The sequence below is a fragment of the Ranitomeya imitator genome, chromosome 5, assembly GCF_032444005.1.
Source record: "Ranitomeya imitator isolate aRanImi1 chromosome 5, aRanImi1.pri, whole genome shotgun sequence".
NCBI lineage: Eukaryota > Metazoa > Chordata > Amphibia > Anura > Dendrobatidae > Ranitomeya > Ranitomeya imitator.
In genome coordinates this window covers 581269216-581557573 of record NC_091286.1, presented here as the reverse complement: position 1 = coordinate 581557573, position 288358 = coordinate 581269216, and the positions used below count along the sequence as shown (strand labels likewise).

At 44.2% G+C, this 288358-nt stretch overlaps 3 protein-coding genes across 10 annotated transcripts; 1 reads left to right on the top strand and 2 right to left on the bottom strand.

Annotated features, from left to right (window-relative positions):
* Window positions 1–55678: 55678 nt before the first annotated feature.
* RNF168 (ring finger protein 168) lies at window positions 55679–165781 on the bottom strand. 3 transcript variants are annotated; one of them, XM_069727882.1, is made up of 8 exons: window positions 165341–165533; window positions 140639–140962; window positions 107882–108260; window positions 105577–105653; window positions 79654–79833; window positions 78606–78730; window positions 65924–65996; window positions 55679–56668 (listed from the first exon to the last, which is right to left on the bottom strand). In XM_069727882.1, the coding sequence occupies exons 3-8, from the start codon at window positions 108192–108194 to the stop codon at window positions 55808–55810; spliced, it is 1629 nt and encodes a 542-aa protein (XP_069583983.1). In that variant the 5' UTR covers window positions 108195–108260; window positions 140639–140962; window positions 165341–165533; the 3' UTR covers window positions 55679–55807. The 3 variants fall into 3 exon arrangements, with proteins under 3 accessions (XP_069583983.1, XP_069583982.1, XP_069583985.1); XM_069727881.1 differs by lacking the exon at window positions 140639–140962 and having other exon boundaries at window positions 165341–165781; XM_069727884.1 differs by lacking the exons at window positions 79654–79833; window positions 140639–140962 and having other exon boundaries at window positions 165341–165478.
* Window positions 134326–139402, bottom strand: LOC138638514 (uncharacterized). 5 transcript variants are annotated; one of them, XR_011312514.1, is made up of 4 exons: window positions 137645–139402; window positions 137108–137210; window positions 136823–136906; window positions 134326–136351 (listed from the first exon to the last, which is right to left on the bottom strand). XR_011312514.1 is itself a non-coding variant. In XM_069727880.1 (3 exons), the coding sequence occupies exons 1-3, from the start codon at window positions 137249–137251 to the stop codon at window positions 135713–135715; spliced, it is 867 nt and encodes a 288-aa protein (XP_069583981.1). In that variant the 5' UTR covers window positions 137252–139402; the 3' UTR covers window positions 134326–135712. The 5 variants fall into 4 exon arrangements, 3 of the variants coding, with proteins under 3 accessions (XP_069583981.1, XP_069583980.1, XP_069583979.1); XR_011312513.1 differs by having other exon boundaries at window positions 137108–139402; XM_069727879.1 differs by having other exon boundaries at window positions 134326–136906.
* GK5 (glycerol kinase 5) lies at window positions 165600–239231 on the top strand. Of its 2 annotated transcripts, XM_069727885.1 has the most exons (16): window positions 165610–165828; window positions 194063–194156; window positions 197205–197280; window positions 198223–198316; window positions 203931–204062; window positions 206033–206108; window positions 212721–212782; window positions 214245–214318; window positions 214401–214461; window positions 221897–222023; window positions 222132–222236; window positions 227716–227810; window positions 230954–231057; window positions 232852–232911; window positions 232990–233123; window positions 235795–239231. In XM_069727885.1, the coding sequence occupies exons 1-16, from the start codon at window positions 165706–165708 to the stop codon at window positions 235941–235943; spliced, it is 1566 nt and encodes a 521-aa protein (XP_069583986.1). In that variant the 5' UTR covers window positions 165610–165705; the 3' UTR covers window positions 235944–239231. The 2 variants fall into 2 exon arrangements, with proteins under 2 accessions (XP_069583987.1, XP_069583986.1); XM_069727886.1 differs by lacking the exon at window positions 222132–222236 and having other exon boundaries at window positions 165600–165828.
* The last annotated feature ends 49127 nt before the right edge of the window (window positions 239232–288358 follow it).

The window sequence follows — 288358 nt, the reverse complement described above, 5'->3', positions numbered from 1 at the left end:
AACTCTCCTCTTGACGGCGGCTCTTCCCTAATCCAGTTTCGAGCTATCACCTTCCTAGCCATATACAACAATCTGGCTATAGCTATCTTTAGGTGTTTATCCACTCCAATCTCATCCACGCATCCCAACAAACAGACAACTGGATCCCTTGGCACCGTGCATCCATGCGCACCTTCCATACAACTCAAAACTACCACCCAGGAGGCAGCCAACCTCGGATATGTCCACATCATATGGAAAATATCAGCATCCGTAGATTTACACCTCGGACATTCAGAGTCATTACGCAATCCTGCCTTATATAGCACCATCGGAGACTTATAAACCCTGTGTATTACATAGAGCTGTGACAGCCTATACGGTTCACTCAGCGACAGTCTTGGGACCCATTCTAACACCGACTCCCAAGTCTCATTATCCATTGGACCCAGATCCCTTTCCCATTTAGCTCTCGCCATTATTGGAAACCCCAATAGGAAAGTGTGCAACAAATCTTTATACAGAGTGGATGTGACCCCTCCAGTCGTCCCGTCATTACACACATACTCCAGTACTATATCTCTTTGAATCCTAATACCTCCGTCCCTACTCTGAGCTCCAAAGGCATGCCTCATCCGCAAATACTGATACTCCCCTGCAGTCCCAAGACCAAATTCCGCCTGCAATTGGGAAAATGATTTCAGTTCACTTTGCTCAATTATTTGGTACACATACTGAATCCCTTTGCCCAGCCACTCTATCAGTACCCCCAATGCCTCAAATTCTTTCAGATTGTTATTATGCCATAGCGGCGAGTATCTAGTCAAGTCCATGATCCCACGTATGTGCCTCAATCTACTCCACAGCTTGCGTATCAACAGCACAGTCGGATGTAGCTTCCCAAGACTCTCCAAGGATCCATCTTCCAAACATTGTACCACTGGCCTTCTTTTTGTCACCACTTCCATCAACCGCTGTACCGCTCCAGATGACCCCTCATGCGCCCAGCCCCTTAAATGCTGACTCTGGGCTGCAAGAAAGTACAACTCAGGGTTAGGCAATGCCAGACCCCCATCATCCTTGGGTCGCTGAAGTGTCTCCAGTTTGATACGCAGATGCTGTCTCCCCCATATCAAATTCCTAAACAGAGAGTTGATCTGTCTAAATTTCCTGCGTGGTATCCAAACCGGCGCATTGTGGAGAATATACAGTATTTTCGGCATCAGAATCATTTTGATAAGATTCACCCTACCTACCACAGATAAATGCAGCTTAAGCCAAGCATCCGCTTTTGCCTTGAGGACACCTAAGATTGGAGTCAGATTTTCATGTATATAATCAGTGACCGGCATAGATGCCCATATTCCAAGGTACTTAAATTTACTTGTCGCCTCCAGTCGCCCATCCTCCAGTGGTTCCCCACCCGCATCGTCCACCTTAAACAAGATAGACTTACTCCAAATTATCCTAAGACCCGACACTGATCCGAATCGTTCAATAATCCCAATGCCTCCCTCCAAAGATGCAACTGGATCAGCCAGAAATAACAAAATGTCATCCGCATACAACGCCACCCTTTCTTCAATCATCCCATATTTAAACCCCGTCACCTCATCAGACCGTTGAAGTGTAGCAGCCAGTGCTTCCACAGCCAGAGCAAACAAAAGGGGGGAAAGCGGACACCCCTGTCTCGTCCCTCTAGCCAATTGTATGGTCCGTGACAACTCCCCGTTCACCCTAACCCTGGCCATCGGCATCGAGTACATTAGTTGAATCCAGGATATGAACTGCGGTCCAAACCCCATTCTTCGCAACACCTGCCAGAGATACCCCCACTCCACACTATCGAAAGCCTTGTGAGCGTCTAAAGATGCAATAACTCTCTGGCCACAGTTATCGGATCTGAGTTGCAAGTTTATATACAGCCTTCGTAAGTTGATCGCAGTTGACCTATCAGGCATAAAGCCAGATTGATCTGAGTGTACCAGGCCGGAAATAACGCTTTTCAACCTCATCGCCAACACCTTAGCCAGGAGTTTACCGTCTATAGTAAGCAAAGAAATTGGCCGATATGAGTCCGGCTGTGTCGGGTCTTTCCCCTCCTTTGGAATCACCACTATTGTGGCCTCCCGCATAGATGCCGGTAGCCTTCCACCATTCCTAGCCTCCTCCAAGACCGCCTTCAATTTAGGGATCAACACTTCCCCCAAGTTTTTATAAATTTCAGCAGGAAATCCGTCCACGCCAGGCGCCTTCCCATTAGCCATCGACTGCAATGCCCGTCCCAATTCCTCCTCCGTAATGGGAGCCTCCAAATCCTCCCTATCCATGTCACTCAGCCTTGGGAGCTCCAACTCCTCAAGGAACGCCACCGTGTCCTCCATCGACCCATCTACCCGAGAGAAGTATAAGTCTGCATAAAAATCTGCAAAAATCTCCAAAATCTCTGAAGTCTCAGAGACAGCAACACCGCTCCCAGACACCAGAGAGTGAACAAAGGAAGTATTTCTTTGGGCAGATGCCACCAGCGATAGCAAATGACCCACTGATTCACCCTCCTGGTAATAGGCCAGATTCATGAATTCCCTCTTCCTTTCAGCCTTACTCAGCAAAACCGCCTCTAACTGACTCTGAGCTGCCTTTAACCTCCTCCCAGCCTCCAGAGTACCCGTTATTACCATCTCATCCTCCGCCACCCTCAGCCTATCAATCGCCAACCTTTCTGCCTCTCTCGATTTCCTCTTACACCTACTAATATCCCTGAACAACAGCACTCTCAAGTACGCTTTCATGGTTTCCCACACAGTAAGCACGTCTACACTTCCCTCATTCATCTCAAAAAACTCCACCAACTCCTTCTTAATCCTCTCCAAGTCTATATTGTGTAGCCAATTAGGGTGAATTTTTCACTCCCTCCTGCTCCCGGTCCGTGTCCCCACCGGTCGAAATTCCACTTCAACTGGACTATGGTCTGAGAGAGCCCTAGGCAAATATCTCACGTCCCTTACCATCGTATCCAGTAACCGGTTACCCAGTGCCAGATCAATCCTAGACAAAGTACCATGAGCTGGCGAGTAGCATGAGTACCCCCTCTCCCCGATATGCCTAACTCTCCATAAATCAATCAAGCCCACTTCCCCGACATAGGTCCCAAACGTAGTGATATGTCCCGCCGTCCTATTCTGGGGGTTTTTGTTCTTATCCCAAAAGTCATCACATATATTATTAAGGTCGCCGATAATTAGTAATGGTAACGGTCCCCAACGCTCTACCCTTTCCAGCACCTCTCTTATCTTCTTGCTTGAGTATGGGGGCGGAATATACAATGCCGCTATACACATCAATACTCCATTCATTTTACATTTCACCACCACATACTGACCATCCACATCTTCCTTTACCGCTACCTCCTCATATTGCACCCCCGCAGGAGTCAACACAGACACACCCCTAGAGTACGTTGAGAAAGTAGAATGATACGCCCTCTGCATCCAGCGCCTATTCAATACGTTCACCCTCTCCCGCACTAAATGTGACTCTAGCAGGCATATCATTGAGACATTCTGCTCTCGAACATACTGTAGACTTGCCGCCCGCCGTGTTTTATCCGCCAGACCTCTCACATTCCAACTCAATATTTTAATATACTCTCCCTTCATGTGGCTCATCATTTCTCATAGTATCCAATTTCCCAAGTATGAGCTGCCCCACCCCTCCCATCCCCCCTACCCCCTCCCAACTTGCCCCCCTAACCCCCCCAGTGTAACGCATTCTTCCTCTCAGCAAAAGTGGGGCTCCACTGCCCACTGCGAACACTCTCCCTCACTTAACCCTCTCCATTCGCGTCCTGCTGCCATAACAAACATAATTTCCCCCAACTTTTCACTTTATTATATCTTAACATTGCACTTATATGAGCATATAAGAAAAGTACCAAACCAATTTACAGTACCCGCCATAGCCCTCCTCCCCCACATTTAGTAGACGGTACTGTCCCCTCCGGCCAGTCCTCAACAAGGCCCAGCAAAACCCTCAGCAGTTGCTCAAGTTTTTAACCAACGCTAACAAGCGCAAAACTCTCCGCCAACAACAGAGAAAACAATTTCCAGCCAAATCTCGTCGACATGTCAGTCGCCCACTCCTTTCAGCTTTTTTTCATTGGTGTCAAGCCACTGGGTAGCGTCCTCCGGTGTCAGGAAAAAGTGGGTCTTATTAAAAGCCACCAGTCTCAGCTTGGCGGGAAACATCACTGAGTACTGCACTCCCAGCTCCCTCAGCCGCCGCTTGACTCCAGTAAACTTCATCCGCTGCTTCTGAACCGCAGTGGAATAATCCGGATAAATGGCGATTTTCTGACCTCCAGCCGTTAGATCCTCCATCTCTCTAGCCTTTCTAAGGATAATGTCTCTGTCCCTGTAATTGAGTATTTTAGCAAGCATGGTACGGGGATTCGCTCCTGGGGCAGGGGGCTGCGGCGGGACCCTATGAGCCCGTTCAACAGCAAAGACTTTTGTCAACACTGTGCTCCCAATCTTCTCCAACAGCCAGTTCTCAACAAACTCAGTGGGATTTCTCCCCTCAGTCTTTTCAGGCAGCCCCACTATACGTATATTATTTCTTCTGGACCTATTTTCCAGATCCTCATTTTTGGCAGCGAGCTCGGCTATTGCTTGGGCGAACTTCTTTTCAGCTTTTTGTAGTTTAACTATGTGATCTTCTGCCGTGCTCACCCTCTCCTCCACCACTCCTATACGTTTGTCCATTTTCTGCAGAGCCGCATTAATCTGTGCCGTGTCCCCTTTAACTTCCTGCATCTGCTGGGCTAGGGAATTCAGGGATTGCTGGCACGAGGAGATCAGGGTGATTACATCCCTAAGGGTCGGCTCCTCTCCCTGCGGTATGCCCCCAGGTCCCCCACTAGCCCCCGCCATGCTGCCTCCTTCTTTCCCCTTCTGTACCTCATGCTGCTCGGCTGTGCTTGCTTCCTCCACCTCCTGGCCAGCTCCAACTCCGGATCCTGGTTCTGCCTCCTCAGTAGCCTCCACTCTGGCATACTGCTGCAGCCTTGCGGCCACCTCCATGCGCCGCTGACATGCGGCGTTCTCCTTCTCGGCGTCCTCCCTTGCATCTGCGCCATCTTGGCCGGCTCCTGCATCGCCTGTGCCAGCGTCTTTCTGCCGCCTCCTGGTCATCGCCGCCGACTCCGGACCCGCCGCTCCGCACCTCTGCCCTCTCCGGACCTTCAGCCAGCCGGAGGATTGTAAGTATCCCCGAAAATCAGGGTTAAATCAGGATTATTAGTCCTTCTGGCAGCAGGAACGCTCTTCCCTGCGTCCGCTCACATGGCCAGCTAGGACACGCCCCAGAAAGGTTAAATCTTAACATGACCAGACTGGGAAAAAGGGAAAACAGGACTCAAAACCCAGTTTGGATCATGACAGCTGCCTTCTCTCAACGGGGGGCCACAAGACCCCCAGGTTTCCCAGGATACTGCGCATGAAATGCTCAAACCAATTGCGCTGGAACCCAGGATCAATCCTCAGGACCGTAACCCCTGCAATCAACCAAATACTGCAGCGAACTGAGGACCATGCTCAAATCCACAATCAGTTCCACCTCATACTTCATCTGCCCATCCACAGAAACTGGAGGTGGAGGGGTTGGAGACCCATCAGAGGAAGGTACAAATGGCTTCAGGAGAGACTTATGGAACTCATTGGGGATGCGAAGCGAAGGAGTTAGACGTAAGCGAAAGGCAACTGGATTGAGAACCTCAATTACCTCATAAGAACATATAAACCTGGGACCTAGCTTAGCGGAAGGAATTTTCAGTCGAATGTTCTTGGTAGACAACCATACTTTATCTCCCACCAGGAGTATGGGTCCTGTAGATTGTCCCTTATCCGCAAACTTTTTATGTTTGCCTTGAGCTTCCTCAATGTTCCTCTGGACCTCGCTCCATACCTCCCTCAGCCGCTGAATGGCCAAATCAGCCCCAGGACACCCCAAGTCCATCCTGGAAATCTCACCAAAATGGGGGTGAAAGCCATAATTACAAAAGAACGGAGAGGTGCCCGTGGACTGATTAATACAACTATTAAAGGCAAACTCAGCCACTGGTAACAAAGAACACCAATCATCCTGCTGGGATGCGGCAAGACACCGCAAAATTTGTTCAAGAGACTGATTGGTCCTCTCCGTCTGACCATTGGTTTCGGGATGATAGGCCGAGGAGAAGGCCAAAGTAGTAACCTTTTACAAAAAGCCCTCCAAAATTTGGACACAAATTGTACCCCCCTATCTGAAACCGAGAGGCCGAGATCCCAGGACGCCCACTAAGAGCAGAATCGTGGAAATCATGGAGCACCCGCAACCGATACTGAACTGGGACAAAGAGCTTGTTGTCAGGCAAAGACGGAGGAGCAAGAGACAGAGCCTCATGAATCTCCTGCTCCAGTACAGAGGACACTGTTGCCACGATCACCCCGTGCTGAAGAATGGGGGAAGGAGGTTCGGGAGGTGAGATCGGATCCAAGCTGCGGGATAAGGCATCCGCCTTGACATTCTTGGAACCAGGCCAAAAGGAGATAGAAAAGTTAAAGCGTGAAAAAAAAGCGACCACCTCGCCTGTCTGGGAGTCAAACGTTTGGCCGACTCAATAAAAGATTGTTCTGGTCTGTAATCACCATGATCCAATGACCAGTCCCTTCCAAAAAGTGCCTCAATTCTTCAAAGGCCAACTTGATAGCTAAAAGCTCCCGATTCCCAACATCGTAGTTTCAGCAGGAGAGAATTTTTTCGAGAAGAAGGCACAGGGCCTCAAGTTGCTCAAAGTGAGGGGTCCTTGGGACCACACCGCCCCCACCGCATCTCTGACGCGTCTACCTCAACGATGAACGATTTAGACAGATCAGGCTGGACCAAAACAGTGGCAGACATAAAGCATTTCTTTAGTAAAGCAAATGCCTCCACAGCTGGAGCTGACCAGTTTGAGATCAGCCCCCTTATGAGTCAGATCGGTGAGGGGCTTGACCACCTGTGAAAACCCCTAATGAATTTCCTATAATAATTTGCAAATCCCAGAAAACGTTGAAGACCCTTTAAGTCTCTGGGTTCACCCAATCCACAATGGCCCGTACCTTCCCATACTAAACCCCTTGACAGACAGAATGAACCCCAGAAAGGACAATTCTTGGACAAAACATGCGCATTTTTCAGGTTTCGCAAAGCGAGTTCTCCCGTAACCTTTGGAGAACTGCACCTAGATGATCCATGTGAACTTGTTTGTCAGATGAAAACACAAGGATATTATCTAAATATACCACCATAAAGTGCCCAATAAAATCAAAAAATATATGTTTGCGAAAATTCGGAAAAAAAGCTAGCGCATTAGTAAGACCAAAGGGCATAACCAAATTCACAAATAACCCTTCAGAAGTGAGAAATGCCATTTTCCACTCATCCCCCTCCCGAATATGGATTAGATTGTATGCTCCCCAGAGGTCCAATTTAGAAAACCATTTGGCTCTGAACAATTGATTGTACAAATCAGGGATGAGCGGAAGGGGATAGGTATTTCTCACTGTGATCTTATTTAATTCCCAAAAATAGAGGCAGAGGCACAAACCCCCACTTTTTTTTTTTTTTTTTACAAACAAGAATCCAGCCGCCACAGGAGAGACAGAAGGACGGATGTGGCCTTTACGTAGGCTTTCAGAAATATACTTCTTCATAGCGGTTCGCTCCGGGCCAGAGAGGTTGTACAAACGGGCCTTGGTCAATTTAGCACCCGCAACCAGATTACTGTAATAGTACAGTCAAAAGGGTGGTGTGGTCGCAAGACCTCGGCATCCTTTTCGGAAAAAAACATCCTCAAAATCCTTCAGGTACTCCGGAATACCTTCCAGATTAACAGATGACACAAGCACAGTAGTAAGGCAACTTTTGACACAATTAGGACCCCATTTGACAATGTCCTGAGATCTATCACAGGGTTATGTAACTGTAACCAGGGGAATCCCAACACCAGAACAAAACATGAAATACGTTCCTTGTGCAAGGAACCCACTTTAAGGACAAACTCCTCCGAGACAACTTTAATGACATGCTTAGCCAGCGGTGTTTTGTCAATGGCAACAATATGAATAGGAGTCTCCAGCCTAGCTTACACTTGGTCATCAAGTCAGAGTCAATAAAGTTCATGGGTGACCCGCAGTCCACAAAAGCAAAAGTGGGCGTGAAGCAATTATGAGTCTCCAAGTCATTAAGAGTTCGTAGATATCAAACATGTATAGGTTCATTTTATTTAAGTGGTGAAAACAAATCCAAAGTTTGTAGAAAAATAAATAAGTTGCCATTTTCTGAGACTCGTAGCATCTCCATTTTTCGTGTTCTGGGGCTGAGTGAGGGCTTATTTTTTGCCCACCGAGCTGATGTGTCTATTGATACCATTTTAGGGTAGATACATTACTTTGATCGCCCATTATTGCATTTAATGTTGCGGCAACCAAAAAAACATAATTCTGACAATTTGATTTTTTTTCTAGTTTTGCCGTTTACTAATCGGATGAATTCTCTTTATATATTGATAGATCGGGCGTTTCTGAGCGCGGCGATACCAAATATGTGTTCTTTTTTTTAATTGTTTTATTTTGAATGAGGCGAATAGGGGGTGATTTAAACTTTTATATTTTTATAACTATTTTAAAACACTTTTTTTTACTATCTTCAATACGTAGTTTCCATGGGAGACTAGAGGATGTGATCTTCTGATCTCTTGTGTTGCACATATCAGGGCTTTGGCCCTGCTCTGTGTAGCAGAAATGCTCATCTGCTATGAGTGCTGGCCACTGGATGGCATTCATAGCTACCCGGCAATGACAACCGCAGGGGTCTCTTGCAACCCATTGGTGATCCACGGTCACGTTACACGGGAACCAATGGGCAGGTTTGTGACACGCTTCCAGTGCAATCATGTTAAATGCTGCCGTCAGAGATTAACAGTGGCTTTTACATGTTAACAGCGGCAGGTGCATCACGATTCCACCCGAGGCTGTTAGGGGCACATGTTAGCTGATGAATGCAGCTGACATGAGCAGGAAAGTTGCGGACTCATCGTCAGAGTCCGCAGAAAATGAGGAGGCAACCTTGGACGTACCTTAACGTCCAACGTTGTGATGGAGTTAACTATTTAAAAATCATACAATGTGATTTTCTGTTTTTATTTTTCGATTCCGTCTCTCAAAGTTGAAGTGTACCTATGATAAAAATTACAGACCTCTTGTGACATTAGTCACTTCTTACGGGAGGAAGGAAGAGACAAAAACATAGTCAGGTAACGTTCCGAGGTCAGAGTACCGGGAGTATAAAGGATCAGAACTGAAGGGGTTAAACGGGTGGATGGTCAGAACGAAGTCCAAAGTCAGGCAACAGATCAAGCATATAGAACTCAAGGCACAGGGAGCACAAAGCACAAACCTCACAAGATGAATGTACGTCTGGCAGTGATCTGGGAGAAGCTGCTCAGTTAAGTAGCGATGGCCATTACCCAGGATAAGTAGGCATGGCCATTACCCAGGATAAGTAGGCATGGCCATTACCCAGGATAAGTAGGCATGGCCATTACCCAGGATAAGTAGGCATGGCCATTACCCAGGATAAGTAGGCATGGCCATTACCCAGGATAAGTAGGCATGGCCATTACCCGGGATAAGTAGGCATGGCCATTACCCGGGATAAGTAGGCATGGCCATTACCCAGGATCAGTAGGCATGGCCATTACCCAGGATAAGTAGGCATGGCCATTACCCAGGATCAGTAGGCATGGCCATTACCCAGGATAAGTAGGCATGGCCATTACCCAGGATAAGTAGGCATGGCCATTACCCAGGATAAGTAGGCATGGCCATTACCCAGGATAGTGAACACCTGAGAGAGTCGACGCCTCCCAGTCACAGATTGGTAGTCGAGCTGTCAATAAACACACCGACAGCTCAGCATGCCCCTGAACCAGACTGGACAGTCATGTTGTCAATCAAAGTACTGACAGCTACAGCACGCCCTTGTACCAGATTGGACTGCCGAGCTGTCAGTAACTGCACCCCAGACACCCTGAGGGGCGGAACCCTGACAGTACCCCCTCTTCTAGGGGGGGGGGGGGGGTGCCAACGATCCCCCAGGTTTCCCATAATATAAAAAAATAGAAATGTGAAAATAAAATGCAGTGGAAAAAACATCAACATTTTTGTGAGTTAAAGTAAATACCGTGAGTATGCTGTGGAGCCAACCTGTCCCTACGCACGTTTCGGCAGTAAAAAAAAGCCTTCTTCCGGGGGAGTTGTTTTTTCACTGCATTTTATTTTCACATTTCTATTTTTTATAGTTACCTCACTATCACATATTTTTCATTGTTCCAATCACTTTCTTGAGGGATTTGCTGATTTGTTACCCTGTGGCCCCACCTTCTGGCCAACTTTGGTATTTGACGTATTTTATATATTTTATATATCTTTTGTCATTTAATAAAATTCTACATTTTTATCATGAGTTTTTAGTATTTGTGTTCATGGTACACCTTTTAGTTTATATGATTTCAGTAAGGGGTTTAGCAATTTGTGAAAACCCCTTGATAAATTTTCTATAATAGTTGGCGAATCCAGGAAAACGCTGCAAAGCCTTAAGATCACGAGGTTGAACCCAATCAATTATGGCCTGCACCTTTCTAGGGTCCATCTTAAACCATTCTGCTGACAAGATAAACCCAAAGAAATAATAATAATAATTTTATTTCTATAGCGCCAACATGTTCCGCAGCACTTTACATTACAGTGGAGACTTGTACAGACAATAGACATTACAGCATAACAATAAACACAGATCAAAACAGATACCAAGAGGAATGAGGGCCCTGCTCGCAAGCTTACAAACTATGAGGAAGAGGGGAGACATAAAAGGTGGATGGTAGCAATTACTTTCGTTGTTTGGACCAGCCATAGTGTAAGGCTCGGGTGTTCATGTAAAGCTGCATGAACCAGATAACAGCCTAAATATGTAACAGTACAGACACAGAAGGCTGTTAAATGCATAAAGCATGTGAGAACATGATGTGAGGAACTAGGTTATGGTAAATATTTTGAATGGGCCACAAAGAGATTTCCTAAACAGAAAAAAAACACATTAGGCTATGTGCACACGTTGCAGATTATTTGCGGTTTTTTAGCGTTTTTGCGCTATAAAAACGCTATAAAACCGCAAATAATCTGCATACATTAAGCATCCCATCATTTATAATGGAATCCGCAATTTCTGTGCACATGATGTGTGTTTTTCCGCATGAAAAACGCATTGCGGAAAAATAATGAACCTGTTCATTAATTTTGCGTTTTTTTCGCGGATTTCCCACTGTTTAATGCATTGCAAAATGCAAAAAATGCGCAAAAACCACGTCAAAACCGTGCAAAAAACGCGCTAAAAAAACGCATGCGGATTTCATGCGGAAATCAGGCAGAAATGTCCGGATTTCCACAGGAATTTTCTGCATGAATTCCTGAACGTGTGCACATAGCCTAAGGGTAACGTCTCACAGTGGCACTTTGGTCGCTACGACGGCACGATCCGTGACGCTCCAGCGTCGCACCATTATCGCTCCAGCGTCGTAGACTGCGGTCACACTTCGCAATGCACGACGCTGGAGCGATAATTTCATGACGTATTTGCGATGTAGAATCAGCAGAGGTGGAGAATATCGTGCACACCTTTGTTACACGATGCGATCATGCCGCCACAGCGGGACACTTGACGACGAAAGAAAGTTTCAAACGATCTACTACAACGTACGATTCTCAGCGGGGTCCCTGATCGCAGTAGCGTGTCAGACACAGCGAGATCGTAATTATATCGCTGGAACGTCACGGATCGTGCCGTCGTAGCGACCAAAGTGCCACTGTGAGACGGTACCCTAACTCTAACTTAGCAAACAAAGAGTTCTCCCTCAGTCTCTGTAACACTGCACGTCCAGACATGTTCCTGGTGAGTGTTCAAGTCTGCCAAGAAAATTAGAATGTCATCAAGGTATACAGTACAGACCAAAAGCTTGTACACACCTCATTTAAAGATTTTTCTGTATTTTTATGACTATGAAAATTGTAAATTCACACTGAAGGCATCAAAACTATGAATTAACACGTGGAATTATATACTTAACAAAAAAGTGTGAAACAACTGAAAATATGTCTTATATTCACCACCCCCGGGTTAGCCCCCCCCTTATTGAGAATTTGGGTAAAAAATGATTCCATTCGTTAGATCTTTGTTAGATCCGGTTTGATCAACCAAAACTAACGTTAGATCTCCCCTACAAAATTAAATTAGATATTTACGATCTATTTCAGGGGGGCTAACCCGTAGCTAACCCCCCACTTTGAAATTTGCCATTTTTGGATGGATTCTGATAGATATTTGTTAGATCTGCTGTTAACCTGCGATTTCTGAGGCTGGTGAAGCAGATAAACTTATCCTCATAAGCAGAGGTGACTCTTGGTCTTCCTTTCCTAGGGCGGTCCTCATGTGAGCCAGTTTCTTTGTAGCGGTTGATGGTTTTTGCAACTGCACTTGGGGACACTTTCAAAGTTTTCTCAATTTTTCGGACTGACTGACCTTCATTTCTTAAAGTAATGATGGCCACTCATTTTTCTTTACTTAGCTGCTTTTTTCTTGCCATAATACAAATTCTAACAGTCTATTCAGTAGGACTATCAGCTGTGTATACACCAGACTTCTGCTCAACACAACCGATGGTCCCAACCCCATTTATAAGACAAGAAATCCCACTTATTAAACCTGACAGGGCACACCTGTGAAGTGAAAACCATTTCCGGTGACTACCTCTTGAAGCTCATCAAGACAATGCCAAGAGTGTGCAAAGCAGTCATCAAAGCAAAAGGTGGCTACTTTGAAGAACCTAGAATATAAGACCACCCCCGGGTTAGCTTTGTAGGTGAGAAAACTTGCAAAATTGGCAGTGTATCAAATACATATTTTCCTTCTATATTTAATTGGTCTAGTCAAAAAAAGAATTTAAAAAATTGTGTGTTTAGGTGAATGATTATCCGAGTTAATTGTCTGTGTCGTGAATGGACCCAGACAATTAACAAGATGATATATCTATGTATACATAGTATATATATATATACAGTGGGGCAAAAAAGTATTTAGTCAGTCAGCAATAGTGCAAGTTCCACCACTTAAAAAGATGAGAGGTGTCTGTAATTTACATCATAGCTAGACCTCAACTATGGGAGACAAAATGAGAAAAAAAAATCCAGAAAATCACATTGTCTGTTTTTTTATCATTTTTTTTGCATATTATGGTGGAAAATAAGTATTTGGTCAGAAACAAACAATCAAGATTTCTGGCTCTCACAGACCTGTAACTTCTTCTTTAAGAGTCTCCTCTTTCCTCCACTCATTACCTGTAGTAATGGCACCTGTTTATTATTATTATTATTTATTTATATAGCACCATTGATTCCATGGTGCTGTACATGAGAAGGGGTTACATACAAGTTACAAATATCACATACAGTAAACTAACAATGAGGGACTGATACAGAGGGGCGAGGACCCTGCCCTTGCGGGCTTACATTCTACAGGATTATGGGGAAGGAGACAGTAGGTTGAGGGTTGCAGGAGCTCCGGTGTTGGTGAGGCGGTAGCTCCGGTGTTGGTGAGGCGGTAGCTCCGGTGTTGGTGAGGCGGTAGCTTCGTTGGTGATGAGGCAGCAGCGGTGTCAGTGCAGGCTGTAGCCTTTCCTGAAGAGATGAGTTTTCAGGTTCCGTCTGAAGGATCCGACTGTGGTTGATAGTCGGACGTGTTGGGGCAGAGAGTTCCAGAGGATGGGGGATATTCGGGAGAAGTCTTGGAGGCGATTGGATGAGGAGCGAATAAGTGTGGAGGAGAGAAGGAGGTCTTGGGAGGACCAGAGGTCACGTGAGGGAAGATATCGAGAGATTAGTTCAGAGATATATGGAGGAGACAGGTTGTGGATGGCTTTGTAGGTCAGTATTAGCAATTTGAACTGGATACGCTGAGGGAATGGGAGCCAGTGAAGAGATTTGCAGAGGGGGGAAGCGGAGGAGTAGCGAGGAGAGAGATGGATTAGTCGGGCAGCAGAGTTAAGGATGGACTGGAGAGGTGCAAGGGTGTTAGCAGGGAGGCCACAGAAAAGGATGTTGCAGTAGTCAAGGCGGGAAATGATGAGGGCGTGCACAAGCAAATCAAAAACCCAAAACCCCCGCCTCCATGGCCGAAGTCCGTTCCCTCCAAATCCAGGCGACAGCGTCCCCCTAATCGCCGAAAGCAGATATACAGGTATATAGTCAAGAGTGCAGTACAAGGGTAGGGTATAGATAGGTTGCAATTACCATGTTATGTAGCATGTGACCACAGGGAGGCGCTGATGGATCACAGGTCCAAATCTTAGTTACAGGCTTTCCTGGCAGCGTTAGCTAACTTATTCTCCTGCCAGTAGAAAAAGCAAGTCCAAAATGAGGGGCTGCCTTATATCTCCTAGGCTGCTTCCTCCCACACTCTGCTCCCACCCATGGGCTTGTACAGCCTCTCCCCTCCCATTTCTGAGAATATGATTTTCTGATTTTCTGGGCAGACCCGTGGCTGGCCCATAACTTTCCACCAGAAGCTCTGAATGGGTTGGCAACACGGTCACTGGGTTCCGCTGGATTTTATCTGCACATAAGGTCTAAATATGCCTACTGTATATAATTTCTGTGATTCCTGTTAGCTATGCTTTATAACTCAATAACGCAGAGTTCTGCAAGTGGCTGACATGCACGGGTGTATGGCAGAAGGAATACCGAATCTGATTATGTGCTCAGCTAGTTTCAGATATATTGCATTTTGTTATTATAGGTAATTTTCCAGATTCAATACCTCCGAGCCTTGCTGTGACTTGTTGTGCCATGGTGTCTTCATGTGCTTCAGTCAGACAAAAAAGTTCAGTTTGCTGTTAAACTTGTTATCAGTATAAAAAGACACCTGTGCACACCCTCAAACAGTCTGACTCCAAACTCCACTATGGTGAAGACCAAAGAGCTGTCAAAGGACACCAGAAACAAAATTGTAGCCCTGCACCAGGCTGGGAAGACTGAATCTGCAATAGCCAACCAGCTTGGAGTGAAGAAATCAACAGTGGGAGCAATAATTAGAAAATGGAAGACATACAAGACCACTGATAATCTCCCTCGATCTGGGGCTCCACGCAAAATCCCACCCCGTGGGGTCAGAATGATCACAAGAACGGTGAGCAAAAATCCCAGAACCACGCGGGGGGACCTAGTGAATGAACTGCAGAGAGCTGGGACCAATGTAACAAGGCCTACCATAAGTAACACACTACGCCACCATGGACTCAGATCCTGCAGTGCCAGACGTGTCCCACTGCTTAAGCCAGTACATGTCCGGGCCCTTCTGAAGTTTGCTAGAGAGCATTTGGATGATCCAGAGGAGTTTTGGGAGAATGTCCTATGGTCTGATGAAACCAAACTGGAACTGTTTGGTAGAAACACAACTTGTCGTGTTTGGAGGAAAAAGAATACTGAGTTGCATCCATCAAACACCATACCTACTGTAAAGCATGGTGGTGGAAACATCATGCTTTGGGGCTGTTTCTCTGCAAAGGGGCCAGGACGACTGATCCGGGTACATGAAAGAATGAATGGGGCCATGTATCATGAGATTTTGAGTGCAAACCTCCTTCCATCAGCAAGGGCATTGAAGATGAAACGTGGATGGGTCTTTCAACATGACAATGATCCAAAGAACACCGCCAGGGCAACGAAGGAGTGGCTTCGTAAGAAGCATTTCAAGGTCCTGGAGTGGCCTAGCCAGTCTCCAGATCTCAACCCTATAGAAAACCTTTGGAGGGAGTTGAAAGTCCGTGTTGCCAAGCGAAAAGCCAAAAACATCACTGCTCTAGAGGAGATCTGCATGGAGGAATGGGCCAACATACCAACAACAGTGTGTGGCAACCTTATGAAGACCTACAGAAAACGTTTGACCTCTGTCATTGCCAACAAAGGATATATTACAAAGTATTGAGATGAAATTTTGTTTCTGACCAAATACTTATTTTCCACCATAATATGCAAATAAAATGTTAAAAAAACAGACTGTGATTTTCTGGATTTTTTTTTCTCAGTTTGTCTCCCATAGTTGAGGTCTACCTATGATGTAAATTACAGACGCCTCTCATCTTTTTAAGTAGTGGAACTTGCACTATTGCTGACTGACTAAATACTTTTTTGCCCCACTGTATGTATATATATATATATATATATATATATATATATATATATATATTGTGAGGTGCCAAGGGGAGAAGTACTAGAAAACAGATATGTTTCTCCCCGTTTCATTTCATATGTATCACGGTATTGATTGTGAAGCTGTTTATTTCTCTGTAATCCGGTCCTGGTTTCTTTAGTGATCAGCCTGAAAGCTCTGGTGCTTCCCTTCCACACATACGATCCAGCTTTTGCTTCAGCTGATATAATCAAGGAACTGCTGGGATCTCAGTCTCTCATCTGCTGGTCTGGGAGCTGACACAGTAAGGTTGCACAAACTTCTTTCTTGTTGTATAGGTTTATTTTGCAGTTAGTATTTTGTTGTTAGTTAGTGGCCAGACGGCCTTAGACATTTTATTTCATGTTTGGCACGTGTAACATTGTACGGCAAATGTGTACAATAAATACACCTGACACATACCTGTGTGGAACTCGCTAGCCTGCTATTGTTCGTTGTGACTCCATAGCCACCTGCTTGGGCCAAAGCAGAGATCCCTGATGAGCTATATTCCCACAATATATATATATACATATATATATATATATATATATATATATATATATATATATATATACTGTATATATAATATATATATTTGCAGCGCCCCAGAGACCTGGTCGTTGCAGTAATGTTGCTCTGCCACTAAGGGGAGTGATGGTACGTCTGATGGCACTAAAGGAGTTCATCTGACCAGGTATCACCAGCACACATTACACTTCACACTCCGGCCACTAGGGGGAGCAAAAGGTTTTATTTATTAGGCCACTCCTCACACTGGTAAAACTAGGGGTTGGATAGGAAGTTAGATCAGAAGCTGACTGGGTTTTGTCCAGGCAACATCCCGTGGCAAGGGGTGTTGCGGGGAAGATTCAGGGGGGTCCCTGTCAGGCGTGGGAACCTGGCAAGTACCTAGCGACAAGGCAGAACGTTACGGAACCGCGCCTGCACTGCCTTGCAGCGGTATCCTAAGAAAGGACACGAAGCAAAGGATATTGTGGACAGTGAGAAACTAGATCAAGCACAAAGGAGAGCCAGTAGGAGTCGTGCCCCGAGAACGGCAACATCCTACTGAGGCGCGTAGCCGGTGCCCGGAACACCGAGGAAGTAACTGACTTTATGCCTTACTTCAAATACCGCAGGACAGTTAATTATAGGTTGGCTGTCTACCTTACATCACCTACGCAGACATAGGGGGCAACCGTGGAGAGGGGCGTCTCTAGGGTCCCGGAAGAGCTCCGAGCCTACCCGTCAAACGGGTGCGTCCTAGCCATAACCAACTTGGGGGACAGAGAATAGAACAAACTAGAAAGAAACGAGAAAGAACTAGAAAGAACGAGAACAGAAGTTGTGAGGAATATCCCGAATGCTCAGCAGGGATGGACTACAACACACAGGCGCTAGTGGTAGGCAACGATTTCCACCTGCAAAGGGAACTCTGGATGTGCCTTCGGACCGGCCGGTCTCAGACAGCCCTGTTAACTGTGCTCTGGATTGAGGATCCTGAAGTCACTAGTAAAGAGGTAAAGCGACTGCAACCGTGTGTCCTCGTTATTGTCTGCACCTCACACCATCACCACCTACACTACTGGGAAGCCCTGGGGACTCACTTCACCTGTGGGAAGGTAAACCATCTAGCTGCCATAACATCACCCCAGTGGACCCCCAAGCAGCGTTGGTCACCCTGACTGAATACCACAGGTGGCGTCACGAAACCTTGACAGACTCGTATCACCTTTCATTGGACGCCCCTTAGCAGGGTCACGGACCGGGTCCAGCCACAGTGACGTCACCAGAACTGAGCCAGCAGAGGACCGGTACCGAGTAACTCACGGCCCTGCGTCTGGGGGCGCTCCATATATATACAGTATATAATACATATACACTGCTCAAAAAAATAAAGGGAACACTAAAATCCCACATCCTAGATATCACTGAATTAAATATTCCAGTTGTAAATATTTATTCATTACATAGTGAAATGCGTTGAGAAGAATAAAACATAAAAATGATCAATGCAAATCAAAATTAATATCCCATGGAGGTCTGAAATTGGAATGAAGTGGAAAATCAAATTACAGGCTTATCCAACCTTAGTGGAAATGCCTCAAGACAACGAAATGCTGCTCAGTTGTGCGTGTGGCCACCAAGTGCCTGTATGATCTCCCTACAACTCCTGGGCATGCTCCTGATGAGGAGGCAGATGGGATCCCCTCCCAGACCTGGACTAAAGCATCCATCAACTCCTGGACAGTCTGTGGTGCAACGTGACATTGGTAAATGGTGCGAGACATAATGTCCCAGATGTATTCAATTGGATTCAGGTCTGGGGACCGGGCGGGCCAGTCCATATTTTCAATGCCTTCATCTTGCAGGAACTACTGACACACTCCAGCCACATGAGGTCTGGTATTGTCCTGCATTAGGAGGAACCCAGGGCCAACCGCACCAGCATATGGTCTCACAAGGGGTCGGAGGATCTCATCTCGGTACCTAATGGCAGTCAGGCTACCTCTGGCGAGCACATGGAGGGCTGTGCGGCCCTCCAAAGAAATGCCACCCCACACCATTACTGACCAAATAAATTTTGTATTTATTTTCTGAAAATGAGAAATGTTCAAAATAGCAAAAAAATGCATTGCTTGCAGACCTCAAATAATGCCACAAAAACATTAGTATTGTTGTTTCTAAATGATTATGAACTTGTTTTTTTTTTTTTTTGCATTATTTGAGGTCTGCAAGCAATGCATTTTTTTGTTATTTTGACCATTTCTCATTTTCAGAAAATAAATACAAAATGTATTGCTTGGAACTTTGGAGACATGTTGTCAGTAGTTTGTAGAATAAAAGAACAATTTACATTTCACTCAAAAATATACCTATAAAGAGAAAAATCAGACAAACTGAAAATTTTGCAGTGGTCTCTTAATTTTTGCCAGAGCTGTATATATACACACACACATACAATGCTATACTCAAGGTTGGATGTTACTCTCAATTGTGATGTCATAATGGCCTCATGGAATGTGCTGAGGGTATGTATTGTCTGAGCGCTGTGACATCAGTGCCATTTCTTGAGTTGATGCTTTTGCGGACACTTCACATTGGCTGTGGAAGAGCGAACTAGTTTGTGTTACACATCTGGTGATTACTTCCATTATTTCTTTTTGATCTTTGATCAGAGCACAATAACACCGGTGCCACCGGAGAGCTTAGTTCTCCAATATTCGATCAGCCAGCTTCAGGTAACTTAGGCTGGGTTCACATTGCGCTAGGTGTGTCCGTCTAACGGACTCGCTTTTAAGTAGTAAAAACGCAATGTAACGCACATACTAACGCGCCCATAGACTTGCATTGTCTGACGCATCGTGACGCATCCCTAAATTGGTATGCGTTTGTCAAATAACGTTTTTTTTCTGACGGACCTTCAACGCGGCTTGCAGCGTTTTCGGGTCCGGCCAAGCTAACGCACTACTAACGGAAGCGTTCATTCTGCCATAGAAGGCTATGGCAAACGCAGTCAGACGCAAATCATGAAAAATTTCCAAATAGGACCACACGTTTTAATAGCGTTTGAGGGTGGTCACATGTGGTCATGTGACAGGAAATGTGATTTCGGCCATTAAAATATCCCACTCACACAAAGTCTCCTGCACGTGACAGAGTGTTTTGCCGTAGCTAAAATGTAAGTACATTTCTATATATTATATATCTCTGTATACATCATGGGAGTCTGTAATGTCCGTCGGATGTGTGTGTACTAAAAATGTATTGTTTTGTTGCACACAGATGTCGGATACAGATGTCAGCAGCAGCAGCAGCGTGTCTGCGATTTTTTTCGTCTCAGTCGGTAGGCTTGCACTTTAAAAAACCACAATAATGTTGTGTGAAACTCCATTGTATTGAGCTAGGCATAAAAATCCTGTTTATTGTTTTTGTGAATAGGAGTCTTCTGAGCCCGAGGCTGCTAGACCTCCCCCCAAAAAACATGCAAAAACCACAAAGGTACATAGCACACATGTTGAATTTTTCAGGCATAAATTTATTGATCCAATGAATGTTAACATTATTTAATGTTAAAATAATTTTTTTTACATTTTACATACACAATAGGTTGTGGCACACGGAGGACACAAGAGAAAGAAGGTCCCTAGACGTCTGTCGTCGCCACAACTGCCAGTGGTAAATATAAAACTAGAAATATTCTATCCAATATTTACCAACAATCTATCTATTCACTTTCTATCTACTATATCTATAAACTATCTATCAACTATCTATCGCTCCATCTATTTGTCTATCTATATCTATGTATCTATCTATCAATATCTATCTATCTACCTATCTATATCTATCTATCTATATCTATGTATCTATCTATCTATATATCTATCTATCAATATCTATGTATCTATCTATCTATATCTATCTATCTATATCTATCTATATCTATCTATCTATCAATCTATATCTATCTATCTACATCTATCTATCTATATATTGCTATATCTATGTATCTATCTATCTCTCTATATATATGAATATGGCCATCCAGTGAAATTGACACTATCAACATAACGTTTTGTGTTTACATAGTCCAAGTCAGCGACAAAAAAAAAAAAGGATTGTCGTTGACGAAGAGCCATTGACTATCCACAATGAGACACTTATTAACCTTGTGGAAGCCAACCCCTCCATATGGGACCAGAGCGACAGCTCCCACCATGACATCGTGAAGAACCGGAAGTTGTGGGATCAAATAATCTGTCACTTTGATCCCCGATACATGGAGAAGTCGACAACCTCAAAGAAAAAAATTGGTAAATATTGGTGACGCAACATCGGAAAATGTTTAAAAAAAAAAATTTTTCTATCCTATCAACCTATCCACTTGTTGTCTGCTATCTATCTCTCAATTATCAACTATCTGTACACTATATATCTATCTATCTATACACTATTTCTACACTATTTCTTATCTAACAACTATCTATCTACTATTTATATATCAACTATCGTAGCAAACTATGAACAATTTTTCCTATATCTTAACACAATCTACTATTTTTATTTTATTTTTTATTTTTTTTAATTTAAAGCCGATGCTGTCCATACCCGTTGGAAGTCCATCCGCGATCGCTTTGTCCGTGACTACCGGAACAGTCAGAATGCACCAAGCGGATCAAGTGGCAAACGGGTGACACCGTATGTGCATTATGACCAACTGCTCTTTCTTCAGAAAACAGTGTCTCAGCGCTCGAAAGTACAAGAAGGTCTGTGTGCGAGACTAAATTGTTTAAAGGAAAATAAGTAATTTTTTTTTTTGGGTTACAGCACGATATGCAGTACCGCTGCTCCTAGACCAGCAGAGGAACTTGAGCCTTCTTCAGTGGAACCAACGCAACCTGAAGATGTGTCTGGCATCAGCAATCCACGATCTGCGGATAGAAGCACTGTTGCTGCAGGTGTGAGTGCCCGGTTGCAATCACAGCGGGGACGCAAGCGAGCATCTCAAAAAGATGAAGCAGATGCAATTATCGTGGATGGACTCCAACGGGTAGAGGACATGTGTCGCAGTGAGCTCAAAGACCTGAGACGAGAAATTACCGAGCTGCAAGCACGCGAGTCTGTCTACTCTGCTAATGAGTGGAAGCTACTTTTATTATCCTATGTGCCTGTAGTACAAAATATGCCGGCACATAGAAACCTTATGTTTCGACAAAGACTTAACGAGCTTGTAGAGGAATTTGTGGGCACCGAGGAACCCGCTCCATCGGGAAGAAGAAGACTGGACATGCCACCCTACAACCCTCAATATAGAGGCCGGGGTGAAACGAGCGTGGAACCTCAAAGACAATGTAGCAGTCCATCATATAGTTGGGCAGACAATACTCCCGTGCAGTACCAAAGTCTTTAGTACAGTTCACTGTCCACAGCCAGGTGCAATTACCGCGTTGCAATTTTTTTGGGGGGGGGTTTTTTGTTGTTAATTTCTATTTTCCTTTTTTTTTTCATCCCTATGGGATATCATATGTTACACCTGTGTACCAACAGTTTGTTGGGAAAATACAAAAACATTTAGTAAACTGTTTCAAATTTCAGATTCTTGTATGACTTTAACTTTAACTTTTTACACGACATAAGGTAACTTTTTACACGACATCAGGTTAAACAACATAACTTTTTACACTACGTAACTTTTTACACGACATCAGGTTAAACAACATAACTTTTTACACTACGTAACTTTTTACACGACATCAGGAAGACTTTAAATTATTTTCACACGTGTCTGTCTTGCCATGGAACCTGGCCTTCATGTGTGAAGTAGTGTGCAAATTGATCACGAATCCTCATTATTTGTGATGCAGAACGAACTGTAGTCGATTCAATGCTACTGAGGTTCGACTCACAATCATTGGGGTCTACCAACTGGGGTTCATGTCTCGCCACAAAATTGTGCAGACAGATGCATGCCTTCACAACACGGTCCACATTGTCTGGTTGCAGTTGCATGCAGGTTAGTAAAATCCGCCATTTTAATGTCAAAATCCCAAAGGCACACTCCACATAACATCTAGCCCGGCTCAAGCGATAATTAAAAATGCGCCTGCTGGAGTCTAGACTACGGCTTGAGTAGGGCTTGAGGAGATTTTGTCCTAGTTGGAAGGCCTCATCACCAACTAAAACATAGGGCAAACTTGGGCCTTCGGTCCCCAGAAGAGGTCGTGATGACGGTATGTTTAAACTTTGGCTGTACAAACATTGGCCCATGTTGGAGTCTCTGAATACTCTGGAATCGTTAGTCCGGCCATAAGCTCCAATATCCACAGCAACAAAACGGTACCTGGCATCCGCAATCGCCATCAATACTATAGAAAAGTATTTCTTATAGTTATAGTAGAGGGAACCACTATGTGCAGGTTTCTGAATCCGAATGTGCTTTCCGTCCACGGCACCAATACAATTGGGGAAATTAGCCACATCCTCGAACTGTTGGGAAATTGCTAGCCACATTTCTGATGTTGGTGTTGGTAGCACAAGTGGTTGCAAGTTGTTCCAAATGGCATCACAAGTTTCCCGAACCAGTTGACAAATTGTTGACTTCCCAAGTCTAAACTGATAATGCAGTGACGCAAAGGTTTCTCCGGTAGCCAGATATCTGTTGACATTCAAAAACAAAAAAAAAATAAATAGGATTTTAATGATCATCTAAAGGCTAGTTTACAGTATAATATACAATTGCAAAATGAACATTAGGCCACACGATACCGAGATCTAGTCTTTGTCAATAGAATTATAAAAAAAATGTATAATTACCTCACAGTCACTACTAAACGTTGCTCCGCACTGATGCTTTCACGAAAAGTGCTGCGATGATGATGTATCTCATCCTTCACATGTGAGAGCAGAACATCAAAGGTCTCAATGGACATCCGTAGATAGCGTTGGAATTTGAAGGGATGATCCCGAAGCTGCACATACAGGGTGTGAAAGGCACCATATGTACTCCGCAAGAAATTCACTTCGTGGATCCAATATCTCCTTTGCGAACTACGCTTTCTCTGCCGAAGTCGCAACCGCATCAAGCGAAATCTGACGAGCTCAGACACAAACATCTTGCTAGCAGAAGTTCACTCAATGCTTTCAAAATGGAGAATCAGTCTGTGCCCACACCCGACAATGACAAAAGGGGAAAAAAAAAAAAAAAGAACAACTTTATTGACAGTGACAAACGCAGACAAACGGATACTTCGTAAACGGACATCAAAATGAAAAAATGCGATCACATGCGTTAACGCTAGTGTTACCGTGACGACGAATTTCACATACAGTGGGGCAAAAAAGTATTTAGTCAGTCAGCAATAGTGCAAGTTCCACCACTTAAAAAGATGAGAGGCGTCTGTAATTTACATTATAGGTAGACCTCAACTATGGGAGACAAACTGAGAAAAAAAAATCCAGAAAATCACATTGTCTGTTTTTTTAACATTTTATTTGCATATTATGGTGGAAAATAAGTATTTGGTCAGAAACAAAATTTCATCTCAATACTTTGTAATATATCCTTTGTTGGCAATGACAGAGGTCAAACGTTTTCTGTAAGTCTTCACAAGGTTGCCACACACTGTTGTTGGTATGTTGGCCCATTCCGCCATGCAGATCTCCTCTAGAGCAGTGATGTTTTTGGCTTTTTGCTTGGCAACACGGACTTTCAACTCCCTCCAAAGGTTTTCTATAGGGTTGAGATCTGGAGACTGGCTAGGCCACTCCAGGACCTTGAAATGCTTCTTACGAAGCCACTCCTTCATTGCCCTGGCGGTGTGCTTTGGATCATTGTCATGTTGAAAGACCCAGCCACGTTTCATCTTCAATGCCCTTGCTGATGGAAGGAGGTTTGCACTCAAAATCTCACGATACATGGCCCCATTCATTCTTTCATGTACCCGGATCAGTCGTCCTGGCTCCTTTGCAGAGAAACAGCCCCAAATCATGATGTTTCCACCACCATGCTTTACAGTAGGTATGGTGTTTGATGGATGCAACTCAGTATTCTTTTTCCTCCAAACACGACAAGTTGTGTTTCTACCAAACAGTTCCAGTTTGGTTTCATCAGACCATAGGACATTCTCCCAAAACTCCTCTGGATCATCCAAATGCTCTCTAGCAAACTTCAGATGGGCCCGGACATGTACTGGCTTAAGCAGTGGGACACGTCTGGCACTGCAGGAGCTGAGTCCATGGTGGCGTAGTGTGTTACTTATGGTAGGCCTTGTTACATTGGTCCCAGCTCTCTGCAGTTCATTCACTAGGTCCCCCCGCGTGCTTCTGGGATTTTTGCTCACCGTTCTTGTGATCATTCTGACCCCACGGGGTGGGATTTTGCGTGGAGCCCCAGATCGAGGGAGATTATCAGTGGTCTTGTATGTCTTCCATTTTCTAATTATTGCTCCCACTGTTGATTTCTTCACTCCAAGCTGGTTGGCTATTGCAGATTCAGTCTTCCCAGCCTGGTGCAGGGCTACAATTTTGTTTCTGGTGTCCTTTGACAGCTCTTTGGTCTTCACCATAGTGGAGTTTGGAGTCAGACTGTTTGAGGGTGTGCATAGGTGTCTTTTTATACTGATAACAAGTTTAAACAGGTGCCATTACTACAGGTAATGAGTGGAGGAAAGAGGAGACTCTTAAAGAAGAAGTTACAGGTCTGTGAGAGCCAGAAATCTTGATTGTTTGTTTCTGACCAAATACTTATTTTCCACCATAATATGCAAATAAATTGTTAAAAAAACAGACAATGTGATTTTCTGGATTTTTTTTTCTCAGTTTGTCTCCCATAGTTGAGGTCTACCTATGATGTAAATTACAGACGCCTCTCATCTTTTTAAGTGGTGGAACTTGCACTATTGCTGACTGACTAAATACTTTTTTGCCCCACTGTATTTTGGCTCCGTTTCTGTACATGCGTTTAACACATCCGTTTAACGCCATGTACTTGACGCAATGTGAACCTAGCCTTAGTCATGAGTGCCTGGGAGCTGCGTCAGCTGATTGCTGACAATGAGGCATGGCTGCGCCGACCACAAAACCAAGGTAAGTGAAATATTTAAGCGAGTTAGATAATGTTCCCACTCGATAGGGCTTTCCTGGAAGGAGATATCCCTGATGTAGGATGGGACATTTTTTAGGATAGATCTTGCAGGTTTGCTCAGCCCATAGATAAGACAAACTTTGCTAAGTAGTGCTCCCCTCTTCCTTAAAGCCACAGGGGCACATGAGCCAATCCTTTTCTAACCAATGTAATTGATAAAATTGTGAGTAATTATTATAAATTCTCATTCATTTATAGGTCAGGCTATAACTGTCCACAGGTTGAGGTCTCATCAAAGTGATCAGGAAAGAGCTTCTACCAGTGATGGACATCAGAGAGACAGCAATGCTGTCACTGAGAGGAGAGGGAGAAGGGCCCGAGATCCTCCACGGAGTGGGGACAGGAAGAGAGCAGGGATCGAAGCCGCTCTCCTCTAAGGCCAGCCCCTGCGGAGCCCTCCAGAACAACAGGAGAGAGCAGCAGGGATGGTGACCATCAAGCAAGTGGATCTGCAGCCAGCGCTGAATTTGAATTCCGGCGACCAAATCCTGTCCTACCCAGCCGCAGTCCCAGGGAGGATCCAACTACAAACAGATATCCTGTATACGGCAGCTATTTAGAACATCCAGATAACATCATGTTACGGCTGCAGCAAATGGATAGACTAATAGATCATTTATTTAACATCCTGCAGGAAACGTTTATAATGACACCACCACAGAACGGCAGGAGAGCGCAGCAAATTGCAAACCTCCCAACAAGGGATATAGCACCACAGGAGGGGACCCAGTCATGTGTCATCTGTTTGACGGAATTTGCGATTGGAGAGCAGGTCATAGTCCTTCCATGTGACCACAGCTTCCATCAGGATTGCATTTCTACCTGGCTCCGCTCCAACCCCCGCTGCCCCCTGTGCCGTAACCACTGCTTCCAATGAAGGAAGCTATGTTCATAGTGCGGACTGTGGTAGAGACCATCTTGAATTCCTGCACAGGTAAGGGAGCCGTGCACACATTAAAGCTACAGGAACCTGAAGTCTGTAACAAATAATCACTTTTATCTTCCTGCATTTCTGGTCTCTCTTTAGTTTACCATCAGCTTTGGTCAACATCTTACCAAGCATGAAGGGCTATGAACATCCCAAAAAACACCAGATGGTAAGTCTTCTCACATTCCTTCCTCACTATGATATGAATGTTAACTCCTTCGCATCCTTGGGTTTTCTGTTTTTGAGTTTCCATTTTTTGCTCCTCTTTTCCCAGAGCCATAACTTTTTTATTTCTCCTTCAATATGGCCATTTAAGGGATTATTTTTTGCGGGACGAGTTGTATGTTTGAATGACACCATTGTTTTTTTCATTTAGTGTACTGTAAAACAGGAAAAAAAATCAAAGTGCAGTGAAATTGCAAAAAAAGTGTAATTCCACAATAGTTTTTTGGTCTTCTTTTTACGATCTTCACTAAATGCTACAATTGACCAGCCATTATGATTCTGCAGGTCAGTACGAGTTCGTCGGTACCAAACATGTATAAGTTCCTTTTTATTTAATGGTGAAAAAAATCAAAACTTTCTAAAAAAATTGCCATTTTCCGAGACCCATAGCGGCTCCATTTTTCGCGATATGGGGCTGGGTAAGGGCTGGCGTCTTTATTGATACCTTTTTGGCGTAGATACTATAGATTGGGCGATTCTGAACCCCGCAATACCAAATATGTCTATTGTTATTATTTTGAATGAGGCGAATGGGTGTGTTTTGGACTTTTATTTATTTTTTAATTTTTAAAAACCTTTTTTTGCAGCTACATTTATCACTTGCTATGAGCTCAGTCCGCTGGGTGGTGCTCATAGCTATCTGACAATGACAGTATAAAGGGTCTCATGCAGACCCCGAATCATCTTGCCAACCCATCAGCGATCCGCGGTCATGATATATGGGCACCGATGGGCAGGATTAGTGACACGCTGCTGGCGTTAAATGCCACTGTCAGAAAATGACAGCAGCATTTAGCATGTTAACAGACATGGCTGGAACGCAATTCCAGCCACGGCTGTTATGGGCACGTCAGCTAATGAAATCAGCTGACATGTATCGAAAAAGTTGCAGGCTCTTCACCGGAGCCCGCAGCAAACGGGGAGCTCACCTTAGAAGTAGCTATACGTCTAAGGTAGCAAAGGGGTTAGATGTAATATATAAATAATTGTTTTCTCCTGTTTGTAGAAGGAATATCCAAGTCTGGAAAATATTGAGGTATTAGATGAGAACAACCTGCACTTCATATAAGTAGATGTAAGAATTTGCTGTTTTTTTATTTTCTAGCTCATTGGTATTTACTTTTTACTTGATATCTAATGATGTCATGTAATAATTTGTCGCATTCTCTTCACAGAAATCTGCATTATTTTGAAGGCTGGAAAAAGTAGCTCCTTGATCTTCCCGCTGTTCTGGTCTCTCTTTAGTTTACCATCAGCTTTGATCAACATCTCACCAGGCATGAAGGGCTACGAACAGGGACATCCCCAAAACACCAGATGGTAACTTATCTACCATTACTTCTTATCCCTCCGCCCCATGATCTGTATATTACATGTAACATAGATTTCATTGTTATTTTCTCCTTTTTGTAGAAGGAACATCCAAGTCTGGAGAACATTGAGGAATTAGATCAGAACGACCTGCACTCCATGTAAGTAGATAGGAGAAATGTCTTTCTTTTAGTCTCCACTTTTAGTCTTACTGATGAGATGTAATAACTTGGGTGTCTTCTCTTCACAGAAATCTGCAGAAGTTACAGATCATTTCCATAATGATCCACAGATTCCTCATCTCTTCATAGTCACTGATTCCATCATGTGCAGTGATGCTGATAACAGCTGCAGCCCCCGACTATGATATCGTCATATATTACATTAATTACAAAATATTCCTAAAATTAATACTATTTACCATCTCTAGGTCTGGTTGTGACTTTACTGTATAGAACGGTGTTAGGTGACATTAGGAGCAGATAATGATAAGTGAGGGAGGAATGTAGTAACGAGGAGCACAGACATAGATTATACCCGGCCTCTAGTGCCTGGTGGTGATCACAGAGCCTCCGCCATGTACGATCCCTCCAGTTATATTAATGCCACATGTTATGTGGGGTCCGGCTATAGATTCTGTATTGGGGCACAGGAGCTTTACGTTACACTATTGAAAGGAGGAGACGGGAGATCATAGCACAATAAAGGGAACCTGTCACCAGAAACAATGCTAGTAGCCTGCACATATGGGGTTATCCTGCAGGTTAATAGCGTTATTGACCTGCCCGGAGGCCGCACTCAGCCGAACGCTGTGGGGAGAAAATTAACTTTTTTTCCTCTGGGAACATTTGGGTTTTAGTCACGGGGATGGCGCCGGCGCGGGTTCAGTGACCGCTGACCAGTACGGCTGTAACCGCGCTCCTGGCCCTGAGTGACACTGGCTCTACATTGGGGACGGCAGTCAGTCAGTGTCCGGAGTTTGGTTACAGTGTTCGCTGTACGGAGTAAATTATAATTTTTTTTACACTACAATTGCGTTTTTTTTTTTTTTTTACGAAGCAGTTGTTCGCCCTTTTTTTGTGTTTCTTTTTGATTTTTTTTTTTTACGTTTTACATTTTATTTTACTTTTTTACTTTGTCCCACTGAGGGACAGGAATAGCTTTCACTCTGATCGTTGGTGTCATGCTCTGCTGATGACAGGGTCTAACAGGCCACCGTACCCTGAAATAACCAGATGACCTCAGGTTGTGATAACAACTGTCCGCCTCTGCGATCACGGGGCGTCAGTTAGTTGTTTCTTTGGATGCCCCCAAAGACCCATTATGTGTGAGACAATATATTGCTTCACTCGACAGTTTTTACTGATCTTCAGTAGCCATGGCAACCATAAAGACTATGATTGCAATACTGCATATTGTGACCAATGATTTACACAATTTTAGTCCATGTCCTCCTATTATTACATTAGTCCTCTGCACCTGTGTTCCATGTACCACAAGCCCTGTGGTCAGGGCGCACTATGCAGGGAGTCCATTGCTGGATCCTCACTGCTCCCAACTTAACTACAGTATGTATATGCATTGTATATGGGCAGGTGGAATTGATTGTATGCAAATTCCCACCAATGAAAGTCTCAGAGGGAACTACTTAATTGTAATACCTAATGCAGATCATAACTAAGACCACCAGGTCGAAACTCGCAGATCGTCATTAGGTTCTATAGCCAGTGTCTACTGAGTGCTGGATACCATATGTATGGATGTATTTATATATTTTTTACCTTCACCACTCGCTGGACACACCTGCTTTTCTGTTGGACTAATTGTGGCTACTTCACCCTGGTCCGTGCGAGGTGTTTGGTGATCACACAGGAGGTCAGGATAAAAGTCATGGTGAGCTGATTTTATTTCTTTGCTCCCAACTGTCATTCTCTTGTCTGCTCAGTGGTGACGCCTGATTGGCCATCAGCCAAGTCTACAATCACAACTCTGATTGGTGCACATGATTCAGGGGTTAGTGCTGGGGCCAACGTTTCAACGTTTAAAGGGAACCTGTCCTCATGACAATGCAGACCATTTTCAAGTCTCTCCATCAAGTGCCGGGACATGATGCGAGAGACTCGTGAAAGTTTCTCACACTGAACTCGCAAGTGTGACCCCGGCCTAATAGTTGTCCTATGGACAGATTCTCATACCTGAAAAGTGGATCACTGCAGGTCCTCCAGAGAGACCTTGGACCTCTTTGCTGCTTCACTAGTGCTTTCCTTGCTTGGGATGTCAATTTTAGTGGATGGCCATGTCCTAGTACGTTTGCAGGTGTGCCATACTCCTTCCATTTTAGGATGATGGATTGAACAGTGCTCAGTGAGATGACAGAGCTTGGGCTTTTCCTTTTTAACCCCCTCATGTCCTTGGATGTAACCATACATCCAGGTCGGCTGGTACTTACCATCCTTGGACGTATAGCTACATCATGGCGATTTTGCACGCACACAGGCTGTGTTCGCATGATTGCCTCCGCATGTTAGCCGACACCCGGCACTCAGTGCAGGAGCAGTGCCCACTCTGCTCCCAGCACTTTAGCACCTAAATTCTGTGATGGCAGCATTTAGTAGGCATGTAAAAGGCAAAAAATAATGCTTTTTCATCATACCGCGAACAAAATGTAGAAAAAAATGCAATCAAAAAGACAAATGTAATTATACTGATCGGAAGAATAAAGCTGCCTTATCAATTTTACCAAATCTATTATTATTATTATTATTAATGGCATAAAAAAAAATTCCTGAATTGCTGGTGTTTGTTCATTCTGCCTCCCAAAAATTGGAATAGAAAGCGATCAAAAAATGTCATGTGCCCAAAAATAGTACCAATAAAAGTATCGACTCATCCATCAAAAAACAAGCCCTCACATGACTGTCATCAGAAATATGGAAAAAGCCCTCACATGACTGTCATCAGAAATATGGAAAAACTATAGTTCTCAAAATAAGGAGATGCAAAAACTTGTTTTTGCAAAAAAAAAAAAAAGCGTCTTTTAGTGTGTGGTAGCAGCAATACATAAAAAATATACAGCTCTGACAAAAAGTAAGAGACCAATGCAAAATTTTCAGTTTGTCTGATTTTTCTCTTTATAGGTATATTTTTGAGTAAAATGTAAATTGCTCTTTTATTCTATAAACCACTGACAACATGTCTCTGAAGTTCCAAGCAATACATTTTGTATTTATTTTATGAAAATGAGAAATGGTCAAAGTAACAAAAAATGCATTGCTTGCAGACCTCAAATAATGCAAAAAACAATAATCATTTAGAAACAACAATACTAATGTTTAACTCAGGAAGAGTTCAGACATCAATATTTTGTGGAATAACCATGATTTTTAATCACAGCTTTCATGCGTCTTGGCATGCTTTCCACCAGTCTTTCACAATGCTTTTGGGTGACCTTATACCACTCCTGGTACAAAAATTTAAATCAGTTCTTGTGACTTTCCATCTTCCTCTTGATTACATTCCAGAGGTTTTCAATGGGGTTCAGGTCTGGACACTGGGCTGGCCATGACAGGGATTTGAAGTGGTGGTCCTTCATCCACACCTTGATTGATCTTGCTGTGTGGCATGGCGCATTGTCCTGCTGGAGAAAACAGTCCTCAGAGTTGGGGAACATTGCCTGTGCAGAAGGAATCAACTGTTTTTCCAGGATAACCTTGTATGCAGCTTGATTAATAAATCCTTTGCAAAGAACTACCTGCCCAATTCCAGCCTTGCTGAAGCATCCCTTGGGGGGGGGGGTTCACTGTTTAGGCACATCAGGGACTCTTCAAACCAGACATGACAACTGCAAACCATTCCATCAAAGTTTGCGTTCCAAAACGTCACTCCTTTTCTGAGCCCTGCCATGCACCCAAACAGTAGTCTTCCCCCACATATGGGATATCGGTGTACTCAAGAGAAATCACACAACAAATTGTATGCTGCACTTTTTCCTTTTACCCTTGTAAAAATGCAAAACTTGGTCTGGAAACATTTTTGTGGGAAAAAAATAGATTTTTTATTTTCACGGCTAAATGTTATAAACGTCTGTGAAGCACCTGGGGGTTCAACGTTTCCAAAATGGTTTTCACTTGAGGATGGTTTCCAATGTTGAGGCCCATAAGGGGCTCTCCAAACGAGACATGGCATCCACTAATTACTCCAGCAAATTTTGCATTCACAGTCAAATAGAACTCCTTCCCTTCCAAACCCTGCACCAACGCAGAGGTTTTCCCCCACACACGGTGTATCAGTATGCTCAGGAGAAATTGCACAACAGATTTTGAGGTCCGTTTTTTCCTGTTACCCTTGTGAAAATAAAAAAAATTGAGGTCTAAAGTAACATTTTGCTGAAAACGTTAAATGTTCATTTTTTTTTCTTTTCACATTCCAAAAATTCCTGTGAAGCACCTGAAGGGTTAATAAACTTATTTAATGTGGTTTTGAGCACCTTCAGTGGTGCAGTTTTTAGAATGGTGTCACTTTGGGATATTATCTGTCATGTAGATCTCTCAGTGTCACTTCAAATGTAATGTGGACCCTAAAAAAGTGTTTCTAAGTTTTGAAAATGAAAAATCGCTGGTCAACTTTGAACATTTATAACTCCCAAACAAAACAAAAATATGTTTCAAACATGCTGATATAAAGTAAGACATGTGGGAAGTGTTATTTATTAGTTATTTTGTGCAACATTACTCTCTGATTTAAGAGCAATAAAAAGTAAACGTTCCGTTGAAGCATTCCAGAGTTACTACCACAAAAAATGACACTAGTCATAATTGTAAAATTTGAAGTGGTCATGAGGGTGAAAACAGGCTTGGTAGGTAAAGGGGTTAATTCATTAAAACAATGATTATGATTTATTTCATAAATCAATAGTATACATAGTAACATAGTAACATAGTAACATAGTTAGTAAGGCCGAAAAAAGACATTTGTCCATCCAGTTCAGCCTATATTCCATCATAATAAATACCCAGATCTACGTCCTTCTACAGAACCTAATAATTGTATGATACAATATTGTTCTGCTCCAGGAAGACATCCAGGCCTCTCTTGAACCCCTCGACTGAGTTCGCCATCACCACCTCCTCAGGCAAGCAATTCCAGATTCTCACTGCCCTAACAGTAAAGAATCCTCTTCTATGTTGGTGGAAAAACCTTCTCTCCTCCAGACGCAAAGAATGCCCCCTCGTGCCCGTCACCTTCCTTGGTATAAACAGATCCTCAGCGAGATATTTGTATTGTCCCCTTATATACTTATACATGGTTATTAGATCGCCCCTCAGTCGTCTTTTTTCTAGACTAAATAATCCTAATTTCGCTAATCTATCTGGGTATTGTAGTTCTCCCATCCCCTTTATTAATTTTGTTGCCCTCCTTTGTACTCTCTCTAGTTCCATTATATCCTTCCTGAGCACCGGTGCCCAAAACTGGACACAGTACTCCATGTGCGGTCTAACTAGGGATTTGTACAGAGGCAGTATAATGCTCTCATCATGTGTATCCAGACCTCTTTTAATGCACCCCATGATCCTGTTTGCCTTGGCAGCTGCTGCCTGGCACTGGCTGCTCCAGGTAAGTTTATCATTAACTAGGATCCCCAAGTCCTTCTCCCTGTCAGATTTACCCAGTGGTTTCCCGTTCAGTGTGTAATGGTGATATTGATTCCCTCTTCCCATGTGTATAACCTTACATTTATCATTGTTAAACCTCATCTGCCACCTTTCAGCCCAAGTTTCCAACTTATCCAGATCCATCTGTAGCAGAATACTATCTTCTCTTGTATTAACTGCTTTACATAGTTTTGTATCATCTGCAAATATCGATATTTTACTGTGTAAACCTTCTACCAGATCATTAATGAATATGTTGAAGAGAACAGGTCCCAATACTGACCCCTGCGGTACCCCACTGGTCACAGCGACCCAGTTAGAGACTATACCATTTATAACCACCCTCTGCTTTCTATCACTAAGCCAGTTACTAACCCATTTACACACATTTTCCCCCAGACCAAGCATTCTCATTTTGTGTACCAACCTCTTGTGCGGCACGGTATCAAACGCTTTGGAAAAATCGAGATATACCACATCCAATGACTCACCGTGGTCCAGCCTATAGCTTACCTCTTCATAAAAACTGATTAGATTGGTTTGACAGGAGCGATTTCTCATAAACCCATGCTGATATGGAGTTAAACAGTTATTCTCATTGAGATAATCCAGAATAACATCCCTCAGAAACCCTTCAAATATTTTACCAACAATAGAGGTTAGACTTACTGGCCTATAATTTCCAGGTTCACTTTTAGAGCCCTTTTTGAATATTGGCACCACATTTGCTATGCGCCAGTCCTGCGGAACAGACCCTGTCGCTATAGAGTCACTAAAAATAAGAAATAATGGTTTATCTATTACATTACTTAGTTCTCTTAGTACTCGTGGGTGTATGCCATCCGGACCCGGAGATTTATCTATTTTAATCTTATTTAGCCGGTTTCGCACCTCTTCTTGGGTTAGATTGGTGACCCTTAATATAGGGTTTTCATTGTTTCTTGGGATTTCACCTAGCATTTCATTTTCCACCGTGAATACCGTGGAGAAGAAGGTGTTTAATATGTTAGCTTTTTCCTCGTCATCTACAACCATTATTTCCTCACTATTTTTTAAGGGGCCTACATTTTCAGTTTTTATTCTTTTACTATTGATATAGTTGAAGAACAGTTTGGGATTAGTTTTACTCTCCTTAGCAATGTGCTTCTCTGTTTCCTTTTTGGCAGCTTTAATTAGTTTTTTAGATAAAGTATTTTTCTCCCTATAGTTTTTTAGAGCTTCAATGGTGCCATCCTGCTTTAGTAGTGCAAATGCTTTCTTTTTACTGTTAATTGCCTGTCTTACTTCTTTGCTTAGCCACATTGGGTTTTTCCTATTTCTAGTCCTTTTATTCCCACAAGGTATAAACCGCTTACACTGCCTATTTAGGATGTTCTTAAACATTTCCCATTTATTATCTGTATTCTCATTTCTGAGGATATTGTCCCAGTCTACCAGATTAAGGGCATCTCTAAGCTGGTCAAACTTTGCCTTCCTAAAGTTCAGTGTTTTTGTGACTCCCTGACAAGTCCCCCTAGTGAAAGACAGGTGAAACTGCACAATATTGTGGTCGCTATTTCCTAAATGCCCAACCACCTGCAGATTTGTTATTCTGTCAGGTCTATTAGATAGTATTAGGTCTAAAAGTGCTGCTCCTCTGGTTGGATTCTGCACCAATTGTGAAAGATAATTTTTCTTGGTTATTAGCAGAAACCTGTTGCCTTTATGGGTTTCACAGGTTTCTGTTTCCCAGTTAATATCCGGGTAGTTAAAGTCCCCCATAACCAGGACCTCATTATGGGTTGCAGTTTCATCTATCTGCTTTAGAAGTAGACTTTCCATGCTTTCTGTTATATTTGGGGGTTTGTAACAGACCCCAATGAGAATTTTGTTACCATTTTTCCCTCCATGAATTTCAACCCATATGGGTTACATGATAATTAGCAACTTTGTAATACATCATATCAGAAAAATGTGTTTCTTTCTGGCCAGAATTCATCCACCATTATCAAAATTCTCAATTCTGAGGTAAAATCCTTATTCAGTGAAGACACCTTCCCATTACGAAGATGGTATATGGCAGTTTTCATCAAACCAAGGATGTTAACATTATGCACCGTCCAAAATGAACTCCATTATGAAAGAGTGATCAAATATAGGGTTGTTGCAAAGAGAAACATCTGATGTGAGTCAATTGTACCAATCTAGCTCCGTAGTTGCTTGTAGAGTTAAGCAAATTTGTTCGGGTCCCTGCTTATCGGTGGTTGATCCCTCTGAGCTGAAGACAATCCCGCGTCATTTTAGGACCTTTCACAATTGTGACGCGGGGTCTCTTCGGGTCAGGGTGATTGAAAGTCTTCATCTGGGGGTGAGGGGTGGTAACTATAAAAAAAACTCTTAGCCCAACGAGAGGTGAACTGGATAGTTCACCTCAACACTATGGTACCTAACGGGCTCAATGAGGCACTGAGCTTCTCGTCCTTTTTGTAACATAGAGACCATACTCTGGGGCTCATCAGGTCATCCCCTTTTTTCTGCCATCATTGTGCACCCCTTGGATCATAGAATCGGATCCTAGTAATGCTCTTCATGTTTTTAACTTTTATTTTTCTCTATTACTTTTCTAGTTTTTAAGAAATTGTGCACGGATCAGAGTATCCTATATATATCCTCATGTGTCTCCAGCCGGACCCCAAGTCTCCTACATGTGAGCCTGATACAACGGCATCCCTGCCTCCAATATCCAAGATGCATGCGTCATTTGATGGAAAGAGGATTTCCTCTTGGAGGATCGTATAAAGACCAAGAATGATTTGGGACTTTTTATTTATTTATGATTATGCATGTATATTGGTGGCGAAGTGTCATAGGGAGCTGTGTGGGTTAATCTTACCCAGTTGTGCGCGCTGTCGGTGCGGCGTCTCTATGGCCTTCTGCAGCTGCGCAGTGAATCCATATTCTTGCGCATGCGCGGTTGCCCCTGACACCGACGGCCGGTGCAGGACCTGCAGCTCACAGTGCGCATGCGCCGCACAAGCTGGAGGGATTGGCTGGTTCACGACATGTGACCAGCTCCACAATTACCACCAATGGGATATAAAAGGTCCTTGCAGGGCTATAGAGCTATCCCCTTGACAAAGCTGTTATACCAATAGGCGAAACGTGCGTTGGGGCGCTCTTTAATGCGATCCGGCGCCACTTTCCCCATTAACTGTTGGTAAGTGTTGCTCCTGTTATGTTCTTGCATATTCAGACCACTTGGTCTTAACAAGTATATACTGCATTTGGAGCATACCTCTACTTTTTTAGATGTACTGTGCACTATTGGGGTATAGGTGGCGCTGATGATCTGGCACATCATCCATTTTTATTACATGTTTTGGAGTAGGAGAACACAAAAGCGCACAGAGAGGTCAAAAAATACTCTGTTGTAAAAAAAAATCACAGTAAATAAGCAAGTGCTAGTCAAAAAATGAAAAAATACAGGGTATTTAGTTAATACATTTTTTTGCAAAAAAAGTATGTTAAGCTGCTCCACCAATCGCCAAGGTATACCCATAATAGAAAGAAACAACAGAGGAAAAGGAGCAGCACAACCCCCCACACACGGAGAAAATCCAAATTAACACATTTGTTCCGATATAGTAGTCCGAGAAAGAGGAGGTGCTATTTGCATGAAAAAAGTCTATGTAAATCCAGCGCAACAAGAAAGAATTGCAAATGCACTCACCGACTGCAGTTCAAGGTGTTTATTCAGACACAAAGCAGGACATCTTCACGGCACGGGGGAAAGGGAAGTAGCCAAGGGGAGTGTGGCAGACGAGACGACGGCCGTTTCGCGCTACACAAGAGCGCTTCTACGGGTCCGTCGTCTCGTCTGCCGCACTCCCCTTGGCTACTTCCCTTTCCCCCGTGCCGTGAAGATGTCCTGCTTTGTGTCTAAATAAACACCTTGAACTGCAGTCGGTGAGTGCATTTGCAATTCTTTCTTGTTGCGCTGGATACCCATAATAGAGCAGTCCTGTCTAATGTATATAATCCCTATCTGCTGTATTTAAAAACCTGATCATCTGTATAATACCTGTATGAACAGGGTTCAGAGAGAAAATATCCATGTAGAACATGCGAGATGGAACAGCTACAATGCAAATGACCCACAGAGGAGTGGTGGACTCCCCAGTCTTGTAGAAACAAGAGAACAATTATAAAACCAAAAACACATGGGCTACTTGCACAGTGAACAAGTCTGTAGAAACCTGTTCACAGCACCAAAGAACTTGAAGACACAAAAGCGCACAGAGTGGGTCATTTGCATTGATCCAGGTATCGGGGTTCCCTCTGCAGCTTATTCGGTAAGCTCTACAGCTTGCCGAATAAGCGGGAACCCTCAGAAATTCGCTCAACTCTAGTTGCTTGCTACACTTGGGTTGCCAATTTATGAATTAGTAGACGTGTACTTGAGTAAAAGTTAAGGCATCCAAAGAGAAATCAAAAAGTAGAATATACTGCGCAGGCACCAGATTCCCAGCCCTCCAGGATGAATATATCATAACACACTGCGGGGCGGGATCTGGGGCCTCCGCTACATGCAGGCGCAGACACCTGATGTACGTTCCCGGGCAGCACGCACGGCGCATTTCCGAGAACTGATTGCAGAGCACAGGCACCAGTGACGTCAGGAGAAAGAGAAGAGGTGGTGCACGGAGGACAAAGTGGGATGATGGACGGCTGCAAGGCGATTGTGTCAGGAGGGGGAAACATATCTCCCTGACTCAATAGAGGTATGGCGGGAAATTTATAAAAGTCATTATTTCAGCGTTCCTAGGGATAATAAACATAAGAGCCACCTTCACAGAATGCAGCCTTCATGCTGCTGAAGGTGGCCATTTTACTTTAATAGGCCCTGAGGGGGGTGACAATCTATGGATTTAGAAATCTCAACTGCCAAGCTAAAAAATAAGTCAGGCAGAGCCTTTCCTCTCAGTATCTTAGGCCTTTGTAAAATACTTATATATGATATTGATACGTTTTATATGGGACAGCTCTAGAAAAAGTGACTCTAGATTAGAAAAAATGGATGTAGGCATTTGCCTGGTAAATATAGCCCTTTTCGTAATAAAATTATTTTGACAATATTGATATGTCCCAAAACCAAGAATGGTAATGTGCTCCAAGCTTTACATGTAATTGTAACGCATTCTAAAAAAAAAAAAAAAAAAAAAAAAAGTATAGAAGTTTAGTGATCTGTATGACCACAGGGTGAATATAAATTGAAGATTTGAAGATGGTGTGCTGGTGCTATATAAAACTATTCTATTTTCTCTACCACACAATATTACTCCCTGAAATATAGTATCCTTCCATCTCCCATGTAATTTTTTATATATATTTTTTCCATATCAATTTTTTTTGGTCCATCCATCAGTCGTTCGGTAGCTTTAGTTATGTGTGGGGCGCTAGTGAATTGAGGCAATTAGTTTAGAAATAGTTAGCTAAGGATACAGGAATTAGCGTTAGGTGCAGGTTTAGGGAGTTATGTATATAGATATATATGAAACTTTTTACAGATGTATATGTCGGGGTCGTCACGACAATACCCTTCATCCACCAGTCATTCCAAATCAGATTAAGAGCATTGGTACCGGAGTGAAGGATGAGTCAGACAAAATGCTGGTTCAAACTCATTGCATGCTCGTACTTCCACACGTAGTGGGAACGTCACAGCAACTGACTTTATTTTCTAATACACAACACTACATGATCTATTGGGGGAAGGTGTGCAGAGGGCGGGGATATGCAGGGGTTAAGCAATGTATCTAGTATTCAGTCTTTCTGGTTGGCTCTGACATCATCTGATGAATCTTCCTTTGTCCACATCGCTTTAAGTATCATTTCCAGAGAAATGATACTTGTCCTTCTGGAATGTGTAACTTGCTTCTTCAGCAGGGCGAATCTGGGGCAAAGGTGAATACTGGCAGCCATCTTAAATACAGTTACATATGCATTAGCAAGCATGAAGGGGAAAACTTATTGTTTCACAGCATAAGAATATATAAAATTACAAAAGAGTATAAAGATATATATATTTTCACCTTGACATATATATTGCAATTGCTGCACATACTGTATGTATTTCGGCAGATGAGGCTTATGCCGCATTATGTTCTGATACAGACAACGCAAGTGAGACTGACAAGCAGTTTTTACTGATGTTGTTCTCGTCCGGTAGATCTAGAGATGAAGAATTTCAGCAACAGCACAGCGGAAAACACTAGTGCCAGTGTGATTGGGTACCCACGGACTCACAGTCTGTGCGTGCCAACATTTATTTCTGCCATGGGTGTCCATGTGGACACTACAGGTTTTAGGGAGGTTAGTTTTTTAAATTTTCTTCTCTGAATAATTATACAATGCAATGGTTGAGCAGTCCAATTTGTATGCTGCTCAACTCATTCCGACAACCCCACATCCCACTACTCCAAAAATAGTGACTGGAGCCCTGGTGATGTGGTGGATATTTAAAAATTTCTCAGCCTGCTTCTAAAAAAAAAAAAAAAAAAGGAAACGCCATCAGATCTTATTGGTCATCTGATGTCCTGTACGATATCTTTACGTACCAAGAAGTAATGACCCGGCCACAATTTGAGAGCATTCTGGTATTCCTACACTTGGCAGAAAATGTAAATTGCCCCCTCTCAAAACGACCCCAGCCATGACCGACTTTACAAAGATAAGTAAAAAATGATGAAAAATTATAAGTTTTCCCACACATATACTCCCGGAAAAAATATTTGTGTGGATGAATCTGTTTCTTTTCAAGGGCAGGCTGCGTTTCAAGCAGTATTTCCCAAGTAAAAGGTCCCAATTTGGAGTGAAAATATATAAACTATGTGAAAGCGACTCGAGCTACACACAAATTCAGGGTGTATGAGGAGAAAGACCCCCATATTGTTCCTCCCAATGCTCTCTGCTTCCTAAATATTGCTGGGAAACTTGTCTGGGACCTGGGGCATCCCCTTTTAGATAAGGGGTACAAATTGAGCATAGATTATAATACAAATGTACCCCTGTTCGGGTGCCTGTCTGCCAAGGAATTTTGGCCTGTGGCACCATACGCCAGAGTCAAAGTGTAGCCCAAGAATCTTGTCACCTAAAATTAAAGAAAGACTAAATTAAGGCGCTCTGTAAAGAGGACATGTTGCATGACAAAAAAAAAATGTCCTCATGTTAACATCAATTCATGCTGACAGAAGATTGACAGGGCTTGCGGACCAGATACTGCAGCCCTACAGCGCTGTTTGTAAGTCACACAAAACAGTACAGAAGCTTTACGGTACGCCTAATTCAAGTGGCCCTTTATCATTTATTTGTACTGTACTGAAAAACTGGACACCAGGGATCTTACCTTGAGTACCAAGAAAAAATATAACATTTGATATATGGAGACCAAGGGAGGGTGGAGGGAGAATTATCTAGTGAGGCGTGCAGAATTGTCTTGACAGAATTTTCCTTCACAAGTGCCACCTACAACCAAAAAAAAGGGTATGCTACAAAGATGGAGTTAGGAGGGAAACCAGTTGCCAGTGTGGTATGTCCTGATAAACTTGGCCTCTGTATTAGGGAATGTTTCCGTCATTATCAAACATCCTTAGAATAGCTGGATTTATTTTTTTCATTTTTACCCTGGTCATCATCTGCCATTTTCTCTCTATTCACTTATTTCTTCATGGGACATTTATTAAAAAAAAAAAATGGAAAAGTTAATGCTCACTATACCCCTAGATGAACACTGCAAGGGGAATTTGCTGTAATGTCATACCTCCCCCCCTCACACACCAGTTTGACTATGCCGTGCCATCTAAAGCAGTCATTCTGAATCTTTCTACTGTTTGGTGTTACAGACATGGCGGTTTTTCATGGAGGATACCTAGTACACGAGCTGTTCCTGATCTATAAAGAATGGGCTCTCTTATTGTTTTATTTGGGGATTCTAAAACCAGTTATACCTGATAAAACTGTCCACATGTACTGTGGCATACTGCCTCTTTATATATTCTGTAAAAGGATGGGTTGTGCTGCACACATGGTGGTCCCTACCTTGCTGGGCAGTGACCTGTTATAGTGTGCCAGCGTCACATGGCACATCAGTCCTTCCCTCATATAGCGATTGATTGTGGTAGAGAGATTTTGTACAACTAGTCCCTTTAAAAAAAATAAATAAATAAAAAGTGGCAGCAGCCCTGGATGTTCCTTTAACCCTGTAAACCAGCTCTGCAACATTGGTAACACTCCTCCATTTTGAAACATGTTGAATTTAATTTCAATACTATTTTCTCCAGCTCTAATGAAAGAACAGGGGTTTGTTTTTTCATCGCAAAAGTGAAGAAATTGGGGTTAAATAATATTTTTGTGAAAAAAATTGAAATACCATATATACTCGAGTATAAGCCGAGATTTTCAGCCCATTTTTTTAGGCTGAAAGTGGCCCTCTCTGCTTATACTCGAGTCATGGTCCCAGGGGGTCGGCGGGGGAGGGGGAGCGGCGGCTGTCAGATACTCACCTGCTCCCGGCGCGGTCTCTGAATGTTGCTGCATCTCTGATGGTCTCTGGGCACCAACAGCTCTTCCTGTGTTGAGTGGTCACGTGGTACCGCTCATTATGTACGCGACTCCATTCCCATAGGGGTGGAGACCCATTCATTACTGTAATGGGTGGTACCCGTGACCGCTCAACACTGGAAGAAGCTTTCAGCGCCCAGAGACCATCTGTCAGTGAGAAGCATGGACCACACCGGGAGCAGGCGAGTATAACGGGGGTGAGCATTGCGCGATATTCACATGTCCCCATTCCACCGCCGGGCGCCGCTCCATCTTCCGCATCCTCTGGCTGTTACGCTCAGGTCAGAGGGCGCGATGATGTGTTTAGTATAACTTTGCACAAAAAAGTAGAACAATGCAGCATTCACCCAGGTTGCGAAGTGAATATCTTTAATATGTCTTCAATCCATGTACAAACTTTTCATAAAAGACAAGCGGAAACAACGAGGGTGCGGGGAGAGTGAGCTGGACGACGGCCGTTTCGCGCAATCAGCGTTTCCACGGGTCCATATGTGCTAAAACCTAAGTCACTTCCTTATAAAGGGAATGGACTTAAACTGGATTACTAACACAATTGTTACATTTTGCAAAAAAATACAATTTACAATACAGGTTAGCAAATAGAATCTCTTAAGATAACTGCATACATCAAGAACACTATAAAAATATTGCCATATCTAATTTGTCGTTTAGACCTGTCGGTCCTTGGGCACCAGCTTTTATTATCCATTTTGCTTCCTTTCTCAGGAGTAACTTAACATGGTTACCTCCCTGGGGAGGAAATTTAACAGTTTCAAGACCGGCAAATCGCATCAGTTCTGGGTTTCCCTTATGCTTCTCATGCATATGCTTTATTAATCGTATGGACTCTTTACCTAACGCTATCGAACTATAGTGTTTGTGAAATCTTGTTACAAGGGGTCGGATCGTTTTACCAATGTAAAAGTAATTACAGGGGCACAATGACAAATTACAAATCTGGTTTTGCATGAAATAAAGTCCTGAATTCTGTGGTTAATAACTCCTATTCTTATGGGATTATCCGTGTTATGCAGATGGCAAAATCTACAATGACATTTAAAGTTTCCTAATGGCAAATTTTTTTTAGCCAATTATTTTGAACAGGGAGAAGTCGGTTGTGAACTAATAAATCTCCCAAGTTTTTTGTGCATTTGTAGGCAAACTGGGGGCTTAATATGGTGATTTTTGCTAGATCTCTATCGCTTTGCAGAAAGTGCCAATTTTTTCTAATTGTCGCATATATCTGCTTGTCCATTGAACTATGAATAAAACTAAATGTAAATTTTTTGTGATTTTTTGTTTTAGATACTTGATGTTTTCGTTTATTTTTTATAAGAAGTTCATTCTGCGACAATCTATCTGATCGATTTTCTGCTTCTAATATTGCGGCAGGATATCCCCTATTAATAAAACGAGTTTTTAAATCTGCAACTTGTTCCCTATAAATGTCATCGTTGTTGTTACTTTTCCTAAGCCTAACCATTTGGCTATAAAGAATACTATTTTTTGTGTGGGATGGGTGAGCACTGTCATAATGCAGTAAGTTATTTTTTGCCGAGGGTTTCCTGTAAACCTTTGTATTCATTCGACCATTGTGAATCTCGATTTTTACATCTAAAAATTCTTAAGAATTTTTTTCCAAAGCAGGAAGTAAATCGCATGTTCTCAACATTGGTTTTGTTCAGACTGGTTACAAAATGATCGAAGTCTTGCTTTGTGCCATCCCAAATGATTAAAATATCATCTGCAAACCACAAATAAGTCCGTATAAATTTTAAATACGGGTTATTTATGGTGGTAATGTATTTTTCTTCAAAGGCAGCTAAAAAAAGATTTGCAAAGACGCACGCCACTGGCGTACACATCGCGGCACCTGTTCTTTGCAGGTACCACTTGTCGATAAATTTTAATGTGTTTAGTGCGTGCCGCCCTCTGCCTGAACAGTCACTGCAGAGGACGCGGAAGATGGAGCGGCGCCCGGCGGTGGAACGGGGACACATGAATATTGCAAGTGCCGGGGGCCTGAGCGACGAGAGGGGAGTATGCCTTTTTTTTTTTTTTTTTATCGCAGCAACAGCATATGGGGCACGTTTCTATGGAGCATCTTATGGGGCCAAAATCAACCTTTATGCAGCATTGTATGGGGGCAAATGTTTCTATGGAGCTTCTTATGGGGCCATTATTAACCTTTATGCGGCATTATATGGGGCAAATGTTTCTATGGAGCATCTTATCGGGCCATTATTAACCTTTATGCAGCATTGTATAGGGCAAATGTCTCTATGGAGCATCTTATGGGGCCATTATTAACTAATGAAGAGCTAGTGTACTCGTTGCTCGGGTTTTCCCCGAGTATTTCTTAGTGTTCGGAGATTTAGTTTTCATTGCCTCAGCTGAATGATTTACAGCTGATAAACAGTTTGAATACATGTGTGGATTCCCTAGCAACCAGGCAACCCCCACATGTACTCAGCCTGGCTAGTAGCTGTAAATCATTCAGCTGTGGTGATGAAAACTAAATCTCCGAACACTAACAAATATTCGGAGGTCAACCGAGCGTGCTAGGGAAAACCCGAGCAACGAGTACACTCGCTCATCACTATTATTAACCTTTATGCAGCATTATATGGGGCAAATGTTTCTATGGAGCATCTTATGGGGCCATAATCAACCTTTATGCACCATTATATGGGGCACATTTTCTATGAAGAATCTTATGGGGCCATTATTAACCTTTGTGCATCATTATATGGGGCATATTTTAATATGGAGCATCTTATGGGGCCCATCAAACTTTATGGAGCATTATATGGGGCGTATTTTGTATGGAGCATCTTATGGGGCCCATCATGAACTGTATGGAGCATTATATGGGGATCCTGATTCAATATGGATATTTAAAAACACTTAACCTACTGATATGTCAATTTTACTTTTATTGCCATCTATTTTTATTTTTTAAAATTACCGGTAGCTGCTGCATTTTCCACCCTAGGCTTATGCCAGAGTCATTAAGTCTTCCCAGTTTTTTTGTGGCAAAATTAGGGGTCTCGGCTTATACTCTGGTCAGCTTATATGGTATTTCTTTATGACAAATTAATATTATTAGGACTAAGGGAAAACACGAGTGTGGACCCTCTGGGTCTTGGCTCTAGAGCCCCCAAGGGCGAGCGGACCAGATGGAACCACACCCTACACAGGGAGCGTTAGGAGCAGGCCCAAGAGGGATGGAGACAACTGCTAGAGCCAAAGGGACGACTACAGAGGACCGGAAGTAGAGGGAACTAGTTGGAACTGGGAGGCGGGGCCTGAAGCCTGACCGGAAGGGTTGAGGCACCGGTGAGACACAGCGGAGACTCAGGGGAGATAAAGCAGTGACGCAGGACGAGTGCGGCAGTGGCACTAGGCTGGCACAAAAGTGACACTAGGTAGGCACAGCAGAGACTCTGGGGAGGCACGGCTGAGACACTGGGAAGGAACGGCAAAGACACCAGGCAGGTACGGGAGAGGCACAGAACTGGAAATGGCAGGGACACCATGCAGGCACGATGGTGACCCAGGGCAGGCACGGGAGAGGCACAGGTCTGGAACGGCAGGGACGCTAGGAAAGCACGACGAGGACTCAGGGCAGGCACGGGAGAGACACGGGACGGGAACGGCAGGAACACCAGGCAGGCACGACGGGGAACGAGGGCAAGCATGGGAAAGACATAGGACTGGAAAGGCAGGGACACCAGGCAGACACGGTGGGGATAGGATTGGAACGGCAGGAACACCAGGCAAGCACGGGAGACTCAGGACAGGCACGAAAGAGGTACAGGACTGGAACAAAGAGGGACCTGAGGAAGAAGAGAACACAGACAAGAAATGCTTAGCGAAACCCTAAGAAGCACAGGCGTCTTACCTAGGAAGCCGGGAAGATATACCTGATGGGCGCCGCCATATTGGGGAGGAGCCGTCAGGTCGCGACCTCCCAGGAAGCCCAGCAGCAGAGACGCAACTGCGCATGCGCGGGAAAAGGACGCACCGACACCCGGAGAAGACAGAAGAGGAGCGGCGAGGGACCACATCGGAAGCGCGCCGAGGGATGGGAGAAGGCAGGTAAGTATCCGCGGACGTCACCATTATCACATTGTGTATAGTAGTTGTGGGGTCAAAATCCACACTATATCCCTGAATAAAGTCTTTGAGGGGTGTTTCACTGTTTAGGCACATTAGGGTCTCTCCAAAAACATGGTGTCCGCTACCAACTTTGCATTCTAAAATTTGAATTTTCCTTCCCTTCCGAGCCCTGCCATGCACCTAAGCAGTAGTTTTCCACCACATATGGGGGGAAATCACCATACTCAAGAGAAATCGCACAAACTGTATGGTCTATTTTCTCCCATTACCCTTGTGAAAATGCAAAATTTGGTGCTAAATTAACATTTTTGTGGGAAAAAGTGAAATTTATTCTTTCCGTTCACATTGTTTAAATCCTGTGAAGCACCTGAAGAGTTAATACACTTCTTGAATGTGGTTTTGAGCACTTTGAGCGAGTTTTTAGAATGGTGTCACTTTTTGGTACTTTGTCACATAAGCCCCCAAAGTCACTTCAAATGTGATGTTGTCCCCCAAAAATATTGTTTTGTTTATTTTGTTGGAAAAATTAGTAATTGCTGATCAACTTTTAACCCTTATTTTTGAACATGAGTCATCAGTGCAAGCAGCAGCTCAGACACCGACAACTTAAGAAAATCTGCTGGTATGCACCATGATGTCTCCTATACTTTGCACAGAGATGATTCTCTATCTCTAACAGTCACAGCAAGGAGGGCAGTATACAGCATATTGAGCAGTGTAGCTGTGAATCGAGCACTGGGGTCATAAAATACCCAATAAAAAGCATTTGCAAGTCTGCGTCAGTTTACACAGTTCTTTGTAGCTGCTCCATACTATTCCACCTTCTCTCACCATAAATTTTTAGGGGCGGCAGCTCAAACCTCATTCCTCACAGTGCAGGTTAATTAAATCTTCATCACATTTTTGATCAAACGAGTAGAAACCAAGACAAGAAGGAGAGAGTGGTTTTTAAAAGAGAAAGTAGGTGTTTGCAAGGTATCAGTTTCTTATTTTCCCTGGTAGTATTGATTTATGAAGTTAAAGTTACACAGCTACTACTGCTAGGAAATAGAATCACTGCTTGAAGAAATGAAAAGGTTTATTGCAGCAGCAGATGAGCACTCTACACCTTATACTGTTGTATATTTCATAAAGAGTTATGAAGAATCAATTGTAGCTAAAAAAATCATGAAAATTCTGAAGGCCGTGAGCAGTCTGTGACAACCCTTTTAAAATGGACCCTCTGAAAGAGCTTATATGCCTTATTATGTCATAGAAGCCTTACGGATGGGTTCATAGCTCTTGTGCACCAGAACAGAGAACTGTTTTCAAAATATTTTATTGAATTTTAACTTTAACCGGTAAGGATTGGTTAGGAAAGGGAGGAGGGGAAAGGGTGGGGTATGGAGGTAGGGAAAAACAAACCCCCTAGCAATAGGGGAGACAGGCGATCATACAGTAGAATTGTAAAAACATAATAAGATAACAAGTACTTTGTGCAGTTTCGCTAAAACATAGTAGTTTAGGATGGAATAACGCAATAAGCTATTAAACTGACACAGGTAAAGTTTTATGTAGATTCGTTGAATAAGCATCTAGGACCATAATGATTAACTAGTAGGTAGTAGTATACGAAGGCCTGTTGTAAACTTTAGCTTAATGTATGATATGTAGTAACTTATGTCCGGAAACACCCAATGGTGATCCTGCGACTATGTGGGCGGCAAAATATCTGGCTCAGTATTAAAGCTAATCTTTGGGAATAAGTACATCTATAACCTGTGAGGGGTGTTGTGAAAGTAGATGTCAATGTGTGCAGAACAAAACTACAGTTCATGCAGGACCATTGTAGGTTCTAAGAGATTTCAGGCCATGTTGCTTGGAGATTCCAGGAGGATTCAGGCCGTGTTTCTGCAGAAAGGATAAGCCCTCCACTGGGTATGCAACATGTACATTTCCAGACAAAAGTTTTATCGTAAGAGTAGAGGAGGGAGACCACGAATATGCAAAGTGAGCCCTCCGAAGCTCCCGTGTAATGGATGAAAAGTCTCTTCGTTTTTTCAGAGTGTCTCTAGATAAATCTCTAAAAAATGATAGATGACCATATGGGGAGAGCTGAAAGTTCTTATCGGAGGGGAGATCAAATAATTTACTCCTGACCCAAGCCGGGAAAAAGGAGACAATGATGTCCCTTGGCACATCCTGTGGGAGAAACGCAGGTCTTTTGATTCGGAAAGCTTTTTCAATAACGTTCGGTTCACTGACATCAGGAATGAATTTGTGAATCATTTTGAGAATATAATTCTTCAAATGAGGGGGTTTAACAGACTCCGGAACTCCTCTTATTTTTACGTTATTTCTTCGTCTGTGGTCCTCGAGACTCGCCATGTTGCTTTTTAGTGCGTCTGTCTTTTTGCAAATTTTCCAGTGTAATTCCAGATATAGGAGGGGTCAGCGAACTAACCAAGTGGGGAAGATCTAAACCCCTAGGTGAGAAGTCCTCTTCGCTGCTATCCGATGATTGTACAGAGGGTGAGTATGAGTCGCATATAGGCGAGGAGCAATCACATTGGGATGACCTTGAAGAAGATGCCGATGAGGAGGAGTCAATGCTCCCTGCAATGAAAGTCAGTGCGTCTCTTATGTAGGACTCAGAAGCTGTCTCCATACCATCTAATCCTGTGTTAAACGATTTGAAAGAGAGTATGTATTTGTCTAGCTTTGAAGAGCCTTCATCCATTTTTTTATTTATGATGTCACAGAAGCCTATTAGTATATTGTCCATAGCTATTTTAGTGGGGGGTCCTTCTGTCTCTAGCGTCTCCACTGATCCGAATGATGGACATGGGGTGTTTGAGGTGGAGCATTTCTCCCCCTGATCGATTAGACTGCTATATCCCTTTAACAGAGCGTTTTGTGAAATGCGATTTTTTTTGTGACGTGTCCTCTGGTTTGAGCTGTGGTGCCCCAGGGCTTGTGGACTGATGTTTCTCCTTTGTCTGGGGTCTGGGCTGTGGTATGAATGAAGGGGCATCGTATCTTAGGGTACGGGTTGCTGCTTGTTTTCTGATGTTATTAGTGGCAGTACGGCTGTAATCAGTGGGCGGAGTTGAGGGCGGGGTCTCCTCCTGTCTCTCTCACCTGTCCGAGGTTTTTCCCCTGTGCTGCCCTGCACCCTGTCCCAGCCGGCAAATGTAGAGCTGCGGTACCTGTTTCAGATGACGCGCCGGTCTGGAGAGTTGTAGCAGCTATAGCCGGGGAGTTCAGAGCTAGAGCCGCCTGTGGCTGAGGTACCTCCAGAGCTTCTTCTGTGTGCGGGTCCAAGCTCTTCCTATTGGGATCTGGGTTGCCGTGCGCTGTGGGCGGGGCCTTCTCTCCGTCCCCTCTCTCAAGCTTCCTCGGCGCGAGCAGTGCCGCGGCTCCAGGTCCTCTCTCGGAGGTGTCACCGGCCCGGGAAAGTAAGTCGGAGGGTCCCGGGGGACTTGTAGCAGTAGCTGAGAGGAGCACCGCTTCACCTGATCTCCCCTTTGCTTTCGGGTTGTGGCTTTGTCCTCCTATAGCGGCGCCGCCATGAGCGGCGGGCGGAGCAGTGGGCGGGATCGTGGGCGGGGCCACCTCCCCTCTCTTGCTTCTTGGCCTCACCAGCCCAGGCTAGGCCACGGCTTTAGGCCTACCTGCGGCGATAGCTCCAGGACCAGTAAGGGAACCGGCGAATCTCGCAGATTTCAATGCGGGAGTCACTGTGGACGGAGGCTTATCCAGGGATCTTCTTATGTGCACACCTGATCCGGGGCTTGGTAGCACCGATGAGTGCAGCTTCATGTTTCCTTGTGCACGCAAGCCTTCAGCAAGGCTGCAGTTGGGGTCCATATGTCCCGGTGAGGTTTGTGCTTTCTTCCAAGTTGCTTTTTCCATGATGTGTCTTTCCTTGGACACCTTAGATAAAGTTCTGTGTGGTTTATTCCCAGGAAGCATTAAAATTGCCGCTGATAATAAGGGATTTATTGGGAGCCTCTGTGAAACAGGTCAGCTCCCAGTCCCCAGCAAGCCACGCCCCGGGTCAGGACCAGAACAGAGAACTGAATCTGAATCCTGATTGTCAGTTAGAAGGGAACTCAGGGAGGCTAATCACCCAAAGGCCCCATTTTTAAAGGGCTTGCACCTGAAAATTCTTGCAGTTAAGTGTTATATTATCTTCAGATTTATTTCCACCCCCATATCAGGTCTCCAGCTCCACATATCAGTTTCTCCAAAGCCATTCTGCAAACCATATATTTTTTTTTTTATTAAACCCTTTACCCCCAAGGGTGGTTTGCACGTTAATGACCAGGCCAATTTTTACATTTGTGACCACTGTCCCTTTATGAGGTTATAACTCTGGAACGCTTCAACGGATCCCAGTGATTCTGACATTGTTTTCTCGTGACATATTGTACTTCATGATAGTGGTAAAATTTCTTTGATATTACCTGCGTTTATTTGTGAGAAAAAAAACGGAAATTTGGCGAAAATTTTGAAAATTTCGCAATTTTCCAACTTTGAATTTTTATGCAATTAAATCACAGAGATATGTCACACAAAATACTTAATAAGTAACATTTCCCACATGTCTGCTTTACATCAGCACAATTTTGGAACCAAAATTTTTTTTTTGTTAGGGAGTTATAAGGGTTAAAAGTTGACCAGCAATTTCTCATTTTTACAACACCATTTTTTTTTAGCGACCACATCTCATTTGAAGTCATTTTGAGGGGTCTATATGATAGAAAATGCCCAAGTGTGACACCATTCTAAAAACTGCACCCCTCAAGGTGCTCAAAACCACATTCAAGAAGTTTATTAACCCTTCAGGTGTTTTACAGGAATTTTTGGACTGTTTAAATAAAAATGAACATTTAACTTTTTTTCACAAAAAATTTACTTCAGCTCCAATTTGTTTTATTTTACCAAGGGTAACATGAGAAAATGGACCCCAAAAGTTGTTATACAGGGTGGAGCGCGGTAATTTGCTGATTTGGGAATGAAATAAAAAAATTGTGATCATTAGAAAAATTTATTTTATATTTTAATTATACTGAACGGTAATGGAATTTTTAAATTACATGGTTTTAAATAGTGTATCTGGCAAATGTCGACCTTCGCTATCCACACACTGCTGCATACGTTTTCTGAAGTTTTCATGAACTCTAACAAGCATGTCCACTGGTATTCTGCCAATTTCAGCTTCAATATTGTTCCTTAGGTCTTCCAAGGTGTTGGGACGGTTGATCTCCACCTTAGACTTCAGGTAACCCCAAAGGAAAAAATCGCATGGGGCTAAATCTGGTGAGCGTGCTGGCCAGTTCACATCTCCCCTCAAAGAGATAAGCCGTCCAGGAAACATTTGCCTCAAACAATTCATGGTAACCCTCGCTGTGTGTGCAGTGGCACCATCCTGTTGGAACTATGTATCCTCTAGTTCCATTGCCTCAAGAGCCGGCTGAAAATAATCCTGTATCATAGACAAGTACCGTTCGGAGTTCACAGTTATGGCACGACCATTATCCTGAAAAAAGTAAGGACCAATGATGCCTACTCGTGATATGGCGCACCACACAGTGACGCGGTCCGAATGCAGAGGTCTCTCGTGAACTTCTCTGGGGTTTGTTTCACTCCAGTAACGCATATTTTGTTTGTTTACACACCCACTGAGGTGAAAATGTGCCTCATCAGAAAAAAACACAATTGCGTCACGGGGTATCGTTGCTAACATGTCTTCACAAGAGGTCCGCCGTGTCAAATAGTCCCATGCTGACAAATGTTGGACCACGCACATTTTATACGGGTGAAAATTCAGTTCATCATGAAGAATCCGGTGGAGAGAACGTCTTGAAATGCCAAGAGCAAATGATTGCTTCCGAGCAGAGCGTGTCGGAGATTGCAGTACTGCTGCTCTAACTCTCTCGATGTTTTGTGGTGTTGTAATCCTTCTCTCAGGTCCCCTTCGTACACATGACACATTCCCTGCTGTTCTGAATGCATTCACCCAATTTACAATTGATTGCCGTCCAGGAACACGTCCGCGTGGAGGAACAGCGAATTGTAAACGAAAAGCACGCTGCACTGCAATGATCGAGTGGGCATTTGAAAAATACGCTTCAACACAAAATGACCTCTCCTCACGTGTCCACTGCATGATGGCAACTGAAAGGCAGAGGAATACAAATCTCCCATCAGCCACTGTAAGCCACACCCACTCTCCCCTCTCTTCGACCGACAGTGACGTCACAGCATGCAGTGCAAAAAAGCAAATTACCGCGCTCCACCCTGTACAATTTGTCCTTAGTACACCGATACCCCATATGTGGGGGTAAACCACTGTTTGGGCGCATGACAGAGCTCGGAAGCGAAGGAGGGCAATTTGACTTTTCAATGCAAAATTGACAAGAATTGAGATGGGACGCCATGTTGCATTTGGAAAGCCACTGATGTGCCTAAACATTGAAACCCCCCACAAGTGACACCATTTTGGAAAGTAGACTCCATAAGGAACTTATCTAGAGGTGTGGTGAGCACTTTGACCCACCAAGTGCTTCACAGAAGTTTATAATGCAGAACCGTAAAATTAAAAAATCATATTTTTTTCACAAAAATTATCTTTATCTTTTCGCCCCCAATTTTGTATTTTCCCAAGGGTAAGAGAATAAATTGGACCCCAAAAGTTGTTCTACAATTTGTCCTGAGTACGCGGATATCCCATATGTGGGGGTAAACCACTGTTTGGGCGCATGGGGGGGGCTGAGAAGGGAAGGAGCGCCATTTGGAATGCAGACTTAGATGGATTGGTCTGCAGGTGTCACATTGCGTTTGCAGAGCCCCTAATGTACCTAAACAGTAGAAACCCCCCACAAGTGACCGCATATTGGAAACTAGACCCCCCAAGGAACTTATCTAGATGTGTGGTGAGAACTTTGAGCCCCCAAGTGTTTCACTACAGTTTATAACGCAGAGCCGTGAAAATAAAAAATCTTTTTCCCACAAAATTTTTTTTAGCCCCCAGTTTTGTATTTTCGTAAGGGTAACAGGACCCCAAAAGTTGTTGTCCAATTTGTCCTGAGTACGCCGATACCCCATATGTTGGGGTAAACCCCTGTTTGGGCACAAGGGAGAACTCGGAAGGGAAGGAGCACTGTTTTACTTTTCCAACACAGAATTGGCTGGAATTGAGATCGGACGCCATGTCGCGTCTGGAGAGCCCCTGATGTGCCTAAACAGTGGAAACCCCCCAATTATAACTAAAACCCTAATCCAAACACACCCCTAACCCTAATCCCAACGGTAACCCTAACCACACCTCTAACCAAGACACACCCCTAACCCTAATCCCAACCCTATTCCTAACCGTACATGTAATCCAAACCCTAACCCTAACTTTAGCCCCAACCCTAACTGTAGCCTTAACCCTAGCCCTAACCCTAATGGGAAAATGGAAATAAATACATTTTTTTAATTTTTCCCTAACTAAGGGGGTGATGAATGGGGGGTTTGATTTACTTTTATAGCGGGTTATTTAGCAGATTTTTATGATTGTCACACTGAAAGACGCTTTTTATTGCAAAAAAAAATATTTTTTGCGTTACCACATTTTGAGAGCTATAATTTTTCCATATTTGAGTCCACAGAGTCATGTGAGGTCTTGTTTTTTGCGGGAGGAGTTGACGTTTTTATTGGTAACATTTTCGGGCACGTGACATTTTTTTGATCGCTTTTTATTCTGATTTTTGTGAGGCAGAATGACCAAAAACCAGCTATTCATGAATTTCTTTTGGGGGGAGGCGTTTATACCGTTCTGCTTTATCAATTTTACCAAACGCAGTTTTATTCTTCGGGTCAGTACGATTACAGCGATACCTCATTTATATAATTTTTTTATGTTTTGGAGCTTTTATACGATAAAAACTATTTTATAGAATAATTATTTTTGCATCGCTTTATTCTGAGGACTAACTTTTTTATTTTTTCGCTGATGATGCTGTATGGCGGCTCGTTTTTTGCGGGACAAGATGACGCTTTCAGCGGTACCATGGTTATTTATATCAGTCTTTTTGATCGCGTTATTCCACTTTTTGTTTGGCGGTATGAGAATAAAGCATTGTTTTTTGCCTCTTTTTTTTTACGGTGTTCACTGAAGGGGTTAACTAGTGATATAGTTTTATAGTTGGGGTCGTTACGGACGCGGCGATACTAAATATGTGTACTTTTATTTTATTTTTTTTAATTAAAGAAATGTGTTTATAGGAACAATATTTTTTTGGGGGGGAGAATTTTATTTAATTTTCTTAACACATTGGAATATTTTTTTTACACTATAACATTGCCCCGGGGGGGGGGGGGGGGGGGGGGGGAGGGGGGGGCACTTTTCCTATGCTTCCCGGCACCTGCTCTGAGCAGGCGCAGTGAAGCCATTTCCCTGCAGGACCCGGATGCCGCGGCCATCTTGGATCCGGGCCTGCAAGGAGAAGGAGGTGGTAAGAGACCCTCGCAGCAACGCTATCACATCGCGTTGCTGCGGGGGTCTCAGGGAAGCCCGCAGGGAGCCCCCTCCCTGCGCGATGCTTCCCTATACCGCCGGCACACCGCGATCATGTTTGATCGCAGGGTGCCGGGGGTTAATGTGCCGGGGGCGGTCCGTGACCGCTCCTGGCACATAGTGCCGGATGTCAGCTGCGATAGGCAGCTGACACCCGGCCGCGCTCCCCCTGTGAGCGCGGCCGATCACTATGACGTACTATCCCGTTGAGGGTCTGATAGGCCCAGGTCACCTCGACGGGATAGTACGTCATAGGTCAGAAAGGGGTTAATACAGACAACTACATGGTGCCAAGAATCACATGATGACACTAGCTTTAACGTTTTAATGAAATGCCAACACAAAGCAGAAAATCTTTAACCAAATTAATAAATGAAAATGCATCAATCCCAGAACAAAAACATTGAAACCAGCGACAGTCAAGCAAGGATAGCATGGGCTCACTTTGTGGCAGACCTTTGAAACATGTCCAATAGGGTCTGCTGCTTATTACTTGGTCTTAAGACTTCTGATGATTGGGTTTTTGATGAGGAGTGCCTTCCTTTATTTCGAATTTGCTGCTTCTGTTTTTTGGGGGCGGGTTGTTTATTTTCATCAGATGTGTCACCATTTCCAGGGCTCTCAGACGAGGACATTTTCAGAGGTGTAATGTCCAACTTTTCTTGTGCAGTTGTCCTCTTTGGTCGCAGCTTGTATTCATCAGGGGATCCTTTCGATCTGTTCGTCTTGTTGTCTTCTTTATCCAGAAGCTTCTGCAGCTTCAATGCCAGCAGCCGGTCCTGCTCTTCTTGTATTTTTCTTTCAGTGAGAGTCTTTTCCAGCTCCATTAATCTTTCTGTATGTAATCCTTCTGCCAAATTGTACTCCGGACAAAAGAATTTCTGCAGCTTCTCAGCTGAATGGCTGTTTACGTCTAGAGGGGATTCTAGGGCTCGTTTTGCTGCCGTTTTTACCTCTGGAGCACTGGCAACAATGCTGGATTCTGAATAACACAGCTGCCCACAGTCACCTTGACCAATGGAAGACAACGGCAGGGAAAAGTCTTTAGCAGCCATGTTTGATGGGGTCTTATTTCTATCCTTGGCTTCAGCATATGAACTCCCTGAAGCGCTCACTACACGTTGGGCGGCATTAATAGGTGAACAAGCAGACAGACAAGGTATCTGCAGCTCTGTATCAAAAGCTGCATCTTCTCTGCCATTTAAAGAAAAACTAAACTGAGGAGAAAGAGATGGCATTGAGTCTTCATCGGAGTCCAACGCACATGCATAACTTTGAGTTCCTAAGCCGGAATTAATACTCTGTAAAAAAAAAAAAATAAATCTTGAGTAGGGAGCACAACCCAAAAGGCTGATTACCACGACAAACTGAACTAAAATCATGTCATGTGAAGATTCACAGAACACAAACCTCAGGTTTTAAACTATCACTGCATAGATATTTGTCAGCAGGATTTTGCTAAGTAAACTACAGAGAATGTCAGGTTTGCAGAGTTAAACGGATTAAAATGAGCCGTGGGGGTGAAGAAATCAGTCTTGTGGTGCTTATGTAATCAGTGTTAGAAGTTTTCAGCTAATGATATGCCCCTGCTCCCGGGCCGGACTGTAGCAGAGTCTTATCTTCCTGCTCTAAGCAAGAGAAACCATGAAGAGACCTGCCCAAAGGTTGACCCAAAGCACAATCTGTCTCTAGGATGAGGAACATGCTTGTGCTTGAGGGTGGGCCTGTGTGCAAATCTCTCCTTGGTTTCTATGGCTTACAGCAGAGCAGGAAGATAAGACTCTGCCTACGGTCCCGCCCCAGAGCATGAGCATATCATTAGCTGCACACTAACACATTACACAAGAACCACAAGACGGATTTCTTCACCCCCGGTATCATTTTAATTAGTTCAACACTGCCAACCTGACAGTGTCTTTAGGTTACTTAGCAAAATCCTGCAGACAGGTTCACTTTAAACATTGTGCAGCTATATAGCAGTAATGGTAGTGAATAGAGCTGTGTTACAACAGGTGGATGAAGTCTAACCTTGCAGGATTTCTGCGTTTCACTATAGATTAGCATGGGACTGGAGCAGCAGAAGATGTAAATCCTACGTTGTGTTACCAAAAGTGGCCCTAACAAGTATTGGAAATGTTGTATTGCAAAGAAGTCAATAGCTAGTGAAGGCTGATCAAATTACCATGGGATACTGACATGTTCAGCTAGCCCGCTTAGGCCTAGTTCATGAATAATTGTCTTCAGCATTTTCGACATTATGTAAAAGCACCATAAATTTCAAGTTTTTTTAATAGTTATTTTGGTGGCCTTCATATATGATTTGAAATGTTAAGATCCCACAATTTATAGATTCCAAAAGCACAACAAACTAAATCACATTAACATATGAAAAGAAAAGAAATCTACATGAAAATTCAACAACTTGACCTAAAGGAAAATGCTGTTTCTTTACACCCTTAACGTTCCATTTGTAAGAGTCCCAGTTATATAGAAGAGAGGTGTATGCAATTTAAGATGCCGCCCAATTTTCTGTTCCTTAGTGTTGTAAGATCTAGGCGTCTCAGAGCTGAGAGCACACTGTAGTAAGATATATGCAATTGTATGTATGCTAGATAGAGCAACTTATATACTAGATATAGCAGTGTATGTAAACAGAATTGCTAGACAAAATGTGAGGGAAAAAAGGCATACGTGCCAATATGTGTTTTGGACACTCTTTAGACTCAAGTACAGCTTTTGAAAAGTGTCTAGAGGTGTGCGGATGTGTAACTGAATGATGCCATGTAGAAAACCATGAAGTATCCGCAAATTAAAATACGCATAATGCATTTTGATTGGTCTTGGATGAAGGAATAGCAAATAACACTGAGCTACACCAGTAAGGATGGAAGGAAGGCTCACCAACTCTACTAGACCGATTATTCAGAAAATGAGGACGCTATTCGTATTGTCTCTCATTTGTATTAGTTTGTGAGACTTCATTTCATCCAAACCAATGTTGTACACCATTAGTTACAGTTGTGCTCAGAAGTGTACATACCCCGGCAGAATTTTTGCTTTCTTGGCCTTTTTTCAGAGAATATGAATAACGCCAAAACTCTCCAATCATGGTTAGTGGTTGGGTGAAGTCATTTATTGTCAAACTACTGTGTTTTCTCTTTTTAAATCATAATTGACAACCCAAAACATCCAAATGACCCTGATCAAAAGTTCACATACCCCATTTCTTAATACTGTGTATTGCCCCCTCTAACATGAATGAGAGCTTGAAGTCTTTTGTGGTAGTTGTGGATGAGGTTGTTTATTTTCTCAGATGGTAAAGCTGTCCACTATTATTGGCAAAAAGCATTAACTGCACACTTGAGATCTCCCCAGAGGGGCTCAATGATATTGAGGTCAGGAGACAGATGGCCACTCCAGAACCTTACCTTTGTTCTGCTGTAGCCAATCACAGGTCGACTTGGCCTTGTGTTTTGGATCGTTGTCATGTTAGAACATCCAAGTACATCCTATGCACAGCTTCCGGGCTGATGAATGCAAATTTGCCACCAGTATTGGTTGATAACGTGCTGCATTCATCTTTCCTTCAACTTTGACAAAGTTTCCTGTGCCTTTGTAGCGCACAGCCCCAAAACATCAGTGATCCACCTCCATGCTTTACAGTAGGAATGGTGTTACTTTCATCATAGGCCTTGTTGACCTCTCTCCAAATGTAACGTTTATAGTTGTGGCCAATTAATTTTGGTCTCATCACTCCAAATTACCTTGTCCCAGAAGTTTTGAGGTTTGTCTCTGTGCTGTTTTTCGTATTGTAGGCAAGATACTTTGTGGCATTTGCGCAGTAATGGCTTAATTCTGGTGACTCAACCATGCAGCCCATTTTTCTTCAAGTGCCTCCTTATTGTACATCTTGAAACAGCCACACCGTTAGTTTTCAGAGTCCTGTATTTCAGCTGATATTATTTGTGGGTTTTTCTTTGCATCCCAAACAATTTTCCTGGCAGCTGTTGACGACATTTTTGTTGGTCTACCTGACCGTGGTTTTGTTTTTACAGAGCCCCTGATTTTCCATTTGTTAATCACAGTTTGAACGCTGCTGACTGGCATTATCAACTCTTTGCATGCTTTTTGTATCTCTTTCCTGTTTTATACAGTTGAACTACGTTTTCCCGTAGATCCGTTAACAATTCTTTTGCTGTCCCCATGACTCACAATCCAGAAAAGTCAATGGATGGATGAAAGATGCAAGAGTCTGTCTGCATCCCAGAAACTCGCTCAGCTTTTATGCACAAGCACTGATTACAAGCAAACAGGTCACAGGTAACAATGTTACCTTTAGTAGCCATTCAAACCCATTTGTGTCAACTTCTGTGCATGTTATCAGGCCAAAATCACCAGGGTTATGTGGATGTTTTGGATTTTCTTATGGTTTAAAAAGAAAAACAGTAGTTTGACAATAACAGGATTTTTGGTTGCTTACCATAAAATCTTTTTCTCGGAGCCTTCATTGGGGGGACACAGGAACCATGGGTGTATGCTGCTGCCACTAGGAGGCTGACACCATGCACGAAAAAGTTAGCTCCTCCTCTGCAGTGTACACCCCACCGACTGGCATTCTGAAACTCAGTGAGAAAGCAGGAGAAATGATAAGGTTCAGAACATAACCACAGATATCAAAACTGTAAGCACGAAAAACGTTCATAGAACACAGAATAACAAGAAACTGAACAATCATGGGAGGGTGCTGTGTTCCCCAATGAAGGCTCCGAGAAACAGATTTTACGGTAAGCAACCAAAAATCCTGTTTTCTCTATCGCCTCATTGAGGGACACAGGAACCATGGGATGTCCCAAAGCAGTCCCTGGGGAGGGAAAAACAGACTTCCATCAGGTCAGAGGACTCACCACTGCCGCCTGCAAGATCCTTCTGCCTAGGCTGGCGTCCACCGAAGCGTAGGTATGGACCTTGTAAAATCTGGCGAACGTGTGGATGGAAGACCAGGTTGCCGCTTTGCAAAGCTGTAGGGCGGAAGCCCTGTGGTGCCCTGCCAAGGAGGCGCCAACAGCCCGGGTAGAGTGAGCCTTAACCCCTGGGGGGGCACTGTTCTTGACCCGGTAAGCCTCCAAAATTGCCGTTCTGATCCAGCGAGCAATAGTCGCCTTGGAAGCCGGCAGGCCTCTACGCGTGCCATCAGGAATGACGAAAAGCGATTCAGTCTTCCGAAAAGAGGCAGTTCTAGCGAGGTAGACCCTCACCTCCCTGAAGAGGTCTAGCTTGTTCAAAGAACGCTCCAGAGGACGAGTCGGAGCCGGACAGAAGGAAGGTAGAACGATGTCCTCGTTGAAGTGGAAGTTGATAACCACCTTCGGAAGAAAGGAAGGTGGAGGCCTCAGGACCACCTTGTCCTGGTGGATAACCAAGAAAGGAGGTCGACAAGACAGGGCTGCCAACTCTGAAACACGTCAGATAGAGGTGATGGCCATAAGGCCACCTTCCAAGAAAGAAATGACAGGGAAACCTCTCTGAGAGGCTCAAAGGGGGAACCCCTTAGGACCTATAGAACAAGATTGAGATCCCAAGAATCCACAGGAGCCCTGTAAGGAGGAGCAGTATGTGCTACTCCCTGAAGGAAGGTCTTGACCTGTGGTCGGGATGATAACGTCTTCTGGAAGAGTATGGAAAGCGCTGAAACTTGACCCTTTAGGGAACTACGGGCAAGACATGCATCCAGTCCTGCCTGGGGGAAGGCCAAAATAGAAGGAAGGGAAAAAGACATGGGTGAAACGTGGTTGGGCTCGCACCAACGGAAATAAGCCTTCCAGGTTCGATAGTAGATCCTGGAAGACGAAGGCTTCCTAGCCTCGATCATAGTATGAATGACCCGATCTGAAAACCCGGACGCTCTTACTGAGCGACCGAGAATTCTGGTGGCAGATCGGACCCTGAGACAGCAGGTCGGGTCTGCCGGAAGCCGCCAGGGGGCGTCCGCGAGAAGGTTGACGATCTCCGCAAACCAAGATCTCCTGGGCCAATCCGGGGTGATCAGAATGACCGGCACCCCTTCCACATTGACCCTTTTCAACAGCTTGGGAAGCAAGGGAAGGGGTGGAAACAGATAGGTGAGCACGAACTCTGACCAAGGAATGGCCAGAGCGTTGACGTCCACTGCGAGAAGATCGCGGGACCTGGAGACGAACCGAGACCTTCCTGTTGATTCGGGACACCGTGTGGTCTACATCTGGAGTCCCACATCGAAGACAAATCTGATGGAAGACCTCCTGATGCAAGGACCATTCACCTGCCGCGAGGTACTCGCAGCTGAGGAAATTGGCGGCCCAATTGTCTACGCCGGGGATATGCACCGTGGATATCACACGAACCGTTGCCTCTGCCCAAAGGAGGATCTTGGATACCTCGGCCAAGGCCAGAGAGCTCAGAGTCCCCCCCCCACCCCATAGAATTAGATATGACAAACGGGCCTCTGAGAAAAATGCCAGAAGGTTAGGGGACAGGAGGGCAGAGGAGAGTGTCTGTCTGCAGTGCAGAGCTACTCACGGCAAGCGTCCTGTAGCTTTCCGGTTATAGGCTGTGAAGATAGGGCAGGTCCTGCAGAAGAATCAGCGCCAAATCCCATGGCGACCGCCAGGAGATGCAGGGTCACACTGTTGGCGTGAGGTAGCAAAAAGCGAGCTCTCCAAGGCCGGAAGAGAGGGCGAGCCAACCATGCTGTAGGGAGCCGAAATCGCTGACTCCAGAGTTTTGCACTGGGGTCTTGCGGAGCCGGTCATAAAACCCACAGTGGACCAAGAAGGCGCCGAGCGCAGCAGGTGAGCCCGCTCTCTATGTCAGGAAGAGTGAGCAGGGTTAAACGCCCGGTTCGGGAGGACAAAGATGGTGCCGGTGGGTGGAGCTGAAGAGGAGGTGAAAGAAGGGCGGGAGAAAAGCCCACCCGAAGGAGAGGGGAAGGGGGCTGAGTCGCAGCGGTGGACTAGGCCCAGACAGAAGCCGGGGCCTAAATTAGTAACCGGCGACCACCGGTGAGGGGAAGACGGAGAGGCTGCCGGCCGCCGAGGGAATATAGCGCGGCCGCCTGCAAAAGGCCTTCCCCAGACGCAGCGGCGACCCCCTGGGAGAAAAGGAAAGCGCCGGGTATGATGAAGTACCTGGAGGAGAGAGCCTCCAGGTAACCCTGAATGAGAACAAGGAAAAATAGTGAAAAACCAGCTCACCTATTAGGCATTTGTTGTGGGGAAGCCCAGATACCGTGCAGTCATCACGTGGAACGATAAGGCAAACAGGAAAAGAAATCCAGCTTCCAAAAATATCAAGATTTATTGAGGATAAAATCCAAAGTCCAATGACATGGTTCACAGGAGAATGAGTAGCAGCAGGCTACGCGTTTCGAACAATGAGTTCTTTTTCAAAGCTGCTCACTATGCATCACAGTATGGTTAAATAGGAGCTGTGACAAATCACAGTGAGTAAACCTATCACCTGACACATAAGTGAATATACACAATAAAAACATCAAAATAACAGAAAGAGGAAAATTAACATACAAGTGCATCAAACATTACATACAAGCTAAACAATGTTGATATCTTAATAGTGGAACATGATTTCTTTGCGAGCATTCAAGCCCGCAGGATAGCAAGTGTTAAGGCAGAACATCCATTAAGCGTCTCTTGAAGTCTCCTCCTCTGGCTGACATCGCAAGCTTCTCAATGCCGACAACCCGGAAAAATGCTGTGCTCCTCTGGTGACAGGTAATAAAATGCTTAGAGGCATAAGACATGGAGCGATTACTATCAGTAGAGACAACAATGTCAGTAATATGCTCAGAAATACGGATCTTAAGCGTTCGAGTAGTGCAACCTATATAACTCAGTTTGCATTTTGTGCATGTTATGATATATACCACATTTCTGCTGTTACAATTAATAAGTTGCTGAATTCTATATTCCTGTCTGTTGTCGCTATCATGAAAAGAATGTGCAACAACAGAGTGAGCACATGTTCGGCATCTAGGGGCACCGCAGCGGTAAAAACCTGTATGATATAACCAGGTGCGAGAGACATTACCAGAATTGAAAAAACTGGGAGAAAGAATGTCAGATAAAGTGGTGGCCTTCTTTGCAACCACTTGACACCCTGAAGACAAAATCTTGGAAAGAATTTCGTCCTCATATAGAATAGGAATGTTTTTTAGAATAAGAGATTTAACCCTGAATGAGCCCTGCGCCCCCCGCCCAGAATAGTCCCCATCTGAGGGGGCTAATGAATATTCACCTCATTCATCCCACGTCGTGTGGATCACTCACATGAAGGTAGTGTCCTGGAAGAGAAAGAGAGTGGTACCTCATTCCAGGGAATAAAATCAGACGTCCAGATGCTGATGGACGTCCTCGTCTCCACCAACTGACAGGCTCTGGAGGGCGAGTGGGTGGGAGACGGAGCCAGGACCGGTCCAGACATCCTAAACACGCTTGTGTGTTAGGGGTCTTAGTCCTGCTGTCGGATCTATGAGGATACGGGGTGGCAGTACACGCCGTACTCAGTCCGTATTGTGGGATTACAGTTGTGAACGTTCACACTGTATCCCTCCGGAAAAACCTGAAAGAAAACGACGCACATTGAGGTAGATATGGGTCTAATAAAAGACCCATGTCCACCTCCTACTGACACTAAGCTAAACTGAGTTTCAGAATGTCAGTCGGTGGGGTGTACACTGCAGAGGAGGAGCTAACTTTTTTTGTGCATAGTGTCAGCCTCCTAGTGGCAGCAGCATACACCCATGGTTCCTGTTTCCCCCAATGAGGTGATAGAGAAAAATGGCTTCACCCAACCACTAACCATGAGTGGAGTGAAAGTTTTGGTGTTATCACTCATTCTCTGAAAAAAGGCCAAGAAAGCAAAAATTCTGCCAGGGTATGTAAACTTTTGAGCACATCTGTATGTGCAATTTCACTCGCCTATGTTTTAGGATTGAATTACTGACCCCTAATCTGCACAATGTCCACTGGGAGTTCTGTCAGGATTGATGCAGTAGCACAACAATCTTCTTGTTTCTTCTTGACTAAAGGACCAGCATTGATCAAGATAAGTGGGTGACTGACTCTTGGTACTCCAGGTTGTGTGCTGCTTGAGGCCAGTTTCACACGTCAGTGGCTCCGGTACGTGTGGTGACCGTTTCCTCACGTACCGGAGATACTGACTCATGTAGACACATTAAAATAAATGTGTCTCTGCACATGTCCGCGTGTTTTCACGGACCGGGTGTCCGTTTGCAAAACACGGAGACATGTCAGTGTTCGTGGGAGCGCACAATTCACGCGGACCCATTAAAGTCAATGGGTCCGTATAAACACGTACCGCACACGGATGCTGTCCGTGTGCCATCCGTGTGCATTTTTCCTGTAATAGGGTTAAAATTGTAAAAATTGTTGCAATACACGGACACACGTACAGCAAACGGACAGCACACGTACAGCACACGGACCCTAGAAACACACTCACGGACATCACACGGATCCCACACGGATGGCCTACGTGAGCACACGGACACGGATAACTCCGGTACCGTTTTCTCTTTCATTAGACTGGCCTTGAGGGGAAGCACAGCATCAGTTTCACCCTTTACCAGTCACAGTGCTATACACCTGGGAGTAATACCAGCAACATTACTAAACGCACACCGCCATGTCTTGTAAAAACAGTGACGGGGACACTGCAGAGTGACACCTCTAAACAGCAGATTGCTGGGATGCTGAGTATTGGCAATTTATTGTAGAAAAATAAAACTAAAATAACACCCGTGAACAATAAATATGGTTATGGGTCCATTATGTGTCGAAACCCTACTTTTAGAGAAGGCTTCTAGGTAGCTTACATGTTGATACAGGTGTGAATGCATTTTGCTCCTCAGTATTGGGAATATAAGGAACAGAAGTATACGGCGGTCAGTTGTTTACCAACATCATTTGGACATTGTGCTAATGGTCTGGTGTAAATATTGTTCATGACCAGTTGCACCCCAGTCACGATTACAGTCCTGGTGACTTCTCCCATTATGTAAGGCTCCAACAAGGACTTGACACACATGTTCTGATATATAATTTCAAACAGACTTTCTGATGGCTTTATTCGTGCTGCTGTATGCTTTTCCTCATTATTTGATTCCTCTGATATCAAATAGAACCAGCCTGACAATTTGACAATCCAGCATTTTTTAGTCCCTCTATAGGGTACGTGCCCAAAATGCTGTGTACTACGATACAAGCCCAGTGGATGGGACTGATAGAAATCCCATGCCACGGTGCATCTATTTGACGCTGCGTAACGAGCCCCAGCATGTCCATGTCCACAATAGATATGTATTGGATGGGGTAAATCCGTATTGTTCAATGAACCCAGGTGGATCTGACAGCGTGACTAAACGCAGCGTTTTGGACACAACGAAAATACCCGAGTCCAGAGCGGTTATTTCCTAATCTTGGGCACATACCCTTACATATTGTCTATCCTGGATTGTATCCCATCAGTGATAAAACATTTACCTTTAATTGTTCATTCCTGATTTGAGCAGAACTTGTAATGTGGACACTTCTATTTGCTTTTGGGGACAGAAACCTGTACAAAATAGAGGCGTTGTAAGCAGAGTTAGACAGGTCACTGCAAAATGCAAGCAAAGTAGATGCACTGCGCTAAAAAAGCACAATTTTATCTGGATATTCATAGGCCTAACGTGATTTCTTTATAGGAAATCTCTTCTTTTCATTTTTTTCCCATTTGTAAAGTGCAACAATCTTTAACAGTTTTGTTCCAAAAATCAATACAGCAGAAAATCCTGTCTGATTCATGACTTAATAGTGGTCAAAACAAAACGAAATGGCTGCAAACAGACATACTAATTTGGCATGTGAATGGTGTAAAAGCAGACACCCTGCTGCGATACATTGGATCATAGGTGAACAAATCCCAGCCGTTTTAACCCCTTAGAGGCCAAGATCATTAGCCACCAACGCATCTAAGCGGTGCTGATGGGATGCTGTGGCAGCCAGAGTCCTAGCAAAGGCCACTGTGTCTCCCAAGTGAATGTAACAAATACGCCCCGCTGAAGGCTCCGAGTTTAACCCCTTAGTGACCGCCAATACGCCTTTTAACTGACCTGAGATATAAGAGACTAGCCTCCCCATACAGGTGACAATCCAGTAGCTGTCAGCTGTACACTATAGCTGACAACTTGCTGCATTAGCCATGATCAGTGTTTGCACTGTCCAAATCTATTTAACCCCTTAGATGCTGCTGTCAATAGTGACTACATCATTATAAACGGTTAACAGAGTGTGGGGGCTTCCTCTTTATCCCAATTGGTGGTCTCCGATCATAATTGTGTGGTCCTGATGTTTGCCATGGCAATTCATGACCAAATAGCGGCCTTAGAGTCTGTCGTCTGTAGTAATCTGCTCAGAAGTTAGAGACATTTAGATGATAAAAATACACATTTTCATTTTTCTCATGCCACTTTGCATTAATTCCTGAAAATCACCCGAAGGGTTAACAAACGACCTGACTGCAGTTTTCAATATATCAGGGGGTGCTGTTTTTAAAATGGTATCAATTGTGGGGATTTCCCTATATATAGGACCCCCAAATTCACTTCAAACATGGATAGGTCCCTAAAAAAATACATTTTGTAAATTTCCTTGAAAAAAATTTAAACTGTTGCTACATTTTTAATCCTCCTAAAATGCTAACAAAATAAAATAACATTTTGCAAATGGTGCTGTTGTAAAGCCGACATGTGGGAAATGTTATTTATTAATGTTTTGCTGTGGTATGACTATCGGGATTAAAGAGATAATCATTCAAAGTTTGCAAATTACTAATTTTTTAACATTTTTTTCAAATTTCTGATATTTTTTATAAATAAACATAAAGCATATCAACCTAAATTTACCATTATCATAAAGTATAATGTGTCACGAAAAAACAATCTCAAAATCAATGGGATTTGTTGAAGCATTCCAGAGTTATTACCACATAAAGTGACACTGGTCAGATTTCAAAAATTTGGCTCGGTCACTAAGGGGTTAAGGCTGTGTTCACAAGACATGTTTTTTATTTTGATGTGCTTTTTTTCAAACATGTAAAAACACAACATTTTTAGGACATTTTTGGAGGATTACAGCAAAAATGCAATTGGACAGCATAATGTGCGCACGGAGCAATGTGTTCAGTAAAGTCCAGAACCCAGTCACTACTTATAAAACGTAAAATATTATTTATCCTGCAAAGTAAAATCCCCCAATCATGTCTGAATTGTTTTCTGCCCTATGAACTGCACTTAAACATGAATAAAAGCTAAGTAGTGATGTGTATACCCCGATATGAAGAACTACACACCCTCCAAAAAACAAAAACAGATATAGATCCAGGAAGGTGGATACGTAAAGAAAAAAAGAAAGAAAGAAAGAAAGGAAAAAAAAAAAAGATTAAACTGCAGCATCCTAAAGATCAAATAGTCCGAGTCCTTAATTGGTTAATGAGAACCTGTCCTGACTTGTTAGCTTTAGTAACTACCGGTATTCTGCATAACATGCCAATACTGGAGTACTTTTTGCCTCGATTCAGGACAGGTTGCACCTTCTTCAGTTATTCTTATTAGAAACATGTGAATACATTGACAACCATGTTGGGGGTGTCCATACAGTCTACCATTGTTCTATCGGAGCCGACAGAGCCAGATAGTATAACGTCCAACCTCTGACTAAGTAAATGGTAAAGCCCTGCCGTCAACGTATTCAGAATTATTCAGGAACAAACGATGTGGTATTACACAGTAATAGGAAGAGAAGATTGATTTGAATTGATATTTCATGGAGAATACAAGAAATTTAAAAAAACATGTCAGGAGAAGGGACAGTATCCAGCAGCCATCGGGAGCAGAAGAGGCTGTGAAAGCTCTAACTGCATCTACAGTTAGGTCCATATATATTTGGACAGAGACAAAATTTTTCTAATTTTGGTTATTGTCCAATTACTTTTGGTCCCTTTAAAAACAGGGTGGCACATGTTAAGGAGCTGCCAAAAGGCAACTACAGTCACCTGGAGTGAGATTCTAGAGATTCAGAAATTGGGCTGTGGTCCGCGAGTGCGGCCAAGGTCTAGATGGGAACCGCGGCCTCACCTGGGATTCCACCTCATCCTCATTTCTCCTTTGGTGGGCGAGACCCGTTACCAGCAAGCATCACTGCCCATATCTGCTCCTTCACTGGACAGTGCAGTCTCCCATTAATCAGATGGCAGTGTGGGAAATTGGGATCCTTTTTCTCTTCTCTGTCCCCATTTTATGCTCTAAATCAGGGGTGGGGAACCTCAGGCCCCAGGGCCATTTACGGCCCTACATAATCTTTTTTTTTAGCAGGCCCTGGGGCAGATTCTCGGACCGCATTCTTGGGCAGGGAGGTGTATTTTGATTACAACCAGCTCATTAATTTCTTCTGCTCTGTCAGCACACACATGCAGTGCAGTGTTCACTACTGAACAATGAAGGGCATCTAATGAAAGATTACGTCCTGAAACCAGTGCCAGAGTCAGGATGTACTTTGTGGGTGGAGTTTATACAGCCCCCGAAGGATGGAATAAATATTCAAACGGCCCTTGGCAGAAAAAAAGATTCCCCACCCCTGCTCTAAATCACCTAACACCTTTAGGCCTCTTATAATAATAATAATTTTTATTTATATAGCGCCAACATATTCTGCAGCGCTTTACAAATTATAGAGGGGACTTGTACAGACAATAGACATTACAGCATAACAGAAATACAGTTCAAAACAGATACCAGGAGGAATGAGAGCCCTGCTCGCAAGCTTACAAACTATGAGGAAAAGGGGAGACACGAGAGGTGGATGGTAACAATTGCTTTAGTTATTCGGACCAGCCATAGTGTAAGGCTCGGGTGTTCATGTAAAGCTGCATGAACCAGTTAACTGCCTAAGTATGTAACAGTACAGACACAGAGGGCTATTAACTGCATAAAGTGAATGAGAACATGATGCGAGGAACCTGATTTTTTTTTTTTTTTTTTAAATAGGCCACACATGGATCGTTAGGTTAATGCATTGAGGCGGTAGGCCAGTCTGAACAAATGAGTTTTTAGGGTACGCTTAAAACTGTGGGGATTGGGGATTAATCGTATTAACCTAGATAGTGCATTCCAAAGAATCGGCGCAGCACGTGTAAAGTCTTGGAGATGGGAGTGGGAGGTTCTGATTATTGAGGATGCTAACCTGAGTTCATTAGCAGAGCGGAGGGCACAGGTAGGGTGGTAGACTGATACCAGAGAGGAGATGTAGGGTGGTGCTGAGCCATGGAGTGCTTTGTGGATGAGGGTAGTAGTTTTGTACTGGATTCTGGAGTGGATGGGTAGCCAGTGTAATGACTGGCACAAGGTAGAGGCATCGGTGTAACGGTTGGTGAGGAATATGATCCTGGCAGCAGCATTCAGGACAGATTGGAGCGGGGAGAGTTTGGTAAGAGGGAGGCCGATTAGTAGAGAGTTACAATAGTCCAGACGAGAATGAATAAGTGAAACAGTAAGAGTTTTTGCAGAGTCAAAAGTAAGAAAAGGGCGAATTCTAGAAATGTTTTTGAGATGCAGGTAAGAAGATCGAGCCAGTGATCGGATGTGGGGGGTGAATGAAAGGTCAGAATCAAAGATGACCCCAAGGCAGCGGGCATGTTGCTTTGGAGTAATGGTGGAACCGCACACGGAGATGGCAATGTCAGGCAAAGGTAGGTTAGTAGAGGGAGAGAACACAAGGAGTTCAGTTTTTGACAGGTTTAGTTTCAGATAGAGGGAGGACATGATGTTAGAGACAGCGGTAAGACAATCCCTGGTGTTTTCTAATAAGGCAGGCGTGAGATCAGGAGAAGAGGTGTATAATTGGGTGTCGTCAGCATAGAGATGGTACTGGAAACCAAATCTACTGATTGTTTGTCCAATAGGGGCAGTATACAACGAGAAGAGGAGGGGGCCTAGGACTGATCCTTGAGGAACCCCAACAGTAAGGGGAAGGTGAGAGGAGGAGGAACCAGCAAAAAATACAGTGAAGGATCGGTCAGAGAGATAGGAGGAGAACCAGGAGAGAACGGTGTCCTTGAGGCCGATGGAGCGGAGCATAGTGAGGAGGAGCTGATGATCCACAGTACCGATATCCGGAAGAGAGATCCAAGAGAATTAGCATGGAGTAGTGACCATTAGATTTAGCTGTTAGTAGGTCATTAGAGACTTTAGTGAGGGCAGTTTCCGTAGAGTGTAAAGAGCGGAAGCCAGATTGAAGAGGGTCGAGAAGAGAGTTATCTGAGAGATAGCGGGTAAGACGGGAGTGGACCAGGCGTTCAAGGAGTTTAGAGATGAAGGGAAGATTAGAGACAGGTCTATAATTAGCGGCACAGTTTTGGTCGAGGGATGGTTTTTTAAGTAATGGATGTATGATGGCATGCTTAAATGAGGAGGGAAAAATACCGGAAGTGAGGGAAAGGTTGAATATTTTTGTTAGGTGAGAGGTGACAGCCGGGGAAAGGGACTGGAGGAGATGTGACGGAATGGGGTCACTGGTGCAAGTCGTCGGGCGAGAAGATGCAAGGAGCCTGCTTACTTCTTCTTCTGTAACTGCTTCAAAGTCAGAGAGTGAACTAGATGCAGTGGGGGAGGGAGGACAGTGCATGGTATGAAGAGATTGGGAGATGATTTCCTGTCGAATGTGGTCAATTTTTTCTTTGAAGTAATTGGCCAGATCGTCAGCGTGGAGATCCGTGGTTGGGGCCTGCACTCTTAGGTTGAGTAGGGACTGGAACGTGTCAAAGAGACGATTAGGGTTATTGGACAGGGAGGTGATGAGGGTGTTGAAGTAGGTTTGTTTGGAGAGGTGAACGGCAGAATTGTATGTCTTTAGCATGAACTTATAATGGATGAAATCTTCGGGTAAATTAGATTTTCTCCACAGACGTTCTGCGCACCTGGAGCACCGCTGCAGGAAACGTGTTTGCAGCTTGTGCCACGGTTGTTGCCGTCTGTGCCGAGTTGTTTTATGTATAGGAGGAGCAGCTTCATCCAGAGCACTTTGCAGGGTTTCATTGTAATGCTTCAGAGCAGAATCAGGACATGAGATGGAGAAGATTGGGGCCAATGAGGACTGCAAGTTCTTCATAAGTTTCTGGGTGTTAATGGCCTGTATGTTTCTATAAGTGTGGAAAGTGGGGGTGACCTGAGCGGGATGGCAGTTCTTGATAGAGAATGAAAGAAGGTTGTGGTCAGAGAGTGGGAGAGGGGAGTTTGTGAAATCATCCACTGAGCAAAGCCGGGAGAAGACCAAGTCAAGGGAGTTTCCATCTTCATGTGTTGGAGAGTTAGTATGCTGCGAGAGGCCGAAAGAGGAGGATAGAGATAAAAGGTGAGAAGCAGATGGGGAGAGGGGAGAAGCAATGGGGATGTTGAAATCACCCATGATAAGGGTGGGGGTGTCACAGGAGAAAGTGTGGAAGCCAGGTGGCAAAGTGATCCAGGAACTGATGAGAGGGGCCGGGAGGACGATACACCACAGTGTTGCCAGAAAACATCTTGATGATCCCAAGACGTTTGGGAGAATAATCTGTAGACTGACGAGACAAAAGTTGGAACTTTTTGGAAGGTGTATGTCCCATTACACCTGGCGTAGAAATAACAGCATTTCAGAAATGGAACATGATACAAACAGTAAAACGTGGTGGTAGTGTGATGGACTGGGGCTGTTTTGCTGCTTCAGGACCTGGAAGTCCTGCTTTGGTAAATGGAACCATGAATTCTGTCATCTATCAAAAAATCTGGAAGAAGAATGCCTGGTCATCTGTTTGTGACCTCAAGCTGAAGCGCAGCTGATGCAATGCACAGTGACCGAGTTAAGATAGCTGCTGTCCCTGACAGCAGGCTATCCCTGCACGTTACCCTGGGGGTTTGTACAGCCCCCCCACCCCACCCCGGTGATCACTGTGATTGGCTGGTCAATTCTAACCCGCCAATCACAGCAATGTGTCAAAGTTTGGGGGGGGGGGGGGGGAAGAAAAGCATGTGACATGCTGTGATCGGTGCTGTGTGACGCATAGTGTTAATCTAAAATAGCGCTTCCCGCTCTGCACGCCATCTTTACCTCAGAGTTGGCGTGCAGAGCGGTTGTGGGACCCTCCATGTTACTTGAATTAAGATTAATTGGTGGCCAGTGCGATTCCCCCTCCCGCAATATCCTGCCTCTTGGTGCTGTGTACTCCTGTGCCGAGACCCTCCTGCGATCTGTCTCCTGTCTGCTTCAGGGCGGCCTGTGGGCAGGTCTTTCCTTGGTTTCTTTGGCCTAGAGCAGGAAGATAAGACTGTGCCTACAGGTCTGCCTTGGAGCATGGGCATATCGTTAACTTAAAACATCTAAGGCCGCCGTCACACATGCGAGTTTTACGGACGTAAGAGCGCAGAATCTACGTCCGTAAAACTCGCAAAAAATACGGCACAATTATTCTCTATGCCCCTGCTCCTATTTGCCGTATTTTACTGATCAGTATTATACGGCTTTCTACGGCCGTACAAAATCGCAGCATGCTGCGTTTGTCACCGTACTGCGCAAGAAATACGCCAATGAAAGTCTATGGAAGCGTGAAAAATACGGATTACACACGGACAAGCAGTGTGACTTGCGAGAAATACGCAGCGCTGTTAGAGAGAAAAGCCGGTAATTCAGTGCGGTGTACAGTAAAATCACACTGACAGCTTACAGTAGAATAGGTAGAATAAATGTGTACACATAGAATAGGTATATATATATGTCAGTGAGACACATATATGTATATATATTAATATTTATTCCAGCGCTAGACAGCTTGAAAGCCGGTAATTCAATTACCGGCTTTTTCCTTCTCCTTCCTAAAACCCGACATGATTTGAGACATGGTTTATATACAGTAAACCATGTCTTCTCTCCATTTTTTTTGCAGATTCCACACTACTAATGTCAGTAGTGTGTATCTGCAAAATTTGGCCGTTCTAGCTCTTAAAATAAAGGGTTAAATGGCGGAAAAAATTGGTGTGGGCTCCCGCGCAATTTTCTCCGCCAGAGTAGTAAAGCCAGTGACTGAGGGCAGATATTAATAGCCTGGAGAGGGTCCACGGTTATTGGCCCCCCCCTGGCTAAAAATATCTGCCCCCAGCCACCCCAGAAAAGGCACATCTGGAAGATGCGCCTATTCTGGCACTTGGCCACTCTCTTCCCATTCCCGTGTAGCGGTGGGATATGGGGTAATGAAGGGTTAATGCCATCTTGCTATTGTAAGGTGACATTAAGCCTAATTAATAATGGAGAGGCGTCAATTATGACACCTATCCATTATTAATCCAATACTAGTAAAGGGTTAAATAAAACACAAACACATTTTTTAAAATTATTTTAATGAAATAAAAACAATGGTTGTTGCAGTATTTTATTCAACGCCCAATCCAGTCACTGAAGACCCTCGTTCTGTGAGTAAAAAAACATAATAAACCAACAATATACTTACCCTCCGCAGATCTGTAACGTCCAACGATGTAAATCCTTCTGAAGGGGTTAAAACATTTGCAGCAAGGAGCTGTGCTAATGCAGGCTGCTCCTCGCTGCAAAACCCCAGGGAATGAGGCTAAAAATAGATCAATGATCTATATTTAGCTTCATTTGCGGTGAGGCGCCCTCTGCTGGCTGTTCATAGATCGTGGGAAATTACCTAGAAAGCTCCCTAGCTAGATTTTTAGCCAGGGGGGGGCCAATAACCATGGACCCTCTCCAGGCTATTAATATCTGCCCTCAGTCACTGGCTTTACTACTCTGGCGGAGAAAATTGCGCGGGAGCCCACGCCAATTTTTTCCGCCATTTAACCCTTTATTTTAAGAGCTAGAACGGCCAAATTTTGCAGATACACACTACTGACATTAGTAGTGTGGAATCTGCAAAAAAAATGGAGAGAAGACATGGTTTACTGTATCTAAACCATGTCTCAAATCATGTCGGGTTTTAGGAAGAAGGAAAAAGCCGGTAATTGAATTACCGGCTTTCAAGCTGTCTAGCGCTGGAATAAATATATATACATATATGTGTCTCACTGACATATATATATATATACCTATTCTATGTGTACACATTTATTCTACCTATTCTACTGTAAGCTGTCAGTGTGATTTTACTGTACACCGCACTGAATTACCGGCTTTTCTCTCTAATATATATATATATATATATATATATATATATATATATATATATATATATAGAGAGAGAGAGAGACAGTATATATATATTTTCTTTTCTTTTTGGGACACATGGATCACTTCTATAGCGGTATGTTGGTTTTGCTAGCCTGCGAGAAAACCACGCAGTATGGATGCCATACGGATTACATACGGAGGATGCCATGCGCAAAAAACGCTGACACACCCTGCCTACGGAGGAGCTACGGACCACTTTTTTCGGGACTTTTCAGCGTATTACGGCCGTAATATACGGACCGTATTGTTTTACGCTGTGTGTGACGCCGGCCTAACACTGATTACACAAGATGGATGTCTTCACCTCAGGTATCATTTTAATCAGTTTAACACTGCCACACTGTCAGTGTCTGTAGTTTACCTAGCAAAATCCTGCAGACAGGTTCGCTTTAACATGATCTGCAAGAGACCTGGTCATCGAGTGCTCTCTGCAAATCTGGTCATGCGCACAACTTTCTTTCCCACAACTCACTGCGACCCCTGTAGCCGGGTGTACCCTTATTGGCTTCAGATGTACACTCTGTGCATGTCTGGAAGCAAAGCATTATGTCAACTGAGGACACGAAGATCAACCTTTTATTTCTTTGCTTCCGGATATGCACAAGTGCGCCTATGAATCTAGGAAGCGTACACCCAGCTTCAGAGGCACAATTAATTACGGGAAAGATATATGATAAATTCTCTTGCAAATCATGCTCACAGGGGCGTGATAACATGCTGAGTGGCATGACTAGTCTGAAGAAAAAAAAATGCCCTGTTAAGATTACATTAAAAACAGACTGTAACTATACTTTTTTTTTAACCCCTTTCAGACATCGGGTGTAATAGTACGCCAATGTCGAACTCCCTCCCTTTGATGTGGGCTCCGGCACTGAGCCCACATCTTTTCCAGCACATGTCAGTTGTTTTGAACAGCTGACATGTGCCTTAACAGCCGTGGGTGGTATCGCGATCCACCCATGGCTGTTAACTAGTTAAATGCTGCTGTCAAACTGACAGCGGCGTTTAACGCAAGCTTCTGGCAAACACACTGGACATCCTGCCCATCGATGACCCAGTCACGTGATCGCGGGTCACCGATGGGTTGGCATGACAATCAGAGGTCTCCAGCAGACCTCTATGATTGTCACTGCTGGATTGCTATGAGCGCCGTGCCTGTATGTAGCAGAGCCGATCGGGTTATGCCCCATTCAAAATATATATTTAAAAAAAAAAAAAAAAACATACACATTTAGTATTGCCGTGTTCAGAATCGCCCGATCAGTATTAAAAAAAAGAATTAATCCGATCGCTAAACGACGTAACGAGAAGGAAAGTCAAAACGCCAGAACTATGTTTTTCTGGTCGCCACAACATTGCAATAAAATGCAACAAGGGGTGATCAAAAGATCGTATCTGCACCAAAATGGTATCATTAAAAACATCAGCTCGGTACGCAAAAAATAAGCCCTCACAAAACCCAAGAGCACAAAAAACGGAGACATTACGGGTATCGGCAAATGGCGCCCTTTTTATTCACCATTTAAATTTTAAAAAACCTAGATATGTTTGGTGTCATTGAACTCATAATGACCTGGAGAATCATAAGGGCTGGTCAGTTTTAGCATTTAGAGAACATGAGGAAAAATAAATGTGGGATTGCACTTTGCAATTTCACCGCACTTGGCATTTTTTTCCCATTTTCAAGTACACGGCATGGTAAAACAAATTATGTTGTACAGCTCCTCCCGCAAAAGACAAGCCCTGACATGGCCATTTTCGACCAAAAAATAGAAAGTTATGGCTCTGGGAAGAAGGGGAGCAAAAAATGAAAATGCAAAATCAAAAATACCTCTGGTCCAGCTGGACCTACGACTTAATATTTATCCACTATTAGACCTGGTCAAATCTAAATTTATAACCTGGAGCAAACTCCCTCTCTCCGTTGCAGGTCGCATTAATTTAATTAAAATGATATTGCTCCCCAAAATTAATTATGGTCTCCAACATAGTGCTGTGCCAATACCCAAGTCTTTCTTTGCAAATTTAAACTCCCTGACCACGTCCTTTATATGGGGGAAGACCAGACCCAAACTCAAACTATCTACTCTACAGAGACCGAAAAAGGGGGGTGGGGCAGCCCTACCAGACTTTTATCTATCTTGCCGGGCAGGCTAGGGCGATAAGCAAGTGGATGCCTAGTAATTCCCTACTTAATTCAGAAAGTCATTTAATCCATTCTGCCCGGATTGACTGTCCATTGGGTTTTTTGGAAATGGAGAGAGTCAATGCTCCCCGTTTGCTGCCATTGCTTCGACAGGCGAGATTAATATGGAGACAAATTAAAAAAGTTATTAAATTTGCAGATATAATAGCCGAAATGCCACTGTGGCATAATAGTTATTTCCCAGAATTACTGAATCACCCATCTACTGAGTTCTGGATCTCATATGGTGTTCTCTCGGTGGGCAATATATATGACCAGGAGGTTTTTGTATCCTTTGAACAATTACGGGATACCTACAATATCCCAAGATCTCAATTCTTCCGTTATTTACAGCTAAGGTCAGCTTTCCAGTCACATATGCGAAATATGGGTGCAAGTCGAGCAATTTCATCTCTACCCTTATAGACATTCTCAAATCACAGGGTCCTCAGAGACTCATTTCCTCTTTATACACATATATTATCCGTGGGAGATGGGCTCACTATTAACTCTTTAAAGAAGAAATGGGAGGGACTTCTTCCCGATACACTGGGAGAGGAGTGGGAACATATTCTAGAATCTCCAACTAAAGTTTCTCCCTCAGTTAATAACAGGATGACCCAGCTATATATTATATATCAGACTTATTTGACCCCAACACGACTTTTTAAAATGGGTCGCCTCCATACGTCAGACTGCCTACGATGTTACACACGTGATGCGGATTTTATCCATATGATATGGAGGTGCCCGGTAATTTTTCACTATTGGAAAGAGGTCACGACATTGTTAACATCTTTATTGTCAATCCCTGTCCCACTTGAACCATTGACTTGCCTATTTGGGGTGTGGGATACAGAGACCTGGGATCACCATACTGGGATCTCCCTTCGAGAAACGCTCTTCTTAGCATGAAAGGTACTGGCGTTAAGGTGGATGGGTAGCTCCTCCCCGTCTCTCGGAGCTTGGATTGACCTGGTGAACTCAGTCATCCCATATGAAAGAACACTGTACCATAATAGAGGATGCCCAGGTAAATTCGAGAAAATTTGGGGTAGATGGAACTCATCTTATCATACTCTGTAGTCTGCGCTGATTATACACACGGGAGGGAGGGCATGTGGTTTTGGGACATCGTTGCGGAGCAAATTTAAATCTGTTTTTCTTTTGGCGACTTACTACTAATGGTTAAAGTTGTTTAAGTTGTATAGTAGGTATTTTGTAGGTAGTAGTGACTCAACATGCACAGTTTATTACTTCTGTGAACTTTGGATATGATGATGTTCTGTAATCATTTGTATCCGACGGTATACTTAATAATGATAAATGTTAATGTGTGCATTGTTTGTTTACTCTGGAATTAATAAACGAATTTTAAAAAAAAATATATCTCTGGTCGTTAAGGGGTTAAAGATATGGTAATCTGTCAAACGCTACAAAGAGCTTGTTAGGCAGAGGGGGTTATAAAGGAAGAGAGAATTGCTGAGGGTTCTCTTTAATACAGAGCTCTGAATTCCCCCAGTATCAGTTACAGGTTTCTCAAAACTATATGAATCAGGTTCCGCAAATATAAATTTACAATTTCACAGACACTCTCCATCAAACTTTATAAATGATAAATGGAAATAAGTGACTATCTTCAATACAGACATTGCACATGATAAACTACCCGACTACGTGTTCCTACATTGTAGCCCAGTGTCATTAGTAGCTTCCAGTAAACCTTACCTTTCTATGTCTCCAGACTGTTTTGGTTTGGTCTTTATATTCTTGGATGGCTTTGCGCTGGAAGTCTGCTTAGAAACTACAGGCATCTCAATAACAGATGACTGGTCAGATGTAGCGGACTCGTTCTATAAGATTGAAAACAAAAAAACTTATAAATCAGATACTTTCAGTTTTCTTAATGGGGTTCAAACACTGCAACTACCAACATCTCATGTCGCAATCGGCTTTACATTTCTGATAGAGGCCAACCTTCATTTTACAGACTAGACTACACTCAGATACGGCATACATCAGGATAAGGTATGTCCCATCACATTTTACTGCTTAAAACTAATGACGGGCTCTGCATTAGCCGCTTTTGGTATCATACGTCCGCCTCAGCAACTCAACCTCCCTACATGACACTACATTTTCTGACATGCATTTCAGTGGAAGATAAAACACCTGCTTTTTTAAATCATCTTTTGACATAACCTAGAGTGACGTTCCCCAACTCCGGTCCTCAAGAGCCACTAACAGGTCATGTTTTCAGGATTTCCTAAGTATTGCACAGGTGATGGAATTATTGCCTGTGTAGGTAAATACTAGGAAAATTCTGAAAACATGGCCTGTTGGTGGCTCTTGAGGACCAGAGTTGGAGGAACACTGACCTACACATACAGTTGTGCTCAAAAGTTTACATACCCCGGCAGAAATGTTGCTTTCTTGGCTTTTTGTCAGAGAATAGGAATGATAAGACCAAAACTTTTTTTTCACTCATGGTTAGTGGTTGGGTGAAGCCATTTATTGTCAAACTACTGTGTTTACTCTTTTTAAATCATAATGACAAAACAAAACAAAAATTCTGCAGGGGTATGTAAACTTTTGAGCACAACTGTAGTAGAGGTCTGGTTGTTTAGACCTCACCAATCATTAAAAGAAAAAAGGCAGAAGCACTCAGCCAAGCACCTTCATTTCATCCATTGAGGGGCATTTAGCACAAGCACCAGCTCATAACGTCACCCATGTCTCTATGCCCAGCTTTCTAAAGTGTAGATACTCAGCTTACCAAATCACTGTTAATCATCCATGCTAACTCTTCATCTCGCTTCAGTTGCTCATTCAACTCCCCCTGTACATGTTCCATATGTAATCGCTGTGCCTCCTCCTCCTCAGCTAGCAGTTTCTGAATGTACTCCTCACTGGCCTTACGTTCTTCCTCTTCTCTAGTAAGTCGCTCTGTTTCAATCTGAGAAGACATGATATGGAAAGAAAAAAAAAGTCATTACAACTAACCCCTTCTCACCAAAGCCAGTTTTGACCTTACTGGCAGAGCCCTATTTTTCTCATTTGATGTGGTAATATCTCTGGGATACTTCCTCCAAACCCAGTGCTTCGCAGAATCGCAGAATGTTTTTTTTCGTGACACTTTGTACTTTACTCACTTTGTAACTCACTCCCAGAATTCATCTTCAGGTTCAGGTTTAACTATCTTGTGTCCACTTAAGCTTTACAGAAATTAATATTCAGTGGATGTTACAGAGTGAAAAATGCAAATGTGTCCAAAACATGGGGCCCAGCTTGTGCTAATGGAGACACGTGAACCACAAATTGTTAAATGGATTGTCCAAGACTTCTCATATTGAGATAGGTCATCAATTATTTTTGGTTGGGATCCAACATCCCCCCACAAGTAAGCTGAAAAATTCTTTGACTGTGGCCTAAACTAAGCGATGTAGGGGCTGAATACAGTGAGCGGGACTTTGCTTACATATTCATCAGTATTGGCTTTTGACAGGTCACCAAGAGAATTTCTCACGGTGATCTGCTGTGAACTCACTGACTTTTTCCCATTGTGCTGAGGTCACCTTAGTTTAGCCCAGGAAGGAACGCAGCCTCAGTGAACCACTGTGACCTCAATGAGGTGACCGCTGCTCACTGATGCTGCCCTCACAGCAGCTCATTCATCAGTGGTTCTCAGCCTGGACAGTGATATCAAACTGTTTATCCCCAGACATGGATTACGGCGTGGGACAGAACTATGGACAGGTGAGGGATATAGGTAAAAAAGAAAGATCGTTCTAGCTTCCAAATAGTCCCAAAAAAAGGATTTATTTGCATATAAAACCAGACTTATAAAGGCAAGTTAATTTATTAAAATGGGGGAATTAAAAAATTGGAAGATATTGGGAATACATATATGGCCCAAATACAAGATGCGCAAGGACTGACATCTTTTGAGACGCTGCAAGAGAACTATGGGTTACCAGAGGACTGTAGGTTTCAATATAGACAGCTAAGGCATACCTACATTACACAGTAGAACAGTATATATGAAAATCTCGGCTTACACTCGAGTATATACGATATATATATACTCGAGTATAAGCCGAGATTTTCAGCCCATTTATTTGGGCTGAAAGTCCCCCTCTCGGCTTATACTCGAGTCATACCCGGGGGTCGGCACGGGAGGGGGAGCGGGGGCTGTGTAATTATACTTACCTGCTCCCGGCGTGGTCGCTGGACGTCCCTGCATGTTCCCGGGCGCTGCAGCTTCTTCCTGTACTGAGCGGTCACATGGCACCGCTCATTACAGAAATGAATATGCGGCTCCACTTCCCATAGAGGTGGAGCCGCATATTCATTACTGTATATGAGCGGTAACGTTGCCCGCTCAATACAGGAAGAAGATGCAGCGCCGGGGAAGAAGCAGGGACGCAGCGCCAGGAGCAGGTAAGTATACGGGGAGGGGGGAGCGCTGCGCTGTGCGATATTCACCTGCTCCTCGGTCCGGGTGTTGCTCTGTCTTTAGCAGTGACACTCAGGTGAGAGGGTGCGGTGCGGTGACGTAGTCAGTGCGCGCCCTCTGGTGAACGTCAGTGCCGAAGATGGAGCCGCACGAGGAGCAGGTAAAAGTGCCGGGGTCCTGAGCGAAGAGAGGTGAGTATGATTTTTTTTTTTTTATGGCAGCAAAAGCATATGGGGCAAGTGGCTGTACGGAGCATCTTATGGGGCCATACTTGTGCAGCATTATATGGGCAAGTGGCTGTGCGGGGCATCTGTATGGGGCCATAACACTTGTGCAGCACTATAAGGGGCAAGTGGCTGTGCGGAGCATCTGTATGAGACCATAACACTTGTGCAGCACTATATGGGGCAAGTGGCTGTACGGAGCATCTTATGGGGCCATAACGCTTGTGCAGCACTATATAGGGCAAATATCTCTCTGGAGCATCTTATGAGGCCCTTATTACCCTTTATGCAGCATTATATGGGGCATATTTTAATATGCAGCATCTAATGGGGCCCATCAAACTTTATGAAGCATTATATGGGGCTCCTGATTCAATATGGATATTCAAAAACACTTAACCTTCTGATGTCTCAATTAATTTTACTGGTATCTTTTTTTAGTTTTGAAATTTACCGGTAGCTGCTGCATTTTCCACCCTAGGCTTATACTCGAGTCATTAAGTTTTCCCAGTTTTTTGTGGCAAAATTAGGGGGGTCGGCTTATACTCGGGTCGGCTTATACTCGAGTATATACGGTATATACCGTGTGACCTTGCCTTTATTTTTTAAATCAGATACATTTTTATTAACAAAATTCAAATTAACAGACAAATTCAGTATTGTCAAAATAGACATGTTTACATATTTTAGGTTACTCCCTTATCTATCTACCTATCTATCTCAATAGATAGATAGATAAATGCTTGCTAGGAAGTTATAAGGGTTAAAATTTGACCAGCGATTTCTCATTTTTACAACGAAATTTACAAAACCATTTTTTTTAGTGACCACCTCACATTTGAAGTCAGTTTGAGGGGTCTATATGGCTGAAAATACCCAAAAGTGACACCATTCTAAAAACTGCACCCCTCAAGGTGCTCAAAACCACATTCAAGAAGTTTATTAACCCTTCAGGTGCTTCACAGCAGCAGAACCAACATGGAAGGAAAAAATGAACATTTAACTTTTTAGTCACAAAAATGATCTTTTAGCAACAATTTTTTTATTTTCCCAATGGTAAAAGGAGAAACTGAACCACGAAAGTTGCTGTCCAATTTGTCCTGAGTACACTGATACCTCATATGTGGGGGTAAACATGTTTGGGCGCACGGCAGGGCTCGGAAGGGAAGGCACGCCATTTGGCTTTTTAAATGGAAAATCTAGATGTGTGGTGAGCACTTTGAACCCCCAAGTGCTTCACAGAAGTTTATAACGCAGAGGCATGAAAATAAAAAAAAAATTTTCTTTGCTCAAAAATGATTTTTTAGCCCGCAATTTTTTATTTTCCCAAGGGTAACAGGAGAAATTTGACCCCAAAAGTTGTTGTCCAGTTTCTCCTGAGTACGCTGATACCCCATATGTGGGGGTAAACCACTGTTTGGGCACATGTCGGGGTTTGGAAGTGAAGTAGTGACGTTTTGAAATGCAGACTTTGATGTAATGCTCTGTGGGCGTCACGTTGCGTTTGCAGAGCCCCTGATGTGCCTAAACAGTAGAAACTCCCCACGAGTGACCCCATTTTGGAAACTAGACCCCCAAAGGAACTTATCTAGATGTGAGGTGAGCACTTTGAACCCCCAAGTGCTTCACAGAAGTTTATAACGCAGAGCCTTGAAAATAATAAATAAGTTTTCTTTCCTCAAAAATAATTTTTTAGCCCAGAATTTTTTAATTTTCCCAAGGGTAACAGGAGAAATTTGACCCCAAGAGTTGTTGTCCAGTTTTTCCTGAGTACGGTGATACCCCATATGTGGGGGTAAACCACTATTTGGGCACATGCCGGGGCTCGGAAGTGAAGTAGTAGGGGGATGGGGGGCATCAATATACAAATGAATTGCCCATCTGCCGCAGAGGCGGGGGCTAGGGAATCCTCCCATAGCAGACAGGGTAGGTGCCATCTCATGCACGAGCGGCGATATGTCAAAAATAGGAAAAAATTAAACAACATCCTAAAACATTATATAACTGTTACTGAAGATAACCATAATGGTCAAAGACAAATGCATTTTGCATAAGGAACAAAGCAGTATTGGAGTAAAAGGTTCACGGGTAGGGGGGGGGGTCTTCTTTTTATTTCCCGCTTTTATCTGCTTAGGGGAGGCCCCTCTCTTGACTGGAGTCCAGTCCCCATGAAATAGCTCTCAAAGGTGGAGGAGAGTATGGATCCATATCCATTGGAAGCCAGGAGGGGATCTCTACAGGAGTAAGATCCAGGGCCTCCCAAACACCGGGGAGATCATTTGGGCTTCTGACAATGATCTGCTTCCCACCTCCGTTAATCGCCAAACCGAAAGGGAAAAGCCATCTATAAAGGATTTTTTTGGGAGCGCAGGATGTCCAGTAATGGCTTTAGGATCCTACGCTTCATTAGAGTAGACGGAGCCAAGTCTTGGAAAATCTGTATGGGAGAGCCCTCGTAGCAGAGTGATTTTTTATCTCTGGAAGCCATCATTAAGGCGTTAGTATCTAAATAGCTTAAGGTACCTTCACACATAACGATATTGTTAACGATATCGTTGCTATTTGTGACGTAGCAACGATATCGTTAATGAAATCGTTATGTGTGACAGCGACCAACGATCAGGCCCCTGCTGGGAGATCGTTGGTCGCTGAAGAAAGTCCAGAACTTTATTTCGTCGCTGGACTCCTGCTGACATCGCTGGATCGGCGTGTGTGACACCGATCCAGCGATGTCTTCACTGGTAACCAGGGTAAACATCGGGTAACTAAGCGCAGGGCCGCGCTTAGTAACCCCATGTTTACCCTGGATACCATGCTAAAAGTAAAAAAAAAACAAACACTAGATACTTACCTAACGCTGTCTGTCCTCCAGCGCTGCGCTCTGCACTCCTCCTGTACTGGCTGTGAGCCGGAAAGCAGAGCGGTGACGTCACCGCTCTGCTTTCCGGCTCACAGCCAGTACAGGAGGAGAGCAGAGAAGCAGAGCGCAGCGCTGGAGGACAGACAGCTGTAGGTAAGTATCTAGTGTTTGTTTTTTTTTACTTTTAGGATGGTAACCAGGGTAAGCATCGGGTTACTAAGCGCGGCCCTGCGCTTAGTTACCCGATGTTTACCCTGGTTACCGGCATCGTTGGTCGCTGGAGAGCGGTCTGTGTGACAGCTCTCCAGCGACGCTGCAGCGATCCGGATCGTTGTCGGTATCGCTGCAGCGTCGCTTAATGTGAAGGGGCCTTTAGTAATCCACAGATAACATCTCTCGGTGGGTCTGTGGACCTTGGCTTTGGTCTCAGCGCCCTGTGGACCCTTTCGATGATGATTTGGTCACATTTTTCCTGTGGTAACAGCAAAGCAAAAATCTCCTTTGTAGCTTTCTCTAGTATCTCTTGGGATACACTCTCGGGCAAGCCTTTAATTCTAATGTTCTTTCTCCTGCTCCGATTCTCTTGGTCCTCAAGCGCTAAGGCTGTATTGTTCATTTGATGTCTGTGGAATTCGAAATGGTCTTTCATCAGGTTTGTTTGGTTAACTATGGCGGATTGAGCATTTTCCAGCTAATCTACTCTGTTCCCTATATGTGATAGATCTGCTCTCATACCTGCAATTTCTGCTATCAAGGGTTTCATAGCCTGAGATAGGGACTTCTTAAAGGGAACCTGTCACCCCGAAAATCGCGGGTGAGGTAAGCCCACCGGCATCAGGGGCTTATCTGCAGCATTCTGTAATGCTGTAGATAAGCCCCCAATGTTACCTGAAAAAGGAGAAAAAGACGTTAGATTATACTCACCCAGGGGCGGTCCCGCTGCTGGTCAGGTCGGATGGGTGTCTCTGGTCCGCTCCGGCGCCTCCTATCTTCTTTCCATGACGTCCTCTTCTGATCTTCAGCCACGGCTCCGGCGCAGGCGTACTTTGCTCTGCCCTGTTGAGGGCAGACAAAGTACTGCAGTGCGCAGGCGCCGGGCCTCTGACCTTTCCGGCGCCTGCGCACTGCAATACTATCCTCTGCCCTCAACAGGGCAGAGCAAAGTACGCCTGCGCCGGAGCCGTGGCTGAAGATCAGAAGAGGACGTCTTGTAATGAAGATGGGAGGCGCCGGAGCGGACCAGAGACACCCATCCGACCTGACCAGCAGCGGGACCGCCCCTGGGTAAGTATAATCTAACGTCTTTTTCTCCTTTTTCAGGTAACATTGGGGGCTTATCTACAGCATTACAGAATGCTGCAGATAAGCCCCTGATGCCGGTGGGCTTACCTCACCCGCGATTTTCGGGGTGACAGGTTCCCTTTAAGAAACGATCTGGAAAGCTTCCCTGAGTCAGATTGAGGGAAGTCACTCTCAGACAATTCCTCACTGGAGTCAGAGTCCTCAACCAGGTCATCAGTGCCAGTGTTCGGATTGGGGGTCTTAAGAGTAGCTTTGGCTGTTGCTTTATGTTTGAGAAACTTTTCCATCTCTCCTTGTTTCCCCTGATAGAGAGCTGGAGTTAAACTTTTAGAGCGTTCTTTACTTGTCTTCACCATTGTAATTGCTCAGTGTCGAAGGTGTTAGCATCTGATATCGCCGCTCGTTCATGTAGGATTAGGTTATTTTAAACATAGCTTCTATCATGTGTATAATAGGATTTAATTCCAGTGCCTATACTGATAGATGATGGCAGTTCCTTTAATCGGCCACTAGATGTCAGCACAAGACCATATAACTGAATATTGAGCAGTTTGCAATCTTTCTCTATTCTCAAAATTACAAATCTTGCAGGCCTCAGTTTCAAGTCTTTTATAATAGAGGGGCTTTAGAATTTTGAGTTATATCCTTATTGGTAAAAGTCCTTAACCCTGCTGTTTTGTTCGCATTTACTATACACTTGTAGTGTTCCGGGTCACTATGACCCGGCTTATTAAAACCTTGATTTTAGACACTCTAACTCCATTTTTTTAATACTTTTTGCTTACTAGACTGGTTGTGAACATGTTTGGTAGTAAAAAAAAAAAAGAAAAATGAACTAGAAATCTTTTTTTTTTTGTTTTTATTCTGAAAAAACAGATCCATCCAATGAGCAAAACGAAAATAGAAAACTACACATTTTGTAAAAAAAAAAAAAAACAAACAAAAAAAACAAATCAAACATTTTGTGATAAAAAATTAAAGATAATAAACATTTCAACGTGAATACATTTACATGATCATATAAATTTACGGATTCTTGCATGAAAAACAATACACATGATTTTTGCATTGAAATGTTTTACAGCCAGAACATGTTATACTCGTCTTGTTGTCACAAGTAGAAGGGCAATAGCTGCATCTTTTTCTTTTGATGCCGGAAGAGGCCATGGGGGTAGAAGCACACAGCTGCTCTCCAAAGAAACTGAAAGGTAACATGTCTGGGCTAGCATATGTGTACTGATAAGAGCAGAGAAGATAAGAACCCTTCTGAAAACAAGCAGATAAGCCAGGAAGACAGACTAAAGGTACCTTCACACTCAGCGATGCTGCAGCGATACCGACAACGATGTCGATCGCTGCAGCGTCGCTGTTTGGTCGCTGGAGAGCTGTCACACAGACAGCTCTCCAGCGACCAACGATCCCGAAGTCCCCGGGTAACCAGGGTAAACATCGGGTTACTAAGCGCAGGGCCGCGCTTAGTAACCCGATGTTTACCCTGGTTACCAGCGTAAAAGTTAAAAAAAACAAACAGTACATACTTACCTACCGCTGTCTGTCCCCGGCGCTGTGCTTCTCTGCACTCCTCCTGCACTGACTGAGCACAGCGGCCGGAAAGCAGAGCGGTGACGTCACCGCTCTGCTTTCCGGCCGCTGTGCTCACAGTGAGTGCAGGAAAGCAGAGCGCCGGGCACAGACAGCGGAAGGTAAGTATGTACTGTTTGTTTTTTTGACTTTTAGGATGGTAACCAGGGTAAACATCGGGTTACTAAGCGCGGCCCTGTGCTTAGTAACCCGATGTTCACCCTGGTTACCAGTGAAGACATCGCTGAATCGGTGTCACACACGCCGATTCAGCGATGTCAGCGGGAAGTCCAGCGACCAAATAAAGTTCTGGCCTTCTAGCCCCGACCAACGACATCACAGCAGGATTCTGATCGCTGCTGCGTGTCAAACTGAACGATATTGCTAGCCAGGACGCTGCAACGTCACGGATCACTAGCGATATCGTTTAGTGTGACGGTACCTTTACTTAGCAAAAAAAAATTATTTGCAAGACTTTGCAGCTCAGCTTTACAAAAAAAAAAAACGTCTTAGACAGCACGTTCTGAGCAGTCCGTTCTGCGCATAATATACACGTGTAGTGCACACCTAGTGATCTCTCCGGATGCACTCTACATTTTAGAATAGACTGCGCACCAAAAATAATCAATATAAAGCCATTTTTATGGTGCGCAGATCTCAATGCATACCCCCGGTAGAGCGCGTGTACGACCCCATTGAAATAATTTAGGAAATAAATCAATTGATATACAATAGTAGATGCAATAAATAGACCCAACTGAGGTTATAACTCCTTTATTTCACTGAAAATATGGCCTCACAGCGGTAAAAAACGATGTCGGGTCACTATGACCCAAACACAACAAGTGTAACTTTTTGCGTGTAGCAAAAAGTAAACGGAAAAAAAAAAAAAAAAAAATACTCATGAGGAAAAGTCAAGGAGTCTCAAGTTTTAGAGACTTACAGAAAAAAATCTACAGGGCCGCAAAAAGTCTGTTCGGGTCACTATGACCCGAACAGAACAGCAGGCTTAATATTACTATATTGTTTGGGCCTTTAAATGTGAATGGAGCTAATTGGTATATACAGACCACTAAGACTTTGGGTACTCCTCAGGTATTATCAATAAAGAGGGGAGTGGAATGCTCACAGACAGACAGTTAGGAGTCTCCACAGGCACTTCTATATATGTAGCTTCCCAACACTCAGGTCTGGAGCCTTAGCAACTTCTCTCCAGGAGAGCTCTGTCGCGTCTCACGTTTCTTATCTAAGTGGGAGACCCCTCCGAGGGGAGTACCTCCACCCCAGCAGCACGGCCTCTTATCACCGGACATGGAGAGCCCCCGCAGTGATCAGCGCTCCCCAGCAACGGCACCGCAGTGAGTCCCTGTGTGCTTCTGAAGCTATGCAATGAGACGCGGCCTCTGTAGGAATATTCCTCCACCCGAGTGCTGCGGCCGGGTCTCCGTAGTGCCGCGACCAGCCCCGACTTGTGCCACTCCAGGGACGCCGAAGGAGGGATTCCCGGGGTCGGGTGAGTAGTCCCAGGTACCTTTGTGCACCGCACCAGCGGCACACCTGCAGAAACTCCTCAGACTCCGGCGCTTGCAGATGGTGTCCCTCCGCCTCTCTTCTCACGCTGCACTCCTTCACCTCACAGCTCAGCGAGCGCCGAAGTGGATGTCACCGCCACCGAGGCTCAGCAGGGGTACTGCGAGTGATCTCTGGGGGGTTCTGGAGGTTGATTCTATGAGCGAACAATACCTCCTTGTCACAAGATCTTCGCTCCAGGCAGAGATCAATATGGCGGGCTGGCTTCTCGCCGTTTTCACCACCAAGGCCTGCACCCTGTTTCTGGGCAGTATATTAACCCCTTAGTGACAGAGCCAATTTGGTACTTAACCCCTTCATGACCCAGCCTATTTTGACCTTAAAGACCTTGCCGTTTTTTGCAATTCTGACCAGTGTCCCTTTATGAGGTAATAACTCAGGAACGCTTCAACGGATCCTAGCGGTTCTGAGATTGTTTTTTCGTGACATATTGGGCTTCATGTTAGTGGTAAATTTAGGTCAATAAATTATGCGTTTATTTGTGATAAAAACGGAAATTTGGCGAAAATTTTGGCAATTTTCACATTTTGAATTTTTATTCTGTTAAACCAGAGAGTTATGTGACACAAAATAGTTAATAAATAACATTTCCCACATGTTTACTTTACATCAGCACAATTTTGGAAACAAAATTTTTTTTTGCTAGGAAGTTATAAGGGTTAAAATTTGACCAGCGATTTCTCATTTTTACAACGAAATTTACAAAACCATTTTTTTTAGGGACCGCCTCACATTTGAAGTCAGTTTGAGGGGTCTATATGGCTGAAAATACCCAAAAGTGACACCATTCTAAAAACTGCACCCCTCAAGGTACTCAAAACCACATTCAAGAAGTTTATTAACCCTTCAGGTGCTTCACAGCAGCAGAAGCAACATGGAAGGAAAAATGAACATTTAACTTTTTAGTCACAAAACACCAAGGTTACTTACTGGTAGCCGGTTTTTCCGGAGCCCATGACAGCACACCTGAGAGAGGGATCCGCCCAGTCGGGACAGGAAACCTACCGAAACAAAAGGGCGGTATCTCTCCCTCGCTTCAGTTGGTTTTCAGAGCATGAGAGGCCTCCTTGGTTAGTACACATGGTAATCCATCACCACATTATAATAATAACAAAAAACACCCAACTAAAAGTGCGCACCAAAGGGTGACAAAAGAAGGGAGGGAATATACAGGTGCTGTCATGGGCTCCGGAAAAACCGGCTACCAGTAAGTAACCTTGGTGTTTTCCTGTCTCCCATGACAGCACACCTGAGAGATTTTTGGAGAAAGGAACAACTTAGGGAGGGACCACCGCTTGCAGCACCCTTCTACCAAAGGTAAGGTCAGTTGAGGAGGATAGATCTAGCCGGTAGTGTCTAAAGAAGGTAGACGGTGAGGACCAGGTAGCGGCCTTACAGATTTGATCAATCGATACCTCTGCTTTTTCTGCCCAGGAAGTAGCCACGGCTCTGGTGGAGTGAGCCTTGATGCCTTCAGGGATCGGGGCACCACGAGAAGCATAGGATAAGGAAATGGCCTCCCTAATCCACCTAGCAATAGTACCCTTGGATACCCCATATCCCTTCCTGCTACCCTGGAAAGCTATAAATAGTGATTGATCCTTCCTCCACTGACTAGTCAGAGATATATACTGTAAAATAGCTCTTCCTACGTCAAGCGTATGAAATTTCTCTTCCCCTGGGTTCTTAGGATTATTACAGAAAGAGGGCAACACAATTTCTTGACTCCTATGGAATTTAAGAACTACTTTCGGCAGATATGCCGGATCCGGTCTGAGCACTACTCTGTCATCAAATATCTGTGTGTAAGGAGGGGAGATGGACAGGGCTTGCAAGTCACTCACCCTACGGGCTGATGTCAACGCTACCAGAAGTACTGTCTTAAGTGTAAGTATTTTTATTGATGACTCCTGCAAGGGTTCAAACGGAACACTAGTCAGAGCTTCTAACACCAGATTTAAATCCCATGGAGGAACCCTCTGAATTACCACTGGTCTAGACCTACTACACGATTTAATAAAGCGGGACACCCATCTATTGGAGGCCAGATTACAGTTATACAAGGCTCCTAATGCCGACACTTGTACCTTGAGCGTATTAGTTGCTAATCCCAACTGCAACCCCGCCTGTAAAAATTCTAAAATAGTACCCACAGGAGCTTTGTCCCCCAAAGGTTGCCCTGAAAAATCTAGAAACATTTTCCATGTCCTGCCATATATCCTTGATGTAACTGGTTTTCTACTTTTCAACAAGGTGGAGACAAGCCCTGGTGAAAACCCCTGCCTACTCAGTAATGCCCTCTCAAATTCCAGGCTGCAAGATGGAAGCCCTTCACTTGAGAGTGGCATATTGGACCCTGAGTAAGCAGGTCCGGAATTTCTGGCAGAATCCATGGATCGGTCACTGACATTTGTCTCAGAAGGGAGAACCAAGGTCTTTTTGGCCAGAATGGAGCAATCAAAATTACTCTCGCCTGCTCCATTCTGATTTTCCTCACTACCTTCGGAATCATCGCTATTGGTGGAAACACATATGCGAGACTGAAATTCCATTGTATGTGGAGGGCATCTACTGCAAAGGGTTTTTCTCTTGGGTCTAGTGAACAGAAGTTCTCTACCTTCCTGTTGTTTAGGGTGGCAAACAAATCTATCACAGGTAGGCCCCAAGCCTGCACTATCTGTTGAAACACTCGGGGATTCAAAGACCACTCTCCTTGTTTCAGTGTTTTGCGACTTAGGTAGTCTGCTTTCGTATTCTCGACTGCCTTTATATGGAGAGCCGAGAGGGAGAGTAGGTGGCGCTCCGCTAGTTGTAGGAGGACAGATGCTGACTTCATCAGGGAAGGGGATCTCGTCCCCCCTTGGTGGTTGATATATGCGACTACAGCGCGATTGTCTGACATGACCCTGGTATGATGACCCTGGAGGATGGGTAGGAAATGTTTCACAGCTTTTTCTACTGCCCATAACTCTCTTAGGTTTGACGCTTGTTGTGATTCTGATTGGGACCAAGATCCCTGAACTGAGAGAGTCCCCAAATGAGCTCCCCATCCTGAACCGCTTGCATCTGTGGTTATGATTTGATCTATCGGAGTTATCCACTGGACCCCTGATATCAAATGGTCTCTTACCGCCCACCATTTTAGGGAATCTGTTACCTCTAATGAAAGGCGTAGTTTCCCCTCTAAATGCCCTTTTAACCACCTCTGCGCTGACAGGACCTCCCATTGTAATTGTCTTAAATGGAACTGTGCCCATCTTACTGCCGGTATACATGAAGTCAGAGAACCCAACAGGGACATTGCCCTTCTCAATGTCATTACGGGGTGATGAATCGCTGACTCTACAAGATTTTGAATTTTGACCAGTTTGTTTTCTGGCAAAAGACAAAGCTGACGCCTGGAATCCAGGACTAAACCCAGAAAAGATTGCACTAGCTCCGGCGTCAACCTTGACTTGGCAAGATTTATTTTCCACCCCAATCGCTGTAGCGTTGATAAGACTTGTTCTATTTGTGTCTGGCAATGTGTTGATGAGTTCCCTATTACAAGGAAGTCGTCCAGATACGGAACTATAACTACATTCTGGGAGCGGAGGAAGGACATGACCTCTGACACTAATTTTGTGAAAATTCTCGGCGCTATTGATAGGCCGAATGGTAGGGCAGCATATTGATAGTGCCTGAGACAACCTTGTATATAAACCGCCAGTCTTAGGAATTTTTGGTGGTCTTGATGAATTGGGACGTGGTAATAGGCGTCCTTTAGGTCTATGGCCGCCATGAAGCAACCTGGGAACAAGAGTTTTATGGCCGTATTCACCGACTCCATTTTGAAGGAGCAGTTTACTATTGACCGATTTAGATTCTTTAAATTGATAATAGTTCTCAGGGACCCATCTGGTTTTTGTATGAGAAAAAGAGGAGAGTAAAAACCTTTTCCCTGCTCTTCCCCCGGGACCTCCACTAGAACCCGTTTTGATACGAGCTCCAGTACCTCTGCCTCTAAGGTTACCTCCGGCCTGGCGTCATTGGGAGGGCTTTTTTGCCGATGTTGAGGGACCTTTAAACATATATCCAGACCCCCTTCTGTCTCGAGAGTCCCAATTCCTTCTATCTCCCGGGGGGCGGCCCCTGCTAAATTTGCCCCTCCGAAAATAAGGTCTTCTAAAGTCCACAGGAAAACGAGGGAATCCCTTTTTTCTATCTCCAGCTTTCTCTAAAATGTCTTCCAACTTTTGACCGAAGAGAAAATGGCCATCACATGGTATAGAGCAAAGTCTATTTTTTGAAGGTAAATCCCCCGGGCATCCCTTCAACCAGAGAGCACGTCTAGCCGCATTAGATAAACTTGCGGCCCTAGCTGCCAGTCTTACAGAGTCTGCTGAGGAATCCGCTACGAAGGCAGCTGCACCTTTAGCCAAAGTTACATTTGTTAGAATTTCATCTCTCGGGGCCTTCGACTTCAGTTGCTCCTCTATCTGTTGCAACCAGACAATAAGGGAGCGAGAGACACAGGTTCCCGCGATTGCTGGTTTCAAGCCTCCTGCAGTTGCTTCCCAGGTGTGTCTTAGGAACCCATCTGCTTTTTTATCTAAGGGATCCCTTAATACACCAGAATCTTCTAAGGGAAGGGATAACTTTTTAGATGATCTAGCAACCGCACCATCGATTTTTGGAACCTTATCCCAAGTCTCTGAATCTTTATCCTCAAAGGGGTAACGTCTTTTAGAAGCCTTTGGAAGGTTACACGATTTTTCTGGTTTCTTCCACTCTTTTTCTATAAGGGCTTTTATTCTAGAATTGACGGGAAAGGTACGTTTCCTCTTTTCCTCTAAACCACAAAACATTATGTCCTCCAGGGACTTGGCCGCTTTCTCATCCTTAAGGCCCATTGAAGCTCTAACGGCTTTTACTATCTTGTCCGTGTTCTCAGTAAGAAAGCACGGACGGCCTCCCACATCACTATCAGAAGAGGAGTCAGAGGACTTAGGAGAAGAGGAGCAGGGAGATAACGGTTCCACCTGACCTTCCTCATCAGAAGGAGACACTTCAGAAACCGAAACTGGTTCAGGGTGTTTACTACCCTTTTTTTTAAGGGCTGCTTTAACAGAGTCTTGTACTTCGGCTCTGATTATTGCTCTAAGACTAGAGGCAAAGTCAGGGGTCTCTTCCTGGATAGTCTTTTGAATACAATCTATACAAAGACTTTTCTGCCATTGAACTGCCAATGGGACTTTACAAAGGGCACATTCTTTATTCTTTGTCTTGGAGCTAGCCTTCCTCGGCGCCTGCCAAGCAAACAGAAAATGTAGCCCATTACCACCAGAGTGACATTCACGTAGATCACTCACCACCCGCTGACCATAAAGGGTACCGGATTCCGAGGCGGACTGGGAGCACGGGGAACATTCCTCCTGGATGCTGAAGAGTCCTGAGATGTCCGACTAGGACGATTGCTGCTCCTTCCACTTGAACGGCTATTTTTTTTCGCATGATGATGAGCAGATGTATCGCCTGATAAGGGCTCTTACTGCTGCTGCTGTTGCTGCTGTAATAGCTGCTGCTGCTGCTGCTCCATACCCTCCATCTCTGGAAACTGTATGGAAATGAGCAGCGATCTAGTGCAGCCACCCCCTTAATAAGGGGTCTTTCCACAGCGCTCCCCGCCTCTTCCGGTAACTATTGTCGCTCCTCTCCCCCTCAAAAAAACACCGCCGGAAAGCTTACATTATCACCGGCGTCTCACTCCATGGGCGCCGCCATCTTGGATCCGGCGTGCCTCTCTGACGTCAAGCAGGCACGCCCATTCCCAGCGTGCTCTGTTGCCGCACGCCAGCCGCGCACCGTAAGTCGCCCAGCAGAGGGGGAGAGAGCGGCGTGGCAGCCGCAGAATGGCTCCAGAGATCCGGACTGCGCTGGACCGACGCCGGCGCGTACGCAAGAGCCCGAGGGATCTGCGGACGGCGCTACCAGCAACCCGAAGGCCGACACACAGGCGTTCTGCCTGCGCTTCAAGTGCCGGGACGGGAGTGGGTAAGAGGATCTTCAATCAAGCACGATAAAAATAAAAAAATACCGCCGTGATTCAGCACAAGGATTCCCATCAGGACTGGAAACCCAACTGAAGCGAGGGAGAGGTACCGCCCTTTTGTTTCGGTAGGTTTCCTGTCCCGACTGGGCGGGTCCCTCTCTCAGGTGTGCTGTCATGGGAGACGGGAAAAATTATCTTTTAGCAACAATTTTTTTTATTTTCCCAATGGTAAAAGGAGAAACTGAACCACGAAAGTTGTTGTCCAATTTGTCCTGAGTACGCTGATACCTCATATGTGGGGGTAAACCACTGTTTGGGCGCACGACAGGGCTTGGAAGGGAAGGAGCGCCATTTGACTTTTTGAATCAAAAATTGGCTCCACTCTTTAGCGGACACCATGTCACGTTTGGAGAGCCCCCGTGTGCCTAAAAATTGGAGCTCCCCCACAAGTGACCCCATTTTGGAAACTAGACGCCCCAAGGAACTTATCTAGATGCATAGTGAGCACTTTGAACCCCCAGGTGCTTCACAAATTGATCCGTAAAAATGAAAAAGTACTTTTTTTTTCACAAAAAAATTCTTTTAGCCTCATTTTTTTCATTTTCACATGGGCAATAGGATAAAATGGATCATAAAATTTGTTGGGCAATTTCTCCCGAGTACGCCGATACCTCATATGTGGGGGTAAACCACTGTTTGGGCACTCGGCAGAGCTCGGAAGGGAAGGCGCGCCATTTGACTTTTTGAATGGAAAATTAGCTCCAATTGTTAGCGGACACCATGTCGCGTTTGGAGAGCCCCTGTGTGCCTAAACATTGGAGCTCCCCCACATGTGACCCCATTTTGGAAACTAGACCCCCCAAGAAACTTATTTAGATGCATATTGAGCACTTTAAACCCCCAGGTGCTTCACAGAAGTTTATAACGCAGAGCCATGAAAATAAAAAATTATTTTTCTTTTCTCAAAAATGATTTTTTAGCCTGGAATTTCCTATTTTGCCAAGGGTAATAGGAGAAATTGGACCCCAAATGTTGTTGTCCAGTTTGTCCTGAGTACGCTGATACCCCATATGTGGGGGTAAACCACTGTTTGGGCGCACGGCAGGGCTCGGAAGGGAAGGCACGCCATTTGGCTTTTTAAATGGAAAATTAGCTCCAATCATTAGCGGACACCATGTCACGTTTGGAGAGCCCCTGTGTGCCTAAACATTGGAGATCCCCCAGAAATGACCCCATTTTGGAAACTAGTCCACCAAAGGAACTAATCTAGATGTGTGGTGAGGACTTTGAACCCCCAAGTGCTTCACAGAAGTTTATAACGCAGAGACATGAAAATAAAAAAAAAAAATTATTTTCTCAAAAATGATCTTTTAGCCTGCAATTTTTTATTTTCCCAAGGGTTACAGGAGAAATTGGACCCCAAAAGTTGTTGTTCAGTTTCTCCTGAGTACGCTGATACCCCATATGTGGGGGTAAACCACTGTTTGGGCACACGTCGGGGCTCAGAAGGGAAGTAGTGACTTGAAATGCAGACTTTGATGGAATGGTCTGCGGGCGTCACGTTGCGTTTGCAGAGCCCCTGGTGTGCCTAAACAGTAGAAACCCCCCACAGGTGACCCCATTTTAGAAACTAGACCCCCCAAGGAACTTATCTAGATATGTGGTGAGCACTTTGAACCCCCAAGTGCTTCACAGACGTTTATAACGCAGAGCCGTGAAAATAAAAAATCATTTTTCTTTCCTCAAAAAATGATGTTTTAGCAAGCATTTTTTTATTTTCACAAGGGTAACAGGAGAAATTGGACCCCAGTAATTGTTGCGCAGTTTATTCTGAGTATGCTGGTACCCCATATGTGGGGGTAAACCACTGTTTGGGCACACGTCGGGGCTCGGAATTGAGGGAGCACCATTTGACTTTTTGAATACGAGATTGGCTGGAATCAATGGTGGCGCCATGTTGCGTTTGGAGACCCCTGATGTGCCTAAACAGTGGTAACCCCTCAATTCTACCTCCAACACTAACCCCAACACACCCCTAACCCTAATCCCAACTGTAGCCATAACCCTAATCACACCCCTAACCACAACCCTAATTCCAACCCTAACCCTAAGGCTATGTGCCCACGTTGCGGATTCGTGTGAGATTTTTCAGCATCATTTTTGAAAAATCCGCGGGTAAAAGGCACTGCGTTTTACCTGCGGATTTTCCGCCGATTTCCAGTGTTTTTTGTGCGGATTTCACCTGCGGATTCCTATTGAGGAACAGGTGTAAACCGCTGCGGAATCTGCACAAAGAATTGACATGCTGCGGAAAATACAACGCAGCGTTTCCGCGCGGTATTTTCCGCACCATGGGCACAGCGGATTTGGTTTCCATATGTTTACATGGTACTGTACACCTGATGGAACACTGCTGCGGATCCGCAGCCAAATCCGCACTGTGTGCACATAGCCTAATTCTAAAGGTATGTGCACACGCTGCGGAAAACGCTGCGGATCCGCAGCAGTTTCCCATGAGTTTACAGTTCAATGTAAACATATGGGAAACAAAAATCGCTGTACACATGCTGCGGAAAAACTGCACGGAAACGCAGCGGTTTACATTCCGCAGCATGTCACTTCTTTGTGCGGATTCCGCAGCGGTTTTACAACTGCTCTAATAGAAAATCGCTGTTGTAAAACCGCAGTGAAATGCGCAGAAAAAACGCGGTAAATCCGCCATAAATCCGCAGCAGTTTAGCACTGCGGATTTATCATATCCGCAGCGGAAAAATCCGCAGAGGACCAGAATACGTGTGCACATACCGTAACCCTAGCCCTAGCCCTAACCCTGGCCCTAACCCTAACCCTAGCCCTAACCCTATTCTAACATTAGTGGAAAAAAAAAAATTATTTATTTTTTTATTGTCCCTACCTATGAGGGTGACAAAGGGGAGGGGGGGGGGGGGGGGTCATTTATTATTTTTTTTATTTTGATCACTGAGATATAATCTATCTCAGTGATCAAAATGCACTTTGGAACGAATCTGCCGGCCGGCAGATTCGGCGGGCGAACTGCGCATGCGCCCGCCATTTTGGAAGATGGCGGCGCCCGGGGAGAAGACGGACGGACCCCGGCAGGATCGGTAGGTATGACGGGGTGGGGGGGGAGCACGGGGGTGTGGGGGGGGGGGAATCGGAGCATGGGGGGGGGGGGTGGAACGGAGCACAGGGAGGGTGATTGGAGCACGGGGGGAGCGGACAAGAGCACGGGGGGAGCGGAGCACAGGACGGAGGGGAGCCGGAGCAGTGTACCGGACAGATCGGAGGGCTGGGGGGGCGATCGGTGGGGTGGGTGCACATTAGTGTTTCCAGCCATGGCCGATGATATTGCAGCATCGGCCATGGCTGGATTGTAATATTTCACCAGTTATAATAGGTGAAATATTACAAATCGCTCTGATTGGCAGTTTCACTTTCAACAGCCAATCAGAGCGATCGTAGCCACGGGGGGGTGAAGCCACCCCCCCTGGGCTAAACTACCACTCCCCCTGTCCCTGCAGATCGGGTAAAATGGGAGTTAACCCTTTCACCCGATCTGCAGGGACGCGATCTTTCCATGACGCCACATAGGCGTCATGGGTCGGATTGGCACCGACTTTCATGACGCCTACGTGGCGTCAAAGGTCAGGAAGGGGTTAATGACCGGGCCAATTTTTGCAATTCTGACCACTGTCACTTTATGAGGTTATAACTCTGGAACGCTTCAATGGATCCCGCTGATTCGGAGATTGTTTTTTCGTGACATATTGTACTTCATGTTAGTGGTAACATTTCTTCGATATTACTTGCGATTATTTATGAAAAAAACGGAAATATGGCGAAAATTTTTAAAATTTTGCAATTTTCAAACTTTGTATTTTTATGCCCTTAAATCAGAGAGATATATCACGAAAAATAGTTAATAAATAACATTTCCCACATGCCTACTTTACATCAGCACAATTTTGGAAACAAAATTTTTTTTTGTTAGGGAGTTATAAGGGTTAAAAGTTGACCAGCAATTTCTCATTTTTACAACACCATTTTTTTTTAGGGACCACATCACATTTGAAGTCATTTTGAGGGGTCTATATGATAGAAAATAATGAAGTGTGACACCATTCTAAAAACTACACCCCTCAAGGTTCTCAAAACCACATTCAAGAAGTTTATTAACCCTTTACGTGCTTCACAGGAACTGAAACAATGTGGAAGGAAAAAATGAACATTTAACTTTTTTTGCAAACATCTTAATTCAGAACCATTTTTTTTTATTTTCACAAGTGTAAAAACAGAAATGTAACCATAAATTTTGTTATGCAATTTCTCCTGAATACGCCAATACCCCATATGTGGGGGTAAACCACTTTTTGGGCGCACCGCAGAACTTAGAAGTGAAGGAGCGCCGTTTGACTTTTTCAATGTAGAATTGGCTGGAATTGAGATCGGACGCCATGTCACGTTTAGAGAGCCCCTGATGTGCCTAAAAAGTGGAAACCCCCCACAAGTGACACTATTTTGGAAACTAGACCCCTTAAGGAACTTATCTAGATGTGTGGTGAGCACTTTGAACCCCCAAGTGCTTCACAGAAGTTTATAACGTAGAGCCGTGAAAATAAAAAATCGCTTTTGTTTACACAAAAATGATCTTTTCGCCCACAAATTCTTATTTTCACAAGGGTAACAGGAGAAATTAGACCACAAAAGTTGTTGTGCAATTTCTCCTGAGTACGCTGATACCCAATATGTGGGGGTAAACCACTGTTTGGGCGCACCGCAGAGCTTGGAAGAGAAGGAGCGCCGTTTTACTTTTTCAATGTATAATTGGCTGGAATTGAGATTGGACGCCATGTCGCGTTTGGAGAGCCCCTGATGTGCCTAAACAGTAGAAATCCCCCACAAGTGACCCCATTTTGGAAACTAGACCCCTTAAGGAACTTATCTAGATGTGTGGTGAGTACTTTGAACCCCCATGTGCTTCACAGAAGTTTATAATGTAGAGCCGTGAAAAAAAAAAAATATTTTTTTTTTTCCACAAAAAAGATATTGTAGCCCCCAAGTTTTTATTTTCACAAGGGTAACAGGAGAAATTGGACTGCAATAGTTGTTGCACAATTTATCCCGAGTACGCTGATGCACCATATGTGGGGGTAAACCACTGTTTGGGCAGAGGTCGGAAGGGAAGGAGCGCCTTTTTGGAATGCAGACTTTGATAGAATGGTCTGTGGGCATTATGTTGCGATTGCAGAGCCCCTGATGTACCTAAACTGTAGTAACCCCCCACAAGTGACCCCATTTTGGAAACTAGACCCCCCAAGGAACTTATATAGATGTGTGGTGAGAACTTTGAATGCCCAAGTGCTTCACAGAAGTTTAGAATGCAGAGTCATAAAAAAATATATATATATATTTTTCCACAAAAAAGGATTTTGTAGCCCCCAAGTTTTTATTTTCACAAGGGTAACAAGAGAAATTGGACCCCAGAAGTTGTTGTCCAATTTATCCCGAGTATGCTGATGCCAAATATGTGGGGGTAACCCACTGTTTGGGCGCACGGCAGAGCTCAGAAGGGAGGGAGCACCATTTGACTTTTTGAGCGCAAAATTGGCTGTCGTGTTTGGAGACCCCCTGATGTACCTAAACAGTGGAAACCCCCCAATTCTAGCTCCAACCCAACTCCAACACACCCCTAACCCTAATCCCAACCCGATCCATAATCCTAATCACTAACCCTAACGATAATCCCAACCCTTACCCCAAAACAACCCTAATGTCAACCCTAACCATAACCCTAATCAAAACCCTAAGGCTATATTCACACTTAGCGGTTTTTACCGCGGAACCGCCGCGATTTTGATGCTGCGGGTCCGCAGCAGTTTCCATAGCGTTTACAGTAACATGTAAACCCTATGGAAACCGCAAACCGCTGTGCACATGCTGCGGGAAAAACCGCGCGGGAACGCAGCGGTTTACAACCCGCAGCATGTCACTTCTTTGTGCAGAATCGCTGCGATTCTGCACCCATAGGAATACATTGAACCGCTTACTTCCCGCATGGGGCTGTGCCCACGTTGCGGGAAGTAAGCGGATAATGTGCGGGTGGTACCCGGGGTGGAGGAGAGGAGACTCTCCTCCAGGCCCTGGGAACCATATTTGGAGTAAAAAATAAAAAATCTGGTTATACTCACCCTCTGATGTCCGGAGCTCCTGGGCGCTGCACGCGGCTGTCCGGTCAGAGTTGCTGTGCGACCAGGACCTGCGGTGACTTCGCGGTCACATGACCGTGACGTCACGAAGGGTCCTTCTCCCACAGCATCTTAGGAACCGGACCGCCGGGTGCAGCGCCCAGGAGATCCGGACATCAGAGGGTGAGTATAACCAATTTTTATTATTTTTAACATTACTATTGATGCTGCATATTGCTGCATATGCAGCATCAATAGTATAGGCGGAAACCCGCAGCGGAAAACGCGGAACAAACCGCGATAAATCTGCAGGGAGAACCGCAGTTGTTTTGCCCTGCAGATTTATCAAATCCGCTGCGGGAGAACCCGCAGGGACCCGACGCAAGGTGTGAACATAGCCTAAATCCAACACACCCCTAATCCTAATCTCAACACTAACCTCAAACCTAACCCTAATCCCAATACACCCCTAATCACAACCCTAACCCTAATCCCAAGCGTAACCCTAATGCCAACCCTAACCCTAATCCCAACTCTAACCCTAACTTTAGCCCCAACCCTAACCCTAGCCCTAAGGCTACTTTCACACTTGCGTCGTTTGGCATTCGTCGCAATCCGTCATTTTGGACAAGAAACGGATCCTGCAAATGTGCCCGCAGGATGCGTTTTTTGCCCATAGACTTGTATTGCCGACGGATCGTGATGGATGGCCACACGTCGCGTCCGTAGTGCACTGGATCAGTGTTTTGGCGGACCGTCAGCACAAAAAAAGTTCAATGTAACGTTTTTTTGTACGTCGCATCCCCCATTTCTGACCGCGCATGAGTGGCCGTAACTCCGCCCCCTCCTCCCCAGGACATAGATTGGGCAGCAGATACGTTGAAAAACTACATCCGCTGCCCACGTTGTGCACAATTTTCACAACGTGCGTCGGTATGTCGGGCCGATGCATTGCGACGGCCCCGTACCGACGTAAGTGTGAAAGAAGCCTAACCCTAAATTTAGCCCCAACCCTAACCCTAAATTTAGCCCCAACCCTAACCCTAAATTTAGCCCTAGCCCTACCCCTAACCCTACCCCTAACCCTAGCCCTACCCCTAGCCCTAATTTTAGCCCCAACTGCTCTTCTCTTGCCGGCCGGCAGATGGAGACAGATGGCGGGCGCACTGCGCATGCGCCCGCCATTTTCTTTTGCCCAGAAGATGCCGGCGGCCAGGAGGAGCAGCAGGAGGATCCAGGGACACAGGTGAGTATGATAGGGTCCCCGAATCCCCCTATTTCTCTGTCCTCTGATGTGCGATCACATCAGAGGACAGAGAATTACACTTTGCTTTTTTTTTTTTTTTGCGGTCGCCGGTAAACAGTTAATTACCGGCGATCGCAAAACAGGGGTCGCTAAAACCGACCCCCGATCATGCTCTTTGGGGTCTCGGCTACCCCCGGCAGCCGAGACCCCAAAGATTCTCGCGGGGCCGGCCGGCGGGCGCACTGCGCCCGCCATTTTCAAGATGGCGGCGCCCACCGGGAGCCACGAGGAGCATCGGGGGAGATAGGTAAGTATTGGGGGGCTACCTGGGACCCCTTTTCTCTATCCTCCGATCGGAGGATAGAGAAATTAAAAAGAGATCGCGTTTTTGTTTTTTTTGCGATCGCCGGTAAACGGTTAATTACCGGCGATCGCAAATGCGGGGTGGGTTAAAAAAACCCCGAATCATGTTCTCTGGGGTCTCGGCTACCCCCGGCAGCCGAGACCCTGGAGAAAATCCGACTCTGGGGGGCGCTATTTACTTTTTCCACAGCGCCGTTAATTAACGGCGCTGTGGTTTAAGTACCCTTAGCGGCCGCCGTTAAAAGGCGTATCGGCGGTCGCTAAGGGGTTAATAAATCCCAGACTCTGGGGTTCTCCCACAGTCTATTGTGGTGTTATGGACCTTCAGGTGTTTGAATCCCTTTTCTAAAGAGGTAAAAAGGAGCCTTTCTTTCTCCTCAGCCGCACATCTGTTCTCCAGCTCAGTCAGGCCACGCCCGATTTCCAGTGTTTTTTGTGCAGATTTCACCTGCGGATTCCTATTGAGGAACAGGTGTAAAACGCTGCGGAATCCGCACAAAGAATTGGCATGCTGCGGAAAATACAACTCAGCGTTTCCGCGCGGTATTTTCCGCACCATGGGCACAGCGGATTTGGTTTTCCATAGGTTTACGTGGTACTGTAAACCTGATGGAACACTGCTGCGAATCCGCAGCGGCCAATCCGCTGCGGATCTGCAGCCAAATCCGCACCGTGTGCACATAGCCTAATTCTAAAGGTATGTGCACACACTGCGGAAAACGCTGCGGATCCGCAGCAGTTTCCCATGAGTTTACAGTTCAATGTAAACCTATGGGAAACAAAAATCGCTGTACACATGCTGCAGAAAAACTGCACGGAAACGCAGCGGTTTACATTCCGCAGCATGTCACTTCTTTCTGCGGATTCTGCAGCGGTTTTACAACTGCTCCAATTTTTCTATTGGAGCAGTTGTAAAACCGCAGCGAAATGCGCAGAAAAACCGCGGTAAATCCGTGATAAATCCGCAGCGATTTAGCACTGCGGATTTATCAAATCCGCTGCGAAAAAATCCGCAGAGGACCAGAATACGTGTGCACATACCGAAACCCTAACCCTTAGTGGAAGAAGGAAAAAAAAAATTCTTTATTTTATTATTGTCCCTACCTATGGGGGTGACAAAGGAGGGGGGGGGGGGGGGGGTCATTTAGTATTTTTTTTATTTTGATCACTGTGAAAGGTTTTATCACAGTGATCAAAATGCACTTGAAACGAATCTGCCGGCCGATCTGCGCATGCGCCCGCCATTTTGGAAGATGGCGGCGCCCATGGAGAAGACGGACGGACCCCGGGAGGCTCGGTAACTATGATGGGGTGGGGGGGGAAGGAGTGGATCGGAGCGCGGGGGGAGATGGATCGGAGCACGGTGGGGGGGGGGTGGATCGGAGCAGGTGGGGGGGTGGATCAGAGCAACGGGGGGGTGAATCGGAGCACCGGGGGGTGGATCGGAGTGCAGGGAGGGGGGTGGATTGGAGTGCAGGGAGGGGGGTGGATCGGAGTGCAGGGGGGGTGGATCGGAGTGCAGGAGGGTGGAATTGGAGCACGGGGGGGAACGGACAAGAGCACGGAGGGGAGCGGAGCAGTGTAAAGGACTGATCGGTGGCTTGGGGGGGGGGGGCGATCGGTGGCTTGGGGGGGGGGCGATCGGTGGCTTGGGGGGGCGGGGCGATCGGTGGGGTGGGGTGGTGCAGACCAGTGTTTCCAGCCATGGCCGATGATATTGCAGCATCGGCCATGACTAGATTGTAACATTTCACCAGTTTTAATAGGTGAAATATTACAAAATCGCTCTGATTGGCAGTTTCACTTTCAACAGCCAATCAGAGCGATCGTAGCCACGGGGGGGGGGTGAAGCCACCCCCCCTGGGCTGTACTACCACTCCCCCTGTCCCTGCAGATCGGGTGAAATTGGAGTTAACCCTTTCACCCGATCTGCAGGGACGCGATCTTTCCATGACGCCACATAGGCGTCATGGGTCGGATTGGCACCGACTTTCATGACGCCTACGTGGCGTCATGGGTCGGGAAGGGGTTTAAAAATCACACAATGTGATTGGATTTTTTTTTTTTTTTTTTTAAGATTCTTTCATAGTTGAAATTTACCTGTGATAAAAATTACAGACAGCATTATTTTTTATTGCTTTTCCCCACTGTATCTCATCGAGATATCAAGCAGAGGGCTGGCAGCATGGTGTGTAGTACACTACTGTGTCAAGCTCTTTGGCTGTCCCAGTCAGTGGACTGGACAGATATTTCCAAAGGGCTGGGATGTGGCCCACTGGCCACTATATTGCTCAATTATGCATGCCATTGACCATTTCAGGTTACAATTGCAGCAGAACACCGCGCTGGATAGTTCATGATTGTACTTTTTTTTATTATGTATACCCCTTTTCACATGTAAAGTGCCATGGAATAAATGGCGCTATAATAATAATACATTGTCAAAGGAATCGTTTAGTCTTAGAAAAAATAAATCTGAATTCCTTCATTGGGACAGCAGCCAGGCAAAATGGAACAGTGTGCAATGTGCACTGTGTCACAATTCCTGAGTTATCCCTGTGTGGGGCGATGTCCCTGTGACATGAGGTCTAGTCGCCACATGACCGCTAGTATGCATGTCACATACATGGGGTCATGTGAACGTCCACGCACAGGGAATGCTCTGGAATCGTGACACTGCACACTGTCATGATGCAGACATTTGTTCTGAGACCAGACAGCCCCTGTAATGTCCAGATGGTTTGTGCCTCACTGGAAACAGAGGATTCTCAAACTATTGTTCCAAACAAAACATATGCATGACAAAGGATTTTTTAGCACCAGAAACAGACAGCTCCAACCTTGCTAATTTCAGCCTCATATTCTTTCCGTATTTCTCCAGGTTTACAGATAAGATGTGCTGGATAAGACGCCAAGCCTAAAGTCGAAAAACAAGAGTGGCATTAATCATCCTGAATATGGATAGACATTTATGTTTCCTAACCTATTTAATCAGGCAAGTTTTATTAATTTTAAGACATTTTAGAATATACGACAGGATTTCCAAATCAGAACATTTAAACCCCAAACCTGACCCCCTTTCAAACACCATTCTTACTTGACCTGAACCTATATAAAATTATAAATATATAGTACTCATTAGCGAACAATGATTAACAGCTGCCAGCCACCCAGGGAGACCAAAGATTGTCAAAATATGCATTCCTATTCCTTCTGGAGTAGACCCCTTTTTCAACCAGAATAAGAGATTCTACATATGTGACATATTCCCAGCGGGATTGAGGCTATGCCAAGATCCAATTTTAAGCAATTATTTTCAGGGCTCAGAGTCAAGTCAGAGTCATGGAGTCTGAGTCCATATAAAATGGACTGACTGACTCCTAAAATATATCATAAAGTGGTACAGTAGAACAATGCAGGATGTGAAGTAAAATTTTTTGTAAGAATTTGGGGAAGGAATGAAATGTCTAATAAATGTCTGTTCAGTTCCTGATCTAAGGATCTGGGCTTTTAGTGGAGATGAATCTGTGCTGCACTTTATGTCCATTGCTCAGTAGTGACCAGTGCTGGGGAGTTGGAGACGGGAGTCGTAGGTTCGGTTTACATACTCCACGGTCCTAAATTTTCCTAACCGCAATGGAAATTTTCACCACCTCATCCACTCAACATATCCCAAAATGCATACAAGGGGGTCTTTTTCCACTGTACATTCATATACAAGCTCTATGAGGTTAAGGACCACAGTCCAAAATGTATATAACTACAGGCAGGACCATAACATGTGAAATATCTCAGCTTCTTCCCCGATACAGTACGGGCAATACTCTGTATGACATAACTGTGGAGTCTACCAGGTTCATTTAGTAACCCCTACATAGAAAAAACTTGCATAAACGGGAGAAGTAAAGCGCAATAATCTTTATTTATACAAAAACATATGTAAAATCAAATCCTAACAATCTATGGGATACTCTGATGATGATGAGGGAGCCACAGGTCAGGGGCTATAAACTTGCATAAAATTTTACCATTACCCTTAAATAATCATGACACATGTGCATAGCGAATCCAATATGGAATCTGATACACTAAACTGGTGAGAAGCATCCAGCAATAGCACAGGGGAAGATATTAAGGGAGTTATACCCAATGATACAGCATATTTACCTCAAACCTGCGGCGCCACCACCCCTACGCGCGTTTCGGCGTACGTGCCTTCTGTGCCGCAGGTTTGTCATCATCAGAGTATCCCATAGATTGTTAAGATTTGATTTTACATATGTTTTTGTATAAATAAAGATTATGGCGCTTTACTTCTCCCGTTTATGCAAGTTTTCTCTATGTAGGGGTTAATTTATGGTTTTGCATGGGATTATTATAAATGATCTCCTGTGTGGGCACAGGTGCTTGATGGGCACATTGTGTATTGTTTATCAGTATCGGTTTACACAGGTTCTTTTCGTGACAGGCTGGGAACGGCTTCCAGAACCAAAGTCCACCAATCGTGTTTCAGATCCAACTCCAACTTTTGCTTTTCCAATAAATTGTTTAAAAAAGATTAATGGCAAATTGTCATATAGGCAAGAGATCTCTCCGTAACCCTTGTTGAGCATATAATCTAATATAATATCTTTCTGGACCACAGCCTTGTTTAACTTGCATTGAGCGTTCTATACATGTATACATTGACTACTTTCAGGAAGATGAGTCTCCTCCTGCAGGCATTCCAATGTTTTAAGTGTATCGTTACTGATTATCCGATATACATACTGAAGCCCCATAGGCCTCCAATTTCAAACAGCTTATCAAGTGCTGAGAGATATTCGTTATTCCATATGGGTGAATAAATGGTGAAGAATTCTACTTCTCTGATTTAACTTCAGACCTAACTTTACTGACAAGACAAAATGCAGGGAACTTCGGAAGGTTATTAAATTTCCCAGCCTCCAAACTACTCACCAACGAGCCCCCACCAACTACATTTGGAATAATGATGCCTATTGAATCTTTTGGTGACTTCTCTTTCCATCCCCTTAGGTGATGACACTGAGCAGCTAAAAAGTATAACCATGGATTAGGGAATGCCAGGCCTCCTTCATCCTTGGGTCTCTAACCTAACTACGTTTTCTATTCTTACTCTCTTACCGTCTTCAAAGTCATTCTCGGAGGTGTCCTGACCACTGGCACGGCGCTCGCACTCCTCTGGGTACTGACTCTGAATAATTTCCCACAGTTCCTTATTCACCAGGGTTTTGGATCGTGCATTTTTTCGTGCCCAGTTGGAAACTCGCTGTCTGCAGTATGGACAGCACAGACTTGCTTTTTCTACAGTGGACGTGAAGCATGGGTAGCACAATGTGTGACTGCATGGCAGAGTCACCGGCTCCAGAAGTATCTCCCGACAGATGCCACAAATACATTCAGATCGCGGCAGACAGTTCTTTTCTTTCTTCGGCATACTGGACTTAGACAGCGATCATCTTCTGCAGACCAAAGAGTGCAGGAATATGGAAATGCATGACACCTACAAATAAGTGCAACAGATTTGTATTAAAGCGGTTTACAGACTTTTAATACTGAGTTTCACAACATTCATTTTTCATGAGCCGAATATGGCGAATGATGCTCAGACTGGCCTCAGCGCTCCAGACCTAATGTCTAGTAGGCTGTTAAATTCGGGTCAAGAGACCAGCAGCCGATCTGTACTAACACCGAACACGACATTTTAAAACAGGCCTTAAAGTAGGTTATCAATATCAGGTCACTATGGGTGGACACCCCACACCGATCAGCTCTGGTACTGTCCAAATGTAAACACTGCACAAAGCTGGAACATTACAGCGCCACACACTGTGTAGTGGCTGTTCTCAGGTAGCGCAGCTCGGCATGTAATGGAATAACTGGGACCTAAGAATTGCCACGATACAAAGTTTGGAGCTGTGCTGTACACCGCTTATATCCGGCCATAACTGCGGATAACTGCTGAGCCCTGGGGAAGCCCCGTGTAGACCCATGGCGATACGACACTGATCACCTACAGTAAGTTTATCAGTATTGGAAGGCAAAATACTTAGAAAAGATGAACAATTCCATACCCTGTAGGCACAATAAACTAATAATAATGAGGGAACGTGCCTGGATAAGGTGTTATTCGAGCATGATCAGGTGCTATCTGAGCGACTTCGTCGTACTCAAATAATATATTCAAGTCCCGTGCCTGCATGTCTCCCAGCTGTTCGACAGCCGCGGGGACTCAAATATATATTATTTGACAGCGCCAAAGACACTACTAGCACACAAGTATGCTGGGATAATCTCAGTTGAGGAGCCTTTCTGAAAGTGTGCGGGACAAACACTTGCACAGTAGTAATCTTCAACCCAGGTTACAGAAGGCATTACGGGAACTACAAAACAATGATGACCTTGTCATTAAAAACTCTGACAAGGGTGGGTCCGTTGTTGTAATGGATAAGGCTAATTACATCACCTGGGTTAACGATATGCTTTTAGATCTGACTGTGTATAAACGCCTGCCCGCTAACCCCACTGCACAAATACAAAACAGAATCTACAATCTTATAGATGAGGGGTTCAGTATGGGTTTTTTCAATAAAAAAAGAAAGTGACTATCTCAGGGTTGCTAATCCAGTGACTCCAATTCTGTATGCCTTACCTAAGACCCACAAAAATAAATATCCACCACCCATGAGGCCGATTGTATCGGGTATTGGGTCTCTGGGTGAGAGGCTGGGGGAGTGGCTGGACCTGCTCCTCCAGCCTCTCGTCCAGAGAACACCTGGGTATCTAAGGGATAGCACCATAGTAACATAGTAACAGTTAGTAAGGCCGAAAAAAGACATTTGTCCATCCAGTTCAGCCTATATTCCATCATAATAAATCCCCAGATCTACGTCCTTCTACAGAACCTAATAATTGTATGATACAATATTGTTCTGCTCCAGGAAGACATCCAGGCCTCTCTTGAACCCTTCGACTGAGTTCGCCATCACCACCTCCTCAGGCAAGCAATTCCAGATTCTCACTGCCCTAACAGTAAAGAATCCTCTTCTATGTTGGTGGAAAAACCTTCTCTCCTCCAGACGCAAAGAATGCCCCCTTGTGCCCGTCACCTTCCTTGGTATAAACAGATCCTCAGCGAGATATTTGTATTGTCCCCTTATATACTTATACATGGTTATTAGATCGCCCCTCAGTCGTCTTTTTTCTAGACTAAATAATCCTAATTTCGCTAATCTATCTGGGTATTGTAGTTCTCCCATCCCCTTTATTAATTTTGTTGCCCTCCTTTGTACTCTCTCTAGTTCCATTATATCCTTCATGAGCACCGGTGCCCAAAACTGGACACAGTACTCCATGTGCGGTCTAACTAGGGATTTGTACAGAGGCAGTATAATGCTCTCATCATGTGTATCCAGACCTCTTTTAATGCACCCCATGATCCTGTTTGCCTTGGCAGCTGCTGCCTGGCACTGGCTGCTCCAGGTAAGTTTATCATTAACTAGGATCCCCAAGTCCTTCTCCCTGTCAGATTTACCCAGTGGTTTCCCACTCAGTGTGTAATGGTGATATTGATTCCTTCTTCCCATGTGTATAACCTTACATTTATTATTGTTAAACCTCATCTGCCACCTTTCAGCCCAAGTTTCCAACTTATCCAGATCCATCTGTAGCAGAATACTATCTTCTCTTGTATTAACTGCTTTACATAGTTTTGTATCATCTGCAAATATCGATATTTTACTGTGTAAACCTTCTACCAGATCATTAATGAATATGTTGAAGAGAACAGGTCCCAATACTGACCCCTGCGGTACCCCACTGGTCACAGCGACCCAGTTAGAGACTATACCATTTATAACCACCCTCTGCTTTCTATCACTAAGCCAGTTACTAACCCATTTACACACATTTTCCCCCAGACCAAGCATTCTCATTTTGTGTACCAACCTCTTGTGCGGCACGGTATCAAACGCTTTGGAAAAATCGAGATATACCACGTCCAATGACTCACCGTGGTCCAGCCTATAGCTTAACTCTTCATAAAAACTGATTAGATTGGTTTGACAGGAGCGATTTCTCATAAACCCATGCTGATATGGAGTTAAACAGTTATTCTCATTGAGATAATCCAGAATAACATCCCTCAGAAACCCTTCAAATATTTTACCAACAATAGAGGTTAGACTTACTGGCCTATAATTTCCAGGTTCACTTTTAGAGCCCTTTTTGAATATTGGCACCACATTTGCTATGCGCCAGTCCTGCGGAACAGATCCTGTCGCTATAGAGTCCCTAAAAATAAGAAATAATGGTTTATCTATTACATTACTTAGTTCACTTAGTACTCGTGGGTGTATGCCATCCGGACCCGGAGATTTATCTATTTTAATCTTAATTAGCCGATTTCGCACCTCTTCTTGGGTTAGATTGGTGACCCTTAATATAGGGTTTTCATTGTTTCTTGGGATTTCACCTAGCATTTCATTTTCCACCGTGAATACCGTGGAGAAGAAGGTGTTTAATATGTTAGCTTTTTCCTCGTCATCTACAACCATTCTTTCCTCACTATTTTGTAAGGGGCCTACATTTTCAGTTTTTATTCTTTTACTATTGATATAGTTGAAGAACAGTTTGGGATTAGTTTTACTCTCCTTAGCAATGTGCTTCTCTGTTTCCTTTTTGGCAGCTTTAATTAGTTTTTTAGCTAAAGTATTTTTCTCCCTATAGTTTTTTAGAGCTTCAATGGTGCCATCCTGCTTTAGTAGTGCAAATGCTTTCTTTTTACTGTTAATTGCCTGTCTTACTTCTTTGTTTAGCCACATTGGGTTTTTCCTATTTCTTGCCCTTTTATTCCCACAAGGTGTAAACCGCTTACACTGCCTATTTAGGATGTTCTTAAACATTTCCCATTTATTATCTGTATTCTTATTTCTGAGGATATTGTCCCAGTCTACCAGATTAAGGGCATCTCTAAGCTGGTCAAACTTTGCCTTCCTAAAGTTCAGTGTTTTTGTGACTCCCTGACAAGTCCCCCTAGTGAAAGACAGGTGAAACTGTACAATATTGTGGTCGCTATTTCCTAGATGCCCGACCACCTGCAGATTTGTTATTCTGTCAGGTCTATTAGATAGTATTAGGTCTAAAAGTGCTGCTCCTCTGGTTGGATTCTGCACCAATTGTGAAAGATAATTTTTCTTGGTTATTAGCAGAAACCTGTTGCCTTTATGGGTTTCACAGGTTTCTGTTTCCCAGTTAATATCCGGGTAGTTAAAGTCCCCCATAACCAGGACCTCATTATGGGTTGCAGCTTCATCTATCTGCTTTAGAAGTAGACTTTCCATGGTTTCTGTTATATTTGGGGGTTTGTAACAGACCCCAATGAGAATTTTGTTACCATTTTTCCCTCCATGAATTTCGACCCATATGGACTCGACATCCTCATTTCCTTCGCTAATATCCTCCCTTAAAGTGGACTTTAGACAAGACTTTACATAGAGACAAACCCCTCCTCCTCTCCGATTTTTACGATCCTTTCTAAACAGACTGTAACCCTGTAAGTTAACTGCCCAGTCATAGCTTTCATCTAACCATGTCTCGGTTATTCCCACTATGTCAAAGTTACCTGTAGATATTTCTGCTTCTAGTTCTTCCATCTTGTTTGTCAGGCTTCTGGCGTTTGCGAGCATGCAGTTTAGAGGATTTTGTTTTGTTCCAATCTCCTCGCTGTGGATTGTTTTAGAAATGTTCTTACCTCCCATCTGAGTATGTTTTCCTGGGTCTTCTTTGTTCAAGTCTAATGTTTTTCTTCCCATCCCCTCTTCTTCTGGTTTAACGCCCTCCTGATGAGTGTAGCGAGTCTTCTGGCGAATGTGTGTTTCCCAGGTTTGTTGAGGTGTAGTCCATCTCTGGCGAGGAGTCCATCATACCAGTAATTCACACCATGGTCCAGGAATCCGAATCCTTGTTGTCTGCACCATCGTCTTAGCCAGTTGTTTGCATCAAGGATCCTGTTCCATCTCCTGGTGCCATGCCCGTCTACTGGAAGGATAGAAGAAAAAACTACCTGTGCATCCAGTTCCTTTACTTTCTTCCCCAACTCTTCAAAGTCTTTGCAGATTGTCGGTAGGTCCTTCCTTGCCGTGTCATTGGTGCCAACATGTATCAGAAGAAATGGGTGGACGTCCTTGGAGCTGAAGAGCTTTGGTATCCTATCGGTCACATCCTTGATCATCGCACCTGGAAGGCAGCATACTTCTCTTGCGGTTATGTCCGGTCTGCAGATGGCTGCTTCTGTGCCTCTCAGTAGTGAGTCTCCCACCACCACCACTCTTCGTTGCTTCTTGGCTGTACTTTTTGCTGTCACTTGTTGCTGTGTGCCCTTTTCTTTTTTGCTTGCTGGTATTGCTTCATCCTTAGGTGTGCCATCTTCATCCTCTACAAAGATTTGATATCGGTTCTTCAGTTGTGTGGTTGGTGATTTCTCCATGGTCTTCTTGCTTCTTTTGGTCACATGCTTCCACTCATCTGCTTTTGGAGGTCCTCTGACACTTTTTTTCACCTTCTGTGACCAGTAGAGATGCTTCTGTTCTGTCTAGAAAGTCTTCATTCTCTTTGATGAGTTTCAAAGTTGCTATTCTTTCTTCCAGACCCCGCACCTTTTCTTCTAAAAGGGCCACTAGTCTACACTTCTGACAGGTGAAATTTGATTCTTCTTCTGGTCGATCTGTGAACATGTAGCACATGCTGCAGCTCACCATGTAGGTTGTCACATCTGCCATGTTGCTCCTAGATCCTGCTGACTTGCTGTGTGTTTTCCTTCTTGTGTAATCTACTCAGCCAAGCTCTCTTGCAATAATATCCTACAGGCAAAAATTTGGTGATGCTTTCCAAGCAGCTGGTCCCGGCTGTACCCAACGATCTTCTAGCTTAGGGAGACTTCGCTTTTCCCAGAAGGCACCTGGAATATGCAAATTAGCCTCCTCAAGCTTGAATCCCTGGTTTGAATCACCGATGTACTTAATTTCATGGAGGGGTTAATATGGCAGCCAAATTTTTCTTGGATTACTTCAGACGTCACCTCGTTATATACCTCTATACCACATGAAGTGGCGATATTCGCTCTTAAATTTCATATGCAAAAATACAGCGATTTTTCCGCAGATCTTCAGTCCTATGTCTTAGAGGTTATTTCATTTCTTATGACTACATTTTTTTTGCTTTAATCAAATATATTTCATGCAAATTAGTGGTGTCTCAATGGGTGCCAAATACTCACCTTCCATCGCCAATTTGGTTATGAGTTGGTGGGAAGAATCTTACATATATAATGATGAGAACCCATTTAAAGATTGCATACGATGGTACGGTAGATACATTGATGATTTGATATTTATCTGGAATTCTGAGGTATCTACCGTACAGGACTTAAACTATCTCAACTGCAATCCATTCAATCTCAAATTTATTTCACGTCAAGATCACATGTGTATAGAGTTCCTAGATTTAAAACTAAAGGGTATACCTAACACTCCTATTGTTACTTCCACCTTTCGAAAAACCACAGCAGGAAATACAATATTGCGTGCAAACAGTCACCATCCTAAACATACTATTAAAAGTATCCCTGTAGGGGAGATGGTAAGAGCAAAACGTAATTGCAGTACATCAAAGGATTATTCCCAAGAGATCGAGGGCATAAAAGAAAGACTTGTGCAGAGAGGCTACAGTGATTGGCATTTAAAAAGAGCAGAAAAAATTGTCGCTCGCCGACCACGTTTTCGTAGCAAACCAAATCAAAGTTTATCTCCTCAAAATCCAATCACTGTGGTCTTCCAGTATAGTAATCAATTTAATGCAATTAGGAAAATACTAATTAATAATTTGACTATTCTCAAAGAAGATGCTGACATAGCCCAAATTTTGAGTAACGGATACAGAATTGTGTCTAGAAGAGCCCCTTCTTTAGGCTCTAGCTTATCACCGAGCTCTCTTCATGTCCATTCCGAACAGCCTTCTCATTGGCTTAGCACAAAAGGCTTTTACAAATGTGGTGCGGTGGCATGTAAGACCTGCAAATTTTCGGGGAAATGTTGTAATTTTACTGATGCCAGTGACCAGAATGTTTATTCCATCAAGATTTTTATGAATTGTAACACCAAAAATGTGGTATACATCATGGAATGTACGGCATGCCATCTTAAATACGTTGGGAGTACCATACGGTCTTTAACCCCTTTCTGACATCGGACGTACTATCCCGTCCATGTGGGGTGGGCCCCTATGACCATGGACGGGATAGTACGTCCAGCGCGATCGGCGGCGCTCACGGGGGGAGCGCCGCCGATCGCGGCCGGGTGTCAGCTGTTTATCGCAGCTGACATCCGGCACTATGTGCCAGGAGCGGTCACGGACCGCCCCCGGCACATTAACCCCCGGCACACCGCGATCAAAGATGATCGCGATGTGCCGGCGGTACAGGGAAGCTTCCCGCAGGGAGGGGGCTCCCTGCGGGCTTCCCTGAGCCCCCCGCAGCAACGCGATGTGATCGCGTTGCTGCGAGGGTCTCACCTCCCTCCCTGCTTCCTCCAGCCCCGGATCCAAGATGGCCGCGGATCCGGGTCCTGCAGGGAGGGAGGTGGCTTCACAGAGCCTGCTCAGAGCAGGCACTGTGAAGGCTGCAGCGCTGCATGTCAGATCAGTGATCTGACAGAGTGCTTTGCAAACTGTCAGATCACTGATCTGTGATGTCCCCCCCTGAGACAAAGTAAAAAAGTAAAAAAAAAAAAATTTCAAATGTGTAAAAAAAAAATAAAAAAAAATATTCCAAAATAATGAAAAAAAATATATATATTATTCCCATAAATACATTTCTTTATCTAAATAAAAAAAACAAAACAATAAAAGTACACATATTTAGTATCGCTGCGTCCGTAACGGCCCGACCTATAAAACTGGCCCACTAGTTAACCCCTTCAGTAAACACCGTAAGAAAAAAAAAAAAAAAAACGAGGCAAAAAACAACGCTTTATTATCATACCGCCGAACAAAAAGTGGAATAACACGCGATCAAAAAGACAGATATAAATAACCATGGTACCGCTGAAAACGTCATCTTGTCCCGCAAAAAAAGAGCCGCCATACAGCATCCTCAGCAAAAAAATAAAAAAGTTATAGTCCTGAGAATAAAGCGATGCCAAAATAATTATTTTTTCTATAAAATAGTTTTTATCGTATAAAAGCGCCAAAACATAAAAAAATGATATAAATGAGGTGTCGCTGTAATCGTACTGACCCGAAGAATAAAACTGCTTTATCAATTTTACCAAACGCGGAACGGTATAAACGCCTCCCCCAAAAGAAATTCATGAATAGCTGGTTTTTGGTCATTCTGCCTCACAAAAATCGGAATAAAAAGCGATCAAAAAATGTCACGTGCCCGAAAATGATACCAATAAAAACGTCAACTCGTCCCGCAAAAAACAAGACCTCACATGATTCTGGACCAAAATATAGAAAAATTATAGCTCTCAAAATGTGGTAACGCAAAAAATATTTTTTGCAATAAAAAGCGTCTTTCATTGTGTGACGGCTGCCAATCATAAAAATCCGCTAAAAAAACCCGCTATAAAAGTAAATCAAACCCCCCTTCATCACCCCCTTAGTTAGGGAAAAATTAAAAAAATGTATTTATTTCCATTTTCCCATTAGGGTTAGGGTTAGGGCTAGGGTTACAGTTTGGGTTGGGGCTAAAGTTACAGTTTAGATTACATTTACGGTTGGGAATAGGGTTGGGATTAGGGTTAGGGGTGTGTCAGGGTTAGAGGTGTGGTTAGGGTTACTGTTGGGATTAGGGTTAGGGATGTGTTTGGATTAGGGTTTCAGTTATAATTGGGGGGTTTCCACTGTTTAGGCACATCAGGGGCTCTCCAAACGCGACATGGTGTCCGATCTCAATTCCAGCCAATTCTGCGTTGAAAAAGTAAAACAGTGCTTCTTCCCTTCCGAGGTCTCCCGTGTGCCCAAACAGGGGTTTACCCCAACATATGGGGTATCAGCGTACTCAGGACAAATAGGACAACAACTTTTGGGGTCCAATTTCTCCTGTTACCCTTGGGAAAATACAAAACTCGGGGCTAAAACATATTTTGTGTGGAAAAAAAAAAGATTTTTTATTTTCACGGCTCTGCGTTATAAACTGTAGTGAAACACTTGGGGGTTCAAAGTTCTCACAACACATCTAGATTAGTTCCCTGGGGGTCTAGTTTCCAATATGGGGTCACTTGTGGGGGGTTTCTACTGTTTAGGTACATTAGGGGTTCTGCAAACGCAATGTGACGTCTGCAGACCATTCCATCTAAGTCTGCATTCCAAATGGCGCTCCTTCCCTTCCGAGCTCTGCCATGCGCTCAAACGGTGGTTTCCCCCAACATACGGGGTATCAGCGTACTCAGGACAAATTGGACAACAACCTTTGGGGTCGAATTTCTCCTCTTACCCTCGGGAAAATACAAAACTGGGGGCTAAAAAATAATTTTGGGGGGAAAGATTTTTTTTTTAATTTTCACGGCTCTGCGTTACAAACTGTAGTGAAACACTTGGGGGTTCAAAGCTATCACTACACATCTAGATGAGTTCCTTAGGGGGTCTAGTTTCCAAAATGGTGTCACTTGTGGGAGGTTTCTACTGTTTAGGTACATTAGGGGCTCTGCAAATGCAATGTGACACCTGCAGACCATTCCATCTAAGTCCTCATTCCAAATAGAGCTCCTTCCCTTCCGAGCCCTCCCATGCCCCCAAACAGTGGTTCCCCCCCCACATATGGGGTATCAGCGCACTCAGGACAAATTGGACAACAAATTGTTGGGTCGAATTTCTCCTGTTACCCTCGGGAAAATACAAAACTGGGGGCTAAAAAATAATTTTTGTGGGAAAAAATTTTTGTTTTATTTTTACGGCTCTCCATTATAAACTTCTGTGAAGCACTTGGTGGGTCATAGTGCTCACCACACCTCTAGATAAGTTCCTTAGGGGGTCTACTTTCCAAAATGGTGTCACTTGTGGGGGGTTTCAATGTTTAGGCACATCAGTGCTCTTCAAACGCAACATGACGTCCCACCTCAATTCCTGTCAATTTTGCACTGAAAAGTCAAACGGCGCTCCTTCCCTTCCGAGCTCTCCCATCCGCCCAAACAGTGGTTTACCCCCACATATGGGCTATCAGCGTACTCAGGACAAATTGTACAACAACTTTTGGGGTCCAATTTCTTCTCTTACCCTTGGGAAAATAAAAAATTGGGGGCGAAAAGATAATTTTTGTGAAAAAATATGATTTTTTATTTTTACGGTTCTACATTATAAACTTCTGTGAAGCACTTGGTGGGTCAAAGTGCTCACCACACCTCTAGATAAGTTCCTTAGGGGGTCTACTTTCCAAAATGGTGTCACTTGTGGGGGGTTTCAATGTTTAGCCACATCAGGGGCTCTCCAAACGAAACATGGCGTCCCATCTCAATTCCAGTCATTTTTGCATTGAAAAGTCAAATGGCACTCCTTCGCTTCCGAGCTCTGCCATGCGCCCAAACAGTGGTTTACCCCCACATGTGGGGTATTGGCATACTCAGGACAAATTGTACAGCAATGTTTGGGGTCCATTTTCTCCTGTTACCCTTGGTAAAATAAAACAAATTGGAGCTGAATTAAATTTTTTGTGAAAAAAAGTTAAATGTTCATTTTTATTTAAACATTCAAAAAATTCATGTGAAGCACCAGAAGGGTTAATAAACTTCTTGAATATGGTTTTGAGCACCTTGAGGGGTGTAGTTTTTAGAATGGTGTCACACTTGGGTATTTTCTATCATATAGACCCCTCAAAATGACTTCAAATGAGATGTGGTCCCTAAAATAAAATGGTGTTGTAGAAATGAGAAATTGCTGGTTAACTTTTAACCCTTATAACTCCCTAACAAAAAAAAATTTTGGTTCTAAAATTGTGCTGATGTAAAGTAGACATGTGGGAAATGTTACTTATTAAGTATTTTGTGTGACATATCTCTGTGATTTAATTGCATAAAAATTCAAAGTTGGAAAATTGCGAAATTTTCATAATTTTCGCCAAATTTCCTTTTTTTTCACAAATAAACGCAGGTACTATCAAAGAATTTTTACCATTGTCATGAAGTACAATATGTCACGAGAAAACAATGTCAGAATCACCAGGATCCATTGAAGCGTTCCAGAGTTATAACCTCATAAAGGGACAGTGGTCAGAATTGTAAAAATTGGCCCGGTCATTAACGTGCAAACCACCCTTGGGGGTAAAGGGGTTGAAAACACGTATTCGTGAACATATTTATGATGTTGAAAATATTAGTGCCAATAGAAATACATCACAAGTTTCACAACACTTTATTAATCATCATCAATCTAATCTTGAGTCACTTAAAATTTATGCGATTGAAAAAAATTCATAAACCATTCAGAGGAGGAGACATTGAGGTAACCCTGAGAAACAGGGAATCTTGGTGGATCTTCAAACTTGGAACAAGAATTCCACATGGTTTAAACAAAAGGAAAGATATAATGCTTTTTTATTAGTATTTCGATGGTTTATGGATAGCAAAGTTGCTTTATCGACATTTAACAACCAAATGTGTAGTTTATATATTCCGCATGATTAATAACTTTCTTCCAAGGCAAATAGCTATTGATATATCCTTCTGTTTCCCCTTGCTTGCCGGCCGCTTTGACACTGTCACGGCGTCTGCAGCTGTGCTCTTATCTGTTCTTACCGTAATAGCTCTCAGTTTGAGAGATTTCTGTCATTGATTGTTCTGCTCTTCCATCCATGGCTGTTTGTGAGCTCGCAACTTTCTATGGTACTAAAGAGGCTTGTAGCTCTGTTTATTACGAGATTCACATGTATGTCATATCCTTGAACCAGAACTCATATGAGTTCGTGTCCAACCATGGACAGTTTTCCCTCAGAAATAGTTTTCTTTCCAATTATGTTTTTTTACCTAGGTTTTTCTTTACTAATTTAATTCTCATTTAGAATCAATATAGTCTTTTTTCATACTGCCATGAGGGTTTATGATATATGTTATTGCATATACTATATTACTATTATATTCTTAGATTTATTCAATTATTATTACAATGCTATTTCGTTTATTCTACTATTTTTTCATCTTGCATGTAGTTCCCTCATATACATGTGATTTTTGTATTTTATGCTATTTTTGTTTTCTCTGTATTTCTGTCCAGTTAAAACATTTGTTTTTGTCTTTCCATCAAGCTTGTCTTGCTCTTGTTATCATGTGTGTCTACTTTGCTTGATTAATCAATTCTATCAATTGCAACACCGGTGTGATGACCGGAGACTAGTATAAAAGTATAGACATGTCTTGTACCAGGTATCATGATTAAGGGTGCTTAGTCACCGGAAACGCGTTGACCTTGGTTTTAATTTTTCTGTATGCTGATGTTTTATCCTCACACTATATTTTCGAAGTGAAATAAAACTATGGATTTTTCACTATATCGTTGAGCTGGATCTCCTTCTCTTTCATGCTGGGATAACACCTTATCCAGGCACGTTCACTCATCACTAGTAAATGATGGAAAAATATAATTTCACTACATATAAAAAAAAACAATTCTGCCACAGTGAGTGGAGCCTACTTTCCACACTAAAGCATTTAAAGGAGACTTGTCACAATATGCAGGCAGTCAAAACCGCGGGCAGCATAAATCAAAGCCTGGCTGCAGGACTGCAGCTAAGTATATCCTGCGCTATAACTCAACGGCGTTAAGGCTGGGTTCACATTTCGTCTTTGGCGTCCATTAGACGGACTACGTTACACCGCGGCATAACGCAGTCCGTTAACGCCGCCATTAAGTCCTATGGCGGACACATCGCTAGCGCACGCCCACAATGGGCGTGCACTAGCGATGAGCCGTCATTGAGTGACGGACCCCGAGACGCGGGCTGCAGCGTTTCCGGGTCCGTCACTGCTAGAGCAGATAGAGCATCTGCTAGCTTTATCTGTGCTTGCCCGATCACATACCGGCACTTGCATTAACAGCAGCCCGTTAACGCATGTGTTGAACGGGCTGCTGTTAACCCCTTCCCGACCCATGACGCCACGTAGGCGTCATGAAAGTCGGTGCCATTCCGACCCATGACGCCTATGCGGCGTCATGGAAAGATCGCGTCCCTGCAGATCGGGTGAAAGGGTTAACTCCCATTTCACCCGATCTGCAGGGACAGGGGGAGTGGTAGTTTAGCCCAGGGGGGGTGGCTTCACCCCCTCGTGGCTACGATCGCTCTGATTGGCTGTTGAAAGTGAAACTGCCAATCAGAGCGATTTGTAATATTTCACCCATTATAACGGGTGAAATATTACAATCCAGCCATGGCCGATGCTGAAATATCATCGGCCATGGCTGGAAATACTAGTGTGCCCCCACCCCACCCCTCCGATCGCCCCCCCAGCCCTCCGATCTGGCCGGTACACTGCTCCGGCTCCCCTCCGTCCAGTGCTCCGCTCCCCCCCGTGCTCGTGTCCGCTCCCCCCGTGCTCCAATCACCCCCCCCGTGCTCCAATCACCCCCCCTGCACTCCGATCCACCCCCCCCCGTGCTCCGTTCCACCCCCCCGTGCTCCATTCCAGCCCCCCCCCGTGCTCCGTTCCACGCCCCCCGCGCTCCGTTCCACCCCTCCCGCGCTCCGATTCCCCCCCCGTGCTCCGATCCCCTCCCCCGTGGTCCCCCCCCACCCTATCATACTTACCGATCCAGCCGTGGTCCCGTCCGTCTTCTCCCGGGCGCCGCCATCTTCCAAAATGGCGGGCGCATGCGCAGTGCGCCCGCCGAATCTGCCGGCCGGCAGATTCGTTCCAAAGTGCATTTTGATCACTGAGATATAATCTATCTCAGTGATCAAAATAAAAAAAATAATAAATGACCCCCCCCCCCCCCTTTGTCACCCCCATAGGTAGGGACAATAAAAAAATAAAGAAATTTTTTTTTTTCCACTAATGTTAGAATAGGGTTAGGGTTAGGGGTAGGGCTAGGGTTAGGGGTAGGGTTAGGGGTAGGGTTAGGGGTAGGGTTAGGGGTAGGGTTAGGGGTAGGGTTAGGGTTAGGGGTAGGGGTAGGGGTAGGGGTAGGGGTAGGGTTAGGGTTAGGGGTAGGGTTAGGGTTAGGGTTAGGGTTTCGGTATGTGCACACGTATTCTGGTCCTCTGCGGATTTTTCCGCTGCGGATTTGATAAATCCGCAGTGCTAAACCGCTGCGGATTTATGGCGGATTTACCGCGTTTTTTTCTGCGCATTTCACTGCGGTTTTACAATTGCGATTTTCTATTGGAGCAGTTGTAAAACCGCTGCGGAATCCGCACAAAGAAGTGACATGCTGCGGAATGTAAACCGCTGCGTTTCCGTGCAGTTTTTCTGCAGCATGTGTACAGCGATTTTTGTTTCCCATAGGTTTACATTGAACTGTACACTCATGGGAAACTGCTGCGGATCCGCAGCGTTTTCCGCAGCGTGTGCACATACCTTTAGAATTAGGCTATGTGCACACGGTGCGGATTTGGCTGCGGATTCGCAGCAGTGTTCCATCAGGTTTACAGTACCATGTAAACATATGGAAAGCCAAATCCGCTGTGCCCATGGTGCGGAAAATACCGCGCGGGAACGCTGCGTTGTATTTTCCGCAGCATGTCAATTCTTTGTGCGGATTCCGCAGCGTTTTACACCTGTTCCTCAATAGGAATCCGCAGGTGAAATCCGCACAAAAAACACTGGAAATCCGCGGAAAATCCGCAGGTAAAACGCAGTGCCTTTTACCCGCAGATTTTTCAAAAATGGTGCGGAAATATCTCACACGAATCCGCAACGTGGGCACATAGCCTTAGGGTTAGGGTTGGAATTAGGGTTGTGGTTAGGGTTAGGGGTGTGTTGGGGTTAGTGTTGGGGTTAGGGGTGTGTTGGGGTTAGGGTTGTGATTAGGATTATGGCTACAGTTGGGATTAGGGTTAGGGGTGTGTTGGGGTTAGTGTTGGAGGTAGAATTGAGGGGTTACCACTGTTTAGGCACATCAGGGGTCTCCAAACGCAACATGGCGCCACCATTGATTCCAGCCAATCTCGTATTCAAAAAGTCAAATGGTGCTCCCTCACTTCCGAGCCCTGACGTGTGCCCAAACAGTGGTTTACCCCCACATATGGGGTACCAGCATACTCAGGACAAACTGCGCAACAATTACTGGGGTCCAATTTCTCCTGTTACCCTTGTGAATCTAAAAAAATGCTTGCTAAAACATAATTTTTGAGGATAGAAAAATGATTTTTTATTTTCACGGCTCTGCGTTGTAAACGTCTGTGAAGCACTTGGGGGTTCAAAGTGCTCACCACATATCTAGATAAGTTCCTTGGGGGGTCTAGTTTCTAAAATGGGGTCACTTGTGGGGGGTTTCTACTGTTTAGGCACACCAGGGGCTCTGCAAACGCAACGTGACACCCGCAGACCATTCCATCAAAGTCTGCATTTCAAAAAAGTCACTACTTCCCTTCTGAGCCCCGACGTGTGCCCAAACAGTGGTTTACCCCCACATATGGGGTATCAGCGTACTCAGGAGAAACTGGACAACAACTTTTGGGGTCCAATTTCTCCTGTAACCCTTGGGAAAATAAAAAATTCTGGGCTAAATAATTATTTTTGAGGAAAGAAAACGTATTTATTATTTTCACGGCTCTGCATTATAAACTTCTATGAAGCACTTGGGGGTTCAAAGTGCTCACCACACATCTAGATAAGTTCCTTTCAGGGTCTAGTTTCCAAAATGGGGTCACTTGTGGGGGGTTTCTACTGTTTAGGCACATCAGGGGCTCTGCAAACGCAACGTGACGCCCGCAGAGCATTCCATCAAAGTCTGCATTTCAAAACGTCACTACTTCAATTCCAAGCCCCGGCATGTGCCCAAACAGTAGTTTACCCCCACATATGGGGTATCACCGTACTCAGGAGAAACTGGACAACAAATATTGGGGTCAAATTTCTCCTGTTACCCTTGGGAAAATTAAAAAATTCTGGGCTAAATAATTATTTTTGAGGAAAGAAAACGTATTTATTATTTTCACGGCTCTGCATTATAAACTTCTATGAAGCACTTGGGGGTTCAAAGTGCTCACCACACATCTAGATAATTTCCTTTGGGGGTCTAGTTTCCAAAATGGGGTCACTTGTGGGGGGTTTCTACTGTTAAGCCACATCAGGGGCTCTGCAAACGCAACGTGACGCCCACAGAGCATTCCATCAAAGTCTGCATTTCAAAACGTCACTACTTCACTTCCGAGCCCCGGCATGTGCCCAAACAGTGATTTACCCCCACATATGGGGTATCACCGTACTCAGGAGAAACTGGACAACAAATATTGGGGTCAAATTTCTCCTGTTACCCTTGGGAAAATAAAAAATTGCAGGCTAAAAGATCATTTTTGAGAAAATAATTTTTTTTTTTATTTTCATGGCTCTGCGTTATAAACTTCTGTGAAGCACTTGGGGGTTCAAAGTCCTCACCACACATCTAGATTAGTTCCTTTGGGGGTCTAGTTTCTAAAATGGTGTCATTTCTGGGGGATCTCCAATGTTTAGGCACACAGGGGCTCTCCAAACGTGACATGGTGTCCGCTAATGATTGGAGCTAATTTTCCATTTAAAAAGCCAAATGGCGTGCCATCCCTTCCGAGCCCTGCCGTGCGCCCAAACAGTGGTTTACCCCCACATATGGGGTATCAGCGTACTCAGGACAAACTGGACAACAATATTTGGGGTCCAATTTCTCCTATTATCCTTGGCAAAATAGGAAATTCCAGGCTAAAAAATCATTTTTGAGGAAAGAAAAATTATTTTTTATTTTCATGGCTCTGCGTTATAAACTTCTGTGAAGCACCTGGGGGTTTAAAGTGCTCAATATGCATCTAGATAAGTTCCTTGGGGGGTCTAGTTTCCAAAATGGGGTCACTTGTGCGGGAGCTCCAATGTTTAGGCACACAGGGGCTCTCCAAACGCGACATGGTGTCCGCTAACAATTGGAGCTAATTTTCCATTCAAAAAGTCAAATGGCGCGCCTTCTCTTCCGAGCCCTGCCGAGTGCCCAAACAGTGGTTTACCTCCACATGTGAGGTATTGGTGTACTCAGGAGAAATTGCCCAACACATTTTAGGATCCATTTTATCCTGTTGCCCATGTGAAAATGAAAAAATTGAGGCTAAAAGAATTTTTTTGTGAAAAAAAAGTACTTTTTCTTTTTTACGGATCAATTTGTGAAGCACCTGGGGGTTCAAAGTGCTCACTATGCATCTAGATAAGTTCCTTGGGGCGTCTAGTTTCCAAAATGGGGTCACTTGTGGGGGAGCTCCAATTTTTAGGCACACGGGGGCTCTCCAAACGTGACATGGTGTCCGCTAAAGAGTGGAGCCAATTTTTGATTCAAAAAGTCAAATGGCGCTCCTTCCCTTCCAAGCCCTGCCGTGCGCCAAAACAGTGGTTTACCCCCACATATGAGGTATCAGCGTACTCAGGACAAATTGGACAACAACTTTCGTGGTTCAGTTTCTCCTTTTACCATTGGGAAAATAAAAAAATTGTTGCTAAAAGATAATTTTTGTGACTAAAAAGTTAAATGTTCATTTTTTCCTTCCATGTTGCTTCTGCTGCTGTGAAGCACCTGAAGGGTTAATAAACTTCTTGAATGTGGTTTTGAGTACCTTGAGGGGTGCAGTTTTTAGAATGGTGTCACTTTTGGGTATTTTCAGCCATATAGACCCCTCAAACTGACTTCAAATGTGAGGTGGTCCCTAAAAAAAATGGTTTTGTAAATTTCGTTGTAAAAATGACAAATCGCTGGTCGAATTTTAACCCTTATAACTTCCTAACAAAAAAAAATTTTGTTTCCAAAATTGTGCTGATGTAAAGTAAACATGTGGGAAATGTTATTTATTAACTATTTTGTGTCACATATCTCTCTGGTTTAACAGAATAAAAATTCAAAATGTGAAAATTGCGAAATTTTCAAAATTTTCGCCAAATTTCCGTGTTTATCACAAATAAATGCAGAATTTATTGACCTAAATTTACCACTAACATGAAGCCCAATATGTCACGAAAAAACAATCTCAGAACCGCTAGGATCCGTTGAAGCGTTCCTGAGTTATTACCTCATAAAGGGACACTGGTCAGAATTGCAAAAAACGGCAAGGTCTTTAAGGTCAAAATAGGCTGGGTCTTGAAGGGGTTAACGCAGTGTGAACCCGGCCCTAGAGAAAGAGACTGAAGATGGGATTGGCATCACTGGAACAGCTGAGACCAGTCCATAACCGCCCCCTGCCACCGCTACTGGTGAATGTCAGGTCTCTAGTGATGGACACACACAGTACACACGTCACTTGCCTCAAGGAACAAGGGGAAAAGCAAGCAGGGGGAAGCTCAGGACTAGCCCAAACTATTCCTATGCTGGGTCTTCAGACTCTAGTTGAAGTGTTTCAGAAATGAATATATCTGACTGCAATTATGCAGGCAAGCTGGGATTCATGTGGCTCCTGGCTTGGACAGCATGAATCATCTTACAGGTTCCCTTTAACTGCTGGGCACTTCCACCTGCAGAGCTAGATATATACGGTGACATGATATAGCTCCATATTCAACACTTCTGCAGAAAGAGCACACACAATGGCTAGCATATAGCAATGGCTAGCAGAGTACTCCAAAATAGATTTCCGTGAACAGAGAAAAAACACAAGAAAAGTGAGCTGCATGCAGCAGACAGGGGTAATATGCCGGCAGCAGACAGGGGTAATATGCCGGCAGCAGACAGGGGTAATATGCCGGCAGCAGCAGGCGGCTCTGAGCTCAGTGGGTGTTCCCTGGGAGGCAGCATGTTTTTTCTCCTGACCATTGTTTTTTCGCAATACATACTAAAACCTCGGGCATTTTGTTTTGTTGCACGCAAGATAAAAACAGTGCACTGAATGCAAGCATTTAATTCCCTTTTGGTATGCATGTCTGTTTTTACCATCAATGTCATTTTTTTCTAGTATTAAGGCTATGTGCACACGTTCAGGTTTTTTTGCGTTTTTTAAAAACTTATTAAAAACGCATACATTATGCATCCTATCATTTAGAATGCATTCTGCATGTTTTGTGCACATGATGCGTTTTTTTCCGCGAAAAAAACGCATCGTGGTAAAAAACGCAGCATGTTCATTAATTTTGCAGATTTTCTGCATTTTTCCCACTATTCTATGCATTTGGGAAAAAACGCACAAAAAAGCATCAAAAACGCATGAAAAAACGCGAAAAATGTCCGGTTTTTGTCAGGAAAATTTCTGCAAGAAATCCTGACGTGTGCACATACCCTAAAAAAAAATAATTCCAAGCTTCTCCAATCCATTACACAGTATAAAAAAAACACTCAGACTGCATGTGTGTGCTATCCATCTTTTTTACAGGCCCTGGTTTGAATGGTAAAGTTTAATCTGTGACAAATAAAAAAACAAATAGGTCACATCACCAAAAAAAAAAAAAAAAAAAAAAACTTAAAGAAAAACAGAATTAAACAGAGGTACGTTGCCACGTTCAGGAATTCCTGCTCGTTTGACACTGCGTATTTATGCAGTGGCCAGATATTACAGCATAGTGGATGGGATTTCTAGAAATCATATGTCGACTATTTGCTCCTGCTGATCACCTGCAGAAACTGACGTCTTCAGGACCGCAGCAAGTCAATTACTCTTGCGAAGACGCTTGTCTCCGCAAGAGAAATGTTATCATTAGAATGTACTGAATGCGATAAATCCGCACGGTTCAGTGAACACATGCTGATTTACCTACAGTGAATAGAAAGCTGCGTTTTGTTCACAGCGAAAATACGTTGCATGCAAAGCGCTGCTCATTCCAGATAGTGGGAACGTAGCCTTACCGGTAATTCAGTTTCTAATAACCCTCCACAACAGGACCACCACAGGAGGATGCCACCCCACCATAATAAGGAAACAAAAAGGTCAAAAGTCCTCTCTCCAATGTTTTTCTAAGGCTACGTTCACATTTGCGTTGTGTGATGTTGCGTCGGAGACGCAACGCACAACGCAAACAAAAACGCAACAAAACGCACGCTAAAACGCAGCGTTTTGCGACGCATGCGTCCTTTTTTGTCGAATTTTGGACGCAAAAAAAATGCAACTTGCTGCGTCCTCTGTGCCCTACGCTTGCGGCAGAAAAAACGCATGCGTCGCAAAATGCAGCACAACGCATGTCCATGCGCCCCCCATGTTAAATATAGGGGCGCATGCGTTGCCGCTGTTGCGCTTGACGCAACGCAAATGTGAACGTAGCCTTAAGGACCAAAAGAGCATGAATGCTTCAAATTAGATTTATGATCACTGGATTTAAGGTAATACAAGAAATAATTGAGAAAGGGGAAGGCTTATCTTGCTATCGTGGAGGCATATTAGAAAATAAAATACTGCTAAGTCTAATTCTATTTTCTCCAATAACCCTCCACAAACACTACAGGGGGAATACCAAAGACTAATGTTAGTTTGGAGAACTTTTCTCCCTAAACTCAAATCTTTAACCCCTTCAAAACGCAGCCCTTTTTCATTTTTCGCTCCCCTCCTTCCCAGAGCCATAACTTTTTTATTTTTCCGTCAATATGGCCATGTGAGGGCTTATTTTTTGCGGGACAAGTTTCCCTTTTGAACGGCACCATTGGTTTTACCATGTATTGTACTAGAAAATGGGAAAAAAATTCCAAGTGTGGTGAAAGTGCAAAAAAAAGTGCAATCCCACACTTGTTTTTTGTTTTGCTTTTTTACTAGGTTCACTAAATGGTAAAACTGACCTGCCATTATGATTCTCCAGGTCAGTACGAGTTCATAGACTAGGTTATTTTTTATTTACGGTACGGTAAGTGGTGAAAAAAATTCAAAACTTTCCTTAAAAAAAAAAAAAAAAATTGGTGCCATTTTCCGATACCCGTAGCGTCTCCATTTTTCGGGATCTCGGATAGAGTAAGGTCTTATTTTTTGCATGCCGAGCTGCCGTTTTAATGATACCACTAAAACGTAATTCTGGCGTTTTTAATTTTTTCTCGCTACGCTGCTTAGTGATCAGGTTAATCCTGTTTTTTATTGATAGATCGGGCAATTCTGAACGCGTCGATACCAAATATGTGTATGTTTGATTTTTTTTTTATTGTTTTATTTTGAATGGGGCGAAAGGGGGGTGATTTAAACGTTTATTTTTTTTATTTTTTTTTTTTTCATATTTCTTAAAACATCTTTTTTAATTTTTGCCTTGATTCAATAGCCTCCATGGTAGGCTAGAAGCTGGCACAACTGTATCATCTCAGCTACATATCAGTGATCATCAGATCGCTCCTATGCAGCTGAATTAAAGGCTTGCTATGAGCACCGACCACAGGGTGGCGCTCACAGCAAGCCAGCATCAACAACCAGAGAGGTCTCAAGGAGACCTCTGGTTGTTACACCGACGCATCGCTGACCCCCAATCACATGACGGGGTCGGCGATGCGCGCATTTCCAGCCCGATGGCAGGAAGCAGTAGTTTAATGTTGCAGTCAGCATTTGACAGTGGCATTTAACTAGTTAATAGCGGCGGGTGGATCGCAATTCCACCCGCCGCTATTGCGCACATATGTCAGCTGTTCAAAACAGCTGACATGTTGCGACTTTGATGTGTCCTCAGCGCCGGAGCCCACATCAAAGGGGGAGACAACATGAGCAGTACTAGTACAGCACATGTCGTGATGGGGTTAATAGACAAGTTCCACTTATAAAGGTTTGGAGATGGTAAGGATCAAGGACCAGGAGGCCGCTCTGCAGATTTGCTCAATGGAAGCTCTGGCCTTCTCAGCCTGGGAGACAGACATGGCTCTTATGGGAGTGAGACAAGTTCTTCGGGAGGCAAGAGGTTCTGGTTTAGATATGTCTCGCTAATCGATTTTTTGATCCAGTTTGCAATAGTGCTTTTTGATGGTTTCTTTCCTTTATTTTGGCTGAAGAGTTGGATGAACAGATTCTGATATTTCCTGAGAGCTTGGGATTTTTGGAGGTAATGAAGGACCACTCCTCGTACATCCAGGGAACAGAACTCAGGCAGGAAGAACGGGTCAAGTCAAAGAACAAGTCTATCATCCAGAATACTCAAGCTGTAGTGATCGCTACCAGGAAGGCCGTTTTCCAAGACAATTTGTCCATTTCTGTCGAGGATAAGAGTTCAAATGTTGGTAGAGTCAGACCCTTAAGGACAATATTTAGGTCCCAGGATGGAATTACCGGTAGGTTAGTTAACCTGGGACGAAGACAGGAAGCTGCAGTCATGAACCTTTTTACCCAGTGGTAGTCAGCTAGGTTCTGGTCAAAATATGAACTTAAGGTTGCAACCTGAACCTTGAGGGTGCTAGGTCTGAGGTACTTTTCCAGACCTTATTGCAAGAAGTCTAGGATTTGAGTGACATCTGGGTAACTGAGGTCTGGAGGATTATGCGCTTAACAAGTCACGAAGGTCTTTCATATTTTATGATATATGGTATTTGTCACTGACTTTCTGCTCTTCTGGAGGGTCTGAGTGACTATTTGAGAGACTTTTAGTTTTGAAATTGCGAACTTAGAAGCCAAGCAGCCAGGCTTCCAGGGTCTGGGTGGTAGACTGGACTCTGGCGAAGGTTTGTTATTGGTGGGGGAATCTATCCTCAACGTGCTCAAGGTGCCAAACCAGCTTCTCTTCTGACAGAGGTGGCATTAAGATTATCTTGACCTTCTCAATTCTTATCCTCTGTAGTGCTCTTGGTAGGACCGAAATAGGAGGAAAAGTGTATGCATGTTTGAATTTCCAAGGGTGGGCGAATGCGTCCACCCCTAGACAGGCATAGTTTGGGTTCAGGGAGAAGTACTGATCCACTTTGCGTTTTGGTGCTCTGCAAAAAGATCTGCTTCTGGATAACCCCATCTTCTGGTTAGCAACTAAAAGATTTATACATTTAAACCACATTCGCCTGGATGAATATCTCTCCTGCTTAAAAAAAAAATTGGCTTTGATGTTAACTGAGCCTGTTATGTGGAGAGCAGATGAGAAGAGAAATTGTTCTTCTGCCCAAGAGAATATTCTTGCAGAGATTGTTTTTAGGTCTCTGTTTCCCTGATGACAGATGAGCGACGGTAGACGTGTTGTCCAAGAACCTTACGTGGGTACTTTGAATTATAGATGTTTCTGATTTGAGTACTTCTCCTAACGCTTTCAGCTCCCTGAAATTGGAGGATTGCTGGCTGATTTCTCTTGTCCAAAGAACCTGGAAGGATGTTTGTGAGGCAATAGCCCCTCAACCTCTTCTGTTGGCATCTGTTATGGTTAACAGCGGGTTCTGAATCCAAGGACTCGTATCTTTAAGTTTCATTGACTGAACCACCAGGTCAGAGAGCATTTTACTAGAGCAGGTTCTGGAATCTTACTGTTCAGGGATTCTGAGATTTGTCCTAATTTGCAAGGATACAAGTCTGCAAAACTCTGGCATGTGCTTGGGTCCAGGTAACCGCTTGGATGTATGACGTCATGGAGCAGAGGACTGACATGGCAAATCTTACTGATACCAATGTTTGGCTTCGCAGGATGGCTATTCTGGATCTTATCTGGTCTGTTTTTCTTTTGTTAAGAAGGAGGCTTGTCTGTGGAAGTCCAGTAAGATAAGCAATGGGGTCTTTGTTGTGGAGGGAACCATGTCTGATTTCTGATGGTTCACCAACCATACTAAGGATGTTAAGGTACCGTCACACTAGACGATATCGCTAGCGATCCGTGACGTTGCAGCGTCCTCGCTAGCGATATCGTCCAGTGTGACAGGCAGCAGCGATCAGGCCCCTGCTGTGCTGTCGCTGGTCGGGGAAGAAAGTCCAGAACTTTATTTCGTCGCTGGACTCCCCGCAGACATCGCTGAATCGGTGTGTGTGACACCGATTCAGCGATGTCTTCACTGGTAACCAGGGTAAACATCGGGTAACTAAGCGCAGGGCCGCGCTTAGTAACCCGATGTTTACCCTGGTTACCATCGTAAAAAAACAAACACTACATACTTACATTCAGCTGTCTGTCCCTTGCCGTCTGCTTCCTGCACTGACTGCTGGCCGTAAAGTGAAAGTGAAAGCACAGCACAGCGGTGAGTCACACAGCGGTGACTCACCGCTGTGGCTGTGCTGTGCTTTCACTTTACGGCCAGCAGTCAGTGCAGGAAGCAGACGGCAAGGGACAGACAGCTGAATGTAAGTATGTACTGTTTGTTTTTTTACGCTGGTAACCAGGGTAAACATCGGGTTACTAAGCGCGGCCCTGCGCTTAGTTACCCGATGTTTACCCTGGTTACCGGGGACCTCGGATCGTTGGTCGCTGGAGAGCTGTCTGTGTGACAGCTCTCCAGCGACCAAACAGCGACGCTGCAGCGATCCGGATCGTTGTCGGTATCGCTGCAGCGTCGCTAAGTGTGACGGTACCTTTAGAATCCGGATTGCTGTTTGCAGATGATATTCCAAATAGTAAGACATTCAGTGGGAAGGGCAATACTTGTCTTCCCTTGATAATCGCAAACCTTAGATTTTTCGGTAGGTTGGATGGGGACACAAGCCTCCTGTGAATGGATAGTTACCATGACGAAGTCTTGTCCTATCAAGGAGACCGTCGACTTGATGGACTCCATCTTGAACCTCCTGCACACAAATGTATTGGTTCAGAGTTTTCAAGTTTATTAGAATTCCTTGGACATCACTCTTTTTTTTCTTTTTAAGGAAAAGCCGGGAGTAGTGACCACAGCTTTTTTCTGCTTCCGGGAACTGGCGAGATTACACCCAAAGGTAGTAAAGCCTTGCAGACCAGACATCAGGGAGTCTTGTAGTTTTGGAGAAGAGAGGCAAGTTATCAACCTCTATGGAGGATAGGAGGAAAATTCATTTTTTACTCCCTCTTGAACCGATTTCAGGATCCATGAGTTAGAGCAAATTATGAGCTACTGGGGTAATTTTCAAATGACCCAAACATGGTCACCACATGACTCCCCACGTGGTTGGTCTGTCTCTGCTGCAAGATGCAGGACGTGTCGGAATTCCGAGTGGCTCGGCACCATACGTGCCAGCTTCATTTGTTTTCTCTCATTTTGGCACCAACTCCCTTTTTAAACACAGTCCCTGGACCCAGAAGCCACATCCTGATGAAGGAATTTTTAATTATGGCAAGAAAAAAAGCAGCTAAGTAAAGAAAAACGAGTGGCCATCATTCAAGATCAGTCAGTCCGAAAAATTGGGAAAACTTTGAAAGTGTCCCCAAGTGCAGTTGCAAAAACCATCAAGCGCTACAAAGAAACTGGCTCACATGAGGACCGCCCCAGGAAAGGAAGACTAAGAGTCACCTCTGCTTCTGAGGATAAGTTTATCCGAGTCACCAGCCTCAGAAATCGCAGGTTAACAGCAGCTCAGATTAGAGACCAGGTCAATGCCACACAGAGTTCTAGCAGCAGACACATCTCTACAACAACTTTTAAGAGGAGACTTTGTGCAGCAGGCCTTCATGGTAAAATAGCTGCTAGGAAGCCACTGCTAAGGACAGGCAACAAGCAGAGGAGACTTGTTTGGGCTAAAGAACACAAGGAATGGACATTAGACCAGTGGAAATCTGTACTTTGGTCTGATGAGTCCAAATTTGAGATCTTTGGTTCCAACCACCGTGTCTTTGTGCGACGCAGAAAAGGTAAACGGATGGAATCTACGTGCCTGGTTCCCACCGTGAAGCATGGAAGAGGAGGTGTGATGGTGTGGGGGTGCTTTGCTGGAGACACTGTTGGGGATTTATTCAAAATTGAAGGCATACTGACCCAGCATGGCTACCGAAGCATCTTGTAGCAGCATGCTATTCCATCCGGTTTGCGTTTAGTTGGACCATCATTTATTTTTCAACAGGACAATGACCCCAAACACACCTCCAGGCTGTGTAAGGGCTATTTACCAAGAAGCAGAGTGATGGGGTTCTACGCCAGATGACCTGGCCTCCAGTCACCAGACCTGAATCCAATCGAGATGGTTTGGGGTGAGCTGGACCGCAGAGTGAAGGCAAAAGGGCCAACAAGTGCTAAGCATCTCTGGGAACTCCTTCAAGATTGTTGGAAGACCATTCCCGGAGACTACCTCTTGAAGCTCATCAAGAGAATGTCAAGAGTATGCAAAGCAGTCATCAAAGCAAAAGGTGGCTACTTTGAAGAACCTAGAATATAAAACGTATTTTTAGCTGTTTCACACTTTTTTATTAACCCCTTAGTGACCGAGCCAAATTTTTGAAATCTGACCAGTGTCACTTTATGTGGTAATAACTCTGCAACGCTTCAACAAATCCCAGTGATTTTGAGATTGTTTTTTCGTGACACATTATACTTTATGATAATGGTAAATTTAGTTCAACATTTTTTGTGTTTATTTATAAAAAATATAAAAAATTTGAGAAAAATGTTAAAAAAAGCCGGATTACGTACCGGTAATGCTCTTTTAATGAGTCCACGACAGCACCCCACATGAGAGAGAGGGATCCGCCCATAGGAACAGGAAACCTACAGAATAAAAGGAGGCGGTCCCCTCTCCTCCTCAGTTTAGTTACAGAGTATAAAAAGGGGAACCGCAAAAGTGTTAGTATTCATTCTTATTCAGTCACATAAATTTCTTAACTCTATACAACCATTATTTGTGACCTTAAAGGAAAGAGCTGTGCATAATTTAGGGAGGGTAATACATGGGTGCTGTCGTGGACTCATTAAAAGAGCATTACCGGTACGTAATCCGGCTTTTTACCCTTCGCCACGACAGCACCCCACATGAGAGATTTTCAGAGAGTCATTATTTGGGTGGGATTACTGTATTAAGAACAGCTCTACCAAAGGTCAGATCAGAAGACGTGGACAGATCAAGTCTATAATGGTTGTAGAAGGTAGAAGGTGTAGACCAAGTTGCAGCCTTACATATTAAATGGATCGGTACATCTGCTTGTTCCGCCCAGGAGGAAGCCATGGCTCGTGTTGAGTGCGCTTTTATACCCACTGGAGGAATCTCGCCTTTTGACGTATAGGCCAAGCAGATAGCCTCTCTGATCCACCGAGATATGGTAGCTCTCGTGACCCCATGTCCTTTCTTGTGGCCCTGAAAGGAGATAAACAGAGCCCTACTCTCCCTCCATGTCTGACACCTTTCTATATAAGTCAGGATGGCTCTTCTGACATCTAAGGTGTGGAACTTATGATGTTCTGGAGTTACAGGTGAATCAAAAAAGGAAGGGAGAAATATTTCTTGTGACCTGTGGTAGGTGGACGCTACCTTAGGGAGGTATGAGGGGTCTGGTTTCAGGACTATCCGATCATGAAATATCAGTAAGAAAGGTGGGTCTACTGATAGGGCCTGGATGTCACTAACCCGTCTAGCTGAGGTTAGGGCTACTAGTAAGGCTACTTTATATGTTAGGATTTTTAAAGGTATTGAATCTAATGGTTCAAATGGAGAGCTTGTTAAGGCCTCTAATACTAGATTTAAATCCCACGGAGGTAGACGGGGAATATGGACCGGTTTACTACGTTCACAAGATTTTATGAATCTGGAGATCCACCTATTAGCTGCTATATTGCATCCATATAGGGCTCCTAATGCCGAGACCTGAACTCTTAAGGTATTTACAGATAGTCCTAACTCTCGGCCTTTTTGCAAGAACTCTAGGATAGGTGTGAGTGGAACTTGCTTAGTGAACGGTACCGTGTAGAAGTCTAAAAATTTATTCCATACCCTACTATAGATTAGGGTGGTAGATCTTTTCCTGCTCAATAAGAGGGTGTTTACTAGTTCTGTTGAGAACCCTCTGGAACTTAATAGTTGCCTCTCAAATTCCACGCCGTCAAGTGAAGACCTTTCACTTGCGGGTGGAAAAAGGGGCCTTGGTACAGCAGCTCCTTGTCTGATGGGAGGATCCAAGGATCGCATAGGCACATGGTCTGGAGACAAGAGAACCATGGTCTTTTCGGCCAGAATGGTGCAATGAGGATTACTCTTGCCTGTTCCCTCCTGATCTTTCTGATCACTAGAGGAATCAGAGACATTGGAGGAAAGGCATATGCCAGTCTGAACCGCCAAGGATGGTGGAGAGAGTCCAACATATCTGGGTGATCCCTGGTGTTCAGGGAAGCGAACCTTTGTACTTGCCGGTTGTCTCTTGTGGCAAATAGGTCGATTTGTGGTATCCCCCATGCTTCTGTTATCCTTCTGAATATGGATTTGTTTAAGGTCCATTCTCCTTGACGCAACTCGTTTCTGCTGAGGTAGTCTGCCCTGATGTTCTCTACACCTTTGATGTGCAGGGCTGTTAAGGATGTTAGATGAGCCTCTGCCAGCTGAAAGATGTTTGCAGCTATGGTCATCAGACTTCCTGACTTTGTACCACCCTGACGGTTCAAGTATGCCACTGCGGTGGAATTGTCTGAGTAAATTCTTACATTTGTTCCATGAATCTGCGGAAGAAAATGATATAAGGCACATTCTATTGCTTTTAACTCCTTCCAGTTGGAGGAACATATTAATTCTGTCTGATCCCAAGTATTTTGGGCCAGATTGTCTTCCATATGTGCTCCCCACCCAATAGGGCTGGCGTCGGTGGTAATTATTTTAGACGGGTCTATTATCCATGGCACACCCCGTGATAGGTGGTCCATGTCTAGCCACCAGGATAGCGATTCTAAGACATTACTGGAAAGAGTTATTCTACTTTCTAAATAACCGTCTTTCCCCTGAGCCGACAATACTTCGTACTGCAATTGACGGGTATGGAATTGTGCCCAAGGTACAGCAGGGATACATGATGATAATGACCCCAGTAAGGACATGGCCTTTCTTAGTGTCATGTAGGGTTTGCGTATTGCGTCTGATACCTTTGATTGTATAGTCAACCTCTTTGACTGAGGAAGAAAGCATTTCTGACTTACGGAGTCTAGCTGGATTCCTAGAAATGTCTGAACGGTTTCTGGATTCAGCCGAGATTTTTCGAAGTTGACGATCCAACCTAACTCCTGTAGGGACGAGATCGTATTAGATAAACGAGTTTTACATTGAAGTGCAGAGCTTCCTACCACTAGAAAGTCATCTAGGTAGGGTATTATCAAGGTATCTCGTTGGCGTAGATGAGCCATCACTTCTAGTATCACCTTAGTGAAGACGCGGGGAGCCATAGAAAGCCCAAATGGCATTGCAACATATTGAAAGTGACGAACCTTTCCCTCCAGGGTGACTGCTACCCTTAGGTACTGCTGATGTTCGGCATGTATGGGAAGATGGTAATAGGCGTCCTTTAAGTCTATTCCGGCCATGACACACCTAGGGAATAAGAGTTTTATGGTAGAACTAATGGATTCCATTTTGAAGGTATGATTACGCAGGAAAGAATTTAATTTTTTAAGATTTATGATGGTTCTAAATGAACCATCTGGTTTATTAATCAGGAATAAAGGGGAGTAGAACCCTTTCCCTTTTTGATCCTGGGGAACTTCAATCAGGACTTTCTTAGATAGAAGAGATAGGATCTCTATTTCTAGAGCCCTCTGTTGGTCCTGACCTTTTGGAGATGTTATTATGAAGGAATCCCAAGGGATTCGATCAAATTCTAATTTAAGGCCGTATTGCACAATGTCCAGAATCCACTGGCTGGATGTTATCTGTCCCCATTGGGGAAGAAAAAATTTTAATCTGCCGCCTACTTCCTGGTTAGCGGTATTTACGTCTCGGATTATGGAACCCGCTAAAAAAGGCACCTTTTTGCTTTGGGTCCTTCGACTCCCATCGCTCTCTTTGTTCAAGCGGCTTGTTCCTAGTAAAGGGGCGTCTCCTGAAGGCTCTCCTGTAGGATGGAAGATACTGGTTAGGGAAGCCTTTCTTCCTTTCACCTGCTTTATTCAGGAGTTCATCCAGCGTCTTCCCAAAAAGGAACTCACCCTGACAGGGAATCGCACAAAGTTTTGCTTTAGCTTGTGCGTCCCCCTTCCAATTCTTTAGCCAGAGTGCACGCCGGGCTGTGTTGACTAGGCCGGCTGACCTGGCTGCAAGACGTAGCGAGTCCACTGAGGCATCAGCTAGGAATGCTACTGCTTCTTTAATTTGAGGCAATTTCAGCAGGATAGATTCCCTCGAAGTTTTGCCTCTAATCTGTTCCTCCAATTGCTCCGTCCATACTAGTAGAGATCTTGCAGTACAGGTACTAGATATGGCGGGCCTGAACGCCCCCGTATTGACTTCCCATGACCTCTTTAGTAAAGCTTCTGCTTTACGGTCCAGCGGGTCTGTTAGGACCCCTGAATCCTCCACTGGTAGGACCGACTGTTTGGTTGTGGAGGCTACCGCAGCATCAACTTTTGGCACCTTTGACCAGGTGTTTAGGTCTTCATCGCTGAAGGGATAGCGCCTTTTAGAGGATGATGGTAAAAACCCTCTATTCTGCTTGTCCCACTCCTTTTTGACAATATCTTTGATGGTTTGTATGACGGGGAAGGACCTACGTTTCTTCTGTCCTAACCCCGCAAACATTATGTCCTGTGCTGATTTCTTTTCTTTCCCATCTGGGCACCCCATCGTGCTCCTGACAGATTTTATTAAATTGTCCACATTACTGTTGGGAAGACAAAGTCCCCCTTCAGTCTCGGATGAGCTCGGCTGAGATCCCTCTTCGTCTGAAGAAATACATACACCCTCTGACTCCGAACTAACCGGAGACCGGGACCTGCTAGGCTGACGGGTACTGGCGCTACTTGTCTGCGCCAAACCCTGCATCTCTTCTCGGATAATAGCTCTGACATCTGAGGGAGTCATGATATTTTCCTGCCGTAGAGTTTGCATGATACACTCTGCACACAGTTTTTTGGCATAATCATCCGGGAGGGGCTGCGTACATAAAGCACACTCTTTATGCTTAGATTTGTGTGTCCTTTTCTTAGTCTAGAGGAAGGATACAGGAGGAACATATATCAGCATATAGGAAGAGACTCTTTCAAAAACTCACCCAGTGAAGCTGACAGGTACCGGTTCTGGAGGCGGAATTCGTTTGGTGGTAGAACTCTTCTCTGGAGGTCGGCCACCACTCTTTGTGCTGCTCCTCGTGCTTCTCTCCCTGCTGGGAGAGCGCTGTTGCACTGCGGGCAGGTGCGCTTCGTCGGCCGGTGAAGCCATTTCACACACACCGGCCCGACGCTAGCGCTGCATTTTTAAACTTGCCGCCCATTCTCCTGCCTCCCCGGACCAACCCGGAAGTGCTCCCGCGACTTCCGGGTTAGACGCGCCGCTCTCACCACCATGCGGCCGCCAGAGGCTATTAAGCCGGCCGCTGCAGCGCGCGCGTCCTCACAGTGCCGGCCGGACCTACGGTGACCGGACCCGGACCGTGGATGTTTGGCCAGACGAGGGGGGAGGCTGCAAGCAGGGGCTCCCCCGCCGCTGCTTCTGGTACCGCAGCCCCTGCCGTTCCCACAGAAACCGGCGCAGGCGGGTGCATGGCCCAGGGATCCTCTTCATCTGTAGGTAAGCCGGGTCCCTGTAGGAACAGGAAACCTAAACTGAGGAGGAGAGGGGACCGCCTCCTTTTATTCTGTAGGTTTCCTGTTCCTATGGGCGGATCCCTCTCTCTCATGTGGGGTGCTGTCGTGGCGAAGGGTAAAATTAGCAATTTTCTAAATTTGAATGATTATCCCTTTAATCCAGATAGTCATACAACAGCAAACCATTAATAAATAACATTTCCCACATGTCGGCTTTACATCAGCACCATTTGTAAAATGTTATTTTATTTTGTTAGCATTTTAGGAGGTTTAAAAATGTAGCAGCAATTTTTCATTTTTTCAAAGAAATTTACCACATTTATTTTTTTAGGGACTTATCCATGTTTGAAGTGACTTTAGGGGTCCCATATATTGGGAAACCCCCAAACGTGATACCATTTTAAAAACAGCACCCCCTGACATATTGAAAACTGCTGTCAGGTAGTTTATTAACCCTTCAGGTGCTTTACAGGAATTAATGCAAAGTGGTATGACAGAAATGAAAATGTGTATTTTTACCACCTAAATGTTGCTAACTTCTAAACAGATTACTACAGCCGTCAGACTGTAAGGCCGCTATTTGGTCATGAATTGCCATGGCAAACATCAGGACAACAAAATCATGATCTGAGGGCACCAATTGGGATAAAGAAGAACCCCCACACTCTGTTAACCATTTATAATGATGTAGTCACTATTGACAGCAGCATCTAAGGGGTTAAACAGATTTGGACGGTGCAAACACTGATCATGGCTGATACAGCAAGTTGTCAGCTATAATGTACAACCAACAGATGCTGGATTGTCATCTGTATGGGGAGGCCATTCTCTTATATGTCAGGTCAGATAAAAGGCGTATTGGCGGTCATTAAGGGGTTAAGTATATAATTCCACATATGTTAATTCATAGTTTTGATGCCTTCAGTGTGAATGTACAATTTTCATAGTCATGAAAATACAGAAAAATCTTTAAATGAGGTGTGTCCAAACCTCGTGTGTGTGTGTGTGTGTGTGTGTGTGTGTGTGTGTGTGTGTGTGTGTGTGTGTGTATATATATATATACATACATACACACACACATACATATACACACATACATATACATACACACACACACACACACACACACATCACGATGTGGGCCATTCCCTTTAAATAGTCTCTATATAACATAACAAGAATATAATTTGCGCTCTCCTTGGTTCGTTTGTTTAATCTTACGGGTTTTAGCCTTGATTTGAGTGTTCATCGTCCAGCTCAGATCCTGTAAGACGACTGTCACCTCCTTCATCTGTGTTGCACAGTGGTCCTCCGATCTTCATATTATAAGGAAGTCGTCTAGGTGAGGAACGATGACATGGACCAAGTTCTTAATTTAACCCGTCTCCTTGCATATGGGGGGTGTCTTTTGCTTCTTGTATTGCCAAGTATTCTGCCTGATCAGGACTTTTGATTTTCTTGCACATGTTAATAACTTGTATTGTGCTGGCAGCATATATCCCCAACAGGGTTCTGGTTGGAATAGGGTTTCTTCATGGTTTGACCCTATGGTATAATATTAGCATATTGGACATTGAGGATTATGCAAGTTGAATATGCATTATATTGATTGCTATAAACAAATTTTATAATTAGGTCAGGAAGTATTAAATATTTCATTATGGATCATTTGCTACAGTCCATTAGTATGGACTTTAAGTGTTTTTATTTGTGTCTGTTTACTAATAAAAACTGTGCATAATTATTTGGTGATCCCTGGTTCTGCATCAACGTTTTCTGTTGCTGGTCATATAAGAGCATGTTCCCACAGTCAGTAAACGATGCGGGTTGGACGCTGTGTACTTCAGCAGCATCCAACCCACAGCTGCCAGACGTTACAGCATTCAAGAAATCCCATCTCCACTATGTGTGCATCAATACCCGCGGAGGCGGACATGCGGCGCATCTTTCCAGACCGCAGCATGTAAGTTTATCTTGTATTGGGGCGCGGTGATTCTGCACGGTTCAGCGAAAACATGCAGAATCACCTGCGTTCTAAAACCAACAGCGCTTTGGACGGAGCAGACATGTGCTACGTTCAAAGCACTGCCGATTACTGACCGTGGGGACGTAGCCTTAAATGGCAAAATAATATACCAAAAATTAAGCCTCATATACAATACAAAAAAAGGCAAAATTATTTGAATATCTGACTAAGAAAAAAATTCTTGCAGCTCTTTGAACGCATGTATGAAAAATAAACTGAAAATGTGGTTTGTCTTCAACAGGGTAAATGGCCTGTGCGTAAACTATAAAACAGCTTAATTCCTGTGTGGAACTTTTCTTCAGCGCATGGATGGCTTTTGACAATAGCACATATTTACTTGGCACGGAGGAGCTTCTGTGCCTACATACAGTACAAGTCTTGGACAGAACTCCCTTGGAAGAAGGCTCATTCAACTGAAACGTACGTAGGGATCTTTGGCGCCACAGCAGTTTATTGGTAAATACTTCATTTCACTTGCACTTCCCTGCTTTTGTTTTGTGATTTACTTACCTGATTGTTACTTTACTCATATTATTACCTTTAGGCTATGTGCACACTTTGCAGATTCCACTGCGGATTTTTCCGCAGCGGAATTGCAAAATCCGCAGTGAAAACCCATCGCGGTTTTTACTGCGGATTTATCGCGGTTTTTACTGCGTTTTCTTCTGCGGATTTTCAACTGCAGTTTTCTATTGGAGCAGCTGAAAATCCGCAGAAAAGAAGTGACATGCTGCGGAATGTAATCCGCAGCGTTTCCGCGCGGATTTTTCTGCAGCATGTGCACAGCGTTTTTTGTTTCCCATAGGTTTACATTGAAATGTAAACTCATGGGAAACTGCTGCGGATGCGCAGCGGTCAAATCCGCTGCGGATCCGCAGCAAAATCCGCAAAGTGTGAATATAGCCTAAGTCATTACTTCAGTCACATTTCATGAGTGGGCTGTATTTCATGTTTACTTTGTTACACAAAACTTTTTTAGACATTGCTGTTGGCGCCATCTTGTGGCTAACTTTGATATACATTTGTATTTTTACAACTTATGTTTTTGGTACTAATTTTAAGTGACAATCAAAATATTATTTTAATATATTTTGGTTTATACTTTGGTTTGTTCACACCCTTTTTTTGGTATATGATTTCTGTGCCTACATACAGTACAAGTCTTGCACAGAACTGACCCCAATTAAGAAAACAGCAGCCCCTACATGAGGCACAGCCTAGCATTGCCCCTAATGAAAATATATGACAAGGTTGAAATTGGTTTCTTATTTGCAAAAATGTTCTGTTTCTTACAGGTTTAATGAAAATAAGAAATTGCAATATTAACCTCACTACAGTCTTCATCCCAAACCTAACCCATCTCTTCAACCTGTCACTATCAACTGGTGTTTTCCCCCTCACGCTCAAACATGCCTCGATCAAACCCAGTAAAAAATCCCTCCCTTGACCCATGTTCTGTGTCTAGCTATCGCCCCATATCACTTCTCTCTTATGGCTCAGAACTACTGGAACAACATTTAACCTTGAACTGTCCTCCCACCTCTCCTCCTGCTCCCTCTTTGACCGCTTACAATCTGGCTTCCGACCACATTATTCCACTAAAACTGCCCTGAAGAAAGTCACTCCTAACAGACCAGACATTCTGCGTCTCCCATTCACACACCACCTCCTCATCTCAGAGAGAACACAAAGCCATACACAACCTGTCTCCTCCATAAATGTGACCTAGTCTCCTGGTAATTACCTGCAGGCATCTCCGATCCTTACAAGATCTCCTTGTCTATTACCTTTACCACAATCAAATAAAATTTCTCCCACACATCCCCCCTACTCCAGAACGCTGTACCCCAACATATCTGACCCTCGCCTACCGTGGAAACCTTCAAATAGAACCTGAAGACTTCTTCCGACAAGCCTTGAACATGCAATAAATCTTGTTCCGCCATGCTGCTGCACGACCCTCACCTACTGTATCCTCATCCATCCCTTGCAGACTATGAACGCTTGCAGGCAGGGTCCTCTCCTCCTGTACCAGTCGGTAACTTGCATTGTTTAAATATTATTGTATTTGTTTCCTATTATGTATACCCTTCTCACATGCAAAGCACCATGAAATAAATAGCGCAGTTATAATAAATAAAATACATCGCGTCGGGATGTGAATATACCTAAAAGCAGCTGCAAAACTCATAAAAATGGTGCAAAAATAGTCAAGGTGGTCACAGCAGGGTGTTCTGGAAAGGAGAGAGAGGGGCTCGGAAAACCAGATCCGCTCGCCGGATTCATTGATTCACATCTCCGTTTCACGCGTTTTTGGCCGGTTCCGTCAATGTGCGCTTTTTTCGCCAGACAAAAAAGTTCCTCTGGACGTTTTCTCCATCTGCCGGAAATGACTATTTGGACACATCCGGAAAAAAACAGATGAAACATCTGCCCATCAGGCGCAATCCGGCGCTAATGCAAGTTAAAAAAAAACGAATCCGGCGTAAAAAAAAAAAAAAAAAAAAAAAAAACAGATCTGGTTCTCTCAAAACTTGCCAGATTACGCCTGAAACAAAAAACCTGATGTGTCAAAGTAGCCCAAGTTTGCTTCAGGCTGGCTGAAAGGGTTAGTGGTAATAAAAGCTGCCAAAGATTACAAATTGTAACCTTGTACTGATCAGGCAGAATGGGGGGCTCAAGGGGGCGGAATGGGGGGCATGACTCCACAGCTTTTCTAATTCATGGCAAGCTGTAGCTTACATTACACCAGAAATCTTTCTCCAGGGAATAAGTTCATTATCGTTTGAGGTCACCATTGGTTGCTGGGGTTCCTACTAGTGATGAGCGAATATACTCGTTACTCGAGATATCCCCGAGCATGCTTCGGTGTCCTCAGAGTATTTGTTAGTGCTCGGAGATTTAGTTTTCATCGCCGCAGCTGAATGATTTACATCTGTTAGGCTACTTTCATACTTGCGTCGTGTGGCATCCGTCGCAATCCATCGTTTTGGACAAAAAACAGATCCTGCAAATGTGCCCGCAAGATGCGTTTTTTGCCCATAGACTTGTATTGCCGACGGATGGCAACACGTCGCGTCTGTCATGCACTGGATCCGTTGTGTTTCGGCAGACCGTCGTCACAAAAAAAGTTCAATGCAACTTTTTGTATGTCACGTCCGTAATTTCTGAACTCTGCCCCCTCCTCCCCAGGACATAGACTGGGCAGGGGATGCGTTGAAAAACTGCATCCGCTGCCCATGTTGTGCACAATTTTCACAACGTGCGTCGGTACGTCGGGCCGACGCTTTGCGACGGCCCCGTACCGACACAAGTGTGAAAGAAGCCTTAGACAGCATAAGTACATGTGGGGGTTGCCTGGTTGCTAGGAAATTCCCACATGTACTTATGCTGGCTAACAGATGTAAATCATTCAGCTGCAGTGATGAAAACAATCTCTGAGCACTAAAAAATACTCAGAGGACACCCGAGCGTGCTCGAGAAATTCGAGTAACGAGTATATTCGCTCATCACTAGTTCCTACAATAATGTCCAATTCTCAGCCTCAACTTCCGGCGAAATCCGACAGTAGTAATTGGGGTATATGCAGCGCGGTCCTTTCTGTGAAGATTGCAGATATCACATCGAGACCCTCACAGCCCCCTGTGGTTTCAGCAGTCATCTGCAGTGACTGAATTATGCTACGACTGCTACAAATTTCTGATAATTTTGTGAAGAATAGAACCAGATGTCCAGAACATCTTAATAAATTAATCCTGCTTTTTAGTTTCCAAGTGTTGTATCATTTTGCATCATAATATGTTCTGGTTTTATAACAGTTTTCAATAACTCCCCAACAACCAATCATGAGACCCCGAAACGATAATTTAGTTAGTCCCTGGGGAAAGATTCCTGGTGTGATGTACGCTAACTCACCAGGTCTTAGAAAAGCAGCGGCATGTCGCCATCATTCTGACCGTCACACCCCAGTTACACCCATTTTGGCAGAGCTGGGTGAAACTGGTTTGGAAAAGGACAAAAGTCGCTTTTATTTATTTTTCTATTACCTTGGAGCTGAGATTTTATCAATAAATTCAAATCTATAAACAGCGGTCACTGCGCTGCCGCGTGTCAGGAGTCCGGGTAAGGCTAGGTTCACATTTGCATCTGTGCGCGCAACGTTTAATCCTCATACATGCATATATTTTACCCCTTCCCGCCGTGGCCCTTTTTTGCTTTTGTGTTTTCGTTTTTCGCTCCCCTCCTTCCCAGAGCCATAACTTTTTTATTTTTCTGTCAATATGGCCATGTGAGGGCTTATTTTTTGCGGGATGAGTTGTACTTTTGAATGCCACCATTGGTTTTACCATGTCTTGTACTAGAAAACGGGAAACAAATTCCAAGTGCGGTAAAATTGCAAAAAAAAAGTGCAATCCCACACTTGTTTTTTGCTTGGCTTTTTTGCTAGGTTCACTAAATGCTAAAACTGACCTGCCATTATGATTCTCCAGGTCATTACGAGTTCATAGACACCAAACATGACTAGGTTATTTTTTATTTAAGTGAAGAGAAAAAAAAATTCAAAACTTTGCTAAAAAAAAAAAAAAAAAAAAAAAAAGCGCCATTTCCGATACCCGTAGCATCTCCATTTTTCGTGATCTGGGGTCAGGTGAGGGCTTATTTTTTACGTGCCGAGCCGACACTTAATAATACCACTTTTGTGCAGATATGTTCTTTTGGTCGCCCGTTATTACATTTTAATGCAATGTCACGGCAACCCAAAAAATAGTAATTCTGGCGTTTCAAATTTTTTTCTCGCAACACCGTTTAGCGATCAGGTTAATCTTTTTTTTTTTATTGATAGATCGGGCAATTCTGAAAGCGGCAATACCAAATATGTGTAGGATTTATTTTTTTATTGTTTTATTTTGGAAGGCACAACTCGATCAGCTCAGCTACATGTAGCTGAATTGCAGGTGTGCTATGAGCGCCGACCACAGGGTGGCGCTCACAGCAGGCCGGCATCAGTAATCATAGAGGTCTCAAGGACCTCTATGGTTACCATCCTGATGCATCGCTGACCCCCGATCATGTGACGGGGGTCGGCGATGAGGTCATTTCCGGCCACGCTGCCGGAAGCACCGGTTAAATGCCGCGGTCAGCGTTTGACAAAAGCATTTAAAAGGTCAATAGCGGCGGGTGAATCGCGATTTCACCCGCCGCTATTGCGTGCACATGTCAGCTGTACAAAACAGCTGACATGTCGCGACTTTGATGTGGGCTCACTGCCGGAGCCCACATCAAAGCAGGGGACCCGACATGCGCCGTACTAGTACGGGGCATGTCAGGAAGGGGTTAATATGGTGTTTGCATGGACATGCGTTTGCATGCTTTTGCGCACGCATGCATTTTTTCGCGTTGTGTGGCAAATGCAACATGTTGCATTTTTGGAGGTGTCAAAAATCCATCAAATATGCGCACGTTAAAAAAAGACATTACAGTGTATGGGAATGGATGAGTACGCATGTCCTTGCGTACGTATGCGTTCGATGCGCTTGCGTACTTCAGACTGTGCATGTCCAGGAACTGATTGAGACACGCCCTCCTGGAAATATCAAACGCATGTGCATAAACAACGCAAAAGCAGGTAAAAAACCCATACAAGACGCAGCATTTTTTTTTGCCGTCATGTGTATGCTGATGCGTATAAAAACAGTTGTGTAAACATGCATCAGCATGCAGATGATACACTGTGCAAACATGCATTGGCATGCGTTTGCGTATGCAGATGATACGCTGCGCACATACGCAAATGTGAACTTAGCCTTGCTGTCCGGCATGGCCATCTGTGTGGCAGAGAACAGTGGGCCAAACTCACTTAACCCTTTGGTGACCCATTTTATCATTTTCGCCGCCGGTCCTAGGTGTTTTTATATCAGGGCGCCGCATTGTATTTTATTATTGCAATTATTATATTACTAGATGGTGGCCCGATTCTAACGCATCGGGTATGCTAGAGTATGTATGTATATAGCAGCCACAAAGTATATAGCACAGGCCACGTAGTATATAGGAGTATTACGTGGCCTGTGGTATATACCATTTGGCTGCTATATACATACATATTGTAGAATACCCGATGCGTTAATATAGGCCACGCAGTAAATAACACAGCCCAAGTAGTATATAACACAGCCCACACAGTATATAGCACAGCCCACGTAATATATAGCACAGCCCACAAAGTATCTAACACTGTCCACGTAGTATATAGCACGCAGCATAGAACACAGCCACGTAGTATATAACACTGTCCACGTATATAGCAGCCATGATATAACGCAGCCCACGCAGTATATAACACTGGCCACGTAATATATAGCACAGCCCACGCAGTATAGAACACAGCCCACATAGTATCTAACACTGGCCAGGTAGTATATAGCAGCCAGGCGGTATCTAACAGCCCACGTAGTATTTAGCAGTGTGGGCACCATATCCCTGTTTAAAAAAAAATAATTAAAATAAAAAAACAGTTATATATACTCACCAGCAGGGATCCAGCGAACCTCTGGTGATGCACGCGCGGCTGCCGCCATCTTGCGTTCCCAGGGTGCATTGCGAAATTACCCAGATCCTTTAGCGGTCTCGCGAGACTGCCAAGTCTTCTGGGTAATTTCGCAATGCATCTCTGGGAACAGAAGCTGGCGGCAGGCGCGAGCGCATCGTCGGGCTACGGAAGGTGAGAATAGCAGGTTTTTTTTATATTATTTTTAACATTAGATCTTTTTACTATTGATGCTGCATAGACAGCATCAATAGTAAAAACTAGGTCACACAGGGTTAATAGCGGCGGTAACAGAGTGAGTCATGGAAGGTCCTTCTCACATAGCATCCTTGGCCCCGGAACCTGCCGCTTGCACTGCCGAGGACAGCGCGCGACGTCGGAGGGTGAGAATAACGTTTTTTATTATTATTATTATTAATAATTATTTTTTTATTTATATAGCGCCAACATATTCCGCAGCACTTTACAATTAAGCGGGGACATGTACAAACAATAAATTCAGTACAAGTTAAGACAAGTTAAAGAGTGACATTAGGGGTGAGGTCCCTGCTCGCAAGCTTACAATCTACAAGGAAATGGGGGGACACAATAGGTGAAAAGTGCTTGTTATTTCAGGTCTGGCAATTATAATCAAGTATCAAGTGCAGTTATCGTGTGCATGGAGGGTGTGGAGACAGATGAATAGTAGGGTGCAGATTCACATGCAGATAATATTTGGAAGGAGGGAACAGGACAAAGTTAGTTTACTGAGTAGTTGATGTGGTAGGCTTGTATGAAGAGATGGGTTTTTAAAGCGCGCTTGAATAGGTCGGGGCTAGGTATCAGTCTGATCGTCTGGGGAAGTGCATTCCAGAGAGCTGGTGCAGCACGAGAGAAGTCTTGGAGACGGAGGTGCGAGGTTCGGATTACGGGGGATGTTAAGGTACCTTCACACTAAACGACGCTGCAGCGATCCAGATCGCTGCAGCGTCGCTGTTTGGTCGCTGGAGAGCTGTCACACAGACCGCTCTCCAGCGACCAACGATGCCGGTAACCAGGGTAAACATCGGGTTACTAAGCGCAGGGCCACGCTTAGTAACCCGATGTTTACCCTGGTTACCATCCTAAAAGTAAAAAAAACAAACGCTACATACTTACCTACCGCTGTCTGTCCCCGGCGCTGTGCTTCTCTGCTCTGGCTGTGAGCACAGCGGCCGGAAAGCAGAGCGGTGACGTCATCGCTGTGCTTTCCGGCTGACCGGCGCTCACAGCCAGTGCAGGAAAGTACAGCGCCGGGGACAGACAGCGGTAGGTAAGTATGTAGTGGTTGTTTTTTTTACTTTTAGGATGGTAACCAGGGTAAACATCGGGTTACTAAGCGCGGCCCTGCGCTTAGTAACCCGATGTTTACCCTGGTTACCAGCGAAGACATCGCTGAATCGGTGTCACACACGCCGATTCAGCGATGTCAGCGGGAGAGCCAGCGACCAAACAAAGGTCTGGCCTTTCTGCCCCGACCAACGACATCACAGCAGGATTCTGATCGCTGCTGCGTGTCAAACTAAACGATATCGCTAGCGAGGACGCTGCAACGTCACGGATTGCTAGCGATATCGTTTAGTGTTAGGTCATTTGTAGAACAGAGGGCACGTGTAGGGCGATAGACAGAGATGAGAGAGGAGATATAAGGCAGTGCAGAACTGTGGAGAGCTTTGTGGGTGAGAGAGATGAGTTTATACTGGACCTGTACCGAATGGGTAGCCAGTGTAATGACTGGCACAAGATGGAGGCATCGGTGAAGCGGCTGGACAGAAATATGACCCTGGCTGCCGCATTCAAGATGGATTGGAGAGGAGAAAGTTTGGAAAGAGGGAGACCGATCAGAAGAGAGTTGCAGCAGTCTAGACGAGAATGAATAAGAGCGACAGTAAGGGTACCGTCACACATAACGATATCGTTAACGATATCGTTGCTTTTTGTGACGTAGCAACGATATCGTTAACTAAATCGTTATGTGTGACAGCAACCAACGATCAGGCCCCTGCAGGGAGATCGTTGGTCGCTGGGGAAAGTCCAGGACTTTATTTTGTCGCTGGATCTCCCGCTGACATCGCTGATCCGGCGTGTGTGACGCCGATCCAGCGATGTCTTCACTGGTAACCAGGGTAAACATCGGGTTACTAAGCGCAGGGCCGCGCTTAGTAACCCGATGTTTACCCTGGTTACCGTTGTAAATGAAAAAACAAACAAACACTACATACTTACATTCCGGTGTCTGGTCATGTCCCTCGCCTTCAGCTTCCCGCACTGACGTCACCGCTGTACTTTACGGCCGGCGCTCAGTCAGTGCTGGAAGCTGAAGGCGAGGGACCTGACCAGACACCGGGAATGTAAGTATGTAGTGTTTGTTTTTTTACATTTACAACGGTAACCAGGGTAAACATCGGGTTACTAAGCGCGGCCCTGCGCTTAGTTACCCGATGTTTACCCTGGTTACCCGGGGACTTCAGGATCGTTGGTCGCTGGAGAGCTGTCTGTGTGACAGCTCTCCAGTGACCAAACAGCGACGCTGCAGCGATCAACATCGTTGTCGGTATCGCTGCAGCGTCGCTTAGTGTGACGGTACCTTAAGAGTCTTAGAAGTTTCAAAGGTGAGAAAAGGTCGGATTCTGGAGATGTTTTTAAGATGCAGGTGACAGGAGCGAGTGAGAGATCGGATATAGGGAGTAAAGGAAAGTTCGGTGTCGAATATGACCCCAAGACAGCGGGCATGCTGCTTGGGAGTTATGGTTGAACCCTCCAGGGTAATTTCGATGTTGGGTAGAGTGAGGTTAGTAGAAGGGAGAAACACAAGTAGTTCAGTTTTGGAGAGATTTAGTTTCAGATAGAGGGAGGACATGATGTTAGAGACAGCAGACAGACAATCCTTGGTATTTTGAATTAGAGTGGAGGTGATGTCGGGGGAAGAAGTGTATAATTGGGTGTCCTCAGCATAGAGATGGTACTGGAACCCAAATCTGCTGATTGTTTGTCCAATAGGGGCAGTGTAAAGAGAGAAGAGGAGGGGGCCCAGGACTGAGCCCTGCGGAACCCCGATAGTAAGGGGACGAGGAGAGGAAGAGGAGCCGGCAAAAGATACAGTGAAGGAGCGGTCAGAGAGGTAGTAGGAGAACCAGAAGAGGGCTGGGTCCTTGAGGCCTATAGAGCGGAGCATGGTGAGAAGGAGCTGGTGATCCACAGTGTAAAAAGCGGCAGATAGATCCAGGAGAATCAGCAGAGAGCAATGAGCTTTGGTTTTAGCTGTTATTAGATCATTAGAGACTTTAGTGAGGGACGTTTCAGTGGAGTGTAAAGAGCGGAAACCAGATTGTAAGGGGTCAAGAAGAGAGTTATCTGCGAGATAGCGGATTAGACGGGAGTGGACCCAGTGTTCCAGGAGTTTAGAGATGAAGGAAAGGTTAGAGACAGGTCTGTAGTTAGCTGTGCAGTTCTGGTCCAGGGATGGCTTTTTCAGTAAAGGGGTAATGATGGCATGTTTAACCCCTTAGTGACCGAGCCAAATTTTTTAAATCTGACCAGTGTCACTTTATGTGGTAATAACTCTGCAACGCTTCAACAAATCCCAGTGATTTTGAGATTGTTTTTTCGTGACACATTATACTTTATGATAATGGTAAATTTTGTTCAACATTTTTTGTGTTTATTTATAAAAAATATCAAAAATTTTAGAAAAATATAAACAAATTAGCAATTTTCTAAATTTGAATGATTATCCCTTTAATCCAGATAGTCATACAACAGCAAACCATGTCTGCTTTACATCAGCACCATTTGTAAAATGTTATTTTATTTTGTTAGCATTTTAGGAGGTTTAAAAATGTAGCAACAATTTTTCATTTTTTCAAAGAAATTTACAAAATTTATTTTTTTAGGGACTTATCCATGTTTGAAGTGACTTTAGGGGTCCCATATATTGGGAAACCCACAAACGTGATACCATTTTAAAAACAGCACCCCCTGACATATTGAAAACTGCTGTCAGGTAGTTTATTAACCCTTCAGGTGCTTTACAGGAATTAATGCAAAGTGGTATGACAGAAATGAAAATGTGTATTTTTACCACCTAAATGTTGCTAACTTCTAAACAGATTACTACAGCCATCAGACTCTAAGGCCACTATTTGGTCATGAATTGCCATGGCAAACATCAGGACAACAAAATCATGATCTGAGGGCACCAATTGTGACAAAGAAGAAGCCCCCACACACTGTTAACCATTTATAATGATGTAGTCACTATTGACAGCAGCATCTAAGGGGTTAAACAGATTTAGATGGTGCAAATACTGATCGTGGCTGGTACAGCAAGTTGTCAGCTATAGTGTACAACCGACAGATGCTGGATTGTCATCTGTATGGGGAGGCTATTCTCTTATATCTCAGGTCAGTTAAAAGACGTATTGGCGGTCATTAAGGGGTTAAATGAGGAGGGAAAGATACCTGAAGAAAGAGAGGTTAAATATTTTAGTCAGGTGAGTGGTGACCACTGGTGAGAGAGACTGCAGGAGAGGTGAAGGAATGGGGTCACTATTGCAGGTTGTAGGCCGAGCAGAAGCGAGGAGCTTGGAAACTTCTTCAGAAACATGCTCAAAGATGTCTAGTGAGCAGGGAAGGGGATCCAGGCACTGAGGAGATTGGGCTGAGATATCCTGATGGATGCGGTAGATTTTTTCTAGGAAATAAGTGGCCAGATTCTCACCACTGAGATTGGAGATGGGGGCCTGTACTTTAGGTTTCAAGAGGGAGTTTAAGGTTTCAAAAAGTCGTATTAGGTTGTTGGATAGTGAGGTGATGAGGGTGAAGTAGGATTGTTTGGCCAGAGAAAGGGCAGAGTTATAGGTTTTGAGCATGAACTTATAGTGGATGAAGTCTTCTGCTAAGGCCAGTCTCACATGTCCAGATAATTCCGGTACCGGAATTATCCGTGTCCGTGTGCTCACGTAGGCCATCCGTGTGGCACACGTGTGCCGCCTGTGTGCCGACTGGGAACCACATGGAGCGTGCAGGAGACAGCGCTAGAGATAAGCGCTGTCCCCTGCATCTGGTGCTGAAGCTGCCATTCATATCTTCTCTCCAGCAACGTTCGTTGGCGATAAGATATGAAAAATCCTTTTTTTTGTTTTTCTCGTGTTTAACCCCTTCATGACCCAGCCTATTTTGACCTTAAAGACCTTGCCGTTTTTTGCAATTCTGACCAGTGTCCCTTTATGAGGTAATAACTCAGGAACGCTTCAACGGATCCTAGCGGTTCTGAGATTGTTTTTTCGTGACATATTGGGCTTCATGTTAGTGGTAAATTTAGGTCAATAAATTCTGCGTTTATTTGTGATAAAAACGGAAATTTGGCGAAAATTTTGAAAATTTCGCAATTTTCACATTTTGAATTTTTATTCTGTTAAACCAGAGAGATATGTGACACAAAATAGTTAATAAATAACATTTCCCACATGTTTACTTTACATCAGCACAATTTTGGAAACAAAATTTTTTTTTGTTAGGAAGTTATAAGGGTTAAAATTTGACCAGCGATTTGTCATTTTTACAACGAAATTTACAAAACCATTTTTTTTAGGGACCACCTCACATTTGAAGTCAGTTTGAGGGGTCTATATGGCTGAAAATACCCAAAAGTGACACCATTCTAAAAACTGCACCCCTCAAGGTACTCAAAACCACATTCAAGAAGTTTATTAACCCTTCAGGTGCTTCACAGCAGCAGAAGCAACATGGAAGGAAAAAATGAACATTTAACTTTTTAGTCACAGAAATTATCTTTTAGCAACAATTTTTTTATTTTCCCAATGGTAAAAGGAGAAACTGAACCACGAAAGTTGTTGTCCAATTTGTCCTGAGTACGCTGATACCTCATATGTGGGGGTAAACCACTGTTTGGGCGCACGGCAGGGCTTGGAAGGGAAGGAGCGCCATTTGACTTTTTGAATCAAAAATTGGCTCCACTCTTTAGCGGACACCATGTCACGTTTGGAGAGCCCCCCTGTGCCTAAAAATTGGAGCTCCCCCACAAGTGACCCCATTTTGGAAACTAGACGCCCCAAGGAACTTATCTAGATGCATAGTGAGCACTTTGAACCCCCAGGTGCTTCACAAATTGATCCGTAAAAATGAAAAAGTACTTTTTTTTCACAAAAAAATTCTTTTCGCCTCAATTTTTTCATTTTCACATGGGCAACAGGATAAAATGGATCCTAAAATGTGTTGGGCAATTTCTCCTGAGTACACCAATACCTCACATGTGGGGGTAAACCACTGTTTGGGCACATGGTAAGGCTCGGAAGGGAAGGAGCGCCATTTGACTTTTTGAATGAAAAATTATTTCCATCGTTAGCGGACACCATGTCGCGTTTGGATAGCTCCTGTGTGCCTAAACATTGGCGCTCCCCCACAAGTGACCCCATTTTGGAAACTAGACCCCCCAAGGAACTTATTTAGATGCCTAGTGAGCACTTTAAACCCTCAGGTGCTTCACAAATTGATCTGTAAAAATGAAAAAGTACTTTTTTTTCACAAAAAAATTATTTTCGCCTCAATTTTTTCATTTTCACATGGGCAGTAGGATAAAATGGATCATAAAATTTGTTGGGCAATTTCTCCCGAGTACGTCGATACCTCATATGTGGGGGTAAACCACTGTTTGGGCACTCGGCAGGGCTCGGAAGGGAAGGCGCGCCATTTGACTTTTTGAATGGAAAATTAGCTCCAATTGTTAGCGGACACCATGTCGCGTTTGGAGAGCCCCTGTGTGCCTAAACATTGGAGCTCCCCCACAAGTGACCCCATTTTGGAAACTAGACCCCCCAAGGAACTTATCTAGATGCATATTGAGCACTTTAAACCCCCAGGTGCTTCACAGAAGTTTATAACGCAGAGCCATGAAAATAAAAAATAATTTTTCTTTCCTCAAAAATGATTTTTTAGCCTGGAATTTCCTATTTTGCCAAGGATAATAGGAGAAATTGGACCCCAAATATTGTTGTCCAGTTTGTCCTGAGTACGCTGATACCCCATATGTGGGGGTAAACCACTGTTTGGGCGCACGGCAGGGCTCGGAAGGGATGGCACGCCATTTGGCTTTTTAAATGGAAAATTAGCTCCAATCATTAGCGGACACCATGTCACGTTTGGAGAGCCCCTGTGTGCCTAAACATTGGAGATCCCCCACAAGTGACCCCATTTTGGAAACTAGACCCCCCAAGGAACTTATCTAGATGCATATTGAGCACTTTAAACCCCCAGGTGCTTCACAGAAGTTTATAACGCAGAGCCATGAAAATAAAAAATAATTTTTCTTTCCTCAAAAATGATTTTTTAGCCTGGAATTTCCTATTTTGCCAAGGATAATAGGAGAAATTGGACCCCAAATATTGTTGTCCAGTTTGTCCTGAGTACGCTGATACCCCATATGTGGGGGTAAACCACTGTTTGGGCGCACGGCAGGGCTCGGAAGGGATGGCACGCCATTTGGCTTTTTAAATGGAAAATTAGCTCCAATCATTAGCGGACACCATGTCACGTTTGGAGAGCCCCTGTGTGCCTAAACATTGGAGATCCCCCAGAAATGACACCATTTTGGAAACTAGACCCCCAAAGGAACTAATCTAGATGTGTGGTGAGGACTTTGAACCCCCAAGTGCTTCATAGAAGTTTATAATGCAGAGCCGTGAAAATAATAAATACGTTTTCTTTCCTCAAAAATAATTATTTAGCCCAGAATTTTTTATTTTCCCAAGGGTTACAGAAGAAATTGGACCCCAAAAGTTGTTGTCCAGTTTCTCCTGAGTACGCTGATACCCCATATGTGGGGGTAAACCACTGTTTGGGCACATGCCGAGGCTCGGAAGCGAAGTAGTGACGTTTTGAAATGCAGACTTTGATGGAATGCTCTGTGGGTGTCACGTTGCGTTTGCAGAGCCCCTGATGTGCCTAAACAGTAGAAACCGCCACAAGTGACCCCATTTTAGAAACTAGACCCCCCAAGGAACTTATCTAGATATGTGGTGAGCACTTTGAACCCCCAAGTGCTTCACAGACGTTTACAACGCAGAGCCGTGAAAATAAAAAATCATTTTTCTTTCCTCAAAAATTATGTTTTAGCAAGCATTTTTTTAGATTCACAAGGGTAACAGGAGAAATTGGACCCCAGTAATTGTTGCGCAGTTTGTCCTGAGTGTGCTGGTACCCCATATGTGGGGGTAAACCACTGTTTGGGCACACGTCGGGGCTCGGAATTGAGGGAGCACCATTTGACTTTTTGAATACGAGATTGGTTGGAATCAATGGTGGCGCCATGTTGCGTTTGGAGACCCCTGATGTGCCTAAACAGTGGTAACCCCTCAATTCTAACTCCAACACTAACCCCCCCACACCCCTAACCCTAATCCCAACTGTAGCCACAACCCTAATTCCAACCCTAACCCTATGTGCCCACGTTGCGGATTCCTGTGAGATATTTCCGCACCATTTTTGAAAAATCCGCGGGTAAAAGGCACTGCGTTTTACCTGCGGATTTTCCGCGGATTTCCAGTGTTTTTTGTGCGGATTTCACCTGCGGATTCCTATTGAGGAACAGGTGTAAAACGCTGCGGAATCCGCACAAAGAATTGACATGCAGCGGATATACAACGCAGCGTTTCCGCGCGGTATTTTCCGCACCATGGGCACAGCGGATTTGGTTTTTCATATGTTTACATGGTACTGTAAACCTGATGGAACACTGCTGCGAATCCGCAGCGGCCAATCCACTGCGGATCCGCAGCCAAATCCGCACCGTGTGCACATAGCCTAATTCTAAAGGTATGTGCACACGCTGCGGAAAACGCTGCGGATCCGCAGCAGTTTCCCATGAGTTTACAGTTCAATGTAAACCTACGGGAAACAAAAATCGCTGTACACATGCTGTGGAAAAACTGCACGGAAACGCAGCGGTTTACATTCCGCAGCATGTCACTTCTTTGTGCGGATTCCGCAGCGGTTTTACAACTGCTCCAATAGAAAATCGCAGTTGTAAAACCGCAGTGAAATGCGCAGAAAAAAATGCGGTAAATCCGCCATAAATCCGCAGCGGTTTAGAACTGCGGATTTATCAAATCCGCAGCGGAAAAATCCGCAGAGGACCAGAATACGTGTGCACATACCGAAACCCTAACCCTAGCCCTAACCCTAACCCTACCCCTAACCCTATTCTAACATTAGTGGAAAAAAAAAAATTCTTTATTTTATTTATTGTCCCTACCTATGGGGGTGACAAAGGGGGGGGGGGGGTCATTTATTATTTTTTTTATTTTGATCACTGAGACATAATCTATCTCAGTGATCAAAATGCACTTTGGAACGAATCTGCCGGCCGGCAGATTCGGCGGGCGCACTGCGCATGCGCCCGCCATTTTGGAAGATGGCGGCGCCCAGGGAGAAGACGGACGGGACCCCGGCTGGATCGGTAAGTATGATGGGGTGGGGGGGGACCACGGGGGGGGGGGGGAATCGGAGCGCGGGATGGGTGGAACGGAGCACAGGGGGTGTGGAACGGAGCACGGGGGGGCTGGAATGGAGCACGGGGGGGCTGGAACGGAGCACCGGGGGGGGTGGATCGGAGTGCAGGGGGGGGTGATTGGAGCACGGGGGGGTGATTGGAGCACGGGGGGAGCGGACAAGAGCACGGGGGGGGGGGGGGAGCGGAGCCCTGTACTGAGGGAAGCCGGAGCAGTGTACCGGCCAGATCGGGGGGCTCGGGGGGTGATCGGTGGGGTGGGGGCACATTAGTATTTCCAGCCATGGCCGATGATATTTCAGCATCGGCCATGGCTGGATTGTAATATTTCACCAGTTATAATAGGTGAAATATTACAAATCGCTCTGATTGGCAGTTTCACTTTCAACAGCCAATCAGAGCGATCGTAGCCACGAGGGGGTGAAGCCACCCCCCCTGGGCTAAACTACCACTCCCCCTGTCCCTGCAGATCGGGTGAAATGGGAGTTAACCCTTTCACCCGATCTGCAGGGACGCGATCTTTCCATGACGCCACATAGGCGTCATGGGTCGGATTGGCACCGACTTTCATGACGCCTACGTGGCGTCATGGGTCGGGAAGGGGTTAAAATAAAGATCCCTGTCCCCACCCCCCTCCCATGCCCTGTGCGCCCCCTGCTGTTAATAAAATACTCACCCGGCTCCCTCGCAGCGTCCTGTCCTCGCCACAGCTTCTCCTGTATGAGCGGTCACGTGGTGCCGCCCATTACAGTGATGAATATTCGGCTCCACCCCTATGGGAGGTGGAGCCGCATATTCATGACTGTAATCGGCGGCACCACGTGACCGCACAGTACAGGAAAAGCTGCGGCGAGGACAGGAAGCTGCGAGGGAGCCGGGTGAGTATTTTATTAACAGCGGGCGGGCGCACAGGGGGTGGGAGGGGGGTGGGGACAGGGATCTTTATTTTAAACACGAGAAAAAAAAAAAAAAAAAGGATTTTTCATTTCTTCTCGCCAGTGAACGCTGCTGTAGAGAAGATATGAATGGCGGCTTCAGCACCACGTGGGGTGGACAGCGCTTACTGTAGCGCTGTCTCCTGCATGGCACACGGACTGCACACGGACAGCGTCCGTGTGCGGTACGAGTTTTACACGGACCCATTGACTTTAATGGGTCCGTGTAATCCGTGCGCTCCCACGAACACTGACATGTCTCTGTGTTTTGCACACGGACACACGGTCCGTGAAAACACACTGACATGTGCAGAGACACATTGATTTCAATGTGTCTACGTGAGTCAGTGTCTCCGGTACATGAGGAAACTGTCACCACACGTACCGGAGCCACTGACGTGTGAAACCGGCCTAAGGCTATGTGCACACGTTCAGGAATTCATGCAGAAAATTCCTGTGAAAAAACTGACATTTTCTGCAAGAAATCAGCAAGAAAACCGCATGCGTTTTTGCCGCGGTTTTTTCCCCGACACTTCCCAATGCATTTTGTAGTGGGAAATCCGCAAAAGAACGCAAAATTAATGAACATGCTGCGTTTTTTACCGCGATGCGATTTTTTCACGGAAAAAAACGCATCATGTGCACAAAACACGCGTAATTCATTCTAAATGATGGGATGCTTATTGTATGCGTTTTTTTTGCGGTTTTATAGCGTTTTTATCGGGAAAAACCGCAACGTGTGCACACAGCCTAAGAGAGATTTTCTCCACTGCCGCTCTGCACACCTTGAGCAACGCTGAAGAAAGCGTGTTTGCATAGTGTGCCAGGACTGCCGTTGTCTGTGTCGGGTCTTTCTGTGTGTAGAAGGGGCTGCTTCATCCAGGGCATTCGTCAGTGTATTATTGAAGTGTGACAATGCTAAGTCTGGACAGGAGAGGGAGGAGATGGGGGCTAAAGATGTGTGGAGAATATCCATAAGCTGCTGGGTATTATTTGAAACATTAGATCTTTTTACACATACGCATCATCAATAGTAAAAAGTTGGTCACACAGGGTTAATAGCTGCGTAACCGGAGTGCGTTACACCACGCTCCGGTAACGCTAGCATTAACCCTGTGTGAGGGCTGACTGAAGGGGAGTATGGATCGGAGACTGACTGCGGGGAGGAAGGAGCGGTCATTTTGCCGGCAGACTGTGCCCGTCGCTGATTGGTCGTGGCAATGGTTGTGGGCGTTTTGCCACGACCAATCAGCGACTTGGATTTCCATGACAGACAGAGGCCGCGACCAATGAATATCCGTGACAGACAGAAGGACAGACAGATAGAAAGATGGAAGTGACCCTTAGACAATTATATAGTAGACTAGATGGTGGCCCGATTCTAACGCATCGGGTATTCTAAAATATGCATGTCAACGTAGTATATTGCCCAGCCACGTAGTATACTGCCCAGCCACGTAGTATACTGCCCAGCCACGTAGTATACTGCCCAGCCACGTAGTATATCGCCCAGCCACGTAGTATATCGCCCAGCCACGTAGTATATCGCCCAGCCACGTAGTATATCGCCCAGCCACATAGTATATCGCCCAGCCACATAGTATATCGCCCAGCCACATAGTATATCGCCCAGCCACATAGTATATCGCCCAGCCACATAGTATATCGCCCAGCCACATAGTATATCGCCCAGCCACATAGTATATCGCCCAGCCACATAGTATATCGCCCAGCCACATAGTATATCGCCCAGCCACATAGTATATCGCCCAGCCACATAGTATATCGCCCAGCCACATAGTATATCGCCCAGCCACATAGTATATCGCCCAGCCACATAGTATATCGCCCAGTGACAAAATAAAAAATAAACATATACTCACCTTAGTCCTGGCTCCTGTGTACGGTGCACGCGGCAGCTTCCGGTCCCAGGGTTGGTATGACTATGAGCGCAGGACCTGTGATGACGTCGCGGTCACATGACCGTGACGTCATGGCCGTGACGTCATGGCAGGTCCTTCTCCCATAGTATCCTTAGCACCGGAACCTGCCGGCGGACAGGACGTGATGTCGGAGGGTGAGAATAACGTTTTATTTTAAAATTATTATTATTATTTGTAACATACGCAGCATCAATAGTAAAAACTTGGTCACACAGGGTTAATAGCTGCGTAACCGGAGTACGTTACACCGGAGGTCCATTAACCCCTTCATGACCCAGCCTATTTTGACCTTAAAGACCTTGACGTTTTTTGCAATTCTGACCAGTGTCCCTTTATGAGGTAATAACTCAGGAACGCTTCAATGGATCCTAGCGGTTCTGAGATTGTTTTTTCGTGACATATTGGGCTTCATGTTAGTGGTAAATTTAGGTCAATAAATTCTGTGTTTATTTGTGATAAAAACGGAAATTTGGCGAAAATTTTGAAAATTTCGCAATTTTCACATTTTGAATTTTTATTCTGTTAAACCAGAGAGGTATGTGACACAAAATAGTTAATAAATAACATTTCCCACATGTTTACTTTACATCAGCACAATTTTGGAAACAAAATTTTTTTTTGCTAGGAAGTTATAAGGGTTAAAATTTGACCAGCGATTTCTCATTTTTACAACGAAATTTACAAAACCATTTTTTTTTTAGGGACCACCTCACATTTGAAGTCAGTTTGAGGGGTCTATATGGCTGAAAATACCCAAAAGTGACACCATTCTAAAAACTGCACTCCTCAAGGTGCACAAAACCACATTCAAGAAGTTTATTAACCCTTCAGGTGCTTCACAGCAGCAGAAGCAACATGGAAGGAAAAAATGAACATTTAACTTTTTAGTCACAAAAATGATTTTTCAGCAACAATTTTTGTATTTTCCCAATGGTAAAAGGAGAAACTGAACAACGAAAGTTGTTGTCCAATTTGTCCTGAGTATGCTGATACCTCATATGTGGGGGTAAACCACTGTTTGGGCGCACGGCAGGGCTTGGAAGGGAAGGAGCGCCATTTGACTTTTTGAATGAAAAATTGGCTGCACTCTTTAGCGGACACCATGTCGCGTTTGGAGAGACCCTGTGTGCTTAAACATTGGAGCTCCCCCACAAGTGACCCCATTTTGGAAACTGGACCCCCCAAGGAACTTATCTAGATGCCTAGTGAGCACTTTAAACCCTCAGGTGCTTCACAAATTGATCCGTAAAAATGAAAAAGTACTTTTTTTTTCACAAAAAATTTCTTTTCGCCTCAATTTTTTCATTTTCACATGGGCAATAGGATAAAATGGATCCTAAAATTTGTTGAGCAATTTCTCCCGAGTACGCCGATACCTCATATGTGGGGGTAAACCACTGTTTGGGCACACGGCAGGGCTCGGAAGGGAAGGCGCGCCTTTTGACTTTTTGAATGGAAAATTAGCTCCAATTGTTAGCGGACACCATGTCGCATTTGGAGAGCCCCTGTGTGCCTATGCATTGGAGCTCCCCCACAAGTGACCCCATTTTGGAAACTAGACCCCCAAGGAACTTATCTAGATGCATACTGAGCACTTTAAACCCCCAGGTGCTTCACAGAAGTTTATAATGCAGGGCCATGAAAATAAAAAATTATTTTTCTTTTCTCAAAAATGAATTTTTAGCCTGGAATTTCCTATTTTGCCAATGGTAATAGGAGAAATTGGACCACAAATGTTGTTGTCCAGTTTGTCCTGAGTACGCAGATACCCCATATGTGGGGGTAAACCACTGTTTGGGCACACGGCAGGGCTCAGAAGGGAAGGCACGCCATTTGGCTTTTTAAATGGAAAATTAGCTCCAATCATTAGCGGACACCATGTCGCGTTTGGAGAGCCCCTGTGTGCCTAAACATTGGAGATCCCCCACAAATGACCCCAATTTGGAAACTAGACCCCCAAAGAAACTAATCTAGATGTGTGGTGAGCACTTTGAACCCTCAAGTGCTTCACAGAAGTTTATAACGCAGAGCCATGAAAAAAAAAAAAAAAAATTCTTTTCTCAAAAATGATTTTTTAGCCCGCAATTTTTTTATTTTTCCAAGGGTTACAGGAGAAATTTGACCCCAAAAGTTGTTGTCCAGTTTCTCCCGAGTACACCGATACCCCATATGTGGGGGTAAACCACTGTTTAGGCACATGCTGGGGCTCGGAAGTGAAGTAGTGACGTTTTGAAATGCAGACTTTGATGGAATGCGATGTGGGCATCACGTTGCGTTTGCAGAGCCCCTGATGTGCCTAAACAGTAGAAACCCCCCACAAGTGACCTCATTTTGGAAACTAGACCCCCCAAGGAACTTATCTAGATATGTGGTGAGCACTTTGAACCCCCAACTGCTTCACAGACGTTTACAACGCAGAGCCGTGAAAATAAAAAATCATTTTTCTTTCCTCAAAAATGATGTTTTAGCAAGCAATTTTTTATTTTCTCAAGGGTAACAGGAGAAATTGGACCCCGGTAATTGTTGCGCAGTTTGTCCTGAGTATGCTGGTACCCCATATGTGGGGGTAAACCACTGTTTGGGCACACGTCGGGGCTCGGAAGTGAGGGAGCACCATTTGACTTTTTGAATACAAGATTGGCTGGAATCAATGGTGGCGCCATGTTGCGTTTGGAGACCCCCTGATGTGCCTAAACAGTGGAAACCCCTCAATTCTAACTCCAACACACCCCTAAACCTTATCCCAACTGTAGCCGTAACCCTAATCACAACCCTAACCCCAACACACCCGTAACCCCAACACACCCCTAACCCTAACCACAACCCTAATTCCAACCCTAACCCTAAGGCTATGTGCCAACGTTGCGGATTCGTATGAGATTTTTCAGCACCATTTTTGAAAAATCCGCGGGTAAAAGGCACTGCGTTTTACCTGCGGATTTACCGCGGATTGCCAGTGTTTTTTGTGCGGATTTCACCTGTGGATTCCTATTGAGGAACAGGTGTAAAACGCTGCGGAATCCGCACAAAGAATTGACATGCTGCGGAAAATACAACGCAGCGTTCCCGCGCGGTATTTTCCGCACCATGGGCACAGCGGATTTGGTTTCCATATGTTTACATGGTACTGTACACCTGATGGAACACTGCTGCGGATCCGCAGCCAAATCTGCACCGTGTGCACATAGCCTAATTCTAAAGGTATGTGCACACGCTGCGGAAAACGCTGCGGATCCGCAGCAGTTTCCCATGAGTGTACAGTTCAATGTAAACCTATGGGAAACAAAAATCGCTGTACACATGCTGCGGAAAAACTGCACGGAAACGCAGCGGTTTACATTCCGCAGCATGTCACTTCTTTCTGCGGATTCCGCAGCGGTTTTACAACTGCTCCAATAGAAAATCACAGTTGTAAAACCGCAGTGAAATGCACAGAAAAAACGCGGTAAATCCGCCATAAATCCGCAGCGGTTTAGCACTGCGGATTTATCAAATCCTCTGCGGAAAAATCCGCACAGGACCAGAATATGTGTGCACATCCCGAACCCTAACCCTACCCCTAACCCTAGTTCTTACCCCAACCTTAGTGGGGAAAAAAAATATTTTTTTTTTTATTGTCCCTGCCTATGGGGGTGACAAAGGGGGGGGGTGACAATCATTTACTCTTTTTTTTATTTTGATCACTGAGATATAACCTATCTCAGTGATCAAAATTCACTCTGGAACGAATCTGCCGGCCGGCAGATTCGGCGGGCGCATGTCACATTTGGAAGATGGCGGCGCCCAGGAAAGAAGACGGACGGACCCCGGGAGGCCGGGTAAGTATAAGAAGGGGGAGATCAGGGCACGGGGGGGGGGGGGGGCGTCGGAGCACGGGGGGGTGGATCGGAGCATGGGGGGGTGGATTGGAGCACGGAGTGGGGGATCGCTGTGCGGGCAGGTGGATCGGAGCACGGGGGGGGATCGCTGTGCGGGGGGTGGGATCGCTGTGTGGGGGGGGGGGGGGATCGGAGTGCGGGGGGGGTTGATTGGAGCACGGGGGGTGTGATTGGAGCACGGGGGGAGCGGACAGGAGGACGGGGGAGCGGAGCACAGGACGGAGGGAGCGGACCACAGATCGGGGGGCGATCGGTGGGGTGGGTGCACATTAGTGTTTCCAGCCATGGCCGATGATATTGCAGCATCGGCCATGGCTGGATTGTAATATTTCACCATTTTTTTAGGTGAAATATTACAAATCGCTCTGATTGGCAGTTTCACTTTCAACAGCCAATCAGAGCGATCGTAGCCACGGGGGGGGGGGGGGGGTGAAGCCACCCCCCCTGGGCTAAACTACCACTCCCCCTGTCCCTGCAGATCGGGTGAAATGGGAGTTAAACCTTTCACCCGATCTGCAGGGACGCGATCTTTCCATGACGCATATGCTGAGTCATGGGTCGGAATGGCACCGACTTTCATGACGCAGCGTATGCGTCAAAGGTCGGGAAGGGGTTAACCCTGTGTGAGGGCTGACTGGAGGGGAGTACGGAGCGGGCACTGACTGCAGGGAGGAAAGAGTGGCCATATTGCCGCCAGACTGTGGCCGTCGCTGATTGGTCGTAGTGTTTAGCCACGACCAATCAGCGACTTGGATTCCATGACAGAGGCCGCGACCAATGAATATCCGTGACAGAAAGACAGACGGAAATGACCCATAGACAATTATATAGTAAGATTATACAGTGGATACCTGGAAAAAAATAACATTTTTGCAAATAATCAACAGCTGAACAAGGACCCAATGTCAGCATTGTGTAATAATATTGTACATAGTGTCTGTCTGTGCGGCTCCACTGTGTATGCGGCGCTACTGTGGCAGCAGACATGTCTGGACAGGTCCGGTCGCCGGTATACCACCCCTCCCCCCTCACGTACAGGACAGTACCTACCTTCAGCTGCAGGCGGCCAGGCACCCCGGGGCATTCCCTCCGCGACCACCAATCTGGCGCCAATCTCCTCACCACACACCCGCCAAATCCCTGTACTTCACACTTCAGCTAGAGAACAAACTGCAACGCAAGCCCCCATTTTCCCGTAGACCGGAAACCTTCTGCCCTCACAGTGAGAAGTCCCAAATACCGCAGCTTCCACCAACTGCCAGTGGTAAACATGGCCGCCGTCACTATAGTAATCACGTGATCACAACGCCCTTTCAGCAGGCCCCGCCCTCAGTAAACATGGCCCGTGGTGGCTCCGCCCTGGAGACCTCAGCATCTGTCTCCGCTCCGTTGATTGAGCGGCGGGGCTCTTGAGCATGGGATCAGTCAGGAACGGATACCGGGAACGGCTGCTGCTGGCCGTGGACATCGGGAGTACGGTCCTGCGATGTCACGTGTACAACGCGGCCGCGGAGACTTGTGGGAGCGCGGAGGACAAGGTAGAGGGGAAGCAATGACCGCGGCGGGGGGCGCGGAGGCTGGCAGTGCCCAGGGGTGACGGCTCTGCCAGCTTCATAGTAAATAGTGGTATGTGCTCTCCTCAGCAATAGTGTCTGCTGACAGCCACAATGTAATCACTAATAATGCCCGCTGATATACGCAGTGTGATCGGTGTAGTGCCCGCTGATATACGCAGTGTGATCGGTGTAGTGCCCGCTGATATACGCAGTGTGATCGGTGTAGTGCCCACTGATATACGCAGTGTGATCGGTGTAGTGCCCGCTGATATACGCAGTGTGATCGGTGTAGTGCCCACTGATACATGCAGTGTGATCGGTGTAGTGCCCGCTGATACATGCAGTGTGATCGGTGTAGTGCCCGCTGATATACGCAGTGTGATCGGTGTAGTGCCCACTGATATACGCAGTGTGATCGGTGTAGTGCCCGCTGATATACGCAGTGTGATCGGTGTAGTGCCCACTGATACATGCAGTGTGATCGGTGTAGTGCCCGCTGATACATGCAGTGTGATCGGTGTAGTGCCCGCTGATATACGCAGTGTGATCGGTGTAGTGCCCACTGATACATGCAGTGTGATCGGTGTAGTGCCCGCTGATATACGCAGTGTGATCGGTGTAGTGCCCGCTGATATACGCAGTGTGATCGGTGTAGTGCCCGCTGATATACGCAGTGTGATCGGTGTAGTGCCCGCTGATATACGCAGTGTGATCGGTGTAGTGCCCGCTGATATACGCAGTGTGATCGGTGTAGTGCCCACTGATATACGCAGTGTGATCGGTGTAGTGCCCGCTGATATACGCAGTGTGATCGGTGTAGTGCCCGCTGATATACGCAGTGTGATCGGTGTAGTGCCCGCTGATATACGCAGTGTGATCGGTGTAGTGCCCGCTGATATACGCAGTGTGATCACTAATAATGCCCGCTGATACATGCAGTGTGATCGGTGTAGTGCCCGCTGATACATGCAGTGTGATCGGTGTAGTGCCCGCTGATATACGCAGTGTGATCGGTGTAGTGCCCGCTGATACATGCAGTGTGATCGGTGTAGTGCCCGCTGATACATGCAGTGTGATCGGTGTAGTGCCCGCTGATATACGCAGTGTGATCGGTGTAGTGCCCGCTGATACATGCAGTGTGATCGGTGTAGTGCCCGCTAATGGGCGCAGTGTGATCGGTGTAGTGCCCGCTGATACATGCAGTGTGATCGGTGTAGTGCCCGCTGATATACGCAGTGTGATCGGTGTAGTGCCCGCTGATACATGCAGTGTGATCGGTGTAGTGCCCGCTGATATACGCAGTGTGATCGGTGTAGTGCCCGCTGATATACGCAGTGTGATCGGTGTAGTGCCCGCTGATACATGCAGTGTGATCGGTGTAGTGCCCGCTGATACATGCAGTGTGATCGGTGTAGTGCCCGCTGATACATGCAGTGTGTTCGGTGTAGTGCCCGCTGATATATGCAGTGTGATCGGTGTAGTGCCCGCTGATATACGCAGTGTGATCGGTGTAGTGCCCGCTGATACATGCAGTGTGATCGGTGTAGTGCCCGCTGATACATGCAGTGTGTTCGGTGTAGTGCCCGCTGATATATGCAGTGTGATCGGTGTAGTGCCCGCTAATGGGCGCAGTGTGATCGGTGTAGTGCCCGCTAATGGGCGCAGTGTGATCGGTGTAGTGCCCGCTGATACATGCAGTGTGATCGGTGTAGTGCCCGCTGATATACGCAGTGTGATCGGTGTAGTGCCCGCTGATATACGCAGTGTGATCGGTGTAGTGCCCGCTGATATACGCAGTGTGATCGGTGTAGTGCCCGCTGATACATGCAGTGTGATCGGTGTAGTGCCCACTGATATACGCAGTGTGATCGGTGTAGTGCCCGCTGACGGGCGCAGTGTGATTGGTGTAGTGCCCGCTGACGGGCGCAGTATGATGGGCGCAGTGTGATCGGTGCAGTCCCCGCTAATGGGCGCAGTGTGATCGGCGTGGCGCCCGCTGAATGATGTGGTGTGTGATCAGCGCATGTGACGCTTCTGTGAGACATCACACAGTCCCTCTTATGTTTTCATTGTTGTGCAGTACATGGAACAGTTTTTAGAAAAAAATCCATTTTAACTATTAATACTTTTTCCTCCTCGGAGTTATATTACTGTACTAGCAGATCTTTCATATGAAGACAAAGTCCAACCAGCGCCTGGCACCCCTGATAACCCCACCCCCCATGCCACCCCCACCCCCAATTTCTTTATTTATGCCCAGGTCACTATCTGCACTATCTTCCCCTCCTATAAAATGAATAACCTCCCCCATTCCCTAGTTTAAACACTCCTCCAACCTTCTAGCCATTCTCTCCTCCAGCACAGCTGCACCTTCCCCATTGAGGTGCAGCCCGTCCCTAGCGTAGAACCTGTAGCCAACTGAGAAGTCGGCCCAGTTCTCCAGGAACCCAAACCCCTCCTTCCTACACCAATTCTTGAGCCACTTATTATTCTCCCTTATTATTATTTTTACCGTATATACTCGAGTATAAGCCGAGATTTTCAGCCCATTTTTTTGGGCTGAAAGTCCCCCTCTCGGCTTATACTCGAGTCATACCCGGGGGTCGGCACGGGAGGGGGTGCAGGGGCTGTGTAATTATACTTACCTGCTCGCGGCGTGGTCGCTGGACGTCCCTGCTTCTTCCAGCGCTGCATCTTCTTCCTGTATTGAGCGGTCACATGGCACCGCTCATTACAGTAATGAATATGTGGCTCCACTTCCCATAGAGGTGGAGCCGCATATTCATTACCGTATATGAGCGGTGACGCTGCCCGCTCAATACAGGAAGAAGATGCAGCGCCGGGGAAGAAGCAAAGACACAGCGCCAGGACCAGGTGAGTATACCGGGAGGGGGAGCGCTGCGCTGCGCGATAGTCACCTGCTCCTCGGTCCGGGTGTTGCTCTGTCTTCAGCAGTGACACTCAGGTGAGAGGGTGCGGTGACGTAGTCAGTGCCGAAGACGGAGCCGCACGAGGAGCAGGTGACAGTGCCGGGGTCTTGAGCGAAGAGAGGTGAGTATGTGATTTTTTTTTTTTTTTTTATGGCAGCCAAAGCATATGGGGCAAGTGACTGTGCAGAGCATCTTATGGGGCCATACTTGTGCAGCATTATAAGGGGCAAGTGACTGTGCAGAGCATCTTATGGGAACATACTTGTGCAGCATTATAAGGGGCAAGTGACTGTGCAGAGCATCTTATGGGAACATACTTGTGCAGCATTATAAGGGGCAAGTGACTGTGCAGAGCATCTTATGGGAACATACTTGTGCAGCATTATAAGGGGCAAGTGACTGTGCAGAGCATCTTATGGGGCCATACTTGTGCAGCACTATATGGGGCAAGTGGCTGTGCAGAGCATCTTATGGGGCCATACTTGTGCAGCACTATATGGGGCAAGTGGCTGTGCAGAGCATCTTATGGGGCCATAACGCTTGTCCAGCATCACCGAGTCCGTAAAAAAGCGTTTTCTTTATTCACAAACTTTAAACATGGAGGATATCCTCCATGTTTAAAGTATGTGAATAAAGAAAACGCTTTTTTACGGACTCGGTGAAGCTGGACATTTCTTTCTTTTTTTGGATCTTGTACGCCTGGACACAGCGGGTCCGTGCTCCTGAGGTTTGGTTGCTGTATCACGGGTGAGCTGGTTTATGTTCCTTCCATAACGCTTGTGCAGCACTATATGGGGCAGTGACTATACGGAGCACTATAATGGGGCCATAACACTTGTGCAGCACTGTAAAGGGCAAATATCTCTATGGAGCATCTTATGAGGCCCTTATTACCCTTTATGCAGCATTATATGGGGCATATTTTAATATGGAGCATCTAATGGAGCCCATCAAACTTTATGGAGCATTATATGGGGCTCCTGATTCAATATGGATATTCAAAAACACTTAACCTACTGATGTCTCAATTAATTTTCCTTTTATTGGTATCTATTTTTACTTTTGAAATTTACCGGTAGCTGCTGCATTTTCCACCCTAGGCTTATACTCAAGTCATTAACTTTTCCCAGTTTTTTGTGGCAAAATTAGGGGGGTCGGCTTATACTCGAGTATATACGGTATTTATTATTATAGCACCATTTAGTCCATGGCGCTTTACATGTGAGGAGGGGTATACATAATAAAAACAAGTACAATAATCTTGAACAATACAAGTCACAACTAGTACAGGAGGAGAGAGGACCCTGCCCGCGAGGGCTCACAATCTACAAGGGATGGGTGAGGATACAGTAGGTAAGGATAGAGCTGGTCGTGCAGTGGTTTGGTCGATCGGTGGTTACTGCAGGTTGTAGGCTTGTCGGAAGAGGTGGGGCTTCAGTTTCCAATCAGTGATGACATGATTGGACTGTGTATCGCTCAGTAGTCACTACTTTCAATGATTTCTAAGAGGAGTAACAAAAGGAACAGCACAATCCAGGGTTGTAAGGAAAAAAACACTCCAGAACTACTATTTAACAGGAAATGAAAGACTTTACTAATACAGACAGGAGAGAACCTTTTAAAAGTTCCCTCAACAAATCCCAAACTACCCTCTTAAAGGGGTTTTTCTGTTCCAGAAAACCAGCTCTGGACCCGGGCACGGTGACTAAAACACGGTTTACTTTTTTAAAAAACAAACTGCAGCTGGGTGACAGCTGTTTTTTTGGCTTTAAAGGGAACCTGTCACCCCCCCAGGCGTCTGAGACCAAAAGAGCCACCCAGGCAGCACCAATGCTGCACTCCGACAAGTGTTGCCTCTCTGGCGTGGCAGGTGGTACAGGAAGTTTTTCAGAAAATACCACCTTGGAGCTCCTTGCTTTCAGCTTGCAGCATAATTCCCTGAAATCATCTTTAAGGACCTTCCACCTACCTCTAACTTTGTAATTTGTGCCAATGTGCACCATGACCGCTGGGTCCTCACCAGCCCCTCCCAGTAGTCTGTCAACCCGATCAGCGATGTGTCGTCGAGCGCCAGGTAGGCAGCACACCGTTCGACGATCCCTGTCTTTGTGACAGATTGCCCTATCTGTTCCCCTAATAATTGAGTCCCCCACTACCAGCACCTGTCTGGCCTGCCCTGCTCTCCTATTTCCCTCCTTACTGGAGCAGACACTCCTCCGGCTTTCAGAGGATATACCATTTATAACCACCCTCTGCTTTCTATCACTAAGCCAGTTACCCATTTACACACATTTTCCCCCAGACCCAGCATTCTCATTTTGTGTACCAACCTCTTGTGTGGCACGGTATCAAACGCTTTGGAAGAATCAAGATATACCATATAACCTACTGGAGAACCGGAAAAAAGTTTGGAGGAATTGAGAAAAAACCCCACCACTGGATTGATTTTCATTGTGTGGTAAAAATGACCTCACAACGTCACTCTCCAGGTCAGTGTGATTACGGCGATACCAAACTTCTATAGTTTTTTTATTTAAGTATTGAAAAAAATTCGAAAATAGCAAAAAAAAAATTCAGTTGGCAGTTATTGAGACCTATAACCGTTGCTGTACAACTAATAGCAGCTAATCAGACGGTCGGCATAGGGCCCTAGGGTCAAGGGGGCCCAATACCAGCGCTGTCTCTCTTTCCCCACCCTCCCAACTGACTTTCAACTGTATCCATGTCCTGGATGCAGAAGCCTTTCAAAGCAATTATGGAAAAGGGAGCGTCAGCCGACCACACTCTGCAGAGACCAAAGCAGTGGGGGAACGGGGAGAGGGGAGTATTTTTTTATCTTGTAGGGCCATAATACTATTTGTAGTACTAAGTGAGGGCCAACATGCTTCCTGGGGACCACCATACTATTTGGATGGCTTATTGGGGGGACCATCATACTATATGGAGGGCTTTGTGGGGGCCATTGTAGTGTAGAGGGCTGTGTCTGGGCCATCTGTCATGCTGTAACAGTAGGAAAGATGGAGAGGAGGGACTCTATACTGTCCCTCAATCTATTTTATCCCTATTCCTAGGTTACCCCTGAAGGTAGAGATGCACTGGACACGTGACTCTGTACGCCTACAGAAACCTACTCAACACCCACCCTGATAAAATACAAAGGCTAAAATGGGTTCACAGTAAAGAGGCAGAAAATCAACAGAACGCCAGGAGTGGAAGGTAGAGGTATTCACAACAAAACGCATACAACAATCTCAAGACGACTATAGAACCCTCCACAACACCTTCTCCAATAATGCCAGGAACAGAATGAAGATTCTATTGCTTGCATGGAAGGAACCAGACACAGGTCTATATGATGGAAGGATGTGGTTCCAATAAGCTGCACAGCCAATAGATCACGAGGAACCCTAAACACTTTCCATGCCACAAGAAAACCTGTCAACTTATGAATGACCATGTAGATTTTGTATAAATCAGGTTTATTGGGTACAACCCATAGATCGTACAAAAGGAAAAAGTCTCAGCAAGTATTAAATGTAGTTGGCCACTGCCAACGATAACACTTTCAAGTTAGCAATGATACTTTTCATAGTTGAAACATATAAACAGCATCAAAGGCAATCAAGCATTACTAGCTATATTTAATCGTTTATATTAGTATAAAATGTCACTAGCTATAAGAAGTAAGCAGAAGTAGAAAGAAGTAAACAAACGGAAAGAGGAGGAAAGAAAGAAGAGAAAAAGAAAGAAAAGAAAAAAGGGGGGGGGGAAAGTGGGGGGGAGGAAAGTGGGGGGGAGGAGGGGGGAAAGGAAAGCGGGTGAATGTAAGAGGGTACGCTAGGTATGAGGAATGCGGCACCCCTCCCGGGCTGACCTCAGGCCCCATGTAGTGGGGAGAAGAACATTGAGTCACCAACATTGGCTTTAGGCCACGACAGCAGGCCAGAGGATAGGGGCAACAACCATTACGCGAACGCTCCCATATCGGCTCCAGATATGAATTAGGACCTGGACAACCATACGTCCAACTTCGGGGTCTCCCTGAATACAATCCATGAAGCCCAAGTGTTAAATTTCGCCGAATCCCCCATGGATTCACTTATCAATTGTTCCATTCTGTAAATGTTGTTAAGCTCCGCAACAAAATCAGAGCCTGAGGGGTAACGATCCTGCTTCCAGTATCTAGCAATCAAATTCCTGGCAGCCGTAAGAAAATGTCTGAGAAGACTCCTCTTAAAACCAGATATCGACATGTCACACAGAGACAAGAGGGCCAGGTCCACTGTGGGTTGTATTTTGCGAAAGGATAATTTGTTATGGAGATCGAAAACCAGCATCCAGAATTTCTTTATGGGTGGACATTCCCACCAGATATGGACATAAGTCCCTTTTTCTGAAGTGCATCTCCAACAAATATCCGGTATCACCGGGAACATAGTGTGAACCCGGCAGGGGCATCTATACCACCTCGACAGAACCTTGTAACTCCTCTCCTGTGACACAGCCGACAGCGAAGTCCTAAAGGTGAACAAAAAATCTTCTCTTTCCTCTTGGGACAATGAAATCCCCAAGTCACTCTCCCATGACCATGTAGATTTAAAGACGACCTTTGCTCAGCTAAACGCTGCAATCTTCTAATCTCAGATGTACCACAGGTCCCGGCAGAATGACACCATCATACTGTGTGTAGGAGACTGTTGGGACCATCACAGTGTGCTGGGGTCATACTTTGCAGTGGGTACTGGAGGGTCATCATAATGTGCATGTGTAGGAATTCGCTGTGCAGGTATCTTACTATGTTTGGGGGAGCATATATTGGCACCCTACATAGGGTACATGAAGGGGTTATCTTAGTGTGTAGAAACACTGCGGTGCTTCAATTGGGGTACAATTACTTTGTAAGGGCTGCAGGGTTGTGGCGTATGCTCTTCTGTCACCCCACTGGATAAGATATTTTAAATATCTTTTTTTTGTGAAAGGGGGCAGGAACAATTAGGACTTCTGCTATGGGGCCCCATGATTTGTCTCCTCTGCCCATAACTTTAACCCCTTTCTGACATCAGACATAATATTCCGTCCATGTGACCTGGGCCTATTTGACCATGGACAGAATATTACATCTGAGCGATCGGCCGCGCTCACAGGGTGTGCGCGGGAGATCGCCACCGGGTGTCAGCTGATTCTGACAGATTGCACTAGATGCCAAGAGCGATCACAGACCTCTCCTGGCACTTTAACCCCTGAAATACTGCGATCGAACATGATCTCAGCATTCCGGAAGCCGGCACAGGGCTGACAGCCCCTTTGCCTTTGGATCGGAGACCCCGCGGCGTGACGCAGAGTCCTGATCGTTGCCATGGTAGCACCAGAGCAAGGAAACTTGTAGGTCATGCGCAGTGCATGATCAGCAAGTCTCCCTGTCAGAGCAGCGCTGACAGCTTCCACAGCTTGCAGATAATGCTTCAATGATTGGCCTGCAAAAAATAATTGTCCCATAGTGGGACAAATTAAAAAAGTTAAAATCAAATCAATATTTATTCTATCACTAAAAAAATATTTGAATCCAAAAAATCTAAACAGTAAAAGTACTCATATTTGTTTCCGCCGCGTTCACAACGATCCGACCTATAAAACTGTCCCACTAGTTAATAGTGAACACCATAAAAATAAAAAAACAGGCAAAAAACAATGCTTTCTCATCATACCACCGTACAAAAAGTGGAATAACACGCGATCAAAAAGATGGATATAAATAAACATGGTACCGCTGAAATCATCATCTTCTCCCGCAAAAACAAGCTGCTATACAGCTCCATCAGCAGAAAAATAAAAAAGTTATAGCTCTCAGAATAAAGTGATGCAAAAATAATAATTTTTCTCTAAAATAGTTTTTATTGTATAAAGGCGCCAAAACATAAAAAAAGATATATATGAGGTGTTGCTTTAATCGTACTGACCTGAAGAATAAAACGGCCTTATCAATTTTACTACACACGTAACGGTATAAATGACCTCCCCCAAAAGAAATTCATGAATTGCTGGTTTTTAGTCATTCTGCCTCCCAAAAATCGGAATAGAAAGCGTTCAAAAAATGTAATCTGCCCAAAAATGGTACTAATAAAAACGTAAACTCGTCCCGCAAAAAATAAACCTCACATAACTCTGCGGGCCAAAATATGGAAAAATTATAGCTCTCAAAATGTGGTGACACAAAAACTATTTTTTGCAATAAAAAGCGTCTTTTAGTGTGTGACAGCAGCAAAACGTAAAAACCCGCTGTAACACCTCTTTCTCACTTCCTGATATTTCCAGTACAGGACATGTCAGTGTCAGACACCTCTCCATTACTAAGCCATGAGCCTGATGTCACCTGACAATACAAAGGTGACATCAACTCCACAAATATGAACCCCACTTGCCACCGCTACAGGGCAAATGGGAGGAGCTGGACAAAGCGCCAGAATTGGCCCATCTAATGTACCTTTTCTGGGTAGTTGCGTGTTGCTATTTTTCAGCTGAGGGGGTCAATATCCATGTTCCCTTACCAGCCTGAGAATACCAGCCGCCAGCTATGAGCTTTATCAAGGCTGGTTGTCAAAAATGGGAACCCCACATCGTTTTTTAAAATTATTTATTTATATACTTATTCCGTGGAGCGCAAAAACTATTTCCGGCATGCACGGCCATCTTCATCCGGTGACTTTACGTCCATACCAGACACTGATTGGCTCTATGCCGCCATCGGATCCCACCCCTTCCTCTTTTAAACCCCATGATTAGCGCGCTTACACATTCTGGACTAGCGGTAGATACCACGTCTGGCACCATACGCTGTGCACCACATCCCAGGTCTGTATTGGGCTTCTACCCTATTTTTATTTGAGAAAATAATGGCGCTCATATTATAAGCAAAATACTGAAATTTGCTTCCAGGTCCGCCGCATTAATGCAGGCACCACCACCCCCATTTAAAAGGATATTACCTATCGGCACACAATTTTGGTATGTTTTACCTAGTATATTAATTTCTATCTGTGACCTCTGTTTCCATCCTAATATAGGATTATGCACCTTTTTTTCTCCCTTTAGATTTACCATATATACTCGAGTATAAGCTGGCCCGAGTATAAGCCGACCCCCCTAATTTTGCCACAAAAAAACTGGGAAAACATAATGACTCGAGTATAAGCCTAGGGTGGAAAATGCAGCAGCTACTGGTAAATTTCAAAAATAAAAATAGATACCAATAAAAGTAAAATTAATAGAGACATCAGTAGGTTAAGTGTTTTTGAATATCCATATTGAATCAGGAGCCCCATATAATGCTCCATACAGTTCATGATGGGCCCCATAAGATGTTCCATACAAAATACGCCCCATATAATGCTCCATACAGTGTATGATGGGCTCCATAAGATTCTCCATATTAAAATATGCCCCCATATAAAGCTGCACAAATGTTTATTATGGTCCCATAAGATGCTCCATACATACATTTGCCCCATACAATGCTGCACAAATGCGGATTATGTCCCCATAAGATGCTCCATAGAGATATTTGCCCCATACAATGCTGTACATGGCCCCATACAGATATTTGCCCCATATAATGCTGGACATGGCCCCATAAGATGATCCATACAGATATTTGCCCCATATAATGCTGGACATGGCCCCATAATATGCTCCATACAGATATTTGCCCCATAAAATGCTGCACTGGGCCCCATAAGATGCTCTATACAGATAATTGCCCCATATAATGCTGCACATGGCCCCATAAGATGCTCCATACAGATATTTGCCCTATATGCTGTTGCTGGGATTAAAAAAATGACATACTCACCTCTCAGGCCCCCGTCATTTGCTATACTCACCTTTCCCGTTCCGCCGCCGACCGCCGCTGTGTCTTCCCCGTCCTCTGCACTGACTGTTCAGGCAGAGGGCGGCTCGCACTAATTGCGTCATCGCGCCCTCTGACCAGAGCGTCAGTGCAGAGGACTCAGAAGACACAGCAGCGCCGATGGTGGAACGGGGAGCAGGTGAATATCGCGCACTGCGTTATACTCACCTGCTCCTGGCGCGGTCCCTGCACGTCTGTTCCCTGGTGCCGGCAGCTTCTTCCTGTAGTGAGCGGTCACATGGTACCGCTCATTACAGTAATGAATATGCGGCTCCACCCCTATGGTAGTGGAGTCCATATTCATTACTGTAATGAGCGGTACCATGTGACCGCTCACTACAGGAACAATCTGTCAGCGCCCAGAGAACAGACATGCAGGGACCGCACCAGGAGCAGGTGAGTATTATTAGACCGCTGCCGTTCCCCCTCCCCTGCCGACCTCTGGGTATGACTCGAGTATAAGCCGAGAAGGGCAATTTCAGCCTAAAAAAATGGGCTGAAATTCTCGGCTTATACTCGAGTATATACGGTAGTTGGCAACTGAGTTAGCACTCTTGTCGTTTTTGGACATTTTTGAAGTAAAGTGAACGGGTATGAATTTCAATTTTTTCTCACTGTTTCACAACAAACCTCCTTCGGTCCACTCTCTTTCCTGCTCAAGGGATATTAACCCTTGCACTCTAATGTGTGACACTGGACTAATTTGCTATTGTCTGCTTTACTGTCATTTTCTACAATACGATTGACCAATACTATTGTATATACTTTATTTTGTGTTTTGATGTAACCTTTCGTTGGATTTATTTTGTTTTTCTTACTAGTAGTAACTGATGAAGGTCTAATTTTGAATGAAACGTTTTCTGTTTACTTCCTCGTGAACAACATTAAATACTGTTATCGATCGTACCAAGTTCAGTGCCAAGTTTTTGTACATATATTTATGGTGTGGGAACCTACTCTGGCACCTTCTGTGGTTGTGCACACGTCACTTCATTATGGCAGCTAATATCGTCGTGCCTGGAGGCACATGGCAGTGATGTCATACACCATGGTGGGCATACAGATGTCAGCTGCCAGCGCTTGAGCCGGCTAAAAAAGAGGACACTGCACATCATGGGAATTAGGGTGGTGGTGGTAAGAATTTTTTTTTTTTTACCTTAAAAAGCCAACCCTCGACCCAACAGCTATGTCCAGCTATCGCCCAATATCGCTGCTCCCATTCGCTTCCAAACTCCTGGAGCAGCACGTCCACTCTGAACTTTCCTCTCATCTAACTTGCTCTTTGACAATCTACAATCTGGTTTCCGCCCCCATCACTCAACTGAGACAGCCCTGACCAAAATTACAAACGACCTACTTACAGCTAAAGCTAACGGACAATACTTTGTGCTCCTTCTAGACCTGTCCTCTGCTTTCGACACAGTTAACCACTGCCTCCTACTACAGATCCTCTCCTCCTTTGGCATCAAAGACCTCGCCCTATCCTGACTCTCCTCAAACATTTCCAACCGCACATTCAGCGTCTCCCACACTACCTCCTCATCCCACCCTCTCTCTGTTGGGAGTCCCCCAAGGCTCTGGTCTAGGACCCCTACTTGTCCCAGGCCAATCTATACACTTGGCCTGGGACAACTCATAAAGTCCAGTACCACCTTTATGCTGATGACACTCAGATCTACCTTTCTGGCCCGGACGTCACATCTCTGCTGTCCAGAATCTCGGAGTGTCAATCAGCCATATCCTCCATCTTCTCCTCTCGCTTCCTCAAACTCATTGTGGACAAATCTGAACTCATCATCTTTCCTCGATCTCATAGATCTTCCTTACCTGACCTATCTATCGCAATTAACAACATCACACTTTCCCCCATCCCGATAATCTGCTGCCTCGGAGTAACCCTTGACTTTGCCCTGTCCTTCAAACCGCACATCCAAGCTCCTTCCATCTCCTGTCGCCTCCAGCTCAAAGATCTCTCCAGACTCCATCCTTTCCTCAACCGTCCGTCTACTAAAATGCTTGTGCATGCCCTCATCATCTCCCGCCTTGACTACTGCAACATCCTTTTCTGTGGCCTCCCTGCTAACACCCTTGCACCTCTAGAGTCCGCCCTTAAGGGTACCGTCACACTATACGATTTACCTACGATCACGACCAGCGATATGACCTGGCCGTGATCGTAGGTAAGTCGTAGTGTGGTCGCTGGGGAGCTGTCACACAGACAGCTCTCCAGCGACCAACGATGCCGAGGTCCCTGGGTAACCAGGGTAAACATCGGGTAACTAAGCGCAGGACCGCGCTTAGTTACCCGATGTTTACCCTGGTTACAAGCGTTAAACTAAAAAAAAAAAAAACAGCACATACTTACATTCTGGTGTCCGTCAGGTCCCTTGCAGTCTGCTTCCCGCACTGTGACTGCCGGCCGTAAAGTGAAAGTGAAAGCACAGCCGCTGTGCTCTGCTTTCACTTTACGGCCGGCAGTCACAGTGCGGGAAGCAGAGACGGCAAGGGACCTGACGGACACCAGAATGTAAGTATGTGCTGTTTGTTTTTTTTTAGTTTAACGCTTGTAACCAGGGTAAACATCGGGTAACTAAGCGCGGTCCTGCGCTTAGTTACCCGATGTTTACCCTGGTTACAAGCGAACGCATCGCTGGATCGCATCGCTAGATCGGTGTCACACACACCGATCTAGCGATGACAGCGGGAGATCCAGCGATGAAAGAAAGTTCCATACGATCTGCTACGACGTACGATTCTCAGCATGATCCCTGATCGCTGCTGCGTGTCAGACACAGTGATATCGTAACGATATCGCTGGAACGTCACGAATCGTACCGTCGTAGCGATCGAAATGTTATAGTGTGACGGTACCCTAACTCTGCTGCCTGACTAATTTATCTCTCTCCTCGCTACTCCTCCGCTTCCCCCTCTGCAAATCTCTTCACTGGCTCCCATTCCCTCAGCGTATCCAGTTAAAATTACTAATACTGACCTACAAAACCATCCATAACCTGTCTCCTCCATATATCTCTGAACTAATCTCCCGATATCTTCCCTCTCGTAATCTCTGGTCCTCCTAAGACCTCCTTCTCTCCTCCACACTTATCCGCTCCTCACCCAACTGCCTCCGAGACTTCTCCCGAATATCCCCCATTCTCTGGAATTCTTTGCCCCCAACACGTCTGACTATGAACCACATTCGGATCCTTCAGACAGAACCTGAAAACCCATCTCTTCAGGAAAGCCTACAGCCTGCACTGACCCCGCTGCCTCCTCATGACTACCGGAGCTACCGCCTCACCAACACCGGAGCTCCTGCAACCCTCAACCTACTGTCTCCTTCCCCATAATCCTGTAGATTGTAAGCCCGCAAGGGCAGGGTCCTCGCCCCTCTGTATTAGTCTGTCATCGTTAGATTGCTTACTGTGATATCTGTAATTTGTATGTAACCCCTTCTCATGTACAGCACCATAGAATCATTGGTGCTATATAAATAATAATAATTACCGCATTAACCCCTCATTTTCAGATACAAACCTTTGGCTCTGGTACGTATCCACATGGGCAGTACACGGATGCCACACAATGTGACACACGGAGACGGATAGCTCCAGTACCGTTTTTTCTGGTACCGGAAATATCAGGACCTGTTAAACCGGCCTTAATATGTGATTCTTCAGATTCTGTATTAGTCTTTGCCTGATGAAGAGACCGGAGTAGTCTCGAAAGCTTGCAATTTGTTACCATCTTTTCAGTTAGCCATTATAAGTTATCAACCTCGGAGGACTCTCAATTCTAATATTTTTCTACTGGCTAACACGGTACAAAGATATACAGTATATCTATCCTCCATTAGGTAATGCAGGGAAAGACGCATATTGGTTCAGTTCACACAAAAGTTGTTGAGGCGCAGATTTATTTTTTTTTTAATTGTATCTGCTCCATATCCCCCTTAAAAAAAACAAAAAAAAAACTGCCTGGAAATCACTTTCTATTCATTTCTAAAGGAAGTCCACTTTGCTGTTTATACAAGAGCTTTTTTTTTAACTTTTTCTTACCTAGGAAGCATTTGAAAGCAATACAAGTGCAGGTCGCTTATATGAAACGGATCCTGATGGAATCTGCACCAAACTAGGCACTGTCCAATTAAAAGGCTCCAAAAAACACTACGTAAAAAAGTCTGCGCTGCGGGGACAAGTCTGCGGAACTAATTCTAGAAAAGAAAACATCAGTCTTAGGCCTCTTTCACACATCCGTCTTTCTAGCCCCGTCGGGATCCTGCATTTTCCCATAGACTTGTATTAGCGACGGATGGTCACACGTTTCGTCCGTTGTGCACTGGATCCTGCGGAATTTGACGGATCGTCTTTTGGAAAAAGCGTTAAAAGCAACGTTTTTTGTCTGCAGTGGAAAAAACTTACCCCGACGCCTCCTGCGGCATACGTCGTTGCACAGAATGGGAGCCTATGGACACTGAATCCTGCGCACACTGTGAAACGCAGGAGTTAGGCCTCTTTCACACTTCCGTCTTTGTAGTCCCGTCGAGATACGTCGTTTTTTGAAAAAGCAGGATCCTGCATTTTCTCATAGACTTGTATTAGCGACGGATGGCTACACGTTTCGTCCACCGTGCACTGGATCCTGCGGAATTTGACGGCCCGTCTTTTCCAAAAAACATACCATGAACTCTCTCTCTTTCCCCTCTCTCTTTCCTCTCTCTCGTCCCGGAATAGAAAATCATGCTTCTCCACTATGCAGATTCTGGAGATGCCTCCGTCGAAATACTGGAAACGTTGCATACGTTTTACCAATATTTTGTAACATCCGTCGGTACGTCTCGACGAAGCACTGGAACGTGACACTCCCGACGGAAGTGTGAAAGAGGCCTTAATGATTGGGCTCACTGCAGTACGAGGCGCCTAATTCATTAAGAGTCCGACCTCTGATCCAGCGGGCACAACAACCAAAAAGTAGCTCAGTCAGTGAGTGGGGTATGTTTTTGGACTAAGTTACTCCACTAAAGTGATGTAACTTTTAACGAATTTGATGGGTGAGTGTAGCCATGCCCCCCTTATTGGTGTAGCTGGCAGGGAGTGCCGTAAAAACACCAAATTTCTAAATATTTTTACACAACTTCTGAGTGGGGAAAAAACATATTACGACTTATTAAGGTGTTTTGTCCAAAATTCATTTTGTAAACACCTTAATGAATCGGCCCCATAGTTTTTGAACGTCCCAAAGAAACTCCTTATAAACACATGGACATAAGATGTAACGTGAACGAGAATGGGCGATCATCTGCGGTTTTGGCAAAATGCAAGACTGCACTGTTCATCCTGTGCCCTACCGTGAAAATTTGTTGTCTTTAGAAACAATCAAACATGTTGGAATTTTTCAGAGGCCGATGATGAGCACTGGCTGCATCATAGCTTGAAAAAAAAACAACACAGTCCATGTAGTCTGAGATGGTGGGTTTTTTTGTTTGTTTTTTTGTTGTTTTTTTACACCAACAAGCAACCATCCATCCAATTGACAAACAAACAATTTTTTTTTTTTCTTTTACGTTTGTGAAGGCCTTTACTCTGCAGACTTTAGTGGCCACATAGACCACTCCAGGGACCAATTAACGAGATGAAACCATCATCAACAGAAGTAAAACCCAGCAGACTGATTATTGGAATCTCCTGGGACTCCTTCACTCCTGTAACAATTCATGATCCACCAGCGCAGACTGGCAGTCGTGGAGGCCTCTATAAATGACAGCTGATCTCCTTCCGCCTTCATCATTTATCGGACCGACCCCTCTCATATTTTAGTAAATATTAGAATTCTCAATAAAAACAATATTGGACCTTCTTTACTCATCTGTATTCTGCCGTTGCTCTGGAAAAGCTTCTCATATTGTCCCTTCTTCCATTTTGCTATTGGGGGGATGATTCATCGTCTGTGGGATTGCTGCAAATGGCCGAGTGCTTTCCATGGCTTCTAATTGGAAGTCCCATATACAATGAATATAGCGGAGGTTGAGCATACACAACTGCTCCATTCAAGATGGGATTCTTCAGCGCTCCGGATACTTGGGGACCCAGCAGTTAATAAGTTGCACCCTATATGTACCTTATCCTGGGGTCCGTTCTGGTACATATCTCTTATCCTTGGCCCCATCCTGGTATATATCTCTTATCCTTGGCCCCATCCAGGTATATATATCCCCATCCTGGTATATATATTCCCATCCTGGTATACTTGTCCCCCGTTCTTCCTCTGTTCTTTAATGCATAGAAAAAAAACTGTTCTACTCATCTTCCCTCCATGCAGCGTCCTTTTCTGAAGCCGGCAGCTGACTTCAGCGTACAAGCGACGGGAGTGCATGAAGTCGCTGCCATGTGCCCCCAGTCATGTGCACGCCGACGTCAGCTGCTGATCCAGACCCAATTGGTCTGAGGACGCACATCCAGTTGTAATTTGTGTGGGCATCGGTGGGCATCTCATGGTCGTGACAGTGGTTGTTATGCCCCTGCTTATTTACCCTCCTACTGCAAGAAAGAAAACGGACACTAAGGGTACCGTCTCACAGTGGCACTTTGGTCGCTACGACGGCACGATCCGTGACGTTCCAGTGATATACTTACGATCTCGCTGTGTCTGACACGCTACTGCGATCAGGGACCCCGCTGAGAATCGTACGTCGTAGCAGATCGTTTGAAACTTTCTTTCGTCGTCAAGTGTCCCGCTGTGGCAGCATGATCGCATCATGTAACAAAGGTGTGCACGATATTGTATACGATATCCAACAGCTTCTACATCGCAAACACGTCATGAAATTATCGCTCCAGCGTCGTGCATTGCAAAGTGTGACCGCAGTCTACGACGCTGGAGGGATATTGTTACGATGCTGGAGCGTCACGGATCGTGCCGTCGTAGCGACCAAAGTGCCACTGTGAGACGGTACCTTTAGGTAGGATGCACACACAAAAGACATAGCGGCTGATTCATCAATACTTGCGTTGTTCTCGTTGTCTTGATGAGGAGGCAGGCTGGAGTCAGACACTCCTGATTCCTGGAGAGATGTAGGACTACTGGTGTTCCCCTCTGTGTGCGCCTCGCCACAAATCCTACCATTAAGATTCATGGCTTAGCGAACACCACCAATTTTCACGCCTCCATCCCACTTCAGGTCCAACCATTTTGTCGGAGCTTGGAGAAACCAAAAGTTGAAAACTTTTGGCGCAACTCCGAGTTGCACCCTAAATTTTGTGACTTTTCCAAACTTTTGCGCTGGAAATCCGGTGTGAAAGCTTTGATGCATCGGACCCATAAAGTCTAAAGGTACCTTCACACTGAACGATATCGCTAGCGATCTGTGACGTTGCAGCGTCCTGGATAGCGATATCGTTCAGTTTGACAGGCAGCAGCGATCAGGATCCTGCTGTGATGTCGTTGGTCGCTGCAGAAAGTCCAGAACTTTGTTTCGTCGCTGGACTCCCTGCAGACATCGCTGAATCGGCGTGTGTGACGCCGATTCAGCGATGTCTTCACTGGTAACCAGGGTAAACATCGGGTTACTAAGCGCAGGGCTGCGCTTAGTAACCCGATGTTTACCCTGGTTACCAGCGTAAAAGTAAAAAAAAACAAACACTACATACTTACCTCCCCCTGTCTGTCCCCGGCGCTCTGCTTCCTGCACTGACTGTGAGCGCCGGCCAGCCGGAAAGCAGAGCACAGCGGTGACGTCACCGCTCTGCTTTCCGGCCGCTGTGCTCCCAGTCAGTGCAGGAAAGCACAGCGCCGGGGACAGACAGCGGAAGGTAAGTATGTAGTGTTTGTTTTTTTTTACTTTTACGCTGGTAGCCAGGGTAAACATCGGGTTACTAAGCGCGGCCCTGCGCTTAGTAACCCGATGTTTACCCTGGTTACCAGCATCGTTGGTCGCTGGAGATCTGTCTGTGTGACAGCTCTCCAGCGACCAAACAGCGACGCTGCAGCGATCAACATCGTTGTCGGTATCGCTGCAGCGTCGCTGAGTGTGAAGGTACCTTTAGTGTGAAGGTACCTTAACATTACATTTTATGCAGCAAGTATCTTTCATATACTTTTTTTTTTTTTTTTTTTGTGAAAAATGACGGCTGTGTATAATTATAGCTTGGTGCATCATGATCAGCAAACTGTACCTCAATACACTCTGTCATGACATATCATGATAATATATATATATATGTCGTCCCATCTGTGGCTTTCCAGGGTGCACTCCAACTAGAATTAGTCATAATTGTCCAAATGTTTCATCAGATCTCCTTATGGTCCATTCGATCTGGATCCAGCTGCCATTTTTCCTATGAGATATACAATGCAATATTCTAAAATAATAATGTTTCATAATGGAAAAGATACTAAGCCACCAGCTGCAGGTGTCTAAATGCAGTGACTACCTGGTTCCAGGGTTATTTCTAGCCCTTTTTTATACAGAATTTTTCTTTACCCTGCTGAGGTTTATCGTTCTGACTTTGCCAAAAGTGTCTGCTTTAACAATTAAAAAAAAAAAACACTTACGGTAATACAGTGCGTCATTTGTACATTACTGCAGAAGAGTCATGTGGGCGGTCCCAGGCTCCTAAGGAGTCACGCAGTCCTCGATTGATTGATGTCGCACAGGCCCCGGATATGCCATGAACTCATTCAAAGCAAAATGTACAGAACTCACCTTCATCTAAGCACTGAGGCTACAATTTAATGGAATCTGGTCAGATTTTTACTATGTAATCAGAGAGCAGCATAATGTAAGGGCTGAGACCCTGATTCCAGTGAAGTGTCACTTACTAGGCTGTGTTTTGCTGTTTCAATAAGATCAGTGTTTTAACAGCAGGAGATGATCACTACAGGACAAGGTGTCTCATGCCTTCTAGTCCAACCACACTCCCAACACTGATAGCAGCTTTCTGTCACTGTACAGTGTAAACAGAAATCTACCAATCAGTGGTATGGGCAGGGTAATGCCGGGCTCAGCATTCAGAGCTCTGCTAGATCTGCTGCAGAGAAAACTTTGATTCTGTTACAACTGCTACACTCAGTAAACTACATGATACATTGCTGGAATCATGGTCTGTGTCCCTACACTATGCTGCTGTCAGATTACATAGCAAACACTGACTGACATATTCCCTAGACTGCGTGACTCTTCAGATGACTGGCACCACCCACATGTCTCTTCTCGGGTCATTTACTTACTGTACACACTGTAATGATAATTTGTTTTGTCACTTTTTAAAGACATGGTGGCCAAGAGGCTGAACATCTAGTGACAGGTTTCGTGTAAATGCCCCAACAGCAAATCTGAGTCGTAAAAAGTTTAACCATTTTACCAGATATTTTTGCATTTATGTGCATGACGGTCGGACATTTATCTGATCTGTGGCTGGACATTTGTATGGCAGACAATGAGAAATTCCTAATGTTCCTTCACAGTGGGGGGAGATTCATGTAGCAAAATTTTGGCCTTTAGGCCACTTTCACACGTTCAGTCTTTGGTCACTTTTTTACCTCAGTATTTGTAAGCCAAAACCAGGAGTGGAACGATTAGAAGAAAAGTATAATAGAAACATACGCACCACTTCTGTATTTATCACCCACTCCTGGTTTTGGCTTACAAATCTGAGGTAAAAACCTCACCAAATACTGAATGTGTGCACATGGTCGTGTGACAAAGATGTTCACAGACATAATGTAGGACTGGAGTACTTAGCGTTTCCCCGTAACCCCATGGTTTGTAACTGTTGCCCTACAAGGTGTTGAGATTCTACAAGTCCCATCATATCAAACATATGGCGTCTCCTGCTGCTCCATTATGTAACGGGGATCAAGGTGCCTCATTCGTCCCATCAGTGCAAGTCCCAATACTCTGACCCCCACCGATCAGCAATTATCACCTCTCCTATGGACAGATGATAACTTGTTTTAGCCGGACGCCCCCTTGAAGTGATGTGTGCCCTCAGGAGTACAGTAGATTTAGCTGTGGCCCCTCCAGCATTGTGAGGCAGTAAGCGGCAGCATGGCTCCGCTGATGGAGGCCGACTTCCCAGCACAGGCTACACGTATACATTACTATAAGCAGATTATCTCTCTAGGTGCGTTACACAATGAAGCGAGCTCCTCCGAAACTCACCCCGCAGGTGTGTAATCGTCAGACAGGTCACTGCCCTCGCTGGGGATTTTTATGTTGTAATCCTAAAGCATTTTGTGCCTTTTATAGGCCCCATTCCCACCATGCGTTTTTGGTGAGTTTTTGACCCTGCAGAATTTCTGCACTTGTGGTTTGTCATTGCATTTTTGTTTTTTTTGTTTTTTATACATGAGTTTTTCTCTCGTTTTGATGCTGCGTTTTTTATCGCTTATTGGTGTCATGCTTTGTTTTTGATACTTCCTTTTATTTGGCTTTGATAACATTTTATTGATATACCTAGGCCCGGATTTCATGCCTTTTTTTTTTTTATGCGTTTCCGCCACGGAAACACACTAGGAGCGCATGTGAGGTTTTTACCTGCAGAATTTCCACATCTAGTGCAAGTCTATGGGAAAATCCGTACAGAAAACTCAGCGTCCCCACAAGAGAAATTGACGTTGTGGATTTGAAACACGCACCGCAGGTCAGTTTACGCAGCATAAAAAAGCACAGTGGGCAGCAGATTTCGATAAATCCCATCCACTTTGCTGGAACTGTATGATGCTCGTTTTTGACCCAGAAAAAATATACAGCGTCAAAAAACGCAACAAAAGCTCTTGGTGGGAACGTAGCCTGTGTGAGATGGGATGTCCGTGATACTTACCGTAAATATGTAATTTTTCCTTTTGGTCCTGCACCTCTCTTTTCCTGAAATATGGACCTCTCTTCTCTGTATGTAAATTTAGTCTATTTTTGGCGAACCGGGAGTTCGGAGAACACCCATAGAGAAGAGCTGATGGGCACGCCCACTTGGCTAATAAGATAAGATTTATATACCGGGAAAAGGGCGCCATATCCTAGGAATAGAAAGGCACGGGAACAGAGAAATAACTCTGGATTTAGCAGAGCAGCAGTATTTACAGCAGGTAAAACACTTGGCCAGTGACCAGTCCTCCTTATGGGCCGTCACACATCTCGGCGCTGCACAGAAAAAAATCTACCAAAATTGACATATGATGTAGAGTGTAAATCCTCAGCATGTGGATTTTTTACCAATGATTTTCCATTTTTTGGATATAGGCACCAAAGCATCTGTTCTTTGTCTAGTTTTGCGTGTTTTTCACCCTTTTTTGCTTTTGTACCCAATTCCTTGTTCTAATTGCGCCTGTTTTTAAGTTTATTTTATGAGCTCGCCTGTTTTTTTCCACTCTAGTGATTCCAGATGTTTTCTCCTGATTTGATCAATTGTGACTTTTTAAAAAATTTGCAAAATTTGGAACAAGTCTATTGTCCAATTATACCCCTTCGGTTTATGTTTGACTACGCCATTGTTTTGGCACAATTTGTGAAACCTTTTGCAAATTTTGTGACTTTTTCAGCTACAAGTTGCGCAAACAATTCAAGACCGAAAAAAAAAAAAAAAGAGACTATTTTTATACCGAACGCATGAATTGCGTGTGAGGAATTTGAAGATTTTAGCTTATCAAAGACAATACCACAAGACTAATTAAAAAAACCGCAAATGAAGAATTGGGCCGTAGTGTAAATTTCAAGACAAATCTGAACAAAGCTCAAATTTGCAGCAACTTCTGCCAAAAATATTTTTACATCCAAACTATAGTAATGGAGCCTGTATGAGAAAGTCGGGTGGGATAACTGGCAGCTGAACTAATGTGCAGTCGACGGCCATCTCATGTGTATGGGGGCTTATCAGCTATCAAGCGGATAGATATAACTTGCTCCTATCAAATTGCCATTTAATTGGGGGTTTTTTGTTTGCCTATCCCTAGGATTGGCCGTTAATGTGTAATTGGTGGGGGTCTAGCACCCACTCAGTGATCGGAAGGGACCACAGAAATTGAGCAAGCGTTCTCCTGGTATATCAGCTTAGTTATAATGATATATATCACCTTCTCCCATCATTTTGCAAAGGAGTCTAGAAAATGTGCACTAATAGGTTGAAAGTGCAAACAGTAATCGCTTTTCCAACCACTTTCCACGTGGTGCCCTGGAGTAGTCCCCATAGTAATACAGTGCTTATTGACTCCACACCCTTGTTTTTGTCACCCCATGGTCCAAGGAATAATTACCAGAGCGTAGGGTGGTAAAATCCGAGATAAGATACAGATTGGACTATGTTCCTGTCTCTCAGTAGTGATAACTGGACGTGGTGCTGCCACTTACTACAGATTAATACTTGCTTTGTGTCACTGAGCCTTTGCTCCTACCGGCATTCAGCGGCTTTGGCTGACATCAATTCAGAGCAGCGACTTCTCTTCCATTCTGCTCTATTGACGGAGCGTAACTGACGACGTCATGCTGATTGATAGCCGGCTCCCTGCTGCCTAACTGCGGAGAGCTGGGTGTCAATTGGCATGATGTGGCAGTCCTGTCCCATCGACAGGGCAGTCAGGAAGAAGAGCTGTTCTGTTGACATGAAGCAGCTGAATCGCCGGTAGGAGCTGTCGTTAACCGCTCTGAGCCTCCACTGGGGAGAACAAGAAGGTCGTTGCCTCTGTTAGCAACTACCTGTCTGTTAGTTTTTATGCCCACAGTAAAAAGAAATAGTCCTGGACAACCCCTCTAAAGGAGGTATACAGTGCTATAGTGTGTGTGTGTGTATATATATATATATATATATATATATATATATATATATATATATATATATATATATATATATATATATATATTTTATTATGCAGTCTTAGAAATGAGCAAATTGATTCACAAGATCCGGTCCTGTAGCAAGGGCAGTAATATGTGGCCACTTGACTAGAGCTCTTCAATCAAAAGAGGAGCCAGGAGTACCAGCATGTAAGAGACGGTTGGTAGAGCTCTTGTCCAGCGGCCACAGGATACTATCTGGAAACTGGACCAGGTCTTGCTAAACAATTTTATATATATATATATATATATATATATATATATATATATATATTTATTTATTTATTTATATATATATAATTGCCTAAGGGTTTTTCCGTCTGTCTGTCTGTCTGTCCTGGAAATCCCGCGTGCCTGGCGGCCTCGACCAATCAGCGACGGGCACAGTATCGACGTAGATGTCATAATGGTTGCCATGGCGACGATGATGTCATAAAGGTTGCCTCGACCAATCAGCGACGGGCACAGTCTGCCGCGAATTCGCCTCGACCAATCAGCGACGGGCACAGTCTGCCGCGAATTCGCCTCGACCAATCAGCGACGGGCACAGCATGGCGACGATGATGTCATAAAGGTTGCCTCGACCAATCAGCGACGGGCACAGTATCGACGTAGATGTCATAATGGTTGCCATGATGACTATGTCATAAAGGTTGCCTCGACCAATCAGCGACGGGCACAGTCTGCCGCGAATTCTGGAATCATCATTGTCCATATACTATGGGGACATGCATATTCTAGAATACCCGATGCGTTCGAATCGGGCCACAATCTAGTGTGTGTGTGTATATATATATATATACACACACACTAGATATATATACACACACACTAGATTGTGGCCCGATTCGATCGCATCGGGTATTCTAGAATATGCATGTCCCCATAGTATATAGACAATGATGATTCCAGAATTCGCGGCAGACTGTGCCCGTCGCTGATTGGTCGAGGCAACCTTTATGACATCATCGTCATATATATATATATATATATATATATATATATATATATATATATATATATATATATACATTTTGTAGGGATTTCACTCACTCACTCAGGTGCGACGGCTGATACTCAGAAGGCACGTTCCTTTCAAAGTTCACAGGGTTTATTGCTTCATAAACCACATGGCAGAAAATAACAGAAAACAAATAGCCTTTGGCTCAGAAAAGAAAAGCAAGTGTCCAGTCCTTCAGGCTCAGTCCTGGAGCATCAACACACTCAGGAGGGTTTCACCTCCACACATATCTGCTGTGTAAAGCATTAGCCTGTCTTATATAGAGCTAACCACAGCCTGTCTTATATAGAGCTAACCACACCCAGTATCCCATCACATGATTAGACATGTGGTCTGACATCACCACAGGTCCTGAAACACATATATATATGGTTATGCGTCGCGAGGAGCGGGAAAGGCGCCGGAGGGTGAGTATATGATGATTTTTTATTTTTTTAATTATTTTTAACATTAGATCCTTTTACTATTGAGGCTGCATAGGCAGTATCAATAATAAAAACTTGGTCACACAGGGTTAATAGCGGAGGTAACGGAGTGCGTTACCCGCGGCATAACGCGGTCCGTTACCGCTGGCTTTAACCCTGTGTGAACGGTGACTGCGGGAAGTATGGAGCGGGCGCTGACTGCAGGGGAGTAGGGAGGGACTAATCGGACTGTGGCCGTCGCTGATTGGTCGCGGCAGCCATGTCAGGCAGCTGGCGAGACCAATCAGTGACTTGGATTCCATGACAGACAGAGGCCGCGACCAATGAATATCCGTGACAGAAAGAAGGACAGACAGAGAGACGAAAGTGACCCTTAGACAATTATATTGTAGCTATACGGTGTGTGTGTGTGTGTGTGTGTGTATATATATATATATATATATATATATATATATATATATATATATATATATATATATATATATATATATATATATATATATATATATATATACAATGCCTACAAGTAGTATTCAACCCCCTGCAGATTTAGCAGGTTTAATAAGATGCAAATAAGTTAGAGCCTTCAAACTTCAAACAAGAGCAGGATTTATTAACAGATGCATAAATCTTACAAACCAAAAAGTTTTGTTGCTCAGTTAAATTTTTATAAATTTTAAACATCAAAGTGAGGGTCAATTATTATTCAACCCCTAGGTTTAATATTTTGTGGAATAACCTTTGTTTGCAATTACAGCTAATAATCGTCTTTTATAAGACCTGATCAGGCCGGCACAGGTCTCTGGAGTTATCTTGGCCCACTCCTCCATGCAGATCTTCTCCAAGTTATCTAGGTTCTTTGGGTGTCTCATATGGACTTTAATCTTGAGCTCCTTCCACAAGTTTTCAATTGGGTTAAGATCAGGAGACTGACTAGGCCACTGCAACACCTTGATTTTTTGCCTCTTGAACCAGGCCTTGGTTTTCTTGGCTGTGTGCTTTGGGTCGTTGTCTTGTTGGAAGATGAAATGACGACCCATCTTAAGATCCTTGATGGAGGAGCGGAGGTTCTTGGCCAAAATCTCCAGGTAGGCCGTGCTATCCATCTTCCCATGGATGCGGACCAGATGGCCAGGCCTCTTGGCTGAGAAACAGCCCCACAGCATGATGCTGCCACCACCATGCTTGACTGTAGGGATGGTATTCTTGGGGTCGTATGCAGTGCCATCCAGTCTCCAAACGTCACGTGTGTGGTTGGCACCAAAGATCTCGATCTTAGTCTCATCAGACCAGAGAACCTTGAACCAGTCAGTCTCAGAGTCCTCCAAGTGATCATGAGCAAACTGTAGACGAGCCTTGACATGACGCTTTGAAAGTAAAGGTACCTTACGGGCTCGTCTGGAACGGAGACCATTGCGGTGGAGTACTTTACTTATGGTATTGACTGAAACCAATGTCCCCACTGCCATGAGATCTTCCCGGAGCTCCTTCCTTGTTGTCCTTGGGTTACCCTTGACTCTTCGGACAAGCCTGGCCTCGGCACGGGAGGAAACTTTCAAAGGCTGTCCAGGCCGTGGAAGGCTAACAGTAGTTCCATAAGCCTTCCACTTCCGGATGATGCTCCCAACAGTGGAGACAGGTAGGCCCAACTCCTTGGAAAGGGTTTTGTACCCCTTGCCAGCCTTGTGACCCTCCACGATCTTGTCTCTGATGGCCTTGGAATGCTCCTTTGTCTTTCCCATGTTGACCATGTATGAGTGCTGTTCACAAGTTTGGGGAGGGTCTTAAATAGTCAGAAAAGGCTGGAAAAAGAGATAATTAATCCAAACATGTGAAGCTCATTGTTCTTTGTGCCTGAACTACTTCTTAATACTTTAGGGGAACCAAACAGAATTCTGGTGGGTTGAGGGGTTGAATAATAAATGACCCTCTGAAAAGACTTTTCACAATTTAAAAAAAAAATAAACAAAGAAATAACATTCTTTTTTGCTGCAGTGCATTTCACACTTCCAGGCTGATCTACAGTCCAAATGTCACAATGCCAAGTTAATTCCAAATGTGTAAACCTGCTAAATCTGCAGGGGGTTGAATACTACTTGTAGGCACTGTGTATATATATATATATGTGTGTGTGTGTATATATATATATATATATATATATATATATATATATATATATATATATATATATATATATATATATAATCTGTGTAGTGGCTGCTGCTAGGTAATACATGAATATGAGCTGATCTGCAGTACACGGCACCGACTACTAACCTGTGATTTGGATTCTGCCTCCATTGTGTTCTTCCTATCAGTCTAAGGCTAGGGTCACATTGCGTTCGTGCAACCCGTTTAGCGCTAGCGGGTTGCGCTAACGCAATGTTTTTAATGGGGCCGCGTCCTGGGGTCGCGGTAACGTCCCCGCTCTCGCAGATCCCCGATCTGCGAGAGCGGGGAACGGACCGCGGGCGCGCCTCGGACGCTGCAAGCAGCGTCCGCGGCGCGCCAGGAATCACCGGCGCGTCGCTAGCGCGTGCCGAACATGGCACGCGCTAGTGCTGCGCGTTCCCATTGCCGTGAATGGGCGCGCTAACGGACGCGTTGCACGGCGTTAATTTCGCCGTGCAACGCTGTCCGTTAAGCGCGTTCCCATAACGCAATGGGAACCCAGCCTTAGGCCTCATTCAGACGTCCACCTTTTGGTAAGCGTACTATCTGTGTTTTTCATGGATAGGGCATGTACCAATCATAATCTATTGAGATGTTCATATGTCCATGTTGTTTGTGGACTGTCCGATTTTTGATCTGAATCACAATTCAAAATTGCCGATACTAATCTATGGATCTGTGAAATCCATGGACATCAAGTCTTCCTTTTTTTTTTGCATGCAAGAAAATTATTCCTGAATGCTTTTGATTGTAAAAACTGGCACACAGACCAACACTGATTAAATTAAAACCCCTGAATGAGGCTGAGAACATATTCCAAAAAATGGCGCAGAAAGCTTTTAATCTAGGCTTTATTTCTGTTTCTGGCTGAAAATGTTTTTGGCCGTAGGTTGAAATAAAAAAAAGATCATTGATACGTGTTTTTCATTCCTCTCTTGACAGATAAAAGTTTTGTATCCCTGCCGTGGACGTGTGGAGATCGACCCTGAGGCTCTATGGGAGCAGTTTGTGACTGTGGTGAAGGAGGCAATAGAAGGTGATTTCTATAAGTGATGGCTACATCTTCTCTACATCTAAGGGTGTGACATCTTTTTCAGGCGGATTCCTTCTGCAACCCACCTGAAAAAGCACAATTAAACGTTAAAAATAATGAACATAAGCAGTACAATGTTAAAACGACTTGCGGTGCATGTGTTAGGCTACTTTCACACTAGCGTCGATACGGGGCCGTCGCGCTGCGACGTACCGACGCTTACTGTGCAAGTACCGCACAACGGGGGCAGCGGATGCATTTTTCCAGCATTGCCCCATTGTGAGTTGCGGGGAGGTGGGGGCGAAGCTCCGGCTGCGCATGCACGGTCGGAAATGGCGGACACAACGCAGCAAAAAACGTTACATGTAACTTTTTACTGCCGACGGTCCGCCACAACACGGCGCAACCGTCGCACTATGGTTGCGACGTGTGGCAAAGCGTCGCAATGCGTCGCTAATATTAGTCAATGGAGAAAAAAACGCATCCTGCAAGCAAGTGACCTGATCACTCCTTTGGTGGCTTCTGCCTGGAAACCACCACAATTGATATAAAAATACGGCGGCAGCAATGCTGCCTTCAAAAGCGATGACAGGCCACAAAAGAGATTTCTCCAGAAAACAACGCCACCAACGTTTTCCTGACCTGCTGCTGGAAACCATGCAATGTTTTGTGCAAGTTGAAGTTTTGCTAACATTTCAGGCATAAATAAAATCAGCAAAAACCACAAAGGGAGGAAAAAACCTCCATTATTCTAGAGAAAACACCCAAAAAACAGGCAAAGATGTTTACCTGTCTAGGCCTCAAATCAAATGCACTCTCATGGTGCAGTGAGCTCAAGTAAAGATGGCGACTACACAGGTGCGGTAATACCAAATGAGACAGCCAATCAGGTATTGGCCGGTTGGCACACCAGTGCAAACAGATAATCTGCACTGAGTATGCAAAGCATCTGGATCCTAGCCTATTAGTAACGCCATGTGGCCAGCTGCCCAATGCTAACTATAATGCGTCCTGTGTGAACAGAGGCCACAGTCTACAAAGCCATCTGGGCCCAACTGCACCTCAAAAAGTACAAATAAAAAAGTGCACAAAAACATATCAAAATATGTAAGGTATTAGCTAATATTATGGCCGCAATACGAAAGCTGGCAATCCACGTCACAGGTCCTCACACTTGCCAGTCCTATTCTAACAGCAAAAAAGAGGAACAAACCTCCATTAAAATAAATCAATAAATAAAATCAGTCTGGGGAAAATGTGAGTAAACTTGCATAAATATTTAGCAACTTTTCAAAAAGTTGCAAATTGACAAATCAGCTGGAAACCCCAAATCTCGCCCACAGCAGTGAATATTAAAAAAAAAAAACTGCATAAACTTTAACCCCTAACCGTCATCCGCCGTACATGTATGGCGCAAGTGGGTAGTACGTGTATGGAGCAGGTTCACAGGGTGAGACCGACCTTTACCTAGCAGAAAATGGCTGTGACACACAGCTAGGACCTGCCTCTAAGGCTTCTTTCACACTTCAGTTGTTTGGCGTCAGTCACTTCCGACATAGTGACGGATCCGTCACAATTGTTGAGAAAACTGTTCTAACGGATCAGTTTTTTTGACTGATCTGTTGCTTGGGGGTTGTCTGGGAAAAGTATCTACTTTTTGAACATGCGCAATTGAAAAAGCGGATTGGGGCGACGGATCCGTCGCCCATAGGCGGCCATTCTATGGAATGGCGGACGCGACTGATCCGTCGCTATCCGCCATTTCGGCGTTGACAAAAAACGTTATAATGTCCGTCTATTTATAGATGATGTCCGCCAAATTTCGATGGATCCGTCGCATGGCGGATGGAACGGACGACCATCTGTCACAATCCGTCGCTAATGCAAGTCTATGGGAAAATAACGGATCCGTCAAAAAAAAAAACGGATCCATTATTTGAGGAAAATGGCGGTTTTAGACTGACGCCAAACAACTGAAGTGTGAAAGAGGCCTAACAGCAGCGGGTGGAGCAGAGCTCTGACAGCAACTGTTATCCTGTGAAATTCCGCTGTCAAACTCTCACAGCGGCATTAACGGCACACTGGCATGGGAGTGCATCATTCTCGTGACATAATTGATTGGTTGCTATGACAACCGGGGGTCTGTTGAAGATTTCCGTGCCTGTCATCACGGAGGTTTTTGAAGCCCAACCCATGGCTGGACTTCAAAGGAGGCTGTGGTTTTTGCCATATACTGCAATACTGTATTGCTGTATATAGTACAAGCGATCAGACGATTGTAGGTTCAAAAACAGTAAAAAGTTTTAAAACTAAAAAAAAAGTTTTTTAAAAATAAACATTCAGGTCACCCCCCCTTTTCCCCTGTTAAAAAGTTTTTAAAAAATACACATACTATCGCCATGTCCAGAAAAGTTTGATCTATCAAAATATAAAAATAATTAACCCAATGGATTAACACCGTAAACAGAACAAAAAATCAAATCGCCAAAGTTGTGGGAATTTTTATTGCTGCAATACTTTAAAAAATGCTTGTTAGAAGTGATCAAAATGCTATAAATAAAAATGTTGTCTCGCCCCACAAAATATAAGCCATCACACAGCTCCATCAGCCGGACAATGAAAATGTTTTTTTTCAGCATTAGAACAGTGACATCTAATGAGCAGAGAATCATACTGCGCAATGTGCACCGTAAAAACAGTTCCCAAAAAACAATGTCAGAATTTCATATTTTTTCCACAGTTACTTGGAATTATTTCCCCATTTTCCAGTCCACAATGTGGTAAAATGAATGGTGTCATTTAAAAGTAAAACTTGTCACACTAAAAGACAGGCCCTTATATGTCTATGTGGACAGAAAAATAAAAAAGTTATGGCTCTGGGAAGAAAGAGAGGAAGAAAGAAAAACTCAAAAAACGGAAAGTGTTCTTCTCGGTGAGGGGTAAAACGGGCGCAATTTAATAGTAGAATAAGGTGTAGATGAAAAACGGCAAAGACCAGATAATAAAAACTCAAATGTAATAATAAATCGGGCCCCTAATATGTCTCCACAGATTCGGGTATCCATTTGAGTCAAGTCGCTGGTCTTGGGATCTCCACACAAAGGGCAACTTTCATTACCTGGAACAAGTAAGTTGTGAGAAGTGCGATACGAAATGTGGCAGGTTCCCGGCAAAGGAAGCCTTGTCCTACAGGGAGTCCGCAGATGGTGCTGGGATAATACCGGGCAACAAAGAAAGCGCTTTAGGGTGTTATCCAATGTAACGCGGTAATCAGAGGCGGTGCCGCTCGCCTCATGGGGTTGTGTAGGGTTGAGAAGGTATCAAATATGGTTCCAGCTGCTGCAGTCCCTCTGGTTGTTAGATCCAACGTAGTAATGCAGGTGATAGGAGAGTAGAGAGAGATAGGAGAGATAGCGAGTAATGTGCGCTGCTGGTGGACAACCGAACAAGGAGTCGGGGTCAACCAAGGATATTTGTCAGTGCGGTTTATTCTCAACGCATTTCGAAGTATTACAACTTCTCCATAAAACCACAAAGTTAATCTTTGTGGTTCTCCTGGAGAAGAAGTGCAACGTTTCAGAGTCCAACACACCTGGTTGAGATCAAACAGCCAATGCCTGATACATTCAGACCACAGATCGGGGCATGTATCAGCTGTCGGGTTCACTTTAGGTCTAGATGTCTCCCACCGCCATAGTTAGGCTGGTGAGCTTACCCTCTAGCTCCACTGGGCTATATATACCCTTCATTGCGCACATCGGCATATTTCACCTGAACATTTGAAACCCATTTTTATTATTAAAATGACGGACACTGCAGAGTAAATTTAACGAACCCTATTATAAGTCAATACGGTTCACTGGGCAAACGGTTATCAGCCATTTTTTGCTTTCACACCCCTGTCTGGAAAAACTGAAAGATTCTAGGAGAGTAATAATCAAAATACATATTGGGTACGTATATGTCCTTTATTTGTATTGTGGGTTGCCCATATCCTTGGTCCGTTAGTCATGTTTGTTTTTTTTGGGGGGAGGGGAGTTCCTATCTTCACATCTCATCATGTTTTCAGGAAGACTGGAGAGCCTTTTCATAACTTCATCAGCTGGCAGGACATGCGGGCGGCAGACTTGGTCAGCTCCTGGAACAGCTCTTTATTGTTAAAGGTAATGGCTTCTTCTGCACTTAAATATCTATGAACAGTGGCATGTAAAACTTTGGGTACCCCTGGTCAAAATTACTGTTATCGTGAACAGTTAAGTTAGTGAAAGATAAAATTATTTATTCTGTGTCTTTGTTTACAATACAACTATAGTATTAGTAATGGATAGGTGTCTTATAGACGCCTCTCCATTACTAATCTGGTGTCACCGGACAATACAAAAAAAAAACACGAATATGAACCTCACTTGCCACCCCTACAGTGCAAGTGGGAAGAGCGCACCTAATAGATGTACCTTTTCTGGGCAGCTGCGGGCTGCTATTTTTAGGCTGGAGGGGCAATATCCATGGCCCCTTACCAGCCTAAGAATCCCAAGCCCACAGCTGTCTGCTGTAGCATGGCTGGTTGTCAAAAATGGGGGGACCCCACTCCGTTTTTTTTTTTAAATTATTTATTTAAATAATTTAAAAAAATACAGTGTGGGGATCCCTCTATTCTTGATAACCAGCCTTGCTAAAGCTGACTGCTGAGGGTTGCAGCCCCCAGCTGTGAGTGGTTATCAAAAATACAGGGGAACACACGCTGTTTATTTTTATTTTTTTTTATTTATTATTTAGTGGGAGCAGTAGTCCCATCAGCTGACACCAGTGACCGGAGGTGAACTTTATACCTCTGATCACAGCTGTGCACTCACACTGTTATTTGACTGTTTGGAAATCGCGGTTGTCTGACCGTCTGTGATTATTTTACCGCCGATCATAAGCGTTGTTTGCCAGGCTGTTATTATTATTATTATTATTATTTATTATTATAGCGCCATTTATTCCATGGCGCTTTACATGTGAGGAGGGGTATACATAATAAAACAAGTACAATAATCTTGAAAAATACAAGTCACAACTGGTACAGGAGGAGAGAGGACCCTGCCCGCGAGGGCTCACAATCTACAAGGGATGGGTGAGGATACAGTAGGTGAGGGTAGAGCTGGCCGTGCAGCGGTTTGGTCAATCGGTGGTTACTGCAGGTTGTAGGCTTGTCGGAAGAGGTGGGTCTTCAGGTTCTTTTTGAAGGTTTCGATGGTAGGCGAGAGTCTGATATGTTGTGGTAGAGCATTCCAGAGTAGGGGGGATGCACGAGAGAAATCTTGTATGCGATTGTGGGAAGAGGAGATAATAGGGGAGTAGAGAAGGAGATCTTGTGAGGATCGGAGGTTGCGTGCAGGAAAGTACCGGGAGACGAGGTCACAGATGTATGGAGGAGACAGGTTGTGGATGGCTTTATATGTCATGGTTAGGCTTTTGTACTGGAGTCTCTGGGTGATGGGGAGCCAGTGCAGGGATTGACAGAGGGGAGAGGCCGGGGAATAGCGGGGGGACAGGTGGATTAGTCGGGCAGCAGAGTTTAGAATAGATTGGAGGGGTGCAAGAGTGTTAGAGGGGAGGCCACAGAGCAGGAGGTTACAGTAGTCAAGGCGGGAGATGATGAGGGCATGGACTAGGGTTTTTGCAGATTCTTGGTTTAGGAATGTGCGGATCCGTGAAATATTTTTGAGTTGGAGGCGGCAGGAAGTGGAAAGGGTTTGGATATGTGGTTTAAAGGAGAGATCAGTGTCAAGGATTACCCCAAGACAGCGGGCTTGTGGGACTGGGGAGAGTGGGCAGCCGTTTACTGTAATGGATAGGTTCGTTGGGGAGATCGCGTGAGATGGGGGAAAGATGATGAATTCTGTTTTGTCCATGTTAAGTTTTAGAAATCTAGTGGAGAAGAAGGATGAAATAGCAGACAGACATTGAGGGATTCTGGTTAGTAGGGAGGTGATATCTGGTCCAGAGATGTAGATCTGTGTGTCGTCAGCATAGAGATGATACTGAAAGCCGTGAGATTCTATGAGCTGTCCCAGGCCAAAGGTGTAGATGGAGAAGAGCAGGGGTCCTAGAACTGAACCTTGCGGGACTCCGACAGATAGGGGGCGAGGTGAGGAGGTGGTGTGTGAGTGGGAGACGCTGAATGTACGGTCAGTTAGGTATGATGAGATCCAGGATAGGGCCAATTCTGTGATGCCAAGGGATGAGAGGGTCTGCAGCAGCAGGGAATGGTCCACTGTGTCAAAGGCAGAGGACAGGTCCAGGAGGAGGAGGACAGAGTAGTGTCGCTTGCTCTTGGCGGTTAATAGGTCATTGGTGACCTTAGTTAGGGCAGTTTCAGTGGAGTGGTGTGACCGGAAGCCTGATTGAAAGCGGTCGAAGAAGGAGCAGGAAGATAGATGGGAGGACAGTTCAATATGGACATGTTGTTCCAGTAGTTTTGAGGCAAAGGGGAGAAGTGATATAGGGCGATAGCTAGATACAGAGGATGGGTCAAGAGAGGGCTTTTTGAGGATAGGTGTGATTGTGGCATGTTTAAAGCTTGAGGGGAAAATGCCAGTTGTTAGTGATAGGTTAAAGAGATGGGTTAGGGTTGGGATGAAGACTGTGGTGAGGTTTGGGATGAAGTGGGATGGGAGTGGGTCAAGTGCACAGGTGGTGAGATGCGATCTTGAGAGTAGAGTGGAGAGTCCGTCTTCTGTAATGGTGGAGAAGTTGGTTTTGGAGGTGGAGGGCTGGGTAGTTGGGAGGAAGGGTTCTGGGGGTTGTTTACTAAAATTGTCTCTGATGTTCTCAATTTTCTGCTTGAAAAATGAGGCGAAGTCTTCAGCTGAGATGAGTGGGGAGGGAGGAGGTGCTGGGGGACGGAGGAGAGAGTTGAAGGTGTTGAATAACTGTTTGGGGTTGTGAGACAGGGAGGATATGAGAGATGAGAAGTAGGTTTGTTTTGCTGTGGCGAGCATGGTTTTGAAAGCAGTGAGGGACTGTTTGAATGCGATGAAGTGCTCGATGGAGTGGGATCTTTTCCATCTGCGCTCAGCAGCTCTGGAAGCTCGCCTCAGTTCTTTTGTCATGCTGGTGTGCCAGGGTTGTCTGTTGATTTTGCGAGCTTTGGTATGTGTGAGAGGGGCAAGAGATTCCAAAGCTGCAGCTATTGTGGTGTTATATAGAGCGGCAGCATCATCCGCATTGTGTAGGGAGCTTATGTCTGTGAGAGGGAGGAGGGATTCAGAGAGTGAGTGAAGATCAAGGTGTTTAAGATTTCTGCGAGGGTGTGAGAGTTTGTGGGGTGGGGGTTGTAGACAAGGAGTGGAAAGGGAAGAGAATGTAAGTAGGTTGTGGTCAGAAAGAGGAAGAGGTGAGTTTGAGAGGTTAGATAGGGAGCAGAGGCGGGTGAGAATGAGGTCCAGTGTGTGACCATCTTTGTGGGTGGCTGTAGAAGACCATTGAGTGAGGCCAAAGGAGGAAGTGAGAGTTAGAAGTTTAGTGGCAGCTGAGAGGGAAGTGTCAATGGGGATGTTGAAGTCGCCCATGATGATAGTGGGGATGTCAGCGGCGAGGAAGTGGAGTAGCCAGGTGGTGAAGTGGTCGAAGAAGGTGGTGGCTGGCCCTGGGGGACGGTAGATGACAGCCAGTTGGAGGTTGGAGGGGGAGTAGATGCGCACAGAGTGCACCTCAAAGGAAGGGAGGATAACAGAGGGTGGCAGTGGGATTGGGGCGAAGGAGCAGTTATCTGACAGGAGAAAACCAACTCCTCCGCCATGCTTGCTGCTGGGGCGGGGTGTGTGAGAAAGGTGGAAGCCACCGTAAGAGAGTGCCGCAGGGGAGGCTGTGTCAGAAGGGGTGAGCCAGGTTTCAGTGATGCCGAGGAAGGAGAGTTTGTTATTGATAAAGAGGTCATGGATAAATGGAAGTTTATTGCAGACAGAGCGTGCGTTCCATAGTGCTCCAGATAGGGAAATTGGGGGAGTGGGGGCAGGATGAATGGGTATGAGGTTACTGTGGTTGCGAGGACGTGTAGAGGATCGTGGCAGGGGATTAGAAATGAGTGTGGGGATGTGATGAGGAGGGCCAGGATTTGGGGATATGTCGCCAGCAATGAGGAGCAGCAGACAGAGCGTTAGAAGGTGTGAGCTGGATAGGTCATGATGTGGCCGTGTGTGCCTGGCGAGAAAGGATTGTATGTGGAGGAATAGTTCTGTGGAGGAGGTGAGATGACTGGGGAGGATGGAGGGAGAAATGACTAGTTCTTTACTGGGTGGAGGGACTACAGGAGATAGGAAGAAATAGAGTAGTATGGGGGTGAATGTGAAAAGAAACCGAAACATTATAGTGGTTTTCTATTCCTTTACCTTCCAGTCAATTCCAGTCCAATTCTAGTCTAATTCATAGCAATTTAAAAATGCAATTTCTAAGATGGTCAGACACGTCTGGTCAGACTCATGGCTATGAATTTATGGGCACCTAAGGGCTCACAGCTGAGAGGGAGGATGTGGGCGTGTGTGTCTAGAGCACATGTTCACAGTTAAGCCAGGTCATAAAGAGGGGGTGGGGTAGATGGCCACTCAGGTATGCAAGCAAGAAGCAAGGGAAGTGAAATACGAATGGATAGAAAACAATGGGTAAGCAAAGCATACCAGGTGGGAATTATATGCAGTTCACATAAACACACATTGCAGGAAAGGCAGAGTAGATGGACCGCAGCATACCTGTGGGTAGACAAAACAGCTTGATTAGAGGATACAGGTGGTGATGAGGATGATGAAAGTACAGCAGTGATGAATGCCATGCACATGACTGCATGGCAAACACTGGATGTTCGGGCCCCCCATTCAAATGAATGGGGTCCGGGTTTGGGTACTGTTAAGGTACCCGAAGCCGAACTTTTTGTAACTGTTCGGCCAGACTCGAACATCCAGGTGTCCGCCTATCTCTAGTCTCCAAGCTTTCTTATTTGAAGAGCTACATTCAGCTCTGAGAGCCACCTTCTATTAGAAGAAAATTTGGAAGCTCCCTGTGTGCCCCTTTGCAGGTTATAGTTCCCACTCATACAGTAATAATACATCAGGTGCCCCTTATAAAGAACTAATAGTGCCACAGGTGCTCCCTTACAAAGTAATAGGGCCACATATTCCTACTTTAAAGCAATAGTGCCCCTTTATAAATTACATATACCACGACTTATCACTTATAAAGTAGCAATGACCCGAGTGAAGCTTATAAAGTAATATTGCTCCTTCAGTGCCTCCTTTAAACAGTAATAATGCTTCCTAAATGGCCCCTTATCAAGTATTAATGCCCCTGAGCACTCCCATGCCAAGTAATGATGACCTCTGATTAGTAGGGAGTCTGACCACAGGACAGCAGAATAGCCGCCCTGATTGTTTGCTCCCGGAGATGACGATGTCCTGGTCTCTGCCGGTAGCAGAGTTGTATCTTGTCTTGCGCCATCACACATGTGTGATCTCCACGTATCAGCTGTGGATTTTCAACCTCTGGAAGTAAACCATACAGGCCACAGTTCACTGATTAACAGCGGAGATCTTCAGCACCATAAAGCAGGGCTAGAGAAAGTGTCCTTCATATCTGTATGCCTTGACCTTCCATGAAGAATAGGCTTCACCTGCTCATACCAGAAAAGTGTTGGGAACGACGATCTGCAGTTTATACTTACTGACACATCACCTATCATGAAGGAACCTGCAAGTAATTGTGCCCCTGGATTTTTATATCTTATTCATTCTTGTTTTTCAGGCTGTCCATGGTTCCTGCAAATTCCTGCACTTCTTCACACGAAGAAAACGTTTTTTGGCAGCCAGCCTGATAAATTTCACCACTCAGCACGTGTCCTTAAGGCTGGTCTGGGTCTTACAAAACATTCCTGAGGTAAAGCTGAGATGAGGACTAAGGTTTCCAGCAACTTATAGATGCCGCCTCATGATGGCAACCTCTGCTGCTTGCAGTGTCCAGAACTCTGCGAGTCTCCTAACCTATAATTAAAACACACTAGATATATAAGGGTATAATATATATAAAATCTCCAAAATATAAAAAATATAGAAATATAAATAACATGATATAAAATCAAGGTACCCCAACACACCAATGTGTCAAAAGTGTAGTATAACACTACTAGACACTAAGAAGAAAATCGTGCTCGTAGCATGGTAGGAGGTCAGAAATACAAATCACAACAGAGATATAAATAGATTAATTTTTATTATTTATTGCATGGTAACAATATATTAAAATTAATTAGATATTAAAAACAATTTCATTATATATACATGTATGTAACATTTTGTGCTCATACCTATTTGGCTACCATTATATGTGTTTTTATACCTGTAAAGACTGAATATATAGAAAAAAGGCGCTAAAAAAATATATAGGGGTATATCTGGCAAAATGTGCAAAAAAGACCTATATGTGCAATAATATATAGCAATACGCTTATAAAAGGAGCACCAACTAAAGCGCTGTAGTGGAAAAAGTGCTAGTTCAATAAGTGCAAAAAAGCTTAAGGTATATAAGGTGCTGCTAGTTAAAACAATATATACAGTCACTTACTTTGATATATATGCGGTACTAAGTGGATAGCCAGTGCGGTATGACGCACCCCGACGCGCGTTTCAGACACTTAGCTCCTTCGTCAGGGAGTGTACACTGACTATCCACTTAGTACCGCATATATATCAAAGTAAGTGACTGTATATATACTGTATATGTACACATATAGGTCATATATTCAGTCTTTACAAAATATTACATACATGTATATATAATGAAATTGTTTTTAATATCTAATTAATTTTAATATATTGTTACCATGCAATAAATAATAAAGATTAATCTATTTATATCTCTGTTGTGATTTGTATTTCTGACCTCCTACCATGCTACGAGCACGATTTTCTTCTTAGTCTCCTAACCTGAATTCTACAGCCTCATATATGCCTATAGGGTAGAGTATAAAGCACAGAGAAAGCGTCTCTCACCACAGGCGTTACAAAAGAAAACCCATTTTAATCAGTCATCGGATGTGGAAAAGAGACACAGATTAAATGAGCAACAGCCGCTTCGCCCCAGCATACGCTTCTTTTTGCCTTAGTAACATTTAATGACGATGTCCCCCTTCTCCACGTACTTTTTCATAATGTAAACTCATACATTTGGTTGGCAATCAAGTCCGTGAACTCGCCTCATGTGGTGAATGACTCCCGGAGAACCTTTTACCTGATTGCAGTGATCATGCACTGAAGCGTTTGTAGAAAGGGACGAAACGTTTATCTCAAGTTTACAAAAAAAAGCAGATTTACACATAGTTTATATTAAAATACTAAAAGAAGGCTGTTAACTTGGTTTGACAAGAACCTAGCCTGTATTCCTTAAATTTCCAGTACTCACATTTGGTATAAAATATCCATACAATACAATATGCAACTTCATAACTGAGCACCAGCATTCACTGCAGAACATAGAAAACTACTTCCAAGTACCACTTGTAAAAACTGCAATTTTTTTTTCTTTTAAAGGGCTTTTTCAACCATGTACATTTATTTAATGGTATATAATTGTTGCAAGTCCCTCTGGTGCCATTCTTACAATTACAATAATGGGGGTCTCAAGTACCCCTAACCGCTATTTATTGGATGTCTGTGACCTCCAGTAGGGGGAGTTCAGGCCCCTACCCCTACTCCTTATTGCCTCATTGAAGAGGTCAGTGGCAGCTGTATAATTCTTCATGCAATGAGTTCCTGCTAGTGATGGCCGCTTGTATAATATCAAGTCAAGACTTTTTTTGTTGCAATTTTTAACATTATATTGCTTTTGTGTTTTTTCTTTTAACTTTTTAGGTGCGCCAAGCAGCAGAAGAGAATAATTGTTGCTTTGGTACCATCGACACATGGCTACTATATAAACTCACTAAAGGTAAGTGCTGCCTAAAGGCTCTTGCCGATGGGCGTATCAACTCAGTGTGTGTTATTCAATTTTTTATGAAATGGCACTCGGAGAGCACAGAATTAGGGTATGCGCACACGATGCAGATTTAGGCTATGTGCACACGTTGCGGATTCTCTGCGGATCCGCAGCGTTTTTTGAGGTGCAGAAACGCTGCAGATCCGCAATTGATTTACAGTACAATGTAAATCAATGAGAAAATAAAAAGCTGTGCACACTTTGCGGAAAATCCGCTGCGGAAACACTGCGGTTTAAAAGAAGTAGCATGTCACTTCTTTTTTGTGAATCTGCAGCGTTTTTGTACCCATTCCATTATAGAAAACCGCAGGGGTAAAAACCGCAGCAAATCTGCAAGAAAACTGCAGCAAAAACGCACAAAAATCGCTGCGGAACTGCAGGTGCGTTTTCTGCCAGGAGAGGCAGAATCCGCACCAGAGATTCCTAAGCCTAACCCGCAACTTGTGCACATAGCCTAATAGAAATCCACAGTGGTAAAATCTGCACAAAAACTGCACAAAATCCGCATCAATTCCGCACAAAAAATGCACTAAAACCGCATAAAAAACGCATCAAAACCGCACCTGCGGATTCTGCCAGGAGATGCAGATTTAGTGCAGAAAATTCTGCACCACATTTCCTACGTGTGCACATAGCCTAAGGATGTTCAGATGAACGATTTTTTCCTTCTGTCCAAATGTCCATGAGACGCCCCAAATTTAACCAATGGATGTGTTAAAAATAAAAAAAAAATCATTCCCACATGGACCAGTTGACTAGCATCCCATTTTTATGGATATATTTCTTTTACAATCCTAGGAAACTGTATTTGATCATGTACATTTTTTAGTGTAGGTGTATAAAAACAGATGTCACACGGATGAAAATTTGAAAAAAAATTGTCCAAATATGCTGGATGAAACTGACGATTCCTCTTATGTTCATCTGCAGGGGCCCTAAATCTAAAGTATGTGGGGCTTTACATGTGGAAACCAAAACATCAAGTAGTAAATCTCATGGTGCTTTAGTAAAGCTTCACATTAGCAGCTGGAATCAGTACTATCTCTGTCTGATGGGGTGACATATGATTATCCCTCTCTGTATATTCCGCTCAATAAACTAATATATTGAAAGTGTACAATCAGGGAGACAGAACTGTGATCTGTGATATTCTGTATGACAGGAGCTGTGCAGTCATCATCATAATGAGTTTCTGCCCCTCACTCTATTTTATCCTGGAGAACTTCAGGGGTTCAGTCCATGCAGTTGCATCATCCTGGCAGTTCTGGTGACCCCCTTCACGGAACATAGAATCATGTATTTATGAGTGGGTCACCATGTGATCCCATAACTAAACTGACGAGTATACCATGAATTTCTCCTGTGGATAACTTTAGTGGTACATTCCATACAATTTCATCATACAGGATGTTCTATTGATCGAGATGGTGCACCCCAGCATAGAACATCAAATCCTTGTAATTCACAGGAAAGGGGGGGTGGCACTGAGATCACATGACCTAACTGAGGAGTACACCAAGCACTTCCAGATAAAAAGGGACCACTAAAAAGGGTAATGGCTAGTGATGAGCGAGTGTACTCGTTGCTCAGGTTTTCCAGAGCACGCTCGGGTGGTCTCCGAGTATTTGTTAGTGTTTGGAGATTTAGTTTTTGTTGATGCAGCTGAATGATTTACAGCTACTAGCCAGCCTGAGTACATGTGGGGGTTGCCTGGTTGCTATGGAATCCCCACATGTAATCAAGCTGGCTAATAGTCACAAGCCATGCAGTTGCTGCAACTAAAACTAAATCTCCGAGCACTAACAAATACTCGAAGATCACCCGAGCGTGCTCGCGAAAACCCGACCAACGAGTACACTCGCTCATCACTAGTAATGGCAGCTGAATTATATATAGTGGGGGCTAGGGCAGGATTAATTTAAATAAAAAATGGATTGCTACTTTAAGAGAACACTTTGGACCTGATACATCAGGACAGTTATTCATCCGTGCAGGTCTTGATGAGGGGGCATACTGGATTTAGACTTTGTGAAGAGTTGCATGCCGCTTCATAAATCAGAAGTTATGTGCACCTCTGTATGCACAAATCCTACTCCAACCCTTGCTAGAGTAAGATTTCTAGCATAGCGAACACCACTGTTTTTCATGAATTTGACGAGCGTCGGTCGTCGTGCCCCTGATCCACTCCAGCTCTTCCCATTTCAACGTATCTGGGAGAAACGGGCGTGAAGATGCAAGGAGTCTCAAAATTGAGGTGCAGCTCCACGTTGTTGTGATTTTTCAAAGCTTTTACTCCAGAATTCTGTCTTGAAAGTTTTGATGAATCCGGGCCCTTTGTTTTTCATATTGAAATGTATTTTATTAACTGTAAGTTGAACGGCTGACACCAAAAAGAACAGGCACATGCTGAATTTACAGAACTCTAAAAAATATTGCACTAAAACAACGTAGCCACAATTAGACATATCCATACTCGCAATACTGAGAGGGCGCGTAGACTTCCACCTACAATACCAGTGGATGCATGTGCCTCCACAATGCAAGAGGAGAACACCAGCCATGAAATGACATCCAACTCTCAAAGACCGGTACTAGTCATCCTCCTACATGTAGGAATCGCTGAAGGGAACTGAGAACCACCGTAACAGACTTCAGCATGGTCATCCATGGGGTCCATCAGAAAAACAAGAAAAGCACAGCTGAGCAGTATAGACATGAACTGAGTCCTGTCATGCTGTGGTCAGGCAGGGATCCAGTGTACACATAAAGGGGGCCTCTCCCTATTATACCTAATGTCCTAACATTGGTTACGATCTCCTTGTGACAGGCGGGGGGGGGGGCCCAAACTGGAACCTGTCCCTAATCAATGGCCCCAACGTGGCATGTGATGGACTCATCAGGGGGCTTCAAAATAAAAAAAAAACAAAAAAAACAGGAGTGTATAGTCATTGGAAAAGTGAGAAATGGAGCTAGCTATAGTGCTATATACTCACAGCTATAAACTAGGAAGGTTACATGGCACTGGCCAGGCCAAAGTAATAATAGGTTATGCTGTTCACTGGGCTGGTACTACATGATTACATTTTTATGCCGATTTGAGTAAAGGTTATGTTTTTAGAGTGTTCAGTCATTTTTTCGAGTTCTGTGACATTCAGGCTGACTCACTGAGCTTCCGATGTTATTATTAAAGCACCACTCAAGTGGTTTTTCTTTTTTTCAGCACTGGAGTGGCGCTTTAAATGTAAGCTTCCCGCCCTCGGTCTTAGGCCGCCGTCACACATGCGAGTTTTACGGACGTAAGAGCGCAGAATCTACGTCCGTAAAACTCGCAAAAAATACGGCACAATTATTCTCTATGCCCCTGCTCCTATTTGCCGTATTTTACTGATCAGTATTATACGGCTTTCTACGGCCGTACAAAATCGCAGCATGCTGCGTTTGTCACCGTACTGCGCAAGAAATACGCCAATGAAAGTCTATGGAAGCGTGAAAAATACGGATTACACACGGACAAGCAGTGTGACTTGCGAGAAATACGCAGCGCTGTTAGAGAGAAAAGCCGGTAATTCAGTGCGGTGTACAGTAAAATCACACTGACAGCTTACAGTAGAATAGGTAGAATAAATGTGTACACATAGAATAGGTATATATATATATATATATATATATATGTCAGTGAGACACATATATGTATATATATTAATATTTATTCCAGCGCTATACAGCTTGAAAGCCGGTAATTCAATTACCGGCTTTTTCTTTCTCCTTCCTAAAACCCGACATGATTTGAGACATGGTTTACATACAGTAAACCATGTCTTCTCTCCATTTTTTTTGCAGATTCCACACTACTAATGTCAGTAGTGTGTATCTGCAAAATTTGACCGTTCTAGCTCTTAAAATAAAGGGTTAAATGGCGGAAAAAATTGGCGTGGGCTCCCGCGCAATTTTCTCCGCCAGAGTAGTAAAGCCAGTGACTGAGGGCAGATATTAATAGCCTGGAGAGGGTCCACGGTTATTGGCCCCCCCCCTGGCTAAAAATATCTGCCCCCAGCCACCCCAGAAAAGGCACATCTGGAAGATGCGCCTATTCTGGCACTTGGCCACTCTCTTCCCATTCCCGTGTAGCGGTGGGATATGGGGTAATGAAGGGTTAATGCCACCTTGCTATTGTAAGGTGACATTAAGCCTAATTAATAATGGAGAGGCGTCAATTATGACACCTATCCATTATTAATCCAATTGTAGTGAAGGGTTAAATAAAACACAAACACATTATTTAAAATTATTTTAATGAAATAAAAACAATGGTTGTTGCAGTATTTTATTCAACGCCCAATCCAGTCACTGAAGACCCTCGTTCTGTGAGTAAAAAAACATAATAAACCAACAATATACTTACCCTCCGCAGATCTGTAACGTCCAACGATGTAAATCCTTCTGAAGGGGTTAAAACATTTTGCAGCAAGGAGCTGTGCTATTGCAGGCTGCTCCTCGCTGCAAAACCCCAGGGAATGAGGCTAAAAATAGATCAATGATCTATATTTAGCTTCATTTGCGGTGAGGCGCCCTCTGCTGGCTGTTCATAGATCGTGGGAAATTACTTAGAAAGCTCCCAGGCTTTCTAGGTAATTTCCCACGATCTATGAACAGCCAGCAGAGGGCGCCTCACCGCAAATGAAGCTAAATATAGATCATTGATCTATTTTTAGCCTCATTCCCTGGGGTTTTGCAGCGAGGAGCAGCCTGCATTAGCACAGCTCCTTGCTGCAAAATGTTTTAACCCCTTCAGAAGGATTTACATCGTTGGACGTTACAGATCTGCGGAGGGTAAGTATATTGTTGGTTTATTATGTTTTTTTACTCACAGAACGAGGGTCTTCAGTGACTGGATTGGGCGTTGAATAAAATACTGCAACAACCATTGTTTTTATTTCATTAAAATAATTTTAAATAATGTGTTTGTGTTTTATTTAACCCTTCACTACAATTGGATTAATAATGGATAGGTGTCATAATTGACGCCTCTCCATTATTAATTAGGCTTAATGTCACCTTACAATAGCAAGGTGGCATTAACCCTTCATTACCCCATATCCCACCGCTACACGGGAATGGGAAGAGAGTGGCCAAGTGCCAGAATAGGCGCATCTTCCAGATGTGCCTTTTCTGGGGTGGCTGGGGGCAGATATTTTTAGCCAGGGGGGGGCCAATAACCGTGGACCCTCTCCAGGCTATTAATATCTGCCCTCAGTCACTGGCTTTACTACTCTGGCGGAGAAAATTGCGCGGGAGCCCACGCCAATTTTTTCCGCCATTTAACCCTTTATTTTAAGAGCTAGAATGGTCAAATTTTGCAGATACACACTACTGACATTAGTAGTGTGGAATCTGCAAAAAAAATGGAGAGAAGACATGGTTTACTGTATGTAAACCATGTCTCAAATCATGTCGGGTTTTAGGAAGGAGAAAGAAAAAGCCGGTAATTGAATTACCGGCTTTCAAGCTGTATAGCGCTGGAATAAATATTAATATATATACATATATGTGTCTCACTGACATATATATATATATATATATATATATATATATATATATATATATATATATATATATATATATATATATATATACCTATTCTATGTGTACACATTTATTCTACCTATTCTACTGTAAGCTGTCAGTGTGATTTTACTGTACACCGCACTGAATTACCGGCTTTTCTCTCTAATATATGTGTCTACTGACATATATATATATATATATATATATATATATATATATATATATATATATATATATATATATATATATATATATATATATATATATATATAGACAGTATATATATATTTTCTTTTCTTTTTGGGACACATGGATCACTTCTATAGCGGTATGTTGGTTTTGCTAGCCTGCGAGAAAACCACGCAGTACGGATGCCATACGGATTACATACGGAGGATGCCATGCGCAAAAAACGCTGACACACCCTGCCTACGGAGGAGCTACGGACCACTTTTTTCGGGACTTTTCAGCGTATTACGGCCGTAATATACGGACCGTATTGTTTTACGCTGTGTGTGACGCCGGCCTTATACTCGCTTTCACCAGCGCCACACCGGTCTTGCGACGCCATCTTGTGCCCGGAACTTCTGACTGGCTAGAAGTTCCGTCACAAGCTCTCGGTGCAAGTCTATGAGAGCGAGAACGAACCCCTCATAGAGATGTACTGAAGAGTGACCTCTGGCGCGCTCCGTGAAATACTGGGGCTGCCGGCAGGTCACTTTTCGTCGGAGACTGACCATATCAACGACGGAAAAGGATGAATGCGGTGGCAGGGGAGTATGAGACATGGGGCAGGGGACTAACATTTTAAAGCACCATTCCAGCAGTGCAATAAAAAAAAATGCTGGAGTGGGGCTTTAAGCCTATTTTTGTGTTCCATTCTGAAATGTACAGCTAATGAATATGTGCCTACCATAAGCACAAGGCCTCACACAGCACAATTGAGTCCTAAACGCCCAAATTGTTTGTGAATGCAAGGTTTCTTTTTCTCTGTTTCAGGCTCTGTACATGCAACAGACTTTTCAAATGCAAGTGGCACAGCAATTTTTGATCCTTACCTGGTAAGTAGCCACCAAACATGGATGTATTATGTGAAAAAAACAGAAGGTGGCATATCGCACCACCTGCAGATGATGTGGGGGTTGAGGATTACTGTGATGCACTAACCTGGTGTAGATGTGCTGAGTGCACAACTAACTTGACTTGCTCAGGTGATTTGGACCACTAAAGCTGGCGGCATCTTCCCAAAAATTGTATAAGCACATACAGTAGTTGTATATGTCTCACACGAATAGGTTGAACTGTGTTTTTCCAGCAGGACGGACAGTGGATGTTAGGCGATACCGGGTATTCAGACACACCTACTCAGTAGATGGGGTGTAAAGCCGTATACTCATGTGACAGTCACAACGCGTTTCAGAGCCAGACCGGTTTGTTCATCAGGTATAACATGTAAATTCTGTGTGAATGTAAAGTTTAAGAAGCCATAAAGGCACCAAATAGTAAAATAGGTTAACTCTGAACAAAAGACCTGATGAAGGAGACGGGCTGGTTTTGAAACGCGTTGTGATCGTACATATTGGTAAAGACTTTAAACCCTATCGTCTGAGGAAGTGTGTTTCTGTACATCATCAGTAGTGATGAGCGAGTGTACTCGTTGCTGGGGTTTTCCATAGCACGCTCGGGTGGTCTCCGAGTATTTGTTTGTGTTCGGAGATTTAGTTTTCATCGCCTCAGCTGAATGATTTACAGCTATTAGCCAGGCTGAGTACATGTGGGGGTTGCCTGGTTGCTAGGGAACCCTCACATGTACTCAGCCTGGCTAATAGCTGTAAATCATTCAGCTGAGGCGATGAAAACTAAATCTCCGAACACAAACAAATACTCGGAGGACACCCGAGCGTGCTATGGAAAACCCGAGCAACGAGTATATTCGCTCATCACTAATCATCAGCTATCGCCTGACATCTACCATCCATGTCCTCTTGGAAAAACACAAAATATGGATGAGGAGAGCGCACATTGCAATGTTTAGGAAGCTTGGAGATGTGTGGAAACTGGTGCTAAGGAAATTCAACAAAGTTACCCATGGCTATCAGGTCGCCTTTCTCATTATCTAAAGGATATCTGAGAAATAAAGTCTGAATCTGCTCTCCATGGGTAATTACAGCTTTGGTAATTTCCCAACATGTCCAAGAAGACGCTTCTGACCCCAGCTGTAACTCATGTGCTCTCTCTCCTCTACGATATGCAGAAGAAATACTTAGTGGATTTGTACCTTAGAAGTGTATGGGGATTACAGAAACTGTAGCACAGCCCTCTCTGCTGTTTCTGTAATACTGTCTGACATAGATTTTACCATCTCAGCCATAAATGGAAGAAATATGAATACCCATTTAGCATTTAAATAGCACATAAAAGTATTTTTTTTTTTTTACCTCTGATGGATCCTAGTGGACATTGCTCACAATTTATCAGATTGATGAGATAATGCGGCATTATCTGCCTGTTTTTCTGTTGTAGATGAGCTGGAGCTCGTTCCTGTGCTCGCTGCTGTCCATCCCCTTGTCTATATTTCCTCCCGTGGAGGATACAAGGTAGGGCTCCTCAGGTTTCCTCTAGTTAGTCCACCTCCTGTGTGTAGATGAACTCTGGCCTGAACTTTTCTTACCTCTTTAGTCACAACTTTGGAGAAGTGGATCCCAGCATTTTCGGAGCTCCAATCCCTATTCGTGCATTGGTGAGGGAACCAAAACTTATCAAACCACTATCATTTATTATCTCTTGGGTTTCCATTTATTGGAAAACCCCTGTCGTCACACACACACACATATACACTGTCACACACACATATACATACACACAAACACACACACATATATACACTCACATATATACCGTATTTTTCGGACTATAAGACGCACCGGACCATAAGACGCACCCCAAATTTGGGGTGAAAATTGCAGAAAAAAAAGATTTTTTTATAACATGGGGGTCCGTCTTATTGTCCGAATTTACAGTATCTTATGGCGGTGGCAGAGCAGGGTCACAGGAGGCAAGGTGTCGGCAGAGGTGGGGTGATGCTGGGATGAGGAGGTGCTTGGATGAGAAGGTGCTGGGATCAGGAGGTGCTGGGATCAGGAGGTGCTGGGATCAGGAGGTGCTGGGATCAGGAGGTGCTGGGATCAGGAGGTGCAGTGAGAGGTATGGCGTGAGAGGGGTCCCTGGCGTACCATGCAGGCTTACCTAGGTGGCAGAGGTCCGGTGGCAGAGGTGCGGTGGCGGGGGTGTGGCGGCAGAGGAGGCGCAGTAAGCGGGGTCCCTTTCCCCGGTATGGTGATGCAGCAGGCCCGGTATGCAGCAGAGCCGGGTGAATCCTCTTGTTATCGGTGGGCGCGGCCATTTTCCTGAGGCCGCGCGTGTGCAGATGAAGCGCTCTGCTCCCGGGGCTACAGGAAAATGGCCGCGGGAGGCCGCGCGTGCGCAGATGGAGATCGCGGCGGCCATTTTCCTGAAGCCCCGGGAAGCAGAGCGCTCCATCTGCGCACGCGCGGCCTCCGGAAAATGGCTGCCACCACCGATAACAAGAGGATTCACCCGGCTCTGCTGCATACCGGGCCTGCTGCATCACCATACCGGGGAAAGGGACCCCGCTTACTGCGCCTCCTCTGCCGCCACACCCCCGCAACCGCACCTCTGCCACCGCACCTCTGCCACCGCACCTCTGCCACCTAGGTAAGCCTGCATTGCGACTATTAGACGCACCCCCCATTTTCCCCCCTTTTTTGGGGGGGAAAAAGTGCGTCTTTTAGTCCGAAAAATACGGTACACTCACACACATATACACTGTCACACACACACATATACACTCTCACACACATATACATACACATATACATACACTCACACACACATACTCACACACACACATATACACACCTATACATACACGCACACACACACATATATACCCACACACACACACACATATACACTCTCACATACACACACACATATACATGCACAAACACACATATATACACTCACACACATATATACACTCACACACATATATATATACACACACACACACACACACATATATACACACACACACACACACTCACACACACATATATATTCTACGCAATGGCCAGACTGTCCGACCTTAAAAAAGTCGACTACAAGAGACCAAAAGAAACACAGGTCAATGGCTGGTTTGACAAAGAATGCAAAGCTGTACGGAAGACCCTGAGAACAGCCTCCAACAAGAAACACAGAGACCCCAACCACCTGGGTCTGAGGGAAGCCTATGACTCCATACAAAAGCAGTACAAAACCATCCTCAGGAGGAAGAAGCAGAGTTACATCTCTACCAAGCTTAACCAACTCCAAGACGCCCTCCAAGACAACTCCTTCTGGGAACTATGGAACCACATGGGCACCAAAGACAAGAAAAACAACAACCATATCCAAAATTGGCAACCTCTGGCTCCAATACTTCAGAGACCTCTATAAAGACATTCCAAAGGAAGGACTAAGCCAAGAACAGGAAAACATAATGGCGAAACTAAAAGCAATGGAGGAAAAAATCAAAAACTTCCAAAACCCGGTGGATACACCTATAACACTACAGAAAGTAACCGAGAGACTCTCCTCCATAAGTTGTAGAAAAGCCGGTGGCCTGGATGGAATCCTACCAGAAATGCTGAAGTTCAGCCCACCAGAAATACAGGCTGCAATGGTTAAACTCTTCAATATTGTACTGAGTGCCGGCTACTTCCCTCGTACCTGGAACCAAGGCCTCATCACACCCATCCACAAGAGTGGGGACAGGTATGACCCAGCCAACTACAGAGGCATATGCGTCAGCAGCAACCTGGGAAAACTGTTCAACAGTATCCTGAACAAGAGGATCCTCACCTTCCTCACCGGGCACAACGTCCTCAGCAAGAGCCAAGCAGGGTTCATGCCGAACCACCGCACCACTGACCACATCTATACTCTGCACAGCCTCATTCAGAGACACGTCTACAATACAAAGAATGGGAAGATATACGCCTGCTTTGTGGACTTTAAAAAGGCCTTTGATTCAGTGTGGCACCCGGGCTTATTCCTGAAACTGCTGGAGAGTGGAATAGGAGGAAAGACCTACGATGTCATCAAAAGCTCCTACACCGAGAACCGCTGCAGCGTGAGTGTGAACGGCAAAAGAACGGCTTATTCCCAGCAGAGCCGCGGAGTCAGACAAGGCTGCAGCCTAAGTCCAACGCTCTTCAACATCTACATCAACGAGCTGGCTACCGCCCTGGAATCCTCCTCAGCACCAGGACTCACCCTCCACGACGCTCAGGTGAAATTCCTGCTGTATGCAGATGTCCTGCTGCTGCTGTCACCAACTGAGAAAGGCCTCCAGGACAACCTGAAAATCCTAGAGAAATTCAGCTCCACCTGGGCTCTACCGGTCAACCTAAAGAAAACCAACACCATGGTGTTCCAGAGGAGAAAGAGAAGATCAGACCAACACCCACCATTCGTCCTCAACAACTGCGACCTCACAGGAACTGACAAATATACCTACCTGGGCCTAGAGATTCACCGGTCAGGGAGTTTCAAACAAGCCATAGAGACCCTGAAAGACAAGGCCTGCAAAACCTTCTATGCCTTCCGAAGGACACTCTACCATCTGAAGCCACCAGTGAGGGTCTGGCTAAAAATCTTCGACTCCATCATCGCCCCAATCCTCCTGTATGGTAGCGAAGTCTGGGGTCCTCACACCTACCCAGACTGGTCAAAGTGGGATTCCAGTCCAACAGAAATATTCCACCTGGAATTCTGCAAGCACCTTCTCCAGGTCCATCGGAGCACCTCCAACAGTGCTTGTCGGGCCGAGCTGGGCAGATTCCCTCTACACCTAACAGTTCTAAAGAGGGCGCTGTCATTCCGGGCTCACCTGCATAGGAGCAATCCAAGCTCCCATCACCATAAAGCCCTGATACATGTAGGTGAAACAGAAAAACCAGAACCCTCGGAACAGCCCAGCCAAACCCAACCGGACCAGAACACCAATCACAACAACCTGACAAAAGCCGGAATCAGGAAGATGGCAGACGAAGGCCAGGAGAGGTATGTCAGTGACTGGAAGAATGATATCATCAGCTCACAGAAACTGACCATGTACCGGAGCCTACAGAGAGACTACAGACTGGCCCCATATCTGGAGAAACTCCCGGACCCCAGAGATCGCAAGATCCTGAGCCGATACAGACTCAGTGCCCACAGTCTGGCCATCGAATGTGGCCGACACACGCAGAGCTACAAGCCCAGGGAGGAAAGACTGTGCCAACACTGTGATCAGGAGGCCATAGAGGACGAAACCCACTTCCTGCTACACTGCTCCAAATACTCAGCAGTGAGGGACACTCACTTCAGGAGACTCTCACATCTCTTCCCAGACTTCATCACCATGAAGGAGGAAGAGAAAACATATATCTTGCTGGGAGAAGAAGAGAGAGCAGTGGAGATAGCAACGCGGTATGTGAGCGAATGTCATAGACTGCGAGAAAGAGAACTATGATGCCATGGACTATAGCCCCCCACAATGGATCTGCCCCATCCACCTCCCCTATGCCATGGACTATAGCCCCCACCCTGGATCTGCCCCCATCCACCTCCCCTATGCCATGGACTATAGCCCCCAACCTGGACCTGCCCCATCCACCTCCCCTATGCCATGGACTATAGCCCCCACAATGGACCTGCCCCATCCACCTCCCCTACAGCTCCTACCCAACATCCCCACAGTCCCTATCCCTATTGCCTTTATACACTTGCTTTGGCAAAACTGATGTGTATTTGGTCCTGCCAATAAAGCTTCTTTGAATCTTTGAATCTACATACACGCACATACACATATATACATGCACACACACACATATATACACACACATATACACTCACACACACATATACACTCTCACACACACATATACACTCTGACACACACATATACACACATATACATACACGCACACACATATACATGCACACACACACACATATATACACTCACACACATATATACTGTCACACACACATATACACTCTCACACACACATATACATACACATATACATACACTCACACACATACTCACACACATATATACACTCACACACACATATATACTCTCACACACACATATACACTCACACACACAGATATATACACTCACATACATATATACTCTCACACACACATATATACACTCACACATATACACACACACATACAGTACAGACCAAAAGTTTGGACACACTTCACTTAACGATTTTTCTGTATTTTCATGACTATGAAAATTGTACGTTCACACTGAAGGCATCAAAACTATGAATTAACATATGTGGAATAAATACTTAACAAAAAAGTGTGAAACAACCGAAAATATGTCTAATATTCTAGGTTCTTCAAAGTAGCCACCCTTTTGCTTTGATGACAGCTTTGCACCTTCTTGGCATTCTCTTGATGAGCTTCAAGAGGTAGTCACCAGGAATGGTCTTCCAACAATCTTGAAGGAGTTCCCAGAGATGCTTAGCACTTGTTGGCCATTTTGCCTTCACTCTGCTCACCACAAACCATGTCGATTGGGTTCAGGTCTGGTGACTGTGGAGGCCAGGTCATCTGACGTAGCACCCCATCACTCTCCTTCTTGGTCAAATAGCCCTTACACAGCCTGGAGGTGTGTTTGGGGTCATTGTCCTGTTGAAAAATAAATGGTGGTCCAACTAAACGCAAACCGGATGGAATAGAATTCAGCTGCAAGATGCTGTGGTAGCCATGCTGGTTCAGTATGCCTTCAATTTTGAATAAATCCCCAACAGTGTCACCAGCAAAGCACCCCAACACCATCACACCTCCTCCTCCATGCTTCACGGTGGGAGCCAGGCATGTAGAGTCCATCCGTTCACTTTTTCTGCGTCGCACATAGACACGGTGGTTGGAACCAAAGATCTCAAATTTGGACTCATGAGACCGAAGCACAGATTTCCGCTGGTCCTAATGTCCATTCCTTGTGTTCTTTAGCCCAAACAAGTCTCTTCTGCTTGTTGCCTGTCCTTAGCAGTGGTATCTTAGCAGCTATTTTACCATGAAGGCCTGCTGCACAAAGTCTCCTCTTAACAGTTGTTGTAGAGATGTGTCTGCTGCTAGAACTCTGTGTGGCATTGACCTGGTCTCTAATCTGAGCTGCTGTTAACCTGCGATTTCTGAGGCTGGTGACGCTGATAAACTTATCCTCAGAAGCAGAGGTGACTCTTGGTCTTCCTTTCCTGGGGCGGTCCTCATGTAAGCCAGTTTCTTTGTAGCGCTTGATGGTTTTTGCCACTGCACTTGGGGAAACTTTGAAAGTTTTCCCAATTTTTCGGACTGACTGTCCTTCATTTCTTAAAGTAATGATGGCCACTCATTTTTCTTTACTTAGCTGCTTTTTTCTTGTCATAATACAATTTCTAACAGTCTATTCAGTAGGACTATCAGCTGTGTATCCACCAGACTAATGCACAACACAACTGATGGTCCCAACCCCATTTATAAGGCAAGAAATCCCACTTATTAAACCTGACAGGGCACACCTGTGAAGTGAAAACCATTCCCGGTGACTACCTCTTGAAGCTCATCAAGAGAATGCCAAGAGTGTGCAAAGCAGTCATCATAGCAAAAGGTGGCTACTTTGAAGAACCTAGAATATAAGACATATTTTCAGTTGTTTCACACTTTTTTTTTAAGTATATAATTCCACATTTGTTAATTCATAGTTTTGATGCCTTCAGTGTGAATGTACAATTTTCATAGTCATGAAAATACAGAAAAATCTTTAAATGAGAAGGTGTGTCCAAACTTTTGGTATGTACTGTATATACACTCACATATACACTCGCACACATATATACACTCACACACACACACATATATATACACTCACACACACACACGCACACACATATATACACTCACACACAAATATACTCTCACACACATATACACACACATATACACTCACACACACATATACACTCTCACACAGACTTATATATACACTCACACGCATACATATACACTCACACACATATATACACTCACACACATATACACACACATACACTCTCACACACACATATACACACATATACACTCTCACACACATGTACACTCACATACTCACACACACTCACACACATACATATACACTCACACATACATATACACTCACATACACACACACATGTACACACACACACACATATATATACTCTAAATAACACACATATACACACACATATATACTTTCACACACACATATACTCTCACACATACATATATACTCACACACATATATACTCTCTCACACACACACACACATAAACATACACACATACACACACACACATATATACACTCACACACACGTATGCACACACATATACACACATACACTCTCACACACATATGCACACACATATGCAAACACATATGCACTCACACACAAACACACATACACTCTCACACACATATATACACTCACACATATTCACACACACACATATATATACTCTAACACACATATACACACACATATATACTTTCACTCACACACACACACACACACACATATACACACATATATACTTTCACACACACTCACACACACATACTCTCACACATACATATATACTCTCACACACATATACATACACACACTCTCATATATACACACACATATACACTCTCACACACACACACATATACACTCTCACACATACATATACACACACATATACATTCACACACATATATACTCACACACATATATACTCACACACATATATATACTCTAACACACATATACTCTCATATACACACACACACATATACTCTCACACATACATATACACTCTCACACACACATACACACACACATATACATACACACCCACACTCTCATATACACATACGCGCGCGCGCACACATATATACACTCTGACACACACATGTATACACACACACCGGGGCGCAGCTTATTTTCTTTAAAGCAAACTGCAGTTTTGGGAAAGTGGGGAGACGGGCTTTCCAAAAACAGAATACCTCCTTAAATTATTGCTAATTTTTCATTTTTACAGGTCGCAGACCAGCAGGCTGGTATGTTTGGTCAGTGCTGTTTCGATGTAGGGGATGTTAAATTGACAATGGGGACTGGAACATTTATGACAATCAATACCGGAGTTAATCTGCACACTTCAATAGCAGGTATGGGCACACTGCTACCTGACAGATCGGGCACACTCTGTAACCTAATGCAACAAATCTAGTAATCCTATATGGAAAAGTTAATGATTATATATATTTCTCTGTGAGGTCTGTACCCACTGGTTGGCTGGAAGATTGGCAACGAGTTGGTGTGTTTAGCAGAGGGTAATGCCTCCGATACAGGGACCGCTATCAAGTGGGCACAAGAGCTGAGTAAGTGCTAAGTAAGTCTGCAGAATAGTTATCAACCCAAATGATTTACATCTGGTTGAAGCTTTACGTTTATAGAAACACTTGAAATAGTATAAGGTAATTTTGACATAAACGCTCAGTAGTGCTGCATACATAGGAAAATACCATTAGTGCAAAATCTTATGCATGTATGGCCACATCGGAACATACACAAGCAGTATGATGCAGGTACAGGGGGAGCCTGGTGAAAAGCTGAGCTCCTAATACTTCAGCTGGGTCCATAACGAGTGTAATACTACCGTTATGCCACAAATGTCTCTCATGAGGCAGCATATTTTAATCCCCCCAAAAATAAAATAAGCCAAATGCACTAAAAAAAAAATTTAATTTGTTAACGTCCGTAAAAACCAATAAACTTTGTGATATTAAAAACACACAATGAGCGCTTTTTGAAAGGAGCACAAAACTGTTACTGTTTTTTGTTAATCCTGCCTCACAAAAAATGAAATAAAAAGTGATCAAAAAGGTGAAAGGTGTGTGTATAATATATCTTATATATAATTGCCTAGAATACTACTTCCTGCAATTTGTGCCAACTTCCGTCCGGAGCTAATGTCCGGAGCTAATGTCCGGAGATAAGTGACGTCAACAGTGTCCAGTGTCTGATTGGTTGCCGCCTGCTGCGAGCGACCAATCAGAAACGTGCCGTACTGTGACACACTCCGCCCGCCATTTTGGTGTGATTTTTGAATTTTTACCTCACAGCAAGTTTCTACCGCGTGGAGGCGGGCCCAGTGACGTTGCTCTTCAAGCTCCTGCCGAATTTCAAGTATATATGGATTCTAGACTCCCGATTCTTTAGAATCGGGCTGCCATCTAGTATATATATATATATATATATATATATATATATATATATATATATATATATATATATATATAACACACACACACACACACACGTATGTAAAATATGTAGCTGGTGAAATAAGTATTAAACATGTCACCAATTTTGTACCGTAAATATATTTTCAAAGGTGCTATTGACATGCTTACTGAAATTTATTTGAATACTACATACAAAAGCCTTTGCCTGTGATGACAGTTTCAAGAAACTAAACTGGAGAAACTAGTCACATACATTGCTCAGGTGTGATTTTGGCCCACTCTTAAACACTAACGGTCTTCCAATCCTGTAGGTTCCGTGGCCTCCTTCTATGGACTCTCAACTTTAGTTCCTTCCATAAATTTTCTATTGGATTCAGGTTAGGTGATAGGCTGGGACATTCTAGCACCTTTATTTTTTTCTTCTCTGAAACCAATTGAGAGTTTCTTTGGCTGTGTGTTTGGGACCACTGTCTTGCTGAAATGTCCACCCGTGTTTCATCTTCATCATCCTGGTAGATGGCAGAAGATTTTTATTGAGAATGCCGTGGTACATTTATCCATTCATCCTTCTTCAAATATATGAAGTTTATTAGAGTCATATGCTGAAAAACAGCCATACCACAATGTTTCCACATCAAAACTTCACTGTTGGTATGGTGCTTTTGGGTGTGATCTGCTGTGCCCTTTGACCTCCGAGCATGGTGTATATTATGGCATCCAAAGGGTTCAATTTTGATCTCATCTGACCAGACTGTGCTCTACGAATATTTCACAAGCTTTTCTAAATGTTGTTAAACAAACGTTAAAGGCGCTTGAACATGCTTTTTGTTCAGCAATGGAGTCTTTTCTGGTGAGCGTGCATAAATGCCATGAAGGTCATGTGCATTACTTATAGTTTTCTTTTAAACAAATGTACCTGCTGATTCCAGTTCTTCCTGTAGCTCTCCACGTGTTCTTTGGCTTTTGGACAACTCTCCTGGTAATTATTTTCACTCCTCTGTCTGAAATCTTGCGGAGAGCACCTGGTTGTGGACTATTTATGGTGAAATTATGTTCTTTCCATTTCCAGTTTATGGCCCCAACAATGCTCCTTGGGACCTTCAGTAGGTTAGAAATTCTTCTGTAACCAATGCCATCATTATGGTTACAACAATAAGGTTTCGAAGGCCTTGAATACCGCTCACTGGTTTTACTCATCATGAGATGTTGGTTGTGTGGCACCTTGGTAATGAGACCCCTATTTATAGGTTATCAGTTGAACCAGCTGATATCATCTTTCACTAAGGGTACCGTCTCACAGTGGCACACATCGTATACAATCTCGTGTTAACCTTTGTTACACGATGCGATCATGCTGCCACAGCTCTCAGCGGGGTCCCTGATCGCAGTAGCGTGTCAGACACAGCGAGATCGTAAGTATATCGCTGGAACGTCACGGATCGTGCCGTCGTAGCGACCAAAGTGCCACTGTGAGATGGTACCCTTAGGATTGCTTCCTAGTTACTGATAGATTTCAGCTTGGGTCATGACTTTCTATGGCTTTCTGCACCACTATTTCTTCATGTGTTCAATACTTTTTCCCTGTGTCATTTCTCATTATTATACATAACTTAGTTCATGGGCATCTATGGTTTGATTTATTTTCCTGTATGAATTGGATGGGTTGTTACAGACATCTGGTGAGAATTTCATGTCAATATCACCTTTAAAAATATTTTTACCTAGAAAATTGGCAACGTGATCAATACGTATTTAACATCTTGCTACAGTAAATAATTAGGCCCTCACTGAGCTCTGCAAAGAGAAAAATGAAAAAAGTTATGGGTCTCAGTACAACCCCTGGCAAAAATTGTGGAATCACCGGCCTTGGAGGATGTTCATTCAGGTGTTTAATTTTGTTAAAAAAAAAAGCAGATCACAGACATGGCACAAAACTAAAGTTATTTCAAATGGCAACTTTCTGGCCTTAAGAAACACTAAAAGAAATCAAGAACAAAAAATATGGTAGTCAGTAATGGTTACTTTTTTAACCAAGCATAGGGGAAAAATTATGGAATCACTCAATTCTGAGGAAAAAATTATGGAATCACCCTGTAAGTTTTCATACCCAAAAATAACACCTGCATCAAATTAGATCTGCTCGTTAGTCTGCATCTAAAAAGGAGTGATCACAGTTTGGAGAGCTGTTGCACCAAGTGGACTGACATGAATCATGGCTCCAACATGAGAGATGTCAATTGAAACAAAGGAGAGGATTATCAAACTCTTAAAAGAGGGTAAATCATCACGCAATGTTGCAAAAGATGTTGGTTCACAGTCAGCTGTGTCTAAAATCTGGACCAAATACAAACAACATGGGAAGATTGTTAAAGGCAAACATACTGGTAGACCAAGGAAGACATCAAAGCATCAAGACCGTAAACTTAAAGTAATGTGTCTCCAAAACAGGAAATGCACAACAAAACCAATGAGGAACAAATGGGTGGAAACTGGAGTCAACGTCTGTGACCAAACTGTAAGAAACCACCTAAAGGAAATGGGATTTACATACAGAAAAGCTAAACGAAAGCCATCACTAACACCTAAACAGAGAAAAACAAGGTTACAATGGGCTAAGGAAGAGCAATCGTTGACTGTGGATGACTGGATGAAAGTCATATTCAGTGATGAATCGCGAATCTGCATTGGGCAAGGTGATGATGCTGGAACTTTTGTTTGGTGCCGTTCCTATGAGATTTATAAAGATGACTGCCTGAAGAGAACATGCAAATTTCCACAGTCATTGATGATATGGGGCTGCATGTCAGGTAAAGGCACTGGGGAGATGGCTGTCATTACATCTTCAATAAATGCACACGTTTATGTTGATATTTTGGACACTTTTCTTATCCCATCAATTGAAAGGATGTTTGGGGATGATTTAATCACTTTTCAAGATCATATTTCAAGATGATAATGCATCCTGCCATAGACTAAAACTGTGCAAACATTCCTTGAAAAAAGACACAAGGTCAATGTCATGGCCTGCAAATAGTCCGGATCTGAATCCAATTGAAAATCTTTGGTGGAAGTTGAAGAAAATGGTCCATGGCAAGGCTCCAACCTGCAAAGCTGATCTGGCAACAGCAATCAGAGAAAGTTGGAGCCAGATTGATGAAGAGAACTGTTTGACACTCATTAGGTCCATGCCTCAGAGACTGCAAGCTGTAATAAAAGACAGAGGTGGTGCAACAAAATACTAGTGATGTTTTGGAGTGGTTTTTTTTTTGTTTGTTTATTTTTCATGATTCCATAATTTTTTCCTCAGAATTAAATGATTCCATAATTTTTTCCCTATGCTTGGTTAAAAAAATGTAACAAATAGTGACAACAACATTTTTTGTTCTTGATTTCTTTTAGTGTTTCTTAAAGCCAGAAAGTTGTCATTTGAAATGACTTTAGTTTTGTGCCATGTCTGTGATCTGCTTTTTTTTCTACAAAATTAAACAACTGAATGAACATCCTCCAAGGCCGGTGATTCCATAATTTTTGCCAGGGGTTGTATATGGGGGAAAAAAATTCTTTCAAAAGTCATTTTCTTGTGCTAAAATAGAGAAATATAAAAAAAATCAATTGGGTATATCACCGTAATTGTATCAGCTCATACTATAAAACTATAGGCCACAAAGTAAAGCCATAAAAAATACCAAAAAAGTAATGCACAATGTAGCGACCAAAACTCCGTTTCGAGTCACAGTCTAAAGTTAATATTTTTTGTGCAGCAAATGAAAATGTAAAAAAACTGAATTGTTTTTATTCTATTTCTCCTCATAAAAGACTGAAGGGATTGTCCAGTCACGGCATATTCACGACCTATCCACAAGTCTATCCTATAAAGAAATAGCAACTGTTCTGCAATACCGAGGAGTGACCGCTACTCATTGCACAGAGCTCGTATGACAACTGATCGGTGGGGGGGTGCCAGGGGTCCACCACCCAGTATCAGTATGGTTGAACCAGCAATACCTTTAGGCCATGTGCACACGTTGATTAAATGCATGCAGAAATTTCTGCAGCTTTTGGCAAGAAAAACACAGCTGCAAAAAGTTGTGTTTTTGATGCGTATTTGCCCTGCGTTTTTGAGTAAGGTTAATGGTGAAAAACGCTGGCAAAAACGCACAGAGAACTGACATGCTGCAGATTATTCTCTGCACCAAATTTGCAAGTCAAAACTACTCATCGTGTGCATGACATGTCAGGTTTCTCACTTGCTTTGTTGGCATCAGGATTGCGTCAGGTTTTGCTTGCAAATCTCGATGGCAAAAATGCACCAAAAACGCCCCAAATCTGCAACGTGTGCACAAGCCCTTAGAAGTGTTATCTAAATGCCAGAATGGTACCGCTGCCAAATACAAACTCATCCATGACAAAAACAAGACCTCATACAGATAGGTCAATGAAAATAAAATTAAAATGATGGTTCCTGGAATTCACCAATTAAGAAGCATAAAATAGCTTAAAAAGATGTTTGGTGATTAAGGTTACATTAGGCCATGTTTTTTTACGGGGTTAAATAAAAAGATAGATTTTGCTATATCTCCCTGATTATTGAATATTATTCTCCATTCCTCAGATCTTTTCACAGATTTTGCTGACACGGAGATAATGGCCAGAGATGTCCCAGACTGTGAGGGGATCTACTTTGTACCATCCTTTACAGGCCTGCAGGTGGGTACATACGGGCAGTGGGGCTGACACTGGAGCACGGACATGCCATTCCAGAATTAAATCCCCACAGAACCCACCAAGAAGATGAAGATGCCCGGCCGCAGTACTGAAAGTGCGGCACCTGGGAGAAAATTAACTTTATTTCTCCTGGGAGCCGCCGGCTTTCAGTCAGTCAGGCGTGCCCAGAGCAATTAGTCATCACTCGCAGCACTGAGAGCAGCAGCTGTAATAGCGCCCCGGCACTGATACACTGCTCTGAGAGCTGTGAGTTGGTGGCGGGGCGTGCTTGTAGCTGCCGCTCTCAGTGCTGTGAGTGATAACTGTAATTGCTCTGGTCATACCTACATAACTGAAAGCCGGCGGCTCCCCGGAGAAATAGACTTACGGTAATTTTCTCCGTGGTGCTGCACTTTCAGTACTGTGTCCAGGCACCTACATAACACTATTAATCTGCAGATTAACTCTATATCTTCAGGTTGACCGTGTTATCGGACCTGACAGGTTCCCTTTTAAAGAAAAACCCCACTGTAAATCATTGCTGGGTACAGACATATATATCTCTCTTACGGGACTAGCTTCTTTTTATTCGTACTGTTTAATAACTAGATTTTCTCACTGTGTATTGCATGGTCATAAAAATAAGTTCTCTATGTCTTAAGAAATCTTGTCAGAGAGGACTCGCATTTCCTAATATTCATTGCCTACGGTGGCAGGAATGTTGAGCACCTGTGCTGATGAGCTGGGTACAGACACCGATCAGTATGGACATGTCTGGTGTCCTTGGGCAGCTGTGTATGCAGTAGCTGAGGAACACCAGTTTGAGTGGTTGTTTTGTTAGTTCGGTAATATTTATGAGTTTATAACTTCTCTAAAGACGCTTTCATACACTGAGTTTTTTTTGGGAAAAAAAAGGTGCCTGCATTTTTCTTAAAAACAGCCATAAGTAGTTTCAAAGGAATGGAACTTTTAAAAGAAGGTCTTATATTTCTCCATCCTACTCGATCTTCTACTGGTTTTAATGTAAAGGGTTTTCATCGTTTAGAATTCCAGTTCCCGAAACAGTTTTTTATTAACAAAAAAAAAAATCAGTCACACTTTGCCCACCGCCCCCGGGTCCAACGCTGAGTCAGCGCTGCTGTTCTCGGGGTCTGAGATTGGCTCAGTGGCTCGTCCCATGTTACTGTAATACCCCGTTCACAGCCGTTTAGATCACTGACGGGCTGTTGATGTGACATCAGCGCTGCAGCCAATATCGGAAACTGGACGCAGCAGACAGTGCTAGACCAGAGGAAAGGGAGTACAGCATGGTTTGTTTTGGTTTTTTTTTAATTACAAAATGCACCAGAGGACCAGCATTAACTGACAGGGAACAAGCCCTTTTAAGTGGAGCCTGCCATATTGAACATGGTTTCTGACATACCAGCCGTAGGTTATAAAGCAGGATGAGAGGAGCAGACTGATTATAGTTTTGTGGGAAACAATTTAGTATAACTTATTTTACTTACTGAAATCCCTGCTCTTTATATCCTAAGGAGTCCCGTGGATGATTCTATGTAGTCATTGGCAAAATGGCTATCAATAAGTAAGACCGCCCACTGGACTCCTAGAGCAGGAATTTCAATAAATGAAATAAGTTATTCTGAATTTTTTTCTACAAACCTGTATATAAATCTGCTGCCCTCTGATGGATCATCAGGTAGAACATATTAAGGGCAAACAAATACAGTAAGAAACCACTGTAAGGCTATGTGCACACGTTCAGGTTTTTTCGCGGTAGAAACGCTATAAAAACTCATTAAAAATGCATACATTATGCATCCTATCATTTAGAATGCATTCTGCATGTTTTGTGCACATGATGCATTTTTTTTTCCGCGAAAAAAACCCATTGCGGTAAAAAAAAGCAGCATGTTCATTAATTTTGCGGATTGTCTGCGTTTTTCCCGCTATTCTATGCATTTGGGAAAAAACGCATGAAAAAACGCAAAAAAAACGCATGCGGATTTCTGGCAGAAATGTCCGGTTTTTGTCAGGAAAATTTCTGCAAGAAATCCTGACGTGTGCACATACCATAAATGTGGTTTTCATCTACTTGTGTCACGCTGTTTGGGTAAAGAATGGGGATCTAAAACTGTCCCTGAAACTGGGACCCTAAGTACCATTGTCCCAGGGGTACACTTGAAGGTAGAGAGGCCTGAGTCTCCAACCATTCTATGCTCCTGTATAACCCTGATCTGTCCTCTCCCGCAACCATTAAGCCATGGGACAGAAATGTAGGGTAAACAAGACACAAAGACAAAACTGAGATAACAGCACCAAAATACAAACACTCGCCAAAGTAGAGATCTATGTAAGGAATGATAGGAATGTACAAACTAAATGGGAATAGGACAGTGAGGAAAGCATACACCCAAAAACAGCATGCAGCAATCTCCAGCAGCAACAACGCTCTCCAAGGAGCTAGGAAGCAAAGCTTTCATTGGCAAGGGTCTGGCCAGGTTTTATAGGGAGAGGTAATGACCAGATCAGAAGCAGCTGATAATGGAGCAGCATAGAAAGGGTGGAAACCTCTTCAGCACCAAATTAAACCTAATCCGTTTAGTATGGGACACAAACACACAGGCTAAATGGAACATCTGCGATTCACAATACGTAGTGATCTTCTAACCCCAGGAGGACGTGACACACTCGTGACAGCTTGTTTCCCATTTTTAATTTCTTTATTTATTTTTTTTATGTATTCTATATTTATTATAGATCAATGTCAGGACCACGACTCAAGCACAATAATTTTTTTAATGTACCACAATCATGAATACGGGCTTATTATACTTCTTCCATATGGAGGTATACAATGCTCTGAGGTTTAGGTCACGCTGTTTACCAACCTTGGTCTCCAGCACATTTTCCATATTTTGCGCTGCAGCTTTGTGTCCATTATATGTGAGCGTCTGTAATATATGCATATACATCTCTGTACACAGAGATAATGCATATAGTCTGTACTGTCTGCTTGTAACGTGTCTTGTTTTCTCCCTCCCTGCTGCCGGTACATGTATGTAAGTGTCTCTCTATTACTATATTATGGAAGGCAGTGGCAGGGAGCGTGATTTTAATGCTAAACGCTGTCTGTGTGTATTTAGGCTCCAGTGAATGATCCGTATGCGTGTGCCTCTTTCATGGGATTGAAGCCTTCTACCACAAAGTGTCACCTAGTACGAGCCATACTGGAATCTGTAGCTTTTAGGTAAATACTACATTACTTTTTAATTCTTAATAATGTATATTAGGTAAATTAAAACATGCAGCCAAGAATTGTAGCAGATATTAACATTAACGGTTCTAAATGTGCCCAAAACAGGTGACTGGTGACCATTAATTTGTAATTCCAACTTTAAAAAGGTATTCTTGAATTGTCTCTTGAGCAGCTCACAACTCTGCAGTCTCCTTACTTCACGTTTCCGGTCAGGGTGGGTCCTCCTCCTTGAGTGACGGGTCTGGTAAATAGTAGACCTGTAGTATTAGTGGAACTATAAAGCTCGGCACAAGTTCTTCTGTAACACAATCGCTTCTCAGTGTTTTTTCTGAAATCTACATTGTTTTCGCTGTGTATACCCATAGAGGTGACTGGGCACTTGAAAAGCACACAGATCAGGACAGCGAGAGCCGTGATTAGGAGAGCTGCTGTGGGAGAAGCCAATGCGGAAAGCTGGTGGTTTTGCCAGATTTATAAAAGCAGCTTGTCAGGAGCTGAGAGGAAGAGGACTGATGAGAGCAATAACTGTCGTATAAAAATTGGTTTAGAGAGATCTAATCTGGATGTTGTGTTAATTTTTCACTTGTAATGTAAATACTGCCCACACTTAAGGTACTGTCACACTAGACGATATCGCTAGCGATCCGTGACGTTGCAGCGTCCTCGCTAGCGATATCGTCCAGTGTGACAGGCAGCAGCGATCAGGCCCCTGCTGGGAGATCGCTGGTCGGGGAAGAAAGTCCAGAACTTTATTTCGTCGCTGGACTCCCCGTAGACATCGCTGAATCGGCGTGTGTGACACCGATTCAGCGATGTCTTTGCTGGTAACCAGGGTAAACATCGGGTAACTAAGCGCAGGGCCGCGCTTAGTAACCCGATGTTTACCCTGGTTACCATCCTAAAAGTAAAAAAACAGTACATACTTACCTACAGCCGTCTGTCCTCCAGCGCTGTGCTCTGCACTCCTCCTGCTCTGGCTGTGAGCGTCAGTCAGCCGGAAAGCAGAGCGGTGACGTCACCGCTCTGCTTTCTGGCTGCCCGGAGCTCACAGCCAGACCAGAGAAGCAGAGCGCCGAGGACAGACAGCGGTAGGTAAGTATGTAGCGTTTGTTTTTTTACTTTTTAGGATGGTAACCAGGGTAAACATTGGATTACTAAGCGCGGCCCTGCGCTTAGTTACCCGATGTTTACCCTGGTTACCGGTGACCTCGGGATCGTTGGTCGCTGGAGAGCTGTCTGTGTGACAGCTCTCCAGCGACCAAACAGCGACGCTGCAGCGATCCGGATCGTTGTCGGTATCGCTGCAGCGTCGCTATGTGTGACGGTACCTTTAGGCACGGTCCGAGCAGGCACTGGCTGCCGAGTTCTATGGGAACTATCTCTACACTATGTAAGATAAAAGCTCTTACAGCAGATAATGAAAACAAGTCAACTGCTACTTTGCTTTGTTTCATGCTGCCTAACTAAAGCAATTTAATGCCTTGAAAATACCTCTTTAAACATTATTTTCATTTTTTTAGGGCCTCCATTCTGAGCAAATTAATTTCTTAGCATAGACTTATTAAACTCATTTTTTTAAGTTCTGAATAGCCCGTAGAGTCAAGTTCTAGGAGTTTGGCCATCTAGTTCCTCCACTAGGTGGTGCTCACAGGATTCATCCTGATGTAGTTGTTACTATGCTTGGAGTAATACACCTCTCATTTTGCTTGTATTCCTATGAAGGTATTTGAATAGCATCACTCATATATTAATTGTGTTATCACTTTTTTATTATTAATTGTTAAGGAATAGGCAGCTCTATGACACCATGCAGAGAGAGACGTCTATTAGAATCTCAAAAATAAGGTACGTCTTCAGCCTGTGTATAAGTAGGTCCTGACCTGTGTTTCCATAATTTTAATGGGATGCCCTTGTACGCTGCAGGGCTGACGGAGGAGTCAGTAACAACACCTTTGTGATGCAGATGACCGCAGATTTATTTGGTCAAGCCATTGATAAACCAAAGCACACAGACATGTCCGCACTGGGAGCTGCTTTTTTAGCCGGCTTGGCTGTAGGTAAGTGGTTGTATATTAGGGGAGTACCTCTTACAGAACAAAAAAAAAATCACTAAAAGGCTTAACTATGGACATATTGTTATATGCCTGTGTCAGTACAATGCACCCACTGTAGGCATCTAGTTCTTTTTTGACAATTTTGTAATTGAATTAGGATCTAAGCACATGGCCAAAAGTTAAAGCAACCTTCTGGCCAAAAATAAAAATCACAATAAATGCATAGGGAAAATAATTACTCGTTTTTAATTTTTCTGCAGCGATTCCTCCAATTCCCAACATTAGTCAACAAATGAAAATGTTGAGATGACAAATAATAACCAAAATGATACTAGGTTGTGTCAGGATTCCCGAGGAAGGAGATCAGATCCCTTTATCCAGACATAATCAATAAGAAACATAAAAAGGAAGGTTCGCCAGCATCCATGAATAATATGGAAGGATTTACCGTACCTCCATTACATTACCATATATTAACATATATGGGAGGGTCAATAAATCCACATGTTCGGTCATGGATGCTGGCACACTTTCTTTATGAAACACAACAGTAAAGTAAAGGACCCTTTGCACAGAGGAAAGTCTGCCAAACCCATCTGCTGACTACTGTCTAATGTGTATGGGAGCCGCCTAACTCCCCTTCAACAAATGTTTGGAGAGAGCAGGATCGGGCATGTTAAATCTGAACACTCAACCCTTTTGTTCTTTCGAGAGATAGGACACCACCTTCGTTTCTGGTAGTTCTCTCCTGAAATGGGTTGTCCGGCCTTAGAGTGACTGCAGACTTGTAGCCTATATGACTGCAGACTTGTAGCCTATATGACTGCAGACTTGTAGCCTATATGACTGCAGACTTGTAGCCTATATGACTGCAGACTTGTAGCCTATATGACTGCAGACTTGTAGCCTATATGACTGCAGACTTGTAGCCTATATGACTGCAGACTTGTAGCCTATATGACTGCAGACTTGTAGCCTATATGACTGCAGACTTGTAGCCTATATGACTGCAGACTTGTTGCCTATATGACTGCAGACTTGTTGCCTATATGACTGCAGACTTGTGAATCCTCACATTTCGCCCATTGTGCATTGTGAGGATTCTCTGGTGCCAGCGGCAGGCGGATGACAGCAGTTATGTGATTTGCATACGTGTTGTCACGTGCCAACTAGATATAAGTGTGTTGAACTAGGTTGGACAAATAATTGTGGTCACATGACCTCTCGGCACCGGAGAATCCTGTAATGATTTACACATATGCAGTCACATAGGTTACAAGTCTGCAGTCACTGTAGGGCCACACAACCCCTTTTAGGAGAGAACTACCAGACACCAAGTAGTATTCTCCCTGCTGCTGCTCGCTTCCAGGCCGGTGCAGAGAACTGTAACAGCCACCACCCAGCGAGCACACGGTTATCAGGCCCACTGTGCAGAGCAGGCTGTCAATCAGTGTGTCGGGACTAATCCTATTATGCTCTTCGCCCTGATGACTGGAAGCGGATGGCGGCAGGGAGAATATAGCTCCATCTTCTCCCTGTAGCTGCGCTTCTATTAGGCCTGCCAGACACGATATAAATGCTATTCTTACCGTGTTTATTGCTAGTTCTCCATATATATATTATATGCTTGTATTAACAAGATCCATATCAAGCTGATTATTTGCAACTAGATGGTGGCCCAATTCTAACGCATCGGGATTCGGAATTCTAGAATATGTATATATGTATGTATGTATAAAGCACAGGCCACGTAGTATATAGAAGCCATGTAGTATATAGCAGCCATGTAGTATATAACAGAGCCCACGCAGTATATAACAGAGCCCACGCAGTATATAACACAGGCCACGCAGTATATAACACAGGCCACGCAGTATATAACACAGGCCACGCAGTTTATAACATAGCCGGCGCAGTATATAACAGAGCCCACGCAGTATATAACAGAGCCCACGCAGTATATAACAGAGCCCACGCAGTATATAACAGAGTCCACGCAGTATATAACAGAGTCCACACAGTATATAACACAGGCCACGCAGTATATAACATAGCCAGCGCAGTATATAACATAGCCAGCGCAGTATATAACAGAGCCCACGCAGTATATAACAGAGCCCACGCAGTTTATAACAGAGCCCACGCAGTATATAACACAGGGCACGCAGTATATAACACAGGCCACGCAGTATATAACACAGGCCATGCAGTATATAGCAGTGTGGGCACCATATCCATGTTAAAAATTAAAAGTACTTATATACTCATCCTCCAGCGTCCAGCGAAGATGTCCCGATGCGCACGCTGCTGCCGCCAGCTTTCGTTCCCAGAGAGCCATTGCGAAATTACCCAGATGACTTAGCGGTCTCGGCAGCATCAATAGTAAAAAGTTGGTCACACAGGGTTAAAGCAGCGTTAACAGAGTCGTTACACCGCGGCATAACGCGGTCCATTAACGCTGCCATTAACCCTGTGTGAGCGCTGACTGGAGGGGAGTATGGAGCGGGCGCCGGGTACTGACTGGATGGAAGTAGGGAAGGGAGTAAGTCTCGGCTGGGCTGTGGCCGCGACCAATCAGCGTTGTGGGATTTCCGTGACAGACAGACAAACAGACGGAAGTACCCCTTTGACGATTATATATATATAGATAGATGTTTTATCTCATTTGTTTTAGGCGTCTGGTCCACCAAAGAGGAACTGAAGAAGCTTCGACATCAAGAAGTCTTGTATGAACCACAGCGCAAGATCAAAGACTATGAGGTCTCCATGTCTGCTTGGGAGCTGGCACTGCAGCGATGCTTCAACTGGTATAATGACTCTTAGCAAACAAGTAGCCAGACTTCTCCACATCGTCCTCCCGCAGCAGAGAGGAGATTTGTCCCGTCTGGTTCCTAGGATGCCCAACTAGCACCAAGTAATATCTCCTGTAATTTACTAATTATCAAAGTATCAGCCAGACCACCCACAGAATGTGTCCTCTCCTTGTATAAGTTGGTGTAGCCGTCCACGGTCTCCCACCTAGTATGACGTTTTTATTAAGTGACTTGCTTCACTTTGAGTCACTTGTCATAACCTGCAGGTGGTGGAGTCCGTTCCTTGTCCCGTGAGGATGTACATGACGAGAAGGAATTAAACTGTGACCTGTGACACTACAGTGTCCATTGCTGCAAAGTAGATTGTCAATGGCGGACTCCTACAAGTGCCTCATACCCGCGGCTGAATCTTGCATGTTCTGGTGGACAGATGTGTCCACAGCTAAAAATTCTATGTGTACTCTGTCCACATAATTTTCTTGAGCTTGGAGAGCAAGAACACTGCAATGTGGCTCCATGGCCATCAATGCTTGTTCTCAGGTTTCAGCCTTTGGCACTGGAGACCTCAATAATGTCTCTTTCTTTTTTTTTTTTTGCAAGAGTTTGTCGAGGCACAATTTTGCTTTCCTTAATCTGCAGCCACTACTTTTATACCCTCCTGATCAAACTTTTTTTTTTTACGCTTTTTGTTGGCTACTTCTCTACACATTCTCTGGGTAGTCTAACCCAAAGAATAAAATTCTTTTGATTATTCATCAATTATTCTTATTTGGCGCTAGCTGGGCAGCCCCCGGGAGGAGGCTCAGCCATGAATATCTCTTCTGTGCTGCCTTCAGCAAAGGAAACTGACAGGTAAGGCAAATCTGTATGCCCTGAGGACACTGGAGCGATGACTCTTAACCCTATGGACACCAGGTGGATTTGAGCAGTGGCCTTTGAAGGAGACTCTAGTATTATAAGGGATATGGCTGAGACATTCTGCTAGCCTAACTGAAAAAGGAAAGAAGTTTGAACATAGTCTTGTTTCTCATTTGTATGTTTTTTTCCATATGTCTATGGTTCTTTAGCTGGATTCTTTTTTTTAAAGCTTTCAATGCTGCTAGTAATGGATTCGTGTGCCTTGATGTGATTGGTAATGTCTTAGCCTTACAGGGAACCGGTCACGTCCCAAAATGCTATTAATCTGCAGGTTAATAGTGTTCTAAAGCTGCTCAAGCCGGGCTATCAGGCGGGAATGGACTTTATGCCTCCTGGCAGCCTCCAGCTTTCAGTTATAAAGGCAAGGCCGACTGTAGCCACGCCCCAGCACTGACTGACAGCCAGCTCTTTTCACTATGTCCTGAGCTGTGACTGAAGCCACGCCGGCCCATGCCTATTAGTGAAAGCCGGAGACTGCTGGGAGGAATGAAGTCAATTACCTCCTGGTCGCCGGGCTCCTAGTGCAGCAGCCACACTGCTTTAGAACACTAATAACTTGCAGGTTAATGGCGTTTTAGGACATGAGAGGTTCCTTTTGAAAGAACAAAGTCTTGCAAGTGCAAAATGCCAGCTACGTTGTTCACAATGCAGTGGCTTCCCAATAGATGGATCTGTTCTAGGTAGTATGTGCCTGTATATGTCATTGATATTTACATAGTAATCCCATGATGGATCCACTGTGCCCTGTAGGTCATGGCGGTTATTACACACAGTCTAAATGGCACAGTGGCAGGTTTTGATTTTGCACAACACTAAAGCGACTCATGAGAAGTCACGAATTGTGAATATGTTAATTTATATTTTTAATTTTATGGTGCCTTAAATTGTACCTTGTATTACAAGTAATTTCTTAACCTATTGTTAGTTACTAAAGCGTCCTGTGTTACAAGCAGAGAGATGTGAGCATGAAGGATGGAAGCCCATACAGCCACCATCATCTTACTTTTAATTTTAAAAGTTAAAAATAAAACTTTTTAAAGAGACTTTCCAGGCAGGTGCACAAAGATTATATGTAGGTCTCCGACTATAGGGGATGATTGCCTGGTAATTATTTTTCTCAAATCTTACTTATTGTCTGCTTTTTAGCTTCTCTCCATAACTGCAAAGCTGTGATGTGTGACTACAGTTTAGCTACAGTGCCTGCAGGGAGTCTATGGTAGTCTAAGACACACCCCTGTCTTTTCATTGGCTCAGACTGCAGCTCTCTTCCTCCCGGGTGACTCCACCTCTTTAGATTGGCTGCTGTGCAAAAACAATAGTCTATCACAGGCTCAAAGAAGCCCATGAATAGAGAGTCGACTTCCAGTAAAGAAAAGGCTGATTACCAAGACTGATTGGGTGCTGTTTTACAGTTCCTTAGAAATGGAAGTTGTACCTGATTCTTCAGTCAAAGTTTATCCATCACTATCTATATGTCTGAGTTACAGTTAAAGGGGTGGTTCCATACGCAACACTTGTCACCTAGGATTGGTTATAAATGTATGATCAGTGAAATTGTAAAAGGCCGCTGACCATAAATGCACCTTTAATGCCCGATGCACGACTCTTAATGTGTGTAGCATTTGACATTGTCTGACTGTTTATATTTGCAACACCAATTTACACCTTATTAGTGATGATCGAATATACTCGTTACTCGAGATTTCCCGAGCACGCTCGGTGTCCTCCGAGTATTTTTTAGTGCTCGGAGATTTAGTTTTCCTCACCTCTGCTGAATGATTTACATCTCTGAGCCAGCTTGATTACACGTGGGGATTCCCTAGCAACCAGGCAACCCCCACATGTACTTATGCTGGCTAACAGATGTAAATCATTCATCTGAGGTGAAGAAAACTAAATCTCCGAGCACTAAAAAATACTCTGAGGACCCCCGAGCGTGCTCAGGAAATCTCGAGTAACGAGTATATTCGCTCATCACTACACCTTATATGTCTTTGATGAAATATGAGGCTAAAGGAACCTTCACAGCCATGTCTCTTACGGTTTTTATTTTTGGAGTGAGGATGCACAAAGTTTTGCACACTTTTTTGGGAGCATGCAGATGCCCTTATAGCGGCCATATTTACCATTGTGTCTGACCCGTCGGTGGTACGGGCCATAGGGTGTGAACGCAGCCGCTGACTCATTGCTCGACATCGTCTGTTCTTTGAAGTGTTCTATACCTTTAAGAAACGGAATGAAGGCTTAATTAGGAATATGTATAAATTGTTTTGCAAAATTACCTCGTTGTCTTTAGGATTTACAGTATATTGGTGAATGTTACTAATTAACTGGATGTATGTTGTAAATGGCCTGTAATAAAGTCTGATCTGTATTAAGACCTTTTTTGTCCATGCTGTGTGTGGTCAGTACAGTGGGTGGATGGGCAGCAGATGGAGGTGATGCTGTTAGGAGGGAACGGGCATCACTGCTGTAGCCAATCACAGAGCTCGGCAGCTTGTGCCGTCTACCTCCACCCCACCACCGAGCTCAGTGATTGGCTACAGCGGTAATGCCATGCCATCACCAGAGCAGACGGTGACTCGGGGACGGTGAGTACCTGCTTTTTTGTTTGATATATTTTGCATGGTTTGGAATCTACTTTTTGTACGTTACCATTGTGGTTGCACACACTGGAGCCGGCCATACACATGAGATAGCTGTTGGCCCAATGCTCGTTCTGCAAATATTCCTCCCGTTTCCCCATATACAGCGGCACTCGGCTCGGCCATGCCTTGATGTATTTTCAACAGGTAGAGAGGAGAACTCGGCTGCCAGACACATCAGAAAACAGAAGGATCAGTGATGAAATTCCAAGTGCCCGATTCTTCTCTTCCCCAGCATCATATGTTAGGAGACCCCCAAACACAACCGATGCTCAGAAGGTCTTATCTAGTGTGTATGGGGACCTTTTAGAAATCTGCATACAAGGTGGGTAACCCTTCTATTCTCCCCTCATGGTATTTGGCATAGTCATTACCCCATTTGAGTTTTGCCCTAGGTGCACTTACTTGCAGTGTACGACTTTTTGCCCTTTGTGTTACTGTCCAGTGGGCCTTTGCATGTGGCAGCACCACCAAACCCCCCAGTGGACTGGAGGCAGAGGCTCTGCAAGACCTTCACCCTATCACTCGGATTCACCGGCCTATCCTGGACTTTAGAAATGAAGACATCAAAGGATCAAACACAGAGGCAACTACCTGCCTGTTGTACCCTGTGCCGGTCATTGACCGCTCCTACCAGAGATTGAGCTCCGGGCCGGCGGGGGCACCTGGGCAAGTGTTGGGGCCCAGGGCAGGCGGGGGCCCCACTGCTTGATCAATAATAATACAATACTGGATGGAGGACTATACTGTTCAGTTTCTGAGCTGTTGATATCACTCATGTAATGTAAGTAGTAAGTGAAATCTTTGGCATTGTATTATACCTGTGCATCATGAATTGTGGTATGTGTTAATGGGGCCCACTGAGACTTTCGACAAGGGCCCATGAAAACTTGGAGCCGGCCCTGGCTCTGTCATTTTTGTTCATGTACACCTATGGGAGACGAACAGGTGGTTTGTCTTTGTCTCTTTTTTGCATAGTGTGTAATTATATTTTTTTGTTTTCACGTGTTTGTGAGCAACTCGCGGTTTTGCTGGCGAAGCAGTTCACATCATGAAAGCTGTACTGAGCATGTATGGATGAATGAGCTGTAGTTTGGCTCCCTCTGCTGGAGGTTACTATTATTGCACACAAGTAATTATCCAAGTAAGTCCTATATAATTACAGTAATCCAGGCACCATTTTAGTGCACCACTTACTGATGGTAAAAACGGACACACGGATCAAACACTGATGAAAATCAGTTCAGTATTTTTTTTTTTTTTTCAAGAACCTAGAATCTTAAATAATCCTGTTTGTAGATTGATGTCAACACCTCTGCTTGCTTTCTGCTATTCTACTTTGTATTGATTAGACAACTAATTGTGAGGGCTAAAATCACAACTGGGGTTCTCTAGATTGTACCTATATGGATCTCCTAAATTAGTCCTTTAACCCCTTTACCCCCAAGGGTGGTTTGCACGTTAATGACCGGGCCAATTTTTACAATTCTGACCACTGTCCCTTTATGAGGTTATAACTCTGGAACGCTTCAATGGATCCTGGTGATTCTGACATTGTTTTCTCGTGACATATTGTACTTCATGACAATGGTAAAAATTATTTGATAGTACCTGCGTTTATTTGTGAAAAAAACGGAAATTTGGCGAAAATTATGAAAATTTCGCAATTTTCCAACTTTGAATTTTTATGCAATTAAATCACAGAGATATGTCACACAAAATACTTAATAAGTAACATTTCCCACATGTCTACTTTACATCAGCACAATTTTGGAACCAAAATTTTTTTTTGTTAGGGAGTTATAAGGGTTAAAAGTTGACCAGCAATTTCTCATTTCTACAACACCATTTTATTTTAGGGACCACATCTCATTTGAAGTAATTTTGAGGGGTCTATATGATAGAAAATACCCAAGTGTGACACCATTCTAAAAACTACACCCCTCAAGGTGCTCAAAACCATATTCAAGAAGTTTATTAACCCTTCTGGTGCTTCACAGGAATTTTTTGAATGTTTAAATAAAAATGAACATTTAACTTTTTTTCACAAAAAATTTTATTCAGCTCCAATTTGTTTTATTTTACCAAGGGTAACCGGAGAAAATGGACCCCAAACATTGTTGTACAATTTGTCCTGAGTATGCCAATACCCCACATGTGGGGGTAAACCACTGTTTGGGCGCATGGCAGAGCTCGGAAGCGAAGGAGTGCCATTTGACTTTTCAATGCAAAATTGACTGGAATTGAGATGGGACGCCATGTTTCGTTTGGAGAGCCCCTGATGTGGCTAAACATTGAAACCCCCCACAAGTGACACCATTTTGGAAACTAGACCCCCTAAGGAACTTATCTAGAGGTGTGGTGAGCACTTTGACCCAACAAGTGCTTCACAGAAGTTTATAATGTAGAACCGTAAAAATAAAAAATCATATTTTTTCACAAAAATTATCTTTTCGCCCACAATTTTTTATTTTCCCAAGGGTAAGAGAAGAAATTGGACCCCAAAAGTTGTTGTACAATTTGTCCTGAGTACGCTGATAGCCCATATGTGGGGGTAAACCACTGTTTGGGCGGATGGGAGAGCTCGGAAGGGAAGGAGCGCCGTTTGACTTTTCAATGCAAAATTGACAGGAATTGAGATGGGACGTCATGTTGCGTTTGAAGAGCCACTGATGTGCCTAAACATTGAAACCCCCCACAAGTGACACCATTTTGGAAAGTAGACCCCCTAAGGAACTTATCTAGAGGTGTGGTGAGCACTTTGACCCACCAAGTGCTTCACAGAAGTTTATAATGCAGAGCCGTAAAAATAAAACAAATTTGTTTTCCCACAAAAATTATTTTTTTAGCCCCCAGTTTTGTATTTTCCTGAGGGTAACAGGAGAAATTGGACCCCAAAATTTGTTGCCCAATTTGTCCTGAGTGCGATGATACACCATATGTGGGGGGAACCACTGTTTGGGCGCATGGGAGGGCTCGGAAGGGAAGGAGCTCCATTTGGAATGAGGACTTAGATGGAATGGTCTGCAGGTGTCACATTGCATTTGCAGAGCCCCTAATGTACCTAAACAGTAGAAACCTCCCACAAGTGACACCATTTTGGAAACTAGACCCCCTAAGGAACTCATCTAGATGTGTTGTGATAGCTTTGAACCCCCAAGTGTTTCACTACAGTTTGTAACGCAGAGCCGTGAAAATTAAAAAAAAAAATCTTTCCCCCCAAAATTATTTTTTAGCCCCCAGTTTTGTATTTTCCCGAGGGTAAGAGGAGAAATTCGACCCCAAAAGTTGTTGTCCAATTTGTCCTGAGTACGCTGATACCCCGTATGTTGGGGGAAACCAACGTTTGAGCGCATGGCAGAGCTCGGAAGGGAAGGAGCGCCATTTGGAATGCAGACTTAGATGGAATGGTCTGCAGACGTCACATTGCGTTTGCAGAACCCCTAATGTACCTAAACAGTAGAAACCCCCCACAAGTGACCCCATATTGGAAACTAGACCCCCCAGGGAACTAGTCTAGATGTGTTGTGAGAACTTTGAACCCCCAAGTGTTTCACTACAGTTTATAACGCAGAGCCGTGAAAATAAAAAATCCTTTTTTTTTCCCACAAAAAATATGTTTTAGCCCCGAGTTTTGTATTTTCCCAAGGGTAGCAGGAGAAATTGGACCCCAAAAGTTGTTGTCCTATTTGTCCTGAGTACGCTGATACCCCATATGTTGGGGTAAACCCCTGTTTGGGCACACGGGAGAGCTCGGAAGGGAAGAAGCACTGTTTTACTTTTTCAACGCAGAATTGGCTGGAATTGAGATCGGACGCCATGTCGCGTTTGGAGAGCCCCTGATGTGCCTAAACAGTGGAAACCCCCCAATTATAACTGAAACCCTAATCCAAACACATCCCTAACCCTAATCCCAACAGTAACCCTAACCACACCTCTAACCCTGACACACCCCTAACCCTAATCCCAACCCTATTCCCAACCGTAAATGTAATCTAAACCCTAACTGTAACTTTAGCCCCAACCCAAACTGTAGCCCTAGCCCTAACCCTAGCCCTAATCCTAACCCTAGCCCTAACCCTAGCCCTAACCCTAGCCCTAACCCTAGCCCTAACCCTAGCCCTAACTCTAACCCTAGCCCTAATGGGAAAATGGAAATAAATACATTTTTTTAATTTTTCCCTAACTAAGGGGGTGATGAAGGGGGGTTTGATTTACTTTTATAGCGGGTTTTTTAGCGGATTTTTATGATTGGCAGCCGTCACACACTGAAAGACGCTTTTTATTGCAAAAAATATTTTTTGCGTTACCACATTTTGAGAGCTATAATTTTTCTATATTCTGGTCCACAGAGTCATGTGAGGTCTTGTTTTTTGCGGGACGAGTTGATGTTTTTATTGGTAACATTTTCGGGCACGTGACATTTTTTGATCGCTTTTTATTCCGATTTTTGTGAGGCAGAATGACCAAAAACCAGCTATTCATGAATTTCTTTTGGGGGAGGCGTTTATACCGTTCCGCGTTTGGTAAAATTGATAAAGCAGTTTTATTCTTCGGGTCAGTACGATTACAGCGACACCTCATTTATATCATTTTTTTATGTTTTGGCGCTTTTATACGATAAAAACTATTTTATAGAAAAAATAATTATTTTTGCATCGCTTTATTCTCAGGACTATAACTTTTTTATTTTTTTGCTGATGATGCTGTATGGCGGCTCGTTTTTTGCGGGACAAGATGACGTTTTCAGCGGTACCATGGTTAGTTATATCTGTCTTTTTGATCGCGTGTTATTCCACTTTTTGTTCGGCGGTATGATAATAAAGCGTTGTTTTTTGCCTCGTTTTTTTTTTTTTTTTCTTACGGTGTTTACTGAAGGGGTTAACTAGTGGGCCAGTTTTATAGGTCGGGCCGTTACGGATGCGGCGATACTAAATATGTGTACTTTTATTGTTTTGTTTTTTTTATTTAGATAAAGAAATGTATTTATGGGAATAATATTTTTATTTTTTTTTTCATTATTTTGGAATATTTTTTTTTATTTTTTTTTACACATTTGAAATTTTTTTTTTTTACTTTTTTACTTTGTCCCAGGGGGGGACATCACAGATCAGTGATCTGACAGTTTGCACAGCACTCTGTCAGATCACTGATCTGATAGGAGTGCAGGCTGCTTCACAGTGCCTGCTCTGAGCAGGCTCTGTGAAGCCACCTCCCTCCCTGCAGGACCCGGATCCGCGGCCATCTTGGATCCGGGGCTGGAGGGAGCAGGGAGGGAGGTGAGACCCTCGCAGCAACGCGATCACATCGCGTTGCTGCGGGGGACTCAGGGAAGCCCGCAGGGAGCCCCCTCCCTGCGCGGTGCTTCCCTGTACCGCCGACACATCGCGATCATCTTTGATCGCGGTGTGCCGGGGGTTAATGTGCCGGGGGCGGTCCGTGACCGCTCCTTGCACATAGTGCCGGATGTCAGCTGCGATAAACAGCTGACACCCGGCCGTGATCGGCGGCGCTCCCCCCGTGAGCGCTGCCGATCGCATATGACGTACTATTGCGTCCTTGGGAAGTAAAGCCCACCCCACATGGACGCAATAGTACGTCTAATGGCAGAAAGGGGTTAAAGACATAGACGGACAGTCGTATAAATTGTATCGCAGCACACGAACTGGCTGGCGGCTCTCCTGACCTGAATGTAACAGCATCATATCTGTCTATGAAACTGTCATGCTCGGGTCAGGAGAGCCGCCAGCCAGTGTGTGTACTACAATCCGATCTCGGTCCGCTTTATACCGCCGTCTGACTGCACTCTTACAGAGAGATCAACATATAAATAAATATATATATATATATATATATATATATACATACATACTGAGATAAGTCATCAAAATCTGATTTTTGGGGGGTCTTCAGGCTTTTCTGACTTTTCTGTTTTTGTTTATTTTTTCTAGGATGTTTATACAGAGGACAAATCCCCAATATTTGATTGTTGCATATCAGATTAATAAATTCTGGCAAATAATGGGTTACTAATGAATTACTTTTGGGCAAAGACCAAGGGGGGGATAATCTCTTTTTGTGAGGGTCTTCTGGGAGGGGAAGGGGGGAGGAATCCCACATTCAGCGCCACTACAGAAGGGCTCGGGGAGCAGACATAAGGCTGATTATCCTCTCAGTTGCTGGCTTCTGAAAGTTCAGATGTACAGACGGCATATGGGTGACAGGTGGTCTAATCCAGTTAGTCAGGGACCCTGAACTGGGGGGATGTTTAAAATGCAGCTTGTTCCTTTTGGTAGTAATGCTGTGAAACTGCAGGTTTTTTTTTATGAAGCTGCTGTGTGAAAAATATATATCTGAATATTCACATCTGTCAAAATAATTTTCTTCATGGCTAGAAATATGATTTTAAAGGGTTTTTTTTTTTCAGAAGAGTTTCGATGGACATGAGGTGTTGTGCCCTGGGTCATCACTCTTTGTATCTATCCTCTTGCATCAGATGATATTTTTACGTTTGCTCTGAATATTAGACACTTAAAGGAGCCGTCCATCTGTAACTGTGTTAGAAATGCTAATTTATTGCAGAAAAATAATCCTCAAATGCTGACCTCCATAGGCTGGCAGCACGTGTTATAGGCCAGTGGTCCCCAAGCTTACTGACCTAGAGAGCCACACTCGGCTCTGACAGATGGTCGGCGAGTGACATCCTATTCGAAGAAATCATAGAAGCCAAAAAACCGACAGAAAATAGGAACGAAATGGAAACGACTCCAAATAACCATGAAATAAATCCTACTGTGCTGCTGTAAATTGAGCACAACACAGTGTTTGGCCGCCGATGTGTCTGTCACAGCCAACGTGGCCTAAACATATTTTCAGGATTACAAAAAATGGTCTTTTTTTATTTCTTGAAACAATGCTGCTTGGTCCATGAGCTGTGTTTGGCATTGTAGTTGTTTCCCATTTAAGTGAATAGAGAGAAAACTGCAGTAACGGGTGGAATTCATCACAGATTTTGCTGCAGATATTCATTGAAAAAAAATCAGCAGTAAATATGCTATGTGAACATACTTTTCGGCCATGTTCACACGTTCAGTATTTGGTGAGTTTTTTACCTCCGTATTTGTAAGCCAAAACCAGGAGAGGGTGATAATCCAGAAGTGGTGACGTGTTTCTATTATACTTTTCCTCTGATTGTTCCTGTCCTGGTTTTGGCTTACAAATACTGAGGTAAAATACAGACCAAATACTGAACATGGCCTAACTGACAGGAGTGGGGGATTAAAGGGGTGCCTACAATCAGGTGCAGTTTTACTGGTTATATAAAAAGTTTACCACCCCCACCCTCCTCATATACTTTTAGAGAAAATTTGGATGGCCCATGATGCTCGGACTAGCCGCAGCTCTCCCAACCATACAGTCATGGCCAAAAGTATTGACACCCCTGCAATTCTGTCAGATAATACTAATTTTCTTCCTGAAAATGATTGCAAACACAAATTATTTGTTATTATTATCTTCATTTAATTTGTCTTAAATGAAAAAAACACAAAAAGAATTGTCCTAAAGCCAAATTGGATATAATTCCACACCAAACATAAAAAGGGGGTGGACAAAAGTATTGGCACTGTTCGAAAAATCATGTGATGCTTCTCTAATTTGTGTAATTAACAGCACCTGTAACTTACCTGTGGCACCTAACAGGTGTTGGCAATAACTAAATCACACTTGCAGCCAGTTGACATGGATTAAAGTTGACTCAACCTCTGTCCTGTGTCCTTGTGTGTACCACATTGAGTATGGAGAAAAGAAAGAAGACCAAAGAACTGTCTGAGGACTTGAGAGACCAAATTGTGAGGAAGCATGAGCAATCTCAAGGCTACAAGTCCATCTCCAAAGACCTGAATGTTCCTGTGTCTACCGTGTGCAGTGTCATCAAGAAGTTTAAAGCCCATGGCACTGTGGCTAACCTCCCTAGTTGTGGATGGAAAAGAAAAATTGACAAGAGATTTCAACGCAAGATTGTGTGAATGTTCGATAAAGAACCTCGACTAACATCCAAACAAGTTCAAGCTGCCCTGCAGTCCGAGGGTACAACAGTGTCAACCCGTACTATCCATCGGCATCTGAATGAAAAGGGACTGTATGGTAGGAGACCCAGGAAGACCCCACTTCTTACCCCGAGACATAAAAAAGCCAGGCTGGAGTTTGCCAAAACTTACCTGAAAAAGCCTAAAACGTTTTGGAAGAATGTTCTCTGGTCAGATGAGACAAAAGTAGAGCTTTTTGGGCAAAGGCATCAACATAGAGTTTACAGGAGAAAAAAAGAGGCATTCAAAGAAAACACGGTCCCTACAGTCAAACATGGCGGTGGTTCCCTTATGTTTTGGGGTTGCTTTGCTGCCTCTGGCACTGGACTGCTTGACCATGTGCATGGCATTATGAAGTCTGAAGACTACCAACAAATTTTGCAGCATAATGTAGGGCCCAGTGTGAGAAAGCTGGGTCTCCCTCAGAGGTCATGGGTCTTCCAGCAGGACAATGACCCAAAACCCACTTCAAAAAGCACTAGAAAATGGTTTGAGAGAAAGCACTGGAGACTTCTAAGGTGGCCAGCAATGAGTCCAGACCTGAATCCCATAGAACACCTGTGGAGAGATCTAAAAATGGCAGTTTGGAGAAGGCACCCTTCAAATATCAGGGACCTGGAGCAGTTTGCCAAAGAAGAATGGTCTAAAATTCCAGCAGAGCATTGTAAGAAACTCATTGATGGTTACCGGAAGCGGTTGGTCGCAGTTATTTTGGCTAAAGGTCGTGCAACCAAGTATTAGGCTGAGGGTACCAATACTTTTGTCTGGCCCATTTTTGGAGTTTTGTGTGAAATGATCAATAACATAGTAACATAGTAACATAGTAACATAGTTAGTAAGGCCGAAAAAAGACATTTGTCCATCCAGTTCAGCCTATATTCCATCATAATAAATACCCAGATCTACGTCCTTCTACAGAACCTAATAATTGTATGATACAATATTGTTCTGCTCCAGGAAGACATCCAGGCCTCTCTTGAACCCCTCGACTGAGTTCGCCATCACCACCTCCTCAGGCAAGCAATTCCAGATTCTCACTGCCCTAACAGTAAAGAATCCTCTTCTGTGTTGGTGGAAAAACCTTCTCTCCTCCAGACGCAAAGAATGCCCCCTTGTGCCCGTCACCTTCCTTGGTATAAACAGATCCTCAGCGAGATATTTGTATTGTCCCCTTATATACTTATACATGGTTATTAGATCGCCCCTCAGTCGTCTTTTTTCTAGACTAAATAATCCTAATTTCGCTAATCTATCTGGGTATTGTAGTTCTCCTATCCCCTTTATTAATTTTGTTGCCCTCCTTTGTACTCTCTCTAGTTCCATTATATCCTTCCTGAGCACCGGTGCCCAAAACTGGACACAGTACTCCATGTGCGGTCTAACTAGGGATTTGTACAGAGGCAGTATAATGCTCTCATCATGTGTATCCAGACCTCTTTTAATGCACCCCATGATCCTGTTTGCCTTGGCAGCTGCTGCCTGGCACTGGCTGCTCCAGGTAAGTTTATCATTAACTAGGATCCCCAAGTCCTTCTCCCTGTCAGATTTACCCAGTGGTTTCCCGTTCAGTGTGTAATGGTGATATTGATTCCCTCTTCCCATGTGTATAACCTTACATTTATCATTGTTAAACCTCATCTGCCACCTTTCAGCCCAAGTTTCCAACTTATCCAGATCCATCTGTAGCAGAATACTATCTTCTCTTGTATTAACTGCTTTACATAGTTTTGTATCATCTGCAAATATCGATATTTTACTGTGTAAACCTTCTACCAGATCATTAATGAATATGTTGAAGAGAACAGGTCCCAATACTGACCCCTGCGGTACCCCACTGGTCACAGCGACCCAGTTAGAGACTATACCATTTATAACCACCCTCTGCTTTCTATCACTAAGCCAGTTACTAACCCATTTACACACATTTTCCCCCAGACCAAGCATTCTCATTTTGTGTACCAACCTCTTGTGCGGCACGGTATCAAACGCTTTGGAAAAATCGAGATATACCACGTCCAATGACTCACCGTGGTCCAGCCTATAGCTTACCTCTTCATAAAAACTGATTAGATTGGTTTGACAGGAGCGATTTCTCATAAACCCATGCTGATATGGAGTTAAACAGTTATTCTCATTGAGATAATCCAGAATAACATCCCTCAGAAACCCTTCAAATATTTTACCAACAATAGAGGTTAGACTTACTGGCCTATAATTTCCAGGTTCACTTTTAGAGCCCTTTTTGAATATTGGCACCACATTTGCTATGCGCCAATCCTGCGGAACAGACCCTGTCGCTATAGAGTCACTAAAAATAAGAAATAATGGTTTATCTATTACATTACTTAGTTCTCTTAGTACTCGTGGGTGTATGCCATCCGGACCCGGAGATTTATCTATTTTAATCTTATTTAGCCGGTTTCGCACCTCTTCTTGGGTTAGATTGGTGACCCTTAATATAGGGTTTTCATTGTTTCTTGGGATTTCACCTAGCATTTCATTTTCCACCGTGAATACCGTGGAGAAGAAGGTGTTTAATATGTTAGCTTTTTCCTCGTCATCTACAACCATTCTTTCCTCACTATTTTTTAAGGGGCCTACATTTTCAGTTTTTATTCTTTTACTATTGATATAGTTGAAGAACAGTTTGGGATTAGTTTTACTCTCCTTAGCAATGTGCTTCTCTGTTTCCTTTTTGGCAGCTTTAATTAGTTTTTTAGATAAAGTATTTTTCTCCCTATAGTTTTTTAGAGCTTCAATGGTGCCATCCTGCTTTAGTAGTGCAAATGCTTTCTTTTTACTGTTAATTGCCTGTCTTACTTCTTTGTTTAGCCACATTGGGTTTTTCCTATTTCTAGTCCTTTTATTCCCACAAGGTATAAACCGCTTACACTGCCTATTTAGGATGTTCTTAAACATTTCCCATTTATTATCTGTATTCTCATTTCTGAGGATATTGTCCCAGTCTACCAGATTAAGGGCATCTCTAAGCTGGTCAAACTTTGCCTTCCTAAAGTTCAATGTTTTTGTGACTCCCTGACAAGTCCCCCTAGTGAAAGACAGGTGAAACTGCACAATATTGTGGTCGCTATTTCCTAAATGCCCAACCACCTGCAGATTTGTTATTCTGTCAGGTCTATTAGATAGTATTAGGTCTAAAAGTGCTGCTCCTCTGGTTGGATTCTGCACCAATTGTGAAAGATAATTTTTCTTGGTTATTAGCAGAAACCTGTTGCCTTTATGGGTTTCACAGGTTTCTGTTTCCCAGTTAATATCCGGGTAGTTAAAGTCCCCCATAACCAGGACCTCATTATGGGTTGCAGCTTCATCTATCTGCTTTAGAAGTAGACTTTCCATGCTTTCTGTTATATTTGGGGGTTTGTAACAGACCCCAATGAGAATTTTGTTACCATTTTTCCCTCCATGAATTTCAACCCATATGGACTCGACATCCTCATTCCCTTCGCTAATATCCTCCCTTAAAGTGGACTTTAGACAAGACTTTACATAGAGACAAACCCCTCCTCCTCTCCGATTTTTACGATCCTTTCTAAACAGACTGTAACCCTGTAAGTTAACTGCCCAGTCATAGCTTTCATCTAACCATGTCTCGGTTATTCCCACTATGTCAAAGTTACCTGTAGATATTTCTGCTTCTAGTTCTTCCATCTTGTTTGTCAGGCTTCTGGCGTTTGCGAGCATGCAGTTTAGAGGATTTTGTTTTGTTCCAATCTCCTCACTGTGGATTGTTTTAGAAATGTTCTTACCTCCCTTCTGAATATGTTTTCCTGGGTCGTCTTTGTTCGAGTCTAATGTTTTTCTTCCCGTCCCCTCTTCTTCTAGTTTAACGCCCTCCTGATGAGTGTAGCGAGTCTTCTGGCGAATGTGTGTTTCCCAGGTTTGTTGAGGTGTAGTCCGTCTCTGGCGAGGAGTCCATCATACCAGTAATTCACACCGTGGTCCAGGAATCCAAATCCTTGTTGTCTGCACCATCGTCTTAGCCAGTTGTTTGCATCAAGGATCCTGTTCCATCTCCTGGTGCCATGCCCGTCTACTGGAAGGATAGAAGAAAAAACTACCTGTGCATCCAGTTCCTTTACTTTCTTCCCCAACTCTTCAAAGTCCTTGCAGATTGTCGGTAGGTCCTTCCTTGCCGTGTCATTGGTGCCAACATGTATCAGAAGAAATGGGTGGACGTCCTTGGAGCTGAAGAGCTTTGGTATCCTATCGGTCACATCCTTGATCATCGCACCTGGAAGGCAGCATACTTCTCTTGCAGTTATGTCCGGTCTGCAGATGGTTGCTTCTGTGCCTCTCAGTAGTGAGTCTCCCACCACCACCACTCTTCGTTGCTTCTTGGCTGTACTTTTTGCTGTCACTTGTTGCTGTGTGCCCTTTTCTTTTTTGCTTGCTGGTATTGCTTCATTCTTAGGTGTGCCATCTTCATCCTCTACAAAGATTTGATATCGGTTCTTCAGTTGTGTGGTTGGTGATTTCTCCATGGTCTTCTTGCTTCTTTTGGTCACATGCTTCCACTCATCTGCTTTTGGAGGTTCTCTGAAACTTTTTTCACCTTCTGTGACCAGTAAAGATGCTTCTGTTCTGTCTAGAAAGTCTTCATTCTCTTTGATGAGTTTCAAAGTTGCTATTCTTTCTTCCAGACCCCGCACCTTTTCTTCTAAAAGGGCCACTAGTCTACACTTCTGACAGGTGAAATTGGATTCTTCTTCTGGTCGATCTGTGAACATGTAGCACATGCTGCAGCTCACCATGTAGGTTGTCACATCTGCCATGTTGCTCCTAGATCCTGCTGACTTGCTGTGTGTTTTCCTTCTTGTGTAATCTACTCAGCCAAGCTCTCTTGCAATAATGTCCTACAGGCAAAAATTTGCGCGCCATAAGGCGCGCGGTTTGGTGATGCTTTCGAAGCAGCTGGTCCCGGCTGTACCCAACGATCTTCTAGCTTAGGGAGACTTCGCTTCTCCCAGAAGGCACCTGGAATATGCAAATTAGCCTCCTGAAGCTTGAATCCCTGTTTTGCTTTTTTCTTCATTCTCTTTTGTGTTTTTTCATTTAAGACAAATTACCGTATTTTTCGCTTTGTAAGACGCTCCGGATTATAAGACGCACCCCAAATTTTGAGGAGAAAAATAGGAAAAAACTATTTTTTAATAAATTGGTGGGGCGTCTTATAATCCATGCGTCTTATTACTTACCAGGGGTTGTGGTTGTGGTGGATCAGGGTCCCAGGGTCGTTGCCGGAGGCAGGAGTGGAGCATTGCTGCAGGCTGGGATGAGGGGGTCTGCAGGGGGCTCCTGTGCTGCAGGGGGGCTCCTGTGCTGCAGCCTGGGATGAGGGGTCTGCAGGGGGGCTCCTTTGCTGCAGGCTGGGATGAGGGGTCTGCAGGGGGCTCCTGTGCTGCAGGGCTGTCTCCGGTGCTGCGGGGGGCTCTGGCGACATTTTGTGAAAGGCCAGAGCCCCCGGCAGTTCATCCATGCGTTCCTGTATTACTGACTCCGGTAAAATGGCCGCCGGAATCTCGAGAGATGAGATCTCAACGCTGAAATCTCATCTCCCGAGATTCCAGCGGCCATTTTCCCGGAGTCAGTCATACTGGAACTAACTCCGGGAAAATGGCCACCGGAATCTCGAGAGATGAGATCTCAGCGCTGAAATCTCATCTCCCGAGATTCCGGCGGCCATTTTCCCGGAATTAGTCATACTGGAACGCATGGAAGAACTGCCGGGGGGCTCTGGTCTTTCACAAAATGTCGCCAGAGCCCCCCGCAGCACCGGAGCCTTCAGCATCACCCGGGGCAGCAGCGGACAACCCCGGCAGTGGCGGCGGACGACAGCGGCGGCAGGCGGTAGCGGCGGCGGACGCCCCCTCCTCCCAGCCTGTAATGGTAAGCGGTATATCCGCTTTGTTAGACGCACCCACATTTCCCCCCCCAAATTTGGGGGAAATAAAGTGCGTCTTACAAAGCGGAAAATACGGTAAGTGAAGATAATAATCCCAAATAATGTGTTAGCAATCATTTTCAGGAAGAAACTGAGTATTTTCTGACAGAATTGCAGGGGTGTCAATACTTTTGGCCATGACTGTAGATCAACAACCTCATATTTGACTATGAAGCTGTAAAGTTAGGATCATTACACCCATGGCCATACGTCGTCTTTGTCTGAATGCTCCCTTAGATGGGTATTCCCATCTCCAAGATCCTATCCCAATATATAGTAGGTGTAATAATAATATTAGCAAATATCTCCAATTAGAACTATATGTCGCTTACCTCATGTGAAGGTCATTGCAGTAGCTTAGGTATCCATAGTTACGACTAGAGATGGGTGAACCCAAACAGTAAAGTTCAGCGTCCATACCGAACACCTACTGTTGGGCACGGACACCGAACACGGACATCATCAGGAAGTCCGTGTTACTGTTCGGGTTTGGCTGCCCAAACACAGGGTGTATGTCACGCTGTCATGTGCATACTGCCACTCACCATGCCGTCTACTTTTACTAATCTAATGTTTGTGACAGAATGGGTCTTTCTAAAGATCTCACTGATACCAGTGCGGTCCTGTAATAGGACCTAACCATTCTAGCAAGTTCCACCATCACCTGTAAGTGCTATTCATGGGGTGGGTTTACATGGCAGAGTGCCTGCATGCAGCCTTGCATCACTAAGCACACTGCCAAATGTCAGATGGAGTGGTGTAAAGCAACCACCACTGGAATCGCATTCTGTGTAGGGAAGAAACGCCTCTCTGGCAATCTGATGGATGGGTTTGGGTTTGGTAAATGTCAGGAGAACATTGCTTGCCTGACTGCATTGTTGCAACTGTGAAGTTTAGCAGAGAATGCGTAAGGCTATGGGAATGTATTTCAGGGGTCGCCCCTCCAGTGAAGGGAATTCTTATAGCTTCAGTATGCTGAAACATTTTAGACAATTGAATATTCCACGTTTGTGGGAACAGTTTGAGGAAGGCCCTTTCCAAGTATATCTTTACTTTAGTGCAAAAAGCAATGTCCATAAACACATGGTTGGGTGATTTTAGTGTTGAAGAACCTGAATGACCTCGACATCATCGATCACCACTGGGATGAAGATTATGAACCCATCCCTATTATCCAACAACCGAGTCTGACCTCACATATGTTCTTCTGGGTGAATGGACAAAAACTCACACAGGCACACTCCAAAATCTTGTGGAAAGCCTTTCCAGAAAAGTAGACTGTTCAGCTATAAAGGGTGAACCAACTCCATATTGCTGTCTATGGATTTAAAATGGGAAGTCATAAAAGCTCCTGGAGGTGTAATGTGGAGGTGTCCCAAAACGTCTGTCAATACAGTGTACAGAGGAGTGAGTTTATGTAAGCAGGAGAATTGTATAGTACAGTTATAGCTCGGATTTAACAGAAACAAATTCATTAATTCATCAAGCAATAACTGGGTCTTAATTATATCATGCTGAATTAAAGGTTTATGACCTTTCCTTGAGCAGTTGGAGAGGGATCATCACAGGATAGATGGGTTTCAGTGCAATCACCTCTCATGTGGTTCCTCCAAATTCACCATAATATGCCACTTTTACTGACTACTGTAGACTCATAACGATTTATACCCGCAATGAAAAGTGTCTTAAGTAATTAGTAGAGATCCTTTACCTGTTGTCACCTGCTGCAAACTTTTGTAACCAGAGACCAGCCTCTGATAGCGTTCCTGAGGACTCTGCCCAATCCTCATAGATAATGGCCTCCAGTTTATTGGATTGTTAATCAAAACTTTTCTATTGGGTTAAAGTTAGGCAAGAGAGATTGCCAATCCAGAATCTTCTGAAGTGAAACCTTGCTTTCCTTTGATACATGTTTGGGATCATTGTCCTGTTTCCTTTTGAAAAGTCTAATGACGCCCAAGCTTCAGCTTCCTTGCAAAAAGCATGACTCTACGATTTCCCAATTCTTGATTGAATCCAAATTGCCTTCCATATGCTGCAGGTTTTCAGTGCAAGAGGAAGCAAAAAAAAAAAGCACCAGAGCATCACAAAGCCACCGCCATGTTTCACTGTAGGCATCGCAGAGCCACCACCATGCTTCACTGAATGCATCACAGAATCTGCGCTATGCTTCATTGAAGGCATCTCCAAAAATCCAGTTTTGTTTCATCTGCACAGAACAGAATCCAAAAACGTCTGTGGATTATTTATTTGGTTTTGAACATATCAGAGTTTTCTTGAGATTTTGATGCAGTAAAACTGTATGTCTTAGAATTCGGTTATGGAGACCTTCGGTATTTAGCATGTGCAACCTGATGCCAAATTACTGCTGCCTCCAAGTCTTGCTGCTGGTCACTGAAGGGTTTTTGACCATCTGGGTCCTCAGGAAGCTAGGGATTGTTTAGTCTTTCTGCCACATGCAGGTGTGTAAGGTGTTCCTTTAAAGCACCACTCCAGCTGTTTTTATTAGTAACTTTATACAATGTGATTTCCTGGATTTTATTTTTGATATCCCTCAATCTTAAAATTAATCTACCCCTAAAATTATAGACTGTTCATATCTTTGTCAGTGGGCAAACTTACAAAATCAGCAAGGGATCGAATACTTATTTCCTACACTGTATATAATATATACATAATACAGAGATAAAGATGCTTGCTGACTAAAATATAGTCATTAGCTGGCATTTAATGTGGGCTGACACTGGCCTTGCATTACTGTAAAGCTGGATACATACTTCGGATAATTGCCAGAAGTTGCTGAGCCAATATTTATCACACACAATCTCTTTATTATCCCGTCAACCCATGATAATGTTTTCTTCTAGCTCAGTGACCTCCGAGAGTAGAACACAGGATCTGGAAGTATTGATCTTTTTGATTCTTCGATCGCTGTATCCTACCATAGACACAAGATAGTGGTCATCTCATAGCTGTTTGTTCTGACGTTTGAGCTGTTACATCTGCTCAGACGATGGGCACCTCTGGGGTGACGGATCTCTGAAAAATAGGTTCATAATTGTTATAAAAAAGAGGGATTTAGGGAAAATGTGTAGCTTGCTGATAGCCATGCGATCAATGACCCTTTTATTAGTCAACAATTGGTGAACAAGCGGGCATAGGAACACTTGTTCCCAACTATTGGCCCATGTAAAAATGCCAGCAATCGCCCAACGACTGAGCGAAATGCTTGTTTACCGGTGGCATGCATAAAGATCATTATTGGCAGCACATCTCCTCATGTAAAGGTGTGAAGAGCTGCTGATAACCGGTGCTACACATGGGGACATAATTATTGTGTTTGCAATTGCTCTGCCCCCATTATTGTCATCGGCCTGTGTAACAAGGTAAAAGAGAGCCAAACAACTTGAATATATTAGATTGGCCTCATTTTAGTCTTTGCTTTGTAAAGTTCACATGAGGAACTGTATTGGGCTTTTTTTTAATTGTTGATGTAAAAAAAAAGCCAAACAAATGTAAAAAAAACCTATATACTGATGAAATACAAGTCTGGCCATTCCAAACACCATAATGATGAAAGATCAAAGTGTGTGCAGGAGACCTAACGGATATCGGTGTACAGGAAAATAAAAAGCTTCAATTATTTAAAGGGGTTTTCAGTGTCGGACTGAGGTGCCAAGGGCCCACCAGTAACCAACTCCAGGGCCCCACTTTTCAGCTACATGCAAATGTTACATTATGCTCAATCACAAATGTATATAGCAAGAACTGGGTAGGTTGTTACATGAATAAAATGCCGCCTGTGTACATAGTGATTCATGTATTTAGTGCCAAGTACTGCTCATATAAGAGGGGGGCACACTGGCCCACCATCCAGCAACTACTGGACCTCCATATGGACTTCGACAGATCCCGTGGATAATTTTTTTCTGGTAATGGGTAAAAGAGGGAATTTCCAGGAAGTGATATTTAAAAATAAAGGACTTTTCTTGTGTGTGTTTCTTCTGACTACAAGGTTATTAATGGGGGTGCCTGATAGACACCTCTGTATTTCTAACCCCTGGGCTTGATGTCAGCAGATAGTATACAGCTAACATTAACCCCAAAAACATTAGCTCAGTTGCCAACACACCAGGGCAGGGAAGAGCCGTGGCCTAAATTGGCGAACCTAATAGATGCACCATTTCTGGAGCTGTTCTTATTAGGCTGGGAAGGGGCCAATATTCATGGATCTTCCCAGCCTATTAATATGAGCCCGCAGCTGTCTGCATAGCCTTTTCTGGTTATTAAAAATAGGGGGACTCTAGGTCACTTTTTTAAGGTCCCCCGATTTTAATAACCAGTAAAGACTAAGCAGACAAGTAACTGTGATATTAATAGGCTGGTAAGCTCCATGGATTTTAACCCCATCCCAGAATAATAACACCAGTTCTCAGCTGTTTGCTTTCCCTTAGCTGGTCAGTAAAAATAAGGGGGGCCTCCACCACATTTTTTAAATTTATTTCTTTATTACCTAAATACAAGTACAGAAAACTACACACGCAGAGCACTGATTATATGTCTCACTGACATATTTCTATCTATTCTATTCTGATGGTTCTGTCTGTGAATTTTCTGTATTTGGGAGATGAAATGTCAAGTTTCCTTCGAGATGTGTGTAAAAATCAGATGGCACATGCACTAGCTAGGGTGATCAGATTCTTGCAGCTGCAATATTTTTCTTGGTTCAATTTGGGCTAAGAAAAAACTTGCAGATGAGCACTGACTCATTTACTGACATTGGTCAGAGTGCAATGTGATCTTTTCTCGCATTATACTTGTCAAATTTATACAATAGTGTGAGTGAGCCTTTAAATAAATCTTATTTGCATGCTGCCGACAAAATCAACCCCCAAAGAGCGAAATTTTCAACAAATCCGTACCGTCTTTATAACCGATTCCTAAGACTTATCATTGTGGATTTTGCTGCAGTTTATCAGCTGTAGACACGTCCTGTGAAAACAAATGTTTTTCTTTCTCACAAGTCCTAAACATATTAGGTAGCAGTTCTGAGAAGGGACGAAGATATCACCAGGAGCGCCATAACAAGAAAGTTATATCTGGACACAGGAGGTTTTTTCTTATTATTATTTCAAATGAATTTTGTATGTTTTGTGTTATCTAAAATAAATTACGGTTTTTTTGGGGGGGGGAGGGGGGATGACCACTTTAGTCACTCCAGAAAAGAAAATTTGTACAACTTTCTCATATTTATTTTAATACATCTCCATTTTGAAGCTCATTTGCTGTGAATGAACATTCTTTACATTCAGACGCTGCAAGCCCATACACAGCTAGTCCTGCCCGCTGCGGAGAAGTGGCTGCAGATGTATCCAGTATAGACAATGCTATGCCAGGTATATACAGCAGCAGCAGCCATATTAACGCCTTCCCGACACATGACGTAATGTTATTTCATATGTCGGATCCCAGTCTTTGATGCAATCTTAGAAACTGAGAATCAATGCTGGCAAATTTTGGCAGTGATACATCGGTAGATTCTGCCTCTGACAGCTGCGAGCTTCACCCACTGCTGTTAACCACTTATCTGCTGCTGTCAGTCTCTGCTGTTAACCACTTATCTGCTGCTGTCAGTCTCTGGCAGCAGCATATAAAGCATGCGGACCAGAGGGTGTGCTGTTCCCCACACCCACCTCCACCCCATCTCCCTGCAACATGATCTCAGGGAGTCAGTAGATTGTTACTACAGCCGGGGATCTACTGAAGATCCCCATGCCTGTCACAGCAGTACTCTTATGAAAACCAGCCTGAAATACTATGATATTGCAATATATAGTGCAATCGACTGAACAATGGAAGGATTAAATGCCTCAAAAGGACTAAAAAAAAAGTAAAAAAATTTTTTTACAAGTAATAAAATAAAAAAATAATTAAAAATAAGGAAATAAAAAAAATTAAATACACATATTTGGCATCGCTATTTCTGTAAAAGTCCAATCTGTCAAAACATAAAATTAGTTAACAAGTTAACGCAGCAAAAAGGCAAAAAAATAATCGAAACACCATAATTGCATTTTTGCTTGTTAATGAAACTCAAGACCTCACACATCTCCATTGACTGAAAAATGAAAATGACGACACAAGAATAATAATTAGAATTTATTTTTCACTGCTTACCAAAATTGTATTTTATTTTTTTTAATGCTGTAATCGCACTGACCTGGAGAATTATGCTCACAAGTCATTTTTACCAAACCGTGAATGCTATAAAAAAAACTGAAAATAACATGTTTTCTTTCAAAATTTCACTGCACCGGAATTTTTTTTTCCGTTTTTCAGTACATCATATGGTAAAATAAATGATGCCATTCAAGACTACAACACTCCTCTTAAAATAACAAGCCCTCTTACATCTATTTCGATGCAGGATTGAAAAAGTGCAAAAATTAAGACGCAAAAGCCGTACAAAAAACAAAAATGGACTGGTCAGGGAGGGGTTAATCTCTGTGCTAGTGCCCCATCATGCATCAGTCTGGAGTCCAGGCTGTTTAGATGATGGAGCATTTCCCACACTGGATGCAATTGGATCATGTGACCGAACTTCTTTCCATTCATTATTCCTCCTAGAAAGTTCTGAATAAATTGACATCTGAGAGTTATCAGATGGGGGCGTGTCTCTGCACTGTGACGCTGTCCAATCGACGCTGACGCTATCGGGCTGTGCAGGGACACGCCTCTTTATCAAGGGAAATAGTAACACCCAGTTGTCAATTCATAAATTTCTAAGAGTAAGAACAAAGGAACGGCATAAAGAAAAGTTGTAAGAAAAAATGCTCCAGATTTGCCATTTTATGGGAAATACATATATTTGCTAATATAGATCTGTACGGTGACGGATCTGTATTCATTCAATCCAAAGTATAGGAGGCAGTGGTGAAACTTCTCTTGTACCCAGAGATTAAGCTTTATTTACATAAAACCAGAAAAACTCTTTATTGTTATTCTCGATATTTGCATTGTGCGAATTCCCATCTCCCTGCGATGTCCAGAGCCAGAGTCTCAGGGCAATGATCCCATAGATTAAAGGATAATGATTATGGTAACAGAATTGTCTATTATTTTTTCTTTACATTTTTTTTCTTCTACATGACCTCGTTTCCATAAAGATTTATTTTTAATGGACATCAATGTCATTGTTTCCCCTAACCCCCATTAATCAGGGCCCTACCCTGACCTAATTTCTTAAAAGCTTGCCTGATGCTAGTCCACCCCCCTCTTAATGAGGCACATAACGAATGTTTCTTGATGGATCTAATCCATGGGAACCTTATATGTGTAAATCTAGATCTCATTTTCCCTCTATCAAAAGCCCTAACGACACTTATCTTATAATTTTTCATGTCAAGAATCATATTAAAATTGCCCATAGTCGTGACCATCTGGCCGCCGTGCTATGAATTGTATGTCCGTACGGACGATCACAGGAGAATTTATCATGATGGTCAGAGTAAATAATACAATTCTGAGGATTTTTGATACATCTTAATACATTTTCTTAGAGAGGATTTTCACTGAAATTCTGCGGAATTATTATATAATGTGTTATGATGGGTTCACAGTAGCGTTCGGGGGCTTTGCGGAGGGCTGCGTATGTCCTCAGTTAAGCCCCGCTTACTTCCGCATACTTCTGCATGCTTCCTGCGTACCTATCTTTAACATTGGGTACCCAGGACATGCGGATGTATGCGGATGCGTTGTTTTGACGCGCACGCCGTCCGCACAAGACGCTACTTGCTGCGTTCCCGTGTGGTCAAAACGACGCATTATCAATGAGTGAGTGAGTACACGTGACCAGGGTTCCATTCACTGTCTCATAGGCAGTCACTCAAGACAAGAATCGCAGAAATGGGACTGAAAATCTAAGCATGATCTCTGTCAATTCCATAAGGAGGGATGGAGTAGTGGTCACTAATCCCACGGGGGGCATTGGACCCCTTTCTAGTAAATAATATGGACTCCATTGTTCGGAACTCATCAATCATACGTTCAATATCCACCCTGTGTTTAGGTGATAAATGTAATTATAGGGAAAACTCCTTTAGCTCTTCATGACAATAAAACGTGGAGTGGGCTCAGGAAGTGAGCCCGCACTATACCCGGCAAATGTTGGCTGTGATATAGAGCACCAGCCAAGGCTTGCTCTGATCACTGCTGCAGTATTGAACTATTACAATGCCCCTGTCAATTTCAAGTTTTTGGTTTCAGAAAAAAAATTTTCTTTGCAAAGTTCTGTTTTTTTTTGTTTTGTTTTGTTTTTTTATTACTAAAATATAAATATATAAACTTCAACTCATCCTGCAAAAAATTTAGCCCCCATATGGCTTTGTCAATGGAAAAAAAAAAGTTGTGGATCTTGGAAAAAGGGTAGGAAAAAAATGAGAACACAAAAAAAAAGAAAAGAAAGTTGTAATGAAGGGGTTAAGGAGATATAATGGCCACTTGTTGTACCAGAGGCTAGAGCTAGAGAAGCCTGAAATGGTAATAAGTGACCCCGTTATAATAGCATTGTTCTGGCCTATGCTAGGACATTGTCACGCTTTACGTAAATATCCAAGTGACAGTGGCAAAATTTATACAAACTACACTACAGCCTATGGGTGATACATTGCCGACAGATGGCAACCGGAGAGGACCTGTTGGCTGAATACCTATATTTTCCACATTTGCTTAGTATCTTGCGCCTTGTTAGCGGTAGCGACACATCTATATTTACCGAGGAGCTATCAATTCTGGAGCATCTTTATTTAGTGACGTTCCTCTATACTCACTCCTGGAAATGTATGAATACTTCCCAGAACAGACATTTCAGGACAGGAAGACAGGGACACTTTAACACCAATTTATCCTATGACTAAGTCTAAGTCCCGGTATTTGACCCGGCCATATGGCGGTAGTATTGGCTATGTTAGTGTTTGTATATCAGTGGCATAAAGACTGCCAAAGTTGCCATGTAGCCCCAGCCTTGTAGTTTTCGAATGATTGTCATCATTCTTATTTCTAATCAAGGAATGTGTTCAGAGAATTAGTCTTAAACTTCCTCCATCCACCACTGTACAAATGGTGGCTAGTGGTCTACAAATGACAGCAGGCCACATGGCTCTTATTGTGCTCGAGCCGTGGGGGTGGTGCAGTAAGTCATTGCACATTCAACTGTATTGACCGTCTCAGCTGACAATTCCTCCATAATTCTTCCCCTACGTCTGATGTCTCAGAGTAGTGGGTGCGATGACTTCACTACATCGCGTCTGCTGCACTGAGATGTACAGCACTTCAGAACGATTTCTGCAGAGACTGGAGCAGTGTGGGTACAAGTAGGAGAGGGCAGTATTGTTATTTTTTTTCTAATAAGTCAATACACTGTGATGGCGATAATATTGTATGGAGGACCATGGGGAGTGCATTATACTATATGTAGGACTATGGGGTGAATTATACAATATGGAGGACTATGGCAAGTGCATTATACTATGGGGAGTGCATTATGCTATATGGAGGACTATGGGGTGCATTATACTGTATAGAAAACTATGGGGTGAATTATGATATATGCAGGACCATAGGGTGCATTATGCTCTTTGGAAGACTATGGAGTGAATTATACTAAATAGAGGACTATCGGGAGTGCATTATACTATATGGATGACTATGGTGCCTGCATTATACTATAGGGAGGACTATGCGGAGTGCATTATATTATACTGTATAGTTGAGTATGGGGAGTCCATTATACTGCATGATTATGGAGTGCATTATACTTCAGTGGCATGTAAACGTTTGGGCACCCCTAGTCAAAATTACTGTTATTGTGAACAGATAGGCAAGTTGAAGATTAAATGATCTCTAAAAGGGCAAAAGTTATAGATGACACATTGCCTTTGTATTTTAGGCAAAAAAAAATAAGTCATTTGTACATTTTAAAAATTAAAAAAAGGAAAATGAGCCAATGAAAAAGTCTGGGCATCCTGCATAATTAGTACCTAATAGTGCCCCCTTTTTCAAGTATCACAGTTTGTAAATGCTTTTTGTAGCCAGACAAGAGTCTTTCAATTTATGTTTTAGAAATTTTCATCCATTCTTCCATTGAACATATTCTTCCAGTTTTTGAGATTCCTGGGCCATCTTGCATGCACATCTATTAGAGGGCTAGCCACAGATTTTGAATGATATTCAGATCAGGAGACTGTGAGGGCCATTGTAAAAACTTCATCTTGAGCCTTTTGAGGTAGTCTATTGCAGATTTTGACTTGTGTTTAGGATCATTATCCATTTGTAGATGCCCTCCTCTTTTCAACTTCAGCTTTTTTACAGATAGTGTTATGTTTGCATCAAAAGTTTGTTGAAATTTCATTGAATCTATTCTTCCCTCTAACCATGAATTGTTCCCCGTGCCATTGGCTGCAACACAACCCCAAAGCATGACTGATCCACCCCCATGTTTAACGGTTGGCAAGATGTTCTTTTTCTGCCCTTTTTTCTCCACACATACCTTTGAAAATTGTAGCCAAAAAGTTCTACTCAACCTTGCCAGTCCACAGGACTTGTATCCAAAATGCAACAGATTTATTTAGATGTTCTTTTGCATACTTCTGATGCTGAATTTTATGGTTAGGACGCAGGAAAGGTTTACTTCTGATGACTCTTCCATGGAGGCCATATTTGTGCAGGTGTCTCTGAACAGTAAAACAATGTACCACAACTCCAAAGTCTGCTAAATCTTTCTGAAAGTCTTTTGCAGTCAAGTGGCGGTTCTGATTTGCCTCTCTAGCAATCCTACGGGCAGCTCTCACTGAAATCTTGACCTCCTCTGTTCATGTTAACTGCCATTTCTTGAACTTGAAAGCACTTTTCCATCTTCTTATTGCCTTTTCCAGCTAGGCAGCTTCTTAATTCAGGAGGCTGGGTTTTTATAAAGCTGGGAAATTTCCATCACCTGGCCTCTCCTAATGATGATAGTGAACAAGCCATAACCCTAATAGGCTAATAAAGATCTGAAACCTTGGTCAAAGGTATCTGAGCACACAAATCTCCAAGGGTGCCAAAACTTTTGCCTTGGACCATGTTCCTTTATGTAGTTTTTAAAATGAAAATAAAAAAATACTATATATATTTTTATTTTTTTGCCTAATATACAAAGGAAATGTGTCATCTTTAACTTTAGGCTTTGTAGAGATCATTTCATCTGCAACTTGCTTAACTGTTGACAGGGGAGCCCAAACGTTTACATGCCACTGTATGTGGGAGCCTTTATACTTTATGGAGGGCTATGTGGGGTCATTATACTGTATGGTGAGGTGTAGGGCCATTATAATGCATGTAGGCCCATTATACTGTTTGGAGGACTGTGTGGTGATCACAGTTGGGGGAATCATACTGTATTGGGGTCACCATACTTTGCCAAAAGTTGAGGAGGGGTCCAGTGGGGTCATCATACTGTACATGTGGAGTGTACTGTAGAGGAATTCACTGTGGAAATATCATATAATGATTGTGTGGCACCTTTGTTGGCATCAAACTTTATGGGGGCAATGAAAGGGAAGTCTAGGGCTTCAGTAGTATGAAAATTACTATGTAAAGACTGCAAATTTGTGAGATATCCTCTTCTGTGACCTTGCCAAATATTAATTACTAGATGGTGGCCCGATTCTAACGCATCGGGTATTCTAGAATATGCATATCCACGTAGTATATTGCCCAGCCACGTAGTATATTGCCCAGTTACGTAGTATATTGCCCAGTTACGTAGTATATTACCCAGTTACGTAGTATATTACCCAGTGACGTAGTATATTGCCCAGTGACGTAGTATATTGGCCAGCCACGTAGTATATTGCCCATTAACGTAGTATATTGCCCAGCCACGTAGTATATTACGTAGCCACGTAGTATATTGCACAACGATGCAGTATACAGCACAAAGCCACGTAGTATATTGCCCAGTTACGTAGTATACAGCACAGAACCACGTAGTATATTGCTCAGCCACGTAGTATATTGCCCAGCTATGTAGTATATTGCCCAGCCACGTATGTCGCAGGTTAAAAAATAAACATACTCACCTTCCGATCCGAGGGCCCCTTGTAGTTCTGTCACCGCGCGGCAGCTTCCGGTCCCAGGGTGTGATGACGTCGTGGTCACATGACCATGACGTCATGGCAGGTCCTTCTCGCGCAGGCGCGCAGGACCTGTGATGACGTTGCGGTCACATGACCGTGACGTCATGGCAGGTCCTTGTTGCATGCCATCATTGCCACCGGAACCTGCCAGTTGCATAGAGCGGTCACCGGACTGTCGCGAGGAGCGGGAAAGGCGGCGAAAGGTGAGTATATAATGATTTTTTATTTTTTTTATTATTTTTAACATTAGATGCTTTTACTATTGATGCTGCATAGGCAGCATCAATAGTAAAAACTTGGTCACACAGGGTTAATAGCGGCGGTAACGGAGTGAGTTACCCGCGGCATAACGCGGTCCGTTACCGCCGGCATTAACCCTATGTGAGCGGTGACTGGAGGGGAGTATGCGGGTGCCGGGCAGTGACTGCGGGGAGGAAGGAGCGGCCATTTTCTTCCGGACTGTGCCCGTCACTGATTGGTCGTGGCTGTTTTGCCAGTCTTGTAGTATATTGCCCAGTCACGTAGTATATTGTCCAGCGACGTAATATATTGCCCAGTTACGTAGTATATTGCCCAGCCACGTAGTATATTGCCCAGCCACGTAGTATATTGCCCAGCCACGTAGTATATTGCCCAGCCACGTAGTATATTGCCCAGTTACATAGTAAATTGCCCAGTCACGTAGTATATTGCCCAGCCACGTAGTATATTGCCCAGCCACGTAGTATATTGCCCAGCCACGTAGTATATTGCCCAGCCACGTAGTATATTGCCCAGCCACGTAGTATATTGCCCAGCCACGTAGTATATTGCCCACTTATGTAGTATATTGCCCAGCGACATATTATATTGCCCAGTGACGTAGTATATTGCCCAGTTACGTAGTATATTGCCCAGTGACGTAGCATACAGCAGAGAGCCACAAAGTATATTGCACAGCGATGTAGTATAGAGCACAAAGCCACGTAGTATATTGCCCAGCCACGTAGTATATTGGCCAGTCACGTAGTATATTGCCCAGCCACGTATGTCACAGGTTAAAAAATAAACATATACTCACCTTCCGAGGGCCCCTTGTAGTTCGGTCACATGACCGTGATGTCATGGCAGGTCATTCTCGCGCAGGACCTGTGATGACGTCGCTGTCACATGACCGTGACGTCATGGCAGGTCCTTCTCGCACAGGCGCAAAGGACCTGTGATGACGTCGCTGTCACATGACCGTAACGTCATGGCAGGTCCTTTTCGCGCAGGACCTGTGATGACATCGCGGTCACATGACCGTGACGTAATGGCAGGTCCTTCTCGCGCAGGCACGCAGGACCTGTGATGACGTCGCAGTCACATGACCGTGACGTCATGGCAGGTCCTTCTCCCATACCATTCTTGGCACCGGAACCTACCGGAGGTCACCGGAACGTCGCAAAAGGTGAGTATATAATGGTTTGTTATTTTTTTCATTATTTTTAACATTAGATGTTTTTGCTATTGACGCTGCATAGGCAGCATCAATAGTAAAAACTTGGTCACTCAGGCTTAATAGCGGCGGTAACGGAGTGAGTTACCCACGGCATAACGCGGTCCGTTACCGCTGACATTAACCCTGTGTGAGCGGTGACTGCGGGGAGTATGGAGCGGGCGCCGACTGCAGGGGAGTAGGGAGGGACTAATCGGACTGTGGCCATCGCTGATTGGTCGCGGCAGCCATGACAGGTAGCTGGCGAGACCAATCAGCGACTTGGATTCCATGACAGACAGAGGCCGCGACCAATGAACATCCGTGACAGACAGAAGGACAGAAAGACGGAAATGACCCTTAGACAATTATATAGTAGATTTTTTCTTTTGTAGATGGGTTGGTAATTAGAACTTCTGCTGTGGGACCCCATTATTTCTACAGTATGTACGCTCCTGATCTTCACTATAAAAATTGAGAACAGTCAGGATTGACAACCCATAAAGGCAACAGGTTTCTGCTAATAACCAAGAAAAATTATCTTTCACAATTGGTGCAGAATCCAACCAGAGGAGCAGCACTTTTAGACCTAATACTATCTAATAGACCTGACAGAATAACAAATCTGCAGGTGGTCGGGCATCTAGGAAATAGCGACCACAATATTGTACAGTTTCACCTGTCTTTCACTAGGGGGACTTGTCAGGGAGTCACAAAAACACTGAACTTTAGGAAAGCAAAGTTTGACCAGCTTAGAGATGCCCATAATCTGGTGGACTGGGACAATATCCTCAGAAATAAGAATACAGATAATAAATGGAAAATGTTTAAGAACATCCTAAATAGGCAGTGTAAGCGGTTTACACCTTGTGGGAATAAAAGGGCAAGAAATAGGAAAAACCCAATGTGGCTAAACAAAGAAGTAAGACAGGCAATTAACAGTAAAAGGAAAGCATTTGCACTACTAAAGCAGGATGGCACCATTGAAGCTCTAAAAAACTATAGGGAGAAAAATACTTTATCTAAAAAACTAATTAAAGCTGCCAAAAAGGAAACAGAGAAGCACATTTCTGCTTCTAATTCTTCCATCTTGTTTGTCAGGCTCCTGGCGTTTGCGAGCATGCAGTTAAGAGGATTTTGTTTTGTTCCAATCTCCTCGCTGTGGATTGTTTTAGAAATGTTCTTACCTCCCTTCTGAGTATGTTTTCCTGGGTCTTCTTTGTTCGAGTCTAATGTTTTTCTTCCCATCCCCTCTTCTTCTGGTTTAACGCCCTCCTGATGAGTGTAGCGAGTCTTCTGGCGAATGTGTGATTCCCAGGTTTGTTGAGGTGTAGTCCGTCTCTGGCGAGGAGTCCATCGTACAAGTAATTCACACCATGGTCCAGGAATCCGAATCCTTGTTGTCTGCACCATCGTCTTAGCCAGTTGTTCGCATCAAGGATCCTGTTCCATCTCCTGGTGCCATGCCCGTCTACTGGAAGGATAGAAGAAAAAACTACCTGTGCATCCAGTTCCTTTACATTCTTCCCCAACTCTTCAAAGTCCTTGCAGATTGTTGGTAGGTCCTTCCTTGCCGTGTCATTGGTGCCAACATGTATCAGAAGAAATGGGTGGACGTCCTTGGAGCTGAAGAGCTTTGGTATCCTATCGGTCACATCCTTGATCATCGCACCTGGAAGGCAGCATACTTCTCTTGCGGTTATGTCCGGTCTGCAGATGGCTGCGCCTGTGTCTCTCAGTAGTGAGTCTCCCACCACCACTACTCTTCGTTGCTTCTTGGCTGTACTTTTTGCTGTCACTTGTTGCTGTGTGCCCTTTTCTTTTTTGCTTGCTGGTATTGCTTCATCCTTAGGTGTGCCATCTTCATCCTCTACAAAGATTTGATATCGGTTCTTCAGTTGTGTGGTTGGTGATTTCTCCATGGTCTTCTTGCTTCTTTTGGTCACATGCTTCCACTCATCTGCTTTTGGAGGTTCTCTGACACTTTTTTTCACCTTCTGTGACCAGTAGAGATGCTTCTGTTCTGTCTAGGAAGTCTTCATTCTCTTTGCAAGACAGGTAATTAACAGTAAAAAGAAAGCATTTGCACTACTAAAGCAGGATGGCACCATTGAAGCTCTAAAAAACTATAGGGAGAAAAATACTTTATCTAAAAAACTAATTAAAGCTGCCAAAAAGGAAACAGAGAAGCACATTGCTAAGGAGAGTAAAACTAATCCCAAACTGTTCTTCAATTATATCAATAGTAAAAGAATAAAAACTGAAAATGTAGGCCCCTTAAAAAATAGTGAGGAAAGAATGGTTGTAGATGACGAGGAAAAAGCTAACATATTAAACACCTTCTTCTCCACGGTATTCACGGTGGAAAATGAAATGCTAGGTGAAATCCTAAGAAACAATGAAAACCCTATATTAAGGGTCACCAATCTAACCCAAGAAGAGGTGCGAAACCGGCTAAATAAGATTAAAATAGATAAATCTCCGGGTCCGGATGGCATACACCCACGAGTACTAAGAGAACTAAGTAATGTAATAGATAAACCATTATTTCTTATTTTTAGGGACTCTATAGCGACGGGGTCTGTTCCGCAGGACTGGCGCATAGCAAATGTGGTGCCAAAATTCAAAAAGGGCTCTAAAAGTGAACCTGGAAATTATAGGCCAGTAAGTCTAACCTCTATTGTTGGTAAAATATTTGAAGGGTTTCTGAGGGATGTTATTCTGGATTATCTCAATGAGAATAACTGTTTAACTCCATATCAGCATGGGTTTATGAGAAATCGCTCCTGTCAAACCAATCTAATTAGTTTTTATGAAGAGGTAAGCTATAGGCTGGACCACGGTGAGTCATTGGACGTGGTATATCTCGATTTTTCCAAAGCGTTTGATACCGTGCCGCACAAGAGGTTGGTACACAAAATGAGAATGCTTGGTCTGGGGGAAAATGTGTGTAAATGGGTTAGTAACTGGCTTAGTGATAGAAAGCAGAGGGTGGTTATAAATGGTATAGTCTCTAACTGGGTCGCTGTGACCAGTGGGGTACCGCAGGGGTCAGTATTGGGACCTGTTCTCTTCAACATATTCATTAATGATCTGGTAGAAGGTTTACACAGTAAAATATCGATATTTGCAGATGATACAAAACTATGTAAAGCAGTTAATACAAGAGAAGATAGCATTCTGCTACAGATGGATCTGGATAAGTTGGAAACTTGGGCTGAAAGGTGGCAGATGAGGTTTAACAATGATAAATGTAAGGTTATACACATGGGAAGAAGGAATCAATATCACCATTACACACTGAACGGGAAGCCACTGGGTAAATCTGACAGGGAGAAGGACTTGGGGATCCTAGTTAATGATAAACTTACCTGGAGCAGCCAGTGCCAGGCAGCAGCTGCCAAGGCAAACAGGATCATGGGGTGCATTAAGAGAGGTCTGGATACACATGATGAGAGCATTATACTGCCTCTATACAAATCCCTAGTTAGACCGCACATGGAGTACTGTGTCCAGATTTGGGCACCGGTGCTCAGAAAGGATATAATGGAACTAGAGAGAGTACAAAGGAGGGCAACAAAATTAATAAAGGGGATGGGAGAACTACAATACCCAGATAGATTAGCGAAATTAGGATTATTTAGTCTAGAAAAAAGACGACTGAGGGGCGCTCTAATAACCATGTATAAGTATATAAGGGGACAATATATTGGAATAAAACAAATTGGAACAAAACAAAATCCTCTAAACTGCATGCTCGCAAACGCCAGAAGCCTGACAAACAAGATGGAAGAACTAGAAGCAAAAATATCTACAGGTAACTTTGACATAGTGGGAATAACCGAGACATGGTTAGATGAAAGCTATGACTGGGCAGTTAACTTACAGGGTTACAGTCTGTTTAGAAAGGATCGTAAAAATCGGAGAGGAGGAGGGGTTTGTCTCTATGTAAAGTCTTGTCTAAAGTCCACTTTAAGGGAGGATATTAGCGAAGGAAATGAGGATGTCGAGTCCATATGGGTCGAAATTCATGGAGGGAAAAATGGTAACAAAATTCTCATTGGGGTCTGTTACAAACCCCCAAATATAACAGAAACCATGGAAAGTCTACTTCTAAAGCAGATAGATGAAGCTGCAACCCATAATGAGGTCCTGGTTATGGGGGACTTTAACTACCCGGATATTAACTGGGAAACAGAAACCTGTGAAACCCATAAAGGCAACAGGTTTCTGCTAATAACCAAGAAAAAATATCTTTCACAATTGGTGCAGAATCCAACCAGAGGAGCAGCACTTTTAAACCTAATACTATCTAATAGACCTGACAGAATAACAAATCTGCAGGTGGTCGGGCATCTAGGAAATAGCGACCACAATATTGTACAGTTTCACCTGTCTTTCACTAGGGGGACTTGTCAGGGAGTCACAAAAACACTGAACTTTAGGAAGGCAAAGTTTGACCAGCTTAGAGATGCCCTTAATCTGGTAGACTGGGACAATATCCTCAGAAATAAGAATACAGATAATAAATGGGAAATGTTTAAGAACATCCTAAATAGGCAGTGTAAGCGGTTTATACCTTGTGGGAATAAAAGGACTAGAAATAGGAAAAACCCAATGTGGCTAAACAAAGAAGTAAGACAGGCAATTAACAGTAAAAAGAAAGCATTTGCACTACTAAAGCAGGATGGCACCATTGAAGCTCTAAAAAACTATAGGGAGAAAAATACTTTAGCTAAAAAAACTAATTAAAGCTGCCAAAAAGGAAACAGAGAAGCACATTGCTAAGGAGAGTAAAACTAATCCCAAACTGTTCTTCAACTATATCAATAGTAAAAGAATAAAAACTGAAAATGTAGGCCCCTTAAAAAATAGTGAGGAAAGAATGGTTATAGATGACGAGGAAAAAGCTAACATATTAAACACCTTCTTCTCCACGGTATTCACGGTGGAAAATGAAATGCTAGGTGAAATCCCAAGAAACAATGAAAACCCTATATTAAGGGTCACCAATCTAACCCAAGAAGAGGTGCGAAACCGGCTAAATAAGATTAAAATAGATAAATCTCCGGGTCCGGATGGCATACACCCACGAGTAGTAAGAGAACTAAGTAATGTAATAGATAAACCATTATTTCTTATTTTTAGGGACTCTATAGCGACAGGGTCTGTTCCGCAGGATTGGCGCATAGCAAATGTGGTGCCAAAATTCAAAAAGGGCTCTAAAAGTGAACCTGGAAATTATAGGCCAGTAAGTCTAACCTCTATTGTTGGTAAAATATTTGAAGGGTTTCTGAGGGATGTTATTCTGGATTATCTCAATGAGAATAACTGTTTAACTCCATATCAGCATGGGTTTATGAGAAATCGCTCCTGTCAAACCAATCTAATTAGTTTTTATGAAGAGGTAAGCTATAGGCTGGACCACGGTGAGTCATTGGACGTGGTATATCTCGATTTTTCCAAAGCGTTTGATACCGTGCCGCACAAGAGGTTGGTACACAAAATGAGAATGCTTGGTCTGGGGGAAAATGTGTGTAAATGGGTTAGTAACTGGCTTAGTGATAGAAAGCAGAGGGTGGTTATAAATTGTATAGTCTCTAACTGGGTCGCTGTGACCAGTGGGGTACCGCAGGGGTCAGTATTGGGACCTGTTCTCTTCAACATATTCATTAATGATCTGGTAGAAGGTTTACACAGTAAAATATCGATATTTGCAGATGATACAAAACTATGTAAAGCAGTTAATACAAGAGAAGATAGTATTCTACTACAGATGGATCTGGATAAGTTGGAAACTTGGGCTGAAAGGTGGCAGATGAGGTTTAACAATGATAAATGTAAGGTTATACACATGGGAAGAAGGAATCAATATCACCATTACACACTGAATGGGAAACCACTGGGTAAATCTGACAGGGAGAAGGACTTGGGGATCCTAGTTAATGATAAACTTACCTGGAGCAGCCAGTGCCAGGCAGCAGCTGCCAAGGCAAACAGGATCATGGGGTGCATTAAAAGAGGTCTGGATACACATGATGAGGGCATTATACTGCCTCTGTACAAATCCCTAGTTAGACCGCACATGGAGTACTGTGTCCAGTTTTGGGCACCGGTGCTCAGGAAGGATATAATGGAACTAGAGAGAGTACAAAGGAGGGCAACAAAATTAATAAAGGGGATGGGAGAACTACACTACCCAGATAGATTAGCGAAATTAGGATTATTTAGTCTTGAAAAAAGACGACTGAGCGGCGATCTAATAACTATGTATAAGTATATAAGGGGACAATACAAATATCTCGCTGAGGATCTGTTTATACCAAGGAAGGTGACGGGCACAAGGGGGCATTCTTTGCGTCTGGAGGATAGAAGGTTTTTCCACCAACATAGAAGAGGATTCTTTACTGTTAGGGCAGTGAGAATCTGGAATTGCTTGCCTGAGGAGGTGGTGATGGCGAACTCAGTCGAGGGGTTCAAGAGAGGCCTGGATGTCTTCCTGGAGCAGAACAATATTGTATCATACAATTATTAGGTTCTGTAGAAGGACGTAGATCTGGGGATTTATTATGATGGAATATAGGCTGAACTGGATGGACAAATGTCTTTTTTTGGCCTTACTAACAATGTTACTATGTTACAACTAAACTTTTTTTTATTTTTTTCTGGACAGCTTACCAAAAAATCACGGCACGGACAGACACTATTTTTTTACAGACACATTGGAAAACCACAATATATAATTATGATTATAAGTGATACATTTATCTGTAAACTGTAAAACAATGAGAATTACAATCATAATATTCTGTATAAGTTTCTTTAACTTTAAGAAAATTTCTGGCTCCTTAAATATTGTTTACAGACAGGGTAAAAAGTGACGACTGCCCTGGAATTTCTGGACAGTTGTCAATACTGAGAACAGTAGTAGCAATGTATTATGCATTATACCAGGATTGTAACCGTGGGTTCAGCAAGACAGAACGTGGAGTATGTGAACAATGTACTGACATGTAGTTCCCCTGTTTGCTGGTAACAAAGGCCTGGCTCTTAGCCGGTATACAGTGAGTGGTGTATTCTGACGTGTCCAGGAGTGGCAGTGGGGGAGTGCGACGCTGCTTGTGTTTTCAGCCAATAGCAATCACAGTGGAATCAAAAACAATGGAAGAAAAATGCCTGCAAACTTCAGAGAAGCAGTTTCTGTTTGTGTGTGGGACGGTGAGGGCTTATTGATATCTATCTACCTGTCAATAATGCATTCAAGGCATGAGAAAGCTGAAAACAAACCACCGACAGAAGCCACTGCTTGTGGTAGCGTATAGATGAATCAAGGACTCCCACAGCTCAGGGACTTTCTACAGGTTGATGTTTACTATAGTCTAGTTGAATAGCACATAGAACGATTGCTAGCAAATCTTTAACCCCTTAACCTCCGGAGGTATTTTGCTTTTTGTTTTTTTGCTCCCATTCTTCCCAGAGCCATAGCTTTTTCATTTTTCGGTCAATATGGCCATGTGAAGGGACGAGTTGCCCTTTTGAAAGAGTTGTTTTTGCAGGAGGAGTTGTACTTTTGAACAACACCATTGGTTTTAACATATCGGGTACTGGAAAACGGGAAAAAAAATTCCAAGTGCTGTGAAATTGCAAAAAAGAATGCAATCCCACAGTTTTTTTTTTCTTTTTACCATGTTCACTAAATGCTTAAACTGACCTGCCATTATGATTCTCCAGGTCATTACAAGTTCAAAGACACCAAACATGTCTAAGTTCATTTTTATCAAAGTGGTGAGAAAAAATTCAAAAATTTGTTAATAAAAAATTGCTCCATTTTGCAATAATCAAAGTATCTCCATTTTTCGTGAAATTACTTATTTTTTGGGTGCCGAGCTGACGTTTTTACTGATACCATTTTGGTGCAGATACAATCTTTTGATCGCTCGTTATTGCATTGTAATGCAATGTTGCGGTGACCCAAAAAATGTAATTCTCGTGTTTTGACTTTGTTCTCGTTAAACCTTTTAGCGATCTGGTTCATTCTTTTTCTATATTGATAGATCGGGCGATTCTGAACTCGGCGATTCCAAATAAGTGTATGTTTGATTTTTGTTTTATTGTTTTATTTTGAATGTGGGGGAAGGGGGGTGATTTGAACTTTTATATTTTTTTATTTTTTTTATATTTTTTTAAACTTTTTTTTACTTTTGCCATGCTTCAATAGCCTTCATGGGAGACTAGAAGCTGCCGTAACCCAATTGGCTCTGATACATGCAGGTGATAATCAGATCAACTGTATGTAGCAGAATTGCTCACTTGCTATGAGCGCCGGCCATCGGGCAACACTCATAGCAATCCAGCAGTGACAACCATAGAGGTCTGCTGGAGACCTCTGGATGTCATGCCAACCCATCGGCGACCCGCGGTCATGTGACACAGACGGCGATGGGCAGGATTTCCAGCGCGTTTGCCGGAAGCATGGATTAAATGCCGCTCTCAGAGTTTGACAGCGGCATTTCACTAGTTAACAGCCGTGGGTGGATCACGATTCCACCCAAGGCTGTTAGAGGCATATGTCAGCTGTTCAAAACAGCTGACATGTTCCAGAAAAGATGTGCGCTCAGCGCCGGAACTCACATCAAAGGGAGGGAGTCTGACATTGGGATACTATTACGCCCGATGTCGGAATGGGGTTAAGGAGTTAATTCCAACACACAAAGTTATTACGAATCCAAAGAATAGGTGATAATTTGTGGAGATTCCAATACTACAGAGAATGTGGTTCTGAAGTGCCCCATCAGGATGCTGTTGAGGTTCAGCATCTGCACCATTGCTTCATTCTTTCTCTATGGGTAAGGCCAGTTTTACACAAAGAGGAGCTCTGGGCAAAAGTTTAAATTAGGGCCCTAAATACTCACATATGGCACCATCATACTCAAATATTTAGGTTGCATTTACATGCACTGAGTTCAGATACCGAACAATCGTCAATATTGAAGTCATTAGGCACTTGTTTCCTGGCCTCTTTACACAGGTTGACAAACAAATCAATCTGCCCCCATACATATCATTTTATCAGCAGCACATTTGCAGTTCATAACAGGCAATGTGCTGCTGTGAAAAACGATTTTTGTTCCGACATAAACAATCCAGTCACCCGATTGTAATGCTGCTGCAGTGCAGTATAGTGCAACCTCCACCAGGGGATGCTGGTGAGGGAAGAGAGGCTGCACACACAGCGCAACACCACTGAGCAGCAGCACAAGCACCACCAGTGGCGAAACAGTGGTCAGACGAGCTGAGTCAGAAACCGTCAGGACAAGAAGTACCAGAGGTCACAGCAATACATGTGGTCAAATACAAGCTAGAACTCAGAGCCAGACAGGAGCAGATATATCCGAGACGAGAGACCGAAAACAGGTCAGAAGACAAGCCGAGTCACATACCAAGCGGTCCAAGAACAGGGAGGGAACACTAAGACAAAGCGGGATGGCAGGAAAGGGAAGTCACGGGAACAGAGTACATGGGCAGAGGACAACACACGGTATCAAGGGGTCAGCTGCTCTAGCCTGGGAGCATGAACTATCACTGACATAGGTCTGCAGGCACAGCAGACTGAACTAGCCACGCCGAAGCCAAAACGAGGCAGAAGTTACCCCGCATGACCAGACCGAGGATAGAATAACATGAAAAAAAACTCTGCCTGGATCATGACACCGATGAATGAGCTTCATCTTGCTCAATCACTGGGTGATTGTCAACATTTTTCACAAATTAACTGTTACACATACATACACAGTATGTGACACAAACACTGTATGTTACACACATATACACTGCGTGCAGAATTATTAGGCAAGTTGTATTTTAGAGGGTTATTTTTATTATTGATCAACAACTATGTTCTCAATCAACCCAAAAAACTCAGAAATATCAAAGCGTAATATTTTTGGAAGTTGGAGTGGTTTTTTTTTTTAGATTTGGCTATCTTAGGAGGATATCTGTTTGTGCAGGCAACTATTACTGTGCAGAATTATTAGGCAAGTTAATAAAAACCAAATATATTCCCATCTCACTTGTTTTCGCCAGGTAAACCAATATAATTGCACAAAGTTTAGAAATAAATATTTCTGACATGCAAAAACAAAACCCAAAAAAATTATTGACCAATATAGCCACCTTTCTTTATGATGACACTCAGCAGCCTTCCATCCATAGATTCTGTCAGTTGCTTGATCTGTTTACGATGAACATTGCGTGCAGCAGCCACCACAGCCTCCCAGACACTGTTCCGAGAGGTGGACTGTTTTCCCTCCCTGTAGATCTCACATTTTATGAGGGACCACAGGTTCTCTATGGGGTTCAGATCAGGTGAACAAGGGGGCCATGTCATTATTTTTTCTTCTTTGAGACCTTTACTGGCCAGCCACGATGTGGAGTAGTTGGAGGCATGTGATGGAGCATTGTCCTGCATGAAAATCATGTTTTTCTTGAACGATACCGACTTCTTCCTGTACCACTGCTTGAAGAAGTTGTCTTCCAGAAACTGGCAGTAGGTCTGGGAGTTGAGCTTCACTCCATCCTCAACCCGAAAAGGTCCCACAAGTTCATCTTTGATGATACCAGCCCATTCCAGTACCCCACCTTCACCTTGCTGGTGTCTGAGTCGGAGTGGAGCTCTCTGCCCTTTACTGATCCAGCCACTGGCCCATACGTCTGGCCCATCAAGAGTCACAATCATTTAATCAGTCCATAAAACCTTTGAAAAGTCAGTCTTAAGATATTTCTTGGCCCAGTCTTGACGTTTTGTCTTATGTTTCTTGTTCAAAGGTGGTCGTTTTCAGCCTTCCTTACCTTGGCCATGTCCCTGAGTATTGCACACCTTGTGCTTTTTGTTACTCCAGTAACGTTGCAGCTCTGAAATATGGCAAAACTGGTGGCAAATGGCATCTTGGCGGCTTCATGCTTGATTTTCCTCAATTCATGAGCAGTTATTTTGCGCCTTTTTTGCCCAACACGTTATTGCGACCCTGTTGGCTAATTGCCATGAAACGCTTGATTGTTCAGTGATCACGCTTCAAACGTTTGGCAATTTCAAGACTGCTGCATCCCTCTGCAAGACATCTCCCAATTTTGGACTTTTCAGAGCCAGTCAAATCTCTCTTCTGACCCATTTTGCAAAACGAAAGGAAGTTGCTTAATAATTAAGCACACCTTATATAGGGTTTTGATGTCATTAGACAACACCTCTCCTCATTACAGAGATGCACATCACCTGACTTACTTAATTGGTAGTTGGCTCTCAAGCCTGAACAGCTTGGAGTTGGACAACATGTAAAAAAAGTATCATGTGATCCCAAAAACAACTTCAGTATCATTTTGATCCCAAAAACAACTCGCCTAATAATTCTGCACACAGTGTATATACACACACACATAGGACGCATGCATGTCTATGGAGCGCCCCCAAGGGCTATGGGGTACTCGGAGCCGGGTCCCTCGGTTCGGGGAATGGGATGTCACGGTGGCCTGACCCGGTCCGTGGCCCTCGGGGAACGTCCGTTGATGTAATGGGGAAAGGTCTTTAAAGGGATAATGTTCGTGACGCCACCTGTGGTATTCGGTCAGGATGACCGACGCTGCTTAGGGGTCCGCTGGGGTGATGTTATGGCAGCTAGATGGTATACCTTCCCACAGGTGAAGTATGTCCCCAGGGCTTCCCAGAGTGTAGGTGGTGGATGGTGTAAGGCGCAGTGAATAACGAGGACACAAGGTTGCAGTATCTCAACCTTTTACTGAAGGTTCGGCATCCACAGTCCAGAGTAGGGACCACAGGGTAGGCAGAATCCGGACGGTCTGAAGGCAAATCCAGAGTCCCCTTATCCAGGAGGAATTCAATAGCCTTCCCTTTGCGCACAGTAATGTAGTAGGTCCCTACTTGCATAAGCTACCATAAGGTCCTCACTTTTGTTACTTCTCTCTCTGTCCCCCAGATGGTACGGATAGGACAAAACCCATATGACTGATGGCCTGAGGCTTGTTTATAGGGACACTAGAGACGCCTCGACCCCCACAAGTTACCACTGTGTCTTCTTAGGTATAAAGGTCGGACAGCCAACTTGGAATCAACTGCCCTGCCAGTCTCTGAAGTAACGGCATGGAGCTCTTTACTCACTCGGTATTCTGGCCACCGGATCTGTGCTTCAGATGGAGGCAGCCTGCTTCTAGCTGGTCTCCCACTGATGTTTCACTCCCGTTGCTATGACTTCTTTTCTCACTCACTACAACACAATTCCTTTCGTGTCCTTTGTTAGGATGCTGCCGCATGGGTTGCAGGCGCAGCTCCGTGTCCTTCCTTCTCTCTTCCTCAGACTTCAGTCTGGATCTGACCAGGGATCACCCCAGCCAGCTCGACCTTTCCTCGTCGGTCCCCAGCCAGGAACTCTCCTCTCCTCCTCCTGATCTGACTAACTTCCTAACCAACCCTCCAGTTTTACCCTATGTGAGGAGTGGCCTAATAGATAGAACCCTTAGCTCCCCCTGGTGGACTGGCATGTGAAGTGTGTGTGTGGCTGTGATACCGGGATAGCAGATCTCCTTCATTGCCTTCAGACGTAACATCACTCCCCCTGGTGGAAGAACAACATTACTGCAACGAACCAGGACTCTGGGGCGCTGCATGTACATAAAGCACATACACACATGTATATACAGAACACATACAAAGGACACACATATACAGTGAAGAGCAAAAGGGTAACAATATTTTGAACTTCTGGCTTGTTACGGACTGTTTTGATGCCCCAGCTGCGATTTGGAGAATACCGTGAGTTTTTTTTTTTTTTTCATTTTGTGTGAGTTTTTGGACATTAAACATGATTGTTTTGAACTTTTCTGGGTCACTGCCTTATTACTGCACAGTGTGGACATCACTGCACTACAGTATGTATGAGATAGCCAAGATGATTGTCTATAAAATGATGGTAGTCTCATGATCAAAGCAGTAGTGGGTGGTGAGATATGGAGCCCGTAAGACAAATGTTCAAAGCATTGTTACCCTTTTGCTCTTCACTGTACTTGTATACAGAGCGAATACAGACACATATTTGTATACACAGAGCACATACATATACATGTATACAGAGCACATATAGACATATGTGTATACAGAGAGCACTTTCATACAGACACATGCATACAAAGAACAGATATATACAGATATATACCTACCAGAAGCCCATACATGCTAATGTCTTCTCTTATACCAATCCAATGTTCTCACTAATGTATCTCACCAGGAGCCTATACATTCTGATGTCATGACCAGGGCCGGACTGGGACTAAAATTCAGCCCAGGTATTTGAAGGTACACAGGCCCACTTGTCACATGGTGACTGTATAATTTCTTTGTACACTTGTAGGTTACAAGAAGTGAGGGGAGTGTAACACGACTATATAACATATAATTACAGCTGTATCCAGCATTACAGCTCGGTCCTATTTATTGCTTTTAGTTACAGTACCAAGAAAAGCCGCTACTTTACCTACATAACTGGATCTCGTAGATAATGAAGGGATTGAGACGACCAAAGGCTACAGAACCTCATTCTGATGCTCCATAAACTTTGCCTACAGCCACTGTTGGTTCCGCTGTAAGAGGGTGGTGCTGTTATGGACAATAAGAAACACGCTGTCACTTTAAGAGGCTGCACCCCCTTGTCTGGTGGGATGGTATGTTCTGCTTTTTCCCCTGCTCTTATCGTTGTTATGAACTGGTCGGTGCTGTGTGCAGTGGTGGAGCTGAAGCAGCGTATGTGAGAAGAAGCTTCTAGAGAGAACAGAGAGAACTGTGTGCTGTTTTGGCTGCAAGAAAGATTACACAGCTTGAGACGAACTGCGTTTGTGAAATAGACTTTCCCGGTTACAGCAAAGGTGGCTGTTCTGTGCTAGTTTGTGAAGCCACGAAGATACTGAGAAGGGGACTTACAGTTTCCAGGAGCATCCCTAGGATCCAGGAGCAAGGAGAAGACCATGCTTTGCAGATCTGACAGGAATCCGTGCGCACCATCGTGTTGGACTTCGGGGGGCCCCCTGGGACTGGACCTGTATCCCCAACATCACCGTGAGTTTGTTCCTGTTTGGTGCACCTGTTAGGGCCTAGTGCAGGCTTCAGTAGTTAGAGCACGGTAGCCGTATGGCCTGCATAGTTAAAGCCAGGGAGGTTATATGCAGAGTAGCATCGATATTTGTTTTATTGTTTAAAGTTGCTTGTGAGATAAATTCTGAGTTTGGAATTGTTGAAGCACTGTGCTCTTTTACAGACAAGATAACTCATGTGCATTATCTTTTGTTATTGTAAACCCCTGGTTGCATATTCCTTGTTCCTTCCATTCCCTGTCTCCCAATAAAACTACCCTTTGTTGTTTGCACCTCATCTTGTGTACAGTAGTCTTCCTGCACCGTGGTGGTCCCCCAGCCATTGCTTCACCGCTGCGCAGCACGAGACCCGGTGACTCTGAAGAGCGGTGACATCAGTAACGTCACCGCTCTTCAGATATACTGGGTCTTGCGCTGAGCTCGGCGACTGTGAAGAGCGGTATTGTTACTACTGTCACCGCTCTTCAGAGTCGCTGGATCTCGCCAGGTCTGGGCTAGTAGTGGGGGTGTCTGATAGACACCTTTCCATTACTTACACCAGGGTTTGATAGCAGCTGACATTACGCAGCTGACATCAACCCTAAAAATCATTACACATACCAGAATTAAATGCTCTGGCGGCTGGGAAAAGCAGTAGAGTTAGCGGTATTCCCAGGCGCCGGGTGCTAACTACAACTGGCATCATCCTTGCCTGATCTCCCTACGAAGCATTTCTGCTGTATTTACATGCACTGATCTCAGGCCACTAAACGAGTGTGATCGACAATAGTGATGTCGTTCGCTTGTTTCCCGGCCTCTTTACACCAACTGAGAAAGAATGAAGGGAACAGAACAATCACAATTAGATCAATCTGTCCCCATACAGTATCATGTTATCAGCAGCACATCTACAGTTTACACCGGCGATGTGCTGCTGAGAACAAGGATTTCTGTTCCCACATAAACAATCCAATCACTCGATGAATAGGCAGCATTTTGCTTGTTTAGTATAATACACCCCATAGTCCTCCATATATTATAATGTGCACCTCAGTCCTCCATATAGTATAATACACTCCTCAGTCCTCCATATAGTATAATACACTCCTCAGTCCTCGATATAGTATTATACACTCCACATAGTCCTCCATATAGTATAATACACTCCTCATAGACCTCCATATATTAAAATACACTGCAATTCCTCCATATAGTATAATACATTCCTCAGTCCTCCAAATAGTATAATACATTCCTCATAGTGCTCCATATAGTATAATGCCCCGCCATTGTCATCCATGTAGTACAATTCACTTTGCATAGTATAATGCACCCCATAGTTCTTCATATAGTATAATGTATTCCCCATAGTCCTCGATACAGTATAATACAGCCCACATATAGTATAATGATGCCACCCCACAGAATACATTGTAGCCCCCTGAGTATCATGTAACCCCCCAGAGAATGTAATGCAGCCCCTTCATATAGCATAATGCAGCCACTGCATATATAATATATGGTAGCCCCCTCATAGAGCATAATGCAGCCCCCCATAGAATATAATGTAGCCCCTCCATAGAATATAATACAGCACCCCATGGAATGTAATACAGTCCTCCCCATAGAATGTAATGCAGCCGGCCACATAGAATGTAATGCAGCCAGCCCCCCATAGAATGTAATGCAGCCAGCCCCCATAGAATGTAATGCAGCACAGCCCCCATAGAATGTAATACAGCACAGCCCCCATAGAATGTAATGCAGCCATCCCCAATAGAATGTAATGCAGCCAGCCCCCATAGAATGTAATACAGCACAGCCCCCATAGAATGTAATGCAGCACAGCCCCCATAGAATGTAATACAGCACAGCCCCCATACAATGTAATACAGCACAGCCCCCATAGAATGTAATGCAGCACAGCCCCCATAGAATGTAATACAGCACAGCCCCCATAGAATGTAATACAGCACAGCCCCCATAGAATGTAATACAGCACAGCCCCCATAGAATGTAATGCAGTACAGCTCCCATAGAATGTAATGTAATGCAGCACAGACCCCATAGAATGTAATACAGCACAGCCCCCATAGAATGCAATGCAGCACAGACCCCATAGAATGTAATTCAGCACAGCCCCCATAGAATGTAATACAGCACAGCACCCATAGAATGCAATGCAGTACAGCCCCCATAGAATGCAATGCAGCACAGCCCCCATAGAATGTAATTCAGCACAGCCCCCATAGAATGTAATATAGCACAGCCCCCATAGAATGTAATACAGCACAGACCCCATAGAATGTAATACAGCACAGCCCCATAGAATGCAATGCAGCCAACCCCATAGAATGTAATACAGCACAGCCCCATAGAATGCAATGCAGCCAACCCCCATAGAATGTAATACAGTACAGCCCCCATAGAATGTAATGCAGCCAGCCCCCATTGAATGTAATGCAGCACAGCCCCCATAGAATGTAATGCAGCACAGCCCCCATAGAATGTAATAATAATATAATAATAATAATAATTTTATTTATATAGCGCCAACATATTCCGCAGCGCTTTACAAATTATAGATGGGACTTGTACAGACAATAGACATTACAGCATAACAGAAATCACAGTTCAAAATAGATACCAAGAGGAATGAGGGCCCTGCTCGCAAGCTTACAAACTATGAGGAAAAGGGGAGACACGAGAGGTGGATTGTAACAATTGCTTTCGCTGTTCGGAGCAGCCATAGTGTAAGGCTCGGGTGTTCATGTAAAGCTGCATGAACCGGTTATCCGCCTAAGTATGTAACTCTACAGACACAGAGGACTATTAACTGCATAAAGTGTATGAGAACATGATACGAGGAACTTTTTTTTTTTTTTATGATAGGCAACACTGGGATCATTAGGTTAATGTGTTGAGGCGGAAGGCCAATCTGAACAAATGAGTTTTTAGGGCACGCTTAAAACTGTGTGGATTGGGGATTAATCGTATTAACCTGGGTATTGCATTCCAAAGAATCGGCGCAGCACATGTAAAGTCTTGGAGATGGGAATGGGAGGTTCTGATTATTGAGGATGCTAACCTGAGGTCATCAGCGGAGCGGAGGGCACGGGTAGGGTGATAGACTGAGACCAGAGAGGAGATGTAGGGTGGTGCTGAGCCATGGAGTGCTTTGTGGATGAGGGTAGTAGTTTTGTAGTGGATTCTGGAGTGGATGGGTAACCAGTGTAATGACTGGCACAAGGTAGAGGCATCGGTGTAACGGTTGGTGAGGAATATAGCACAGCCCCCATTGAATGTAATGCAGCACAGCCCCCATAGAATGTAATGCAGCACAGCCCCCATAGAATGTAATGCAGTACAGCCCCCATAGAATGTAATGCAGCACAGACCCCATAGAATGTAATACAGCACAGCCCCCATAGAATGCAATGCAACACAGCCCCCATAGAATGTAATTCAGCACAGCCCCCATAGAATGTAATACAGCACAGCCCCCATAGAATGTAATGCAGCACAGCCCCCATAGAATGCAATGCAGCACAGACCCCATAGAATGTAATTCAGCACAGCCCCCATAGAATGTAATACAGCACAGCCCCCATAGAATGTAATACAGCACAGCCCCCATAGAATTTAATGCAGCACAGCCCCCATAGAATGCAATGCAGCCAGCCCCCATAAAATGTAATACAGCACAGCCCCCATAGAATGTAATACAGCACAGCCCCATAGAATGTAATGCAGCACAGCCCCCATAGAATGTAATACAGCACAGCCCCCATAGAATGTAATGCAGCACAGCCCCCATAGAATGTAACACAGCACAGCCCCCATAGAATGTAATGCAGCCAGCCCCCATAGAATGTTATACAGCACAGCCCCCATAGAATGTAATGCAGCACAGCCCCCATAGAATGTAATGCAGCACAGCCCCCAAAGAATGTAATGCAGCCAGCCCCCATAGAATGTAATACAGTACAGCCCCCATAAAATGTAATACAGCCAGCCCCCATAGAATGTAATACATCATAGCCCCCATAGAATGTAATACATCCAGCCCCCATAGAATGTAATGCAGCACAGACCCCATAGAATGTAATGCAGCACAGCCCCCATAGAATGTAATACAGCCCCCCATAGAATGTAATACAGCACAGACCCCATAGAATGTAATGCAGCACAGACCCCATAGAATGTAATACAGCACAGCCCCATAGAATGTAATGCAGCACAGCCCCCATAGAATGTAATACAGCACAGACCCCATAGAATGTAATACAGCACAGACCCCATAGAATGTAATACAGCACAGCCCCCATAGAACGTAATGCAGCACAGCCCCCATAGAATGTAATACAGCACAGCCCCCATAGAATGTAATGCAGCCAGCCCCCGTAGAATGTAATACAGCACAGCCCCCATAGAATGTAATACAGCACAGCTCCCATAGAATGTAATGCAGCCAGGCCCCATAGAATGTAATGCAGCCAGCCCCCATAGAATGTAATGCAGCCAGCCCCCATAGAATGTAATGCAGCACAGCCCCCATAGAATGTAATGCAGCACAGCCCCCATAGAACGTAATGCAGCCAGCCCCCATAGAATGTAATGCAGCACAGCCCCTTATAGAATGTAATGCAGCACAGCCCCCATAGAATGTAATGCAGCCAGCCCCCATAGAATGTAATGCAGCATAGCCCCCATAGAATGTAATGCAGCACAGCCCCCATAGAATGTAATGCAGCACAGCCCCCATAGAATGTAATACAGCCCCCTCCAATAGCCCCACAATCCAGTTATCACTCAGTGATATATTTAAAAAAAAAAAACACTCGCCTCTCCTCGTGCCCCGCGCTGCTCCTGGCTCCGTTCTCAGCAGCTGCAGTCTGCCTGGTCACACAGCAGGTGCGCGATGATATGACGTCATCGTGCACCCACAGTATCAGCGCCAGGCAGAGCAGGGAATGATGGGAGAGGGAGCGTCAGACGCTCTCTCCTCCATCATTGCATTCAACTATACCGGCATCATAGACGCCGGTATAGTTGAATGCAGCGGCGCTGGCAGAGGGGTGGGTCGGGGGAGGGGGGGAATTCGGCGCTGGTGAGCGGCCCACAACTGCCACCGGCCTTTCTGGCATTTGCCAGAACTGCTCGATGGCCAGTCTGGCCCTGGTCATGACTAATATATACAAGCAGAAGCCTATATATTCTGATGTCTTCACTAATATATACCACCATGAGCCAATACATTCTTTCTGATATCATCACTAATATTTACCATACTGGGGCCCTACAGTCCTAAATGACCCACTCTTTGCAGCTCTTACAAAGTAATATTCTCCCTATTGAAGCCCCTTAGTTTTCCCACACTCTAAGATACCACTCTCATGGCCCACATAAAGTATGATGCCAATACACATGCCACCCAAACACAATGAATTACTTCATAGTAACCTACACACACAGTATGATAACTCTACAGCACCCTTCACAGAGTATGATACCCTCACAATGAACCCAACACAGTACGATAGACGCATAGTCCCCCAGCATGCAGTATGATGGTCCCGACACAGCCCTCTACACAATATGATGGTCCCCACACAGCCCTCCATACAGAATAGTCCTGTAGTGGTCCCCGCATAACCCTCCACATTGTATGATGGCCTGCACACATTATAATGGCCCCCACTAGCACTTCAAACAGTATAATCCTCCCCATATAGTCCTCCAGATATTATAATGGCCCCCATAAAACCCTCCACACAGTATAATTGGCCCCCACACAGCACTACAATCAGTATATTTGGCCCCCACAAAGCTCTCCAAACAATATAATGGACACCACATAGCCCTCTAAACAATATAATAGCCTACAAATAATATGATGGCACCCTACATAGCCCTGCAAATCACAGGATGGCCCCGCAAGTATCATTATGGTCCCACATAACATTTTCTGGTTTTAGGCTTCATTCCCGCTATGAGTATTTCGTGAGTTTTTGATTTTGCAGATTTTCTGCAGCATCTCTGCTTCTATTAGGTAAATTTTGCTATTTGCATTTTTTTATGCATTTTTTTTACATGAACTTTTATCACATTTTCACTGCAGTGTTCGCCTCTTTTTGAGATGTCAGGTTTTAAATCAGGTTGCTTTTCTTTTCTATACTTCCTGGTATTTGGCTTTGACAAAACTTTATTGATGCAGGTATGAGGTTTGTATAAATCTCATCCACTTTGCTGGAACTATATGATGCTGCTTTTTTGGCTCAACAAAAATACGCAGCTTCAAAAATTCATTGTGGGAACTTAAACCTAAGGCCGGTTTCACGCATCCTGATATCCGTGTCTGTGTGTCTGTGTGTGTACAACGTATGGCCCCAGTGTGCTGCATCAGCACTACACGGACAGCCCCCAGGGAAGGAGCGCTACAGTAAGCGCTGTTCCCCAGCTTCTGGTGCTGAAGCCCGCTGTCATCATTGTCCCCTGCTCTGCCGGAGAGCAGAGGACAATGATGAGCGTTAAATTAAAGTCCGAACGACAGCAGATGGGGGCTTTTGGAACTGTTACCCCCATCATCCGACACCTGCTGCCGCTATTTCCAGTAACAGCAGGAGCGGATGATCTGGGTATTCCACAGCCCCCACCTGCGATCGTTCGGAAATGAATGAAACACCCGACGTGGGTTTCCCCCTATTTTATTAACCAACCAGACAAAACTCACAGCTGGGGGCTGCATCCCTCGGCTGTCAGCTTCAGGAAGGTTGGATATCAAGAATAGAGGGGTCACCAAGTTGTTTTTTTAATTATTTAAATAGATAATTTTAAAAAAACGGCGTGGGGTCCACCCCGTTTTTGACAACCAGTCTTGCTAAAGCTCAATATGCGACCGTCCTGGCTTAAAACTACTGGTGAATGAGCTGCAGAGAGCGCATCATCATTCACCAGCGGTGGCATCATCACCAGCCGGCCTGAGCTGAGGTGACCTCTGGACTGTGGGAAAAAGCCGGTGATGATGTCACCGCTGGTGAATGATGCTGCGCTC

What these genes read in the sequence shown, in the direction of transcription:
- RNF168 (XM_069727881.1), bottom strand. Translation starts at nt 108,194, where the DNA reads ATGCCGAAGAAAGAAAAGAACTGTCTGCCGCGATCTGAATGTATTTGT. An exon ending in CGAGAATGACTTTGAAGACG is followed by an intron (nt 105,654 to 107,881) that starts GTAAGAGAGTAA and finishes TTTCGACTTTAG; the next exon opens with GCTTGGCGTCTTATCCAGCA. An exon ending in TCAGGAATGAACAATTAAAG is followed by an intron (nt 56,669 to 65,923) that starts GTAAATGTTTTA and finishes TTTTTTTTACAG; the next exon opens with AGTATTAATTCCGGCTTAGG.
- LOC138638514 (XM_069727878.1), bottom strand. Translation starts at nt 137,251, where the DNA reads ATGGAATCCATTAGTTCTACCATAAAACTCTTATTCCCTAGGTGTGTC. An exon ending in CAGTCACCCTGGAGGGAAAG is followed by an intron (nt 136,907 to 137,107) that starts GTTCGTCACTTT and finishes TCGTCCCTACAG; the next exon opens with GAGTTAGGTTGGATCGTCAA.
- GK5 (XM_069727885.1), top strand. Translation starts at nt 165,706, where the DNA reads ATGGGATCAGTCAGGAACGGATACCGGGAACGGCTGCTGCTGGCCGTG. An exon ending in CTGGAATCTGTAGCTTTTAG is followed by an intron (nt 231,058 to 232,851) that starts GTAAATACTACA and finishes TTAATTGTTAAG; the next exon opens with GAATAGGCAGCTCTATGACA. An exon ending in ATTAGAATCTCAAAAATAAG is followed by an intron (nt 232,912 to 232,989) that starts GTACGTCTTCAG and finishes TGTACGCTGCAG; the next exon opens with GGCTGACGGAGGAGTCAGTA.